We start from the raw sequence: 273731 nt of genomic DNA, 5'->3' as shown, positions 1-273731 counted from the left end.
AAAGCACCAAAAAGTAACATCCGGAACGTGCCGTCCCGACACCGTGCCGCCAAAGGAAGGGGACGCCTACCGGCCGCTGTCACGCCGCCTGTCCTTCTCGCCCTCCCTGAAGGCTGCTCTCACTCGCGCTGTCCTTCCGTCCTCGCCCGCCTGGCCTGGAACAAAGAACGCAAACAACGGAACGCGAAGCTCTTCGATACTCACTTCTGCCGCCTTGCTCGACACGCCTAGGCTTAGCCCATTACGATACGGGAAAAAGACGATAAGGGGATACTTTATTGTTCTCTTCTGCTATCTCTGAGGTGCTTACCGTGAGGGCAGGGCTACTGACTAGTCTCTTCTCACTGGTGACGAGATGACAAAAAAAGACCTCCGCTTGCCACGAGGTACCTTTAGGCTGGAAGACAAAAAACGCTACTTTACACAAAGGACAGTTCAACGCTGGAATAGGCTCCCAAGGGAGGTGGTTGACTCCACGCCCTGGGATCTGTTCGGAAGCCCTTTGGATGTGGTGCTCCAATAGAAGATACTTACTGCCTTGCGTCTTCCCGGTCTAATCCCGAACTTCACCGTATCGCCCGCGAGCCCTTCCTAGACCGGGAATACGAGCTCCGGCAGCGCCTCGACTGGGGTGAGGCGCCCCGGGGCTCCCCTACTTCTTCCTTCATCCTTAGGCAGAGCTCAAGGAGTTCCGGAAAAGAACACGGCGGTCCTCAACGGCGGTCCGGTCGTGCGAGCCGTGCCGCCGCGTCTCCCTGATGGGAAAGAGATCGCGCTCCTCAAGTTACAAATAAAGGGAAGGGGATGAAACTAAAAAGGCCGAAAGGCGGCCTGACAAGAGACTCCAGAACAAAGAGCTTACCGAGCGGCTTCTGAGCGCTCGCTGCTACGGGCTGACGAGAAGCTCGGCCTGAAAGAGAAGAAAACTTGTTTCAGCAGCGCTTTGCGTTGCTGCACCCTCGCCTTCCCAGCCGCCCCGAGGCTGGAACAATACGGCCCCGTCTCGCTCGCTCCTACCGATGACATCGAGAGAACCCGAAGCCCTCGATAAAAAGCCCGGAGGGGGCTGAAAGCGCCCCGGGACCCCGCTACGACTCGGAGAACGGAGCGGCGGCCCGACTGTCCAAACGGACGGCAGCCGGGGCGTTGGACGGGGACGTTAACGGCTCCGGAAGCGGGGGGAGCGCCGCGCCGCCGACCCGGACGGAGCCGGCGAAGCCGGCGGCCTCCCGCTGCGGAGCGGGACGGCCCGAACGGTCCCCGGATGCTCGTCGCGTCCGTCGCCCCGGGTCCCGTTCCTACCTGTGAACGCATCACCGGATCCAGGCTCTCTTCACCGGGAAACGTCCACCCGCAACCTGAAAAACAAACGCACAACACAAAGAGAACGTTACAAGAAAAATCCCAAACCCAAGGACCCGTTCCAAAAGCAGCCCCATCGCGGGTGCTCCGCAGCCCCAGCAGAGCCCAACTGACGAGGAGCGGAGCCCACGCCGACGCGTCCCACTCTATGAGAATCCCGGAGCCGTCTGATGGCTCCCCTGCGCCTCGGGAGGAGCTTAAGAGCCGCTCGGGCCGGAACCCGCCCCCGGCCGCCAAGCGAGGCGCCAGCTGAGCGGGCGGCCGCGGCCCCGCGGCACCTGGCGGTTAGTGCCCTCGTTAGCGCCGGCCGGGGGAATTGACAGCTCGACACGGGACTGCAGATCTTGATCTAAGGATTAACGACTGCACTTAAAAAGAAAAGAAAAAAGAAAATAAACAAAGATTTGTTGAAACAGTAAAATACTTGGTATCTGACACAGAAAATGTGGCTGAAGGCAGCAGTGGAAAACATGGGAGCGGGGATTGGACGGATTCCCCGGTGGGTCGGTTGATGTGGCGGAGAAATTCTGACAGGTACAATCTGAAAGCGCAGCTTCTGCCAGCTGTTCCGTACGGTTGTCCTTGGGTTACGCTCGTGTGTCACAAACACAACTGCAATGCTTGTGGGTGACATGTCAGCTATCTCCAGTTAAAGACACATGGACTCTGTACAGACTTCTGTCATCCAAATTCACTTTCGTGACATTTCGTTCTTAATTTAAACTCCTAAGTTGGACTCCGCTCATTTTCAGTTTTACGACGGTAGAACTGTGAATGTTTTCATTGCACGCTGTCACACGTATATTTTACGTCGGATCCCGCTGAGGGCGCGCCATACGTTGCAAAGCTATTGCCGAACTACCTGTTACTTAGATCAAACCGGCCGTCTGCTCGGCTACGTTTCAGGGTGGGACTTGTGAGTTAATATACTGTATAAAGCAGTGCCGTCAGAGCGCTCTGTCACAGCTCTAAACGAACGGCCTGAGCGAACGGGGTGCTCGCGGAGGTGGACGAAATGGGGCAGCGTCACGGCTTCCGCGCCCCGCCCGGCTTGAGCGATCCGCGCTTTGGGAACTCGGCTGAGAAGGATCATGTAGTTCCAACCCCCTGCCTGGCAGGGCCACCAAACATACACCTTTACTAGATCAGGTTGCCCAGGGCCCCGTCCAACCTGGTCTTGAACACCTCCAAGGACGGGGCATCCACAACCTCCCTGGCCGGGTCCGCGCACTCTCGCTCCGTCAAAGTTTCTCTCTCACTACCTCGTCTTTTTAATTTGTTTCCGCCCACTACTTTAGGAATGCTTGGATCAAGTGTTATGCGGTAGCCAAAAGAACGCTATGGTGAGGCACGTGAAATACTGAGATAACTGCTCCCTCACGTCACAGATGTGCTGATAGAGTGGTCTTCCAGAGCTGCTGTGTAATTTATTTCTTACTCGGAGCTCAGGAAAGACAATTTGGGGCATATTATAGTAAAATATCACTTACATCTGCATGAAGCTTAAGCAAGACCGTAACGTTTTGAGTTCTCTAGATCTGTACTTATGCAACAATTAAGCAGGAAAAAAGCTACAGCCTGAAGTGAGTGTGATGGACGATGCTGCTCGTGCGTAACAAGTGAATATCCCAGCGGTACGGAATCGGCATCTTTGTTCCACAGCCGCCACGCAGGGCGTGAGTGTATTTCCCCCCAGAAACTGACAATGTCAGTAAAACAGGACTCGTGCTGATTCGGTAGTGCCCAAACTTCAACCCGACACAGGAAAACGGGAAACGGATTGCAAACGCCGGATGCTCTCAGCGAGTGGGATTTCAGATACGTTTTCAGCAGGGCTTTCTCCCCTCCCCATGAAAACAGACACGCGTTTGCATTTAACAGCTAACTGTTTTATTTAACACAAATTTCTTTCTACAGCATGTTTTAGAAGAGAGAGTTTGAGAACCAAAATTAGCTTTTCTTTTATTCCTTCTTAAAGTTTAAATGTTTATACAAAAACAACCTTAACTTCAGTATATATAAAATTTACACACACACACAAAACAAAACTACATTAAAAAAAGAACAGAATCACGACAAACCAACAAAACAAACTAACAAAAAAAAAACCAACAATAAAACAGAAAAAGGATGAGAATTCAGTGTAAAGGATCCAATTGCAAGGAAGGCGAGATGGGGTAATGTTGACGAGGCATCACGCTTGTTACACCTCAGTAGAGCTGAAGTTGTCAGTACAATACAAAAACAAAATACATTGCAGTTGTAATTAAAACCTGTCTTCATATATACATACATATATACATACATATACATACATATATATATATCGTATTATTTCATTATATAAATATCTGTTAATTATGCAGGCAACATAATTAACACATTAAATATATTGTTTGCTCTTCACTGGAAAGTCACCGGAGTGGCATTCGAGCGCTGCGCAGCACAGCGGTGCGCTACTGGACAGCGGTGAGCAGATCGTACACGTCCATCCTTGATGCGATAGTCCCTTGTCACTTTGCTGACCTGTGCTATTTCTCACACGTTCGACGACATGGTGAGAAACTCCAGTCACCGTCGGCAGTGATTTCCAGCGCTTCATTTCCTGGCATTAGTCTGTTATCTGACTTAGACGCAGTCACCTGCCAGACCCCCTGCTTCTCATTCCCTTTGGCACTTTATAACCTGAAGTCTCAAAATATCTCGTAGCTATCAGAGAGACTGGCTTCTAGGTTGAGATATTTGGGATACGCAGTTCTTCAAGCCACCTTCAGGAATCTGTTGAAATATTTAAAGCAGGGCAGACAATTCATGAACAAATGTTGTGATACAGGGAAAAAAAAAAAAAAAAAAAAGGAATCTATATAGCAATGGCTAACTTCAGATTCAATCTTTAACATTTTTTTCTATTGCTTTATTATTAACACTTAACATTCATTTTTCATATATTAAGTGACCAGAGCATCCTTCTGATGGAAGTGCTACGTTTCCTCCGACAACGGCAGGCAGTAAAGGGGATAGTAAACTTTAAAAACAGGTGTATATTTAAAAAATCTGTTAAAGGGATCAAATCTCTTTAAAACACCTAACAACTGCTGAAATGTTATGCACAAAGTTTGTGGTAATTCTATTTCCTGGTATTTTGCATATGCAAAACTAATTTACTTCACATAGCTTTACCCGTATTTGACATTAGCTGAGCTTTTCTTTATTGTTAGCCACCTTGCTGGTTACTATGTAAATGGGAAGCTGGGTGAGGTATGCAATTGCTGACACAAGATTTGGCAGCAGAACTTCCGGATAGGTTGACTGTAATACAAATTCAGTATTCGATCAATCACACACTGATATTTCGCTGAACATTATCTTTGGAGAACTTAAAGCACTTACTCTTGCTCTACAAAATGTATCAGGGAGGAAAGAAGAGAGGCTATTTCTTCTGATTGTGACTCATTTATAAAAACCGGAATAGTTCAAGGAATTAAAAATCACAGAGTCATAGAATGCCAAAATGGCTTGTGTTGGAAGGGACCTCAAAGATCACCCAGTTCCAACTCCCTGCATAGGCACGGCTGCTGATCACCCGATCAGGCTGCCCGGGACCCCATCCAGCCTGGCTGCGAGCGCCTCCAGGGATGGGGCATCCACAGCTTCTCTGGGCAGCCTGGGCCTGGGCCTCAAAGCCCTCTCAGTGAAAAATTTCAAAAGAGCATCTTAAGGAAAAATGGTACTTACTGCAGGAGAAAATAGGACAACAGCCATTCTCAGATATAGGTTTCCAGCCAGCGGTAGCTAAGTCACATGCTGTTTTGTTGATAATGCAGGTTTTTATATCACCGTGTTGTGCATATGTATAAATTCCTACCAGAAGAATTTATTTTAATGCTTACTAAAAGTGTACAAGTCTAGTGTTGAAATATCAGCATCTGCTATTTTCAGAAGTAAAACTCTTCACCTGATAAAATACAAACTCCCTGTTGTAGGCAGCAGGCTTTATAATGCCTCTGAAGTCATTTTATATTCCTAGCCTTACACTGCCCTGCAGTGGCAAAACCAAAATCTGCAGGGATACTGTTTACACAGGATCTTCTAACTCCTGTAACTAGAAGGAGTTTGCCCATTACTAGGAGGGACTGAAAGAAAACCCTGCAGTGCCATGGTTTTTTCTTGTAAAAAAATATTTTTCTAGTAAAAAATATTAAGTGTAGGTCCTATTGAAGAAATGCAGTGAGTTCTAGGAGTTCAGTTTCCTAATATTCCTCTCATCGTCCCAGCACAGACAGGTGTTAAACATGCCGGATCAAACGACTAAGGGCAAATGCAGCCCTGAGCTGAGAAAGAAAACTACAGAGCCTTGTGTCTACAATGCCACTTACAATAACATCAGACCTATCGGCTACAAGAGCTACAGTTGTATCAGATGAATCCTAGGGTGTATTCCAAAACAAGCAGCGTTAACAGAAACAAGAACCTGCAGCTCATTCTGTTGCTATCTCACAATAGGGACTTTTTTGCAGCACTCTGTACATCACCTTCCTAAATACCAATGCTAACATGCAGAATCTGTCAGTATCAGCCCATAAACTGCATCAAGAGCCATCTTTTTCTTATGCTTGCAGGCACAGGCAGCTCCAGCAAGACTCTAAGACTATGAGGTATTTGAAAATGCTAGTAAACCCCTCCGGTTAACTGGGGTTCAATCTCAGAGTAAAGGCCGGTTTTCTTTCATGTAAGGTGCCCAACGGAATATGCAGCAACAGGCAGCAAGTGACAATTTGGGGATTTAGAATTATATTATTCTAATGTGCTCTAATAGCCCGTTATCATGTGTCACACTAGCCACTTTCTTGTAGATTTTCAGGGTATAACACAATGAAATCACTCTACCTACACTACTACTAAGGCATTTGTTTTCTCACATCTTTACCTTATAAAAGTTGTGCGTATTTGAAACTTTCATTAAAACATATGTATCTATTTCATTTTATATGTCAATGTTTAAGTTCATATGCTAACTGCTGAGAGGCAGCTCGTCAGCTTATGAACATCAAGATCGGTTTCTCTCGGGTCTCATTCATGTTACAGGAAATAATTCATATTCTCTTTCAGTGACTTCTATCTGAGACAGTCTGACTGTCTCATAAATGAAAGATGCCTCATCTCTTAACACAGACAGAACTTGCCCTAACTGACTATCTTAATTCCAATGCAATACACTACCCTTTTCTGCTTTGTGTTAAACTGAACCAATTTCTGAGTCAGAGATTTAATGATTTTGTGCCTAGGAGTTTGGGAGCTGGTAGTTTTAAGTCTTCTGCTACTCTGTAGTCCATCAATTTTTTGTTCCTTTTACATAAACAAGGTCAGTGGCAGAATTCAAATCTCAGCATCCGGTCAGTTTACTTACAGAGAAAAAGTTGCACGTGTTCCTTCACATTCAGTCAGGACAACTCTCTTCAGAGAACGGCAGTTCTTATAGACAATAAAGTCTTTTCTCTCACGGACAGAGCATGGCGTGGTGCTATCCAGAGGTACGCCTGAAGGGAAAGATCAGAAAATGCTTTTAGTGAAATAGCTCCATTTTGTCCCTGAAGTTCAGTACACTTGGCTCTGCTAGGGCAATGAAAAAATGGTCTCGAGAGCTCTTTCTGCTTCAGTTTAAGCCCTCCCAGACAGATTGGGTGCTGAATGCTTAGAGTAACAAACATAAGCACGGGTGCATCTATTTAAATACAAATGTATCAGTCTCTGCGTGATAGAATGGTCTGATTGAAGAAGCAAATTCATTTTCTGTGCTGTTATTTCAGATACAGCAACATACCTATAGGTTTTGCAACAACCGTTACATAAGAATGTAACAGTTCCCTAAAAGAACAAAATAAAAGACAGGAAAAATAGTATTACTTTCCTTTCCCGTGTTAAAGACATTTGTAGGTCAATAATAGAGGAGAGCAAATATTCAATGGCTGGAAATTACTAGCTAAAACTCTAGCACTTATCAGAATAAACAAACATCATGGTCTATAACAGACTTGAAATCGATCAATTTTTACAGGGGACTGTGGAAATACAGGTGAAGTTTTGAAGGAAGTCTACAGTAACCATCAAACCATCACTCCAAAAAAAAGAAAAATAAAATATTTCTCAAAGACTTCTTTTCTCTATTTGTATAGTACATGGCACTACTGCCTACTGACCGGTCAGCTTGTATTTCTGTGACATTCAAAAAAAACCGTGGTTCTTTTTTAGGCACGACCTCTCACAAAGTAATTGACAAGTACTTTCATCTGAATTCTGACCGGTTTTTTGGCTACCAAGAGAGTTGACGGAAGAATCATAAACTCTCTGTCAAATATCTTATTTAACATGCTCTGTGGGTCTGTAGGTGAAGCAGAAATCCGCACCGGTGGGACAGAGAAACTTTGGAGATGATCATCAGAGTCAATGAGATATCATTCTATTAGGTGATTGAACTAAACTGAAGCAATTAATGCATTACCTAGGTGGTTTGTTTTCCATCTCTACTTACAGTTTAGCAGTTCTCCTCTTTGAATGCAGGACATGTAATTTCAGATGTGGAAGAGATAAGCTGGTTCTTGAGATGTGTACAACTATAAATGGTGCAGTTGTTGTAAGGATCGTTTATGAACTCTCCAGGCTGCAAGTGAAATACAAAATGTGATAGAAAGAGGTGAAGGAAACTCAGAGAAACGTTCCTCTCCTCTGAAAATGACTTTCATATTGTTTCTCAGTCAATTATTTTTAGGTTAAGAGCAATTTTGAATACATAATTTTACATACATTGCAGTTTGCCACAAGCGGAGAGAATCTCGTGGGACTTCCCTAGAAAAAGAAAGTGCCCGGAGCACTTAAAGCACATTAACAATACAAACAAAGGGAAAGCTAAATAGCGGCAGTAACATTGTTTCACGTGCAGGTGTTTCTAACATTCTTCAGTGCACAGAAACTAAATAACGGAGAAAATTTCAAGCTTATAATCATCAACATATAAGTAACTAAATAAACAACACAAAAACTTTTCCATGATATTACAGGCTTATCATTCCAGAAAAAGCCTAGAAGAAAAATTGATTTCATTAATGCTTCCCTCATACCAAAATACTGTAGATTGTCTTTGCTTCAGGTTGCTGACATTTCAGATGCACAGTTTGGTAGAGAGGTAACATGTAGAGCATATTTACGTTCAGAATGAGACTGGAACTGTGAGATGTATGTATAATACACTTAGTCTGCACTCATTTTCCACAACACTCACCCTCTACGTGTTGCTGTTCATATCCCTAGATATTAAAATTAGATAAAAATGACAGCACCAATAGATGCATTGTGGATAAATAAGTGAAAACACACTAACCCAATAATTGGTTATGCCTCAAAGCATACTCTAGAATGGTGCTTTTATGGGTTACACTACTCCAAAAAGAAGTAAAAAAAAAAAAAAAGCAGGCTACAGATGGAATAAACTAAAGATGGTGGTAAGCATGCCAAAAACCTAAGTATATTCCATTAAATGCATTACTACAGACATTTATTTAGCTACTCCTCCCGAGGTGAAACTGTTGGTTTATACTATCAAACTACACAAAATAGACGGCTCAGGGACAGTTGGTGTCCACACCGTAGCCAGGTTCTCGCTTTCTGCCCCCCCATACATAACATATGTAACTCATTGACCCATAGCATCTGTCATGGACATGGGTATTATATTTGTTTGCTAGTTCTGTAGTTTTAACATAGTCACTTACTGGTTCACAGTATGCTTTGCATGGAATATGTTGACAGGAGATGCAGCATCTCATTGAGTGCCTGGTAGTTTAGATATGTGAGCTCGCAAAGTGATCGTGACACTTATCAATGAAGACTGAGGAATTAGCTATCAATTTAAAGAAACAAAGGTCCCACATATTAATGAGATATGACATGTGACAGACATTTTTTAATTCCCCAAAAACCTCAAAACCAAGCAATGGAATAAGTCACTCGTGCAACATGAACTGGAAAAATATATATTTGTCTAGCTATTATGAAGACAAAATAATACTGAATTAAACTTCACATGTCTTGATTTGAAGTCCTACATAACAAGATAAATTCGGGATATTAAAAGCAAAGGAGTCATATAAACATACGTAAGTAAATATTTACTAGACCCTTAAAAAGAAATTACTAGGGGATCTACATCTGCTCAGAATATTCCTTCTTTACAAATCTTTTCATTTCTGAATGCATTAAAATTGAAATGAAAGAGCTGACAGTAAACACAGACTGACTTTCTAAAATGCATAAACGCTTCACCCTAAAACCAAATCGCTCTCTGGTACTGACATTTAAAACAACTCTCTACTCACATAAACCTTTTCAGAAAATATTTAAACAGTGTTGAGTTCATAAATCCCTGAAAAAAAAATCAAAGATTTCTAAATATTGCTTCTACTGGATAAACTTCCTCATAGCACTTCTGTTTAAGTCTGCCGAATGGCCTTTTAGGCATTTTTAGAAGACTGATGAAAGATTCACTTACCAAGAACTCAGCATTTGTAATGTACACAAACCTTCTTGGGAACTGCTAATAAGAAAGGAGTTAGGCAGTTACACTGGTGAAAAAAGTCTTTGCTCTAGTCACAATCATTTCTTCAACAGCGAATAACAATGCTCACGTTCAAATACTTTGGTTATTCTGCATTTCTGGTAGCAGATGTGGTGTACATAAAGTGCAAGAACAAATACTGAGCGTGCAGCAAGGGAGGAAGATTTAACCCAATATAGGTAGTTCAGTTCCTAACCGAGAATGTCAATGTAACAGAAACAAGAAGTTCTCTGTATCAAATTATCATCAATCTGTCTTCTTAGATACATTAGCGAGGACATTTTGCTCAGTTAAAGCTGAGACTGCTATCTCAGTTAATTCTGTAGCTGTCTCTACAGGCACCTACCAGCACAAAAAACACTTGAGCAACATGAACTCTAATTCACAGTTGTATTAACATAATAGTAGTAACCACAGTTAGCAGTAACCGATTCATGGAATCTGACTTCTTTCATTAGGGTACTGCATGCAGTCTCATTAAATCTAAAACTAAATTACATTATATATAAAGCTAATCATTTAAATGTATTTCCAAAGGACTTACCACACTGGTACACGGGACAGCACTCATCACCGGGAATATAAGAATAAACTTCAAATCCCAGCGTAAACTTGGGGGGTTTAGTTGTGCTCAAACTTGTGTTGCATACTGGAAAGGAGGAAATAAAAATAAAAATAAAAATAAAAATTAAACAAACAAACAAAACAAACAAACAAACAAACAACAAAAAAACCCCCACAAAAGTAAAGCACATTAAATTACAGGAAGGAAAAGGAAAAAGTATTTCTCAGAGTCCCCATTTAAGCAACATTTCCTTGCTGGGAAATATTCCAAACCCTCCCCAAAGAAACAAAGGGCACATGGAGGATGCATTTTTCCTAGTGAATCCAGGCACTATACACTGGATGAGGAACTGCATTCATTTCTTTTTTCTAGCACCTAATTACCAAGTGTAAGAAAAGTATCACAATTCTTTGGAATGAAATCATGAGTAAATGTTACACTATTCTCTCTTTGTCTCCAACATTGTAGGTAACTGTTGCATAATGAAAACCACACAGCCACAGAGAACTCTGCTATCCAGCTGATTGTTATTTGAAACAAATAAAAAAACAAAAAATAAAAAAAAAATTGATTCTAAGCTGAAGAACTGTAGGTGCAGTTATGTTGAACCCTGGAACAGAAAATGTGTTGTGTCACAGCAATATTAAAATACATTTTATTTAACACTGGACACACAGATTTAAGAAAACATTTCTTGGCTCCCTACTACGTGTCTCTGATGCTTAACTAATTATTTTCCTTTCTGTCCCTAAAGAATAAATAAAGTCTAGAAACAAAAGCATTAACTCACTGCAAGCAGGGATCTTCAGACTTGACTTCAGTGACTTCATAGAAGCCTTTCCCAGAACGAGTCCTCTTATTTTGTTCGGGACATCTGTGAGGTTCGCATACGATGCCACTTCCACCTTCCAGGCAAATGCAGTCCTGACGGTCTGCCGCTAACTTTTCTCCAAACTGTCATTAAAAAAAAAAAAAAGAAAAAGTGAGTGATCGCATAATTAGGACAACTTTCTTCTCCCCCTACCCAACCTTGCCTTAGAATACAAAAGCAAACGGCAGCATACCTCTCTTGGTATCATATCCAATCCAACACAGCCTGTGAAAATATCAAAATAAATTTCCATTACTACTCACGTAACAGTAGACATCTTCACTACATGTTGTATGAATACCGCATACGGTCAGATCAATGCTGTATGCATCAGAACAAAACAAAGAGGAAACAAGTAAGTACTCAACTGAAGAAATAAAATTCACCACAGGTATTTACACAGACATCCACACCGGAGTCAAACAGCATTGTACCATTAGGACAGAAACAGCCTTCCACTCGTTTAACTGAAGTTTCATAATGTGGACCGCACAAAACAAAATGTTCAGAGGAAAACCTTTAATATCATGGGCACACAGAAGAAGAACCATTAACTAAAGATATAGGTGCAAATCATTTGTACTTCTGAGATTTAGAAGTTGTCGGTGTTTGCATTTAGTTTAGCTGAACAACATAAAAAGTACAGGCATCTATATTTAGAATCAAGAGAACAGCGCTAACAAATAAGTGACGGGAGGTTGGTTGATTTCTCTCAGCCACATACGCTTCAGATATTGCTGAACAGTTGTATGAGATGTAAGTAACGGTGGAGGAATTCTTGACCTTGACTTGCAGATTGTGTCTCGAGTAGGACCACATGCTCTATATTCTTTATGTTTGGGACATTCATAAGCTGGATTGGGAGAACTGCTCACTAAGGTCATACAAAGTTCTCATGACCTTATGGCAAGAAATTAACATTAAGTACTCATTTTCTATGCGTGCTTGACAAATCTTGAGAAGCAGAGAGGTTAAGTAGATATCAGACTTGTGCGATTTTGCCACATAACACACTGTTTATATTTAAGGAAATAAAGCCAGGAAACTATATCTTGATTACAATTTTTTTCAGAATTTACATCTTTTTTGTACAAGCTCTTAAAGGGGAATGTATTCCTACCCTTCCATTCTCTTTCTGATTATGCTAAGTAAATGAGTCATCTGCCAATACCGGCAATACACAGCTGACCGTGTGAAAAAGAGAGAGACACATCTAATACAAGTCTTTCTGATATTGAAAATAGATGTATATTTTTGCAGACTCCCTTATTACTTCTATTGATAAAAATATACCTGAAAGTAACTTAAAAATGCTACTTTTTTTAGTGTGATTTATAGCTATCTAAATATATTCTATCACTAGGGATATTAGCATAGAATTGTTTGGGTAGGAGGGACCCTTTTTTTCTTTTTTTTTTTTATTTATTTTTTTTTGTCTTTAAATTATGCAGTCCAATTCCCTGACATGGGCAGGCACATTTTTCACTAGATGGAGTCATCCTGTTAAAACCAGCTTCAAACACTTTTCAATAAAAATGCAACCACTGCTTTTCTGGGCAGCCTGATCCACTATATCACCATACTAATCATTAAAACTTCTTTTATTATATGCACTCTCCAGCTACCATCTTTCAGTTTAAAATTTTGTCAGTGCTCAGTTGAGTTAGAGAGCCCTCTTAGTTTCTTGTAGCATCAGAACCGTGTGTCTTTATTGTATTTAACATAAGTCTTATATACCATTTACTAACAAACAAGACATTCCTGTTCCTCTAACAGTTTCTCTAACCAGTTAATTGGCCCCAGCTTCTCCCAACCAACAGTGATAAAGGATGAAAGGTTTCTTAAGAGCAACATGATTAACAAAACATATCAGTGGAACCTCCTGTCCACTCTTAGAAGCAAACAGACATTGCTTGCTCTTTGTCTCACAGTCTGGTCTTCCAGGTTTTCACAGTAATAAGGTTTGCCAAAGAATCTGATAAACTCTTTGCTTACTTGCTTACAGTTACTTGCCCATGTCTCCCCCTTCTTTATTAATAGAAAATGCACAGTTCATAGTATCCTGTATCATTTTTTGTATACACTGCAACAAAAATGGAACAGAAACAAAAACACAGAGGAACAAAATAAAACTAACCCTAATTTTAGCAGATTCTGAATCCATCCCACAAAACCTCTAAAAAGATCTCCAAATACATTGCATCTTGGACCCATTCTTTCCTCCACAGAAAAGCATGTCTGCACACAGGATTGCTTTCTTCAGTGAAGCACTTCTTCCAGCGTGATCTTCAGTTCAGCTTCTATGCAGCATGAGTTTCCTTCCAGCACTCTTATTACAGCTGGGTCCTTGTTTGGACTCAGGTATGAATGATCCAAATAGTTTCTTAAAAACTAACCTACATTCACAAGTTTCCTTTTTCAGCTTTTCATCCTTCCTTATAACTCCCCCTTTTTTTGTTTATTAGCAAGAAATTACCACACTATAAAATAATAGCACTAGTTATCTTAATAACATAAACATCATCACTGAATCAGAGCCTTGATTGATAACACACTAAACATAAGGTTACATGTAAGGTCATAATTTAAGTATATATATACACACACACACTCATACAGGCATTTATTTTAGCAAACCACCAAAAGGAGAGAGAAGGAACATGACAATGGTGGATGCGATAGGCAGTGCCAGCAGGGCGTCCCCTGCTTCAAAGTGCACTTGGCCTTTCTCAGCCATCACTGATCCTCTCCAGTTTTTATTCTTGTCAAGGACTGCAGGGATTTTTTTCCCCCACTTGGATTCCACATCTGCATGGCCAGTGCATGATACAGAGCCCAAGTGGAACACCTGCTCACAAAATAGAACAAACCACTATATTAGATCACTCTAAAATACAAACTACTCACAGAAAGTTATTTACACCTATAGTCACTTACTCCCATTGTTACTTGTTTTATCCTTAGCTCCCTTTTCTATTTAATTGGTAAACGTTTTCTTGTTGATTTAATAATGTTACAAAAATCATCTGTAGGTAGTAATTCTTGATGCAGTACCCATTTGAACTGTTACTAAAATAGAAGAAGCACACAACAACCTGGATTATGCCTAAAACTCTAATTCTTGTGAAAGCATTGGTAACACAGAAAATTCACACGCTATGTCAAACCATTACTAATATTATCTATAACACAGCAAGTTGCAAAGCAATACCACTAGGTAAGAAACACGTCATTCCAGTTACTATAAAGGCTGGATGCTATTTTCTGCCACAAGATGACGCTAAATGTATCATACTGGAACCCACGTAGGGCCAGTCCCTGTGGAAATATGAGTATATTCACAACCCCAAGTTGTCTGGGACAGTCCCCTACCACTAAGCCCTGTGCCCATATTCCAAACATTAACCATAGGCCATTCCTTGAGCACTGGGGAGGCTCCTAAATAACAAACCACATGAGCTTTATCTGTATGATCACGATTCAAAAAACACAGCACAAGCAAAGCCTTACATAATTTTTCTCATGGTGCATCTCCCCTATTCCCCCTTTTCTGTTTAATAATAACAAGAATGGATTTCAATGTTTGATAAATGCGCTCAGCGATAGCTTGTCCAGTGGGAGATTGAGCAATGCCTGTAGTATGTTTAACCCCCCATTTTTGGAGGAAAGTTCGAGCTGCCGGTCCATCCTTGTCTTTAGCAAAGTTATGAGCAGGCTGCAGGGACGCAGCAACAGGCGATGCAGGCGGGGCGGGGAGAGACAGCGTCGGGGCAAACGACGTGGGCGGGGTGGAAGGCGGCAGCGGCAGCGACGGGGCCGGGCAGGACCGGAGGGCGCAGCTGACGTCGGGGCCGGAGCGAAGGGAGGGGGTGCGATTTCCCTTCTCCCCTGCCTGGGGGGAGATCGGATCGAATCCTGGCAGGGCCCGTTTCCGGCACCGAGGGGCAGCGGCGAGGGTCCCCTCCTTGACTGATTTGTTTAAAGCCCTTCCGTCCATTCCTGACCAAACAAGTATTCTGATGGCGTTAGTAACAACCGCTCAAGATAACAAGCATCTAGTGGCATTGAACATCCTCAGTGAAAATACATTGAATGATTTGCTTAGAAGCTTCAGATTTTATCCCATAGCCAGTTAGTCTTAAGAGCCTGTTGTAACAATTTCAAATCATGCACTTCCCACCGAGCAGCTTCCTGCTGATTGAGCCAAAACACAGCTTGCCACTGTCCTACCAATATCACATCTCTAATAACCCCAGACCAACGCGAAGGTGGAGGACTGCTACGTGGGGAGGAAGCGGCATAGGCAGGGGGCTGTAAAGACACTGGTGAAAACATTCAGAGACCGATGGCTCCTTCATACGTAGTTCTAAGTCCTGCAGCTTCTCAGTTAATGTTTTAATATCTTCCTCTAGCATTTTCTCATTCCCCACCATCATCTGAGTCACTTTCACTCTCAGGAGCTTCTTGCTGCTCTGCACACCCTGCAGCCTCCTTCACTGCATCTCCTCACTAGCTGTCACTGGACTTGCCGGAGACATTGAAGAGGCAGAGGACAGGGGAGTAATTGGGGCTTCTGCAGCAGCCCTAACTTGTGAGGCTGATGAGCAAACAGAGTATGAAACTCCTGGTAACAGGAATCAAGTTTCTAACTGCGCTTGAGCACTAGGTCTGGATAGAGCTTGTACCACAGCAGTGATCTGCCAATAGGGCTTGCATATTCTTCAGTGTATTTATAATAAACCTTCCACATAGGACCCAGGCCTTGCAAGTACTTGTATTCCTTATTTTCAGAGATAAGAGATAACATATGGTCCCCTATTTCTCACCATTCAGCTACACTGAACATCAGTGCCACCTCCTGAAGATATCCACTCTTAAGAGCCCATTTTAATCAGCTCAGATACGCTTTTAGGAGATACCTGCTCCCCTCTCTTAAAATACATTTGAGCATTTCCTCCACAGCTTCCCACAACACTGTGGCTTGCAGAGAACAGGACGCAATCCCGATACCAGCTACCGCAACACTTACAGCTTTGTTCTATGCTGTCTACTGCAATGCTGTCCTCTTGGAGTTCACCCACTGTTTATGCTCCAGACTTCCAAGACTGTGAAGCTTAAGCATGAACCTGGGGGAAAAAACAACAAAACTTTTCATAATATTCATCAACATGTACTCCACCTGGCAGGGGTGAATGTAAATCTAATAAGAAAAGCTCCAGCTTCCACTCTCTTACTTCTGAAGACAATGATTTAGCCCAGCAGATAGGCTTAGTCGACAGCCTCACCTGATCCTTACCTGCAGCAAGCCACCCCCACTGGAAGCCATCATTTCCTGAGGCCAGATGTCCCTCTTCATACTCAGCTGTAGCACTGTTTAAAAAAGAATAACCAGCATCACCAAAATGAACTGTCTTTCACAGAATGACCTGAGTTGGTGCCATGGGTTACCTAGATTTACCTGTGCTCTTGGCAGGGGGAGCCACATCATAGGGCCCCCCAGCCCAAAAGGGAAGGGAAAAGGGGAATGAGAAAAAGAGAACAGTGGCAGCAATCCAAGGATGAAAACTTATTTTACTAAATATGATATCAGAATACAAGACAACACAATGTAATACAGTATGACTAAGGCTAGTAAATCGAACAAAACAGGGAGTCCCCAAAACCCGAGAGCCTTACTGTGAACTCTAGGTGACATGGCTGGAATGCTTCCCACTCTCCAAGAGTCCAAGAACTACAGCCTGGGAGCAAGATTATGTATGTCCTCCTCTCGTGACTTATTTCTGGCTGCTAAGTCCTCTGGGACACTCGCTCTCAGAAGAAAACCGAGTATTCGGGACATTGTTATTCCACAGAACTGGAGCATGAATGTTTCAATGATCCATACTGCACGTGATGTTATGATGTGGAATATTGACAGCAACATTACAAAACCATGGCAGTTGGAAGGGACCCCGAGGATTGTCAAGTTCAAACCACCCCCAGCCACAGGGCATGGCCACCAACTTTTCCATATAATTTTATATTGTTTTTAATGTTCAAAGAGGCAGTGACTCTGCTCTGTGATTTCACACTCTCACCTTGTACTAGCTGGTTGTTCAACACATTTGCTCTTTGCATTGTACAGGCCAACTTGGCAAGTGCAGGACAAAGCAGATGCTAACAATGTAGCTTACACAACAGAGAAGCTGTGCTTTCACACTGACTACCCTGTCCTGCAGCATCCACCTGGGATAAGGTGAACCTAATAGCTTCTTCGCAACATGAAGAGGGAAAGCATAAGGGTTCGGTATGTGCTTCTGATACTGCTTTCATTGTATCAAAGACATTGGGTGCTCAGATAATGCAGTCACATTGTGATATCTTAAGACACGAAGAGAAGCAATCGGGAGAAGATTAAGTTGCTGTATTGCCTAATACAAACCAACTGAGATTAGACAAGTTTGCACCCTTTCATAAAGGGGCACTCTGTAAAGCTGGACCACCACAGGAAATGTGCTCACTCCATCCCTGCCACAAGAAAGCCAATCCACTTCATCAAAAAACTGAAAAAATCATAGAAATGTCTGCAAATGAACATGGAAGGAACAAGGTTAATCCTGCAAAGCTTTGCATCTATCCCTATGAGTTCTCTTTTCTAGTTTGACAGAGCACTTCGTATCATTTTTGTCAATTAATTAAAACATCAGTGTGGTTAAACCACATATAAATGCCAGATTAACACCACTTGTTAAAGTCATTTAGATGCTCTGCATTAACATAATACTAACATTAAGAATAGAACAGCAATTCAACAGATTTTCCTATTTTTAACAGGAAAAGCACAACGATGAAAGGACTGGCCCAGTAGAGAGGTGCTATAAGGGAAGAAGACTGCTCACCCATATCAGAAAAATCAAGACCACAGGAGAAATCTTCACCAAAGAAGGATCACCAAGCTTCCCCCCAGCACCCCCAAAGTCCCACCCTGGAATGTGAATCTCAGGCTGGATGAATGGAACTGATCCAAACATGCATAAGCGAGAGCAGGCTCACTACAGAGTCACAAAAAACAGGCAAAGAAAATACCTCGCCAAGAAATCCGGTCCGTACCCCTGCCCTAGACAGGAATATCTGTACCTGTATCATGCATGACAGGTGTTTGTCTAACATCTTTTTAAAGACCTCCAAAGACAGAAACACAAGCATCTTATTATCCTGTTAAGAAAGCTTTTTACCATTGTTTAACCTGCATCTATCTTCCTGTAGATTAATGTCACAACATTCTAACACATAAGACTATTATTTCTGTCTAGTCTTTTTAGGAAAGACTATCTCTTTCATCCTGCATACTTCAGGATGCTTATGGTAGCCCAATTCTACTTTCTCCATATTTAAGGATTACCCCTAAGTGATCTGAAGTCTTCTTACCTGCCTGGTCATATTTGAGACCTCTTATTATACTCCATGTTTCTCTTTGAATTCTTTGCAACTGGACCACATCATTAACTGCAGCACCAGAGGAGTCCAACGGATGCTTTTCCAGTGCTGAAAATAGCAGAAAGGTGACAAATATATTTTGTATGCCTCAACATTTATATCAAGCAAGCTACATTCCTCTTTATGCATTCTGGTATCCAAGATTGCAATTTTTATTTTCCTTCACCCACAACAGCATGACTTATTTTTGTCTCATTCAACTCCTAGAAGAAAACTTCAGCTTGCAGAGTCCTCTCCCTCCTTTTATGTTCCCTCTAAATATAACCGCTAATTGAAAAAAACACTTTTTTTCTAGCGCTGAGATTACTGCCAAGTGCTCAACTGGGAAGGAATTAAAGAGGACCTGGAAAACAGTTAATTAGAAAGGCATGCTCTGATTAGCAGTTCTGCTTCCTTCTTTGCCCAAATTTTACAGCAATACTGAGAATCAGGAACATCAGGGACTGCTGAGAAATTATTTCTGGAAGATCTTTTACATGTTGAGCCACATTCCAAGATCTCTCGATTCAAGGGGATTTTCCCTGGTGACTCCTTAGAGTCACACCAGCACACTGAGGTAATCAATTAACACACTGTACATGAACTACAAAACACAGAGACAAGATGTAAACATTAAGTAGCATACAAGTCATTTAAAAAGATATCCCTTTGCTCCTTCCTTGAGAAGAGGTTTGTGAAAGCACTCAAGCCAAAAAGTACAGAAGCAACTTAGTAACAGATGAAGGTGACCAAAACGCACAGAGCTTGCTGACCTCCAGCAAGAACAGCCACAGTAATGGAAGTGCTTCACTAAAACATAGGTGACAAACTTCTACCAGGCTTCTGCCTGAGAATATAAAGCTTAAGAGTACTCATCCTTCTGTGTCAGTTTAACAGTATCTCAATAATGAGTTAAATGCTTCTGAGCAGAATTTTCCAGATCTGTGTTTGAGTTAACCATAGAGTAGCCTCTAGCAATAACTTTGATGGGTAGTTAGGACTAACATAGCACCAACATACATTCATTTTTATTGGAAGAATGAAGCAATATTCAGCTTTCTAATTCAGGGTTAGATTTACTTATTTACCCAAATTAATTTAATATGCCAAAACTTTACTAAGCAGCCAAAACAAAAAAACAAAAAAACATGTACCCAACATGAGCCTGAGTTAAGCCTCACCCCAGCCCAGAAGAATCAAAACTGAGAAGTGCCTGCTTGGCCATTTTTACCTGCACTCTAATCCTAGGGCAGGCCTATAGCAATTGGACAGATTAATATGATGGGAAACGGTGTTTCACCAGAGATTAAATGATAGGGTTGATACAATAGAAAAGTGCTATAACAAAAGGGAAGAAGATTACTCACCCATATCAGAAGATTCTAGGTTCACAGAGGAAAGCTTCACGAAGGAGGAATCTGCAAGAAAATACTTTTCCCCAGTGGCAGTCAGCCCTTAAATGAGGTCTAAGAAGTGCAGCCAGGCTCCACCCCTTCCACTCACACAGCTCAAATGCTGTCACCTGTGCTCTCAGGGCTGACTGGGTCCTTTCCCCAGGTGCTCAATCAGTGGTTCAAGGCCACAACTCAGCAGTTCCCATTCACAAGCCTTTGCCTGTAGCTGAACCAAAAAAGCACACCTACCCCCAAAGGCAACCCTTATAACATTTAAAATATTGGTTTACTTGCAGGGGAAACTCCTTTCCTGATCAAAAACCAAATTAAACATTGGGAACTTGACACTCGTGTAGTCTAGAACAAGACAGAGCAAATCAACAGAAGGTGGTGTAACTTGAATCAGTTGTAACTTTGCAGGTAACATGAAAAAATAGTTAAAAAAAATATCATGATGGAAAAAAACCACACAAATGTTTAAAGAAGTTTGTGACCATGATGGTGGGTACATGTTGAAAACCAAAGCAGAATACAGTACTTGGTTCTTTTTAACAACAAACAGCATGTTTCTAATTGCTAGCATCAGAGTCAAGCTAAACACTTCAAACCACAGCACCAAAGACAGTAAAATGTCGCATTCTGATGTGTCTCACTCAGCAGACTGTAATGCTGCTTTATGCACCCCTCATCAGTTGTCCTGTCAACATTTTTCTTATTACCAGCTTCTGCTTGAAACACCACTTTTTAGAATCACTCAATAATTCATGTTTAGGTAATCATTCAGCTCTCTTAAGGGACTCTGTATAAGAAATTAAGCAGAAGAGGCAGGAAACGAGTACGGCTGAGCAAGGACCTGCTGGTCAAACTGAGGAAAAAGAAAATGCAGAGGGAGTGGAAGCAGAGACATGCAGCCTGAGAAGAAAACAGGAATGCCATCTAAATATGCAGATATGGGATCAGGAAAGCCAAGGCACAGATGGAACTGAATTTAGCAAGGGATCTGAAAAGGAACAAGAAAGGGTTCTACAGGTACACCGGTCACAGGAGACAAGCAAAGGAGAGTGCACCCCCTCTGATAAATGGAAAAGGAGAACTGGTTATAATTGACATGGAGAAGGCCGAGATACGCAACAAGTGCTTTGCCTCAGACTTCACTGCCAGTCAGGCTTCTCACACCTCTCACATCCCTGAACCTCTAGGTGGGGGTTAGGGAAGCAAAATGCCTCTCTCTCTAAAAGCAGAGCAAGTCACAGACCACCTCATGAGACTAAATGAGTACAGTGTATGGGACCAGACAAACACGCACCCAAGGGTCTGAAGGAACTGGCTGTTGTGGGCAGAGGCACCTACAGCTAGATTACAGTGCTCAGAGCCCCCATCCAGCCTGACCTCAAATTTCTCAAAGGACAGGGCATTCTCCACATTCCCAGGCAACCCATTCCAATATCTTGCTACCCTTATTGGAAAAAACATTTTCCAGAATCAATCCCAAACCATTTACCCTTGACCCATCAGTATAAGCCCTGCTAAAGAGTCCATCCCCTTCTTACTTGTAGGCTCTTACACATGACCTCTGAAGTCCCTTGTAACCTAAGCCATCATGTCATTTACAATTTGTTCCCTTTAGAGAACTTTGTCAAATAACTAGTTATTCTGGAGTGCTTAACACCAATAACTCCCACAGACACATCACTGGGGAAACTGCATTTGAAATCTATAACTAACTGGCTTTCTTACAAAAGAAACAGTTTAGTAATTTCATAGTATTCCCCCCTCCCCTTCTCTTTTTGTTAGTATGAAGCTGGAGGAAACCATAATAAATACCAGTGTCTGGCTGTATCACTTCGGCCTGTTTTTCTCATTAAGAAAAAAAACCATTAGTCTCTGGTGTATGCAAAATAAAAGATGCTGCTATCTTACAAGCTACCAGCCTGTCTGCCTGCAAAAACTGCTAATTCATACAATGCTTGCATGATGAAATCTCAACAACTTTAAGCTTTAGTATGTAGTAATTGATATTGCCATGTGTAGAACAAATGCACAAAAGACTCTGATAGATGGCTAACAAACATTTGTCTTGCTGGCACTCATTAGTAACATCCATATATACAGAAATAAGTGAAAATGAGTTAGAATATTCATATATTGGAGCTTACTGTAATTTCAGCATTCAACACAATAGTTTCCTACTTACAGAAAGAGGAGACTCTGCAGATGAGTCCACTGAAGACCAGTTGGAAAAGATTCCTGGCTCTTCCCCTAGCTCCCTATATAATCTTGTCTAGACTATTTTTTTCTTCCATACCTGTACAGTGACAATAATGGTAAGATGTTAGCTGTAAATACCCAAAAGAATATTTATAAGAAAAACTCACCCATATGGAAACCTTCAGTCTGCTGAGAACCACTGAGACAATCTCCACCTAGGAGGAATCTTCAAAAGATGCTGCCTTACTGGTGGTCAGCCCTTAAATAGGGGGTCTAGAGGAGGTGGAGTCAAGCTCCATCCCTTCTGGGAGCACAGCTAAATTACTCTCACCTGTGCTCCCACAACTGCCCCAACACTTGCCTCAGCTGATTAATCAAAGGTTTAGGCAGTAATTACTAATTTCCCATACATATACCTTAAGCTTGTGTCTAGCTGTGAAGTGCACCCTAAGCCTCTCTTAGCAAAACAAAAGTACAGCACTTAGGTCACATAAACCAATTGCACAAATTCACCACTGAGAGCAATGAGCTAGGGTTAGACCTATTCTTTTTCACAACAGATCTTGGAAGTTGTAAGGGATCACCAGCTGAGCACAAATCAGCCTCGTAATCTGAAATACGCTAACAACTCACTAGGACACAAGCTGGAGCAGAACATGCAAGTGTGCAGGAGTCCTTCATCTGCATGCAATGCCTTAGCTAAAAAATTAGCTTTTCACTTTGGGTACTGTAAGGGAAACTGTTGATCACAGTTTGAACCTCTGATTAACGAGCTGAGGCAAGAGATGAGTCAGCTGCAGGAGCACAGGTGAAGGTAAGCTGTGCTCCTGGAAGGGGTGGAGCTTGACTCCACTTCTCCTGGATCCCATTTAAGGGCTGACCACCGCTAAGGTTGCATTTTTTTCTGGAGTTTGCTGTTTTGTGGTGTTTTTGTGATGTTCCTCAACACTGCTGTGGATTCGTTCTGGCTGGAAGCTTCAGCATTGGTGAGTCTTTTCTTATATACTGTTTGGCTTTCCAATTACTCTGTAATTACGACTATACAGGGTAATCTTGCTGGATGAAAAGCTGGGCTTGAGCCAGCAATACATTGTTGTAGCTTGGAAGGCCAATAGTGTTCTGGGTTGTATTAACAAGGGGGGTGGCAGCAGAGAGAGAGGGAGAGGATTATCCCCATCTTTTCTGTCCTTATGAGGCTTCCTCTGGAGTGCTGTGTCCATGCCTGGGACTCTTAGCACAGGAAGGATGTGGATCTGTTAGCGAGTGTCCAGAGGAGGGCTGCAGAGATGATCGGAGGGCTGGAGCAGCTCTCCAACAAAGAGAGGTTAAGGGAGTTGGGCTTGTTCACTGTGCGCTGCTTACAACATGTAACAGTAAAATCACCGTTGCCGTTAACTCGGCAGATGCAGCTCCATCTGCAGCAGCAACATGGTCTCGCGCCGACCATCTCCCCCTACCCCCCACTGAGCCACCCGGCCCTGAGGTGCGGCCCCCCGCGGGCAGGGAAAGCCGGGGCCGGGCTCCATGGAAGGCGGGGTGGTCTGAAGACTTTGTGGTTGTTGTAGGAGCTGGAAGGCGAAGCATGGTCGGGACCTTCGTCTCTGCGTGGCTCTCCGTGTGTGGTACTGCCCTGGCGTGGAGCATTTAAACGTAGGTTCGCTTTTCTTTGCGGTGTGTGCTTGTTGCTTTGCTTTGGTGTGACTCTCGGCCTTTATTTTAAGCTGCGTCGATCGTGTGGTGAGAGCAGAGAGAGCGCTGTGTTGGTGCCTCCTAGGCAGGGGACGAGAAATGCAGAGAACTGGGATGCAGAGCTCTCCCTTAGTGTTATTCTGTTACTAAACGCTCTTCAGTTTGGCTGTGGGCAGAGCACACTGATAAATGACTGCAGGCAAAGCTCTGCTTCCCATGTAGTGCAGAGCGCAGTTTTCAGTGTAAGGTGTTGCCACGTGGTTGGGTGTCTGCCCCAAGTGTTGGAGGTGAAGGGGATGAGGGGATTAAAGCTCCCTGAGCTTGTAGTTCAGCCTGCATTAGGGTGAGGTTGGCATTTTTTAGTTACCTTTAAAAGCCTCTAAACAATTGGCAATAATTTGAAGGAAAAAACAATTGTACTTGAGCAACTCATTAGCACAACTCGTGGTGGGAGATTAGATCCGTTAAGCATCTTCAATAGCCTCCTACGATAAAAGGTGTGCTTTTACCCTTTCTAGCCTGCTCAGGCATTTGGGTTTGTTATCTGCAGCTTGCTTTGTGCTGTGAGCTCCAAGGCTTTTAAGAGATGAAGAAGTTCACTTAATATTGTGCCTTAGCTGCTGGGAAAGCAGTAGTGTAGCCCAGTGGTTACAGATAATATAGTGAATCCTGCGGACAGATTACAGCTTCATAGGAAAACACAACTAGCTAGGAGCCCACAAAGCTCTATAATATTTGTTATTCACAGCCTGTTTGTGAAGTAGTCATAAATGCTTCTAGTACAGTTTGGTAGAGAAATTATGTTCAACTTCTGCCTCCTTCTGGCTCTACTAGGCATAGCTTTGAGAAAAGTGCTTGAACTCGAAGTGTTATGAGTGATCATATAGTTTATAATATTATAATTTCCCTAAGTTAGCAACTACTTTTTGAGATAATATGGCACTGAGGTTTTTCCTGTGTTTTTGAATGGAAAGGAGGTAAATTTTCTTTTGCATGTTTTTTGACCATTTATTTTTTTGACTGCTGTGAGCCCTTAATCTATAATCTCTACAGCATCCTACAGAAGGCTCCAAGTATCCAAAATTATACTATTTGTTTGATTCAAGAAAAATCATGCTCTCATTCAGTTTTTGGATGTAATTCTTAATTGATGTATACCTACTGTGCTTGTTTGTTTTTAAGTCATTGATATTTGGTGAGATGTACATGTGTTGCTACAATGCAATCTGAAGATGCTAGAGTTATACCTGAAATCTTTTCTTCAGAATACTTTATCTAGTGCTGCACTGAAGAACTAATCAATACATAGCCATCTGTAAATGAAATCTGGCCAAAAACATGACCCTTTTCTCTCTGCTTTTCCCCATCTATACAGAATGTATGTGGATCTAGCTCTGAATTTGTCCAACTTTACAGATTAGTTTTTGAGCCCAAAGACATAACTAGGAACCAAGGCATGAATTCCACAAACTATTAATGAGATTTTGCTATGTGTTTAGCCAGTGAATAAAAATACAAATTTATATGCCAACTTGAGCTTGCCATAATTTGAGGTTAATTTGGACTCTTTTATTGTTTGAAGTAGTACAGATTAGTTTTCACCTTGGAGATGTATGTTTCTCATTTTAAATGAGTCATCAAAAAATGAATTGGAAACATATCACAGATTATTCTATGCTTGTTAGGAGTTTTCTGAGATACTAAAAACTACAACATCTGTCAACACTACATATGTATTGTGGAAATTTCTTTCTTAATTAAGGTGTTATTTTGTTAAATCACTTACTAAATTAACACAAGTGCAAGTTTAGTAATTAAATAAGTAAACTTATATGTCTGCTCAATAACAAAAGTCTCTCTATGCCTTCAAGAATTAGATTTTGTACGGTCAATTTCTATGCAGCCAGTTGTTTCCTACTTCCATCTGAACAACTGCATGTAGAAACAACCACCCTACAAACTTGTGGTGTTCTGCATCCTTGGAGCTGATGGGTGCCTTCCCTTGGTTGGTTAAGGTTTCTCTTCTACACCACGACTATTCTCCTTTTTCTGCGGGGAGAGCAGAGGTCAAAAAGCATTGTTATATAAATGTCTACTTCCATTACTTGAAGAGGAAGTCTTGTTACATAGTGTACATACCCTACTCTGTTACTGGTGAGTAGGCTGGGGACAGATAAAAACTGGGAGGGGACGCAGCCAGGATAGCTGACCCAAACCAGCCTAAGGGATATTCCAATGACACGTGGCTTTGTATTCAGCAATGAAAGTTCAGAGAACAGTAGTGTTTGCCTTTTCCGATATCGAGCAGTATAACAGTATTTGTGTCCTGGTTAGAAAATCTTGCTATCAAGATATTGTGTTTACCTGTCTGCCAATGAAGAAAGTGAATGATATCTCATCGCTTGTTGTGTGACAGTTGATTTATCCTATATATATACTGTCGTTATCTATATCCATAAGTTTGAGCCTTTGTGCTATTTTCTCCACATCTTGTAGGAGAGAGGGAGTGAGTAAGCAACTGTGTGGGGTGTTTGATGTCGAGGCCCACACGTTAGTCAGTATAATATCACATCTTGAATCTAGAGTTTGTATTGCTGTAATCCGAGCGTGAGAGTTCTTGATACTAATAGTGAATAACTGTGAGCGAATTCACACAGTATCGTGATTACGAAAATATTTCAGAGGCACATCTTGCTCTCAAGATGTACTGTTAGATACTACTGATCTTTTCAAACATGAATGAAAAACAGGAAAATGCTAACAGAGTTCTCTGAAGTCTTAGCATTCTGCTTTCAAGTTTTTGCTTGAATTCCAAGGCTCTGAAATCATATGGTGCAGTGTTCCATAATGATATTCACAATCATAATTTAGATAATCAGGACATTAAAAGTTTGAAAACTTGTTTGTTTTGGGTAGAAGAAAAAGATTCCATAGTTTGTTTAAAATCGTAATAGGAGTTATTGCTCTATGTTGTTTACTGTAAGGAAGTTAAAATCTCTAGAGATTAATGCAGAACGGCTCTAGGGCATCAAATAGTTATAAGACAAAACGTTCACCAGTCTCTGGGTCTCAATTTTAAAAAATTTCAGTAACTTTTTATGTCTTATATTGAATTCAAAGCACATTTGAATTTTAGAAATGATAAACATGCTATTAGTAATCACAATCACTTGCAAGTCTGGGACAAAGGGGAAGCGATGGGCTGCTTTTTAATTTTTCAGTATCTATGTCATGGCACCCTTCAAATATCATTAAATCATCCCAAGACCATGCTCTTCAGAGTGGATAATTACTGTATGTCTGACCTCATTAAGGTGGTGGTGGGTGGTAGCATTAAGCTCATCTATACTTCATAGATGTACACTGAGTATTTGCAGTTAGTGCAGGAATCAAATAAGTTCATTGAATGAAGTTTATCGGAAGTAAAGTTTAAGCCCTACTACAGGGATGGGGGGAAAAACCCACCGAAGTATTAGTATCAAAAGGTGATAGGCTGTTCAAGCTGATGTCGTTCATATCCAACCCTGCTCCTTTTATACGTGTAGAGAGCAAAGTTTATTGAGAAACGCCAAAAGTTCATCAGGCAGTTTATTTTCTGTGAGCTGCTGTCTACTAGTCACTTCATAATTGATCATAACCATCACATTTATTTTTCCATGCCACTTAGCTATAAAAGAAATTTGACAGTAGTAGTAAGTTAATCTGAAAAAAGAAAAAACAAAAACCTACATCAAAAATTCCTTTATTTTCATTTTTTAAGTAGTAATTTACATTTGTGTAACTTCTGTGAACAGCACTACAATCAACTGCAATACTTTCCTTGATAAATCTGTTTTTCAGAGATTCATCATTCATGTATAAATATTTACTCCACATCCAGATGGTTGTGAGAGAGAAAGGCATTGTGATGCAAAACCAAATTTGGAAGTATTGTTCGTTTTACCATGAAGAAACGTTATAGTGCAAGCTATATATCAGCTCAATTAAGCACATATAACCCTGAAGCTCCTATGTTAATCCCTGTGCTTATAAAACAGTAATTGTTCTGAGAGAGTACAAGCAAAACTGTGACTCAAGCAAGGACATGTTGTTCCATTTGATTGTGGTTACTGCCATATAACTAATTCCTTTGTCCACCATCTCGATGCACTGCTTCACTTTCCGTGCTCTTTTATGCTGTTGTTTTTGTGTTGATCTGTCAGTATCTAATCTGCATTTCCAACCAAACTGAAAAAATTGCCTTGATTTACCTGATGATTTTTTGGGATCTCTATTTATTGCAGTATTTTAAATGCTTCAGTTAGTTTCACATTGATCATTAATTTGGTGCACCTTTGAATACTCAGATTCTACATTTCACTTCTTTACTTTTTTCCCTTAAGTACAGACTTCTCCCAGTAGGCACAATTAGTTCATGGTTTGTAAGGAATTCACTTTGCCATGGTCTTGCAGTCTTCAGAAGTGATACTCTGGACATAGATTTTCAAGAAAATAATATTATCATAAAATTAAATAATCCTAATAAGATGAATATATTTTAAGTGCAACCAGTTTGTTTGTTTCTGTATGTAATGTGTTATTTAGTAGTTTTAAACATGTTGTATTCATATTTTTCTGGAAATTTCTTCCTGGAGCTCATTGTGCCATTCTGACATGTTAACAACTTCTGTTTTTCTCTCTGTTCAAGAGGTAATTGATAATACAAATCACATTGCAATCACTGAAAAGAATGGGTGCGCTTTTGCTGACACTCACTGCACGATAAGTACTTAAAAGCAAGAAAATGAAAACACTTATTTCAGATATGCATCTCATTAAAACAACTGCCCTAACATGCAGACGAATAGTTATTATTGTCAATATGTGCAGATGCTGTTTCTAAACTCATTCCGGGATAAAATGAATTTGCCAGCAAGATGGAAGATGTCACTTGAGACAGAAGTACTCAAGTGAAACTGCCCTAAGTGTCGAGGCTGCCATCAGTAAGTTTTTTACATTGTCTTTATAATTAATGCAACAGTTACTATGTGTGTGAGGTGAGACTTGTTGCCCATTCTGACCAGAAGGATTTGAGGAGAGAGTGAAGTAGGCTGGAGAGCACCTAGAAGTTGTATTTGACCAATGAGGTAGAAAGGGAAGCCTGTGATGCCATTCTGTAAGGGTTTTAAACAGTGACTCACAATGGATGGAGGCTTAAGGTACTGTGAGTTTAAGTACCTAGAAAAGACATCACTCCTCCTCTTTGTGGTTTATGTCACATAACAATGCCTGGCAAAACAATGGAGTGAGAGCAATATTTTGCTATTCAAACACAAAGTAAGTATTTTTAACTAAGGTTTGCGTACAGCTGCATGAAAGGGTGAATGTGATTAGAGAAATTAATTGCCCAGGATCTGCAACTATTATAAAAAAAAAAAAAAAAACAAAAAACAAACCTAAAATACTTGTCAGTTGACTTAAAAGCATCTGTAACAGGCTGCAAAATAAATGGTTACAACTTCTGAACTTATGATAAGCTGTTTTCACTGGCAGGAGTAACAAAGACGGTAATATTAGGGCTCTGAAACACATCAGACATGAAAGAAGAAAAATATATATATATTTTTTTTGTACTTAAAAATATTTTAAGTGGTTTCATTAGAATTATCCTTTACAGTCATGGGAACAGTTATCATTTAAAGGATCAGCTGAGACATCTAAGGACAAGTTGATAAAATGATCTTAAAAAAAACCTGGCAGGACCAATGATTTACAAATAAGACTGGTAAGGCAGTCAAATATGAAATTTCTTCTGTTTGTGTGCTTTTTCCTTTTTTCATTGAGGCTGCTTAAAACAGTAGGTATTAGCATAATAGTGATATGAATATGCTGACTTCTAACAAGTATTTGAGGAATAGAAGGGGTTTGAAAAGCTACAGATCTACACTGTGTAAAGATATGAAGCTGTAAAATGAATTAATCAGTAGATACTTAAATAACAGCGACTCAGTAGGGGAAAACATAACTTCTGCAGGAGGGAATCTTTCTTTTAAAATTTATCAGAAGTTTCTGAAGAAATCAGTGAGTGTGTGAATATGAATAAATAGCTCACACTCTTATCAGATACCTCATGGATGCTTGATACGGTTCCTCACGGAAGAAAGGAGGAAATTCTGAGCAGAGCAAAAGATTGTGCTGACTCAAATATTACACTTTGGATGCCTCCTTCACTGAGAAACAGTACAAAAGCCCAAACACACAAAACCGGCCACCAGCAAAACTTAATTCCACATTGGTTATTTTTATCAGGAAGTCAAAATCGACTTTGTGCCTGGTTTTGAGCTAGCTCTATCCATATGAATAAGAGCAAGCTAATTGTTTTGGAGTGCAAGCTTTAAGTTTTCATTAACAGCGTTACAGACGAATTCAGAACCTTGTTAGAATAGTAAGACAGAGTGGATAGAATGGAATAGCCTTGCACACCCTCTAGTGGTACGTACAGGTATTAAGGCTTTGGCCAAATCTCTGGCTTATAAGTAATTTTTCCATGCATCTGTATTTATCATAGATGTTCAAATTCTTCACAGTGGAGTTTGACACGTTTTGTTAACCATCCTTACATCTTGACTTCTAGCAGTAACAACAGCAATAAATAACAGTAAAAAATAAATGGCGTATTTTCAAATGTTATTTGTTGGCTGCAGTCACATAAATCTGATTTATGAAGACATGGCATGACATGTTCTCTTAGAATTAACCTTATCGTTCAGGCAGAGACTTGAAAAAATATTGGAACAAATGGCTTCCTCATAGTGTTTTGTTTCATTCTCATGTGTATGCAGCTCAGTATATTTCTTAATAGTTACTAATTGTTTGAAACATAAGCATATGTGATTTTCATCTGTCACACCAGGAAACATATTAATCAATTAGACTCAAATTGGTTGGGATTAAGAGGGTGTTAAGTACAGGACTGTGGAGAAATTGAGAGTGGAGAACAGGTTTATATTTCATTAACAGCCCTGCTTCTGTATCTTAGCAACTCTTAATGTATTTTCAAGAACTACTGCAGCTCCAGGATCTGTCTAACTAAGGTTTCAGAGGATTAGTTTTACTGCAGAAAGTTTCAGACCTGGGAACACCTACTGATCTTTGAAATGTCCCTAGAATGTGTGCTAAGAATAACAACGTCTGATTTTATGCTTATTGAACAATTAGGTTATCAAATCTACCTGTATTTATCACAATGCTAGTTACAGTGTGAGTTTGGTGAATGTTATTTAACCCAGCATTCAGTCTGAATTCTGTCTCTTAGGATGCCCTATGATGCAACTTCATAAATGGCTGGAGAAGAAGTGAAGCGTTCTGCTTAAGGCTCTGAGTCTTATGGAAGCGGTCACTTGGCATGCTTTTAAACTCTGTGGCTCAGAGCTAAGGTATGTAAAGATCATAAAGCATTAACTCCTTGCTTTCCAGAAAGCATGGAAAAATTTCCTGTTAGTTGACTTAGCTGTGGGCCATGGAAAAGGTGTAGCCTCAGCCCAATTTATACAGTGCTGTAGCTAGTGCTTTAGCTGAACTGCTTTTGTAGTTCCCGTGGCTGCAATGAATCCTCTTGCTTCTTCCTGTTTTTTAGCACATTAACTAGAGATGGCCAGACAGCTCTGAGCAGTGCTGTCTGAAATACAGGCCCAGACCTAGGTGGGTCAAGGGACAGGAATGGTGACTTAGATGGTGTGTTATGGAGAATAAGGGTAAATGTTATCTGTATTGATTAGCTAGCATCAGAATTTTATCCCGCCACTGTTGCGTGTTGTGGTCTGATTCTGAAATAAATGAATGCTTATAATGACTCTTAATAGCATCATTACAATCTAAGCTACATTGCTAAGTAGAATGTAAGGTAAGATACTGAAGTCAAGCCTCCTGATCTCTTGCAGACTGTTTGCTGTTTCATGTAAAGTTATTAATGTAGAAAAAGGATCTGTATAGTTACATTTTCTTTGCAACGTATCTGTTCTAGTTACTAGTTCTCTCAGGAATGCTGAACATTTGTTGCTTCTTGTGTGAGTTCTTTTGAGGGGGTAGCACTTTTTGTTCTGATCCATAGCTCACTGGGGAGCCTGTATTTCCATGCAGGCTTAGTGACATAAATGGTACAGTAGAGTGCAAGAGATCACTTATAGTGTTTTTGGTGATTGCTGAATAGCTAACAACCTATCTGGTCATGCACTCTTCTTGAAAGTAACTTGAAAGAATGAATCTCATTGAAACTGCGAAATAATTTTCTGTAGTGTTTCAGTGGGGAGCTATAGTTAGCAGTTTTAAATAATTTAGTAACATTGGTTAAAAGTCTTTTGGTGTGAGAACGCAGTATGTGTTTACCTACAGCTTGAGCTGTAAGTCAGAAGAGTTTCTTAAACTGTTGTGCTATAGAAATTATACAAGGAGTGGTAAACTAGCAACATATTTTAGTCTCCCTACAATGTTGCTTTAGTTTGTACAAGTTTCATCAAGATATTTTCAACTGGAGAATATGAGGGTGCTGATGAAATGCGTTGATACAAGGTGATTCTGAAGGGAATAGATGAAATAAATGCTGTGCTCTTTATTTCCATTTCTTTTCACTGTATTGTGCATGTGCTTGATCCACCTATGAAGGAGTCCTGAATTTTCTGTCAGGATTGGGCCATTGGTCTTAGTGGTGAGAATGCTGTGAAACAATATGACATACTGGAGATAGATGATTCGTCACATTATTTGATGTAATTGTTAAAGTGTAAGTACTCCTGTTGCTCTTTCTATCCTTATTATATTTTCTTGTTACACTTTTACGATAAGCGGCCCATTTTTGTTTATTACTAATCTATGTAGGTGACTTTGAAAATAATGCTTCTCATGGAATCTACAAGAGAACACAGAATTGCAGGGGCTGGAAGGGACCTCTACAGATCACTGAGTCCAACCCACCTGCTAAAGCAGGTTCCCTACAGTAGCTCACATTGGTAGGAAATCAGGTCTTGAATATCTTTAGAAAAGGAGATTCCACAATCACTCTGGGCATCCTGTTCCAGTATTCTGTCATCTTCAATGTAAAGAACTTCATCTATTCCAGTTTTTGGCCATTTCTCCATGTCCTATCACTACACACCACTGAAAGCAGTCTGATCTCATCCAACTGCCTCCAGCACTTCAGAGATTTATAAACTGATCAGATCCCCTCTCAGTCTTCTCTAAACTGAACAGACCCATGTCCTGCAGCCTTTACTTGTGCAGGAGATGCTCCAGGCCCTTTACCATCCATGTCACCCTCTGCTGGACACTCTCTAGGAGATCCCTGTCTTTTCTGAAATGGTAAGCCCAGAACTGCACACAGTATTCCAGATGTGGCCTCATCAAGGCAGAGTTTGGGGGGGCAGGATCACTTCCCTTGAGCTGTTGGCCGTGCTCTTCTAAATGCATCCCAGGACACCTTTAGACTTCCTGGCCGCAAGCACACTGATGACTCTTGGTTGGACTGTTGTCTACTAAGACCCCCAGCTCCTTCTCTGCAGAGCTCCTCTCCAGTGAGTCATCCTTTAAGCTGTGCGTGGTTATTTCTCCCCAGCTGTGGGACACTACACTTGCTATTCCTGAAACCTCACCAGGTTTCTCCACCCAACTTTCCAGTCCATCTAGGTCTCTCTGAATGGCAGCATAGCCTTCTTGCATGTCATTCACTCGTCCTGGCTTTGTATTGTCAGCAGACTTGTTGAGGGTGGACTCTATTCCATCATAGGGGTCATTGATGAAGATGATGAACGAGACTGAGCTCAGCACCATTAGTTACAGGCCTACAACTAGACTATGCCACTGATCACAGCTCTCTGAGCTCTGCCAGTCAGCCACTTTTCAATACACTTCCCTGTCTGCTCATTTGTCCCTCACTACCTGAGCTTCTTTATGAGGATGCTGTGGGGGTCAGTGTCAGATGCCTTGTTCAAGTCAAGGTATACAACATCTATTGCTGTCTTCCCATCTACTCAGTGATGAATAACATTGCAGAAGGCTAATGTGTTGGTGGAGCGTGATTTCCCCTTGATGAATTCCAATTGCTTAGAGATGGCATCCAAAAAAGGTTGTTCTGTCCCCTTACAAGGGATGAAGGTGAAGGTGACTGGCCAAAGAGCACAATAATGCTGTTTGATAGAGCAAATTCTCAGCCATGTAATACTATTTTTCAACATGGTAACCACTGTTACCTATGCACTTTTGCCAGCAATGAAGAAGAGCCTGCATGCTGCACTCATAAATACCTGCATGGCCATCCAGAATGTGGCTCATCTTTCATACTGCTCTTGCCACTGCTGAAATGCACCACCCACCTTGCACTGTGCTCACGTCCAATGTTTGGTCTCCATAAATGTTCAGTAAGCATCAGTGAATGTCAATGGGTGCCTTTTTTTTTTCCAAGTGGAGGAATTCAGTGATACATCTCTCCTTCATCCACACTTCCACATCAAATGCCATTTTATCAGACTGCCACTCTGCTGTCATCTGTCACATGACAACAAAATGTAGTGGAATAGTGGTGGGAAAATTCAGCCTCTACTGCCATACCACTATTGCCTCCCTCTGCTGTTGTGAACCAAATTAATAAAATAGGAGGCATTACTTTCAGAGCAGGACTTGTATAAAGTTTATTTTTTTTGATAGACTAGATCATCGAGCTTGTATCTAATGGCAAATGAGAGAATAATGCTGTTACACCTAATGAACAGGGAAAGTAATCTGATCTTAATCTAAACAAATTATATTTAATTGAAAGAGTTTTTAAACAAATAAAACTGTAATAAATTCATTTATCTTTGACATACACTTCAATCTCAAATAAAATCAGGCTATGACATAACAAGTTCTGAAGTACCTAACCAGCCGCGTTAGAAAGTTGCTGTAGGAACCAATTTAGTTTTACTACTGAAGGGAAATAACACAAGGAAAATGAATTAAACCTTAGTTCCATATAAAAATAATTAGAAAGCCTACTGACAAAACTGTTATACTGATCAAGATTTCAGAATCTATATTTGCTAACAAAATGGTTGTTAAAAGGTGTTTTAAAACAACAATGAAAAGACACCTGCAGTAGCCAATTGCATCTAAATGAGAAGAGAAATCTTTCAGGCTTTTTGGCAAACACTGATATCTCCAAAAATACCTGTGTGGCCCTATTATCTGTTACGATATTATTGGCTGTGCATGCATATTTCTTAGCAAGTTAGTTAACAATAGATACTATTTTGTTTACACAGTGATTGTAACATAGAGGCTCGTACCTCATGCTGTTTAAATGAGGTTTTCTCAACTGCGCAGTTATTTTCTGCAATAGCTAAGATTCTTGAATAGGAGTCATATTTTGTGGCTTTGGAGGCATTTTCCTTGGTAAGCTGCCACATTGGGGGAATCAATGTATTATTTTTATTTCACTAATTGTTAGATCCTGATGTACTCAGCTCAATATGAGTAGCAACTTACTCAGTGGGACCCTTCTGGAGCACAATGATACTCATTGTGAAGGCAGATGCCACTAATTGGTTCCATGTGACCAAGCCTGAAAAACAGCTTATAATGGCTATGCAGATATGTCTATGAAGCTGGCAAACTCAGCCTTAACTTTGACATTTTAGTACCCTAGAGAAGATTTAAGTGCTATTTTTGATGAGCTATATTTAATATATTGATTCCAGACCTGTCTACTTTTTTTTTGTGTGTTGTGATCAAACTTGAAAACTGCTACTATTTTAAGGATAATTCCTGGAATTTAGGGATGTTCTTTCTTTAGTGTAGAGCCTGGGACATGAGCAATGCTCATGTTTGTATAACTTTAAAAACTGTACAAGTCTTAAACATATTTTAAACAGCATCAGTCCATTCAAACACAGACAATTTGACCTTTCAGCTTCCTTTTTTATCTCAGTGATAGGGCTCAGAAGTTGTGCTTGTGGGTAGTTATTCTCTTCATCCTTTATTCTCTGGATGTCTTGCAACAGTGCAACAGTTTGAGTTCTTGATGCAAAGAGGTAAATATAGTCTTGTAATGTCTGGGGATGAGGGTGACCCTGTAGATAGCTGTAAGGGAAACTGTTGATCACAGCCTGAACCTCTGATTAACCATCTGATGAGTCAGCTGTGGGAGCACAGGTGAAGGTAATTCTGCTTTATGCTTAAGGTATAGAGCTCAACTCCACCTCTCCTAGATCCCATTTAAGGGCTGACCACCAGTAAGGTAGCATCTCTTTCTGCAGATCTCTTCTTTGTGTAGTTCTTTGGTGAGCCTTGACATCCGTGAGTACCTGTCTTGAAGGCCTCAGAGTTGGTGAGTTTTTTTTCTTAGTTATCCTTTGGCTCTTTATTTCTGACTATATTTGTACTATTCCGTCTGTACGTTATACTTGTATTATTTCAACTGTACAATACCATACTGGTATTATTTCCACTGTACAATATCAGGCACAAAAAGTAGAAAGTAGCTGATTAAACTGACAGATTTCTCAACTCCTGTGCATGGGTTAAAAAACTGGAAACGTTAGCAGTTGCATATAAACTGTGTGCTTACACTGCTGCTCCTTAACCTCTAGTTTATTTGCTCTCTTTTTATCCAGCCCCTCTGATATTCAGCCCAGGGTGACTTATCCAGACATATAGTTAAGAGTGTAAAGCCAGGTGTTGAAGCTGGGCTAATTGCTATTTGTAGGAATCAGCATACTGCCCAGTTGCTGATTAGCTTTGGAGTATCTCCACCTGTTACTGAGCACTGCCACTTTTTCTATTATCTGGTATCTGAAATATAAACTATATGCATATATATATATAGTTTTTGATTTGCCTGCAGTTTCAATTATCCTGAGCTAGTGCAAGTACAGGCATCGAGGAGAACTGTTATAAAATGACAGTGAGGCTTTTGAGGTAAGAATTTCACTAAATATCGTTTATTATTATTTCTGCCCACATGATGGCAGTACATGTTAATCCAAATGAAGAAAGTTAAAAGCAAATTGCATCTTTTCAGCAACAAAGTTCTGTTGCTCCCCACTCCCAAGACTAAGAATGTATGAGAAATTTCTAAGAGGCATTATGAATACATATGAAAGGATAACTCCCCCTTACTGTAAAAGCCCCCAAGTCTATAAAGCAGTAAAGCACTGCTTCATGCATGAACCACACGTAACTATGAAATGTGTATGGAATGGTGCTATGTTATAAATAGAAGTGGTCAGTAAAGCTTTGTCAGTCATGCTTGGCTTAATCATTTGAAGTCAATAAAGTCATTGAAGTATAATAGCCACTCCCTGGCATTGGTTTTGCAAGTGCAGAACTGGAGTTTTGAGCTCCTCGATGCTGATTGTTTAATCTGTTGTAAGAGCATGGAAAGTCTAAACAGACAGTCTATTGAGTTATTAGCTGCAAAAAAAGTTCAGGCATTACTTCAGAAGAGTTACAACCAGGAACAAAGTCTATTGAATTTGTCAAGCTCTTCATCTGTTTATGAGTTGAATCAAGAGAGTTTGAGTGTGTTTGCTGGGTAGAATCGAACGTCATTGCCAGCATTTACCATTAAAGGTTGTAATGCTAAAAAGACAAAGAAAAAAAAACCCCAAACCACTTGTTTTTATAAGCTTTGACTTATCTCAAAAAAAAAAAAAAAAGTACTTTTTTTGGTTGTTTGATTTTTTTTTTTTAAGGTAATTAAAAAGTGTATTAGACTTGACTTTATACTTCATATTTCTTTTATGCTAAGATCAGATAAGGAAAAGAGTAAAAATTTGTATTTACAACTACAAAGCTAGAAAACTAGGAATAAATACTCATTTCAGCTCAAATGCATAAAGCAAGCTCAGCAGGTTTCTTTGATTAGAGTCCCAGGTGAGCATGATCTCATAGAAGCATAGAATAGCTCAGGTTGGAAAAGACCTTAAAGATCAGCAAGTGCAACCAGAGCTTAACCATACTACCCTAACTCTAACAAGGCCTTATGACCAATTTACCTCTTGAATCCTGTTACAGAACATGCTGGACTTGCTGATATGAGCTGTTTTGTGATATGTACCTGCAGATAAGAAGCATGAAAGAAGTGGGAACTGAAGCAACCAAAGTGAGTAATTTGTTGCTATTTTTGTTTATTATAGTTTTTATTTCATGAATCCTAAGGATTGCTACATTAGTTCCTATGGTTCGTATTGTAAGACTAAAATTATCTTATAAGATGTCTCCTTTTGCTACAGTATGTACTATACTATGTAAATCCCTGCCCTTGTTTGCAATCAGCAGGTATGTGGGAACTTATTGTGGCACGTAATGTTTCTGTATGTTTTGAGTTACCACTCAAATTGCACCTGAAAATGCAATGCCAGAAGGCATTAGTGGTAACTCACTTATGCCTGTGTCCACAGTAGTGGAAAGGAGAAATTCATTTCTTGAATGGCTAGGGAACTTAATGACTCTTAAGTCCTGTAGATTTAGAAATTGATCGCTTTGTTTTAATCTTTCTCATGTCATGTCTGCAGTAACCTCCATTTTAAAATATCTCACTTTCTTCTCTGTGGGTAGCCTACAAATACCACCTACCTCTTGATATTGCCTATCAAAACTGCGTGTTTTTTATTCTTCCCACACTCCACCTCTTGTATTAGAAAATAATCTCAATATACTCCTCTGTGTGGCCAGACTAGATTGATTAAACTGGTATTTCTCTCGCTCACTTGTTTAACTGAGCTGATATGTAAGGTAGTTTTCCCATTAATTCTTTAAATTGCGTGGTTTAGTAGAAGCCAGGGATTGTCCAAGCGTAGAGTCCCTTGTACTAGGCCCTGCTCATGTGGAGAATAGGAGAGAATCTCTTGAATGTATTAACTTGAGAACTTGGAAACAGTATTTCTGCTGCAAGTACGGAGAGTGTGGCGGTTTTGGAATGAGGAAAATATGGTGGAAAAAGAGGTACATTGTACTGGAGGGAGGGAAGAATGAAGAAAACAGAGCAGTTATTTCCTACGTGTCCAAAAATGGTGCTGGAGTTCAATTAAAAAATATGTAGAGTTCTCAGAATATCCAGTCTTTGATCTGTGATTGTTCCCTCAACTTGATTTCTTTCTATGCCTTGTTCCCAAACTGAAGCAGGTTCTGTGTTAACTAACATTGTGAGGAAGGATAGGGAAGCCCTGCATTTATTTCATCCTGGCATATGATTGCTATATGTGGCACGTCTGATGTTGTAAGCTGCATGTTGAGTTTTCTTGTGACTGGAAGATTATGTATCCAATGGGACTCTTAGGGCGTTATTATTATTCTTATTATCTTGGGTGAGAGTGCACTTTGCTCTGGGCTCGTTGTAGAACTACTTTCAGGGCATGAAGCTAACTTTAACGCTTACACAAAATAATGCTTGGGCAAAAAATAGATACTCTGATAAAGCAGCATATTTTATGCCAAGCTGATTGGTAATTTTGCAATATTATGCTACTAAGATGGCTATAAAACCAAAAGGTACTACAGTAATGTTGACTGTGATGCTGTGTTGCCTGCGGGTAAACAGCAAAGTTATTAGGAAAGGAATGTAAAGAAAATACTCCAGTTTTAGAAGAGCAACCTCTAGAGTTATATAGCTGTTCAAGGTGAAGATGACATTGCCAGATGCATTCTCTATTGTTAGTTTCTTGTTTTCCCAGTGTTGTAGTGTAGAAGATTCATGGGTAAACCTAACTTAAGTTGGTTCTCACTAGGGAGAGCCATCAAAGTTGCTTAAAGGGAGCAGACTGGTATAGTCTTGCTAGAGAAAGCAGTTGTGCAACCGAGAACTTCTGGGGATATGAACTTTGTCAAAAAGGCAAGGGGTTTGGATAGATACGGGTACAAGCGTGGCGTGAGTCTCATTGGCTCATCTTCCTCTGTGATGTGCAGTTATGTCTCCAAAATTATGAGAGTTTCTATAGTAGTTTTATTTTCTGGAATGCAAGGCTACCTCGTAGAAAAAAAAATTATTTGGTCAGCTAATGTGCTTAATAAATAATTATGCTGTTACAGAAATAACTATTTATCAACAACCCCTAAAAAAAAACTCACAAAACTTCTCAAAAGACTTTCTTGATTTTTTATAGAGTTGCTGAACTGAGTACTTATGTCTTTGCATTATAGAATGTATGTGAAATTTTCTTACATAAAAGCAATGGTTTTGTCTTTGGAGAAACCCCGTTGTTTTCAGAATTGCTTCTCTTAACACATTGCTATGCTCTTGTAAGTAACCCTGGACATAAAGCTGTGTACAAGAAATCTTTTGAAGACCAGCTTTCAAAACATTGTGAAATCTGAAAGCATAGGGAAAACTGACAACTCATTCTGGAAACAGTACATTTAATAAGGCAGAATTAGCTTCAGTGATTTCCTAAATATTTCAGTGGGGGCTGTAAAGAATTTGTTTTATTAATACAACTATCCTGCATATAGTGCTCCTAGAGAAAATTGGTTAGGTGTGTGAGCATCTCTGTATCATTTCCATAAATGTCCTTTAAAACCAGAACTGTAGTTGTGTTTTCAGGCATTTATTTGGACTGAATTGCTAGTGGATGCTGTCTTCTAAGAGAATTGTTGCTTCACCTGTGCCACGTGGTATCTTTTTCTTGTTTTCCCAGTATATATGTTCTCCTGCTACTAAAAACAACTAAGCTAGTAAATTCTATGTTGCATCCCGAATAAATGTCATTCTCTACTTCTCTGAGAAACTGTTTGATACACATTTCCAATTCCTTATATCCTGTCATAAGAAAAGATAGCTGGGGATTACTGGTTGGCCTGAGACTTTGATGGTGGGTTAGAGAACCTTCCAAGTGCAAGGAAGATGCTGTTGAAAATTCCATGTGGTGCATTGCAACTAAACAGTAATAGGACTGTGACAATTCTGAAAGATTAGTTTGGTCTCCTTCCAGTCCCTAGTGGGTAAAATGCTTGGCTAATGCTGCAGCTGGCAGCGAAGGGTAGCCCGGGGCTGTCTTCTTGAATCCATTGAGATTTCTTTTGTGGAGTCTTTTTCCCTCCTCCCTAAATTTGCTCACTGCACCAACAGGATGTTTCTTGAACTAAGAAGTAACTTGGACATTATTTTCCACTGCGAGGGTATGTCTTGTAAAGAGACAGTTAATTGGCTGTTATTTTGCACTTGCAGAATTACTCCTTTATGGACTTGTTTATGTAGATCAGAGAGGCCCTGGGGCTTCTTTGACCTAGTTCCTTGCATAGACTAATGGAAGAACTGCTGTCAGGCTGAAAGATTGCCTTTGTTTGTAGCTTTTGCTAGCATGGTGGAGAGATCTGGTTTTGGTGATCTTGGCATGGGGAAGATAACAGATTGGATGATACTCTTGCTCTCAGACGTAAAGATCTCTAGGATAGAAGTGCTCCCATTCCAGAAACTAGTGCATGTTTTGTTCTGGTGTTGTCTAAATCCATTTAATATGGTGTAGAACTGCAGAATCTCTGTAGTACTAGAAGTCTTTATTTTAATTCCAACATAGTTCAGCAGTTGGTAGAATCAGTGTGTGTGTGGAGGTGACTACGAGTCGATGTAAAAACACAAAACTTTATTCTTGGAGCACCACTTTAATTGCGTAATCTGCTTCCATCAATCACCGATCGGCTTTTAAACAGCCCCGTGAACTGGGGTAATATGACTTCAGCTTGTTGCACTGAGTTCAGTTTCTGGGTCAGAGAATATAGTTTTTATATGTAAAAATTGTAATTTCTGATTAATTTCATGACTAAATGCGCTAGGGTATGTGAAAACACGCACTAAAATCAGTTGACTCCTGGCTAAGCACTAGAATGAAGCTGATGTTTTGGTGTTTTTTTTGTACTGGATATGAAATGTTACTTCTGTATGCTTGTTGTGTGGAAATGAAGTAGGTTGTCTGTAGAGTGCTTGTACGCAAGTGGGGAGCAGTTTTATATCAAAATGAGCGTGGGCTAATATAAGCCGACCACTACATAGACGCGCTTGTAACAGGCACAATGCTATGCACTGTGCAAAGCACCAGCGGTGTAGTAGTTTCCAGAAATTTGTGCTGAATTAAAGCTCTGTAAGGCAGAATAATGTGGAAGTTTTGCTGCACAGTCCATCACTGGTTTCATCCAACTTGAAGGAAAAAATTATTATTACTATTATTATTTTACTTACTATATCTGGAAAGCTTTAGAAAAAGAAGGGGTGAATCTGTACCTGTTTTATAGACCCTGTTATGATAAACCGTTAGCAATGGGCAGCACGCATAGTCATGTTCATGTGAGTAGTAGTTCGGCATAGCATTCATAGTGCGGCAGTAGTTGTCTAAGCATTGCCACAGGGCTCAAGGAAGTTTCTTTGTTTTGTTTTTGACAGTGAGACCCTCTCATCTTCTGTAGATGTGTTTGCTTTGTTTGGATTGAAAATTCTGAATCAAAATTAGGCCCTTCTGACTTGGGAATGTAAGGGACTCTCTGAACAAATTCAATTGTTTTGATTTTTTTCTCTGTATTGTTTCAGGTATTTTCTTTTGTAAGTATATGAGCAAATCCAGTGCAATCCCGGGTGGAGAAAACCTAAATGTGCATTAGTGGTTAAATGAGATGAGAGGGAATGAGCTACAGGTGCTTCATAATAGTAGTGTGTAAGCATACTTGAGTTTTTTATGTTAAAATTATTGGTGTTGCAGTCAGGCAGCTGGTTAATGATTCTAGTGGCTTTGGTGCAGACTTCAGCATTCTGCGATGATTATTTAGGGTGTATTTTCCTTTTTTCTTCAAGAAGGAAACATCTCTTAGTCATAAGAAATCTTTTATTTATTTTTAGCAAAAAAACCACAATGCATTTACCCATGTCAGCTCATTGGAGGGAAGGTGATCCCATTCCTGGCTATCTGTTCAACTTATTAAGTTTTTTTTTTTTTTTTAAACATTAAATTTTTCTGCTCAGTGGTAAGAATGTTTCTTGGTAACACAAGGGATTTTTCCTAGACATCTGTGTCTCCCCTGCACAGAACAATTTGAATAATACAGTAATTCTTGTCCTAATGGAGTTATATCTCTCCTATTTACCAGCATTCACCTGCACATGCTAAGCAATATTTCTATTTACTGGCTTGTGTTGCTTGACCAAATAAAAGGTAATATGCTGATTATATATGTTCTTACGAGAGCTGCACTTCCAGTTTGAGGGGAGGAGTCTTTCAGAAGGACAAGGAAAATCTTCTACATTCAAGATGAAAATTAACGAGGGAGAACTTAAGTTGGCAAAGCTTTTTGTAGTTACTCAAAGCCAACAAAAATCAATTGGTTAGTAGGTCAGTTAACTTTGTCCAGTTATTAATAGAGATCTCAAAAGTTTGCTATAAATGAAAACAGTTTTCATTAAGTATTGGTAATATTGTAAAAAGTCTGACTTTTTACCTCCTTATGCCCAGTCCGGGAATACATCTTTGCTAATGTGTCCAGTGTGTAGTGGGAGCACAAGCTTTCCTTGTGGAAAAATGTCAACATCTCTGTGCACAAATAACATTGTGAAACTGTGGAACAGTAGAAACTGAGGTTATAATTGGTTTGGCAAGGTGAAGCAGTGATATGTACTCATTTAGATAATGTGTGGTGTTTACTCACTCTGAGTATGTCACTTTGCATGATGTCTTTGGAAAGATCACTATAATGTTAACATCTGTATTCGTTTGTAGCTTCTTTAGTACTTTTATGTTTGTAATGGCATCTCAAGTGGAATTTGTGAGACTGGCTCGTGGTGAATTTAGCTTAATCAATAGCTGAGCGCTTGCACAACGTACATAGTAGGCGTTCTCTTAAATTGTCCTAAGAAAGTAGTGTCTTAATGGTACTATAGTTTGTAAATAACGATCATTAAATCTTTACAGCAAATATTAATCTGTATGTCTTCAAAGTCACAGAGAAAATATGAGTGGGAGTAGCTCTAAATGCTTGAGACATCAAGGCACTCTGGAGATTAGTGGAAGTGTGTATCTTCTGGAATAGCTTGACCAGAAATGATAGATAAGCAGTAGCTGGACTTAAACGAAGCACCAAGCTTTAACTCCACTTCACTGACATGAACATCAGTTGTAATTATGCAAGTTTTTGTTTTCATTTTGGTATGAAATGGGAATGCAGTTCAGCTCAAAGATGCTTGCGTCCAAAACAATCAACATAACTTTACCCTTAAGAGGCTTTGTTTTGTCACCAACACTTTGCTCTCTTGATAGTTATTTGAAAGGGCGGATTATTTTCTTTGCTGTGTTTTCCCCTTTGCTTTGCCACTTTTCAACATGGCTCAGTATGCAGCAATCAAATGTGATCCAAAAAAAGTAGGAGCTGGGAGACCAGTGATGATTTTGGTGTATACTATTGCTCCTAGTGGGTGGAAAATCAATGTATTAAACATCAAGCATTTCAACTTCATCAAATGGAGCAGCGTGTGAGGCAGATAACAAACTTTCAGTATTTGTTGCATTGAGGATAAAACTTGCAAAATAATACCGTGTTGCTCTATCGTGTCTGTTGTGGGTAGGTCAGACATGGTCTGCAGGCTCAGAAAGAGGATCCCGTGTACTGTCAGAGGGCTAGCTTGCTGGTGGCAACCCAGCACTGCAGTCGTGTTTGGTGTCTGGCAGTTTGTGTATATATAATAAAATACACTAATCTTCATACAACAGCACTGTGTGAGAAGTACTTCGTTGGATTTACTTTTAATAGTGTTTTGGTTTCACTGTGAAATGCTCCCACACACAATTTTATGGGATGTCTGTCTTCCAGTTAAGCAGAATTGTAACTACAGAATTCCCCTCACCCATTACTCCTGCCCAGTGGAGGAGGACAGCATGTATACAGCGGGATCTTTTTTATGTCAGTCTGTAGGTGGGAAGTGCCTACAGCTAGATACAGATTCTGTGAGGAGACTAGAGCAATAAATTACTTTATGCTTTTACATGCCCTTACCCATCAACAAAGATATTTCTGCAGGTGTGAGTGGCTTCTCCAGCAATGCTACCTTTCAGTGACATAGTAGTAAAAGAGATGTTTAGTAGTGCAGAAACAAATAATGTTTTTAGTTGTCATTTTCTGATCTGATGAATTCTCTGTGCTTCTTCTAAGGCAGCACATGGACTTTTTTTTCTGGCCTGTTTACTGTAAAAGGATAATTGCAGGTTTAATACTGGAGTTCTGCCTTTGAGACTTTATTTGGGTGGCAACACCTTCTAATTTCAGGCTCCCACTTTGAAAATAGCAGCAGAGCCATGGAAGATGAGCAGCCCTAACAAATTGTTTCTTGGACCAGTGCTCTGAGGTGCTCAAGATCTATTCTGAGTCTTATCAGAATTGTTAGTCAAATATGAACTGTTGTTTTGTATAGTCAGGACTGAATTTCCCTCTAGCTATGTAGAAATGTCTCCCTTTGCCTGCAAGTAGGACTTAACTGGTGTTAGCTTAAGTAGTCAATGGAATTTCTACTAAACCAGTGTTTAAGAGTGGATGATGTCAGGTATATTTGTATCTGTCAAAAGACAAAAATTATCAGTATAGCCGTTGCTGTTCACCACTGTATTAAAGTGTACTGAAATCTGCTTTTGAAGGGAGGAAGATGTCAATCTGGATTAAAACCTGATCCTCACAGCCTATCCATTTCTACAGAGAATTATTTTTTCAAGTAGCTTTAAGAGTAGCATACAGACATTACTACTTGCTATTTTCTGCCCTGACTGCTAGTTTGCAGGAAAAACCTTCCATGAGAATGAGTCAGTCTTGGGAGAACCTGCTTAGTTATCTGTTCTCTTATACCTAGCTCTTTTCCCTTTTAATCACCTCTAGCAGTAACATTACCATGTTTTCCACAGACATTTATGTTCCTTTCTATAAATTCCTGGTTTGTTGCTCAAATGCTTATTTCTAGCTAAGCTTTAAAGTGCTTGTGTTGTTCAGAAGTTTGCGGGGTGTCTATTGTTTGTTGAATTTCAACAAGCAATAGTCCCATCTTAAACATCGAAACGCTTTTTAAAATTAATTGTAGGAGAAGACTGTGGCCTATTCCAGAGGGGGAAGAACAGGAGAAATCTGGTTGCCTCCTTTGTGTGAACCTTTCTTTGAGTAGGAGGGGTGTCCAGAACCCACTGCAGTATATGATTCATGTCGGCTGGGCTGCTTTAGTTGTACAGGCTGTCTGATAGCCAGGTGCTAGTGAAGCAAGGCTGTGAACTGCACGGGCTCTGTCATGGGCAGTGAAAGACAAGAAAGATTGCCTGGATTGCCCAGGAAGTCTCTTGACAGAAGCAGTAGGGTATTTCCAGAACTTCATTATATTTAGTTACAGTAAGGCAGAACTGCCATTCTGATACATATGTACACACATATGCATATATCTTCCTTAAACATAGTGCAACTTCATAAAATATAGAAAATAGGACTTTCTCTTCATTTTCATCCCTCACTGCTCCCTTTGCTATAGCTGCTTGCTTGGTGATAGGTGTATGCAAGTGGAAGAATGTTCTTCTTCCCTGCTGGTTTTTCTACCTGCCTGCAAAACAGGTGACTAGGAGAAAGGCAAGGCATTTCATTAGCTCCTAAAACTGCTGCCTGGTGTAGCCTGTGCTTGGATGCTTGAGTGGTTACAGATTCCTAGTCAGTGCAGCTTGTGTCTGGATGACTTTTGTCTTGGTCTTTGTAGGTTATAACTTAGCCCAAAGGCATCAGTATGAAACAGTGTGAACTCTCTTCACCAGTTAGGGGGCATTTATAGCTGTGCATGGAAGCTGCTATCAACCATAGGGTGACTAGATCTAGTGATTCATCTGTTGTCTAAATGTTATGTAGGTGGATTAACAGTGATGTGGGGGACAAAGCTCTGTGAAGGCAGCAGATTTCTGAGACGAAAACACTTCATTGGAAGGCAGCCTGCCTGTGTGCTGAGACTGCGTATGATTACTGTAAGCAGCCTGTGTAACTGAAACAGATCAGCCACCTGTACGGTGCAGGTAAATAAAAGGAATTCATGAAGAAAGGCTGATTGAACAGGAGAAACAGCAATCGCAGCTGTTTACACTGTCATCCAAATGGAAGAAAAGAGTTAGCACTTGACTACTGATGCATAGCAAGTTGGAAATGCTTTCCTTTGAATGGGGAAAGAATACTACCAGAGTCTTTGGAAAGTTCATATGATTTATTTTTCTCTAGACCAATTCGTTTTCTTTCCTGATCGTACAAACTTCATGAAGGATTAGCATCTTAAATATCTGAGCTTTGTAGGCTTAGTTGACTGCAAATCCTGACTTTGGTGTTTATTGTGGAACCTGTCACAGAAAACTTTGTGTTCTCCATAGTGACATTCCTCTATAAGCCATTTTTAAATGATATATGGAGCACAAACAATTGGAGGACTAATAACATCATCTTGGCATGTGAAGATATTTGAATAAAATTGACTCTTTTTCTTTTTTTAAACTAAAATTATTTCTAAATACTTCTTTTCCCTAAGTGTTGACAAAGTAAAATTTGGGGTTTAGTTTTTAACAGAGTCAAGTTACTAACATCTTGAAATAACCTTATGTGAAATTGAGGGGTAATGTATATAAAGAAGGCAGTGAGAAGAATTCATTTATTCTTACTTTCCCAAGATTAAAAAAAGTGTGTGTGTGTGTGTGTATATATATATATATATATACACACATATATATATATATACACACACACACATATATATATATATATAAACAAAATAACAAAACAAAATCAGAAAGCAAACAAAAAAACTAAAAATCAGCAGATAATTTTGTCTGTAGTATTACCTTTTGCCAATTTTAATTGTGTTATTTCCAGCCCCCAGACTGTAAAGAAGGATTTTTGTCTCATTACTTATATCTGTAATGCTATTTACTCTAACATGTTCTGCTTAATATAAGTGCTTCCTGAAAAGGTGAAAAGATTCTTTTACACATCTTAGTGTTTCTATCGATTGACCAGAATGTGATTAAAGCAGAATTCAACAGCTGGAATTAAATTACAGCTCCAGTCTTATTGAGTTCTGGGCCCATAACTTGAACAGTGCTGTCTGATTTCTATATGTTTCCTGTTTATAAAGCATTTTTCATGTGGACTTCAGCCATCTACAGAATAAGTGCTGCTAATGGTGGTGGGTAAGATGTTTATACTTCTTTTTGTAGATGTGTGCACATATTTGAATTTCTCCCTGAATACTGACTGATTTTTCCCATGGATAATGAGATGTAACACATTTCAAGTCTTCCGTAAACCATTTTGTCCTTATGATGCTTCACTATCTCTACTATGCTATTAAGACTTTACAGTCTTATGTGTACCTTAAGTCTCTTATGGAAGCTGCCACTTTTTTTTTATAAGCCACTTTAGTGATTTCTGCCTATCCCCAAACTTAGTCCTGACCCTCTGCCAACATAAATTTGTCCTAGACCTGTAGCCTTTTCAGAACAGCAGTGTAAATCTAGCTTGTAGGTTATAAGATTCTGTGCTTTAGGTCTATTGGCATCCTAAACTGTATAGCCAAAAACCCTAGTGACTATTACTTGCATGGGACATAAATCCCACATCCTGAATGATTAATAGCCTTTCATACAGATTTCTCAGCAGTTCTAACATTTATTTGCTGATACATCTGAAATACAAAACACAAATAACACATGGACTACATTACTTAAAACAAGCACATCCATTACTCTAGTTACTCTTTATTCTTAGTTGCAAATGTACATGCTGTGGGTTAGAACAGACAAGTCTTACTTCAGAAGCAAGCTTGAAGACTTCCATCTCTGGCAAACTGTTATTGTTGTTTCTGTGGCCCTTTGTCTGAGAATAAAACCTTAACAGAGATACTCAAATTTACTGCATTATACTTTGGAGAATTTCTGAGATTCTGATTCAAGGAAAGATGGCTCAATTTGTGATAACAGGGAGGAAAAGGTGAATGCACAGGAAATGTGCAGGAATGCAAACTGAGAGTGAAGAAACAGTGACTGTGAGCAAAGTTAAATGTCAGAAGTGCAAAAGAGACATAGAAGCAGAGATAATGGTTGGAGGGGAGTGAGCCAAAACATAAGGGGGTGTAGAAAAAGAGCGTAATGAAGAGAATCAGTTATGGGGGAACTTGCAAAATAATAAATGTTGGGAAAGCTCATTGAATCCTGGGAGAAGGTAACTTAACTGGAGAGTGGGGTTTGTTCAAGTACATTCATGTTTGCTCTGTTCTTTTCCCCCCTAAAAGTATGTGAGAAGTACATCTGAAGGGGCATTTGTGTTTAGGGAACGAATGGCAGAGGGAGAAGTGAGGAAGGGGGAGAAGGTGAAAAAAGAACGTGCAATTTTTTAAATCTGCTTTAGTGGTGCTGCCCAGCAAAGAGACTCTCAGGCTTCTGAGGGGAATACTTTTGATCTTCAGTGTTCTAAAATACTATCTGAGCAAAGAGCTGGTCTAAAATATACAAATTTGTGTACTTGTCTCTCCTGTCTGCGATCAGGTGATTCACTTTGCCCCCTTCTCTGCTTTTACCCCTTGCAAATGCATAAAAAAGTCAGTAGTGTTTGTATCTCATGGTTGCTTGTTCTGTTTCTCTGCCAGCTCTGAATCAGATGGCCAATCTAGAAAATACCTTCTCTGACCTCTTATTTTTTCCTCTCCTTCCTTTGAGAGCTTATTGCCATTTCTTTTCTTGATCCTTAGACAACCTCCCAGCTTGCCACTTTCTGTCAACAAAGAAACAAGCAGTCTCTTTTATCTGGTTTGCCTTTTGATCTATTCTCAGTTCTTTAAGTTATGACCTAGAAAAAAAAATAAAAAAGAGCAACAACAGAAAACAACAGGCATTGCCTAAATTGATGCTTAGGTGAAAATCAGACATTACCTGTACTAACAGTCCATCTTTGATGCAAGCTTATCTAACAGCTGTTGCTGGGATGACTGTCATTAATGAAATAAAAATAGTTGTTATAGAACCTTCTTTGCTGGGCAAGTGATGGCTCATTTGTTAACAGGAGTCAAACAATGAAACAGAAAAAAATATATAGTGATTAATGACTATTATTTATATTTTTTTTTTGTAAACAAGTTTGGACTCTAGAATGTAACCCTGACAGACATGTGAGAATTATACTGTAGTACAACAGTATAAAAGGACACAGTTATTACAGTAAAATCACTTTAATAGGAATCCCAGAAATCTGGAACTTGAAATTTCTGTTTCTGCTTGGACTCAAATAATAAAAATTCTTATTTTTGCCCTCATCCATATTTGACTCCTACAAAGTTGTTCCCCATCACTTAACAAATCAACTGCCTTTGCTGAGAGCCATCTACAGCTGCTAAAGCCCCTGCTCCTGCCCCAAAATGAAACCCTTTGAGCACCCTGTGGATTCATACGTATGATTCTCTTACCTTGCAGTATCTGTGCACGTTTCAAGTGCACAGTATTAAGAGTGTCTCGTTTAAGAAATGATCACTAAAAATACTCGCTCATTCTAATGTATAGCTTTCTTCTTTTGTCGCTGATTTTGAGACTTTGGTATCATTCTACAGGAAGGATTTTAAAGGTTTTCTATGGACTTTTAGTTCTATATAATTATTTGCTAAAATAACTTACTGATGACTTAATTGCTAAATCTATGTTTGGGGTGTACAAAGAACTAAGATTTAAAATGGTAAGCAACATGGTAATAAGGAGAGCTAAAAGCAAAGGCATCTCATTAGATAAAACAAGGAAAATGTTTGGGAGACTTTCCTGTGAACAAAAATTGGGATTGCTGCATTATTTTTGTCAACTCAAAATTGCATGGAATTATCCATGCAACTAATTAGAAGTCATTAGAAGTTATGTTGACATTTATCGATTTGGATGCAGCTTCTAGCTGCAAAAACTCAGTCAGCGTATAGATGAAGGTATCTGGACATGTTGGTGTGCTAAATCATAAGCTGTCTATTCCCAATCCTCTGCACTTGGTAAAACTTAAGGTTCCAGAACAACTTGCAGAAAGTGAGAAATGTTTGAAATTGGTTGCTGTCTGGATAGTACAATCAAGTTCTTCCTTGCCTATTTTCAGTAAATTAATAAATGTCTTTGTATTTCCAGTTAGTAAACACTGGAGAAAACTCAACTGTCGGTCAGTTAAGAATAGTTTTGAATGAGTTCTATCTTCTTAGTAAATATCAGAGAAGAACAGATAAGTAAACTTTTGAGTTCTTGTTTTGATTTGAACTTTAATCCTTTTTTAGTAACTTCAAGTAAAATTACAATAATGTAGGATGCTTTTTCTTTTAACAGTAAAACAGTTTTCTGACTCTGAGTTATAGAGCATTTCTTGTGTTGTTAACATGCCTCAAATACGAACCTGCACTCAAAAACCCGCAGGCAAATTTAACATCTTACTTTGTACGTTTTCAGGCAAAAGACAGTAATCAGTGCAGCTCTACAGATTCATTGCAAAGTTTGTATTGCAAGTGGTGAGATGCCTGACATAAATGCAAATCTGGTAAAGAAGCTAAGAACACAAATTCTTCCTTTTTAATGTTGCTGTACCACTTGCCTTTTTGTGCAAGAAACATTAAGGGAAATTTAAAACAGATTATATTTCATTCATTTATTCTTACTTTTACTTTTATTCTTGGGGGTTCTGCTGAAAACTGGAGCCAATTAAAATTGAAACTCCCTAAATATTTACTCCTAATCTAAAAGCTACTCACTTCAACTGGTGTGAGGTCAGGGTTATATGGAAATATATATTTGGAAATACATTAAAAATATGCAAAGTATTTCTTATATTTTAAAATACAGACACTGATTAAAGAATAATTTAAAGTTATAATTTTCATATTTAACAATACTAAACACGTGGTAATTTGGCCAGTGATAATTTCCTCTGGAATGTTTATTTGAGAATCTTCATATTAACTTATCTTTGCTAGGCTATTCCTGGGGTGAACTCTGTCGAAGCATTCTCTCGCCCGCCCTTTTTCTGCCCTGATTTGTGACTTAAAAAATGTCTTCTCTTGGCCAAAAATAAATACCAAAGATTTTTGTATAGAAACATACATGCATTGGCTTCAGAACGTTCTGGCTAGGTTACTTGTGTTGTCATATGCATATTCTGACATTCATTCTAAATTCAGTTGGCTTCAGTGGGAGGGAGGATGGAGTAAATAAAAGCTTTTTCCAATCTTTGGAATGTGTGAGAGTAGTGCTGATAGCCCTAAACCTTAAGCAGCAGTAGTAGATAATATCATAGATCTGTAAATGGGCCGTGTATCTTCATGGTTTTTGAAAGTCTGATGCTGCCTTTTAAATCAAAGTCAAAAGTTAATATATTTTTTTTCCTTTAAAAAAAACGAAAACTTTTTATTTACCACTGTAGTTGTTACACTAAGCAGTGTGCTGCTGACAAGTGTTTGTTTGAACTAATGATTATAAATATCATGAAGAATGATAATTTTCATTTACCCTACTGGCCAACCAAACTATCAGCACATAGGAGTAGCTTTTATGTCTTTTTCTTCAAGGTAAAGAACAAAATGCATTTTACAGAATAGTCAAAAAGTCTCCATTGACCAGTGTTGCTTATTGGTAATTTTAGGCTTAGCTTTTGATATTTTCCATATTTAATCATTTTCTTTCCCTTAGTTTTAGAACCAGTGTGTAAGCTACTATTTGCCTGAGATCTCGAGGCCACTAGCAATTTTTTTCCTCTTTAGTTGTTTTTGTTTAAGTTGGCAGGGAAGATTAAAAGTAAAATTAACTGTGTGGTTTTTGTTTGTTTGTTTTTGTTTGTTTGTTTGTTTTTTGTAAGAACAATGATTTTTAAGACAAAAACCATTTATGTGCAACTTACAAGCTCATCAGCTTTATTTAAGTGACAAGTATTTATTAAGTACGAGGCCAGGAGCCCACATCTGTAAGTTAAAATTTGTTATTATTGATAGGAAGGAGGATAGACAAAGTAAGATAGCCCTTGATCCAGGTATTGCCAATACCAGAAACTTCAGAAATTGGATGAATATTTTAAAGTATTTGTAGGGTATGCCTGGGTGTACGTCTTCTGTCATCTTGTGTCATAAATCATTAGGGAATATGAGTAAGACTCATGTTTAAGTTATTATTTATGATATGAAGATTACTTATTGCTGAGAGGAAATGCTGATGTCCCTCAATTCTCTTGATGAGTTGTATGCGCTCAGTTGTTGAGTTTATTATTAGTTTGGGATGTGAGATGTTTAACTTCTTAAAGTTTGTGTAAAAATGGGGTAATAATGCCAATGTGCATCTCCAGAGTACCACTAGAATGAAATAAATACATCTTTAGGCTAATGAGTGCTACAGTCCTTGTTCATTAAGACATTCTAGACTAACAAAATGAGAGGAAGCTGTTCCAGTTTCATGCTGATGCTTAGGAAGAAATGAACACTGTTACATTAACAGATCACATATTGTTTTGTTATTTCAATAGTGTTACACTACTGTAAGTCAGTAGCAGGGGTTCTTCTACTTTTTACAGTGTTGTCTAAAGCACCGCTGTCATATCATAGTAATAAAACCTCACTCATCTCTAGATTATCATATTAGTGCATTGGTATTGGAACTTGAGCAATTCCAGTGTCATTTTTGCCCTAGAGTATCCAGGAACCAACCCCTTCAAAAACTGCAGGTTTGGGTCTGGTGTCCTACTTTGCACTTTTTACTGTTTCAGACACTAGTAGCAAAGGGACATTGCATAGATGGTTAAAGAAGTTTCAGTGGGACTACTCAGTTGATCTGAGTCTGTATTTTAGAAGAGAACCACAAGATCAAACTGCAGACCATTGTGTGCCATTACAATTACTGTTCTGCTAAAGCATCTTATTAAACAATAATGCATTAATGTTCACTGATGAGGTCTGTCAGCAGACAGGTGGTGTTGAGTCTCTGTAGTTCTTTGTGAGGGTAGGATTTGGTATCCTTCTCAGTAATCCATCCTTGTACTTCCTATTAAACTTGATACAGTTTTTCCCCTTTGTTTTGAAAGCTTCCTGGAAGATTAAATACAACTATGTACTATACTTGAGGGGAAAAAAAAAAAAGAGGCAATATACTCCCAAACCCCAGAATAATGCTCTTTCACATTTCACTGTGATCTTTGTGTCTGTTTTCCTTCACTGCTCACAGAGGAGGCATTTTCTGTGTTTGGGGAGGAAAAAAATAGGATCTGTTGGTAAAGACATCATGATTTATGTCAGTGGGTAGCATTTGGGCAGGCATGAGTCTTTATTTTTAAGTTAGCTTTGAACCAAATGTTGCCTACTGCAGATTTAAAAATGGTGAGACAGTACGTAGTATTCCTTCAATGAATCTGCTGATCATGTCTGGTAATGTCAGCGATGACTTGTATCTCCTTCTCTGCTATTTAGGTTTCTTTGAAAATATAGGAGGCTGTCTCTTTCAAACTGATGTTGCACGTATTTGCTAGTTTTGAGTGAAAAGTTAGTGGTAAAGCAGCCAGGAGGGTGGTCAGAAAAGTGAAGAGACTGCACTGAAGAGAGTACAGACTGGGAAGCCCAGAATATCAGTGGAAGCTAATGAACTTTCTTCTGGGCAATTCTGGTGTGCGGACTGTGTGAATTGTATGGCCTGTAAAGAGTTAAAAGTGTTTGTTTCACAGGAAATTGGAAGAAATTTATGTGCGCAAGTGAAACTGAAAGGTCGAATGTGTGACTCATCTCTATTGACAGATGGAACGAGCATAACATAAGAAGACAGTGACTAGAAAACAAGCAGGTTGTGTGAAAGTATTTTTAGAGACTAATTTCTACCCAGCTGTGTCTTCCATGAATGGAAGAAGTTTGTCAAAGTTACCTACAAGTTACCTAATACCTACCTAGTGGAAATTAATTGCGCTGATATGATTTAAATGCGTACTTAATCTCTTGGGATAAAGACAGAATTAACGTTTTCAAGAATTCTACCTGAGTTTTAAAAGCTGTAGGAAATTGAGACTTAGGAGAACATATAAGTTTTTATTAGTGATCCCTAACTTTTAAATGCTCGCTCTAATTTAGTTCCCCTGTTGACTCTCACTTCTGTGCTCTTTTCCCCTCTCAACCTATGTCGTCTTCAGCTTAAAATATCAGGATATACCCTACTTGCTTGTTATATAATTATGAATCACCCTTGTTGGCTTAAACTTTTCTCAGTCCTATATGTTGTCACTTTTTGTGTTGTTTGAATTGAGATTTAGCCTCTTCGCTTTGAGTACTGCATTGTGGGAATTTGATGCAGTGACAAAGAAAGTGATGCTGAAGTGTGTGTGTAATTTACTTAGGAGTATGAGGATAAAGAGTTGCAATACTTTATAGGATACATTAATTTTGTTGAGCAAGAAAAAAATAGTATAGAAGCCCGTGCTGTATGGTATTCAGGTACCAAAGAGTCTTCAGCAAACTACAGATGTGAGCCATGTGGTGAAGTATATTATGAACGCTTTGCTTTCTTGCCTCTTAGGATGAGCAGCTTGGGCATATAAAGCAGTTTAGCATGTGTCCTTTAAAATACTCAAGGCTTTTAATTTAAGAATGTCTGAGGCAACAAACTCAAAAATTAAGAACTGCAATTTGTCCTACCTTGATATATTTCTGTGGCTATTTGGCCACAGTCAGATCTGAAAAAAATATCTTCTATTAATGCATGGAAACTTTATAAGTTAACATGGCACCTTCTGTGCCTCTGCTCCTATCTAGGTGGAAGAACTCAAATTGCCAGGAACCTGACCACAGAACATTGTGAGGATATGACAGAAGCTTTGTGTCCACCTTCTCAGCTTTCTAGATGTCCTCAGTATAAGTTATACTCCAGTTAGAGTCTGTATATCTTGTATATTTATCTCTATAGTTATGTTATGGGATCTCCATAGATGTAAGGAATTGGTCATGTAACGTACCATGGTTAGAGTTAGGAGGGCAACTTCGAACAATGAAATGTTCAAAATCTGATGTTCTTTTTTACAAGAAAATATTCAATAAATTAAATCCACATATTTACTGTCATGTGAAATCAGTGACTAACAGTGTAAGTAAGGGTATGGATAAATCCCTCTGGTAGCATGGCATATTGTTGCAATTACTATATTTGCAGCACAACTCTGTTAAGATGCAGGATCTATGAAGATGAATAGCATAACTTGCTCATTAGAGTGGGGAGCAGGGAGCAACAGAAGAACTGTGCGCTGCAGAAGCAGGATATCTTGTTGAAATAAGCACACACACACACACACACACACACACACATCTATATATATATAGTGTATTGTAAGGCTTACATCCAGCATATATGTTGTTGGTCTACTCCTCTTAACAAAATAAAGAGCCTTTTGTGAGTAATCCTGTATCATTCCTTCAGGAATGATGTACTAATGGAAATCCTTGATATTAATGAAGTATTGAGTGATAAGAATTAAATGGGAGAGGTAATTGAGCAAATTTGATAATTATGACTGATGAAAATACAACAGCAAGCACGTAAATTGAGATGTTAAGCAGGATTTGACTTCCTTTTGTCAAGTAATGCTCATCATTGCCTCTTTTGTTGTAAGTTATTGCTTTCTCAGCATTTTAAAAATTCCGTGTATTCACTTGCATTCTTACAAAAGTGTTTTCTCAGCTTTCTTTGAAAAATCTGTGGGAGAATACTGTTTCACATTACAAATATAAACTGAGATCTAAGATTCCAAGCATAACCAGAATTTGCTTTAAATATATGAAGAAGCTGGCAGGTTACTGTCAAAGTAAAAACCGCAGTAGTGGGTGCCTAAGATCTTTTTTTTTTTTTTTTTTTTCCTTTTAAAAAGAAGGGAATGTTCCAACTGCTGCCAGTAAAAGGTAGAACACACGCCCTAACTTGATGGCTCAGGAGTGGAGTGTTCCAACATTTGCTGCAAGTCAGCGCTACTTCTGTGCTGGAGGGGGATTATGCTGATTCATACCATTGATGGGAGGCAGATTGTTGAGGCCAGTATAGCATACCCCTTTTTCCTCTGGTTTTGTGTGATCAGTAATGATGTGTACAGAAAAAAGCCCCTGTCTGTGGTATAATTTTCCATAATCTGCCAAGCCTTTCATGGTTGTAGTTCAAAATCATGTCTGCATGAAGTGTTTTGCAGTTTAAAATCCTCCATTTGTTTAAAGCTCATTGAGCAACAAGTAGCTGCAAATCACTTGAAGCAGTTCTTGGCACTGTGGCAAAATGTCAGAGTCCTGCAGCCAAAGAAGAATTTGCAGGTCATTAATAAGTTGTTTTTACTCGTGGCTAAGAGCAAAGAAGATATTACTGAACAATGAGAAAATAAATACAGTGTTGCAGATCTCTAACTTTAGGAGAATCTGTGCCTGGAAGAAAATCTTGATTGTTTCGCCAACACTAAATTCACTCCAAGTCTTTTTCTTGTTTGCTTTAGATTCTCATTTACTTGGACAAAATTTGGAAAACCTTTCTTCATGTATATTCTTTTGTGTCTATACCTCTTGCATGTCTTTATCGGAGGACGTAATGTCCTTAACTAAAACCACAGCTAATTAGGCAGTTATTACTGAGCTTCATCCCTCATTAGCAGCGCAGTAACTAATCTTCAGCATTTAGGTACTGGTTCTGCTTTTTGTGAAGATAGCAGCTGTACTTCCTGGCTGATTTGGGACTGTGTCTTATTTTGGGAGTCAAATCTTCTGTAGATAAACTCCTGCAATTCCTGCATGTGCCTTTGAGTTGAAAAACAAATATATTATTTGAGGAAGAATAGAATTATCTGCTGTACAAGCAAATCTAATGAAACTCTCAGGTTTGGGCCATACATGTTGTGATATGACTGCTGAAGTGGAAAAGGAGCAAACTGAGGTGAAAGAATTTAAATCCCATCTGAACAGAACTAAATTGAATAACCAAAAAAAGTAAACAAAGGTTCATACAACTGTATGCATGGATGATGACAAAGCTGGCTGTCTTATGATAGTCACCTTTTAGATCTTTGTAGAATTCTTCTTTCCTGTTTTCACCCTTTTCTCCCCACTCTGCATTACGTTGTTAAGCAAAATTAAAAGTACCTTTCTAGCTAAAAGTCTGGTAATAGTCTTGCATGCATGCCAAGAAATATACACAGCATTGCAGGTTTTTGGAAACAGCAATAGAAATACTGTAATTAAATTTTAATAGGTGCTTTCACTTAGTACAATGACTTGTCTTCAGTATTCCATAATAGATATTGAAAACTTCGCTATCAGAGTATTATTACACAGGTAACACAAGCTCCCACACATTCCTTTGGGAATTTTTGGGCTGCTGCAACTCCTATGAAAGCAGGAACAGAAAAAGGTTTTCTTGAAAGGTTGTACAGAGAAATTGATGGAATTTGTATCCAGTTAATGGGGTAGCCAGGCATACTTCTGTAAACTGACACAGCAATATATGAAGGTACCCTTGCTACTTAAAGGTCACAGGTACAGAGGTCGCATTCCCTCCAAGTGAAATTGTGTTGATTGCTTTTTCCCCTTGCTTATCAAAAAAGATGATGCAATGTGTGGACGGATATCATTATGCTGAAGATTTTTCTGTGTCTAATTAGTTTGTTTATGCTTTTCTGAGGACTTACCAGCTGTTGGTGTAGGAGTAGCACTGTGTGTTAATAGTATTTATCTTTTAACCTCTGTTGCTGCCTTCAGTGAATTTAATGTGAATATTTTCTTGACTGTACATATGACAGCATTTTTGGAAAATGGGTTGGGCAGCAGTGCTGAGAGAGAAGAGCCTAGATATCCAACATAAAATTGTCTACTTTGAGTTTACATGGCATTGAAGAGGGCTGGAATACTCTCATAAGTCCCTTTGACTCTTGCTGATGTGCTTGTTAGAATAACTAGTGGTACTTGTAGGCCCAGTGAGTTAACGAATAAAGATCTGTGTGTCAGAAAACCTCCCCAGATGTGTTGACTTACTAAATCAGCTTAGTCTTTGATCTTGGTGTTATTTGGTAGGCCAGAATTTGCATACCTTATATCACATGACAAAGCTCAGCACTTTCAGAAGAGAATATCTTGAATATCAAGAGGTGGGCAGTGGAAAGGGAAGGAAGTACTGAGAAAGGCAGGCATCACGTTGCTGGCTATAGACTCTTGGTATGCACTTTGAATATGCTAATCTTCTCAATTTATTAGCACTTACCATTGGTACATGTCTGCTATGCACTTCACATCCTGGGGAAAACAGCAGAATTCTTGGTAGTGTAGAAGGGAGGTGAGTTTACTCCAAAGTTGCATTACTGTAATTAGTGATGCCTTTGTAGGTAAATGAATGTGGGTGGAAAATTTCACACTAGCATCTAATCTAAGTTTGCCCGCTTTAATTTCAACCCATTTCACCTAGTCCTATCACTGACTGCCAGTGTTAAAATTCTATCTCCTTCCTGATTATAAGCTGCTTTTAAGTATTGGAAGGCCACAATGAGGTTTCTCTGGAGCCTAATCCAGGTTGAACGAGCCCAGATTCCACAACCTTTCTTCATAAGAGAGATTTTCTGATAATCTTTGTGGCTTTCCTCTGGACCCACTCTAACAGCAGTAATCTACCATTCAAATCCATCTCTCTCCATTTTAGAGATAAGGATGTGATGCACAACTGCGTCAAAGGCCTTGCACAATTCTGGGTAGATGGCATCAGTTGCCCTTCGTTTGTCCATTGATGCCCTTAACTCCATTATAGGTGGCCACCATCTGCTGTGCTGTCTCAGATCATCTCCTCATCTTCCATGAGCATTAGCGTAGCATCCTAGAGGAACTTCTCTATGATCTTCCCAGGCACAGAGGTGGGGCTCACTGGCCTATAGTTCCCTGTGTCTTCCTTTCTCCCTTTCATAAAAATTTCCCTTTTTACAGTCACTGGGGATTTTTCCTGACAGCTGTGACTTCAAATATGATCAAGAATGGCTATGGCAACCCCAACCGAAATAGCCAGTTTCCTCAGGACCTTGTGGTGTATGTCACCTGGCTTGACAGACTTGTACATATTCAGTCTCACAAGGTAGTTGTGTTTCTCTTCTCTACAGGTTGGCATTTCTGTATTCTTCCCAGGCCATGTGTTCTGAAGGCATCTAAGGAGACTAAAAGGATTTCTTTCTTATCATAATACAGAACATGGCTGAGAGAAGCAGGAGATGATGGAAGAAAATGACCAAATATAATCAGCATTGTGATTCAAGCTCCTGCTGAAAGGTTCTGTTCTAGCTATATAGTATGCAGATCATTTTACTGTATGATCTGACTATAGAAACTTGTAGCTACTAGTCTGTTAGTGTGTAGTTGTGCAGTGTTCTGCACCGTACCTCTATCAGTTGATGCTTCTGCTAGCTCATTAATTATTCCTCATACTATGGCAAAGCCAGGCACAAGTGCTGTATTTACCAAACAAAGTAATAACCTGCAGTTTATTAATCTGAGAGCTGGAGCCTTTGCTTTTAATATATGACACAGAAAGAAATTAATTCTATCTAAAATCACTGTGCATATTAAGTGAGTGAAAAGAGACGTCAGTGGCTTCTCATGATATCTAAAGTCCCTTAGTTACAGCAATAGCTGTTTGCCTAATAATTCAGTGAGCCTGTTTTTTTGTTTTGTTTTTGCTTATTATTTAAATGAACATACTCATTTTACCTGCAAATGCCAAATGACTAATGAGTAATGACATGAAGAAATAGCAAAGTTGATCATTCTGCTGGATCTATTATTTTTTTTTCCCTCTGCATATATTCTGATATTCAAGGGAAACTAAGAATGCATGTAGTTCTCTGCTGATAATCATGGGATCAGAACATGACAGAAAATAAGCTGTATGACAGACAACAGTGAAAAACACAGCTATAAAAGTGCATTTATTAATAGGCCATGTAGCCTGAAAGTAGCTAGTTAGGAGAAGTACTATGTTGTTGATAGTAATAAGGGTAAAGAAACACTGGAGGAAGCATCCTTGTAGCTTAATCAATGATCAACACGTGACCATAGCTCAGAAATTGTTTAAAATTGTTCCAAATGAGGAATAACTGACGTCAAGGGCTTGCTTATCTTCTTACTGGGTTCAGACTCTGGCTGCCCCCAGTGACAAAATTACTAATAGAGCACTTAGTCTTTCACAAAATGGTCTGCTGTGTGGTGGTGTTTTTTTTCCTACTTGCACTTCACTTTATTCATGGGAGGGTCTCAGGTGCCCGTAAAGGGCGAATCTGTGTTATGCTGGTCAGGCTAGATCTTACTGGTATCAAGAGATAAGAAAACCAGGAACAATTAATGGTGCACCGTTATCGTGGAATTGCACCTGCACACTTTAAGCCGTAAATGATATCTGGTCAATAATGGTGGCTTTTTTTTTTTCCCTGTAGTAGTACAGCACAGGTAAAGGGTGAAACTCTTTTTGCCCCTGAGACCAAAGTTGTTTAGTAGAACTCTTTCTGTTGAGGATGGGTGGTGTCGGGATGGCCCCAGTCTGCAGCTCCAACTCCATTTTAGGGAAGGACTCGTTGATGTGGGGTGGAATAGGGATTACCAGAACATCAGAGGTGCTGTGTTGATGCTACAAGATGCCCCAAATCTTAGTTGCCTGGTGACTGCTTGCGATCACATTTAGAAGATATTCCTGAGAATCACAGGTCCAGGATTAATTTCTGATGTGTTGTACTCAACTTCCGAGGACGTACTAATTTGAGCTCTGAGTCAGGAAATGGTTCATTCCATGGAATTTTCCTGGCTATTTCTGACCATGTGACTGAACATCCCTGATGCTCAGAAGGGTTATTAATTTTTTTAAGAGATCCTAAAAGCAAGTCTGAAGTCTGTCTTCTAGAAACAATCAAAATGGGGAAAGAATTTGTCTTGAGTGAACAAATGTGACACGTCTGTGACTGTTTAAAAGTATTGTTTACGTAAGAATTATGTAGTTTTCCATTGAACCTGTTAAATGGAAATGCATTTAGAGAAACTAATGTGAGAAAAGGAAGAGTGGATAGTATCACCCATGAAAAGGGTAGAACTTGAGTTAGTTCTGTTCCAGCAGCTGGTCTGTTTTTGTGAATGATTTTTCATGTTAATGGTGTTGAAGCAAAGGATGGAGCAGTGAGCACACTACTGCAAAAGGAACAAAGCTAATCAGTAAGGACATAAAGATTTCTTCATATTATGTGAAAAGTGTCTGATGGCTCAGCAACTGAAGGACAAAACAAGTCTTCTGCCTGTGCCATAAGATATAGTGGGTGACCTTGGATGTTACCTGCTGTCCTTCAGTTTTCCACTCTTTTGCAGTTTCATAGGTTTTCAGCCTGCCTATTTCCTTTTTGTTTCAAGTAAAGCAAGATTCCAATGAACAACAGCTTCTCTTACTCTACTGAGACATCACGCATATCCTGAAAGCCACCTATTCTTTGTCAGGAATATGACAGAATCATCTGAAAAATATCTTACGATCATGCTTGCTCTTTTTTTAATTTTTCTTTTAGTGTAATCACCTGTTACAGAAATGCTAAGGCTAAATAGGTAGAGCTGCCTGGACTACTTTCTTCTTCAAGTGTTGAACATATGGAATAATAATTTGTTCCAAAGACAGGATCTGGATAGTTTGACTAAACTTTTCCTGTCTCCATGTCACTGATTTGAAATGGAGTGCTACTGGAAATAATCAGCCAGCACTTGGGGTTACAGGTTTGTTTAATGAGTAAACACCTGAGGAAACTGCATATGAGATTTGCAGTTTGCTTAATTTTTCTCCCATTGTTTTAGCCTTTGTCATTGCAGACAGACCAGCTACAAATCCTGCCAGCTAGAAACTGTTAGCAGATGTGCTGTCTTTTCAGTGTTTCAGCTGTGCAGGATCTGTTAGGTCTACCACAGATATCCTTCTTGAGTTTTTGGAATGTAGCTGGTTCTCAAACGTCTATAGTTCTCACAAATGAGTTTTCCATCTGCCCTCTGTTCTTTCCATCTTATTAACTCTGTTAGAGAAGTGGATAACTTCCCTAGCTTGTGACTTGGGATCATGGACCTGGCAAGACTTTTCAGTATATTTTTCAAGTTCTTTTAGTTTTTTATTTATTTTCTTATTTTTGATAAGTGCATTGGTTGGATACATTTCTTCAGTAGGTAAAATTGCAGTGGCTGACACTCCCAGTTAGACCTGCCAGAGCATTGCTAGAAATCCAACTATATCCTACTCTGTGCATAGCTAAATTACAGGTTTGTGTTTTGTTTTTATGAATACAACTCGATTGATGGATGGCTTCATTATTTTGCTCTGTGATAGTCAAGGTTTCATAATGCTCAGTAATTTATTGACATAGGAACATTCATAGGTGTTTGCTCTCCCTTAAGAAGTGAGACATTCAATAGTAGATAAACCAGGATGTGTTGGTAAAATTAGAATAAAAACACTATTGGAGAGCTTTCATACTTACTGTATGCAGTCTGTTTTACTTTCTGTTGTTTGAATTGGGGTAATACCGTATTGCGCATGCAACCAAGAAATCACAGTGCTGGGAGAAAACAGGGCTTACAATGGTGTCCAATCCCTGGAAGAGTTTCTATGGTGAGAGCATCTCTTTCCTGTTTTGTCCTTTGTACAATACCCACTCACTTTATCACTGCAGCTACTTTAGCCTGCATGCCAAATGAATTGTTAAAAGTCAAATCTAGCCCCCCTGGCAACAGGAAAGCACTCCTTGACTTTGGTGGAAGTAACGTGGGTCACTCAGTGACTTATAAACACGCAGATGCTAAGCCACTACTGAAAAGAGAGTGGATCTAAGTGTAAAGAGATGCTTGCCTGAAACAGTTTCTGTCGCTGAGGTTAAAGACATCTGTTTTTAACTTCCCAGCTTTCTTCTAATACAGCAAAATAAAACACTGAATCTTATGCTTTCTGCATTACTGAAAACAGGCTTTAATATTGCAGAAGAAGAAGGAGACGTTGTGTAGACATAGTTTATGATCTAGCGAAATAATACATAGACACAGTAAAACAGGTTTATTAGCAGTCTGTCTCACACTGCATGTTGCTTGGGTTAGGGGAGTTAACAGCAAAGATGGTGTAATCTTACAAGCTGACTAGGGAAAATTACAGAATCCCTTCTGAATAAACAGCATTATAAATGCACTTTTTTTTCTTTTTTTTTTTTTGTCCTTACTAAAAAGATTTAAGTTAATCAAAACCTTGGAGATTAAATAATTAAACCTGTAGGTAACCACAATTTTTTATTGTTAATTAGTCAGAGAGAGGTGCCATTTTCATAGGATGCAGAGTCCCTAAATTTAGCTGTGGAATATTACATTGATCACACAAAAACATCATTGATTCTCTGGGGAAAGGTTGGACGTCAGTATGTGCGTTTTGGCTCAGACCACCTTTCACCTATTAAAGGGGGTTCCAGGAGATTTTTATCCTTGCTGCACATAGCAACAAAGTGTGATTTGCCATTCTTAACCCTTTGAACGTTTCCAGCATCTTACAGCATGATGATTCACAGTTACTCAGTTACAATGCAGGGCATGAAAGCAAGGTACCTGAGATCTTTATATCAAAAGTGCTGCATTTTTATCCTCTGCTGCTGCTGGCTTTTTGTTTGCTTGTTTTCTTTAATATATGGTGTGCTTGTTTAAATATTAATACGCACTGAAGGGAATAAAGCATAGCTTTAAAAGCAAACACAACAAAAAAACCTGAAAATACAACACCCTCCTGCTCTGACACTAATTCTTCTCTTTAAGTTTATTGTAGTTAGTGAAAATCTAAAGCTAAGTGCTGACAGGATGCAGAACGCTTATTTTGCTTTACCTGTTTGCTTACCAGTGATTATGACTCAAGTCAAAACACTGTGCAGACTATTTTTATTGCTGTGTAGATCTTTGCTGTTATTCACTGAGATTTTTCTTTGGTTTTTCTTTTTTTTTTCTTCAGCAATCACTAATTAAACATAATGGGCAAGCGTCCAGAATATCTTGCATCTTAATCTTCATTTTTCTTAATCAGTTGATCAAATATTACACTGCATGTAGGAAAAAAAAAAATGGGACTCACTTAAAATACAAACAGAATTTGTGTAATTGTCCAGATAAGAACTTATGTCCAAATGTTTGCTCTTGCAAACACTTAGGGATGTGTGCACACAAAAGGTGATAATTATCCACGTGTGTATGTGCATGTAAATATTTGGTACATGTAATTGTCCATTATCACAAGCACATGTAAAGCTTCATTTTCAGACAGCTTTGGACTATGTACATAAGTCTGGCTTAAACAGAAGAACAGAAGTGAGCTATATTCAGAAATGTTAGTGATATACAATGAAATCTGATTGAAGGAAAATTTAAATAAATCCACATTCAGTACCACTAGCTGTCACCTGCACTGCAGCATTTATAGGTCAGAATTGTCAAGGTTGGAAGGGACCTCTGGAGATAAGAATATCTCCACAGATATAAGAATATCTCCAGAGAAGGAGACTCCACAGCCTCTTGGGGCAGCTTGTTCCAGTGCTCACCTTCACAGTGAAGTTCTATCTCACATGTGAATGGAACTTCCAGTGTACCAGTTGGTGCCCAGTGCCCCTTGTCCTGTCATTGAGCAGCACTCTAAAGAGACTTATCCTATCCACTTGACTCCCACCCATTAGATGTTTATAAGCATTGATAAGATCTCCCCGTGGTCTTCTCTTCTTCAGGCTGAAAAGCATAGGTCTCTTAGCCTGTCTTCAAAAGGGAGATGCTCCAGGCCCCTAGTCATCTTTGTGGTCCTCCATTGGACACTCTTTAGAAGTTTCCTGCCTTTCCTGAACTGCAAAGACCAGAACTGGAGACACTACTCCAGCTGTGTCCTCTCCAGGGAGGAGTTCAGGGGGAGGATTGCCACACTTGACCTGCTGCCACTGTCTTTTCAATGCACCCCAGGATCCCATTGACCTTCTTGGCCACAAGAGCTCACTGCTGGCTCATGGGCAGCCTGCTGTCCACCAGGATACCTGGATCCTTCTCCTCAGGGATCCTCTCCAGTAGATCACATCAACTTCCTCCTCCTGATCAGGCAGCCTGTAGTAAACACCCACAGTGGTGTTACCCATATTAGCCTGCCCCTTAATTCTCACCTATAAGCTCTTCACTCATTTGTTGTTCATCCCCACATGGAACTCATTACATTCCTGCTTTTCAAAATTTATTTGTAATTCAAAAATTACTTATTGCTTTCTCACATAGGGAGAACTCCTCTGGTCTGCCTTTGTGAAAAAGAAAAAAAAAAGGCCACAGCCTTGACAAAATCACAGTTATGTGAGCTGTCCCATCTTGTCTCCATGATCACAGTGAGATAGGTCATGGCCCTGTGGCCAGACAGACATTTCCTCATGCTCTGTGCATTGGTATATGAAGGTCCTTTGATGATGGAAGAACTTTCCTTTCGATTCTTTCATTGCTGATGGGATGCTCCTGACAGCTGAAGTGTCTATTGTTTTACCTGTGTAAAAATGCATTTCATGATTTTGCTGATTCAAGGAGGATTTGGTAGTTGAGATAAGCTTTCAGCAAGGATGTTACATCCTGCTGCTTAGCTAAAGCAACGTTTTGATGTTCAGTACCTCTTAATTTTAGTTCATTCTCCTCTATTTGAACAAGTATCTACAGTAACTCTGTACTATTTACTGGGGGGAGGGGGGGGTGGGGGGCGGGAAATGAGAGCAACAATTATCAGTTGAGAGCAACATTTATTTTTCCAGAAATTATGATTAAAATCACAGTGTTATATTTCTGAATTGTTAATCCAGCCAGAGTTTTGTTGCAGCTTTGTTCCTTGCAATGTGACTTAGTTGATTGCTTTGTTTTCCAAATCTTTGGGCTCATAAAGGCTATGAAGATGATGGAGACAGATTGCTCAGGCACTGAAGAGAGAATGCCTTGTGCTATTTAGTAACAACCAGTCCACCTAATTTTGTGAGGTAGAAAAAAGAAAGAATGAGCACATGCAAGAAATACTACTAATGGTGCTTAGCACGCAGTTGGCAGGCAATGGAGCTACATCTTAGTTAGCTGCTGGATGAATAGGAGTGGATCTGTAGAATAGAGCAGCTGGTGTCAGAGACCTAACAGTCCCATTATGCCTGTGCTGTAGCGGTTTTAGTTCAGCCTCGCTCCATTGGCTGTTGCCTCCCCCTTTTCAGCTGGAATGTGGTTTGAGCTCCTGCAGTTTGTCTTCCCATTGAGTTCCATCTGGACTGAATCCAGTTTATGATCAGTGAGACCACACCATGATGTGAACTAAAGCACAGGAAATGAGAATGTTCATAGAATGAAGTTAAAAGGACTTTTCTAACCTGTGCTGAAACAGTAATATACCTGCATTCTTATTTTCTGTGTAGCTGACAAAATATATTAACCTGAACACTTCAGAAAAAAGGGTTTTAGGAAATGAGTATTTGGAACTGGATTATCGTTTGGCTCTTATAGTAGCTGTGAAAGTAAATGAGGACAGGGTGTTCGCTGAGTCAAGGGGGAACCCTTCTGTACAGACAAGTTCTCCACGCAAGTCAGTGAGGTGTTTACCTACTGACTGTGGAATACCCACGCTTGAGCATTTTCCTTAAGCCTTTCAGTTTTCTTCACTGTTTTTCTGTGCAAGTAGCAAAAGATGTAAAAGCTTTTAGAGGGGACAAAAACTGTGACAGAAGGTTGTAATCACTACGGGACGTGTCATATTCTTGCTTTTCTTCTCTATCCCTGTGAATACTATACATCTTTTTCCATAATGAACTCACTTATATTAAAGAGATAAGTTGAGCTGTAATAGAAAATATGAGTCAGGATTTAGATGCTAATGACAAAGCACTTCCCTCAATTATCAGCAGTAGTTTTACATGAACTAGAAAGCAGCTGCTCTGAGTAGTATTCAATGAAAAGCGGAAAGGCAGACTAAACATTGACTTCATAGGATTGTTTCTATCTAGAGGTTGGACATGCATCCATTACATGCGGCTGCAAAGGCTGAGCTGCCCTTTTTAAAGCACTCCATCTGCAGTATGTCAAAAGCGGTAATGTGCTGCACAAGCTTAAATTTTTGGCACCGAGGTTTCACTTTTTAATTTCTTTTGCAGTAAATATACAGATATATTACCTAGTGAAATGTAGAGCAGATGTTACTAAAATGCAATGAAATTCTATTCTGTTAGTGTTAATGTAGAAACTTCAATCTTTGGGGGGGGGAGGGGGGGGGGTAACACAAAAACAAACCAACCCAACTAACAAAAAAACAGTTATGCAGTGCAATCATAGTGGAACTATGGATATTTGAAGAGTTGGTGTGCAAAGTCATCACCTTGTATCAATGGATGTAGCCACGACATCTGTAAATAGAGGGAGAGTCTCCTTTGGAGATATTTAAGACCTGCCTGGACGCCTACCTGTGTGACATGGTGTAGGGAGCCTGCTTTGGCAGGGGGGTTGGACTCGATGATCTGTAGAGGTCCCTTCCAACCCCTACAATTCTGTGATTCTGTGAGAGCATCTATCAATTACTGTATAGGAACCTGTAAGCATTCAGAGTTCCAGCACAACAGGCTTGACTCATCGACAGATGGCACATCAAGTACAAGGAATCTGAAAGAGTGCTGCTTAACCTCACTATAAAAAAAAAAAAAAAAAAAGAATTTAAAAAAAAAACCAAAACCATACTTTTGAGAACAGGAAAGAAGTAGAATTGCTTTCTGATCCTTGACTCCACTCTGCTCAAAAAGGGTAATGAATGTTCCGATAAAACATACTTCATTGGACAAATAAATCTGCTTCAGACTGACAGTGTTATGTAAAGGGATGTCCAAATCTGTTTAAAAATCATTCTGAAATGGAACAAAAACATACAAACCCGAAGTCCAGCAGGAAGCAAGAAATTAGACTTGCCTGAGCATTCATTTTTTGTGTTGTTTCTCTCGGAAAACTTTTAGTCTTTATATAAAAGATAAATAAATAAGTTCTGCCTACCAAAATAACTGGTATGACTTGGCAATTCCTGTAGTAGCAATTCATTATAAATGGGAAATGGTGCATTTTAATTACAAGAACTCTGTGTGTGCTTTCATCCTTCCTCCCTCGCTCCCCCCTCCCCGCCCAGTTTCTTCTAATTGTTAAGAAGCTTAAATGGATGTTTGGAAACTTTGGGTGGCACCAGAAGCTGCTGAATTCTCTCTCTGTTCTCAATCTTCAGGAGTTAGAAGCCCTCCCCACTAAGTACCCACTTATTCTTGTATGTGCTTAAAGGGTTTCATGTGAGTTGCAGGTGTGACAGTTGGTTCTTGGCTTTGGAATTATCTCCTTGGGGAAAAGAAATTTGTCATTAAGTCACAATAATGTTATGAAATTTCAATCAAGGTTGACAATTTGGCACAAGTATTCAGTGTATGTATTGAATTAGTGCTTACCTCACCTATGTATTTTGGTGCCTTGTTTTGTTTTTGTTTTTTTTCCTGCCTAATTTTCTGTATTTTGTCCTTCTAGGATGGCTATCATTAAGTCAAGGATGTTGTTGGGAGAGATTTTTTTACATGTTTTATGACATAAAATGTAGCCTGTCACTAAAATAAGTGCTTTGTGAGAGGAAATTAAGAATTCTAACCAGAACTGAGGATGAGGAGAATTTGTTTGTTTGCTTAGGAACAACTTTTGCAACTGTTTGGTTTGTTTAGTGTTTTAGGTAACATTGTTATTTCTTTCAGATACGTTCTTGCCATTTCTTTTCTTGTCCTATAGGGACCTTGTATGTTGCCTTTATTTTGAAATTAATTTCTCCTGTGGTAAATAATATACCTCTTTAACCAGAAATAAATTGAAGGGACCTTGGTGTGCTGATAGACAACTCTGTGTCCAGGAAGGTTATGGAACGAATAATCTTGGGAACCATCATGGACCAATTAAAGGTCAGCCAGGGGATCAGGCCTAGTCAGCATGGGTTTATGAATGGTAGATCCTGTCTGACAAACCTGATTTTATTCTATGACAAAGTGACCCGCTTAGTGGATGAGGGTAAGGCTGTCGATGTGGTCTACCTGGACTTCAGTAAGGTATTTGATGCTTTCCCCCATAACATTCTCGTGGATAAGCTGGCTGCCCAAGGTCTGGATGGGTGCACGTTCCGCTGGGTGAAGCGCTGGTAGGATGGCCGGGCCCAGAGAGTTGTGGTCAATGAAGTGGAATCCAGTTGGCAGCCAGTCACGAGCGATGCTGGGACCGCTTCTGTTTAACATCTTCATTTATGATTTTGATGAAGGGATTGAGTGCACCCTAAGTAAGTTTGCATATGACACCAAGTTGGGAAGGAGTATTGATCTGCCAGTGCATAGAAGGGCACTACAGAGGAACCTGGATAGACTGGATCAATGGACCATGGTTAACAGCATAAGTTTCAATAGGACCAAGTGTCAGGTCCTGCATTTTGGTCACAAAAACCCCAGGCAACCCTTCAGGCTTGGGGAGATATGGCTGGGAACCTGCCTGATAGAAAGGGACCTTGGTGTGCTGATGGACAGTTGGCTGAATGTGAGTCAGCAGTGTGCCCAGGTGGCCAAGAAGGCCAATTGCATTGCGGCTTGTATCAGGAATGGTGTGGTGAGCAGGACTAGGGAAGTCATCCTGCCCCTGTACTCGGCATTGGTCAGGCCCACCTTGAGTACTGTGTTCAGTTTTGGGCACCTCAGTACAAAAAGGACATGGAGATACTGGAGCAGGTCCAGAGAAGGGCAGCGAGGCTTGGGAAGGGCTTGGAAAATCAACCCTATGAAGAGAGGCTGAGGGAGTTGGGGCCGTTTAGTCTGGGGAAAAGGCGGCTGAGGGGAGACCTTATTGCTCTCTTCCAGTATCTGAAGGGTGCTTACAGTGAGAGTGGGGCAGGTCTCTTCTCACTGGTGATAGGATGAGGGGAAATGGCATAAAGTTCCGCCAAGTAAGTTTAGGTTGGACGCTAGGAAATGCTTTTATACAGAAAGGGTAATTAAACACTGGAATAGGCTCCCCAGGGAGATGGTTGAGTCACTGTCCCTGGATGTGTTTAAGAGCTATTTGGATGTGGTGCTGAGATACAATTTAGCAGAGCATTGTTAGAGTTAGGGTACTATGCTTAGGTTGTCATTGGACTTGATGATCTTTGACATCTTTTCCAAGTAATTCTGTGATGTATAAAACACGTATATGTAATGTAGCAATGTAGTAATAAATCCTGACTCTGGGACTAGATGGTTCGTAAGAGAAGGTCCTTCCTTAACTTTCTAGTCATGCCCCTGTTGCATCCTAAGATTAAGTGGCTTAACTTTCTTTTTCACCTTCCTTTATTCAGGTCTTTCACCTGTTTGGCATGGTGAGAATAGTGTTGAGTTGCTAAATGATCTCAACAACAGCCTGTTTAACTCTCCACCCTCTCCTCCCTCTGACAGACCAATAATGATTGTGTAGTGAGCCCTCCAGCACTCCGCTGCTTGCTTCCCTGCATCCTTGTATGCATTTCTTGCTTTAGGAATAAGATATGAACAGACACAAATGGGAAACAAAAAAGACCCATATTTTGTAAAACATTTAATTCAGGTATAGCTTGTCACCCCATCTCCAAGAATGCATTATTTGACTGTTTGATACAGTTATATAAACATTAATGAAAAAAATTGAGGTTTTGAAGATAATATCTGCTTGCAAAGATAGTGTGTGGATTTTTATAGAAGTATATTAAATAAAGTGTGTGTGTAGGAAATTATGCATAGGAATATATCAGAAGCCATTCACAGGAATGCAAGGAATTCAAGCAGCTTTAGGAAAATTAAGCCTACTGTAACTAAGAAACGTGTCCACACCCTATGAACTCATGAAGACAACCTTACGCTTGTTGCAGGTGGAAGGGTTTTTTGCCTCCCAGGTATTGCTTGTGTTAAGAGCCATGTGAGTTTCAGCTCTTAATTTGCTCAGCAAATGATCTGAATGCAGAACACAAGAGCATCCATTTGGGAGATCTCGGCTTGCTGAAGTCTGACAGCATGAAAAAAGGCTTGGGAGTGTTTGCATTTTCTTCACACTTGCTGAGCAAACTGACAAAACATTAAGCAACACAAGTGTTAACACTATTTGTTTACTATGAAATACTAGGTTTTGCTGCAAGAGCAGAAAATAGCTGTAGTGAAATATCACATGGTACAGCTAAAGAAACTCTTGGGAGATTTACCAAAAAAGCTAACAAGGAAAGAATCAGCAGAGGAAAGATTTGTCAGCCAGCTGCTTACTTCTAAATTTGTGATCTACAAAGGGGTATGAGAGATAGTAATTGTATAAGAATTTCTGTGTGTCTGCTAAAATGTGCTTTAATGTTGTTGTCTGCAACATTATTGTGTACAAATAGAATATAAATTATATAAATTTCAGGAGCATTATCTTCCATTTCTAAAGCAAGCTGGATCCAAGCATGCTGTGGAAATAAAACATAGAAGCAAAAATATCTATTTTATGTAGGAGAAATAAGGAAGAACAACTTTATCCCCTTAGCTCTTTGTATAAGAACAGATGGTTTGAAACAAATAACTTCTTCAAATATGCCAAGCCCACTTTCCCTAATGTTATCCACTCTCCATAAAATGTAACTTTCTGTTAATCTCTTTAAATATATTTATTTCTCAGTAATCTTTAGCCATTTATTGTTTTCTCACCTGCGAAGCACAGAAGAGTAAGTAACTCTCAACTAGTTTTATACCATTTTATAAGTGGTCTGGCTGGTGACCAGTCATGGGTGGTGTTCCCCAGGGATTGGTACTGGGGCCTGTCACTTCCATATCTTTATGGATGACCTGGATGAAGGCATTTAGTGCACCCTTACTAAGCTGCAGATTACACCAACCTGGCAAGAAGTGTCGATCTAGCTGGGGGTAGCAAGGCCCTACAGAGGAATTTGGACAGGCTGAGGGAGCAGCTGAGGGACCTAGGACTGTTAAAGCCTGGGGAAGAGGAGGCTCAGAGGTGACCTTATGGCTCTCTACAACTACCTGAAGGGAGACTGTGTTGAGGTGAGGGTTGGCCTCTTCTCCCATCTAACTAGCAATAGGACTGAAGGAAATGGTCTCAAGTTGCACCAGGAGAAATTTAGATTGGACATTAGGAAATATTTCTCCAACAGTGTGGTCAGGTGCCAGAATAGACTGCTCAGCGAAGTGGTGGAGTCACCGGCCCTGGAGGTACTCAAGAAATGTGTAAATCGAAGAATCATACGATGGCTTGGGCTGGAAATGACCCCAGTGACTAAGTTCCAGCCCCCTTGCTATAAGCAGGGCCACCAGCCTCCAGAAGATGCTGAATATGGTCTACTGGGAAATACTGGTGATGGTTGGTTGGTTGTGCTGGATGGTCTTGTGGTCTTTTCCAGCCCTGGTGATTCTATGATTCTACTATATGTATGGTCAAGAGGGGTATTTATCTGTAGAAGGACGGGTCTTGTGGAATCCCTCCCCTCAGGAGCTGAGGTTTCTCAGAACTTACTGCTATGTGTATGCATATGCATACACAAGGTAAAGATTCTTTTACTGGGAAGCCATGAGATTTTCACTAGGAAGTGAAAATTACACAGATTTACAGTTGAAAATTGTGTCTTGTTTAGTTGTGTGTCTGGAGATGGATTTTTAAGCCTAGTTTTGGGTACTGACATTTGAAAATGTTAGCCTTTGCCTAGAAATGATTCCATGGTAAATCTGTTCAATTAACAGAATATTCTGTCCAAGTATCTGTCATAGCTAACAGAAAAAAAAAACCCAAAAAACGAGGTGGTGATTTATTCCATTTTTTTCCTACATTTTCTGACTTTCTTTCTGTTTTGGTTTTCTTTGTTAGGAAAAAAGGTGGGAAGGAGAATTGTTCCAGAGATTTCCTTCACTTCTGACCTAATGAATCAACCAGGATTGTACAAGTTCTAGGCAGTTCTTCAGATGCAAGTAATTTCTTAGGTAAGGCAGTGGTTTGTTACTTGTATGGAACTTGCATTGTTTTCTCTTCAGCAAACTTAGAGGTGATACTTTTAGGCTGTTGTAGGGTTGAAGCAACATTGACGATACAAAAAATGATTTCACAATGTATCTCTCTCTCTTTTTTTTTTTTTTTTTTTTTTTTATATATATATATATATTTTCTTCCGAATGGACATTATAAACTTTTTAGATATTTCAGTTTATTTTTCTTTCTAATTTTTATTGCTTGTAAGAATCAACAACTTTGAATGAAATCTTGTTTTCCTTTATTTTCCTTTGAAGTATTTCACCTCAGGCCAACTATTTTATCAGTGTTAGAAAATAATATCTGCTTTGTACTTTAATGTAGCCTAGCGTGACGGAAGTCATGAGTGGTCTGGGAAGACAAAAGACAGCAGCCAAATTGGAAGATAAGAGGTTCTGTGTTTGATTAGGGCTATAGAATAAGGCAACAGGTTGCTGAGAGGTGTTAAGAGTTCTCCATCTTGAGAGTTTTTCCATGATCTGAGTTGTTCAAGCCTGGAGCAACACAGTCCAGTTATGCAGCTGACTATAGTCTGAGCAGAAGGTTGAAGTAGGTGAACCACCCCTTACAAACAGAGTTGTTCTTAAAGGTCCTGTGCTCAATTATTTCAAGATTTCCTCTCAAATTATCAATAGGTATGGAAATGAGGTGTTTTGTCAGCGAGTTTGCAGGTGTAAGAACTGAATGGAAATGACTGAATATCAAAGAAAATGTATCTTTCTGTAGGTTGTGTGTGGTCTTAGTATCTAAGTATCTGAACCTGTGCTGTAGGAGCCTGGTGATCCGTGTCTGTGGTACTCTTGACAGTTCTCTAAATCACATATTGAATATTTGTAGCCTTCTTCTGGACTGTCTCCAGTAGTTCCCTGTCTGTCTTGAAGTAGGAAGCCCAGAACTCGTTCTTAGTTTTCTTTATAGACCATGCTATATGTGGAATGGTTCAAAATACAGTTAAAAACGTAATTACACAGATAGAAATATTTTGCAGTTAAGTGATGGGTTTCAATTGACTCTCTGTTGTTTAAAGGAGGTAAAATATGCCAGATTAACCATAGCTTTGCAGCATATCCTGAAAAAGAAGAGATCCACAAGGACTATGGAGTTGAACTTATGAAGTTAAGCCTATATCCAGATAAATTCTTATAATTGTGGTGATCTGAAATACATTCAAGATAGAAGTCAATTTTGTGCCTAAATTCTTACTCTGTTTCCTTTATGAACTTTTCCAAAGTTGTTCCAAAGTTACTTTATTTTGAATGAGAGGTGGTTTCCATGTTTAATTTCTTCCTGCCTACAGATCAATAATTTGATATTTTTTTCGATACAAAGTAGATGTATTTTTTTTATGCCTCCCACTCTTAGTTTTAAGTCACTTTCATAATAATAAGTGAAAAAATTAAAACAAAGATTTTTGTAATCAACAAGATTTTTCTAATCTATTTCTCCAAAACTAGAAGTCATTATTGTTCTGTTCTTTCCCAATGGGAGGTGGATATCTAAATGGAAAGTAAACAGCAATGAAGCTCTACTGTCTGTTCATTCCTCCTACTCTCAGCCCCTAAATGAGTGGGAATAGTGGAACACAAAGACAATTGTCAGTCTCAGACTGGTGAATTTAGTGCTTTACTGAATCATGTCTGTCACAGCTTGAAATGTGTTTATTTAAATCCAGATTTGATACCCTGTCTGTGTTGTAATGGAATGTAATTGTAATCCTCGTGTCAGACACCACCTTCTTGCCTAAGTAAAGGAAACCTGCATGAGATGGACAAAGGGAAGGGACTGTGAAGCTAAAAACAGAACTGGAATACAGTATTATGAAAAATTTAGACTGTCAAATCCTAACCTTTATTCATAGAATCATAGAATTTCATAGAATCATAGAATTATTGTAGATGCTAATAGTGCCCGACACCATTTCATTAAATATATATATAATATATATTTAAATATTTTTCATCCCACTAGGGATCTTTTCTAGATCCACGTTCCTTTGATGTGCAGAAGACTTCTTTTAAACTTATTTATAGCCAGCTCCTGCCTACTTGTGTTGAAGCATTCCCTTCCACATAGCCTTTTTTCCTTCTGGTATCTTTCTAGGGAATATGACTCTTTCTCTACTTTTCTCTCTTCCTGAAGATTTCCTACGGTTGAGCAAAGTAAGCCAAGATCATTTTGGTCTAATCTTCTTAGTTATTCTGCCAATACTTCTGTATCCTTTTTCTGGTAAGGTTGTTTTTATTATGAATAGATAAATGCACAGAGTATTTCAGGTAAGACTTTCATTTGAGAAGTTTACGCTCAAAATTCAGCCAGAAGTGACATGGATAGTATGAAAAATAAATTCTCTCTTCATTTCAGAGAGACTAAATTAAACATCTATAGGTATAGTTCTTGTAAACACCACTGCTTAAGCTGACATACATATTTCTGTCAGTTAAGATGATTTCAACATCAACATTAAAAACAAGCATATTTGTAAGTCTTTGCATGGGGAGGGTTGTCTTGCCCTTACTACTTTGCTAGTTGCAGCAAGTTGTGCAGATGTTATTACTTTCTAGATCAAAATTACTTGATTCTCCTTTCATTCATGCATACCTTCGAAATCAAGTTCAAAACCATGCATAAAATGATTCTACTTTTTTTTTTTAATTTTTTTTTTTTAATAGCTTTTTAAGTAAATGAGAAAGAGAACAAATAATCAGCAGTTTTGTAAANTTTTCAGGTGGAATAGTTCTCTCAGCAGTTTTGTAAAACCCAGTCAACTATGGCTTAGTTTAATTATTTACTTTCCACAAGTATAGACTGAAGTCAAGTGACAAAGAATTAATATTTTCACATCTATCTAGACAGAATGCATCACAGTAAAAAAAAAAGTGTCTCAGCTTGTGTAGCAAACCTCAGCTGCTTTAACCTTCTTTTATGAATCCAGAGGAGAGGATCTGATCTATCAGCCCTGGAAAATCATGAAGAACAGACTGGTGCAGAAAAGCAGGGAGTGCTGTTTCTCAGATGAGCATAAGGACAACAGTTTTCAGTTGTGTATAGTTTTGTTTAGCTAATGTCAAGAGAATGGATTATTCGTGTAAGTAATTTTTAAAGGATTAGGCAGAAAATTAATTGCTGGTATAGCATCAAAGTCAGTGCTTACATGATACAGTCTTGTGTCATACGTGTGCAAAATGTATCATTTATTGAAAATCTACTTGATCTTCCTTGTTTAATACATGAGTAATTTTCAATCATTTGCAACACTTATTTGTTTTAAGGAGATGTCACCATCAATACTTGAAAGGAATAAGCAGGCACAGGAATCACATGAGAATACTGCAGAAGCTGCTGTGTATTTCTGGACTGTTTGGCCATGCCTTACAGAGTTTGGAGCTGAAGGTTTGGCTATAGCTTGCCACAGGTAGGCATGCTGCATCATATTGAATGGTGAAGTTGAGTCCTACCCTTCTGAAATCCACGTTCTGATGCTGTTTTATTAGCATCATTTTCTTCTACTGTTTGAGCTCGTTAGGAACTTACAACATTATTTTTCATATATAGAATACTAACTACAATGTAAGCAAGCAAGCAAGATGATGTCTGGAAAGGAGTAAATTAGCTGGTTAGTGAAAAAGGCATAATAGACCTTAGAAGCGCAGTCTGACACTTGAGGTTTTTTTTAAGCATTAGAAGAAGCAAAAGGTCTGCGATAGAAAAGCATGAGGTTACTTTCTTGTGGAACAGAAGAAATAAATAAACACTGTGTTTATTTTGTTTATTTGAATATGATTCTTTCTCTAATATCCAGATGTCCATCTTTAGAGTGTTGATATTCTGTTTGGAAGAGGTTCTGGTGTTATGTGTGAAGTCAGCATTGAACACAACTTAATTTTGTGCATATGTAGATGCTTTGCAAGGTGTCTGTGATGGGAATGGCTGTCCTGGCCAGATGATCAGTTTGACTTTTAGGAAATCAGAGGTTCAGTGAAAAGCTTAGGAAAGGTTTTCTGTTGAGGGGTAGTCTGCTTGCTGTGCTGTCTGAACTCATACAGGACAATTTGGCATTTTGGGCTAGATCTTCAGCTGGTTACTGGAATAAATAAGTATATTACTGTTGAAGCTGTTCCCGTATTCAATAGAGGTTTTCAGGGAATTTTTTGTAACCTGAGAAAGGATTCTTAACTTCTATACCCTGCTGTCAAGAGCCCTAGATACTAAAACAAATACACTGGGGCCTTTCTTACTTCTATGTGTGTTTGTGTGATGTTTTCTTTGCCCTGATAGAAAACAAAAGCTGAGTTTTCTTCTCATTTTTATGTTTTGTTTGGTCTTTACTCACTAAAATACAGTCATATGCAAATACACAATTTTCAGTCTCACCTAGATTGTGGTACCAAAAGTCAGATGTGCTGTGAAGCACTTTATTTTGTTCTCTTTAGTCTCAATTATCATTAATTCTAGTTTTTAGCAGTTCCTAAAATCTGTCTTGAAATGGTCTTATCAGCAGTGTTTTCAACTGTCATTGGGTATCTTGTTAGATAATTTAGTATTCCAGAAGATTAACTTTTCCCATCTAAAATTTGTTGCCCCTAGTCAGCGCCTTCTATGTGCTTGCTCCTCTGTCAGGAACAATGATTCCAGCAAAATTCCATATAAATCCTGTTTTGTGGATTTTGTTATTCTGTTATTTGTCTCGCTGCTTCCTTACCAAGATAATCAAGAGGAAGATTCCAATTCTAGTCTACTTCAGGCTTCAGTAGAAACCTTTTCAATAGCAGAAAGATCAGAACGTTGCCATCTTATGGAAATTTAAACATCTATATTAATAAATTGATCCCATGAAGACAGTTTCAATTTGTTTTGTTAGTTCTGAACAATGAAGATGGCTTTGTCTTCATTCTGACCTAGTAAGAGAAGTCATGAGATAGTCTTTTAAATCATTCCTTCATTTATATAGCAAAGGAATAAATACTACTGTAAAGTATTGAGAAGAAAAGTCTGAAATACATGTAGTGTGTGCCACTTTGAGAGGTTTTCCTCTGATATGTCAGATGTGTTCTTACTAGTATCCTGTTTTGTGGGACCTCAGTTTGCTTCTGCATCTTCTGTGCTGCAGCTCTATTTTTGATCTTAGATCAGGTTTGGTGACTGTTCCCTGTACTGACCCCTTCTAGAGATCTTTTTTCAGCAGCAACAGTCATTCTGCAGTCTGTACTATTTGCGCTGATATTTAGCCAAAAAAATGTGAGCAATATCTCATCTGAATGCATTAGAAGTGCCTTTTTCCAAAGTACCTACTAATTCTTTTAAAGAATCTATGTTCTCTAACTGAAACTCTCTGATAACTCAATAGAGTCAATTTATTTACCCTTATGTTGTAAACTACTACATTTTCTTTGTGTGTGGCTGTAGATTTTTTAGTGTTTCTTTTTTTTTTTTTTTGGGGGGGGGGGGCAGGGAGTTAGCCTTTATACTATATACATATTATTATAGACATTTTCAACTGTATTCCATTCAATCGTACCATACTCGTTCAAGGCAGCTTTACTTCCTTCAGCAGATTTGGCAGTTTGTAATTAACACGTAGTTAAGGGTTTTACCAGAACAGGTTACAAATTGTTACTGAATTGTAGGACCTTTCTGAAGATTCTCTGTTTCTCCAGTCTTGTTTTCTTGTCTCCTAAGTTTATTCTGATGAGAGAACCATGGAAGTAGATGCGTATCCCTTACCATGGTCACAGTTGCTAAGAACAGATTATAGTGATTATTCCGGATTCTACATGGAAATGATAATGTGAATAGGAATTCATATCACGTATCTGACATTTATGAAGCGGTGGGTATCATTAAGAAGTATATCCAGATCACAGATCCTACCATTTACCACACATACATTTCATACCCTGTATGGCATGGGGAACTGACAGTGTCATCCATAGTTCAGCCTTAGTGACGTTTCTAGTTGCTTTATTTTAGTTCAGTCCTTAGGCTGATATTTTTAACTTGAGATGAATTGCCTGAAGCTGACATTTTTGGGGAGTTTGAGATGAAACATTTCAGCCATACCTGAGAGCAATGCGGGCATAAAAGTAACTGCTTTCTCTTAAAATAAAGTTCTCCTGATCATTTTATTGGCATCGGCTCCATACTTAGGAACAAAGATTAAAAATAAATGAAAAGCCTCTGAAAACCATCCTGAGCATCCCTTTTCCACAGGTTTTTGAGATCTATTCTCATGAATGAGTCTGCACAGCACTGAAGAGGTTATATTAATAAAACTCAGAAACTGAGCTGAGGGCTTTTTGCTGAAATGCAGTAGTGGATCCTCACTTCATTCAGGCATGATGACAGCTCATTTCTGCTATTTGGTCAGAAATAAACTTAGGTTCATACAACTGGTGCCTTGGCATGCTAGCAAGCTATGGACAAGTGACCTTACTTCCCCCAGAAATATCTGTCAAGCAAAGAATAATGTTTATTACTTACAGGAACATCATAGAATTCTCTCAGTGAACCAGTAAATTTAAGTTTGCCTTTATACTATTTGGGGTTCTACGTTGTATACCTGTTTTTTTTTTTGTTGTTGTTTGTTTGTTTGGTAGGTTTAATGATTTTGCACTGTTCTTTCCCATATAGATCAATTTTTATCTTCTACCCAGTCTTCAGCTGAGACAAACAGTGCCACGGAAAGACTTCTGCAGCGTTAGCAAGGTAAACATTGAGTTCCATTACAGTAAAACTGTACTACACGTGCTGCTTCACAGTTAACAGAAGCACAGTTCAACTGGTTTTATTTCTTCAAAACACACAACCAACTCTAGGGAATGTAAGTCATTGTGATTAATAGATGATTAAAGGAAAGAAAAAATGCTGTAAAAAAACCAACAATAAATATTTTGAATAAAAATAGAAGAATAAATCATGATATAATTATTGGCATAAGTAAGATACATTGAGGGTTTTCTTCACAAACAGAAGACTATGTTTGATTTTCTTTAACTTTTTGTTGAAAAAAGATCTTACCTTTACAATGGGAAGATAACAAAACTGTTCAGCATTTGTCGTTTTGTTTCTCCTTGAACTTATTATCTTAAGGATGAAATTGCAACATTCTGATGGCAAAGACACACAGTGTGCCAAAGTAGGTATTACACACACACAGGAGTGAACTAAAGAGGACACAGGCCTTTTTCCTTAACCTTGAGCAGTCTTTGGAGTGATGCTGAAGGTGTGTGTGGAATTTTATTTCATTCTTTTATTTATTTGGAAGCCTGGAAAGTGAGAGTGTTTGTGTGCTGACCTGAACAAATGTGTAGAAAAAGCCTTGTGCTGAGAGGTCTCATGGATAAGTTCGGTTTGTAAAATGTCAGTGTGGGTGGATGAGAGATGATTGAAAGGAGGTATGTCATGAATTCTTTATAAAGACAAATATACCCCAAACTCCATAACATTTGTGAGAATTGTTCATAGATGGTATGAATAATTGCCTTTGGAATTGGTGGCTGGGGTATGTCCTATTATTGTAGCTCTGCAAACTCAGAGAGAAATCAGTGCTCCTTGATTCTTTTTGAGAGCCTTTTATTTGTTAAGGATTGATGTGCTGCTGAGCTTCAAAGTTCTGTTAGGTCCCTGATGTAACAAAAAGGAAATATTACTAAATTTGCATAATGAAATTCCAGTTGAAAGGTTATTTTAACAGAAATAGAGCCCTAATGAAATATCAGAAGGAGTGAAATGAAGGAATCCGTATTTCTAAAACTATTGTCAAGAAAACAAAAAGATTCTGTGTGAGGAAAAGACTTTCCATTAACCAGGTATGACAAATAAGTAACCTGGCCTTCCTGGAACACTGAAGGTGCTGCACAGAGTAAATGACAGAGGTGAGTTGCCTTCTGCCTTTCTTCTGATATATATTCTCTGCTCAAAGTAATTATTTTCATCCTTGGTGTATTTCCAAGAGGGTAAGTGCACAGCCCTAACAGTCAGCAGAGTATGATCACTTTGGGAAACAAATACAGAGAAATACTGCCTCTGGAATGGTGATCCTTTTAGCAGACGTTCATTTTTGACAGGTAGAATGGGACAGATATTCCTGTAAATAGTAAATAGTGGATACTGTATGTTCCTGTAAGTTAGTAGATACTGCATATCTAACCTGCTGTTTGATGAAGACAGAATTATTCCATCTATGAGCACATCTGTATTACCATCAAGCAGATTGCCTCATATCTGCACTGCTTGGAGGTATCTCCCTCAAGCTGAAAGTTAGGAAGAGTGAATGCTTGAGTTTACTCCCTGGTTCTCCTTTATATAACAGAGTAGATGCAGACTGCAGACAAACAGATACTGCAGACTGTGTGTGGGGCAAGTGATCCAGTAAAATGCATTTCCATTTATTTGAGTTTACTTCCTTGGAAATAAATAAGCTATTGAATCTGTAAGGTTATGGGCAAGACAGACTTTTTTTTTTTTTTTTTTTTTTTTTTTTTTTTTTTTTTTTTAATGGCACAAAAACACTCTGAAAAGTCTTGCAGTTACAATCCTGATATAATGGATATTTATATATATATTTAAATTTCAGAAGAAAACTGACTTTTGTACCAGTAAAATAATTTCTGGGCTGAGTTTTAAGTAATTGGTAACTGGGATCAGTATCTGTGCTATTGAGTTAATTTTCAGTCATCATGAAGTACTGCATATTTTTGTCAGCTTGGCATCACTATGGAAATATGACTTTCAGAAGGAACCAAAAATACTTGCTCTTTTTAGTGAGTAACAATTTGAAACATAACTATATATAGGACAAACAACTTTAAAAAAAAAAAAAATCCTCATATACATCACTTAGGAGATAGTATATGCCAAGAAGGAGATCAGAGCTAATTTCCAATTCACCAGCTTTGGGATCAGTTAAGGACCTGAGTTAAATCACAGAAGGGCCTGGGTTGAAAAGGATCACAATGATCATTTAGTTTCAACCACCCTGTTATGTGCAGGGTCGCCAGCCACCAGACCAGGCTGCCCAGAGCCACATCCAGCCTGGCCTGAAATGCCTTCAGGGATGGGGCATCCACAACCTCCTTGGGCAACCTGTTCCAGTGCATCACCACCCTCTGAGTGAAAAACCTCCTCCTAATATCTAATCTGTCCCAGTTTAAAACCATTCTCCCTTGAACTATCACTATCCACCCTTGTAAACAGGCTTTCCCTCTCCTGTTTATTCACTCCCTTCAAGTAGTGTAAAGCCACAATGAGGTCTCCCTGGAGCCTTCTCTTCCCCAAGCTAAACAAGCCCAGTTCACTCAACCTTCCCTCACAGGAGAGGTGCTCCAGCCCTCTGATCATCTTAGTGGTCCTGCTCTGGATCTGCTCCAAGAGCTCCAAGTCCTTCCTGTGCTGGTATAGGAAAATAGGAGTAATGTTTCCCTTTTTCCAGTCACCAGGGACTTGACCAGACAGCCATGATTTTTCAAATATGACAGAGAGCAGCTCGGCAATGACATCAGCCATCTGTTTCAGAACCCCCAGGATGGATATCATCTGGCCCCCATGGACTTACATATGTTCATTTTCATGAGGAGGGCTTGTACTTGTTCCACTGTTACAGTGGGACAGAAACCATTCCCCCACAGCCACACCTAGGCACTCGTGGTCCTGGCAGACATGAGAAGCCCAACCACCCGTGAAGACTGTTGCAAAGAACTCACTGAGCACCTCAGCTTTTTCTGTGTCTGAGGAGGCCAGCTCCCCATGACCTTTCATCAGAGGGGGAACACACTCCTTGGCCTGGCCCCCACTTATGTACCTGTAGATGCCCTTCATGTTATCTTTCACATCCCTTACTAAGTTCAGCTCCACCTGCACCTGGCCTTCCAAATCCTATCTCTGCACACACACATAACAGCCCTGTATTCCTCCCAGGCTGCACAACCCTGCTCCCACTTCCTGTACATTTCCTTCTTTTCCCTCAGCTTAAGCTTCAGGTTCTTGCACAGTCATGTTTTTAACAGTTAATAATACGTTTGTGAGTTTGGGTGGTTTTTTGGTGATTTATTTTATTTAAATATATGTTTTTTTCCATTGTTTCTTTGGTTTGTTTTCAAAGATACAGTATGCCAATGTAAGGTATACCACATTAAGGCAGTGTGCTCAAGCATGATAGAGATCTCATGAGATAATTAGGAGTGATTAGGATGGATAAATGGTTTTTCTTGCATGGGCTCTGGGTTCAGCTTTTTAGCACTGTTTAAGCCCTTCATGTTTCTACAAAAATTTTCCTTAGGAGAGGCTCTGCATGTACCCCAGAAAGTAGGATTCTCTGGTGTCTTTGGTTACAAGGTCCATCTTTTACCCAAAATGAAGTCTGATAATGCTGAAAAGATCAGAGTTACTCTGGAAGGAAAAATACTGTAGAGATAACATACTGATTTATGGGTCTTTGTTCTTAGTTTATCTCATTCTCTATGTAAATAAATTGTCTAAAGCATATAATGCTCCCAAAACTTTGAACCTCTTTCTTTAAAATAAAAATACCAAACCATGGCTCCTTGATCCCAGTTAGTTTTCCCTTAAGTCTTCCTATCCAAGTCAGTGTGGTCAGCTCCAGCTTAGAAAAAAACTGAGCTCAAACACTTAAAAACAAATAAATAAAGGATCTATTTATATTCTGATTACTACTTCACTTTTTCACTGTTTTCAAGAGGGAAAGAAAAAAAGACAACAAAACCAAAAGCAAAACCATCATCCAAACTTCTATTGAGAAACAGTCAAGACAGCCACAGATTCAATCAAAACTGATTAGCTATGGTTTACTAAGACACTGTACTAAGTTTTGACAACAGATCTACTGTGTCATCATGATTTATTTTCTTTAAATATTAGCTTTTTAGCAGGCAGTAAACTCTTTGCTTTCCTGTTATATACTACAGAACAGTGAAATGATGCTTTCTTTTCTTTTCCCTGGGTGTAAGTTCCATGTCTATTTGACTGATGTGTAAAAATCACAAATATGTTTAGTAGATAGGGATATTAAAGAAATATTATGCTGTTAGATATCCTGTATAGTCCTGAGTTCCTCATTCACTTTGGTTTTGCCCTTTAAGTGATTGTTGTACTTGGAGTTGGAAACCTCACAGAGTATTATAAGGTAAGACTAATAAAGGTTTTTGTGTTGGTGAAATTGACCAGAACCAGCTATCTTGCTAAATAAGTATATCTATTATTCCCTATAAAAAGTAGTAGAAACTAAATTATGTATTAGTTACACAAAAAAAGTTGTATGTATGAAGTTTAGTTTGGTAAAGAGGGTAAAAATGATTAAAATATGAGGGAATGTATAGTTGGAATAATAAAAGGGTATAGTTGTAACTACAGAGTAAATGGATAACCAGAGGGTATCTAAGAAAAGACTCACCAGTGCTGAGGTTTACAGTTGAAGTGGAGGCTCACCACAAAAACTACACAAAGGATCAATCTCCAGAAAGAGATGTTATGGTGGTGCTCAGCCTTAAAAGGGGTCTAGGAGAGGTGGAGTCAAGCTCCAGCCCTTCCAGGAGCAAAGCTGAATTATCTTCACCTGTGCTCCCGCAGCTGACTCGTCTCTTCCCTCAGATGGTTAATCAGAGATTCAGGCTGTGATCAACAGTTTCCTTTGCAAACCCTGCTCTTGCCTTGGGTGGAGGTGTGACATGAAGAGTTCAGGTAGTGATATTTCTGAGGTGGCTCTGTTTTCCTGGGGAGTATGAGCACTGCAGCTGCAGCGCTTCCTTCCAACCTGAGAAGAAGAACCAAGGGATGACGAGAAGAGTGTTCCTGTTTGGCTTTGTTTAACTGGCAGCCTTATTTAGTTGCTACTATCAGAGAAGGACCTTTTGGCCATTATATGGTGCTTTTTTTTTCTTCTAGAAGGGCAGATAGCCATTGCTTGAACAGCATGTGGAGTTGCTGCGGCTACACTTGTGTTCCCTGGAAGGGTGGTGAGGGAAATCAGGGAAGTCTGATGGAGTCCTGGTGAGCCCTATTTGTGTATCTTGCTGACTTAGAGGCCATGCTGGTATACCCTGATGCCAAAGGTTGTGTTGACCCAGAAAGGAACTGGAATATATTCTATCTCATCTATGCTCAGCTCACTGATGCTTTTGAATTAATAGGGCAGCTGCTACAAAGCTGAGTTGTGAGCCCAGGATCTTTCATTCTAAGTTGAATGTCTATTCTTAACACATTGATGGCCATCTCTTGCACAGTTACATGTTTTATGATTCTTTCTTTGCCCTTTCCTGCAGTATTACAGCCTTTGTACAAGTCTTCGGGTCAACTTCCACATACAAGAGCAAGCAGGGGAGGTCAGGTGGCAAGGGGAAGCCTTGCTTTTGCAGATCTCTCTTGTTCTTAGTTCTTTACTTATGTTTATTTCCTTACTTATTCTGAAACATTCCCTGTGACAGAAGGGAATCCATGAGCTCATGGCCCTTCTGTGTTCATCACCCATTTCTGAAAGTGCTTTCTCCCATCCAGGAGGAGCTGTGAGGAATGAGTTTACAAGCAGGGATGGTTGTGAATGGCAACAGAATGTCTGAGGTCATCCTTTCTCCTCTCCTAAACAAGAGCCTAAAAATAGTGCCAAAGGTTCTTGCTGAGAACCTCGGAATAAAGCGCCCATTGGCTGTGTGAAAGATGACTGGATCTCTGCCTTTCTTCAAAATCCTTTCAGATTTATAGGATGTATGGAGTCAACGGAAATACTGGGAAGGAAAGGCATGTTTTCAGGGGTTGCTGATTCTTCACATAACTCTGGAAAATTATAACAGTGGGAAAAAGGTGAAGACGAATGTACTTACTTGGATGAGAAATTTGGTCTGTCCAAACACTGTTTAAATTCTTATTGTTAAAGTCAGTTCAAGTAAGATATAGTTAATAGAAAATATCTGCTGACTGCAAGTTCTCCTTACCCAAGCATACAGAACCATTAAGTTCATGGTAACAAGATTGTTCTTTCCATGAGTTGCTCAGCTTTATCTACCAAACACAATCAGTAATAAATAAAGAAAATGAAAAAAACAAACCAAAAAACAAACCTGACTTCAAAGACATCAAATAACAGTAACTGTAAAAAAAAAAAAAATAAAAAAATCCACAATCTTAAAAGAAAAGCTACAGCAAAAGAAAAAACAGATGAACTACAAAGACAACTAAGTTCCCTAACCAGAGGAACTAAGAGAACACAACATTTTTAAGACCTGCATTGGATCACTCAAGGCCAAATTTGACCTCAAGTGACCCCAAAGGGCTAATTGGGTGACCTCAAGTGACCCCAAGCAGAAAAAATTTTGGAAGTTTGACCTCTAGTAAGGTCCAAGTTTTGTCAAGATTTGACCGCTCACATGACCCCAAACGGGCTAATTGGGGTACCTCAGTGACCCTATGCAGCAAAATTTGTATATTTGACCTCTTAGTAAACCCAAGCTGCCAAATTTGACCCACATGAGCCTCCATAAGGGCTAATTGGGTGGACCTCAAGTAACACAAGCATGCCAAAAATTTACGTTTGACCTTAGTAACCCCAAGGGGGCTGAATTTGACCTCACAGACCAAAGGCTAATGTGGGTGAGCCTTCTAGTAACCCAAGCATGCAAAAAATTGTTTGAAGTCTTGACCTCTAGACACCAGTGCTGAATTTGATCTCTCACCATGACCTCAAAGGGCTAATGCCTCTAGTAACCCCAAGCAGCAAAAAATTTTTGAAGTTGACCTGTACCAAGCAGTGCCAAATTCTGACTCTCACATGACCCAAAGGGCTAATTGGGTCTGACGCTCTTAGGTGAACAAGCAGCCAAAAAATTTGAATTTTGACCTCTAGTAACACAAGGGGCTGAATTTGAACTTCATCATGCCCAAAGGGCTAATTGGGTGAGCCGTTATATCCCAAGCAGCCAAAAGTTGAAGTTCTTGTACCTCTAGTAACCCAAGCAGGTCAAATTGACCTCACATGACCCAAAAGGGCCTAAGTGGGTACATCTAGTCACCCAAGCAGGCCAAATTTGAAACTCAACGTGACCCAAAGGGCAATTCGGGTGACCTCCAGTTGAACCCCAAGGCCAGCCAAAAATTTTGAAGGCTGTTGACCTCTAGTAACGCGCCAAGAGGCCAATTTGAACTCACGTGACCGCAAGAGGGGAGTAATTGGGTGACCTTGGAGTGACCCCGAGACAGCAAAAATTTTGAAGTTTGAATCAATTCTCGCCCTGCAGGGGTTGTGGGTGGGCTGTTGTTTGCGTTCCTCTAGTAACGCAAGCAGCCGCCATAATTTGACCCGACATGCACCTCCCAAAGGGCTAATTGGGTGACCTCGAGTGACCCAAGCAGCAAAAAAATCTGAGTTCTGGACCGCTCTTAAAGTAAGCCCATGTATGGGTCTGAATTTTGACTCACGTGACCCCAAGGGGCTAATTGGGTGACCTCAAGTGACTCCCACAGCAGCCAAAAATTTGAATTTGACCTCTAGTAACTCCCAAAGTGCCAAATTTTGAACTCACGTGAAGCCAACACCAAGGGTCTAGCTAACTCTGGGTGATCCTCCAGTGAAACTTCCCGAAGCGCAGGCCAAAAATTTGGAGTTTGGACTCTAGTGTTAACCGCCAAGGGGCGCCGATATTCGACCTCAGGTGAACGCAAGGGCAATTGGGTGACCCCGTGAGTGACCCAAGCAGGCCAACAATGTTTGGAAAGTTTGACCTTCTAAGTAACCCTAAGAGGCAAATGAACTCACGTGACCAATAGGGTAATTTGGAGTGACCGTCGAAGTGACTCCCAAGCAGCCAAGAAGTTTTGAAGTTGAACCTCTAGTAGACCCCACAGTGCAAATTGTGTAGCTCACTGTGACCTCAAAAGGGGCTAATGGGTGTACCCTAGTAAACCCAATGCCAATGTCAAAAATTTTGAAGTTTGACGCTATAGTTAACTTCCGTCGCCCAAGTCAGCCAAATTTTGAAGTTGAACCTCTAGTACGCCCACGAAGGCAGCAACTGAATCAACGGTGACCGCCAAAGGGCTAATGGGGAACCCGCAGTAACCCAAGCAGCCAAAAATGTGAAAGTTTGAACCTTAGTAACCTAGAGGCGAATTTGAACTCACGGTTGACCCAAAGGGTCGAATTGGGTGACCCCTCAGTAAACCCAACAAGTCCAAAAATTTTGACAGTTTGACGCTCTAGTACAACCCAAGGAGCGGCCAAATTTGGAACTCGACGGTGACGCAATAGGGCTAAATTGGGTGTGACCTCTAGTACCGCCCATGAGCCAAAAATTGTGAAAGTTTGAACCTCGTAAGTAACCCAGTAGGCAGTGGCCAAAATTTGAAGTGTTGACTCTAAGTAACCAGCAGCGCAGCCAAATTTGACCTCACATGACCCCAAAAGGCTAATTGGGTGACTTCACGTGACCCCAAGCAGCCAAAAATTTTGAAGTTTGACCTCTAGTAACCCTAAGGGGCCTAATTTGACCTCACATGACCCCAAAGGGCTAATTGGGTGACCTCAAGTGACCCCAAGCAGCCAAAAATTTTGAAGTTTGACCTCTAGTAACCCCAATGGGGCCGAATTTGACCTCAAGTGACCCCAAAGGGCTAATTGGGTGACCTCGAGTGACCCCAAGCAGCAAAAAATTCTGGAGTTTGACCCCTAGTAACCCCAAGTGGCCAGATTTGACCTCACATGACCCCAAAGGGCTAATCTGGTCACGCCAATAGCCTTCTATATTAGCAGTACTTTGAGGTAATTATTTTGAAAAATAAGAGTAGATCAGGACCATGTTCTGTCCCTGGAGGTGTTCATGGCCAGGCTGGATGGGGCCCTGGGTAACCTGATCTAGTAAACGTGGAAATTCGGTGGCCTTGCCAGGCATGGGGGTTGGATCTTCATGATCCTTGAGGTCCCTTCCAACAGAGGTCATTCTGTGATTCTGTGAAGCACTGAAACTTTAGAGTGACTTATTCCAACTGATACCCAAAAGTTAAAACCTAAGTAAGATACTGCAAATTAGGTTATTTTGTCAACATGGAGGTGTAGCACTTGTACATCCAATTGAAATGTCATGATGGAAATCATATAAAAATACTGCAGGTTGATGAAAAATACCATAAAAACAAATGCATAATTACTTCAATGAATGAGATCTCAGGCAAACTGTGTTATTTAAAACTTGCATAACCAGCTAGATTGTAATGAGCCATGCTTTTAATCAGATTAATGAGTCTACAGTTCAGCACTATTCATGACTCAGAATAGTCTTCCCCTACGGCACAAATTCCTAACAACTCTTCATGCATCATTCATTAAACACAGACTTGCAATTTTATGTACAGCATAAGGACGTACAGGACAAATGATTTTAGAGACTCTGACTGTAGACAACTGTGGAAATCCCAATCTTTTATATCCAGGTCTTCTAAAAAACAACAATAAATCAGTTCTGTATATTTACTCATTTTATGAAAGTTGTCAATATCAAGAATTTTAGAGGGATTTCTGTGAAACAGTAATCTTGTCAAGATCACGCTCTTTTTAAACATGACAAGTTTGGAAAGATTAATGTATGACTTTTCTCTCCTCTCCATTTAATGTTGACAGAAATGAGCAAAGCCATCAGAAATCAGAGACAGCATCTACCCCAAGACAGTCCACATGAATGAAACTGGAATTGAAATAAATATTAACAGTGATGTCATCAATAGGAATTGCACTTCTCCAGGAAGGGTAACAATATTTCCAGAAAGAAGTAAATTGTTTGTGTTGCATTCCAATTTATTTAATTCTTTTTGTGCCATCATCAGTTCTCTCCTGCTTCTGATAGGAGTTTAATTGCTAACATAATCATATTGACTCCTAGAAGGATAGTTTTACAAAGAGGGCTTTCTACTCCTTGGAGAACAACATTTGAAAGGTAGTTATTCCAAGTGAAAGGTACAACCTTTCCTTTGAAAGTGGCACTCAAGCATGGTGCTCAGAAAAGAAAGGTTGAGTTCAATTAATTAGTAACTAATGAATTATACCATGCTCTGAATAGCAAAGAAGTTAACATGAGGTATTATAAGTGAGTGAAATAGAATAGCTTTCCAATTCCTAGTGCTTCAAAAATTCCCAGTCCTAATTCCAGAATACTTTGAAATAATCTTTTTTTTCAGATGTATTCCTTTTTATTTATGATCATTGCCAGTTTCAAATATGTAATACCTTAAGAGGAAGAATAATTAGGAAATATCCCAAGCTACTAATGTTTGAGCTTCGTTAATACCAGCTCTAGAAGAGCTGAGTTGTGTATTTGATGAAGTTTTCGTCAAAGATTTTTTTTCTCCATAAAACAATCCAGTAATCTAACACTAAAAACAAACAAACGAACAAAACCTTTAAGGAAACAAAAGTGAATGTTTTGCTGTTTTTGTAAATTGGCACAATTATAGTGGTATGGACTTCTAGGATAAGATCAGATTAGGAGCTGAGCCACCATTTTAGAACTGAGATGATGTCTAAGCTGTTATCAGAGTGCTCAAAATCAAACCATTTCGTGTTAGCATCATTCCAGTAAACAGGCTTGTGACTGAATTTAAATAGCTAATAATTAATATGAATTTTTTCAGCATTAAAAGTTCCCCTAAGTTTTGTCTGGGCCCATAGTTAAATCATTCTGGAAGACGTCATTAACTTCATGTGTTTCATTTGTCAGCCTAATTCTATTTCTTTTCTAAGTTAGCAAGAATAAATATAGCAATGTCTTTGAAAATATCACTTTGCCTTCAGATACTCTGATAAAGTAGATTTCATATCACTTCTGACACTTGACGTACTGCCTCCAAAAGGCAGTATTCATGGGAATAGTAAGCAACACTTACAGCTTTGCAACATTGCTCTCAAAAGTTCTGACTGACTCATGTTCATTTGAAACAGCTTTCAGCTCTAGGGAAAATTACGGTTACGGGATGTACTGTATTGTTGTAAAGAAATCTAAAAATGTTAATGTACAGGCAGAGACAATGATGTTTCTTATAGATCACAGAAACAGGGGAAATAGGGGAAGATCAAAAATTGTGTTAGTGACTTTTACAGATCTGCAACATGTCTTCAGAAGTATTCAATTATGAAAATCTATTTCAATTAAATTTCTTTATATAAACATCATGGCAAAATTTATAAGAATAGAAAAGAATAGCAGACTTTTTAAAGGTGTTCTAAAATACACACTCCTTTTCAACATATTCTGTAAGTATGAAATAGTATGTGATAATTTTAATAGCATTTAAGTGGTATTAAAATTATATATGTATTTTTTTAATTAGTAAAAACTTGAATATTTGAGCGTACTAAGTAACATTTCAAACGACTCATGCTTTAGAGACCTGGAGAAACAAATGCAGCAGTGTTGTACTCTGAGATCTAGCTGAATGTCTTGAGGAGGTGGTTTTTATGGACTAGTAAAGGAGGTAGACATCCTGAAATTACCCTAAGTCTTACAGAACAGTTGGGTGATGCAAGTACTTTTAAGCAGTATGTACTGTTGTTTGTATTGATGTAATTCCAGGGCAGTCAATCGAATAATTTATCCTAGGGAAAAGTAAGACAGCAATTTTCTCCACCTCCTCATCCTGGATACTCAGCTGAGACTTGTGGTTACAGTGACAGAGGGGGAAAACAAAATAAGTACTATACTTTCAAGGGTCAAGTTTCTGTTGATGTGACTAAAAAAGGGACAGTTTCATTCACTGGAAGATTATAAGATTTTTTTCTCTATGTTATAGGTAAATATGTGGAGCTCCAAAAGTAATGCCTCCCATTTTTGTTATGCTGTCTCGTGCCATCAGATATGGGTGTTGGTGGTATGGCAATAAGGGTTGAACCTTCCCTCAAATGTTCCATTAAATTTTATTGTCGTGACATGGATGGCAGCTGAAAGCCTGCTCTATCAAATACTGTTATTGTGCTCTTTGTTGTGTATAGTTTCCATGGAAATAAATAGAAAGCATTACTTTTGGAACATCCTACATAGATTCTTCTGTTGGGTCTGCAAATCCTTGTTTATTGCTAGCATTAAATCTGCTCTGTGTTAGAATCATAGAACCACAGAATCACTGTGGTTGGAAAAGACCTCCAAGAACACTCAGTCCAACCATCTGCCTACCAACCATATTTCCACACTAAACTATGTCCCTTAGTACAACACCTAAACATGGGATGGTAGTCCCATATAGAAGGAACTACCTCTGTTTTATCTCATAGGCACTAAATTGCCTCTCTGTCAGCGTCACCTTCAGGAAAGTAACAATTACTTTCATATCCCAAATTCTAATTACAAAATGTCATGACTGTAGGTGGATAATGATGGCTAAACCGGGACCAATATACAACACAGAGGAAACAATATTTTGAAATGAGGAATTAGTCTCACACCACTGTCTTGGTATGTTGTGGTTATGGCTTGTGGGTTATTTTATTCTGAAAATGATATAAAATACTTGATGTTCCTCTGTCTTTTATTCTGAATAATCTTTTCAGAATGGAACTTTGTCCTAATTCGAGTGCCACTAAAATAAAGGTTAGATTCACTGACTGTATATGACTTCAGTGGAAAAGTTTTTATAAATTACCTTATTGTTTCACAGGCCTTGGAGAGTGCCGTTGTGGATGGCAATGAGTGTGACTCATCTGGCTATAGAGCTGGAAATGGAAATGTAATATTAAAGAAAATAAATAACAAGACTGAAAAGAGAATTAAATGAGGAAATGAGGCATGAATGCGTGAGACAGAGGTTAGTCTACTGCATGTAAGTAGATACCACCTAATTATTTGGGAAGCAGAACTTAGTAAGGGAACTGCAGGATCATGAGTGAACTAGAGCACTCCATAGTATGCCCAGCAATTTCACTTACTGCAGCAGGTAAATCTACCATTCCATAGTATATAAGGAATAGCTTGAAAGTCCCTTTCTTTGAAAGAAATGCATTATGAGTATTGATTGAGTGATTTGTATTGCTTATACATGTGTTATGATAGATTTTTTTTCATTGCCTATAAGCAGCTTATCACATTCAGATTTCCAAAATCATTCTTTTAAAGAAAAAAAAAAAAAAAAAGCCGTAAAAATGTCTTAAATTTTGCTTTAATACATAAGAGCCAGGTCTTGAAACTTAACATAAGCTTTGTTGCATGAATAGCTGAACTTAGAGCTTCCAATAGAACCAGGTCAGCAACTCTTGGTTCTCACTCAGTAGAATCCTGGCAGCCCTTTTTTACCCAGGAAGAGAGTATAACTGTCCTCAATTTAACCCTAAATTTATGCATTACCTTTGAGTAGCCTTCCTCACTGTTCATCATGTACAGCTTTTTGAGAACTCTTACACTTTTACAAGGATAAAAGTAACTCTTCTTGATCTGTAAAGGCAGCAGAGACTGAATTCAGTGCACAGTTACTTTCCTGTGTCATTTGACAACTGATTGTACCCTTACTGCTATGGAAACATCCTTTACAACTAGGTCAGTTACTCAAATGTCACTACAGCATCAGGTCATAAAACAAACTCCTCCCCAAGATTTTATGCAAAAATTCATTAGAAAGAATGAATATGTTAAACTATAACTCCAGTAAATGTATTGAAGTCATATCTGTAATAACTAAATAAATGTGTGTAATTTTACATGCTGTTAATGTGCAATGATGTGCAAATACTCGTCAAAGCATTGTTTCTGTGAAGTCTCTAAGAGGTTACATGAATAAGGCTTTCAAAAAAAAAAGCAATTAAGAAGAAATTCAAACTAGAATCTATCAAAACTCTGGCCTTGTCTATCCATGTAAGCTACAAACATAGGATGAAGCTGCTCATTTATTTTCATGTGAAACCTTGTTAATAATTTGTACCAACAAAATAAATAGAGGTTAATTGAGGTGTGCTCATTAACATTTTGCTGCCTGAGCAAACTGTTTTTATTTGTAAAACTAATTGAGACTTTTGCAGTTTGCATTTTTGGAACTGTGATATAGACATTATCATACAAGCCTGTTAGAAAAACAATAAAAATTGCACGATCAGCTTCTTAATTGTAGATATTAATTTATTTATACTCATATTATATATTACTTAGATTTTAATTCTATTGTCAAAGTAGATCAAATAGAGAAACCTTTTTATTCTCCAGGTTTTATTTTGGATTTGGAAAAAAAAACAGTAATAATATAACTGAGGATTACGAGATTTCTTATTTTATACCTCGCAGACTTTAGGATAGTCTTCATGGCAAGGCAGAGGTCTGGAGTCTATTCCGTAGCTAAATATCAGGAGGTTGCACGTTTCTAAGTTCAGGCCCACCTGAGTCAGGCCCCAGAGATCTGAACATACGTGTCAGGTCAAATAGTAACTTAGAAACTTGCCAAATCCTTTACTGATAATGGTAACATGGTAGAGTTAGCAGGGCTTAGCACAGCAAGACCATAGTCTAAACTCATCTGTTTAGCTTCAGACTTGTGGAAGTCACAGCACAGATCCCTGTAACTAGAAGAAGGCTGTGTCTTTTTCTTAAATCTCAATAGATTTTATTCCACCCCCACCCCCCTCTTTTTTCATAGGACGAGCTGTTTGACACTTTCAAGGCACTTTCCAAGGCCCCTAAAACAAGATACTGAAATATTACTAAATTTGTTTCTTGACAGCTAAAAAGACTAAAGATCTAATAGTGTTTGTTATTTGTCTTACACAAGCCAGTTCATTTCCTATACATGTAAAATACAAACACAGTCCTTTTTCAAAGGAAATGAACCATCTAATGAGAACAAAATAAAACAGATTTCCCAATGCCTCATCAAGTGCTGGAAGCCTGAATCTAAATGTAGAAAAGGTGAATGAAAATATATCCTGTGTTGAAGTGACGAGATTGGTTTAGAAAATTCTGGTTGTAAAGCAAAGTGTCATTTATATAATAAGTTTGGATAATCCCTGAAAAACAAAAGGCACTGAGATTTTGGGGGTTGGACAGAGCAAGAATATAACGGCTGCCCTTATGGATATGTCCAGTGTGCAAAGTAGGGCCCCTCTACATGGGAGCTCTTACTACCAGGGCTTTAGAGGAAAATTCAGTTTTAACACTCTCTGCTGCAGTACAGGATGAGTGGTGGCAGGTTGAAATACCTTTGTTATATCCCAAATCAGATGTTTTTTTAAGAGGGGATAGCCAGGTCCAAGAATGCTCCAAATATAGCATTCACATTGCTGAGAATTCTTTACCCTTTTCCCTCCCACCATCTTCAACCATCTTGAACTTCCAAATGGGAATCTTCTGTATTGTGGGAAGGAAGAATGGGAGAAAGAATGCAGTGAGTATTATAAAAGCCTGTTGGTTAGGTGCTGTAACTCTATCACTCTTTATTTATTTATTTTTAAATTCCTTTTGAGGTACTGGCATCAAACTGCAGAGTCCATAGGTAATCTATTGCAGATCTTCAGCGAGAGACTGACAGCCGTATATGCAGATTTAAGAGTTCTGATTTAATCAGTCATAAAAGTGTCAAAAAACAACTGAAATATGAAGTAATAGGTATAAATGAGCAAATTACACATAGAAAAAAAATGCAGGCATGGATCTGGTGTATCTGAGTACTTGGAAAAATGAAAAACTGATAACCACTTAATTAAAGCAGCAATACTCCCAGTTTTGAAAGGCACTATAAAAGTTCACTAAGATACTTCTTACAAACTCCTTTGATCATGAAGCACCATTCCTTGTTAAGCTGCCGTAAGACACAGCAAACAAGACTCGAGATATAGAAGTTTCTGCATTTTCATGTCCATTACCTGCTGTTTTTCGTGTCACCCTTTCCTCCCTAAGCCACAAAACAGGAAACAAAGACCTTCTGACCAGCTCATGTTTGATCTCTCAAACTCAGAAAATAAATTGTGATTCAGCAGCACTACGGGTTACAGGTAGGTAAGTACAACTTTTTATTTTACTTTATTTTATTTTAAATTCCCTCTTAAAATATCAGCTATGTTTAATCAAACTTGAATGCACTGACTTTTTGATTAAGAAAAGAAGTTATGTGTACTCTTAAGGACTTTTCCTGAAGTACTTTCATTTATAAAAGTATAGCAGTCAAACAGAATGTAAGTAAGCTCTAAATAGGTCCCAGCTGCCGTTGGTAACTGTGTTCATATTTGAAATCTTTTCTCCCTCAGCAAATATTCAGCAAACAGAGTGAACAGCCTTTCTTGTATTTACTTCCTTGTTAAGACAGATGCTGCCTTACTATTGGTAAACAACCTTCTGATATAAAATACTAATTGCAAATCAGAATGGATCTACGCTTTGGTATTTGAAAGCTGCAGTTGGTCTGTTCCAACAAAAGATGGCGCTGCTGTTTTCTTCAGAACTGTAAGGTCTATTCATTGATATTAAATACTTTTAAGACAATTCCCTCCTCATTGTCATAGAATATGCTCACTGAGATTGATATTTGTTATTACTTAGCTACCAAGTTGGCCTTAGACCTTTAAAAAGCACATATATACCCACAAGAAGTCCCATCTGGAAAAAACTAAGTGCCAATAATTCACAAAATACTCTTGCAATTTTAACTGCGTTAACAACCTCTTGGAGCCCAATTTAATCTCGATCATTATTTTATGGAGGTGGTTTTGTAACAAATAAGAAACAAAAGGAAAATAAAATATTTTTTGAAGATTCTTTCAGACCTGTCTTTTTTTATGAGATACTTACTAATAATATTAATTCAAATTTCCCTTCATCCAGGTGCACCCTTCCCTGCCTATATTTCACATTCGCACAATATTTTACAATACACAATATTTTACACAACTCAGAACTTGTTCCATTGCCTTATATCAAATGAGTTAGCTTTGTACTTCAGAGCTAAGCAAAAATTAGGTATAAGCACTAATCCCACAAATAGTATAGATTAAAAATTAAGATGACAATAAGGAACAAATAGAATGGACATAGTGTGAAATACACTGCACATCCCCAGTTACAAAATAAATTTGCAGTAAGCCTGTGTTCCAAATTAGAGCATCTACATGTTACCATAAAAAAAACCTGAAAAGAGAACAAAAGCCAGACCCCAGACAGCAATAATCATAGTAACTATATGTAAAATACAAGTAGTCAATTTAAATAAAACTACATTTTAAAAATGGATCTATTCAGCATCTTGTAGGAATAAACAAAAATAATTCCTTATTTATTTGGCATCACCTTATTCCAGTATGATCTGAAGTATGGAACTGAGGCTGAATGACATCATCATAAACTGAAATGTCCCAAGTTATCCAGTGTGCTTTATGTTAGGTGGAACATAAAAAGATTCAGATGTGTTTGGATAAAAATTACAATGTATTCTGATATCGAGGGAGCTTTTTTCTTGTCTTTTCTTTTGATAATATTTCTGTATGTCAGAAGCTACATTTCAGATACGCTTCCAGCTTTCATTCTGGGTTTGTTTTTATAAAAATACAGTCATGTTATGCTGTAAGAGAATCTTCCTTGTTCTTTTCCTATCCTTTCCATGCTTCGCTCCAAAACAAGGATTAAAAAAATAAAACCCGCCAGACAAATGATCCTGAATTTTTGAAACATCTTGAAATTGAGAATAAAGGGCTTTTTTTCTTAAAAGAAGCGTGCAACAAACATCTTTCAAACCACAAGGAACAATTCACAGCATGGTGAAACCCCAGACATTCCACCCTGCCACTCCTTGCTGCTCGTGATTACCTCCATTCAAAATGGCAGCCATTGGAAGTATTAAAGAAGCCGAAGTTTGTATTTTTAATGAATTAATTAACAAAACCAAAAGCTGTAATTCAAAATGGAAACTTATCACAATGAAACTGTAGCAGTTCAAAACCTGAAGTAACACAGTTTCTCAAAATGGTAATGCTGACCTTTTTATTGGCAGAGGTGTCCTTACGTGCAGCTCACCTGGTCAGTCTCACCAGTAAATAGGACAGTGGTGCACTTGACAGATGCTTACAATTGTCTTCAGTGAGTGGAAGGACAACTGCGGTTTTACAGGTCTCTGCACATTTGCACAGCAAGAAGTCACCTTGCCTCATTAAGATTACATTGCCACTTTGTTTGTCTGTTCAGAGTGTTTTTAATGAGATTCCCCTTAAGTTACTGTTTGGAGAGAAGCAGAGTATTAGCACACATGTATTTCACTCATACGTTCAATGCAGTAAAACTGGGGGGGAAAAAAAAGAATTGTCAGAGAAGTGTAATATGTGGGTTTTAGATTCTCTCAAAATTAAGCTTTCAAAATTACTATTGTGTGTATTTTATCCTTTGCTGTGTGTATTAATCCTGTTCTAATATAACCTTGGAGTTGGGCATTCCTTTAAATTTAAACTCTTTTTTAATTTTTCCAGTTTTACCCTGTTTTGTTTTCTTGTTGTTGTTGTTGTTCTTTGAGTTTTTTTCTTACCTGATGTTCCAGGCTGTGTTATACAGCAACTCTGACCCACATTCTTCCCTTCCTTCCTATCTCAGAACTGTCTGCCCTTACTGTGTTCTGCCTGCTTTACTGGAGGACTCTGTCAGTCTCATGGCTGCATTCATTCAAGCTGGGAATTAGAAGAAAGAGTGAATACTGAAGAGACACTGCAGGAAACTGTCTTTCCAAGGAGCTGAACTTTATGCTCACTCATTGCTCATGGAGAGCTCCGCTGACTCCTGTCACAACCCCGACTGGCAGCTGTTCCCCAGAGGTAGCCAAACAGGTGCAGCTCAGGAAATTCTTGTAATTGAATTATTTTTCAGGTGCTTAAAAACATTCATTTCATTGCCAAAGTTCTTATGGAAAAGAAGAGAAAATAATGTAGGCAGAAAGAGCTTGAGGAAGAGGGACTGAATTTTACACTCAATGCTAACAGGTAATCAAAAATGTTCATAGTAGTCAATCACATTGCAACCTTCCCCATTTCATTATTTACTAAAGAAACATAGTAAATTTCATGATGTACTACTGCTTCATGACACTGCATTAGCAAATCAAACAGTAGGCCAGCGGTTGCAGGCGTCTTTCAAATGGTGACATTCTTTCACAATTAGTACCACAATAAACAATGATATGCAGAGTTAAAAAAACACTCAGCGTTCCCTGCAGGTGATATTTATTTATCAAGATACCGATTTAGGTATGCTGAAAACCGTATTTAAATTAATTCATAACAAGGACAGATTCATAACAAGAATGTAGGGATAATTAAAGTATTTGAGGTAAAAGGACACTTCATTTTTGTACTTTCTACAAAATGCTTTCCTTAAGATTGGATCAAAATCTGTATGCTAAAAGGCTAAGCACAGTACAATGTAATACATAACAGATTTCTGAGTGTGTATCACTGTTGCATGACCAAATTCCCTGAAATCAAGACTATGAGCCCCAATGTTAAAATTCAGTTGTATGTTTTTCCATTGTTCTCAACAGTCTATTCTAGATAATCAAGAATCTTTAGTAAGAGATGAACACAGAATCACAGGGTGTGGGAGGGACCCCGCAGAGATCATTGAGTACAACCCCCCTGCCAAAGCAGGTCTCCTATACCAGGTAATGATTAGAAACTGATTTTGGTGGCATGAGGACCTCGGCTGCCTGACACAACTTTTCTGTATTAATAAAGAACTTGAAAGGTGGGTTATGCTTTCACAGTATCAAATCTGTATGGAATCAGGAAAAATAAAAAGTAACTAGAGCCAAGAAACTCAGAGTGAGTAGTATTGTGAAATTCCAGTAATTTTTTCTCTCTGAGAATGGCATATCATAAATATTTCTTCAGTCATCAAAGAAAAATCATTTCTGCTCTTCTCCCCTCTACTGCTGCCCATAAAATAGAGGAGCTGCACCTCTGTAATTAGAAATTAGCTCCTCCTCTTCCTCCCTCCACATGCTTTGGCTTGAAAACAACAGTTTCATACTTATAGCAAAATTAAGCAAAAGATACTTACCTGTCTGTGGCATAAGTGAGTATTTAGATGGTCAAGCCTAAAACTACTGGTTAGCGACATCAGCTCTTGGAAGCACTGATAATCACAGGGCTTGAAGTTCATGAGCTCCCCACTCTGTTGTGGTTTGCAGCAAATCTGAAAGGAAATAGATTAACACATTCTGTTGCTTGTTCCTGTCTTTGTAAAGGCATTTTATAGACTTGTTGGAGAAAACATGGAATTTAGAACAAATATCTACGATGCTCACTGTCCTGATCAATAGCTACTATACTATTCTTAAATAAATGGACAGACTGCACTCTCAATCTCTGGCAAATGAAAGTTGTACACATTTACTTACCTTTAAATTTACCCACACTTGAATAAGTAGTTTTTTGGACCAGGTGAAAACATCTAGAATCTAATAAGGAAATTATTTTAAAAAGAGGCTTTTAAAATTTCAATTAAAAATAAAAATAGGCTTTGTTGCAAAATTTGATACTGAAAATCTGTCACAAAGAAATTTGACAGTACTGGATTTCTGCTATAGATTGAAATATGTACATTTAGAAGAATTCTGAAACAGAAGATGCTTTTTGTCCCTTTCACCTTGCCTAAAGAAATCAATGTCTTCCTTTGGTTCCTGAAAACTGAAATCAGTGCTGTTGAATTTCAAACAGAGTAGCACTGTATGTAAACTTTGTTTCAATACACACTCAAAACTGCTTCTTTGTAAGGAAATAAGAGAACAATACTTGTTTTCTCAAGTAAGATTATCTTAACAGATCAAAGAGCTTTATTAATACAATTCTGATTATTTCAGCACTTACTACAGCTTTTTTTTTTTTTTTTTTTTTTTAACACACTTGGAAATACATCAGAAATGCTCACTTTAATGAATGATACTATTTAAAATTAGTATGAACAAGTAAACGCAGTCTTCTACCTTTGCTTTATAAATGGCAATTAATTAATTAATGTAGGATAGAACTCTAATATCTAGATTACAGTATGCAAAAAAAAAAAATAATGTTATTTTAGTTGCTGATATATATTGGCAACAGGTGTAATTAGGACTTGATCTCTGTTTCCATTTAATGCAGCTTCACGAATTGTGACTTTCAAGCTCTAATGAAAAGGACCAAATGGAAAACAGAAGAGTTATCAGATGATCTATTAGTTGTTTGGGTAATAGTATGATCTACATAAATTGTATATAATATAGCCTTTTTTAAGTGATGCAAACTCCTATTTACCTATTAAGATATTATTATAAAAACCAGCTGATTAGTTATTTATAACTTGTGTAAAAAGAGCCCAATTTCAACCATGACTGATCTGAATCACAGAGTGGTAGGCATTGGAAGGGACCTCTGGACTTCAGCTGGTTCTCAGTCTATCTCTCTATCCACCCATCTGTGTGGTCTTCCTTTTTCCAGATCTAGTCAGTCCAGTTACCTGTCTCATAGAACTTTCTCACTTCTGGTTGACTTTTTGGGTGTTCTTATGTGCTGGTAGCTTGCACATATACTGATATGATGGTGTTATATGCTAGGTGTAAACGTATGGCCTGTGATTTTTTAATCTCTAATTGAAAGGAAAAACAACTACCAAAACCAGCAGAGTAAGATCCAAAGTCAAATGCATCCAAAACAGAGACCAGACTAGAAAATCACAATGCATTTTCTCAGATTCTCCATTACAGGCATAAATGACAGAGAAGTAAAAATTGTGGCCATGAAACTTCTTTCAGATCTTAACATACAAGGATGAAATTGTGTTCAAGATCCTCACTTATTTTATTATTTACCTTCCTTGATTCTCTGGCTTATGATTTATAATCTTTTTATCCCCTTACACCTCCCCCATCTTATGGAAAACATATCACAAAGGATTTATTTTTTTTTACATCACCTTTTCATTTAACCAAAATCTGTTTCCAATTTTAGAGGTTGGGATTATAAATTACTGCAAAAATTTAAACAGATGTGAATTTCCTTCTCACAGCAAGAAGGCAAACCTGGTCCAGATGCAGAACAGCAACAGCAAGTGTGGCAATGGCTGGGCCCTCTTATGTTTATAAGGTATGTTTTTTTAATACGTAGATATAAATATGTATATGTATATGTGTGTATATATATATATATATATAAATCTCTTAATCTCATTCAAAACACATTTTTGAAAAATGGGGTATTTTGTTCCTATCAATTTTAAGGTATTTCTTTTCATAGAGATCTGCAATGAGTAAAATTACAAGTTGTTGGTGGCATATAACAATTATTTTTAAGGTTCAGTGGAATACCTCTGAAAAGTTCACTGAAGTAAAACTCATAATTTTGCACCTCTTATTATTTCTTTTTATTTGTTTCCTAATAATTTTGATAGCACAGGCAACATTTTTTTTTTTTTTCCCTTTCCAGGTTATTTTGTATGTTATTCCTTAACATTTTGAAGTTGAGAAATACATAATTAAAAAAGGAGATGTAGCTAAAAAAATTAATGATGGTGATAGGGTGATATCTCACTTACTAGTCCTGTTTAGTTGCCTTCAAGTTAAACCAATCAGTTGTGCAAGTATATATTCAATCTCAATCTACACACACCATATATAAAATTATATCTGTTATCTAACAGAATTTTTGGTACATGTATATAACATAAATGAATTTTAATTCCTATTATTTTATTAGATAAAAAGTTTAATTACCTTTAGATGAGTTTCAGAAGTCAAAAAAATCCCTCCAAAAATTCCTGAACAGTTGAGCAGGACAATCGAACCGAACAGCTGATTGGTGCAACATAAAGTGGTTAATGTGCAGCATCTTCCAAGGGAATGGTTGTTAACTTAAAGAAATAATTAAGAAATACCATCATTAGCATCAAACCAGGTACAGTGTTTAATAGTATCCAAAAGTATTTAACAGTTCTGATATTTATGTAATCGTGTGACAAAAAGAATGGCTATATTTATTATGCTTAGTATAATTAAAGTGGTATCCATAAAGTTAGAAAGTGTCTGTTTTCACATAATAACCTTTCTTTCCAACAGTGGTAAAATGATGCTGAAAATCTGACCCTGAGAAGAAATGTGATTTTTTTTTTTTCTGTGACAACAGAATTCATTGGACAAGATTAAGAAGGTATATATTTGAATTAAGTGCAATGAATGGAACTCCTTCTTCAATACCATGTATCTTTCATCTTGCACATTTTAAGTCATACTTTTTATGAAAATCAGGCCTAATATTTTCAGTTCAGCTTTCATTTTATAATAATGTCCCCCTTGGGGAAGTCCTGTGAGTGCTCTCATAGAATAACACTATAATGGTTAACTCTGATCTGGCTCTGAGTTCAGTTTGGGTCTTTTCCACAGACTTCCCACATCCAACAAACCTTGGACAAATTCTTGTATCTAGTTCAGAACTCTCCATCTATTTTAGCAAAGCTGGCTGTGCTCTATTCTTGAAATGCTGTGATGATCAGGGCCTCCACTGAGAATGCTTTTAACTGGAATTTTGACAGATTTCCAGGTTTTTGTCTGTGATGCTAAGATAGATTTTCATGTACTATGAGGTAAATAGCGTGAAATAGGTTTTCTGTTTGCTTCCATCCTCAGATCCTCAACTTTAAGATAAATATGCAAGAGATAACAGTTAGTGAGTTTCATAATTCTACATTCTAGCACCTTTATTTAATTCCCTCCTACTTTGCCAATTTTCATCTGCACATACATCAAACTGATGAATCAAGTCCTCACTATAAAGATTTTTTTTCTGCCTTTAAACATTATGCTCACTCACATTTGTAATACTGTAATGATCATCTAATATAACTGAAAACTCTTCACTTTCACCTCTTTGATACTGAGACTCAGAGAGTGGTTTCTCAGAGAGTGGTCAGGCACTGGAATAGATTGCCCAGGGAGGTGGTGGAGTCGCCATCCCTGGCAGTGTTCAAGAAGCGCCTGGATAGGGAGCTAGGAGATATGGTTTACGGGTTTCCTGTAGGTATGGTAAAGGGAGGACGGTTGGACTAGATGATCGTTTAGGTCCGTTCCAACCTTGTGATTCTATGATTCTATGATTCAAAGCTGTTACTTGAGAATGGTGGGGTTTGCTTCAACTTGACAGGTTCCACACGGAGATCTCCTGTTTTCCATCTAGGTTGGGTGCTATCATCCTGATCACTGCCTAACTGGAATTAGCCTTCATGTTGTGTGCAGAGGACAGGTAGACCATTCCAAGTACCACATGAATCACAGTCCTTCATTTGACCGCAACATTTTTAGACATACTATTAAAAAATGTCAGATTTGGAAACCTTTCATTTGACATTTATCTGAACAACCACAATGTAACTGTATGAAAATGTCAAAGGAGAATAAAGCTGTATTCTTACCTGTACAAATATCAGATGAACGGTTGTTTCCTCTGATATTTAGGGTCTGAAAGGGTAGAGGTCAAGTGAGGTTCCTCCCCTCACAAAGGTTAGTGGTGAGGGGTGGTGACGAACCAGGATAGTGGAGAATTCTAAGGAAACAGCTCTCACCCACATCATGGGGCTTGTTGTCCTATGATACTCTAGGCAGTGACTCAAAGAGAATCCCAAGGTAGCTTTAATGCTTTGCCAACAAAATAGCTATATCCTGCCTCCTCCCCCAAAGGCTGCTTGTCCCTAACAGTTGGTTTTGAGATTTTGTTTATTTGGACTTTTCCTGTGAAGAAAGAGGACTTTTCCCTTTCTAGCTCCATTTTTCCCTTATCTAAGTAAGAAAAACTTGCTTGCTTCTCTCTTACTCTCTGAACTTTACTCAGATATCTATCATGAGGGATATTGTGGTTTTGAGCTTCAGCACATGCAGTCCAGGTTTTCAGAGGTTCAGTAATTATTGGAAGCATGTTGTTTGAATTTCTTCCTGTTTTTCAATTTGAGAGTAAAAGCTAATTTTTTTGAAGAGGAAATACAAAAAATGACTGTCTGTGTAATTTCTTGCATTCATTGAGCTATGAATATGCAGGTTTCTGCTGAAATTGATCATTGTTTGGAAGTTATGTCAGTGTCCTCTTTGATACTCATGATCTGTAAGTACTTAGATGTCTAATTCCTACTGACATCACTGTACAGCCAAGCAGAGCACTTTTCCACAGCTGTCAGTCACTCTGTCTCTAACCTTTTATATGTCAATGTTTGCTTCTTGCGAGGTCATAAAACTTTAGGGGATTTAGGTTGCACAAGTCTGGCACTTGAGGTTTGCAACTACCAGTAGGGATACCAAGGTAGCTGTAACTTACAGTCCCTTTTATAAACCTCTTATATATTATGTTGTACTGTTAGTTCAGAAAGTGAATTTAAACAAGTGGCTAATTCCCAAGCCTATAAATACTAAATTATTTTAACAGTGTTTACCCATTAGAAATAGTAAGACACCATTCTATTCCTAGAGTCAGTGCATTACAAAGTCACCACTTTACAAGTCACACATTCAAGCTCAAAGCAGATTCCTGAGAAGACTATTTCACAGATATCTGTGGACTTCATGCTGCCAAATTACCCTGTGATCTCTGTCAGGCCTACATTTACAAGGAATCCTGACACACTTATTTCTAGAGCTTGTCTTTTGCATTGAGTGTCTCAGAAGACAACAGCACATCAGTACCATTGTGGATGACTGACTTTGGTGTGAAAGTGCACTCAATTTTATCTCACAACCTTGCACTGAAATACTATCTGTGGATGTCTGCTCCCTTAACTATCAGAATTTGGAGAAGAGAGATGAACCCAGGTATTCTAATCTCCTGGTGAGTGCTCAACTGATTAAACTACTAGTTATATTAAAGATTAATTCTATTTGAATAGGGATGGTAAAGATTTAAATGAAAACATCCAGATTCTGTATACCCCTCATACTGAGAACGATTACTGTACTTTCTGGAACTCATCTCAGGTACCAGTACAATAGAATTACTTCCCCAGTAATTTTTTGGCAAGCCACTTTATATGTAAAAACAGTGGTGTATTATTAATCTAATACTGTTATATTCGTATTTCCAGAATAGCCTAAATTTGTTCATTGATCTTTAAAAAGATCCCAAAAGTCAGTTTGTCTATGAATGACACCATAGCACTGTAACAGCATTAGGTCTCAGCTTGGGAGCCAAAAGTCTACCATACATAAACCAACCATTGAAATTCTTCCTCTAAAGCATAAAAGAACTCTTAGTTTTTTAACCACCTGTAAGTATGCAAATAACACTCCCTTATAAGATCTGAAACATGTTGTCTTGTGAAATGATTAACACTACTATAAATCTGGAAATGTTGAGATTCGCAGCTCCAAGTGCAGATTCTCTTACATACTCAAAATGCAGACTTCAAAATTCAAACATAGTAAGAAATGCTATTTCACAACATCTGCTTCAACATGATAACAGAATGACATAATTGTGGTCTAAGAGCAGAAATCAGGAAAAGAGCTGCTATTTCATCTTATTCCTACTGAAAATAAACAAACAAACAAACAAATCTTTACAAGTCATTCCTCCACTACCCGACTGGTAAATCAGTGTGCAATAAAATAAAAATATAAGCTAAATATAGTTAAAATAATAAAATAAAACCCCTGGCTTGAACAATTAGATGGCAAGAGAAGGGGAGAGGAGGTAAGGGAAACACCCCAGATTACCCAGGGTCTCAAGGGAATATGTTTTGCATGTCCTGTATAACACATATTTTACCTGTCCATCTCAGTATCCTAGTAATGCTATAAATCTGAAAAGCCCTCTGTAGGCAGATCCTTGGCAAGTTTCTAGGAGATTTAGAGCTGATAGCACCTTCAACCCTTCCTTTCATATTTCATTTCCACTCCCCTATCAGAATTAGGATTCTTACTGTACTGCGGTGTCTTCATTGTCTGTAAAAGCATGGGACCCTCTAAGTCAAAAACTTACATATGCATTTAGTATCCTGAACGGCAGGAAGACTCTCCCTGAAGGCAATGAGACGTCTCTTTCTTCTGTGTTGCATGCTGGATCCTCTGACGATCTCTACTCCCTCAATAACCTGATCACAGGGTAACCAAGGTATTAAGTAGAGCAAGGAATTCCACAATCTAAAACATGATTTTGTAATGCTGCTTAAGGATATCCAAAGTCTGAATGCAATTTCTCTTGGTACTTTACAAGACTTTTTTTTTTTTTTTTTCCTTAATTTCACTGAAATTTCACTCCTGCACAAGCAAAAGAGTTTAGCTTAGGTCCATTTGGTCTGTGAATACCTTGCATTAACCTTTTCAATCCAGCAGTGAGTAAGGATGACGTAGGAGGTCCTAGAAACGGACTTGAGTTGTTTCTTCCCCATAAGATATATTAGTAAATTCAACATCTTTCTGTATTAAACTCTGCAAACATAGGAAGATGTGTGAAATGAACAAAGTATGTGTATATAACCATGATGGGTAAAGAGTGTTGATGTTGAACCTGAAATGAAACTAAGGAAAGCATATGATGTGTGAAACATATGGCAATGCATATGTATGAAGTTTGGATCAGGATATGCATCACAAAATAGTAATAGTTTTTTTTTATTCTGGGAGCAGAGAGTGATAAAGCAAAGGGGAATAAGAACTTCACACTAAAAACAAGAGAAGTTGGAATCTCCTTCCTCTTTGCTATTTGGCATTTCCTCTTGAGAGAAGTGGAGGAAGTATTTAAATATTTTATAACCTTCCTTATTGGAACATACATCTCTTTATTACATTTTTGGAAGCATGTGTTCTATTTGAGATCATTATGGATGTATAAATATTTTTAGGAGATGATTATCCTCTGTATGTAGGTGGGGAAGAACATCGAATTAGTGAGATCTTGCTTTTGTGGGTAACAGAGCAGCTGGCATTATCCCTCCTTTCCTCCGCCTCCTTAGCTAAGGGAAAACACCTCTCATCCTCAACTTTAATTCCCAGAATAAAATAAAAGATGGTTTAATGGTTTTTACTTCTCTCTTTCCATCTACTTCAGGTAATACTGAAATTTGTTTGCAGTTCTTTCATTAGACTGCTATGAAAGCATAGGTAACAAAAAGGAATGGCACAGATTTAGACTGCTTCCCTTACTATATTTCTCCTTTCTTCTCAAAAACATGTGTTTATGGCGATTCAAAAATGGCACCTAATCTTTTGTACCCTTTACACACGAGCATCCAAATTCAGACACTCATCAGGAGGGCCACTTGCTTTTTATCTAGTATATGAAGCATAGATCACACCATTGTGAGAATTCATTGTATGTGCAACTGCCAAATGAAGCTCCATGGCCTTCCCCATCAGTATTCACTGGTGCTGGAAATAAAAATATTAACCAGTGTCACTGAAAAAAATATTATATCTCCCAGTTCTTGTAAAATAGAAACATATATTAAAGGAAGCTACTCAAGATCACTGTTCCTTAAAGGCTACAAAGACTTTGTTTTCCCTTCTCTGTACAAAGATGTGGCAACAGAGCAATGAATAGCAACAGTAGTATGAGTCTAATTTAACCAACTGAAGCCTTGAAATCTTAAAATTGCTTTTATCTTCTATTTTATAAATAGAGGCATTCAACAAAGTTAAAACTTCATATTGCTTAAAGGCCTACTCTATTCACCTCTCCTCTCATATACTGTTTTCCTGACTACATACCTTATTTGCTAATGTTTAAGTAACCACATTTAATGGAACAATGCCGAACTACATTGCACCTGAAAATCTGGCTCAGCGTCTTCTTCAAGAATCCAGTGCCAAAAGCCAACTTCATCTTTTCATAAAAGTCTGACAACTGTCCCTCATTTTAAATCATGGATAAAAGGATGAGTGTTTACATCTAAACAGAAAAAAAGAATTTGCCAGGGAATCCAAAGGCTCAAAACAGGGTGAAAATGAAAGTAAAATGTAATCAGGCAAGAAACAGAGTCTCGCTGTTCTATTACATTCAACAAACTAATTTTACTACAAAATTAGGACTAACAGAGTGAAGTATCTATGCTAAACTGGCCATGACTGACACTGCAGTGTATTTTCAAATTAAGAGGGCTAACAACATAATTCAAGTAAGTAGAGACAGACACAAAATCATCATGATAGTTGAGTTCTTCATTGTAAATGAGCTAAGGAGATTTATCTCTAATTTGACAGACAGACTGCAAACTATGGGCTGATGTTTCTTATTCATTTCCTTTTAAAGCTTTAATACGAAATACAATATTTTAGAATGGATTCAGCTACTAGAAAAAAAAATATATAATATATAATATAATAATATCTAATATAATATATAATAATAATATTTTACTTTATTCATCTAATGTATGTAGTTTTCACTTTGGCTCCTTATAAAGACTGGGGGTAATATATAAATTTTAAATCAAGAATTATGCTTGGAGTTTTGAAAGATGCCACATTCACTGCTCTTCAGATTACATGTTTGTGTAGTAGCCATGGCAATCTGCAGATTGAGAGCTGCTTTAATAAGTGCTCTGAAGAGCCTCTAATGCTTGTGTGTTTGCCAGCCTTTCCTGATTTCCCATCATTTCTCAGTTGGAAAGCAATAAAACTGAGGGATTCAGATTAAACAGTCATCTTGTAGTTACTGTATGCTTTTTAGCAGCTTGCTGGGCAAAGGTATAGTCCACACTTTTCATGTCTTTCATGTCTTTTTTTACCTAACAAGGCTGCTCATTGCATCCCATTTTTTCATTCTATCTTATCACAAGTTAAATACAAAAAAAAAAACCCAAAAAAACCACAAAATAGTCCAGACCTAAAAAACAAACCATAGACAACAATTCAAAATACAATACATAACTCAAAAAATGATGCTAATTGTCAGATTCCACTTCTTAGTTTCTTTCCATGATTTATCACTTTGCCCAGTGTTAAAAAAAACACTTTGCATTTCTGTATTTGTACAGCTCCCAGTACAACTGGAATTAAACACTGATTAAGCCCTAATGTCATATAGAAACATTATTGTTGTCATCCATGTTAAACAAATGTATTTGCTAAAAGTAAGTGCATTGAATAATCAACAATATTTAATAAATCCCTGCCTCTTACTTCGCTAATACAACATATGCTACATTAAAATGACATTGATGAAAATCTGAAATGATCCTATTATTTGTAGTAGAATTCATCCATGTTAATGTGGATATTTACAGAGAACAAAAAACAAAAGTTCAAAATTCAATGGGAAAACAGAATAAATGGGCGTTAGATCAGCTTGTCCAGGATAGATGTAAACCAATGAAACCCACTGATAATCCTGTACTACATTTTATTGCACTTTTAGAATACTTATTGCACTTTTAGAATACTTATTTACTACCGTTCTGCAGATGCACAAGTTAATTAAGTTGCTTCTGAGTAATACATTCTTTGTAAGCCCACTGTACTAAAAAGTCATGAACTGCAAAGTCTTAATTTCTTGAGATTTTGATTCAATATGGTTTATCAGATATGGGTGCAAGAGCGAACTGACTGCTTGCAAGAGAAGTGTCACTTTCTGGTCACTGGAATCTGATTATGAAATATGTACATGCAGAACATTCCAAAATAGCATAATTGTCACTCTGCATGTCACTACTGTCTCTGTATCATCGGTTTTAGAATCATTACACAAAATGAACTGCATCAACCTTTTGTTTCCTTCCCTATCTTTTTTTTTTTTTTTTTTTTTAAGGCAGCCCAGGAAGTTCCTGATGGAGTTGAGATGGAGCAGTAAGTACAGATTTTCCCAAGTATCCCACAGACACGTAAGTCATTTGGTTCATATGTGGGTGGTCTTTGACTTATTCATCTAGTTCTGTTATAGACTCTCTAACACATCCAACCCAATTAGACAGATGCACAGTGTGGTCTTTACAAAATATCATTCAGCCTTGCATCTTGCAACAAGCAATTACAAGTCATCTTCAGGGCACTGATTTATCTCTCATTGCCCTACCAATTTAATGACCCTATGATTTATACTGATTATGGAAGTCTCTACTTGGCAACCAAAGTAATTATCCATCAATCTTAAATTCTTTAAGGGAAGAAAATGTTTATTTTCTGTCTGCATAATAAGTTTTATGTCATTTTTAATGTCATGACTCCCACATGCATTGAAGATATATGTAGTGACTCCTAATGTCTCACAGAATGTCAACTGAAAATGCAATTTGACAACAGGCTTAGTTGCTATTGTCTGAATACTTGCCATTATATAATGAAGATGGTTAAGTCCTCTGCTTGGAAACTCATAGATTATCCTAGCACAAAATGACGGACAAATATCTACAGTCCAGTCATGATGCCCCATACAAAACCCCAAGTGAGAAAAATAGTAGATTTTGTTTTAGTACATTTAAATATCACTTCTAGACACAGAGACTGAGGATCATCTGTATGGACCATACCTCAGCATAAAGGGGTGGAGCAAAAGACCTCTCATTGCCTCTCTGTCACTGCTCTTTTAAAGTTGTCTGACGTTGATACTCAACTAAAGTTGAGTAAGGATTCCAGCACAGTGTCCTTATTTATTTTGAAAGAAAATGGGCTTTATTTGACTACAAATGTAAATAAATAAATACTAGGCTCAGTTGCCTTATTTTCAGACTAAAATATTCTACTTGGTTTTCTACAGAGCTCACGTGATTTTGCATTTATTCTTTTTAATTTTTAACTGTAAAGTTCCTTATAAATTGAAGCATAGAAATTTCAAGAAAAGTTGTTTTTTCATGTAAAATTAACAGATTTTAGACATTTCATTTGGTATTCAGGATTCTGGTATAAAAGAACAGAAAAATAATATGAAATACAGGAAGCTGATCGATTTCAAGCAGCAGTGTTAATGGAACCTTACTAAACAGAGCATTTCCCCATGCAGCCTCACAACAATGTTTGAATATTTATCTCATTGAGCCAGTTTAATTGTGAAAACTTCAATAGCTGTTTAATAAACTTTCATTTTAATACAATCAAATGCAAGGTGATGTGCATATAGCAGATAATGCTGTATATCTGATTTACTAGGATGGATGGAGATGCCTTTTACCAACATGAGTCAACATATACAAACATCAGGGTTATCACTGCTCCCAAAGTTATGCTTTGCTCAGGTATGTAATTTAATCCTGGCATTCACAAAATGAAAACAACTGATGAGGATCAAAGATGTAGAATCACATGAAATTACTGGATTATCAAATTAATTTTGACTGTCACTTTTGAAATGAGTTTTAAATTAAAACTAAATCACAACTTAATCACAACACTTTTATTAGTTGCTCAAGCTAAAATGCCGCTTAGAAGTAGTTTGCCTATGTGAGAACACATGTTCAGTAGAAGACTTTATAACAGAGTGCAAGATCATCAAACAAAGGTCTAGGATGAATAAGTGGCCCTGATAATGGCTTGAACAAAACATGAGTTTATTATCCTTGGATTATGTAAGTTACTTTGAATTCCACCTCCCCCCAACCCCCCCCCCCTTTTTTTTTTCCAGGTAGGAATGTTTGTGGAATACCCTTAAGATTGGGAAATATTTTTGGACAATCTGAAAAGCAGTTATTTTCCAATTATTTTAATATATCTTTAACAGTTGGTACATTCTAACATGAGACTTCAAGCAGTGAAATATCGGTGTATGATTAATATGAGGGTGATGTTCTATCACCTTTAGTCGATATCCACACTTCAAAGCTTTGTACTATATTCTATATACTTGATTTTGTATGTACCAAGCATATAGTCAAGGAAATTTACAATATAATTCTAACAATTTTTTTCCATTAAATATTAAAATGTATCCTGTACCCGAATGTAGCCCTTAATACATACTTTCTTGAAATAAATAACTTTATTGCAGTTTACAGCATCCCAAAATTGCTTTTTCTATCTGCATTTCTGCTTTGGTAATCCCCCTTCAAATCATTTTTCTTACACTGTAGATAAATTCCAATCAACATTACAGAGACCTTGATTTTAGATAAAAGCTGTTAAGATAAATTCTGGAAAAAAAAAGCACATAACTATATTTGCAAAATCATTCAGGTAGCCTAACTTTCCTGCTTGCCCCTCTTCCTACATAAGTGCCTTGTATTTGGTCTTTCTAGGGACCTATCACTTGATATCTAGAAGCATTACTTGTTAATGGAATTTTTCAAGACACTGGATCACACTATAAGACAATTCTGAAAGATTTATTTGGACCTGGCATGTGAGGCAGATTCCCCCACCAAAGAGAGATGAGCAAAGAGAGAAAGGAAAACTTCACGGCATTTAAAAACATTTTTGAGACCTACATGGTGATTCACCAGTTAGTTTCATCAGAACTGATTGAAAAGTTAAGCATGTCTCACATATCACAGGCATGCGGTCTTTGCAAACACTCACAAGGAGAGGAAGGAAAAATACAAATGGTATATTTCATCTTAATTATTTCCCTAAACTTGATCCATGTTTTGTAGAATACAATGCAGTAGGCATATAGAAGGAACAAAACTTACGGAAACTGTGACATGCTTTTCCTGTGGGTTTTTATGTTGTTTTTTAGTGCTAATAACATTCCTACTACTTACTGTTTCAAAGTATTTTAACATGAAAAATACAAGAAAGTTTGGTTATGTTGGAAATGTCAGGGCCTTTGGGAAGAAAACATGGAAAACAGCTGTTTGTAGTTTAAGGTTACAATGTAATTAAGCCAATGGGACTAATATTACTTATATGCCGTTTCTTAAGAAGCAGCTGTTCCTCCCACCTCCTGATTCACTGATTGGATCCTGTGTATTTTCCACCCCCATAACACCGTCTCCTTGTCAGTATAAGCTGCTTCTGTCTAGTAAACTGAAAGCAAAGTTCATTCTCAAAGCCTCAATGAATGGAGGCTGCTAAAGACACTGTCATTCTTTACCCTTGCATGTAATATTAGGAGGTTGGTTGTGTCCTGCTTGTTTTGCTTGATCAGAAATTTAGCCCATCTTACAGTTAGAAATACAATACTGTAAAGGAGGCTCGTATTACCTTAAAGAAAGTCACAACAGGATCTAGAAAAAGGAGGTCTGTCCTGTAGAGTGGGGCAAAAAAGGGGCCTGTTTAACTTCATTTTCTGACCTTCCTCATTTTGGGGGAAGTTGTGGAGTATTAGTAGCTTTAAGGTTGTGTTTGAGTAACATACTCAAAATATGATATGAGGCACTTCATCAAAAAGCGCCATCTCTGTGCTGAATATATAATAGTGGCGTTTCAAGTGAGGTCAGAACGTGGTACGTGGAATACAAATTTTCAGAAGAAACTGCAGATATGTAAATGCTTTGAATTTGCAAGTACAATCTGTTCTTTCAACTCATTAGTTTATACTTAATGCCCTGCCAAATTGCCAATTATAATACCCTGAAAGATACAGTCTTAAGCAAACTGTAGAAAAGTGACATTCATAACAATAGATTAATGCCAAGTTTTTTAATATCAGCTGAAAGATACGGGCAGCTTGGGTTGAAGAAGGTAATGAGTCAGAAGACTTGGGGTTATCCATTTGGATACCTCTCCTTTGGTTCCTTTTAATTTTTGGTATGGGTTGCTTTAAATACCATAGACCAGAATCTTTTCAGTGGTGATTTTGCACTATGTGAAATGCACCATGGAGCTCCATTCAGGGAATTCCACTTTTTGTCATTAGCCTGAGACACTTAAACCATGATTTGCAAGGATGCTGAGCATGCTTGATTTCCCAAGGCTGCAATGAAAGCGTCAGGTTTTTTGCCATTCCTTTTCTAAATTTTTCAGATCATCAATAAGCTGAGTATGTAACCTCATATCTCACTGAAGCAAAACTGAGGAACGTAGCACTCTTTGAAGAAAATGCTCAACTACAGAACTCTGGGCCTATCTCATGCTCTCACCAAATTGCAAAACACTCACTGATTTTGGTACTCAACATTTAGCTGTTGAATCCTGGATTTTTTCTTTTCTTAGAAACAACATGCAACCACAGCTTTGCCAACAACATGAGTGCATATTTTAGGTTCATAAGAAATGATCTTTTATAGACAGAATGCAGTCTTCCCTCCAACAAAGTGCTTCCCTAGAATACTGAACAAGAATTCACTCTACAAATTCCTTTAAGCACATATAACTATGTTTATATCCATGCACATACTGGGGTTCACAGCATCATGAAAATGTAACCAAACCTCTTAGCTGCAAAATTCCACTGCAATTAACAAAGCTGTATATACCTATACTTTCTGCAGATCTGGCTAAAGGGTTTATTAGCAAGACATGGTGCAGTGCCCTCTGAATTCAGTAAAATGTTCATAAGAAAATAACTGGAATGCATACAAACTATATGGAGGGGGGGGGGGGGGAAGGGAGGAAAGGATATTTGCCATTTCAAGCATCACAAAATACTGAAAATACTGGATGTGAGAGATTCCCAGTGTGAAAAGTGCTGGTGATGCTTCTTTTAGCCACACCACTGAATCACCCCTATGCCAGGCTCCACCTGTAGAATCCTTACTAACATTGATATTCTAGGGCTTTGTGCTATCTTTTTTTAAAATTATTTTTAAACTTTAGCCTTTCTTATAAAACTGCAGGAGAAAGGGGAAGTCTCAGAAGCCTGATTTCATCCAGGAACTACAGTAGTGTTTATTTTTTTTACTTGTGGGAAGGGGCAGAAATGCAAACTCAACATGAGTTTACTTGAATTTCAGACTGTATCAGTAAAATTACATGTGTAGAATTGAACATTACCTATGAAATCAGGGAGTCATTTGAAGTTATTTTTTCCTTTAAGAACACTGAATATCCAAGTCAAGCTTACAATAAGTTAAACACCATAACTCACACTGTACTTAAAAATTTCTATGCTGAAGGTTGTCCAAGTCCAAAAGTCTGCTGGAATGACGGATCATTCCTTCACAAAGATTTACAATAACTGAATCAAAACATATCACAGAATCACAGGGGTTGGAAGGTACCTCTAGAGATCATTGAGTCCAACCCCCCTGCCAAAGCAGGCTCCCTGCACCACATCACACAGGTAGGCGTCCAGGCGGGTCTTGAATATCTCCAGAGAAGGAGACTCCACCATCTCCCTGGGCAGCCTGCTCCAGTGCTCCATCACCCTCACCATAAAGAATACCTTGCGCACATTCGTGTGGAACTTCCTATGCTGAAGTTTCAGCCCATTTTCCCTTGTCCTGTCCTACTGAAAAGAGACCAGCCTCACCACTATGGCTCCCACACCTCAGGTATTTATAAACCCGGATCAAGTCCCCTTTCAGCCTTCTTTTCTCAAGGCTTAACAGACCCAGTTCCCTAAGTCTCTCCTCATAGAGGAGATGCTCCAGGCCCTTCACCATCTTTGTGGCCCTCAGCTGGACTCTTTCCAAGAGATCCCTGTCTTTTTTGTACTGGGGAGCCCAGAACTGGACACATTAGTGTCAGACTGATCATTTGTGCAAAGAGATAGAATCCACAGTAGGCAGTAAGTGATGTAATATAATCAAGTAGAAAATAAGCAGTTATTGAAACAAAATTATACATGATGTGAAATGCTTGTGGTTTACTTTGTTCACATTCATGCTATCAAAAAGCCTGAACAATCACTGTATATACCCTAACTGCAAAAGATGCTAACAAAAACTGCAGAAGCGCTGACAGCTAGGGAGCGTTCTGATATCCTTCAGTCAGTTCAAGGGAGTGGTAGTGCAGATGGGTAATGTGTAACCTTCTCAAGTCTAGCAGTACTGCATCAATACAATTTACCAGAGTAGCTGCACCATCACTGCAAATCATGCTGTCCACTAACCTTGCCAAGTAGCACAATGGTTTTGCAGAACAAATGATTCAAAACAGAATTTTGCTTAATGTACCATTATATAAATGTCTCTGATAAAAGGTTTGTTGATTTTCAGCAACATCACCAACAACTATATTTTAAAAATAGTACTGAGCTATCTCTCTTACAGCCTGAAAGGTAATAATGATTTCTGTGAACATTAGCAAGTTAAGCCTTGATGCAGTCCCATAAGATACTATTACTACGTATTTACACAAGGAGAGACTGTATCATAGCATAGTGTAAGCTATTTCTGCAAGTTCTCTAAGAGAGCTAAGAATAATAAATCGTCAGAACAATTTTCTTTTTCTTGGCAATTGAGTATTTAAAGAAAAATCCACATAACATGTGGGTAAAACTAGGTTATTTGGCTCGGCTTGTGGATCTAGGATTAAATTCTGATAAATTCCTGTTTATTTAAAATCTACCCAAAGACCTATTTCTAGAACATACCACACAAAATCTGTTCATTTCCTCACAGATCCTACAGTTCATAATTGAGAAAGAATAGCTAAAGCATACAATTATTTGAATTTCATTATGTAGGAAAAGATGAAAGACGGAAGAATAAGTGAGAGAAAAACTGCAGAATTAACAAAAAGGGTCAGATGGTAAAAGCCATCAAAGAGAAAATGTCAAGTGCTGAAATAAAAATGATAGAAGATAATTAGGAAAGCTATCATATGAGTATCTTAGTAAGACATGCAACTGAAAATAAAATGATAAAGATGTAGAGAAAAAATGACTAAGATAAAATAATAATAACGAGAGAGAAACCTGCCATGCTTCCAAAAAGTGAAGGCAGAGTACAAAGAAATAGGAAGTGGAAATGAAGTTATGTGCCAGCTATTAGCAAATACCATGAAAATAATGACCCAAGTCTGCAGATAACAGAACAATGATTTCCAGATAACAAACATTGTCAGAAGGTAAAGAAATTAGACAGGTGGAAGAAGCAAAGCTGAGCACGTGTTTCAGTTCTGCATGCAACAGAACAAAATGACTAAATGAAACACTGAAAGTGTGTATGGCTGAAAAACAGAAAACCAGTGATCACTAAACATGTTTTGTGGGCTTCTGCAACATGGGTTTAAATGGTAATCTCCTCAAGAAGAATCACAGCTTTATTAAAAAACACGCTATTAATCATAAACTAACTGGCAAAACATATTCCTGCATTTCACACATCACTCTTCACCTTGACCACTGTTTCCTGCCCTTTGTGACAAAATTTATTGTCTCTTGAGTTGTGGCAATCTGAAGCATTTACAGAACTATGCTAGAGATTCAGACAATTATCTTTTTTCAGAGTAAATAACACAACAGAAAGCCCTGAAGGAGTTTTTCTAACCAAGGTCACTCCATGCGCAGGATTGCTGGCACAATCAAAACAGTGGCACAGGCACTCATGCTCATAGTTTGCAAGTGGGACTATCATGCCACCACAACTCACCCAAATGAAAACAAAAGAAGAATCTGTGCCACGTCACAGAAATACTAGTGGAAAAAGGGAAACATTTCTTCTTTCACATCACCATCAGTGAACACGTAAGTATGGCTCTTAAAATCCCTTTCTCATGCACTGAAGTGAATAAACAATATGAAAGATACCCTTTGATTGCTAGAATTTATTTGCCTTGAACAAAGAGAAGAGAGATAATAGTTTTTTTTCTCCTGTCACTGCTTATTTGTGAGTGAAGGGACATCTGGGAAGTTACATTTATAGAACAGAATAATTCATCATGAAAAGAAAAATCCTTTAGATATACATGTATGGTAGATAAGGCAATATGTAAACTGAAGATACAGTGAGAAAATTAGCTCAGCTTTTCTGAAAGGATGACTGGTTATTTGTTCTGTCGGGTTTCAATGGAACACCCTTCAAAATCTTTTAAAATATAAGCAATGTATAAATAAAATAAATTTATAAAAGTAAAAGAAAATTTTATATATATATATATATAAATTTTATACATACATATATATGTATATGTATGTATGTATAAAAAATAAAGAGTTGTGTCCATTGGAAGCACAAAAGGGAAAATATGGATTCTTTGTGCATCACAAACACAGGAAATTCTGAGAATGTTCTTTACCATCACCAAAACTTTTGACATAACCTTTGTCCATTCAAAGCATGCTGGCTTCTCATTCCTGCCCTTGCATTATCTCTCTTGTTCTCCTGGTATTTACATATTTACACATTCACACTATGAACCAAAGTGGGGAACTGAGCCCATTGACAAGTAAGCCCATGGAGAAAGTCATGTTTTAGACTTGGTTGAGTTTCATCTGTTACATCTTTAGCTGTGCAGCTAGCTGCCCTCGCTGACTCAAAAAGTAGGGAGGAATTAGCAGCCAGAGGATGGACTATTAAACAAGCACTATTGCTGGAATAAGCTTATTAAAAAGAACATTCCAATATGGCCTCAGTCTTCTTGAATGTGAGTTGAATGCTAATCAGTTAACAGATTGCTTGTTGCTACTTTGATTTATTTTATTTATTTATTTTGAGTAGTCAGCTCAATTCTAGGGTACAACTTCCAACACTTTTGTCAAACTGTGGATAGCAGGGAACCTTCTAACTGTTAAAATGTTATTTTCAAAAAGATAATAGAGGCTTCAATTAAATTAATAGCTTAGATGTTAATGTTTTAACATACGCTCTATTTAAATGCCTGCATGGTTTAAACAGAGTAGAGTTGTTTGGTTTTCTGCTCCTGTGTAGCTGCCCAGTAAACTGAGAAAGAAAAATATTCAAGAGCCAATCAAAATCTGAGTATTCCTTTGATGACATATGGCACTGATAACTACACAGTGGCAGTGAAGCTGAGAATGCCTCAGGATTCAGGGAGCAGAAGTTTCTTACATAGACCAGCTCAGCTGAGCTGAGGAAGTGAACTATGTGATCTTTTTAATTAAAGAAGAAAAACAAAAAGAAAAAAAAAAAAAAGGAATTAGCCTAGCAGGAATCCATAGTGTCTGATTTGACTAAGTGTAATTAAAAGCTTATGTTTTCAGGCACTTAGTATGAAACCATCAGAACTGCTTTCTTTGTTGACTGAGATTTATGATACTTGCATGAGATCTTATGTATTTTTACAACATGAAACGCCCTGACCCTGAATTACTACACTTTTTAATCTTTTCCTTTTAAAGCTCAAAGACAAGACATGATACAGCCTGCAGACCTCTTTTTCCCCCAAATGGTATGTATATGTCCTGTGTTACGTGTCTGAACCAAGAACAGTTCTACTAACCCGGGTTAGCAATTAACAATACCTATTAACCACCAAATAAGGAAAGACATTGTTCTTTCTTTGAGCTCTTATTTGTCTTCAAGAAATCTGCCTAAAAGAGACCTTAAACATTTTCCTGCTAAGTTTACTGTCTTTATGGAATATTGTTCTTTATGGAATTTTATAACAGATGTTTTTATAAAACCTACCAAGATGGTGTCTAAAGTTAAAATGGATATTGTAATTTTATACCATAATACTGATCTAATTAACATGCAAAGGGATTAGCTACTATGACACTGGATGCTATAGAAACCTCAGGTTATACAGATAATGAGAGACTGAAAAGAATTCATGATCCTCCAGGGCATGAATAAGAACAGCTAAGCTCAGTTTCTGCTCTAAACTGTTTCTTGTAGAAGCTCATCTCTCTTCACTGACTAAAGCGAGAGTTTCGAGAGATTTAGCCAATGCTATAATTAGCCTGTGTGCATTCCCACTAAGTACCAATTCATAGACTTCCATCAAATTCAGTGGAACCTACGTCAAATTTGTAGAGCATTCCTTGCTTATACAGCATAGCATGAAATAGGTTTGCAAACTAGGAATTCTATTATGTTGCTTGCTTGGTAGACTGGCATTCACAGCCTCAACCCATAATTCTTATTTAAAATTTAATTTCTAATATAGAATAAATACATCTGATACCCATAAATATTTATGAAACGTTAATAAAATGGTATAATCTCCAAGACATAAAATACTCTCACATCAGGTTTTGGAGGGAGAAATCTGTTTGAATATAAACAGTATCTGGCATTAAGTTACATGAAGACTGCTTCAAACAATTCAGAAAAGTATGTAATAGGCTACAATGTAGTGAGGAAGCTAAAAGAAAAATATTTGTCTGATACTCTTTCTGAAACTAATGGTTTTCTTGTTAAACCTGAAACATAAAGTTAGAAAATGAATACATGGAGGTAGGTCAAAGAATGGTATACAACACTGGATATAAAGCAACACAAGTAAGTGCAAACATAAAAAAAAAAAAAATTAAAAAAAAATTGAAAAACAAGTATTAAGAAACCTTGGGAAAGCGAGTGATTTGAGAAATCAACATTGAACACAGTCTGCTCACAAACATAGAGCCCCTACGTAAAAAAATACTTGAGCTCAATTGTGAGACAAAGCTTATTACTTAGACACATCCTAAAGCTCAAACACAAGGCAATAAGTTCACTCCAGCAAGGACAGCTTTGAAGCCATGGTTCCACAGTAGAACCTATTCCCATGTAAATCTCTCTCCTCCTTTCTCCCAGCATTACACACATGCAACTGTTTATGAAACCATGTGAACTATGTCATGGGACCTATCCAGCCAAAAAATAATCCTACCAAAAATAGCTACACAGGACAGGATCGAACTACTGACAGTGTGGGAGGAACAGTCTGACCTGGCCTTCTTACCAAGATAAATAGTTGAAAAAAATGAGGTCCAAATTAGCTACTAATTGCTTAATGTGCTATTCAAAGACAAGTGTTCAGTACTCAGTGAACAGTTCATATACAAAGCAAACAGTGAGAGCCATTTAGCTTAGCTACTTTGGAAACAATCTCATCAGACTACGAACATGCCATACACTTACATCTCTTCTTCTGAAAGAGGAAATATTAGTTTCATGACAATATTGTATGTTTTCTAATCTTTTCTGTTGGGAAGCTGGGAAAAGGGGGGAAAGGGTAGAGAGATGGGCCTAAAAACAACATCTGGGGAGAAACAACCTAATTTACTAAATAAGATATCAGAATGAAAGATAACACACTATAATACAATGCAATATAATTAGAATTGAATGAGAGAGTGTCTGAAAACCAAAGGCCCTACTCTAATGCAATAAGAGACAAGGAACAGAGGTGAGCCAGGCGTTCAGAAACAAAAAGGCCATCAGGTGAACTATGAAGGTCTTTCATTTTTTCCCCAATTGGAAATGGTAACAGAACAAGGAACAGATCTCTGGGGGATATAGTTGTCTTCCAGCAAAGGTACCCAGAATTGGAGCATTAACCCTTTAACTCCCAGTGCACTACATGATGTTATGATGTGGAACACCGATAACCAAAAATCATAAAACCATGACAGAAGCTAATGCCATTTTACATTGGCCTCAAAGGTCTGTAATAAGCTGACCTGACACAGAGAAGATATTTGAAATAGATTTAGCACTCCTGAGCTAAATCTGATTATTTAATAGGAACATAATTTCTTTTTGGTTGATGAACCACACACCTTAAGTTCTTCAGACCTGAGTGGCAGCAAAGAAGAAAAAGGAATGAGGTACCTTTTCCATTATTTTCTTTTTTGCTTATCCTGTTCTAAAAGTTTTCTTCTAAAATTTTATACCTGCAGACTAAGGATGGAAAACTGAGATCTTCTGGTAAGCAGTGATAAACAACTGCAAAACATCTGAGGATACTCTAGCAAAAAGCTCAGTATAATTAAAAGAAAAACTGTCACCAACGTTAATAAAAACATTACTTGGTATCTGAGCAGGTAGGAGTAATGAAAAATATTATTAGTTATGGAGACAGAATAAAAACATAGATGAAAATAGGAAAGGTATAAGCCAGAGATATATTGAAATTAGTCTATTGAATTTGCATAGAAAAATGAGAGGCAGTCAGTCAGCCACCCTTACCAACTCCTCATGCATCAAAACTAAGAAAGAGAAGAATTATGTTTGGACATTTTTAAAAGGCCTGATATTTACCGAGTATTTGTGCAGGAGTGTCCTGGCTTCCCATTTAACACCATGATCATAAAGGCATCACTAAAAGGCAGAGCACTTATTCTTCTCTTAAGACAGCATTTCATTGATACCTCCTACAGTCCTGAAAGTCATTTTGAAGAAAGGTGATGGCTGAAATGACACAAGCCATACCAAGTCCGTCACATAAGACGTACTACCTTGCATTGCAATGTTAACTAAAACACAGAAAAGGTTGGTTTTTACAACAGCCACTTCTTTGCCTCTAAGTGTTAGCACATGCATATCTAGGGTTACAGCAAACACTACTTATAATTATTGTATACAGTCCTAGGTTATGCAAGTGTGATTTCTTAAAACTAAGTGTTTTAAGCATTTAAAGTGTTTTAAACAGTGCATTCAGGCAGAATTGGTGCAAACAAAAACCAAAACAATAATTCAAGTACTGGCTACTTATAGGAGCCCAGTTACTATCTTGGAAAGAAGGAGACTATGAATCTTTTCTTTTGTAGCTTTCAGAATTTTTGCACACTTTACAATGGCTAAATGATACTAGTGTTCATCTAATAATATTATCAAACACAGGAGTTTATTTGACACAGTGATAGTTTGATTGCCAGCTTAATTTTAACTCGATTTTCTGACTGCACTGCTCAACGCATTTCATTTAATTTTGTTAGGCCTTCAGTAAATTTGTCATTCTGTTCTATCATTCAAAATGCATCTCAGAACTAAAAAATCCTTTAAAAAACAAACAAAAAAAACCACAACACCCCACATATATTGGAAGATTATATATATATGAGAATGAGAATATATAAGTAATTTTCTTTCGTTCCACCCCTGCCCTCAAGTTTATATGTACATCATAAAAGTATTTTTACCTCTGAACATTTTGAAGTCTGCAACAATTGTACTTGCCAGTGAAGTACAACAGAGGGAGCAATGACATAAGCTTCAGCCTCCCGAGCCCTCACGTGTGGCCAAATCCTGACTTGGCAAGACAATTGAGATATACTCACTGACAGCCCAAAGCAATACAACTGCCAACAAAGCACAACTCAAAATAGAGGTTTATGCAGTGGAGTGCTATACCAGGAAGAAGATCATGATCACATTATAGATCACCTGTTCTGCAACAACATGCTCCTTGTTTTGTTTTTCCAGGAACATGTATTTGGTAAGTATTGCATAACACAAAGTAAAGATAGCTGGCCCTTTGTTACCGTTGATGTTGACGGTCGCAAGACTGAGAGCTCTGCCAGAAAAAAACCTCTCCTACCAGAGGGATTCTTTAATGTCAGAATCCAGTTTCTTTGCCACTTCATGCAGCTAAACAGAAAGCCTTAACACAAGTGAAAACTACTAATGTATGTACTGAAACAAGAAGCAGTTCTGTAACATATATTAGTTTGACAGAATGCAACCTTACTTTAACAAAAAGGAAAAGCAACAGAATGGCAAGGCACAAAGACTCCAATTAAAGACAGGTTGGAGGCTCATTGTCTCTCTCAGGCTTAGCTTAGAAGCCCATTTTCACTGTTCTAAAACAGTATGACTGGGGTTGTCCTCCTCACATTATGTTTTGGTGGCCATAAAATTGCCCTTTAAAATGGTTGTCTTTGAATTAATTGAGTTGGTGAGCAATGAGAGTGAAGTTACAACTATTTGAATTTTGATAAGTTACTAATTATCTAGGCAGAAAGAGCACTGAATTTTGTTTATTTATTTAGAGTGTTACTGCATACTGCTTTGCAAAGTTCTGAAGACGAGCTAAAGCAGTTTGTTTGATCACGTAGTTTCTAAGTTACACAAAGGCAACAGAATGAATGTCTGCAATCACAGAAGAGATGCATCCTTGCACTATATTTGGAGGGCTCGGAATAGGTCCACAGAGGAAATGACCAAAGGAAACTGCAGCTGCAGCAATTCATAGCAGGAAAATATAATCCCTCATAGATCAGTCTGTGCCCTGGGTGCGCAGTATGAAAATGTCAGGTACTGCTCCCAGGAAGCTGCCCCTCCTATCTGCAGATTCCTCCCTCAGATTACTGCTATACTTCTTGCAAAAGAGGTAAATTCTGCTCCATTTCCCCAGGGTGATGCCTACCTGAAGTTTGTAGCTCTTTACACTCCCCACGTCTGAGCAACTGAGCTGACCTAATCTTGTCTCTAGCAAACATTCAGGATCGTGTTGTGTAGATTTTTTACGCATGAATTTAATAAATGGATTTCCATCAAATATAAACCATCCAACAGAGGAACAGCTTGTATAAAGCTATGCACATATCTGCCGTCATCACAGATCACTCGGGCTTTGCTCTCATGGTTACCATGATATCATCACAATCCCTCTGAGTGCCTACCACTTTCTCTCTCACCACAAATGTCAATTATTAATGTCTGTTCATCATAAGGACACATCATCTAGAAATGTTTTCTGTTTTTTTCCTCCATATGTCATTAAAAAATCGTCTAATTTCTGACAGAAAAAGGATTGAAAAAAAAAAGAGGCATTTGCAGAAAGAGTTTGCCTTTTCTAGATTAACCTGCCTGCTAATTACTCACAACAATACAGTGGATATTTATTACTGTAAGAGAGATAAGAAAGGCAGGTGGGAAATGATTATTATAGAGGCTAGACAACTAACTGCTTTTGGTGCCAAAACAAACAGGTGCAGATTTTATTGGTGCAACAAACGCAGAAACAAAACCAAACAAATACACAGTTGATGAGGCATATTTCTGTACCACAAAAACAATACCAAGAAAGTAAAACATAAAAAATTCTTCTTTTTCCTGCTGGAGACACTTTCAACTTCAGGAAATCTCTACTAACATTTGAATCCTAACATGAAGGATTATACTCAGAGTGACTTTCAGAAAGTTGTCCCACAGCAGATGTGCCAGTATCCCTGAGGGAAATAACTGGGCATATTTCCCTTGGTGCTCTGACTTGAAATAGCAGTCCAAGATATGTGCTAGTAATAAAATGAATGGAAAAACTATCTATCTTGCCAGTTATTTAATGGGTAGAATGCATTACCAGTGGGCATACCCACCCTTGTCACATACAGAATCATACAACAAGCTAAAATACTAATGTAGATGCAACTTGGAGGCTTTTTCCTTCTCTTTAAAGTGAATGCATTCATTACGGTTCAAATACAGAGCAATGTTAGGGTATGTAAAGCAAAATTCAGCCAGTAGATGCACAACAGCTTCTAGAGGTGTTCTGTTTACAGAAGCAGAGCTCATCTCTAGGAACACACCCTCTCTGGAAGGATACAACATGAATTCTGATCTTCAGCAAGAACTGTTTTCCTCAACAATTTCATTTGATTAAGTGATAACTCCCATCAACCCCACCAAGAAATTACATCCTAATTTTAAACATGCATTTTGGACTGGATTAATTTAATCTTCTGACTGCTTTCTAACATCTCAGAACAATAATTTCATTTCTTGCTAGCCTATTTGTTCCATATAGGCCTGTGTAAAACATTTGTTTGTTAAACCAATTTCAAAAACAAAATACAGTTGAAAGTAGTAACAGCCATGAGAGTTCCATGGTAAAACATGAGCACTACCAAATAAGATATGCAATAAGCTCTACTTAAGATTATTCAAAAAGCCTAAATGCTTTCTAATAATGTCCGAGCAGCTTGAAATTTGTTCTGAAGAGAACTATGAAATTGTTTAGCAATAGTCAACACTGTTTTGATGCTACTTTTGTATACCAAATTTTCTAAAGTATGTGCAATAGGATAGCAAGAATGCTTTTCTTCCCCATTTTCTTTTGCAGCACTGGGCTTTGACAGGATGTGGTACAAAGCAACTACTGCCCAGTTCCATGACATTCATGTGATAGGCAGCAGTAGTCAATGGCCTGCTCAGTAGCACTTCTTATAAAAGTTACTTTCCCCTAACTACATTGTCTAAAGCAAAGAAGAGGAATGCATTCTACAGGAAAAATAATATGCTCAGTGCAGCAGGTCACCACTAGAGAGAGACCACTTTTATTAGAAATAACAAATACCACATAGAACCAACTTCATGAAAAACTTAATGATCTCATCTCTCAATGGAACTGAAGGTAACTTTTTCAAATACAAGTGGTTCTTTTTCACCCTTACTGCTTCTTTATTACTGTAATTGTTGCTAGAATAATCTGCCAATTTATGAAAATTTATTTGCTAATTTTTTTGAACACGTGCTGATTTGACAAGTAACAGTAAACTGCTTTCTTTAGCAATCTTAGCAATAACTTATTGCCAAAAGCCTTTACAACAGGTTATTGCATTTTGTTTTAAGAAATTTTGCTTGAATCCAAGTCTTACCCAGCATACCCTGTCATCTACAGGCATTATCAGATTAACATTATATTCCAAAGTATTCTCAGCAGCACAGTTAGTGATTAGTATGTGGCATCCTTCATTGTACTCTGCACAGCCTCACTGTCTTCAAGCTACTCCTTGAGAAACATCTAAAAAATGAAAATGAGAAATCTACACTCATGAGCATGCTATCAGCATATACCACTACAAGTGTTAGTTTCTCAGCAACAAATTCAAACAGGAAGAAATGGTACTTGTATTGGTAGCATAATAATTCTTTCAGACCAGCCAGCTCCCCCCCCCCCCCCCTTTATTTTTTATTTTTTAAATCTCATTAGTGCTCAGAGAATGCTTAATTATGATGACTTCAGTTTGTCACGCAAAACAGAAAAACTGAAGCTTTGAAGCTTTGTGCAATATACTTTTGTCTTTCATTTTCTATCTACATAACTAAATACTACAGGAAAAATTCCTTGTCCTCTGCTAGCTAGTGAATATAGTAGCTAGTGATTTCTTCAGAAATACTTTTCTGAACTTAATCTACAGAAAGTTTAGGGAGATCTGAACTACTATTAAAAATAGATGGCATGACTCATTTGTTAAACTGTCAAGAAGAATCAAGTTGATTTTTGTAAAGTAACTCAAAGTACTCTACCTGCATGATGAGTTCCTGCCTGTACTTCAATTACCTGCCTGAAAAAGCTGTGAAATTTAGCTCAAGCTAGATGAAGGTACTGTAACACTTTCCAGCTTCTCCTTTGCTACATCCATGAAGAGCACTTTTCAACTTACTTTGTGTCTATAAAACCTTACAAGAATACTGGCAATAATAGCCTTCAAGTCTAATTCATGGACTGTGCATGCTGCCTTGCTGCAGACACATGTAAGGACACGGTTGAACACTTCAGCAGGAAGGCCTACTTGAAAGTTCTCTTCCACAGCCAAGAAATCAGAATACTGCCTCGGGAACACCAAGCCCTGGAGAATACTGCTATCTGAATAACAGCAGACCTAAAACATATATTTCACCATGTCTCATCCTACAGTCTATGCAATGATGCCTTCACGCCATGACGAGATGTCATAAATATTTATCTCAGAACAAGTTCTTCAGAAACATTGGGCTTCTCTCACAGTGTCTGGCCACACCACAAAATACAAATTAGCAGCAGCAACAACAAAAAAAACCATGTCTGTAGAGACTCTCTGGACTATTAAGAGGAACAGAGATGGAGGAATGGATTCTAGGGGAGCCAGAATACTATGCAAAGAGACACCTTATCCCTTGCAGAGGGAGATATATTCACATGATGAGATGTATAGCTCTTGACTTGCAGGAAACAGTTGCTCAGATTATGTTCGAGGTAATGCTACTTACTAAGTGTAGTGCAGCTGGAGACACTTTAGCACAAATCAGGTGGATAGAAATTGCCAGTCTGGTCCCAAACCATTATGCAAGTAGCCAGAGGGACTAATCTGTTTGTCAAGCTGACACTAGTGAATCAAAAAGTTACTGCATCCACTGAAGCTGTATCTGTTAGCTGGCACGATAGTTAAAATGAAGATATTATGGAGAATAATTCTTTTTAAATTATTATTATTAATAAAAACTAAAAAAACTAAGCAGTTTTTTTTTAAGTAGTATTTTTTTAAGTCTAAAAAAACTGCAGCAAAGTATTTGAGTTTTCAATCACATTTGGATAACTTTGGCTGAAAGCAAAAGCTTAGCACAATCAGAAATGAAGTTCTATTTAGGTGTCCAAAGATGAATAGAAGAATATAGTTTTAGGCAGGTGTTGAGCATGTATTTCCTATTAGCACAGAATGCAAACATTCACTTTATTTTGCATCTTTTATAGAATGAGACCTATTAAGTGGATGTAGCCAAGATTCTAAGTAGTCTCACCTGTCTCCTGTTCTGATAGTTTTCTGGTACTGCCTCATTTACAGCTTTTCATAATGATGTGTCTTTTCTTAGATTAAGGAGAGAAAATATTTCAGAATCATTTCCACAAGTCATTTATTTTTAGTGATCTCCTGCTCACTGATAACTGAATCCTAACCAAAGCTCTTAGATAGTACTACTTATTACTGCCACTATTACTAATTGTAGTATTTAATAGTCTAAGACTCTACAATAGAGTAAGACTCTAAGGATTCTGTTCTTAGCACTGACATTCTGCACAGAAATTTCTAATCTCATCGCAATTTTTTTTCATTCCCTGTTCTTTGATTTAGTCTATTTAGACTGTGAAGCCTTTTTATGCTACCATAATGCTTGGGAGTTGGTGCTTTAGATATTGCCACGAAGAGAAGTAGGTACAATTTGAGTACAGTGTATTTCCTACTGCAGCACCAGCACTCTTCAGTATTCAGACAACTTAACATTCATACTATTACATATCAAAATAGCAGAAATGACTAGAGGTATAGGTACTTAATAAAACCCTAAGTAAAAAGACACGGTGAATATATATTTCCTATAGCTCTATTAATAGGAGTGAGGATTTATCTGCTATCTTATGGTGACAAATGACTCACCCTAGCTATACTACAACATCCACAAAATTTTCCTGAAATAATATTGCATAATTAAAAAACAACATTAGAAAATTCTCTGCAGTTTATAAAATATTTAAAATAATTATATATGATCATGTCATTTCTTCCTAAAAACCAGAGCGAGATGCTAAAGAAACTTAATGAGTCAGTCAAACACCAAGTCTCATTTTTTTGTGTCAACTGTTGCTGCTCACTGATTATAAGTTTCCATTTAATTTGATTAACAAAATAGCTGTTAGCTTGGTGGCAAATGACACAACAGGTGTGTTTTTTCCACTTCTTGATTAACTTCTTTGTCAATACAGACACAAGCTTATGAGTTAATAAGACTCAAAAACGTCCACAGTTCTCTGTCTCTGGTATTTTCCACAGTACCTAGAGCCAGCCTCCTGAAAAGAGCATTAGACTGTAAGCAATTCGACTTACTAGACTCATTACAGAACACTCAGCTTTTGAAATAATAATCATCACCACTGCCATGGAAGGAGCTGCTTCTGGAGAGTGTTCAGGGTGCTTTGCAGAAGATGCTCACTCTGCTAATTAAGTGAATATATTAGTCTGAGCAGAACCCTTGGTTGTTGTGACTAAACTGTGACATGCACCATACCTAGATTCCTCGCACTGAATTTAGCTGGCTATGCATTAAACTTGTCTTTGTGGTAGCACACATTTCATGTATGCATGTATTTCAATTCCCACTGTTACACTCCTCCAATCATTTATCCATTGTACCATTTCATCCTGTAAAACTGTCTGCGCCATCACCTTATGCTGCTCACATTTTTTTCTTCTAGTCCATCAATAAGCAAGAAAGATTGACTGTGCAGGGCCTGTGATAGTGCACTCACCCAGAATGAGACAATGGGCAGGCCCTTTCTCCAGCTTATTGCTGGTTATTTACTCAAAGTGGAAAAGCTTTTCCTCAAAGGAAACTAAAAAACACTCAATCCTACATACTTACTTTAGAGCATTACCTCAGAAATCAAAAGCACATAGGAATCAAACTCAAAACTTTACTCAACAGGAGCCCTTGACTGCTTCTTGACTGCTTTCATGTAAATGGAAATTATTTCATCTCTTAGCTGGGCACCTTCCTGCAGAACTATTAGTTTTAGCGGGGTAGAAGCAAGAATATCTATTTATATTTAAGAGGAAGGTCACGTAGCTTGCTTGGTTGCCTAACCTCATCAAGAACATTTGCTTCCTTGTTGTCTGTGGCAGACATAGTTATTTTCTCTGTACATTTTACAGACAATTTAGACACATGGTACAGGATGAGGATTTCTGTATGTGTAGGAATCACTAAAAGCCAAAAAAAAAAAAAAAAAAAAAAAAAAAAAAAAAAAAAAAAAAATTTGCTTCTCACTTGTACTGGAGCTACTAGTTAGTGTAAATATCCTTTACATTTTATGACATTTAAAAAGTATTTACTAATTTAGATTTGCTTATTTGACGGAAAGAAATGGGTGAAGTCTAGCATGACAGAACCATCTACTGAAAGCTCAAAGATTCTCCACACGTATTCTGGACTCTAACAAGTCAAGAAACTCATGTACACAGCAGATACAAGGGAGTCTTAAAACACCGTATTTCATTATTAATCACACATTATAACCCTCATTTCTTGCATTCAGCAGAAGCAGTCTATTCTCAATGCAAACAAAAAAAAACGATTTTCAAAGGTATTCAACTGCTGTAGCAGATAGTCTATCTCAGGAATTTCTTGCTATGAGAAAACCACAGTTACATAAAAATAGTATCGCAGCCCACCACAAATTTAGCAGGTGCTACTATCCCTTTCCTGAAGCATCTGTTGTTAAATACAGCCCTCTGTGAGGTGTAAGACTTTTATTTTAGGTGTGCATATATATAACAATACCCAAATCTATCTCAAGAAATACTACAGAAGTCAAAATCAGAGATTCTTAACGTATCACCATTACCTGACTACGCAGATAATTCTTCTATTAATCTTCTGTTTGTCCAGAAGGCTGACACAAACACACACACAATTATTCAGTTTTGATATCTTGATAGCTTATTACACTCATTAGCCAACTCTACAATTACAGTATTGGATGTATTATCTGAACTTGTCCTGCTGCATTCACTAGACCCCATAATATTTTTTTATACCTTACGTTATATAACACTAGTTTTTAAAAGGAAGCACGGTGAACTACGATTTAAAATACGTTTTATTCAGTAAGCTTTCAACTTGTTTGTTCTTAGTAATTAAGCAAAATGTTTACAGTTATGCTTCTGTATACTGACACAAGTGCAAAGGCTTAGATATTCAGTGAAATATAAGTTTTTTCCTAATGCTTTTATTTCCTGTTGTTTTTGAAAACTAAAAAAAAAAAATAAATAAAAAAAATTCTCAAACTTAAAGTAGAAACCTATCTTTATTCAGTGACTTTCGTAGATTAAAGCCAGATACTGTTGCACTACAGCACAACAAATGAAAACGGACTGGCATACTCTCTACAAGCACAGCTACTTGTGACACATGATAACTGGAGGCAAGAATATTCTTTGAAAGCTACAATTTAAAGCTGTGGTACAAACTTTGATTTTGAATCACTGCCTCTAAACAGTTAGCAGGTAAGTCGTTGGAGAGGTTGTGTTTGTGTCATATCACACTGACCGGGGACACATTTGGTAACATGGACTTTAAGAAAACATTTCTTCTAGTTATGAAATACAGAGCGACCTGGTAAAGTTTTCTGTCTGCTCGCGTTATTTTTTCCCCCAATGGTTTTACCCTGCTTTTCTGTTTCCTCAACTAGCATCCTCATGGCATAGAGGAATATGCAGCATCCAGTTTTCTATTGCATCTATTATAGTTTTATATATGTTTGGCCAGCTTCATTAACTCATATATGCATACAAAAAAAAGCTTATATACATAACACTAGCTTTAAATATATACACATAAATTTTTCTAGATGTCACTAAGCAGAGTTCAATAAGATAACAGTCATGTCTGCTTTCTGTAATACTCATCAAAATGTTGCCAATTTTTACTAAAAGAAACGGGCATATATGCCTTAGGGGCAACTGCATTAAAGTAGGGTTGGATGCTTTTTCTGCAGCATTATATTTATTTTATTCTTGTGATACAATCACTACAATTGCTAGTTTAACTGCATTGTTTTATTTGATAAAGAGCTTACATTTTCCCTGGTTAGTGTCAGTCTATACTATTGACTTTTCTGTAGCACTTTAATTAATCTGTGCATTGCAAGCTCTGATTTCATGGGTACAGACATACAAAGTATAAGTGCTCAACAAATAGCCTTGATGGCAGCTCCCATCTCATGCAAAGGCACCGCAGAAGCATCACTAATACTGAAAGCACATGTGCATGTTTAAATGTTAGGATAATCCCAGTCTTCACTTAAAATTTAATAACACGAAAAAGTAAACTCAGACTATGGCCTTTTACACAGTTTCAATTAAATTTGGAGATATAGGCATAGCTAGTTGTAGTTTAAGTTCAGAATAGCAAGTTCTACAACACGGCTTTAGGATAAGTAACATTGTATTTACTTTCAGAGCTTCGAAAAGCATGCCATAATAAAGCCAGAGGAAGACACAGTCTCTCATCCACTCCTCCCTGCACTACATTAACCAGGCAGTTTCACTGATATTACAGTAGAATGGCCAAGATCTGTGAGTGAACAAACTACTCCTATGGGTAGTTCAAGGCAAAAATGTTGAAAGCTTCCAAAATGACGGAAACCTGAAAGTTTTATGGTATTTCCCAGCCACTACATCTCTTCACAAGCAAAAAAAATAAAAATAAAATCTGCTCTATATTTCTTCCTATATGCTGTGTAACTGCCAAGTAAGACCCTAGGGGCTGGTGTTTGCAGACAAACAGTCATCAGTTTTGAAAACAAAACTCCACAAGATACAGATGAGAAGGACCTGAGACTGTCTGGTGACTCAGATTTTCCCTATTGTTTGGTACAAAGTCCCTGAGAAATGAGAGGAGGAAAGCAACCTGAAAAGACCGTAGAGAAGTTGGAGCAGTATTGTATGTTTTGGACAATTCATCCACACTAAGACAACTCATCTTTACAGCAAAACAGTTATGCCTTTCTATTTAAAATATTGAGAGAAAAGTTTAATTTTCTCAGGATCATAACAGAATTTGCCTCAGTTGTCTGGACACCCACAGCCTGCGTCAGGTAAGGGGAATGTGTGGGGTGAGAACATCCATTTGCTGGAAGCTGAGTGAGAGTAAAAGCAAAAAATATCGATCACAATGCAATTATTTCTCAGGAATGACATGCTGGTATGCTTCCCACTCACCAACTGCCCGTATTTGTGGGCTGGTTCTGGTTTAACTTAACTATAGTTAAGAAAACATTGCTTTTCTTGCGGTTCAGATAGACTCAGTGAATTTAAGCAGCACACTTTTTTTTCTCTTGATACTTTAAAAGTCATGTTGCTTTTAGAACATTCTTTTCCTGGACGACAAACAAGTACAAATAGTGACTGACTGGCAAGCATAGGATGTACCTCTGTGGACACATTTGGTATTTTACTCTTACATCTAAATAGCTACAGAGATCATTTCAGCCGCATGGATAACATGTTATTTTACCAAAACTGTTGCAGTTGGATAAAACAAATCCTAAAAAGACAAAGGATCACTCTTAGGCAACAAAGCTAGATCTTGAACTAAGGAACATGGGAGATTCTCTGAGATTTTGGGGCACAAAACTGCAAAAGATAGGATGAAAGAGCATTAATTCTTCAGATCTCATCTCCACCACAGAGACAGAAAACAGAGGTTGTAAAAATAATACTAATGTTGTTTAGTATGGGAACAGGCTTAACATAAATCCAGAGTAATGTAATATAGCATGGTTTAATACTTGTAGATATCTGAATGTCAAAGATATGTCCAAAAATATGTATAGTAATTAAAAAAATAAATTAAACCAATAAACACTGTGCAATTAAAAGAACACTGTAAATACTATTCACAGTGACAAGAACAACAGTAACCCAGTAACCACATATATGAAATACTAAGAACCTATCAAGTCTTCTACCTACTTCTTCACTTCCATCATGCCTTCCTTTCCAATCTCCTAATTGTCAATAGCCTGTTGTGCAAAGAAAAGCTAATATACTGTATAAAAAAAGATAAAAGTTTAGACAAGAGAGAGAGAGAGAAAACTTGTTTAAGTACGTCAAGGAAGAGTTACGGTAAGCACTTAATTATAACACTCAGTTTTTCCATCCAAGCTGCTTTTGCAAGGGCAATAATAAATAACCAGACACACAACCTCTTACATTTTACTGCACGAGAGGTTAAAATGAGCAGAGAATTAGAAAACACCTACAAAGACGCTTCTCTTTACTATACAGAAAGAGGAAATACATGCAGATTGTCAGTCCTGAGGGTGGGTCTGTGAACCAATGGTAGATCAGTTTATTTGAGGATCAAAGAAAAGAAGGTACCTACAGCTCTTCATTTTTGGCTATTCATCTCTATCCTCATCCTTTTGTAGGAAGAACATCATCCCTTCCCATCCTCTACATTTATGTTCTATTCAGGAAATCCTGTAGGAGTCTTTCTTCCAGTTTTGATCCCTTCTATTATTTCATAAGGAGAAATTATAGTAGCTTTTTGGAAGAAGAGTCAAAGATATTTCTTCCACAGAAATAACTTAGTATCTGAAAAAGTACTTAAAGGAAAGGGCAGCATCTACTAGACAACAGCGTAATCTGCTTAGGTGTAAGGATTAGAAAATTCGTTGTGCTATGAACCTAATGATCAGGCAACCATTTCAGTAGGATACGGTGACGTCAAATATGGTCTTTTGAAGGTCAGCACTTGAGATGATCTACACTATTACAAGTTTAGAAAAGCACCAGAAGTTCTTTGATCTGCATAATACGTCCCATAAATTATTTTGTTGACCTTTGCAATTAATTAATTTTAAAACACTATATGTTTTGGTGATCTGCATCAAGAAAAGAGGTCTGTGATTCAGCACCAGGCTGCAACCATTATCCGCTGTGTTCTAATTATTAATAATTGAATAACTACTGTAAAATGATTATTTTTTTCATTTTCCAACAAAATAGGTTGCTAAAAAAATACATATTCTCTTTCTTATAGTATATTTTTTCTGATATAAATACATGAAATTTAAGCAATGTGGTTCTATAGAAATACTGTAATTTTACAGTCAGAAATCTGTTATTTTTTTAATTTTTTTAAAAATCAAGCTGTAACAAGCCAACTAGTTCTAAGATTGGGAATTCCATTAAAATTTGATTATGACAGACACATCTTGAGATTCTTAGCTTTGATCATAACATGCAAACATGATAAAATGCAAAACAGGTTTGGAACAGAGACCATGTAATGGACTCAGAAATGAATAACATGTTAATAAGGATTTCTAGATACGGAGCTATGTGTTTTCAGTGCTACAAAAATTAGGGTCAAGGGGGGGAGGAAGGAAATAGGAGAAAGAAATGGTAAATCAACCTACATGCAATAACAAGAAAGAGACAAAACATAAATAAAATAGGCTAGAGTAAAAAATGCAAATTAACACACACACAGAAAAAAGCCCAGGAAATACAGAGGAGTTAATGTAAATAGAAAAGAAATAGGAAAAGAAATAGTTACAAACTGTGGACTCGCTTCTCTTTTAAGCAATATAAAGAAACTAGCCACATCAGCTGACAAGATTCGGGATTTGTCATAATTAAAGGTTATCCTAAAAAGTGAAGCTGAATCACTTTTGGTTCCGCTTAATTAATGGAGGGAGTGGGGAAGAGAGGAAGTGAGAAGCACTTTCCATTCAACTTCAGACTAAGCAAAAGGAAGAAGTTATACTTGTATATCAGTACATCTGGTCCAGTTCATGCAGGGAAAAGGTTGTATTTTGGTACTAGCACTGATCTTCTCAACTGCTCTTTCCATTGTGTGAATCATTTGTGACATGGATTTGTATTTTAAAGGAGTTAAACAAAAAATATTAAAAAAAAAAATCATCATCTGTGAATGATCATCTCATCTACCAATGAAGACACTCGGACGTGATTAATGCCTTGATGTCTCAGAGTTATTAGTCACATGTTTAAGTGACACTTAAAGGATTTGAAATAATTTCTGTAAGATTATTCATCTGTTTGAAAGTAAGCAAATGCTTTAACGTACAGAAGCCTCAACCTCTACACAGCTCTCTGCATAACATCATCCTTTGTGCATACTGCACAGCCTCAGACAGTTAAGTTTGTTATTGTTATTTTGGCTATGTGATGCAACTCAGCAGGTTCTTTGTTGATGATGTGTTGTTGTTCCTTTGACCTGTAAGAATGTTGATTTACCAATGTACAAATCTATACAGGAAGGTGACCAACAAGGGTTGGACAAAAAAGTAGAGGCCTGTATGCATTTTTGGTTCCATCATGAACTCACAGTGAGATTTAAAAGAACTAAATACTGCAGCCCTTTACCATCTAGGTGCCTAGTCATATGGTAGGGCAGTGAAATTACACCTTGTTAATACTTCAGTCACTTAACTTCATGTAAGATACATGAAAAGAATTAACAATGATAGACAAATTAATAAAATCTGATATGCTGAGTGAGAGGGCAGGTAACCCATCCAGTAGAAATGCTTGTGCTGATGTCCCCTTCACCTGTGATGTCAACAAAAGTGCTGTCTTTCCAGTACAGAATCTACATCTGTAAAACCTCTCCCAGGGGCAGGTCTGCTCTGTGGGACACAACAGAAGCCAAGAAGCATCTCAGTGCATTGCTAAATTTAGGTATCTCACACACCATTTGACACTTGGGTCTATTTACTTTCAATGAGCAGTTGCACCAGTTCAGTAAGAGACAAACTATGACCTTGCAATTATCCAGAGAGATGTTATCTATGCCTTGGTGAGAAAACAGCAAGTATTTATTTGCACATGTAATTCCAGAGTAGAATCTGGACAGTGACCAAAGTCAAGCTCTTGTTAATAGAAAAAAATACTGAGAAGACACTGTTCTTCATATTATTCTATTCCATTGAATAATCTTAAATCAATTGTAATTGTGAATTGCATTAACTAGCCAAAAATAGTGTTAAAAAAAAACAAACAGGAAGAATCCCAGCAATTATTTTTTGTTTACAGCCCAGAGGCTGTTACGCTGGTTAAACCTGAAAATCTTCTGGTTATTTCCTGAAAGTGTTGATTTGTGAACAGTAAATTGTTACAAGTTCAAAATGAGCATCTTTCATAATCTACTTATCTGCATTAAAACTGTACAACTACATATACTGTGGATGCGGTTAGATATGTAGATGTAGAAACATACCCAGAAAACTGTGATTTTTGTTATCTAGAGATAATCCTATGATTTAAAAGTATAAAATCTGTTCTCCTGCTTTTATTATCACACAGGGCTTTAGGGTTTAAAATAATTTAATAAAGCTTTCGGATGAAGCCTGAATAGTTGGTGACTCATAGGTCTTCAGTGGGTGGCAGGTAAGAGAAGGGAAAGCCTAAAGCAGTTTAGGTTTTAATGAGACTCAGAGCTAGTTTTCAATTCAGAACATTATTAGTTATTATTTTTTTTCCTGTTGTTTTATCCCATACACAAGCTTAAATATATTCTTTCTTCTCAATTTTTGTTTAGTCTAATTTGTTTCTCCTCTTTTCTGCAGAGCTTTTACCAAACAAAAAGTTTTAGGTTTTTGAAACTGCAGCATAAACATTATGGTTAAAATTTCATAATATTTACTAACATTATTCTTAACAGAAAGGATCTTAAAGGGGAAAAAAAGGGGGGGGTGGGAGTAGGGGGTGGTGGTGAGGTGGGAAAGGAACTGTTCCACAGCTGCAGATATCAATTTTGATTCTTATAAGAACAGAGATTGTGAGTAAAACTACTATAGAAAGATTTTTAATTTCAGAGATGTATCTTATCTCATTTACTGTATGTTAATGTAGAATTTGACTTGTGAAGAGGAGCCGGAATTTGACAAGGTTCTACAATTTCCCAAGTAAATTCAGTTGAATACATTAACAGTTTCTTATTTCAGGAAAGCTGTCTGTCCCAGTTCAGCTGAGATTTCATGACAGTGGTAGGAACCAAACTTCTGGGGACTGTCTTAAAATCCCAGACAGTTCTACCTGAACCACCTCAAGTGTATCCTCAGTTGAATTGCAGATGCTGACCCTTTTCTTGTCATTTTCTTCTATCTCTAACCTTATAAAGGAGAAATCTCCCTCACCCAGTAGATGGGAGGCAGCCATGTCTACAACAACAACATTCCCTTCTGAGAGGTTAATGAATGTATGAGTCAGTCAGACTGACTGAATTACAAGAGAATAAAAGGAATGCACAGCATTGTCCCTGGTGTCAAATAGAAGCTAAAGTTTAGAGAGTTTTTGACTACATGAACTTCTTTGAATAGCTTCAAGTTCTTTCTTTTTGTAAGTCTATGGCTTTCCACAGAGAAAAAAAAAACCCGAGACCTTGTTCCAACCCACATAATGCTCTTTTCCCCCAGGAACCTATATCCTCACTGTTCCCTCTAAGAACATTTCATTCATTTTCTTCTCTTTTAGAAAACAGAAATAATGTGGTTCTGGTATGCTCCACATCTCTTCACTTCTCCACACTCTGTAACTCCTACAATGTCTTCTGTTACTCTTTGTCAACAACTTTAAGGAGCAAACAAGACCACTCATCTTCACACATAGAAGCAATAAAACCTCTTGTGCCAAGCAGAGGATGATGGCTCACAGTTTTCCAGAATCAAAACAATGTGACAGAACATCTCAATAAGAACAGAAACTGAGAGACAAAGCAAAAGCAGGTCCGATTATTTGTTAATACAAACCTCCTGTACCTCATTTATTTTTACATAATGAAGTAAGCGCTCTGATTGAAATCTGACTCAGCTCTCTGACAGACTGAGGAGGTAGCATTTCCTACTTTTCCAGTTGCATAAGACTGTGGCCTATCCAAAATCCTCAGTTTCTATCTACATCCAGAAGGGAGATGTTTTCTTATAGATGCACTGAGTAAGAGAATGCACACTGTTTCTTACGATGGTGAGAACCATCAATAATAAACTAAATGGTACCACCAGAGAATTGTGCTGAAATGTGCAGAACATAGTGTTCAGAGCTAGCAGCATAACACTCACACGTTTACTGTCCTGTTCTTCCTAATTCATACAGGAAATCCCTTATTCAGCATAACACTAACTTTAAACTGTTGTTCAACCTCAGCTTCCATTAAAGAGACTCCACAGCATATTGCATATCAATTCCAAATTGAATAGAGGCAGAGAGCTACAATAATTTACAAAACTAACCTAAGATGATTAGATGATTAAATCTCAAATAAAAAAAAAAAAAATCCCAGGATTTGAAGGTAATGAGCCATAATTCTCACATTACTAATAACAGTCATATGAGCTTTCAGTGCCATTTAACACATTGTAAATATGTGTTGAGGCATTGGAGTGAAACGTGACTACTAGATTATAACCAAAGGAAAAACCATGCAAAAATGATCTCCCTTCCGATGCTTCCACATTAACACCTATAGTATCTCAAACATCAACTCTGAGGACAAACATTAATGAACTAAAAAAAAAAAAACTAAAATCTCTAATGTGAATGCTGTGCTTGGTCAATTAGAGTGACCCCAAGGCTATAACTGTTATTGGTACCAGTTTAATAATCCGTGTGTGCAATATTTCTTAAAGACCTTAGAGGCAGTGAAAGTCATTTTGTTTCTAGATTTTGATTTTCACTAAAGTCACTTTGAAGAACACGTTTTCTACATAGCTGCTTCTATGCATGTACAAAAAGTCTTGTGCAGAAACAGATCTGTTCTCCAGCATAGCAAACTAGGAATAGTGATTGCTTTCACCTGGTTTTCATGAACGCAGCTTACAAATTGTTCCATGACTATTAGTATAGATTTTGTTATTAACTAATGATTTATTATTCTTACCATCGGTGTGTCTATGTGAGTAAACAAAGATACCATTTTGCTAGGTATTGTAAATAGCAAGGAAGAGAGTTTATTTCCATTAAAACAATCAATATTTGATTATTTAGAGAGAGACAGAAAAAAAAGTTAGCACAGTTCTGCAAAGTCTCAAACAATTCATGGTCCAGATGAGATCAAAAGCCAAAACTGGCTTTTGAGAAGGTGGTAAATAAACAATTAAAGCTGTAATCTATATAATGGTTTTTAGGAAAAAAAATAATCCAGCCAGCCTGGACTTCAGTGCTCCCAGGGTAGGGGCATCCACAGCCTTGCTGGGCAACCTGTTCCACTGTCTCACCACCCTGACAGTAAAGAATTTCTTCCTCATATCTAGTCTAAATCTACCCACTTCCAGTTTAAAGCCATTTTTTTCTCATTCTGTTGCTGCACGCCCTTGTAAAAGCCCCTGCCCAGCTTTCCTGTAGGCACCTTTCAGAAACTGGAAGGTTGCTATATGCTCTCCTCAGAGTCTTCTCCAGGCTATTCCAGAGAGGAGATGTATTGTTTCTACTATATAAAGCAGAGAAAGTAATTTTTAGAGAAGTAATTTTGTTGGAAGAATCTCTAGAGGTAAATTTGAGTACACCTGTTTGAATAGTAGAAGCATGCAACAGGAAAATGCAGAATTCTCCTTTATGGGAAAAAAAAAAAAAAGAAGAAAAAAGAAAAAAAGAAAAAAGCCAAAAAGGGAATGTTTGTATGCCAATAACAAGTTTTCTGGGTAGTCTCTGTTGTATTTAACCATTTCATTACTTTTTTCTTGGACGTTGTTCAATTTCTAGACTTGTTAAACCGACAGAAACACATTTACTCTAATCCCTAATAACAACTAAACCACTCACAAATTTAATTACAAATTGATTGTAAAGAGTTTGTTATTTCCTAAAGAACAGCATTTACTTGTAAATGCTTCAGTTCATGCACTGTTCTCAAAAAAAAATAAAAAGTGGACTTCCTTATCAGTAAAGTCCTCTCCTCACGTAATAAAGAACTACTGCCTGTAGAACCTACTGAATGAACTTGATGAAATTTAAGTTTCAATTTCAGTACAGTATAAAAATTTCTTTTTCTTCTTTTCTGGTCCAGGAAATTGCCTGCACTGACCTTCCACTTCACAGCATCTACTCCATTATTGGTGGGGGGGGAGGGGGCACAAGTAACATGAGAAACGGAAATCTATCACAACCAGTAGACTTGCAAGCCCAGTACTCAGACATTTTCAGCTTCCAAATGCACACTTGACAGCAAGGGCTAAATTTTCTGCTGCCGAGCTATACAGAGCACGAGAGGTGGAAAATAATTCACAGGTGTCCCATCCTTTTTCACCAATCTCACCATAGGGAACCAAGGTTTAATTTATTACTGTATAAGAAAGGCTTAGCAATTGAGAAATATCAACATTATCACTCCCCCTTTTTCCTGGATGTGTCCCAGCCTACTCCCTGCCTCTGATTTGCAGCATAGATTTAACAGTTCTGAACAGCAGAGCAGATGAAGACAAACCACTGCCCCAGGTGCTCTCAAACACATATTCTCTTTTACGGTGTTCTACGATGCCAGGAAGTTTATTTTTCCCTTTGATTTAATCTCTGATTCCTATGCTATGTAACTAAGGGATCAAAATAAAGTAATAGTCAAAATTGAGATGCTATTAAAACAAGACATAGTAGTCAATAAATCAAAGGAGGAATACGGCTCTCCCTACCTGATATTGCCTCAGATACTTAATTGCTGAGCATCCCTTGCTGATACGCTGATCAAGGTACGGAATTCAAAACTGTATTTTAAAGAATTTTTATTAAATTGATAGAAATCTTATTCACTGATTTTTATTTCTTATCCACTCAGTTTTAGAGAACTATTTCAGAAATCTTAAAATGAATTTTGATTGAGTTTTGAGCATAGTTTCCTCTCTCCTTGCAAACAGGTGTAAAGTAAAATTCTTTCTTTTTCATACCTCCTTATGGAGCCGGTGGTAAATTTATCACATGGAACTGCAGCCACATTTTCTAGTTCTAAATCACACTACTGGGTTTTACACTAACAGTTACAGTATCCTTTTCCCTTTTATAGGAAAACATACAAGAATGAAACATATTGAATTCATTCAATTTCCAAGATTCTAACTAGATTTCAGCCTGTAGTTTCTACCATAGTGAAATCTCTCCATATCAGTTGCCAAAACTTCAGCATTTGCTAGCACCTTTCTCTTAAACTGGAAGTGAATCCCAAGTATGTGGCAACACCTTAAAATGTATTTCTGAGGTGTGAGAGAAATTTAAGTTCTGAAAAAGAAGAAAGTATGGAAGAGATTTCAAAGCCAAGATATGATGTATAAAATGACATAATGACTACATCATGATTATTTCATTTTTCTCGTTAGACATGTTCACTCTTCTACAGATTTGGTACGTGGAGAATACAGCAAAAACGTATAACTCAAAGTTTTATAAACTATGCAACTTTCTCCTAAAAATTCAACTTTTTCACTTTATCTTGAAATAAAGCAGGTTTTGAATTAGAAGAACAAGTTGTTTCTGTCCTAGCATTCAAGAGTTTCAAGAAAACTTCTTAAAAACTGTCTACTTCTGGTTCCCATTCTATAAGATGGAAGAGGGAATTTCAAGGTTCATGCCTGTAGTAGGATTGGCCACAGCCAGCAATTACGCATGTGACAGGTGCTCACTCACCTCCCACAAGCAGAAAGAAGTGGTGAATCAAGACAAATCTTGTAGGTCAATTATGACTTATTAAAAATAAAGGAAAGTAAGAGGAAAACCAACAAAAGTAATGCAAAAGAGATCACTCATCACCACCCCCCACCAGAATAATGTCCAGTCAAACCTTGAGCAATGGCTTCACTGTCAAAACTCCCTCCTGGTTTTATCGCCAGACATGACATTACGTGGCATGGAATACTCCTCTGCTCATCTCAGGTCAGCTGTCTTAGCTGCACACCCCTCCTCCCCTTTGCCCAATCCTAGCCTACTCAGCATGGGATTGAATGAGAAAAAGGGAAAGCCTCGATACCGCTCATCAATATCTAAAACACTTTGGTGTTTTAGTCAGAAGTCTAAAATGAAAATCTGGAAAGCTAACACCACCCCAGACAAAGCCAGTAAAATGAACAAGTACTTCCAGACAGCTCCAGACAGCAGAGGTACTCCATTTATTTTGTAAACATGAAACTGCATTTACAAAGAAAAGATCCAAGATTTCATACCTTAGAAACAAACCAGGAAACATATAAATACAGAATCATAGGACAGTGACAAGAGAATACTGATAATATATCAGTATAAACCAACCTTCTACCTATGGATTTTAAGCCTTTTCCTCTAATTTCCCCCAGTTTCCTTCACACAATACTTGCTTTGCATATTTAGAGCAAAAGGAATGGAGGAAAAAAAAAAAGTAAAAAAAAAAAAAAGATTTCAGCTAATACCAAGAATACTGGAATCTAGTAACATTTTAAAGCTGTTTACAGGCAGAATAAATATTTTTTTCTTAAAAATCACTTGAATTATTTATGTGCACTGTAAAATCAAGTCAAGTTGGAGAAAAGTAAAGATGTATGAGAACGCTGCCCACCTAAAACTGAATTTAGGGAATGATGAATCAAGGATGTTGATGTGACCAATAGTAAGCACTGGACACATGTTCTCTTGGAGTGAAATTTACTCCATGCATAGGTTTGTTTTTGTTTATTAAATCAATCTCTAAGAAAAAACAAAACAAAACCCTCAAACCTCTCTGTTTGGGGATTTCTTAAAGATCAGTCATGGTCTATATATCTATATAAACAGTATAGTAGTTATTGGACAAAAAAATCAAGACAGTTCTTTCATGTGTTTCTTTATCAGACATTTCTTTGATCTTCCTTAAAAGTAATTACAATATCTTGTCTACTGGGAAAAGCACTAGTTGGACATATCTGCTATCATTGTACCATGTCACAAAGGGAAAAATCCTCAACTAATTTTTCCTGAAACACCAACCCGAGGTAGATGGCATCAGATGATTCACAGAAGACAACCATCTCTGTAGGTCAATTATTTTTATTTTGTTCAGACTTTGCTGGTTTATTTTGAATTAGTCATGGGATAGTTAATGAATGTCACTCACTTCATTAAAAAACGACATTCTCATCTGTTGTAAATTGCAAGCAAAGTACATATAGAGAGCAAGAAAGCACTGACCTCTGCTTAGAATGACAAAGCACTGTAAAAACCAAGCTTTAAAATGAAATACAGTTTTTGCGAGGAATTTTGCCAAGCTACACTTTCTTGAAAATAAGGAACAACTTGCATTCATATCACAAACTATTATACACCCTTAACTGTCATATGCCAGGCGACTGTTAAATATCAAGTCATCAGCAGAAGTGGTCATCACCACTTTCAGACAGAGGACTGAGATAGAAATACTCAGGACAACTGTTAGTCTGGGAACCACAACCAGGCTCATATTAAACTACGTGAGAAGACGTGCATACTCAAAAATAGCATTAACAGAGTTTGGAATTGAGGGAAGAGAGCTCAAGCTTACCAGGTAAATACCTTCTAGAGAAGCAAGCAGTACTGTATATGTAAATGTATAGACATTCCAATAACCTTGCTGTTCCATTTAGACACCTACTTTAAGTATTTAAATTCCTATTCCAGCTATCCTTGTTCCTTGACAAGATAGCTGAAGCTCTGAGAAATTTAAGACCCCATAGCAAAACCAAAAGTTGGACATAATGCAGAGATGCAACTCATATGTACGTGTACATAAAAAGAGAATAAAACCCCTAGGGTTTATTGTGCATCGAAGATAATTCTACAACATGTCATTTCAACATTTATGAATTTTCAGTTTTCCTATATGTATAATCTCATTTTTATCTCTGCAAACAATTCTGGACCCTCACTTCTGCTAAAATTATTTAGACCTTAAACCACATTATTTACTAAAATCAATATTGGTTATAATCATAAACTCTTCTTTTCCCCCTTTTTTCTTGGTGAATTCCCTGGTAGTGACTATATATTATTTACACTTGATGTTCCTGATCCCATTGAATGCAAGATCTGGGTACCTATCCACTGTGTCACCTAGGGAGGGAATACAGGTACACACACTGCAGGGGAGCAGTGGTTCACTGCTGATCAGACAGCTCCTGGAGTCCTCATATCTAAGCTACCTAAATCTGCCAACAATTGGCCACTAAAGTGCTAAATAAGAGACTTTCAACGTCAATTGACTGGCAAAATATTTCTAATTCTTATGACTAATGTAAATTATTTCACAAAACAAGGGACACCTCAGGGGAAAAATATTCTGTTACGTTTGCGTAAGTGAGGAGTGAAAGCATTGTTTTTCTTTGCCAAAGATGGCATACTACCTAAGACTGGGCAGAACAACAGAATTATCCTCTAATTTTAAGTTCAATAGTAGTTGGAAATGGTTTGTCTTTACCAACTAAATAAAACTTTATGGAAACTTTTGGTTTCCTCTCGGCACTGAAAATCACCTTCTGACTAGTGTTGCTTTTTTGGCAAGATTATTTGATACGCAGAAAGTATTCGTAATGGATTTTTAAAATGCAGAACAGTATCAGTATGAAAAAGTTTTGTTATTAAATAGAAATAAAATTGTTCTTACCTCTTTGCTCAGCAACTCCACAAGTTCTCAAATGCTTGTTTTTGAAACCTGAAAGAGAGAACAATTTAATAAAAAAATACAAAGTATTTTTACTATTCAGTAAATAAAATATACCATAATTTTAAAAGAGAAAAAAAAGAAAAGCCAACAAAACCCAAAAAACCTCTGCATCATTCTTACTGTTGATTTCTAGATTGCTAATTTCTACAAATGAGCTGGAAAACAAATATTCAAGGAATTCGCTTTAGAGAACACAATTGTCTGGAAGGACCAGCATTAAAATACTAAACCACATACATTAAGAATACTTTCTTAGGACTATTAACACTGATGTTTAATTATTTGTGCTTAATGTCTCAGGTCTTACAGGTAGCTAACTTACAAATTATAGATCTTATTCAAAGTCACATTAACTCAGAAATAAGCAAAAATCTTATATCAGTGAACATGAATCTCACATGGACATGATGTTAACAGCAGTTGCATGCTGTCATGAGAAAAAGCCCACCTTTCATCACATAATCACCAACACAAATATCTAAATTTAGTAAAACAGAGCACGAGTGTGGCACACAGCTTTTACCCGAATTTTGTAAGCTTGAAGCCTCCTGAATGAAATTAAATCCCTACCTTCTCATGTATTACAACAGAATAGGTGAATCAACTGCTTCTTGAGGTTCTATTCTTCAATTACTTCCTTTCTGTCTTCTTTGACAGCTTTATTTTACTCTAAATTAGGCTAAAGCATTCTGAAGTAGAACTAATAGAGTGTAAACATTCTATTTTAGAATAGGTGCTGTGAAAACAGGAACAAGTGTCAACATTCTTACTTCCATTGGCTTTATTTGCAGGCACTATTCTGTCTTAGTACTAAGTACATACGTAACACAATGCGTTGTTACCATGTGCCATGACCACCAGTCTATAGGATTAGTGTCCATTTTCTGGATTCTTTCCATATACATTAGTTTCAACTTCCATGAATTAGGGTTCATAAGAGGTTAATTCAATTTTGTGCCTTCATAGTAACATCCACTTACCTTGTAGTTGAGGTATCATAAGATACAGAAAATGCTTATATTTAATTACAAATTGTTCAGCAACAGAAGTTTGATCCTGCCACACTAAGCGAGCAGAAACTAAGATTAAAGTGATTTCCCACCTTGTAGCAAATAATAATAATAACAAATAAAAGGAAGGACATGAAAGGGAGAAAAAAAAGGAGAGAAAAAAAGATTGGAAAAGGGGAGTAAAAAAGAAAATGGGAAAATGAAACAAAAATGAAAAAGGAAAGTGTTTTCTATTTCAGGTTTCTGATGTAAGTAGGGAAATTATCTCAGGCACTATATGCTGAGTTCAGACAGAGCAGCAGCTCTTGTGATTCCCCATCCAGTTAGGATTAAACCAAAACCAAAGAAAAAAAAAATTAAAAAATATATATATCACAAAGGAAATCTACAGCCAGCCTACAGCGTAATATGCTGTTCAGAGTTAAAGTATATCTCACTGACCAGTATAAGACCAATGCTCATCCTTGGTTATCAAACTATTTGCCTAAGTGCTGTCAAGAACACCCACCAGAGCACAGAGCCTCCACTATCTAACATAGCTTCTAATCAGCCTTGTGAATACAGTATGTTGCAAAGGCCATTTGGCTCAAGGAACTTTTTTGGTCAACAGGCAAAAGGAAGTAGATTCCTATCTAGTTCAATTTAGATCAAAATAACACTCCATGAAAAATGTCCATAATGAGTAGCTTCATTTGGGAAATTTAATTAGATTAACAAGAAATTAAATGAAGACATAAATAAAAGACAGCTAAATTAATAGGGAGGGTGTATAGGATCAGATAGAAAGAAAAAAAAAAAGGAAAATATATCTATTTTGCATCTGCTGTCCTTTGAAATTATACTTCGAAGCAAAAGCAAAGTAAAATACGATGTGGAAAGAATATTGTGGATTTGTAGTGTGTTCGTAATCTTATTATCACCTTTTTTTTTTTTTTTTTTTTTTTTCCTGTTTCCTTTTAGAGATATTTTCAGAAACAACAAAAGCCACTGGTTTTGGTGAACTGGCTGCTATGAGGACTGAAATCATGTTCCTTGCTATTTTAAGTCCCCACATCCACTAACCACAAACTAAATCAAACATGACAGCCACCTCCATTTCTCACATCTTCAGGACATTTCCTGCCCCCAGGTGGCATTCAACAGTGTATAAAAGCAAGAAAGAAAGCACATTTTTAATAGGACTTCAGTGTTTTTAGCCCTCCAGGAAAAATAAGGATTAGATACCTAAAAAATAGAATATATCCCTAGAGTTGCCTTTATATTTCTTTAACTTTATAGATTTACTGACTGGAAACTGAAAACAAAGTTCGTTTTTTTTTCTAGGTTTAAGTTGACAACCTAAAAAGGTGAAGGGTGGGGTGGGGAATTAAAGGAATTACCAAAATACTCTTAAGAGTATGACTCACATTATAAACTGAATGGAGGCTGAGCAAAGAAAGAACGTTAAAATGAGCAAAAGCCAGGTCCTGTAAACTATGTACACCCTCAGTTCTTATTAGCTTCAGTGAGTACTGGGAAAAAGCTCAGGTTCTGGAAGACTGCATCAGTTGTTTCTAAGATCCAGATAACAAAGCACAACTAGAACAAATGTAAAATAGTAACAGAATGGTACACTCTGCACGATAGCTGTCAACAACAACAAAAACAGATAATAATTTAAAAGAGCATACTGAAAATGACTATGAACCTCCAGGTATCTTTGAAAGGGGGGAGGAGGGGAGCGGGGGGAATAGAGGAAGAAGAAAAAACTTGGAAATTCACAGATTACTGAGAAGGTCTCGGAAGCCTTCAGGTTCTTCTTCAAAACACAAGGATTTTTCCTGTTCTAGTTCACTTAATGTAATTCCCCAGTTGAACCATACCTATCTGTTATCTCTGAAAGAAGAGCTATGTTAAATCCTCAATATTACTGTTCCCTATGTCAAATAGGCAACTAAGCCACATGAGAAGTCTCTCATTCAGTACTGCTGTTTTTATGTTTTTGAGATTTATGGAGCCTACCATGTTTTGCGCTCCTGAGGAAATACAGTTATTGGAAAAAAACAAAACAATAAGTCTCATATTTGATCCTTGAAACTTATATCTGAGTATCACAGCTCCAAAGATATATTTTTCTACCTGATAACAGATGTATTAGAGCAGTCATTAGTAGCAGATTCAGTTGCTAACAGGTTTTCTAAATTGTGTGTGTCCATTCCCTAGAGATACGGAAGAATAACTGAACTGCCATTTCTCATAGAATTTCATGTATTAAAATAAAGTGTAACTGGCAGGAATACCAAGTCACAGATTGCAGGTAATTATTCCACTTCTATTTTATTTGAGAAACATTATTTCATTAAACATACTAATTTTTTCATGGTCCACCATGCTGTTGGTTCATCTGTAAATAAACACAGCAAGGATTTAAGATCATATTCAGTTTAACGTTGTACATGTTACTACAACCAGAAATGATAGGAAGTAGCATTTAAGAGAATTGTGGAGAAAAATGGATACCTTTGATGCTAATTTAATGAGAAGAAAGTGGAATACTTCCCATGTTCCCAAATGGATGAAATACCTGTAGGAAATCTCCCCTCACTTCATGGCTTGAACACTCAATAACTCAGGAGGACCTATGTCAGCGTTCTAAAATACGAAACAGTGTGTTACATACAAACAAGGTGACCCAACCTGCGTGGTGCTGCAACAGAGTATCTCACAGATGACTTGCCTTCTTAGGATATATATTCTTAGGATATATATCCTAAGAAGATATATATTCTTAGGATATATATCCTAAAAATATCCTAAAAATAAAAATATATCCTAAAAATTGAGAACAACATACCTTAGTTAAGTCTATCTGGTAACCACAGAATCATAGAAGCTTAGAGTTCAAAGGGAACTTCTAAAGTCATCTGGTCCACCTAACCATCAGTGAACAATATCATAGAACGAATCAGGCTGGAAAAAACCATCAAAACGAAATTCAACCATCAACAGCTAAACAGAATACTTAAAGCCTAAATCCCTGGCTTTCCACACATGAACATGCATCTGACCTGTAAGCCTGTTCACTGCCCTCATTACAAGGCTGTTACTCCTAAACCATCAACACAGTGCTACTATGTGACAAAGCTTCCTTGCTGACCACAGTCTTTGTCCTCCAGAGGTTCAACAGCAACATAGTATCTGAGCAGAGGACATCTGCTCTCCTGTCTGCATGTAATGCTGCAGTTAATGTAATGAACTGCAAAATTCTAACAGCTGCATACCAGCCCACTAATACTGCAGATAAACACAAGGCTACTGTCCTCAAAATTATAATCTAGACTAGTAAAAAAAAAATAATAAAAATAAATAAATAAAAATGCAAGACTGAATTTCATTTAGCATTTGTATTGTCTCTGCTATATGTTTGGGAAATGAAAATATCCACTGCTACTTCTAGTTTGGCAGGGATAATTGGGAATAAGAGATCTCTTCATGGATGACACTTTGGAAAGACACTACTGCCCATACAGAAAGTAGCAAGTGGAAGAGAGAGACGCTGAGAGGCTGTATATCCCAATTATCACATCTGCTATGCCAATATAATTCTTACAAGCATCCACGTCATTCTGTTTCAGATGTTCAGTGTTGTTCCATGGAAATCAGTAGGGGCTATGACTTTTCTAGCAGCAGGAACAACATCCTGAGTAGGAGGAAACGTGGGCTAGAAACAAAGGCCTATGTGACCAAGACCACATGAAAGCTGATGAGCAGCCTTAAGCAGCAGCTTGAGGACAAACAGGATTTATGTCCACTAGTATTGAAAACACATGAAAATATGAACAATTTCTTGGTTATTATTTTTGAAATGATTTTCAACTTTAACAATCTGTTTTTACATTATTGAGAAAGGGATGACTCTATTGTAAACAGTGGTTTGCTGTTGATCTAACCTTAACATTAATGAAATCAACCAGGTTTAAGGAAAGAAAAGATTGAGCTTAAAGAAAGCCATATTAGGAAATAAATCCCTGCATTGAAATATATAAGGTTTGCCCGTGTTCTTTTGAAACCAAAAGAAATCAGGAGCCCAATCTCCTTTTGCTGCAAGTTTGTCTGCTAGTAAATACTTGTAATTTGACTTTAGAGCTGTGATGAGAAGTGTTTGGTGGGGGGAAAGAGTGGGAGCAAAGAAAAAAGATGACATGGACATAGGATGGTCTGCGAGTTATACATGTTTAAATCCCTATGTAGAATTTATTTGGTTCTGTAAAAAGTGTGAATATTGCAAAATTGTTTTAAATTACTATGTGCATTGATGGAATACTCTGTATGCATGCACATGTGCACATGCTGGGCCAAAGACAGAAAGAATCACGTATTCCTCATCCGAAGAAGAATACAGATAGTGAGAAAGACGTAGCACTGTATGTTCTTGTCACAGATCACACACAAACTGCCTAAAACACAGCTTATGATCCTCCCACAATGGGATATTTTTACTATCCTTAATGAAGCTAGGCAGGTGTCTACACTTATGATGTATGTCCATCTAAAGTTGGAATTAAGCACAGGCACAAAATAGCAATGCTTGACGCACTAGACCATAACAGGCTGTATGTACTGTAATTAAAATAAACTCCTGTTTTATTTTTATTTATTTTTTGATGAGAAAATAAGAAAAGCCATGAAGATGCATTCTGCCTTGCAGAGAGCTGCAACCTATTCTGAGAAGTGTAAAAAATAATTTGCAGATAGAAATAAAATCATCCAAAAACACCTTCTTAGCCTTGGCTCACTCTTTTAGCCTTGGCCAGGTAATTTTGGGGGAGAAGGAAGGAAAGAAGCTTTCCATCTGTTGGGGTGTTAGGTTTCTAAACATGTTCCTAAGCTAATTTTGACTCTTTAAAATGTGAGATAGTATACTCTAAATCAATATATCATGCCACTCTACAGTGTTTTTCTCAATATCAGCCCACTCACTTCCATCTCCTGCTTGCGAGGCTTTGGGCTCTAGGAGTACATTTCCCTTAAGAAATGAAGCATTCAAGTGGTATCAACAAATTAGCAATGTCTCTAATAAAATAGATCTGAACAATGTGAATAAAATAGAGCGATTGTTTTGAAGTGATGTACCATTTTACCTAAATAATTGCAAATGCTCAGAAATATCAAGTGGAAGGAAAAAAACAGTGTAATGAAACACCAGATATATTATCATAATAAAAAGGTAGGATTCACCATATTCTTTCTGTGCCCAATTTCAATCTCTGCAAACCTGGTGTAGTTGTCTCTAAAGTATGTTAACATTTGCTGAATACTACAGAACAGAAATATTTGGAATATTATATCATCACCTACCCAGAGCGTATGAACATTTAGTAAATCTAGGCCTGCTTAATCCGCTTTCACAAAGAGTAGTCAGCAATGCTTTCCTGGAGAAGCTGAAGACTATGTACATAATGATTTCCTCTGTGTAATGCATCTAGAAACTTTCAGACTTGCATAACCTGGAAATCATAGCTGCACCATAAAGCTCAGTAGACAAATACAGACTCCATAAGTTTGCCTAATCCCTTTACATTTTTCGTCTCTATAACATCCTTTGGCAATAGTTTCTACTAATATAAATTGTGCCAAATTTCCTCCACTAGCAATACAATTATTAACAGACTAATCATTTTATTTTGCATGTCAGTGCCTTTATTTGCATTTCACTTTATCTTCTCCTCTTCCTCTGATCTCTTATCCAAACTGCAGAACAGTTTTCTAATCCCTATTATAAACCATATGACAGAAAGTCCATGCATTTGATCACTCAGGGCTTTTCCTTCCAAGTTCTGCTTAGATCCTTGAAACAAAGCTAGTGAGATTACATGAAGTAGTCAAAACTTAATTTACAAAATAAACAACTTTTCAAACATATTTATGCAGCAGCACAAATGAGTTTCCTGATTTGCTTCTAGATCCTCTCCTAGTAATCACAGAAGCTGGAAAGGACCATTAAAGGTCATCTAGTCCAACTCCCCAACAATGAACAAGAATATGAATAAATGCCTAACATTTTATTTGTTTTTTGACCAATGATGAATACTGGGCAGATTTTTCAGATAAATATTCATAAGTATCCCCAACAGGGATCACTCTAGAATTTGGAGGATGGATAATGCTGAAGGATCTAAACTGTGTGCATAGCTTTCATATACTTCTGCGTGAATGAGATATAACCACAGCATTGCACCAAAGAACATTTGGTCTGTTTGCTGAAATATCAGCTTCAGATTTAAAAATGTAAAGAAAAAACCCCACACATATATGGGTCTCTTATTTTTCCCTTCTTTACCTTTGTTAAAATAATAATAATAAAACCCCCATCATATTTAAAAAAAAAATCAAAAAAATCAAAAAAACTTATCAAGAATTCCTAATTCCAATTTCATTATGAGTGGCCTGAGACACTGACGCAGCAACATCTTGGGGACATATCTAACTTTCAGGATGAGTCACATCACTGTGACTCACAATCAATAGTAATTTTAATGTGCAAAGATTTAAGATGGTTTTCAAGATCTTTATCCTGTTAGCTTCCTGTTTCAATATATATAGCCTAAGGTTCTACCAGTAGAAACAGCAGAGGCTTGGCTGCCTAGAAAAAAGTTACCATGAGAGCAAACTTCATCCAGCACAATTTGTGGATTCTTAAAATAACAGAGATTTATTTTAACAAAACATGCCCTAAAGTCTACAGGTTACATCTTAATACCAAGAAAATCATGCATGTCCTGTCCTATTTTAATCAAAATGAAACAATATCCTAAAATCACCAGAAATAAGCATACAATTGGTTTTTATTTTTCTTCACTAAAAGTATATCTCCATTGGCCACCTCTTTACTACAGTGCTTACCCACAAACAGACTGGGAATGACTGAAATTTTAACACTTTTAGTTTTAAACACTTTCTCAGATTTTTCTCAGGGACACAGAAGTGACAAGGGAAGGTGATTATTTCAGATAGCAAGGATGGACCAGATCTATTTGCAAAAAGTCATTAAGCCAGTCTCCATTATGGTTTTCAGCCTTCTAATTCAGGGAGGCACAATTGGCCCTTGGTAAACCCTGCTGATTATCAGACAACAATCAGATGGCACAGCCTGTTACAACAGTGTTTTTGTGGGCTTGCTTTTTTATGCTAGCCCTTAAAACTTCACTTAGAACTCCCCTGCCTATAAGTTCATTCTCAATTCCAATCTACAGTATTTCCTCAATGCATCTTGTCTACAGCCAGACTAGTATTGGCATCACAATACTCCCTAGAATAGCGATTTCCTTAAGATTAAAACTAAGACCAAGAAAGGAGAAAGCTTGTGAATTACACTTAACAACATATTACTCCTTTAGCAGGCAAGAACCTCAAAATTATATTGGATACGTACATCCCCCTGTGCCTCCAACACTTACAATCTCCTGTAAACGTCACACTGACCACTAAACTTAGATCTATTTTGAGAAGGGCTTTAGTTCTCAACCACTCTCAGCCCAATACAGTTCATGACTAAAAGTGATTCTGAATATCCACGTTCATAAATTTACCCCAATCACTGCACTGTGTTTCATTTGTTAACATTTAAAGATGCTTTTCTCCCAAATACTCAGAGGAAAGGAACAAAAAAAACCCAAACCCTTAACACTTCTATTTAAATTTGTGCAAAAGCTTTGTGCTTTGCATTATGAAACTATTAGTATGCTGATCCTCTCACATACAGAGCAAGACTCTCAAATGGGGAAAATTAATTTTTGAAAAGCTAATGGGGACAAAATATGACCACCAATAATCAGAAAATTACAGTGCTCCCTATCTAATTTTAAGATTTGAACACTAAGCTACAAAAGTAAGTTATTACGTAGTGCCATACCGCCAGAACTCCACATGTGATTCCTCAAAACCTGAAATTATTTTCTTTATAAATCTGAATGTAGTACTAGAAAGTAGATGTTCTATTTATAAAATAGAACTAGTGGTGAGGTATAACTTGGATGAACATGGTGCTTGGTTTACTTTTTCAGATAGAAGTGATACTGATTAAATTCTCTACTACTTACCCTACTTTTTCAGATGTGTTTCTTCCCACTCTTTTAAAAACAGAAATATCAAGAATAAAATGTACAAACTCTCAAACTGCTAATGTCTCCATTCTGTTAAAGCATGACCTTGCTCCTCTACAACAGCATAAAGCAAGCACTGAAGAAGCAGTGTAGCTCAAGAGGATATGTAGGATCTTAAATTTCTGGCAATTCCAGAAATTCCTGCATTATAAGGGTTATGGCCAAGACAGAATCCATGCACTTGCAGGACACACATAATGAGATTGTTATTTTATCCCAAAGATGAGTTCCTACTAGTAACTTACAACCTACTATTGGCTTCACACAGAATTATGTAAGAAAAGGAAAAAACATAAATCCTACTTGTGATCATTTCAACTCTAGTTTTATTTCCTTCATCTATGTCTAATATGAAAAACAGAAAGAAAGAAAATAAGAGGTGAAATATCAAACTTGTATTGTGAAACTGAAATTAAGTATACAAGAGCATCAGGAATACAACCACTTCTGTTTCATGCTATTCACATGGGAACAAAACTTGCAGCCTGTTGTGAGATATGAAAACATATTTGAAATTATTGAAATACTGGACTACTGAAATACCACCAACAACAGTTCTCTTTAGGTGGAAGACTTTGATACTGACAGAAAGAAGGGCATGAAGAATCTTAAGCATTAAGAACCTAATAACAGCTTCTTGAATAAATCCTTCAGACAGACAAAAAGCTTCAGCTAGAAAAGACCAAAAAATAATACTAAAAATGTTAGGAGGTCAAATCACTTCAAATCCTTCCAAAAAAACTAACGTAATCTATTGTAAAAAGGAACAGAACAAAAAGTTCATGAGAACTACGTAGTTTGGCAGATCATTTCTTAGTTTTAAAATATTATTTTGAAGTAGCAATGTCGTCTAATTTGTTCTCTAAATAAAAATTTAATGGATGAAAAGAGTGTGCTCTTCCTTAGAGCAATGAATTTGGAAGTGCCAATCATTTCAGCTTACTCATCACTATTTAAAGACATTTCCAGCAGGGAGAAGAGCATTGTAAGATCAGTCCAAAAGCTCTTTCAGTTGCCTACAGCAATGTCTTCTAGATTCCTTGCTCCTGCAGGCTTGATTTTGTATCTCCTTACAAAGAATTCTTCATCACTGAAAGCCCACTATAAAACTGAATGCTGATGGCAATCATTTAATAAAACCATGCAGTTTGATTTGTCATTCACAACAATACCAAATACACAGCACAGTACTCATAAAACACTAAAGAAAACCTCATAACCTTAAAAATACAAAACTCTATACACACTAAAATGTAGCGATCACATGCTGTTGCTTTGTAAGGACACAAGTCACCATTTGAGCCTTAACACACTCCTTTAGCTGACAGTTGCAGTTAAATTCTCACCAGAAAGAAAGGCTGATCTTTCATCTAAATCATCAAATCTAACATGATTTTTTTCCTTCCCATTGGTTTAGGCTATTTCAGCTCATCACAACGCAAACTTACTTGGGTCACCATGACTCTTGGTACCAAAACACACAGAAAATTAACTCATTTATGGTTCTTACATTTAGGTATCTTCAGAATGGCAAACCACTCCTCATGATGAACATGATTGGCCTTACGTTTTCCTTCTAAAGAACGAACACTCCTCATACACCTCCATGCTTTGTTTTGCTTTGTAAAATAATCCTTTGACACAGTATTTACTGTAAAATCATTTTAGTAACTGAGAAACAGCATAAAGAACATAAAACATTGCCAACAAGTGGCACATCAGAGAAAGCAGTGAACTTACTATACTTACTACACTTACCTGCCTTTCTTTTTTTTAAAGACTAAAATAAATAAATAAATAATCATTTTTACAAATCACAATGAAGCAAACTTGAGAAAAGCTTTCCAAATAAGCAAATTCCCTATCTGCAATTGTTAGCAGTTAGTCCTGTAGGAAGAGACAAGTCATAATCTCCTTCTTGTAATTTAGACTACTGTGTCCCTCAGACATTCTCCATTTTTCAGAAGCCAGCACATAAAGAAGAACTGAACAATAATCAAAAGCTGCAAAAAGAAACACCACCCAAATCCACAAAGCTTTAGATTTAATTAAAGTTTAACACCAACTTTGAAAAAAGTTTAGGTGGGAATCAGTCCTACCCTCCCAGTGACAGCCATTTCTGAGGAACTGGGATGGTCAGACATTGCCAGCAAAACAACTTCACACCCTTTTCATTACACTTACAGAACACCCATGCATTTTATCTCCTCATTAAGCAGCCACAACATAAACTTCCCCTACACACTTGCCAAACTAAGCAATTTCATTTTAATTAAAAACAAAAGCTTTTTATTCTTTTCAGCAATATATATATATGAATATATAGGTATTGAGGTGCTCCTAAATCTAATTTTTAGTTTTCTCTATTTCAATGTACAGTTGAAAGTGAAAAATGTGAACAAGGAATCTCCTGCACTATGTGATCGGTACGCAAGTAGGTATGTACTCAGCATATGACATAAACAATACTGATTATAATTGTAGCCCTTTGATTGCAGAATTCAACTAACACATGCTTAGGTAAATAGAAACCACCACAATTAATATTATAACATAGCTGTAGGTTTTTGAGGGGTTTTGTTCATTTGTTCTATGTTTAATTTCAACAGCCACACTTCTGGGGAGATTACATCATCAATGTGGATCACCCTATTTATGATGGCTATTTGCTCAGCAATACACTTGCTGGTTACTGCATGTTTGGATGCATTGATTGTGCTTTTTTCTTCACAGTTTTCTTATTATCTGCTCTGCAGTTTCTTTAATTTTCTACATTAAAGTCATCTTATTAGAGCAATTTTCTTATTTCTTTTTGAAATAGGAAAGAAACAAAGTTCAAAATAGATATTTTCTTAAAACTTGGACTGGCTCAGCTTTTAGCAAAACAGCGCCACGCTGATGGAATTTGCTCTTTTACTAAGTAATGAAGCACTGAGAGGTGAGGTAAAACAGAGTTTGTTTCAAAGATGGATCAAAAGAGCCTTAAAAAAAAAGTACAACAATGAAAATGGAAAAATGTTGATGAAAATACAATAACATGCAGTAAGTACTGAAGTTTCCAAGTAGCTTAATAGCGAACGGATTAACAGTGAAGACAGTGAAAAGCAATTCAACCGAATCTGCTGTAATTCTTTGTCAGAGTGAGGACAAAACTCACTAGATGGCGCTATAACACATACAAAGATTGTGTTGCAGAGCATATTCCCCCAGCACACAAATAGGTTAATAAATTTGGGAGGAAGAAAAAGCTGCCTTTTCTTTTGCAGCTGACAATGCCAACACATCTGGCTTTCCATGACATGCCCTGACCTGGAAACACCTGAAGGAGTTTATAGTCAAGGCAGAGGTGTCCTCTTTGAACTGACAGTATCACTTGAAGGAAAATAAGGGAACACTGAAATTACCTGAATGTTTATAAGAATTATGCAGAAGGATCAGTAAGTAGGATACCTAATATAAGATATGCACCTAGATTATAACAAGCACACAAGATGCCTGCTTCTATATTTAGTATCACTTTCCAAAATTTTCACATGCTGTATGCATCTTAAATACATTTGCAATAGATTTGTCTACATTAATATCCACAGATGAGCCTTAGAACCCTAGTGCTTTGGATAATTATCAGTGTCAAGAAATCAGAAGTGCAAGCTCAATAGCCATGATAATGAAGTCTTTGGGATAGTCCAAGAGTATATTCGCCTTTAAGGCTTTCATACTGCAATGCTACATGGCCTAATTTATGCTCAGCAGAATGAGGCATCTATAGCAGTCACAGTGACTCCTCTCCCATGAAAGGTTGAAGCAGACAGTGAATGGGGCACACCATATTTACAGCTCTTTGAGAGCCTGCATTAGACTGTTACATATAAATGGATGCAAGGAGGTTTTAAAGGTGCAGGTCCATATTAATTTGAGGAAAAACAAAAAATGAAATATTCTTGAAAAATATATGGAAGGTAGATAAAATTTCATGAGATGAACGTGTCAACATTAAGGAACATGAAATCAACACTTGCAAGGGAGGAAGGGGGTTGAGGGAAGTGTTTTGGCACCAAGAGCTATTATATGAAAAAAGCAAAGTGATTTAATGTAGATCTATTATTTGTTACCAAGTGTAGACCATTGCCAAGAATAATAGCTCTAGAAATAATGAATAAGCTGCTTAAGTTATTTATATATGACTAAATAGCTTAGAAAAAGAGGAATAGGCGTTGATTCCATTCTGAACGATTGATCTATTGGTATCAGTTATGTTATTATAAAGAGCAATACAAAAAGAGGAGACTCAATTGGCACTTCAGACTCAACATTGATGTTTTGACAGAAGCGAGCACGCGTAAGAAGAAAGCAACAGCATTTTGACATTGAGGGCTGGACACCCCTACTTTAAAATACAACGGCTGCTCTGAATGTATTGCCTCCTGTTTCATTATGCAGGCCCGTGACATCAGAGATGAATGGTAGTGGTATGGCAAAAGAGGCTGAAACTCCTGCTTTTGATTACGTTTACTATCTAATCATACACTGATCAAACTGTACACCTAGCTTTCCCCCCATAAAAACATCCACAGCTCTTGCTTCCTATTCACAATGTAGTAGAAAAATCTATCCTCACATTGCTTAACTGCTGCTCTACTTGTCACCCTTCATACAACGTACAAGCTGGCTCAGCTGATCTTTGCTAGGGGGAAAGAAAAATAATGGTCATGGGAAAACAACATAACAAAAGTCCTGATGTAATCCTAACAGTAATTTTGCTGTGCAGGTTACAACAGTGACAGCTAACAACAGAAACATTGCCTTATACTTAGTTGCAAACCTTGACAAGTACATGGAATTGCTATTATGTGACTCCTGAAAGAAAACAATAAGAGCATTTTGGCTCTAAACACAGGCACTATAAATTTCTCCCTTATCCACAGGTGAGGTCAATGAATGTTATGATTGTTAGAGGTCATTAAGTTAAGGAAGGCAGATAAAAGAGTAAAAAAGATCCTTAAATGTGTGACAGGAATTTAATAGAGATTTGCAAAATGTAAATATATAAATAAATATAGACAAATATTGCCTTAGAACAGGTGTTTGCAAATAAGTTTGTTTCAAAGGCAAAAGCCAGTAAGTCAGCACCCTGAAGGAAAGAAGTTATGAAGCATTAAATACATAAAGTTCACCTGGAGTAGAACATGTCAAACTGGCTTTTTACTTTTTTTTTTTTCCTTTATATATTCACTCTATTTGTCTCTTTATTAGTGAAAAACAAAAAAACAAATAAAAGGATGCAAGTAAGGAAACAAATCCAAAAGGACAGCTGTTAAATCTCAGTTTCTACCTATGTACTTATTCTTAAGAACAGCACAATGTTATGTCTAGAAAAATACCACATAGACTGCAAGTAACTCCATGCATAATAGAGAAATGCTTTGATTTTATTTAACCTTTCTTTAAAATTGTAGTAATTTGCCAGCATAGGTGGTAGTTTTGATCAGTTAGAATGCAACGTATTGGTTCAAGTATCTCAGCAGCAATTCTTTTATGTGATGTATCTGTAAAATGTGGAGACAATATTACAATGCATGTGTGGAAAGAAACCTTTTTTTCTTCGCTAACTTTGTTAACCTGAGCAACTTCATTTCTTTCTGTACAATTCTTTTAATCTTCAACCACAATAAGAGAGGAAAATGGGACAAACAGGCACACCTTCTCTAAAACTGACAGAAGTGAGGTAAAACCAAGGTCTATCGCCTTTAGCTGGGCACAATGATTAAAGCCACTGTCAGTGAAATCAAAACCACATTTACTGGATTCATATTGTTAAAAACAAAAAATCCCCCAGGCACATTGTTTTAAATAGGTACAAGTGCAAGAAGTCAGCACCTCAATAAGAGGTTTTGTGACAAGGAATCTGGAGCAGCTCCGCTGCTGATGCTACAAGTGTCTGAATAATTACCAGCAAGCCAATGCGCATCAGAGCATCTCTTTGTTTTGATTATGTAAATTTCTTGTGGCTTTTTCCTCAAGATAAACTTCTTTGAAAACAGCATAGTATGGCACAAGGCCAGTAGAACTGGAAGCAAAAAACCTGTGTTTAATAAATGTGTGTTACTGAATTATTCATATACAAAAGTATGGAATGTTAGGCTACTAAAGTGCACGTGTCCCACTTGTAGCTAAGTAAAAGGATTGCATTAATTTTACACACAAATGACTGTTTTTTATCCCTCCTCCCTTTGACTTTTTTGTTTGGTTTGTTTTACAAGACAAGCATACTAATAAAAAGCACAGAATCACAGAATCATCAAGGTTGGAAAATATCAAGTTTACCTAGTCCAGTTGTCCACTTACCATCAATACTGCCCTAAGGGACTAAGCCACGTCCCTTCATACTACATCTAAACAATTTTTGAACACCTCCACGGACAGCAGCTCCACCACCCTGCTCATCCCATGGCAATGCCTCACCACTCTTTTGGGGAAGAACGTTTTTCCAATATCCAACCTGAAGCTCCCCTGGTGCACCCTGAAGCCATCCCTTCTAGTCCTATCACTAATTACACAGGAGAAGAGGCCTACCCCCACCTCACCACAACCTCCTTTCCGGCAGTCACAGAGAGCAATAAGGTCTCTCAAAGCTTCCTCTTCTCCAAACTGAACAATCCCAGCATTGCTTTAATGAAGTACAAGTGATGGAAATTTAATACCTCAACAAAAGGTTTTGTGCTGACCATGGGAGGAATCTGTAGCAGCTCCGCAGTACACACAAGTGCCTGAATAATCAGCAATTCAATGAGCATCAGAACATTATTTTGATTATGTAAATTTCTTGTGTCTGATTCTCAAGATAAACTCTGAAAACAGCACAGTATGGTAAAAAGCCAATAGAACTGGAAGCTTCACTCCCTGAGATGTTTACAAGTTCATGAATTTACGATATGTTTATGAACAACATATGCTGAACTAGATAAAAGACAATGAGTATGAACCTGAGAACACTTGCAATACATAATAAGCCAGCTTAAGGAGGCTAAAAATATTTGTGTCATTTGCAATCACCTTGTACTTCAATTTCTGCACTAATTTGCTAGATTTAAAGCCCTACTGGCTGTAAATAACATTTTAATATGCTTAAAACAGGAAAATACTACTTGTGAAAGTATATTACCTAACTATTAGCATTCTGGTGTCCTTGTTTTCAGCTAGTACTATTTGACTAGACAAATCAATAGATCATGACTATTGACACAAGCCATCATTCAGTCATTTATCATTTTCACAGAAGACATGCAAGCTGACAGAAAGAATAGTATAGTATATTGCAAATAAATTGAAATTACATTCATTTGTACACAAGTATCTTCACATCTCCTTACAGTGCTTAGCGTTCTGTTATTAAAGAGCATGGGGGGAGCAGGGAGATTAGGACATGGGCTGCGATATCAATAAAATCATCAAAATAATTACACAGAATTACATGCATACCCATATGCAACACAAATCAAACTTTTAATTCTCATATTTGCAGAATTCATAAACCCTGATTTCGTAGTAGGCTGTTGATGGAAAACATGACTTGTATAATCTTACAGTAGATACACAATATATCATTAACCATCTAACAGACATCAGAACTAGAAACCACATGTGGATTTATAAAGAATATTTATGGAACACTAAAAGAAAAGAAAATAAATTAGTAATAAATATGTCACTGATCTACTTCTAGCTAAGCTTTTCTGTGAATAATTGAAGTCATAGCAACACTGCACTCCAAAATGTCATTATGAGGGAAAATCCTCCCAAACTTCAAATAAACAGGGGAATTAAAAAAAAGCAGGGGTGGGGGGGAGACCTAAAGAACTTAAGTACATGAGAAGAAATGAATGACATAACATACAAAATACATATGCATCTCAGATGTTGGATTATATCTTTAATAGATTAGAAAACCTAAAAGCAAGGACAAAGAAGTGGCTAGATAATGTGATGTCCCAGGCAAAAGAAAAGTTGATTTCAGAGAGAATTTGATTTTAGAGGTTAAAAGGGAGTGATTCTCAAGGAACACTGGCAGAAAAGCTTTATATATATATATATATATATACATATATATATACACATATATATACACACACACACACTATACTTGCTTTAGCCCACCACATTGGTATTAATTTTCAGCACCACAAGTTGGAACGTCAGTGTACATTAGCACCTGATCTATAAAGAGAACTCTGAGATCTCACTGAAGTATTAGTCACCGCACCCTGGGAATGCAGGGTGTTAGTGCTCTTTGGCTCAAATGTCTCAGCCACAAACACCTCTGTTCTTAACAAAACATACACACCATCAAATCATTATACAGAAACACTTTAAGACTAGTAACTTTCTTCAACTTATTTAACAATTACTAACCTCAATGATACATTAATTCCTTTTGAGGGACAAGAGCTCAAGCCACTTTGGCACATACATGATCCCTTGGAACATGTATTTCTGTTCTATAGGTGAGTAAATGGTTTCTCCCTTTCCCTACATTTTTTTTTCTTCACCTTTTCATAAGTGACATTCTTTATTTATTGCTTGTAACAGCTGATAGTGTGTTTTATCCCAAGTTTTATACTGTCACCATGCAGATGCTTAACTTAAGATCCCATGCAGAAATCAGTCTTATCTAGGATAACTTCTTTTTAAGGTTCACAACAGCAAGACAACAAAACAAAGTGATTTTTGTGATTTATCCACAGTTCCCTGGCTACTCCAGAAAGCACTTCTATCAGTTCTACTTCCAGATACATCTCTAGGTATCCCTTCATTGTCTGAACTACCCTCTTGTATCATCTCAGAAGCCAGATAGTTAGAACTTTCAGTTATAATACAATCATCTGTATTACACTCAGTTTCCACTTTCTATCCCATGTTGCTCTTCCACAACTTTACAGTTGAACCTATAAACTGGTTCTTTGTTTTACAGTGGAAGTTTTTATCTTTCTCAGAAATTTTCTCCCGAGAACACATTTCCTCATAGATTTTCTAGGTCAGAGTGTGATGGTGTGCCTACACACCACCCCTTTTGGTGGCAGTTTCTTTGGGCAAGCAGTCAAGCACTTGCCAAGTGCATTTGGAGATAGAATGAAATAAAATGAAGCTCGTGCATTCTGCATAGCTGCATCTGGAATTGCCACAGTTAACTCACTGGTAACCTTGGAAGCAAAAAGAGCACTTGTATCTGTTTGCAGACATTTATTATACGCTGTTAATTGCATATGAATTTGCCACAGGATCTCACAGGATCATAATGAAAATCAGGTAGAAAGGGGAAAGAAACAGTATAATTAAAGGCAACAGAAAGATACAACATTTGATTCAGTTTCCATGGAAATAAAAAGCTATAAAAACCTTTTCTTCAGTGTTTTCTAACAATTCTCTCTACTTGGACACCTGAAACTAGACTACAGATACTACACAACTATATAAATTTTAACTTCTCAAGAGACATTTCATTATTTAATTCAGGCTTTTTTTTTTTTTTTTTTTTTTTTTTTTTTTTTTTTTTTTTTTTCCGCCATGGAATTCAAGAAAACTCCTCAAATGAAAATTTAGTATGCATTCTACAAGCTCTTTAACACAGGGATATTTTTGAAATGTTGGGGGATGGGGTGAGGAAGTGTTTTCAGGAAAAAAAAAACAAACAAGGTTACCATAAATGTGCTTGCAAGGTGAAAAGGTACAAAAGTCCAGTTATCCACTACCAATATAAAAATAAGGTACATAACAGACCAGGAAAAATGCCCCTGAAACAATAAACTTTTACACAAGCATTCAGTCTAAATCAGCATCCTGTTTGATAATAGAATCTACATCTGTTGCTCATTGAATATACACTTTGATGGAATGTAAAAAAGCCCCAGGTGCTGTTAGAAGAGGCCTGGTGTTTCATTACCTCACATGATATGTTGGACGCTTTATCCATCTCCACCTCCCCCAGGTGCTAGGAAAAAAAGCTACATAATAGTCCTAGAAAACCACAATCCCACACCCTAAATAATTAAATCTCCCTTTAAGCATGCTAAGTCAACATACATAGAAAAACACTTTCATTTAGATAACGTAGAACACATTACATATCATTCCTTAAAAATAGCCCTGGAGTTCACTTTTAGATTTATGATAGTTTCAAGTTTAACTAAGCAATTCCCTAAGCACAACAGCACTTGCCTTGTTCAAGTAACAAGGCAATTATATATACACGCACCACATATTTTTATCTTTTTAAATTCAGATACAGACAAGCAATTCATTATCATGTATGGGTATCCCTGAAAGTAATAAGCTTGTCATTTTGCACCTACATTAGTATTTCATGTCAAAAGATAGAATAGCATGTTCTCACTCTTAAGCCAGACTCTAATAAGCAAGAGAAGAAAAATATTCTTCATTTAACTTGTAGCACGTATAAGACGGCTTGGGTTCTATTTATGTGTTTCAGTATATGCTGCTCTATTATCCAAATTTCACAGAACATTCCAATGTAAACAGTACTGAGAAAAAAAAAAGACAAAAATAGAAGTATTTAACAGTCATAAATATGTGTAGACATCTAAATTTACAATGTCTTTAAAGCACATTTATGGCTTGTAAGCAGATTTCTTTTAAGCTCCAGCATTAAACTTTGATAGAGCAGGGTAAACACTGGTCTTGCTTCTGCTAATTCGGACATGAATGTGCCACATGGGATCATTCGTGACAATTACACGCAAGACTGGGCATTTTCCTTATTGATAGACAACTTGTAAAGCAATAACCAAAAGTTTTACTTGCATTTTAGAACCTTTCCTGGGTATACGTTAAGATCTGGTATAGTGTCTTTCACAGGTTGGCTTAGGCTGGAGGAGAACTGAAAGATCATCTAGTTCCAACCTCCTGTCACGGGCAAGGTCTCCAGGCAACCTATTCCAGTGCCTAACTATCCTTCGAGTAAAAAAATTTCTTTACATATAACCTCAGTTTCTCCTCCTTCAGTTTAAAGACATCCCCCCTTGCCCTGTCACACTAAGCAAAAAGTCAGTCACGCTCCTGCCTGCAAGCACCTTTTAAGTACTGGAAGGCCACAGTGAGGTCTCCCCACAGCCTTCTCTTCTCCAAGCTAAACAAGCCCTACTTACTCAAACTATCTTAACAGGAGAAGCACTACAGTCCTCTGATCAACCTTGTGGTCCTCCTCTGTACCTGCTCCAACAGCTCTGCATCCTTCCCACACTGGGGGTTGCAGGCCTGGACACAGTACTTCAGATGGAACCTCACAACAGCAGAGCAGAGTGGGGGGACAATCCCCACCCTCTCCCCACTGCCACCCCTCTGTTGATGCCTATGTGTTCTCTGATATTTTAGCAATTTACTGGAAAAAATAAAAGAAACAATCAGCAGCAACAAAGCTCAAAAGTGAAAGAATGCTTTAGGAAGCAGTTCATAAAGAAAACCAATTAACAGAGATATTGGTATTTGGTTCACCAGGCTTAAGGAAGATCTCTCATCCAGCTGTAAAATTTAAATCAGGAAATTATCATGGGATGTAACAGTTGAAAAAGTTTTGGGTAGTCAATCATTAATATAACCAACTACAAAATACAGCTGTGATCAAAATCACTACTAACAGGAGCTAAAAATGCCCAAACTAGAACTCTGAATAAGCAGGGAAGATAATATCCAATGACAGCTATAAGAATACAGCCCAAAAGATTGTGTTTTGCTTTAGTTTTCTGATGAAAGAAATACTGAGGAAATGAGAAGTTTGGAAAAGATCCATGAGACCGATCAGATTGGTAACCATTCCTTAGAGAGAGGTTCCAGGACTTACATCTGTATTACCAAAGAAAATGTTAAGAGGTGGTTTCATCTCATGCATTAACTGGCTACATGGGAATTAGTAATGTAATAAAAGGGAGTACTTCTATCTCTTTTCAGAAACACCAATAACTGTAACTTGGAACTAGATGAATCTTAAGTTGACATTTTTAATCACTAGCATTGCTAACTATGCAAGAAACTCTGAAGACAACGGAGAATTCTCTCATTACTGGAAATACTTCAACAGAAAGATGAATTGGTCAGTATATATAACATCTTGCTTATCCCAGAATGGAATAGAATACAAGCTCTGAAACCACAGAGAAGAGACTGCTGCTTAGCTTCAGTGCTGCATATTCAATTCTCTCAGAGGCAATCACTAATTGTTTCTTTAGCTTTCTGGATTTTTACCCATTGCAGTTTTCGTGTCCTGTTAAGTTATTTCCACATTAAGTTATGTGGAAATGCTTCTACAGGACAAGTCAACCTCAGAAACTCTGCTTACATACACACATACCACATACATGCAATATGTGTTTAGAATTTACAAGCTTCTGTTTCCACACAAGAAAATTATGTTTAAACGGAAAAAAATTAACGATGGCTCAATGATGCATTTTCTTCACATCCCTCAAACCACTCACAGCAGCTTTTTATGAAAACAGCGCTTTATAAAATAACAAAACCACAACAAAGTAATCACTTCTATAGGAAAATAAAAAGAGAACAAAATTAAACAAGCATCTAATCTGAATAAGCGGAATATTCAGGGTGCTTGCTTGCCAGCTTCAAAAGAAAAGAAAAATGATTCTTGCCTCCTAGACCGCAAACAGTTGAAATGCATGCTCACCGCAAAAAAAAAAAAAAAAAAAAAAAAAAAAAAAACAAGAAAAAAAAAAAAGATCACTTATCCACATATTCACTTATCTCACTATGACCACAGATCTGTGAAATGAAAAACTCTTACACAGGCAGGGTAGTCTAAACTGAACGCACCTCCCTCATCCAGACTCTCTCCCTGCTGCACAGCACAAGAACAGCCTTCTACTTCTACCACAGGTAGCATAACTCAACACAGAGGTTCCTCTTACAGCCCACAGATAATTTGCTTAAGCATAAATTAGTATTTCTATTTCCTTTCAAAGAATTATTGTAAATATTGATAAGATACTGTATTATAAGTATTAATTAGATAAGTAGTATATCTATGTCACAAATGGTCTGTACAGCTCATACTCTTTCTCTGTTCAATAAAACTAAGAGCTAAGTAAACACACTAAGAAAATAATAATTCAAAAACCAAAAACCAAACCAACTATCTCCTGAATAGCCAATGCAGTTCTAGATAGAGACCACATCTGAAACAAAGGCCTTTCCTTGGGCCAGGCTGCACTGAAAACAGAGTTTTGAATACCCTGAAGTACTCAAATAAAAGTGAGGAAATCAGGTCACTGCAAACCTAAGCATTCCTTTCTCAAAATAGAGAAAAACATATTTACAAGCATGTGCTATTTTATAGATGCATATGCAAACACCACAAAGAGACTACAACAAAAACTGAGAAATAATGTAAGGAATGCTCACTGAGGTCATGATCAATAACACAGGGTGTGAATTTGCTTGATAGTACATGAAGAGAATATTAGATGAAGTGTCACATAGTGTCTGCTGCAGAGACAAATGCCTTTTCCTGCTCCTCCATTAAAATTTGCCAGACAACTAACTAGTGCTTTCAACACCTAGGGAAGTTAAACAATAAGGTTTTAAATGTAGACAATTCAAGAGCATATTTAAGATTCACATGAATATTTGGAGGATGCACAGGAGGGGAATCTTTGTGAAATTTTAATCCCCTTACATTAATCATTTATTGCCGTATCACAACATTATCATGAAAATCAGTTGATCTGAAAATTCAGCACAGCAGTTACTATAGAACAATATTTAAGCATGCAGTTTAACAGTGCATGCAAATCTCTTTTGTGCCAAAAGAAAACTAAACATATGCTTAAGTGTTCTCCTAAGTTACCAGGAGTAACATTTTACTTCAGTAGCCTACTCTGTTTCCAAGTCTAAGGGACAGAAGGGAAAAATACTATCAAGACGTTCAGATATAATGCAAAGAATCCAATAGAAATAAGCATGTTCTAAACGCAGTCTTGTAAGTGGGCTAAGGTGGACCCGAGACGTAAAATCTAGGAAACATCAAGTAGGAGTGGGGTAATGACTTAATGGAAACATCTGGCACTAACAAGGCTTTTACTGATGCATTTTACCATGAGTCAGACAAGATTATGACAAGCTGCTAAGGGTTCAGAAGGAAATTACAAAAATAACCCAAAGTCTAGAAAACCATAGAAGCTTAAATGTTAAATCAATTAATTCCACAGCCCAAAAGGTAACAGGACAATTATTTTATTACATAAAATTACATATACAAGGAGATTTGATAGCACTGTAGTTGGTTTTTTTCCTGTTCCCTCCCTTCTTCACATGAACAAATATAAAGATAACTGTAATTTGATTAAAAATAAGCTGCAAAGTTTTAAACAGCAGGGCAACTAACCACAAGAACTCAGACATTTTATGACTGAAAGTTCTAATACCAATGCTAAGAAAAATGGGTATTAAATAAAAGCTTATATAACAAAATATAAAACAGTAAGTCTGAATCTACAAGTGACTGAAGAGAAAGGATACAGCTTCCCTGGTTAGAAGATATGAATATTGAAGTAAACACTGCATGAGAACTGAGTTGTAGATAAATAAGATTATCAAATATAGTGATGTGCACATGCTACCAACTCCTTATCCTTTGTATACTACTTAACATTCATGAGCACACATTAATTTGTTTAACCCATATACATCTTGGGAACTTTCTTCAAACCCATACGTATGTTTCTCCCTCAGCAAGTTCTTACACTTACCAGCCTTCACTACTTCAGGAAACAAATCTACTGCTAAGAAGGAGAAATAAAAGTAGAAGCCATCCCTCCAGATTTGAGAAAAAAAAAAAAAAGTTGTTACTTCATACGTCTCTCCTGATATTATAAATAAGGTCTTAAAAATATCTCTTCCACAGTGCTATTAGCCTTACTATGCCTACAGTAGGCCTGCCTCTGCTGCCACAGCTTCATCCTAATACATTCATGTGTCATCTGCAACGCACTCTGAAAATAAAGGCACAACCAGTCAAAATATTTACATACTTCCTCATGAAGTATTTCTTGCAAAGGCTAAACAGGCATAAGAAAGCTACGATGACTATGTTCACTTATCATAAGAAAAGAACTTCAAGAATTTCCTGGCGTGCAGGAATAAGAAAACTAAGCAACAGATCAATTTCTGGAATGCAAGGTAACCTGTCGTTAGCCTTTCTTACTCTTTTTAGTCAGTCCCTCAGAAAGGACAATCAGCTGGTAACAGCCTTTTTCACAGATTCCAAAAGCTGTGACATAACTAAAAGAAATACATGTTCTACAAGGTTCAACAAGATTGAGGGGTGTTTTTTCATTGTTGTTGTTGCTGTTTGATTTTTAAAGTTTGATGAATGATGCCAGTTTACATGGATTATTTCTTCTTCCCATTTGCTAGACTGTGATCAGAATTAAATCTAACACATACCTTCAGCATTTAAAGTTATATTTACTGCTGAAAATTAATGGTAGAGAAGGAATCAGGATCATAATAATCTTAGCAGCTTGATCTTCCAGCCTTGTAAGAAAGGGTGTGTTTCTTACAAAACGAAAAAGCATTCATATGGTAACATGTGCTACTAAATTAATTTCTGCTCCAATAGACTAGTAATAGCAATAATATGAAGGCTTTTGTTTAAAAAATAAGCCCTATTTTAATGACATCTAAATTAGTGAAACAGTTCAAAGAGGAACGTTTTTCCTAATTGCCTTGTTCTGGTAAAATGCTCAATATTCATAAAATAGCAAAAAAATAAAAAATAAAAATAAAAAAATTAGGAGCAATAAGGCAACTTTTAGGACCAAGTTCCATCAAATAATATAAATATCAGGTGGTGTCAGAAAACAAGGCCATAAAACAAAAATGAATTCACATACAGTAACAACTGGCACACAAAGGTTAAAGAAAATTGATTGCTAACAACTGATATATACGACAATAGCAGAGGAAGACAACCAGCCCTGACAATCACTCAGCATATAAATTAATATTCTTACCTAAGAACAAATTAGAGATGGAAGATAACAATACAAAAACTTTTGATTTTTGTTGGAAGAACATTATCATAGTATAAAAGAATTTCTGATATCCTGGGGTAGATAAGAGATTGAAAAGAGAAGCAGCAAGAAAAAGGTTTCTAATTTTATCTAGTTCTACAGGTCTTATCTCATTAGAGAAGCTAACATCATATTGATCCACTTGCCAGTTACTCAAACAGAAGTTAAGACTGAATTGAAAAAGCTGTAAACTTCACAACTGTTTAAGCACTAAAAAACAGTTTCCACAATTCCATAGAAAAAGATTCAAAAGGAAAAGAGAAATGAATACAAAAAAAGTGGATGATATTTATTAAGGTCATTGAGAGCATGTGTTTCCTTTCTCTCTGCCTGAAAAGTTCTAGATAGTAGACGTTTACTTTTGTGTATTAAAACACTTTCATAACTCATCCTGCAATCTATCAGCTCACAAGTCATACATTTTGACATTTCCTTGGATGAGCACAAGTCAGACACTGGCTCAGCCAAACGTTTGAAGAAGGCAATGTGTTCATTTATCCCATTGACTAACGGTTTTTTGACCATATGCCATTTAATCTAGCAATCTGAGTAAAGACCAGAGGAGCAGTTCAGTTCCCAGCTTGACCACACTGTTTTGAAAGCAAGTCATTTATGCAGTGAACTAGAGATCAGTTCAAACAGTGCAGCACAGTGCCAGTCTAACTGCAGAAGGTACATCGCTGCATTATGAGCATTATGGCAAAATTTAACAAACCCTGCTCAATCAGGTAAAGCGTGTATACAACTCTGCAGTATTAAGACCAAAGCCATTCATCTTCCAGCTTATTTCAGAGCTCTGTATCATGCAAGTTTTACTACTGCCTCCCCCAGTAGCCCCTCTCCCCTACTTTGCCCCCCCCCCCCCAATCAGGGAGAATATGTCATGGCTATTTGTTCATTTTCTTCAGAAAAATAAGTATAAATATTTCCCTACCTTATAGGGGGAAATGAGGTAATTAACTGTGTTCAGTCTACCCTTTTGCCTCCCACTACAAGAAGAGCTTCCACTTCTTGATGCACATGCAAGTCCTTCTCTCTAGATACTCCAACCTCCTATTTACACTGGAAATCTGTCTTCATAGAACAATTTTAAACTACGTTCTTAAATCCCGAGTAAAGTTCATAAAAAGATGTATATTTTGGAATTTTACAGTTCTGTACTTTTATTTGAGTTTTTATAGAGTTTTAATTATTGTAGATGGAAAAGTAAAGCAAAACATTCTCTAGAGCTACATATTTAACCACCTATAAACTTGATTTACAATCATGTGCTGACAACACTAAAAAAAATAAAAAATCAGATTTTAACTGGATACATAGTAATAGTGCTGAGATAATTCATTATTATTTAAGTTGAGTCAGGTTGAGTGCTAAAATTTTAAACAAAGTAAATTAACTAAAGCATGAAATAAAGACGTTTGGTTTGGGGCTTTTTCCTTACACTTTTTTCTTGCTCATAGTGATTTCTAGAAAGGCTTCCAAAAGGAAAGCACTAACGAAAAGGTGGGGAAATTCAAGCAAGTGAAAATTTTAAGCCAAAATGTCTCTGAAACTTCACAAAACATTTAGGTCTTCACCTGCAAAAGGCTTTGTAGCATCATTATATTGTAGCTTTAAAGTATCTATTTTAACAATGTGAGAGGTATTCTCAACCATTCCTAGAAGCAGAATGAATCCTCAGCTGGAAAAATAAAGTCAGTGTTACTGAAGGTTTTATGTATTACAGAGTTGATTTTCCAAGCAGAATGAAGGATATGCAACCACATTAACTTGAAGAATTATTCATTTATGGTTTAGGATTAGACCACTAACACTGAGAATTTGTAGTATGTGGTACCATACAGGACAGGCAGGAAAGCAGCAAGGCATATTATGAAAAACTTCAGTGAAGGGGAAGGGGCTATGACAGTGGAAACAGGAAGCAAGCAATTTCTCAAAGGTACACGTAGCTGTAAGCCTAGGAATCTGTAGGACAAAGCATACAGCTGAGGTCATAAGAGTTAAGGGTCTCAGATACTGAGGCCTCATTTCTGAATGAGGAAGAAGCAGTACACAGAGCTCTTGCATCCTGCTTGATTATAGCATTCTTTTGACTGATATACAACGGAACTCAGCGCACGGCAATTTTTCTATAGCTATTTTCGCTAATCCTGTACTCAACTAGTACAATACTACCAAAGATCACACACTAGTGTTGCCAAGACACCAAGGCCAGGTGTTAGCTTACGTACAAAGGCTGAGATGAAAAGTGGGAGAAAATGTCTTCTCTGCCCCCTCCTAGGTTAGCCTACACACTGTTACAACCCACACCTAAGAATCTGTAATAAATGCTACTGGAGTATTATCACATGATCCAGATAACATACAAACTACAGGATTAGCAGCTATAAGGACTGCTACTCTAAGCTACAAAACAATTCTATATCATTTGAGATTTTCTTGAGTGGCTTAACTTTAGAAGCACCAGAGAGTTCCATAAGTCTATTAAGATTTACTAAGATATTTACTCTACTTTACCTATTAAAAGAAAAAAAAAAAATCCTCCCTTTGATCTTTCCTTCTGTTTACATGACATTCTCTTGAAATTATACCCTTTAGTGCCAGACAAAAATAAATGTCAATTTAACATTTTCTCCTGCCAACCTTCATAATTTACCATACATACTTGACAGAATATTACCTAAAAATTACATCCATCAAAAGTACCAATGTATAATCTTACAAATAAAAAGAGAAAACTGTAAGCAATTACTTTCTCACAGTTATTCCACGGACATTAAAAAGACTTCAAGAAACGAAATTACTACAATGGTAAAAATACTTAGTGTTACACATCTGCAAGACACCTGTTTTCAGATCAACTGATTTGAACTTTAAAGCCCTTGTTTTATTCCAAGATAAGAAAGTTCATGATTGTGTAAGGTCCTTCTTCCTCAGCCATGTACTTCCGACCTGCCTTGCCTTGAGGAGACTGGAGTAGAATATAAAAAAATGAAAGCACTAAGTGTAACCAAAATTTGTTTATTGACTGAGACCTAAGCAGTTCCTAATGAAACATGTGTGCCAAGAAAGCAACTTCGGTATTCTAATAATCTCCCAGCCACCCATTACTTTTCTGTTACTTCAAAGATCGCGTGTGATTTCTATGAGAGGGAAAGAAATGAGCTCTCAAACAAAAAATTAACTCAGTTCTAAATTAAAGTACTTTGACACAATCCATCTCCCTTATGCAGATAACTTAGATTTTATGAAGATGTCATTGAGATTTCTTACTGTAACACTAAAATCTACAAAACTCACATTTTCAGAAATCACACATCTTAAATTCATCTATTATACATTAAAAAAAAAAAACAATAAAGATTTGCATTGCTTTTCTTCATTTCATCTGACTTGATTTCCTAGATTAGGTAAAAAAAAAAAAAAAAGAAAAAAAATATGATTCTCCACATAACCTTTTCAAAAGGTTGTGGCTTTTGACGTTGTTGTTTTGTACACCATTTTGTACTTCAGCGTAAGTCACAGAAAAATTAACATAGTTTGGAGATTTCTGGAAAGAGTTTAATCATGTTCATAGCCATATGGAAGAACTAGAGGATGCTCACTTCAGATTTTCGTATTAGTCATTATTCTTACATTTGGCTATTACCACCATTTGTCTGAGTGTAACGACAAATCTGCCACAAATAGGTAGCTTCACACATGGTATGAAATGTCTCGCTAGGACATATTCATTCTTCTGAGTCGACAGTTACTATTTGTAGAGCTTTATATCTTGATTTTAACATTCAACACAAATGTTTTAAAATATGCTCGTAGGAGTCCTTAATGACGTAGTCCCTGTGTCACAGAAATTAATAGAAAAACTCCTACTGATTTCAGCCCTGTTACCAGAATAAACCAACTAAAATCCCTCCCTTGTAATACCACTTCTTGGCATTTAGGACATTTTTACATTTGTTTATGTTTCTCTATAACGACCGATTCTTCTTTTGGATGTTTTGGATGTAGGTTAGAGCCAAAAATCTATGAAAAAGCAGAGACTTCCCAAATCAATTTTCTAAACGCATTCTGTATATCATTCTTGCCTTCTTCCCTTCCATTAGGGCAATAAAGAACCCCTTTCATACCATGAAAGATTTTCAAACATCAAGTTTGATCATAATTTCCTTTTTGGGGTTGAAATTTCACATCCTCAGGCTGTCCTGAAAGCACCAATTTATGAGGATTAAACTGAAAGTACTATCTCTTATTTATTTTCATGGAAGCTACAACTGAAACAAAGAGGACAATAACACTATTTGATAGAGCAAATTCTCAGCTACAAATATATTTTTTCGACATAGCCACCACCATTGGCTTCGCTTTTTTGTCAGTAAGGAACAAGAGCCTGCATGCCATACTTGCAAAAATCTGCACTGCCATCTGGAACATGGCTTGACTTTCATGCCCCTGCCGTCATTGCTGAAACACAGTACACACTGCTTCACTGCATTCACACCCACTGCTTAGCTTCCATAAACATTCAGCAAGAGTTGATGAATGTCAGTGGGTGCCATTTTTCCCTTATGGAGAGATTCAGTGACACACCTTTGCTTCACCGGCATCCTATGTCAGACACAATTTTGTCAGACTGTCCCTCTGCTATGAACTGTCACACAGCAATAAAAAATGCAATGGAATATTGATGTAAGGCTCAGTCTTTACTGCCACACCACCAACATCTACCTCTGACATCACGGGCCAACAAAATAAAAACAGGATGCATTACTTTCAGAGCAACTGTTGTACTTTTACCAAATCTCTAGAAGGAAACTTCCTTTTTCTGAGCATATCAGAAGTACGTCATTGCACATCACCAATATCAGTAATAACTTAGGAAACAAGCAGGAAAGGTCGATCCTTGCTCTAGGATTCCTAACATTTAATGCATATTCATAATTCAAGACATGAACGTGCACCAGTTAAACGCACCAGGATATATGAAGAAACATAAAGCATTTTAGTTATCAGCTTGGATAACTGTGTGACCAAACTGATCATTCTTTTCCCTTTTAAAGAGAGTGCAGGAGGAGCTTGAATGCTGGGCCTTCTGAAGGGCCCAGTATTTGTCTAGGCAGCTAGAGAAAGTGGTGGTGAAAATTCATAGAACACATTCAGTTGGAAGGAATCTTGGGTCATCTGATCCAAAGCCTCACTCAACTCATATCGAGCTTTTTATACAGCAAGAGAAATAATTGTACAATGCGCTGTACTATGAATATCCCATTGAAGTATAAAACATTAAGTTTCATTCTATAACAGAGAAATAAGAACTGTCTCCTCAGAATAAAACAAACTAAGAGTAGAGAGCATTATAGTTTGGGATAAGGACATCTCCTTTCAAGAAGCTGGATTATTCTTACAGCCAAAAAAAGAACAATTTTTGGACACTTTTGGGAGAATAGCGGCCTTATTATAGCACTGAATGGAATTAAATTTTTCAGGCTTCCAGGCAACCCTTCTCTACTTCCTTTCTTTCTTCCAAACCACCTTGCACTTAAAGACTGAAAATATTTTAAGATTTATTACCATGGATCTTCTGTTATTCCTAACCTCATTTGATAGAACATTAGTTCTCAGAATATAAAAAGTTTTTTGAATGTCAACTCCAGAGGTTACTTCCTTGAAATCTAAAAGGTGCTTTGATTTCTTGGGAAGAGTTATTATAATCTTCTTTTTTCAAACTTAGACTACTTTGTATGTAAGCAAATCAAATTGAACACTGTTGGAAAGCAGGCACCAATTCCTTGGGTGCTCTTCTAAGGCTTGTGATAAGAACTTACTGAGTTTACCAATACATCTTAATGAAAACCTACATTAAAATGAAACGTAGGCCTTAACATTTAATCCAACTGCTAAAAAAAATATTAGTAAGCATCCTTGACTTTGCTGTCAAAGGATTAAGACCTTTTATAGCCTTACCTCTAAGACTTTCTATACATGATGAACTGGAAATAATATCAGAGTACGTCCCAAATCATTCCTATTTCCTGTCCAAAAGAGAAATGACATGAAATAAATTCATTATCCACAGTCAGACTTGGCTTTTTGAATTATTTAACTTGGGAATTTTTAGACTACTATACAGCATTGCAATTAACGCCATCCAAAAAGACTGAGAACTCCCCATCCATCTCTAAGTCACCAAAAATTTACGTCACTTCTATTTACTCACTTACAGTGGAAAATAGCAACAGATTGAAGAAATCAGGTTCTGTAACATCTGAAAATACAGTCTGAAAAGAGTGCAAAAAGAAACTAACAACAAATGTCTGTTATTAGCTGGATAACAGAATAGGTGCTAATGAAATTACTGGCAAACATTCAGCTCATCTCAGACATCTGCTAGGAATGAAACCATTGAAAAAAACAACAATACATAATCACGTTACGAAGGTTTATGCAGATATTTGCTCCTGATTTTGTCTCAAATGGCTTGGACTCTTTGGACTTTATTCTTCCATTGCCTGCTTCCTATTTTTTCCTTCTTTATAATCATGTTTAACCATCAAATCCACTGTGCGTAGCACTTCAGAAAACACTGACCAGCTTTCTTTCATTTAAAATACATACTGAATTTGTCCAGTTAATGATTAAAAACAAGTCTGGGATGTGTTTCAAGACTGTACCAATATCCCGCAGTACTACACTGTTTCACATTTTGTGAACATTATGCAAAGCCCTGTTTATGATTTCTATCTTCCCAACCAGTGTTTTCCATTTCCTTGGTAAAATATCCAGTGTCACCAATTTTCAATTCAGTTCAAGGTTCAGCACAATTAACCTCTCAGAAGCAATTGCTCCAACCCACACTGAAAATGTTTAAAATGGAAGAATGAGAAGATATGCCTTAGGCTATCTTTTCCAAAACTTATCACAAAATTCTCACAAGTTGCATGATGTCCAACCCTGAAGACATACTTGTAAGATAGGCTGAAAGTCAGCAGAGAAGAGACAGTTCATCAATGGAACCTCAGAATTACAGAATCACTTGAGTTGGAAGAAACCTTTAATGGTCATCTAGTTCAACTCCACCGCAATGAACAGAAATGCCTACAGCTCAATTAGGTTGCTCAGAACCCAGTCCAACCTGCCTTCCAATGGTTATAGGGATAGGGCATCCACCACTTTCCTGAGCAACCTGTTCCAGTGCTTCTCAACCATTATCATAAGTAACTCGCATCCAATCTAAATCCCCCCTCTTTCAGTTTGAAAACATCTTCTCCTGTCCTGTCACATCAGACTCTGTAAGAGTCTGTCCCCTTATTTTAATAGTCCCCCTTGAGATACTCAGAGGCCACTAACAGGTAACCTCGGAGCCTTCTCCGGGTTGAACAGCCCAGTAGCAGTCTTTTTCTAAGAGTAAAACTTGGCACTAGATGTTCTTTAATGCAGAATGAATGAAATCACATACTTCCAATTCCCTCTCCTCCAGATTCTTTTCATGAAAACGGGAACTCAATTTATGCAATCTGAGTAACAATAAAACACATTAAGAGCATTGGAATAAAAATTTACAATGCCAAATTCCATCACACACCCTGATTTTTTTTTTTATTTTTTATTTTTTTCCTTTCAGTAGTCTTATTTCAAATGTAGACATCAAGTTTGGATCCAAAACAGTCAACAGAAAACACTGGAATATTCCTGAGATCTAAAGAGTTCTGAGCATGAACAGTCTCAGGATAATAGTGTCCAATAAGTGAGATATTCTTCTAAGTGAATAGAATGATTAGAAAAATATAACCACTGTCTTAGCTGCATATATGCCTTCAGAAGAAAGCATTCACTCTGAGTCTCTAGTGGCTAGCATGTAGCTGTGATTTAAGCATCCACAGAGAGAATTGGATATTCAGGACTCTCCTTATCAATCACACACAGATCTTTATTCAGTATGAAATAACATACAGTTTTTTTTTTTTTCCAATAAAACAGCTTTTTCTTCACTAAATCTGTAAAGAACCTAGGTCCTTAGCTGGAAAGCTAGTGCACACACACCATTGATTTGCTAGCAGGAGAGGCAGGGCTGGAAAATGCAGGAATGCTGGCATATCTCAGGATGCCCTATGACAAGAACGGGTACCATGTAATTGCACATCAGCAACACTATTTTGTTTTTCCATCATTTTTCCTCTAGGAATACACATAGATTCCAACTCACATTCTAACACTCATGGAACATGTTGAACAGATCGGACTGAATCTACTCACAAAGATCATGAGAATAAAATTTATATTATTCAGGGAGGAACTCCTTAATGGAAATTAATTCACTTAGACAAGATGAGCAACTTGTATTAATTCTGATGTGGCTAGATCTACACTGAGACTACTAACAGCACTTCCCAGACAGATGTTAGCTCCATGTCAGAACATGGCAGGAACAGCAATCACTTGTGTTCTGTACACAGCCACAATTACTAGCATCTCTTAAAGTAATAAACTATTTCTGCCAAATACTCTAAACCATAAAGAGACATTAAAGCATGCACAATCTAACTAAGTTAGACTTGGACTCTATTAAAGGACCCTAGCAATGGGGCCGTAGGTGCGAAAAAGTTAAGAGCAAGAAAATTTTGCAAATTGTGGTGGAATGAAAATCTCCTGTATACAGTTTTGTCATCTTCTATGTTCTTTTGAAACAACCTAAACTTTCAGTGCAAAAAGCATGAAAAAGTCATTCATTTTAGTCAAATGTTTTTTGAGTAAAAGGTTTTTCTTTTCTGTAAAGTAGAAAAGTGTCAGTTAATAGTAACTTAAAAGAAACTATGTTGCTCGAAACAGGCAACTCTAGAAAGCCTGAGGACATTTTGAGAATGATGCAAATAAAGCATATCACAGAGACCATTTAGTAGTAATCCTATTTTACAGGTGTAACTTTCAGTAAGGTCCAGGAAAATTCAATCATTAGAATTATGGGAGGTAAGAGTTTCTTATAAATATTACAGAGCCATTAAAAATGTCATCAGTTTAAAATGGACTTTAATCATATTCATTAATTATTAAGAATTCCTCTAGTTCACTGATGTTTTTAATGGAATGAAATGCAGTAACGTCACTGCTATCTATTTATAGACAACTCCTCTTTCAGTATAGAAGTGCCTTTTCATGTTGGTATCAAAGCAGGTTCTCCCTCTGTAGCAAGACTTCTAATCTTAAATGAAAGTAATCCATTACTTGCTGAATGAAAGAGACAGAACTGAGGTTGCTTATGAATCTCACAGTAGCCCATGTACTCATTCATAATACTATTGATAAAACAAAGTCAGGTTTATAGGATTTTTTCCTTTCCCTAAAGAGAGAATACATCCTCTTTATTAACATTTTTAAAGGTCTAAGAGATCCGAATGAATAATGTCAAAAAAGTAACCTGTTGCTCACTGCCAGTCTTTTCTCTTGACCCTTCTAAGCTATTGATGTTAACCTTTTCCAAGGTCAAGTGTGCAGTCTAGTTGCATGGGGTTTGTGTTTTTTTTTAATCCATAGAAGTATGCTAGCTAAAATTCTTATTCCTCTTACTCCTCATAGCTGCTGTCAGTTTGTATCTTTCCCAAAAAACATTCCATCATATTCCCAAATTACTCATATGAAATTATGATTATACTGATAACACAACCCCAAGAAAGTATTCATCTTTCAAGTGGCTTCAAATACCATCTGAAAAAGGACTACTAGACAACCTGTAGATAACTGTTACCGAAAGATGGTAGATGCTAAACAGAAGTGCCAACTGCCTGAGCTAGTCATGATTTATGCATCTCACTACTCCTATATGTTCAGAAGTAAGTATTGCAGCCTAACCTACCACAGCGATATCCACTCACAGCAGTTCAAAACACAGCCAAAAAGCGCTACATTGCAAAAAGGCCAAAAGTCTTCAAAGGAAAATTCTCACTCCAGCATTGCAATTACAACAGTATTAATTCAAAAATTCTCAAAGGTGCTACAGCATATTACCTATGGTTCTCCTTACCCCCTGAAATGCTCAGACCTTCCAGAAAAAAATCTATTAAGAAAGTTACTCTGATGAAAGTAGATAAGAACAAATAAATAAAACTTCCTAAAGTTAAAAAAAATAAAAAAATAAAAAATCCTAGCAGAATACATCTGTGGTCCTAGACCAAAAAGTTCATTCTTCAGAGGGAATAAATATATAGCTGTTATGTAAGAAAGTGCATGAGAACAATTCCTCTGGATTATGTGCGTATCTAGAGGCTGAACTCTTTTTTCAATAGAGCACCACAAACAGCAACCTAAAAATGATAAAAATAACACAGACTCTGCAACATAAGGCGGCAACCACATCTTCAAAAAAGCTGCCGGAGATAAAGTCTCAGTTCCTTCAGCTTTATGCCATCTTCAGATAAACCAGTTTTCATTCTGACCTAAGCATTCATGTGCGTCAGCTCCTCCGGTCCTATTTTTGGTTCACTCATCGAACAGTATCAGTGTCCTAGAGAGTTATGCCTGTTAAGTGCATTCTCTTTAGTGACTAGCTTTTTTTTTTTGTAGTAAAGAAACCTATTCATTATACATAAATCCAGGGTCCAACCACAAGCGGCAAACTGCAATAGGACATATTTGTAATAAATACCCTAACACTGTTATTCACACAGTTTAAAAATAAAATTGCAATTTAGTATGATGGAACAAAAGTTTTATCGCCTCCTTATGGAACAAAACAAAACTGCCTGGAAACCCTACACTGTTTTATGTGCTCTCACGAGCTTCAACCAGATAGTTTCAGGTTTTACAACTGAAGCAGATATTTGAATCTATAATCCAGTCCAAAACAATAGTACAAGAGTCAGTGTTTGATTTAGTTAATGTAAAATACAGGTAGAAAATCATGCCTAAACTTGTACCTCGTTACTACCAAAGCCTAAGCACTTCTTATCATTTATTCAAAATAAGAAATAGAACTAGGCTGCTCTCTGCCAACCAGTAAAATATTGGGTGATTCCTAATTTTATTAATATAGAAATCCTACTAGCAACTACAAAAACCCCTCTCTCTACTGTTTCCAGTAGCTATTTTGAAGCCTCCTATTTCCTTAGATTAATAGTTACACCAAACAGCAGAACCTCCCAAGGGTTCCCTTCACAGGAAGGCTCAATTCATCTTTACTGGTGACCCCCAACTCCTGAAAGTCTTTCTGCTAACAAGACAGAAATGCACGTGGACAACTAACCCTTAGAGAAAGCACGAGGACGGCAATACATTTTCAACTTCCAATTGGTCACCATATTCATTATGTAGATCATTCCTACCCAACAAGATAAAGATGACTGCAGATTATCAGTGCCCTAAAAGGCCTCGACCAGTTCGTGAAATGCTGTAGGTCACTAAAGAAGAGAGAACTCCCTCTCTTCTTCCAAATGAGGGAATGCTAACAATGAGACTTTGCATAACACCAGGATGACCCCTTCTATCACACAGCTCTGTATGACTGCAGATCACACTGAAACTGATGTTTTGCCATAGACCCAGAGGAAACGTTTTCAGGTCTGTTACCAGGCTGGTGAGAAGACATGAGATGACAGCCTGGAGCCATTCCCCCAGCAGACATACAGGGCCAGAAAGGAATAGCTTCTTCTGCCCTGGAGTGCACACTGAAAGCAGACCTTTAAAGCTTCTTCACTTTTTCTTTTAATTCACTTTTGAAAAAAAGACTCTGGAGATATTTCCTTTAAACCACTGAAAAGATAGATTAATTTGGTCCTTTTAACATTGAAAGGCAAGCCATACTGAGCACTGTAAGAATACATACAAGAACGAAACAGTGAAATTTTTGGCTCAGTACAACATTATTAAGCTCTTATAAATACCAGTATTTCAAGACATCAACTACCAATAGATTGCATTGAAATAGAGAATGCGGTGAACACTTTAAGAATCGTGTTTACTGTTGTACTCATGCTATTTTCAACATGAACAAAAGACAGAACAGATATACACTAGCAAAAAAAGCAAAAACAGGCTTGAAAAAAAAAAAACCAACAAAAACTTGACAGAAAGAACCAAAAGATTTGAAACTGTCAACCCAGCAGTCACTGGGTTATCAAGAATTCTTCTCATACAACATTTGCAGAACAGTTTGTGAAATCTGAAGGAAGTTAACCTTTTCACATCATTAGGATGATGAACAAGTGGCACATACTGAACACTGGAACAACTAGTACTTCATTTCCTTGCAGTCCTACCTGAACTGTCCAAGTACAGCCAAACTGCAGATGAGCCTAAAAGACCAAATATTGAATGCATATTTCTGAAGCTATTAAAGAAAGCAGAATTAAACTCACCATATCCCTCTACAGTGCTGTACTTATTCCTAAGATAATTCTATTCCTACCTAGCCAGAAGGTACTCTCATTCTTAGAAAACTGTTTTCTGTAGATAGGTAAACCAGGCCACGTATCAGTGCAGAGTTGCAATGGAAGGGCAATACTACATATAGATGAGTGCAAAACATTATGTAGGAGTTTGTGACAAATTGAGTCAAGTTCCCCTTCCCAACAGCAATAAACTCAGGTCAGAAAACATTTTAGGCACCTACCATATAGTATCAGACTGCTGTACCAAATCTGTTTCAAATGAACTGTCCATGTCAAGACATAAAGTCTGAGACGCTGCCATCTTTCTAAACCAGTAACATCTGAAATATAAAATTTAAAATACTATTGAACTTCAGTATGAGTCTGTAGGACTGAAAACATTTTTTAAAACAATTCAATCTTTTCAGGAAATCCTTTGGAACTGAATACTGTGGTTATCATATACCTATCTTGCTAATACCCTTAGTGATTATTCTTGGTAACACCCATACACGACTCTCATCATTAACATCTTACATAACAAAATACAGATGGATTTTTTGAACTCTACAGAAATTGCTCATTTAGCACAATATGGATGACAGAACCATTACTTCAGTAAATAACAATGTTTAAAAGCAATAATTCACAAAGCTACAATGTTGCTGCAACAATTAGAACATCTGCAATGAAGAAGAAATAGCAAATCAAACTGTAATTTGATAAGTGACCCATTACAAATGACAGATGCCTTGCCTTGCCATTAGAACATATGCTTATGTGACCTGTCCCATGCAAACTCAACTGGAAAAGATTCCAGAGGTTCCACGCTTGCTCAATTCAACTATACTAAAGAAGAATATCTCCATATCTTGCAAAAGCAGAACTAAATATGTTTGGGAGCTGAAAATGTAATAATCTCCCCCAATAAGAACCAAAATAACAATTCACACTTAGGCCTCTTTTAGGCAACATACAAAGTGGTAGAATACCTTATCAAGCATTCTATTTGAAAATTGGCACAGTAAAATATTCTCAATGATACACTGCAAGCATGAGATTTTCATAACTAATAAAGCAATGGATTTAATTCAGAATTTCCAGTCTAATACCCAACAGTCATTTATTTTCACTTACAATACACTGCAAAATAATTTTTTTGTCATAAAAAGAAATTGGAGTGCTCTCAAATGCTTCTAGCAACATTCAAGCATCTCAAGTGCTTTCTGCCTCATTTTAGTCTTCCATCCCTAAAGTTATTGTTTTATTTCACTTTTATTTCCACTTAATTCCATCTTTAATGGAATAGACAAGAATACTTATAGAGTACTCGGATAGCTGTGCACCTGAAACCAGGAAGCCTTGAAAACCTGGATCTTTCACCACATTTTCAGATTGTCCTCACACTGTATAGCAAAGTAGAAAATATAAACACCCAAACTCACTGATGCTATTAGATAAACAGACAAAACAGGTAGGAAAACTGAACATGAAAGTACATGTATATGAAGCTCTAGGAGTGAATATCATTTCAACTACTACTAGCCCTGCTCATTTCCAAATACAACATCTTTCTTTATGTCTTTACCTGCAGCTGCAAATGTGCTATTGTGCTGGATCTAACTCTTAATCCCTCTTTTAGCACAGTGAGGTCACAAACACCATGCCACATTTGTTGTATAGTAATTGTTTCTCTGATGAGATCTACTAAGCTATCTGCAGCTCTTCTACTGCTTCTGTATACTTATTCAATTTGTTTCTACTCAGTCAGACTGCATACTTAGCTCTTGCAGGGCACCCAATATTTTGCTTTTAACTACATCCTCTGGCAGAGTACAAGGAATGGACTTCTCATTAAAACTACCATGCATTTCTTATCAGAGAAGGGAACACTTAAGAATGATGCAAGTTTCCAGTGACCAGGACAGTCTATTTCCATACTTTTAAACAGTATTTAGACTTTAGAAACATAGGGCCTAAGAACACAGACTCTCAGCTTACAATTGTTTCTAAATGAACTTAATTAAGGACACATGAGTAACTCAAAAGTTTTCACTTCAGCTATCTACAGAAAACAAACAAAGAAAACAATCCTTAGCCTTAGCTCTTTAATTGCAGGCTTGCTGCTTACTCATTGCTAACAGGTTAAGAGTTCTTTTCCGTTATAAATTAAATAACAACTTGGTCATACTTTTTTCCAGGAACTCTACTCAGCGTCATGGTTCACATCTCTATGTGTTATGCTGACTAACAATATGAACTGTATGAACTGCTGTTAAAAGGTGACAGAAACTGTTGAATTGCTAAGGCTTGGGACATGGGAGAGCACTCGACTGTGATAAACACAGTGAGCAAGAAAAGTTATTGCTTTCAGAAAGCAACCTTTCTGTTGCTCAGAGAGAGTTAACACTATAAGATGTGGATCTTTCTGAAACAGATATATAATGGGAAACACTGAATAGTGAATTAAATTTACAGCTTTCTAGAAATTACTGGCAAGCCATTCTCCCTCTTCACAAAGGATTCTGAAAACTCTAACAGCACATGGCAATTCCTCCCTCATGATTGCAGAGGTTACTGAAAAACTTTTATCCATATGTTTTGTACCTAATACAATTCTAGCTTTCAGGTATAAATATAGAGTTATAACAGTTTTCACTGCTCAGGAACTAATAAAGTGAAGATACTCACACTTTTATTATGTATAAATATGGAAGATTTTTTAATCTTACTTAATCTGAACTAATATATATTGCAGAAAGTTTTCATACACTGAAGTCTAGAAGTTGAACTCATTAATACTTTAATGATTTAATGGACAAGAGAAGAAAGAATTCTAGATCACAGCTATCTAGTAGATCTTTACACTCTTATATGACTAGTTCCAAGTGCTATAGGAAGGTAAGAAACCCATTCTGAACCTATATGGGATACCTTTCTCCATTAGCAGTTATTTTTGTAATCACTTCTATAATTCACATTTTTCTCAAGAGCTAATAAGTTGCTAAGCCCCTTTTAAATTTTGATTAATATATGAATCAGGCAATTACCTGTTGGCTGGTATACAGTGGAATAATACAAGTACAGTTGTAATTACAGAGTAAAGGGATAGCCAGATGTTATCTAAGAAAAGATTCACCAATGCTGAGGCCTTCAGTCAAAATGGATGCTCACCAGTGTTGAGGCTCACCACAAAAACTCCACAAAGGAGCAATCTTCAGAAAGAGATGCTACCTTTGTGGTGGTCAGCCCTTAAACTGGATCTAGGAGAGGTGCAGTCAAGCTCTACCCCTCCAGGAGCACAGCAGAATTACCTTCACCTGTGCTCCCACAGCTGACTCGTCTCTTGCCTCAGACGGCTAATCAGAGGCTAAACAGTTTCCCTTACAGCTGGGTAACATCCATGTCTAAATAACAATTTCAATAAATTTCATAAGTAAAAAGCACTGTTTAAATTCTTATTTTTCAGATATCTTGAATGAAAAGGAATAGAACTCACCTAATTACAGCATAAAGTGTTCATTTACAGAGTGTTTCTGGCTTACCCAAGCACTGATTGCTAGGTAGGGGATTTGGACAATCAATTTCTTAAAATTATTATTGTTTTATTGTTTTCACACCAAATTAAATATCTAATTTTCTGTCAGTGTACTTAACAAAATACCAGACCTGAAGCTCTAGGCTCAAGTTCCAGTCAATGAAAATGAGACTGAATAGGAAATAAAGTAAATTTCTTCTGAAATACGAGCTTCTGCATTTCAACATTCCTTATAAATAAAAAACTGAATTTAAAATGATATTCCTACCCAGACTTTATCCTCTATCTATATTCTAGAAGATAGTAATGTTACTTTCTCACTCTACATGAGATTAGGATTAACTGGCATGTTGCCCTCCAACAACATAACATACTCAGTATTTAAGGTCCATTTCTATTGTACAAAACCATGGGGAGTATTAATATGGCTTATTACACAAACACAAAGCACAAGTTAAGCAAATTCATAGTGTTAATTATAAATCCTAAGGCTGGGGGTTTGGAGGGCACAGCTTTACTACTGTAAACTATTCACCAAAATTCTTCCTCAGTTTAACCAATACCAGAAGCCATCAACTCAGAAACTTGCTTAAAACTTAATAGACAATCAAATAACAAAGTTTTTCTTTTGCAAAACACATTTTGTCCAAGGGTAAGAAACTGTTGTTATATTTATACTCGAGATTCAACTTAAAAATATTTTTCCAAAGGATGAAGACCTTTTTTCTTCAGCTTAGACCACCTCTTAACTAAATTACAGCTTTCCTTTCACTCTTCCAGCATCCTCTACACAGACTAGAAAAAAACTAAGTTGCATTCTGCACATCACACCTTTAACCCACAAAAAACAAAAAAAGCCCCCAAAAACAATCCACATTTTTTTTCTTACTTATCCCCATTTTGTTACTTATCTTTTGCAGTAGAAGACCATGCAGACAGAGTAACTTTCCACTTTCTTTGTTCCACTAAAGAGTTCAGCCAGGTGCATCAAATCAGCAATGCTTTAATTACCAACATGTGTGAGCTACAGATCAGCCAGAAGATTTGCAGTCTCCTGGAACCTATCACAGTGCAGTTAGGAAATAAAAAAAAGGTTCAGATGCAAAATTAATTAATTTCTATGCTTTTATTAGTCTTAATAATGATCAAGTCATGAAAAAATACTGCAGAAGAACTAGATTCTATTATCACCTCAAGACAAACTTGTTTTCAAAGTACTTTTCAATGTACTATCACAAAATTACTAATAAACTTTCTAGTGAAAATGTTTCTTATATTTTTTTCCAAATGTACACAGACAAAAGAGTGCCAAAATCATGCAGAAAGTGCCTTTTCTTCTTAAGCGTGTGTCACCAAAAAAAGAGAAAATGGGGGAAGGGTTGGAAAGAGGAATTTATAGCTTCTGAACTGTATTTAATAAAGTTTCAAGCAAGTCTTCTATTAACATTCTTTATCTGATTCTACAAATAAAAGTTCTTTTGTGTTAGCATATTTTGCTAGACTTCAACATTTCAAAGAGGATCAATTTGTGAATTAAGTTCTTGAAACAGATACTTTTCATGTCTAGGAATAGAACAAAATGAAAAACCAAACTGAAGTACCTGATCACAAAAGATCTATCAACAACTCTTCTTAGAAAACCCAGTTCTCAAGAGGTTACAATTATCACAGCATGCCATTTTTTCAGGATAATAATTTTGTCCTAGACAGCTTTCTGTTGCATACTTTTGTGGCTTTTCTCCTTTCTTTAAATGAAGAATGACTGTGGCCATGTCTGCACAAAGAAAAGTTACCTCACAAGTCACACTTCTCCCAACAATCTGAAAAGAGAGAGGAACATAGACGAGGTCTGGATTACACTCATTTCTGCTATTGTGATGACTGAACTAAAAGGTTCGTGTTAACATACTATCATAAAATCTAATAATAAAACTGAGGAGTAGACTGATGTCATCCCTAGCTTTGAAGACTTATCTGCAGCTTAGATCACTAAAACAGTCTGTTTTTAGAGTAGCTCCTCGAAGCTAATTAAATGTAACTTTTTTTTTTTTCCCCATGTATTCATATACTCTTCCAAAATATTAATGCCAGGCATGCAAAGCAGCCGTTAGTTCAGGGAAGAAATGCTTGCCGATCCTTTATTGCATGGTTTGAATCAAAATTCACTAGAGACAAAGGTAAGTCAACTGTGCAACAGTGTTCCACATCACCAAAGAGAGCATGGCAAGGCTTTCCTGCTGCATGTTGTTAAAACCATTTTTATAGAATTCTGCAAAGGGCAGAAATAATAACAATTGAATTCATATTGCTCGTTATTTGTGGAAACTTAAAATGAACTGACATATTAACAAGGCTATGCAACATTTTTCATGTTTCTCTAAGTTCCTACTTTGTAATTTTACTTTATCCTTATATACTTCAGAGTTTTGCCATACATTCTTTAGAGATGGAAGAGTTTTGAAAGAGTGGCACTTAGTAAAAGCTAGAAACACTCCTGTTTGTCTGTGCTTATCTTCACATTAGAGACAAAGAAAGGATTCAGAATATTAGCTGTTTGCATTTTGAAACTGTAATGCTTCTTAAAAAATACAGCTTTTCTAACAATCTAGGTTTGGAACACATGACAGGTTTCAAGAACTACTATTTCTAGTAACTTCCCCAGCTCAGATCTTTTCTGTGCACTGCAGATAACTTAATCCATCTCATACAAAATTTTCAAGGTTGTTTTTGTTGTTGTTGTTGTTTTTTTTTAAAATATGCAATAGTTATGAAGCCTTTTTTCCTCATTATTTTCTCCTGAATCATAAGTGCACTTGGCAAGAACTCAAAGCATACGTGGCTGCTGATGTTTCATATGCTGGCAGAGAAGGTGAAGGTTGAATCACTCTAACACTCAGGAATCGATTCGGAATAGCTCTTATAGGTTTCAAAAAAGCTACTCGCTCTCCCAGGTACAGAAATGTTACACCACGCTACTGCAGAATGAAAGAGTTACAGATACAGAATTTACGAAGAAAGCTATTGTACTTTGTCGTACACTCTATTCCCTGAACCTTGGCAACAAAGGAGGAGTTGAACCTCTTTGTGGGAGGCTGATTACTGAATTGTGCACCTGGCACACACAAGGCCTTTCTTTTCCTCATTGATTGCAGTGGGTATCAGAAGTGAATGAAGTAGAGAAAGATGGATTGTTCTAATACTCATTTTCCCAGCAGATAAGCACTGAGCTGAGGCACTCTTTCCTGGCTTGAGATGGACCTCCAGCTCTCTTTTGAGTTCTGGAAACAGTTTATTTATATTCAGAACTCTTAAAATAAATACTACTTAAACTGTCTCAGATTAACTATATCTCTCTTTCTGTAACAAAGCAGTAAGTTCACTGTTTTGCCCAGAGCCACACTTCTCCTTCTAGCTCAGGGGCTTTACAGAACTTCTGCTTTAAGTATTAACTTGAACACCACCTCACTTCCCACTCAGGGCTGGTACAGCTGCAGCAGCCTATAGACTGGTCAAGTCCCTACTTCCCACTTCTACCAGGGCTCCTACCTTCCTTAGGGGCTTGTCCAAACACCAGGCTGATGCGTCTCAACCAGCTGGTTGAAGACTTCTGCTTAGCCAACTCCTTAGGGCTTCTATTCAAAGGCCTGAAAGCATCAATCACTTGAGCGTGCTTTGGATTATCCATAGCAATATCAATCAATATTGAAAGATTGAGGAGCTAAGGAACCAATAGCTAGGGGGATTCATGTGCAGCTCAGAACACTATAAGAGAAGGGCTTCAGCCATGCAGGAAAAGAATTGCAAAAAAAACCAACAGAATTCATAAATGTCCTCTCTCAGAAGAAGAAAAAAATACTATTTAGCATGTTAGCTACTACAGGGAAATGTCGGCCTTCATTCAATAATGATGCTGCTTGCAAAATATATACGTGTTAGAGAGTTTTTACATGTAGTAAATAATAAAATCACTTTAAATAAAGACTTCTAGTTTGTTGTTTGTGGTTTTTTTTGCTGTTGTTGTTGTTGTTTGAGTTTTAGTTTGCTGGTGTATCATTCATTTTGTCCTAGAGGTTTGGTGGAGAGGATGTCATATGAAAAATGAGCATTTTTAAGGTGTTGTAATTTTGTTTTCTTTTACAGATTTGGACACTCAAAACTCATGGATTCCATTGCGGCTTGCAAATATTTCCACCATAAAAAACTGAGATACACTGAAAGCATTCCTTTTTCCTAAATAGATACAGATTTTTCCATTCAAATGTTGCTCTTTGCTTCTCATGATTTAGAATAGGTCAACTGTGATCATACTTCATAAAAAGGTTGCTGTAAATCTATTTTACACCTTGAGCCACAGTCATCTGCAGAGGGTGGTAATATTCAGTTACTGCAGATTGACTCATCACCCGTAATTCTCTACGTTTTCTTTAACTCTCATCTATTTTATCTGTAAAGAGTCTTCACTCTGCTGTACTTTTTGAGGGTGTGGGGTTGGGGGTGGGAGGTGTTGGTTTTTCTTTGTTTCTGAATTGAACAGGACAAATAGGAGACAACTGTCTCTTATTTGTCTCTTATTTGTCTCAGGACACAGTTGTGAACGACACCTCAGAAACTGGTTCTGGTACATTCCCTTCTAAAAGGTAGGGCATTCTAGTCTACCAGACAAGAATGCTTGCTTACAAGCAACAGAACAATTTCAGTTGTAATGCTGTATGCGCTTTTTCAAGTACACAGCATGCAACATGGCAATACCAGAACTGTTGAAATGGCCACAGATTTTGATTCTGATAATACCTTTACTTGTTTTATTAATCAGGTCCTAGTCATCCACTGACTAGTTGTTCTGCTTTGATATTTTGCTCTACAAAAGTTCACAATAAAATAGTAACAAGAAATCAATAAAAAAATTAAAGCATGTTGCTTCTATGCTTTCTTTTCTAGCAGGATTTTAGATTATGGCTGTGTCATTAAACATGTTCTCATAGCTACTAAAAAAAAAATAAAAAAACGGACAAAAGGACAGAGAGGAAAAGCAAAATAAAGACTGCTTATCCAACAAAAATCACTTGATTAATCTCTCTGTTTGTTACAGAAGCCTATGTAGTGAGACTATATTGCACAGGATAATAAAATAATTGAGTTATTTTCTTGCCTAAAGTTGTCTCAAAAAAAAAAAAAAAAAAAAAAAAAGTTGAATCTGGTCAGCTCTGTCTGTAAGGCATGGCATGATTTCTGATCCCCTCTATTCTGTCCTGGACTATTGCGCCCTTCACACTGCTTCATTAGCTTTGATCAAGATATTGAAGAACTGGAAATAAAAGAAGCTGTGGCAGCCTGACTTCCCATCCAACTACCAACTGCAATACAGATTGATAATGAGGCATAAAGCTCTTCATCCTTAAATAGACTTCTAGGGATAAATTACATGAATGTCAAGTGTTTTCCTGGTAGGCACTGAGAGTTACCATTATTGGACAGACTGCTCAGACCTCCAATTAATTATGTCTGTCCATCTGAGACTAGAGTGCGTCATGAGATGGACACAGAGAGAAAGTTTTATTGGTGGGAAAAGAGCTAAAGCATTTCCTAGCAGGGCCATTTAGATCTCCTCAGACAGCACTCCTAGATACTGGAGGTAGCATAACTTTGTCCCTGTTTGGGGTATATGCTGCACATTATATTAGAGATGTAAACAATTGTGAGAATTCTACTTTGAAAAGGTAAATCATAGCAAATGACCTATTCCTTGATGTCCTTCCTCTTCCTCTAGGTAATCAAAGACATTCTCTTGCATGTCACTCAGGAATCTGTTTGTAACTTATATTTTGACATTCGTAACTGTGACAATAAAACATATCCTTTACCTTGAAATCCAATCAGTTTTATGCATTAAAGTACTTAAATGCACCCGTTTACACTGCCACACAAAGTAACAGGAATTAGAAACTGTTAATAACTTCCAATTAGTTGTAATTGATATTATCACTATTTTATCCCCTTATATAGAGATTGTTCCGTATCAGAAAAAGTAGAAAACTATAATTACCTTTAGACAAGGTGAGAGGAATATACTCTTTTGAAACTACAATATTTTAAATCACAAAGATTTCAGAATCTTACACTTCAACAAGCATGTTTGCTGCTTTTCCCCCATAAGCAAGATACGAACCATGCAAATCCCTAACCTGGGACAGATTTCCAGTATTGTAGTTAATTATTCTGTAACAGCATAAAAAAATTAACTGAATTCGTGAATGATCCTAACAACAAAGAAGGGAAAATAGCCTTTTAAGTATTATTATATCGTTTGACTAACAATGTTTCCATATGGAAAGTGTCTCCACACTTAAAATACATTTGAAGACAAATACTGCAATATAAACAGAACCATAGAGAGGAATCCTGACATCTTCCATGGTACCCCACAGAAAAGTCTTGAAAAGCTCATTCCTGAAAACCATTTCAACAGAAAATAAATGTAATACTGACACCAGTTAAGCAAAGACAGCACAAAGAACAAAAACCTGAGTTACTGAGAAGCTTTGTGAACTTGTATAACACTACAGATTTCACAGAATCTTCCTGAAAAGGTGACGAATACCGAGTCTGTCATCATGCAAAGTCTCTGACATATGGTCAATAGATTGTTGGTAAATATTTAATAAAATGAAACATTATTCTCCTCTACAAAACCTCTAGCATTACAAAGAGGCAAAGGAACAGCAGCAAAGCACGTGCTCTTTTTTGACAATAGTGCTGTGTTTCAGGTTGCCCGTATCTACAGGCTAAGGCTAAAACTCAGTCTGTTACCAAAGTGTAATACAACTCAGCAGAAGGGGCCTCTGTCAATTTGCTTTTTAGTTAGACTTGGTTTCTATGGTTCAACAGCTTGACAGCAGTGTAAAAGTATATTGCTTTTGCTGGAACATCTGTCTTTCAAGGTACTACTATTCCTACTTCAAAATCTTTACACTCAAGCCATTAGTTTGGGTGAGTGTTGTTTTTTTTTTCTTTCTGCTATTATGTTCTACGCTGCAGCAGGTGTAAAATGGACATGTAGGACACCTGAATTCATCAGTCACAGCTGCTTATGTGATAGAGAGCTCAGTTTGACAGAGGACAAATGATTTTTTTCTTTGGGAGTTCTGACCTAAAAATCAAAATTCCCAGTAAAAATAGTTTTGGCAGCTTTCATTGCAGTGGAATTCCACCAGCAAAAAATAACATATTTGGAAGATCCATTGATGACTGTTATGAATTGCTGGAATGCCAAATGCCCGCGTTCAGATATACTATGCCAGAGTCATGTGCAATACTGCCAATCCAAATCCTAAAATCCTGGACGCATCTGAAAATCTTTACTTTTAAGAATAATGAATGTAAAGTAGTTTTGGTTTTTTTCCTCATGTTTTCCTATTTTTCACATATGTTTGTCACACCCATTTCAGTGTATTCTAATTGAGCATCAAAATCCTTAAGTATAATTTCTTCAGTGAAAACCAAAACACGAATGTCATTTCCAGAGGTTGCAAGATACCAAGTTCCCTGCCAAAAAGTTGAAGAGCGTTTGAAGATAAAAAGATACAAGATCCAGTATAAAGACTGACAATTGGCCACATTGTACATGGAAAGCACATGCTTGCCAAGTTTCTGTGATGGAATTAATCAGCCATCAGAAATGTTTGTCTCAGCCCATTTGCTTCAACTACTCTGCCTCCCTCTAGAAGCAGTAACTTACTGCTGTACAGATTTACTACAGATAATTTAGCACTTGAATGGGTGCATATGTCAATGAATAAGCTGGAAAAATTAGTTTTACTGTCTGGCTAACAACAGGCAGGGTTGGTACATATGTCTCAAAAGCTGCTAATGAGCACTTTTTTAAAATCCCAAATTAAATTAAAACAAAGGACCTCACATTTAACATCAACATTATAGATCAAACTTTTCTGAAATCTTCAAACTCTCCTTATCCAGCAGTGAGAAGGGTTTTTGCTTTTTTCATTAAAAACAGAAGAATATCAACCAAACAATCAAAACTCAGCCTTTTTTCAAATAAATTTACCCTGCAAGGAAACCATATCTTTACAGGACTGTCAAATCCTGCAAGTGCAATTATTCCACTTAGTCTGGCATTATAATCCTTAAACGCTCCCTCCAATGTTATCTTACTGTAAGTTATTTTCTTGTCAGTTTACTTATTTTAGTGCTTCATAATTCATAACCAAAACTTCAACCAAAGTAAGTACAAATACATGTGCACTTCTGAAAAACATCCTGGCAATAGTTCAAGTTAGTAATGACATTTTGAATATTTGTTATTTAAGTTTGTTTGATTCCTCCACAATAAAAAGCACAACTATACTTCATCATGAGACCTTCCCTTATCCAATCATGTATCTAGAAGATATTAAGAAGTCATTCTAGAACAGCATCTGCTATAGCGTTTAAGTTCTGCAGCTGTTAAAGCTGATGTTGAACACAAATAAAGTCCACTAGATGGCATAAAGCAATAAATGTCATGATAACAGACATAATGACAACAATTTTTGTCATGATATTTATGTTATTACTGACAAAAATCACACAGTAACAAAATAAATGTATGTTTACTGAGCATTAATGTTAATTGTATGTTGCCTTCTCCATACAAATTACTGTAAAAGGAATTATTGAAGATACGAGCTTACATAAGAAAAAGTCAGGCAATATTAAATAAGAAAGGTTATAAATACAACCCTAACTCTTCTCTTTATGATTTTATATGGTAATATGGCATTATTATGTGATCACAAGCTACTTTAAAAATAATACATGATAATCTATACTTTCATACTTAGCTTTCTCCTCAAAAAAGACAAGAAACAAGAAACAAGAGAAAAGTAACAGTTTTCCATTTCTTCTTAATATTCAGAGTGGCTATGTCTCATTTTCACTAATGACTGTTAGCAAGACATTTTCTTTAAGAATAAGAACTGCCCTGGAAAATATCATCTGGAAAATTGAGGGCTTAGATGAATTATGGGTACTTCTAAAATGTGCATGTTTCTAATCATACCAGTTACAAGCACTATAACCTTAATAAGGAGGCATATTTAACATTAGCTGCATATGAAAAAACACAATTTAACTCTTCATGGCTTTGTGTTTGTGAAGTACAATGCAAACACTTAACAGTTTAATTTCCACAATGCTTTTGCCAGATTGTTTCCCTACCTCACATACCTGAAAACTGAAACAACGAACTGTTAAATTACTTGATTCATTCTCAAGAACAGATGATGAAAGAATTACAATACAGGAATCTTGCACTCAACTACCTATTTGTCTTTATGATAGGTGTACTGCAGACTTCACTATTCTCCCAGAGAAGACAATAAACATGTCTTGAATGTTTTTGAAAGCCTGACTTTAAACTCATAAAGGGCATTATATCTTCAGTTTGCTCTGCACATACTGCTTTCTTCTAACATTTATGAAGACATGCATTCAGTTTCTAGATTCTAAACATCTTACTGTTGCAGCTTCTGTACCTGTACTATTGTAATCTGAATGCAAAATCAAGGTACAGTCCCACTGAGGAATGTTTGGTAGCATAGTGTCAAGGGGAGGTCCGCTTATTCTATTACAGAATCACAGAATTGTAGGGGTTGGAAGGGACCTCTAGAGATTTAGCTGTGCTCCAGGAAGGGGTGCAGCTCAACTCCACCTCCCTTAGACCTCATTTAAGGGCTGACCACCACCAAGGCAGCATCTCTTGGAGATTGCTCCCTGGTGGAGATTGCTCCAGCTTTTCTAGCTAAGGCTTCCATGTTGGTGAGTTTTCCTTTATGAATAGCCTTCTGAATATTTGCCATCATCTTTGTTTCTTTCTTCATATCGTTCAACCTTACATGTGTTGTCTTTTGCTGCTGTTCAATTAGCTATTCTGCATACTCTGGAAAGTTGCTGCCTGTATGCTTTCTTTGCATGCTTTCAGATTCTTGCCTTATATTGAAGTTATATTGAAGTGCTCTTTAGCAGGTTATATAAGACCTTTCAGCAAAGGGATCCTGAAGATATGACAATAACGTGTTCATCCTTGTGGAGTATGAGTCAGATGTGTTACCTTTGTTCTCATCATTCAGGCTTACTTTGGGTTTAGTTTTCATAAGTGTCTCACTCACTGAGTTACCTTATTTACCTTATTTTTCTCAGTACTTTCTTAATGTGCACTTACACAACTTCAAAATGAATTTGAGCTTCTGAGAAGTGTCATTCCCTTTGACAAATGCAATTAAAGCCACTTTGAAATTTCACTTTTCTGGGCCCTAAACATTTTTTAGCTAATTATTATTAAAAAAAATATATATGGCCAAGCTGTCGTTGCTCTGCTTCAAATGCATTGACCTCATAGACTGTGTCTAGAAAGTAAATTATTGTATAATGAAACATGGTCCTCATGACTGCTATTCATAAGCCAATCCTGTTACAGGCAGCAGTGGGACATCTGGTTATGAAACACAAAAATGTTAGAATGTGCATGATTCTTTCCTTCTCATATAATTTTAAAACAAAAGATACTACAGAGCTAGCTGAATGTAAAGGGGGGGTGAGGGAGGGGAAAAAAGAAAAACAGATGTTTCTTTAGTTAATTGTTTTAGTCTTCAGTGAGAAATGTTTTTGTTTTTTTTAATTAAAATCCTAGTGGAAAACTACATGATTTCCCTTCTGTCTGTACTGATATACCACAATAGCGTGAATTTGCTACAAGGATTTGTTTTGGTTTGATTGTGTATTTTAATGCTTAAACAGCAGGCTCTCTGAAGAGCGGAAAGAAAGACATTTGGCATTACAGCTTTAATATTAAAATTCACTCTAATATGACTTGAATGCTGAATTTTCAACACTAGAAGTCTGAAAACAATTTCTGAGCATTCTTATAAAAGATAGGTTATGTGGGAAAGTCAAAACCTCACTAAGTTCAACCATTTGTATGCTATACTTATCAGTAACACATGTCACAGAAAAAGACATAGAATCTGAAAGGATGCCAGTTTTTTCCTTCTCTTTGTAAAAATGAGGATCAGTGATACAATCCAAAATGTACCTAGGAAAGTCAGGTGTCTGCTACGTACACATGCCTCTCATTAAATAAAAGGTTTTGTTCTCTTTAAACGTGTGCTCATGGTTTTGTTGAATTCAGCCAGAACAGTAAAGCTGGTCATGAAATAGAATTCCAATTCAGAATCAGAAATGCTGAAATCTTTTTAAAAGCTTTTAAAATAATTTAAGTTGTTTGATTAAAAAACAAACAATAAAAACAATCCTAAAATGGACTAAAGGACTTTTAACAAATGGACCTAAAGCTCCTAGAAAAAAGAAACCAACTTAGACTGCACGCTGGAAAGTGGGAAGCCTGCAGTCTGAGACAGTTGAAGACAGTGATACATTCTTGAAACCTTTCCATCATATAGGAAACTCTGTGAGGTATTCTGTGTTCCTTAGGGATTTTTTTTAAAGTCTTTAAGAAAAAAAAATTAGTATCTAAATTAATACCAAAAGTCAAGAGAAGATGACAATATATGAGCATCCTGACCTCCCTAAATTACTTATTTGCATTGTATAATTCTCTTTACATCAATGTGCTTTCTAACACTACTTCACAATGTCCCACATAAGTCAAAATTTCTGATTTCCTTTGGTGCCTGTAGTGGAATTAACCATTAATGAAATGATATTAACAGGAAAATAAGACAAAGCAAATAAAAAAAAAAACAACAAAAAAACAAAAAACAGCAGAGAAATTCTTAATAACAACCCCAGCTCAGCAAAGAATATATTGATGGGCAGCATGTAGACCATCACCATAGATTTCTATCCTCATTTCTTGTTTTTGAAGTTGACCAGTTGTACTATTGCTTCCTACAAACAGCAAATTCTTTAAACACAATGTATCACCTGTCTAGTTTTGTCTAATTCATATTCATCAGTAAATCTCAACATCCTAAAATGGTGTTGAGTAAAAGCTTAATAAGTATTCTTTTCAGGGTAGTGATGCAGATTTTATAGAAGACCTTATTCTGTCTTTCACACAGATTATGCCTTATAAGCATATGTGCTTATATAAATAAACTAGTCTGTGTAGATTAATAATTTCAGTTCTTTGCAGGTTTCCTGAGCTGAAAATGGTATGGTGTGAAAGTATTTTTTTTTTTTTTTTTTTTTTTTTTTTTTGTATTTAAGATGTTGTAGACACAAAGAGAATACAGCATCCATATATGGCATATTAATACAATTTTATATTGAGCATTTAACTATTTTGAAAATTGAAGAAGTGATGTCTAGACAATAACGTAACAATTATCATGAATACTGAGCTCCAATATAAAACATGAAAATATTTTAAAACATATCACAACCATCAGGATGGTTTCTTTAACATTTTCCATATTTTCAAGGGCTGAAACTGATTCTTGTTCAAGAGGCAAGAGATGTGCTTGAAATACGCAGGCTCTTTATGAATTCTTGCTTTCCTTAGTTGGACTCTGATGTCACGAGTCTGAATGACAAAATGGAAACTATACTGCAGTTCAGTGTAGGGACCAATCAATTAAAAAAGTACGAAGTATATCACAGTATGTTACTAAGCTGGTACCACAACAAACATAGCGATCTGGGGCACAAAACATTTTCCTAATGAAATTGTTGGACAGTGCCAAAAAATGGTTCTTATAAAGCGAGTAACAAACTTATTTGATCTCAATGACACTGGCCAAAAATAAAGCAGACCAAAGGACTGCTGGGAGGAAGATACATTACAGTTTTACAGAGCCCATTCATAGCTGTTGTGTAGATGAACTACTTTCAATCAAACACTAAGCTGAACACTCAGTTGCTACTGAAACTGAAGATGTTAAAGAAGTACCAGGTCACTGCAGTATGAAAACTCAGAAAACCCATTCACATCCGTGGTGAAAATCACTCTGAATAACAATACGCAGTAGACTACATTTTTCAAGGATGTCTTTGTTGAAATCTGAGATTGGTTTTTAAAATCACTACTTACAACTCTTCATGTCAGTCAATACCCATCAGCTGTGTCTGAAATATATCACTATAAAAGCATTTAGTAAATCCTAGGATTAGACATCTGCATACTATGGAAAATGAAGAAATTGTATATTTCATGAAAGGGTGTTGTGGAAACAGAATGGGAGTATTTGTTTATGCTTGCTACAAACCATTTTGTTAATCTTGAGCAAATACTGTTTCTAGCATGGTCAGAGTCTGCCAAATGAAGGACCACTTCCAGCCTCATTAGGTAAAACCCAGTTTCTTCTTCAGGCAGTTCAATGAACAACTTCATTTGTTGCCAGGTTACTCCATCACCAATTTCTTATGCCAAAGGAAGGTCAGAATTGGCATGTATCTGAGGATTGCACAATGAAAATGGGTTGGCACATTTTTTATTGAGAAATTACTGCCCTTTTATGATGAATTTATAAGTCAACACAGTGAATAGAGGCTTAAAATGAGTTTGGAACAAAATGATGCCTTTAACTATTATGGGCTTTCTCAAGATACTCTGAGAAACAGCTTCAAAATGCATATCTTAAGAAGGGAATACAGACAAACTTCTAAGCTTTCTGTTAAATTGCTGCCAATGTGCTGAGAAGATTTATTCAGAACGCTACTTCTGAATTCCCACCTTTTCCCATAGAACAGTATTCTGGTAAAGTCATGAAAGAGACAGTTTATTCTGATGGTATTAGTAGTACCAGAAAGGCACCTTTGAAAATGCTTACTTGTAACTCTAGAAAAATAAAAGTTTCAAATTGAAAGGCAATCGTGAGTGAAATGTTACATTTTATTCTATTTTTCTACTGATGCTATTTTTGGAACAATGAGTTCTTTCTATTGCAGAAACTATATTTCAGACCCTTTGCCCTTGCCAGACAGCAGAGGAGCAAACAGTTCCCCACCCTTCTATTTTTTTATTATTATTATTTTTACCTAACAAACTAGGAACATACAGCAAGGATATGAGTAAGCATGCAACAAAGGTATGTTTTCAACTTCCTAAAGACACAGCAACTAAATCTGCTTCATTTAAAGTGAGTTTTTCCTTTATATTCTTTCTCACTATCCTGGCCACTGGCAAAGTTGCATTATTATCCTATGAGTCATTCTTCCTTCAAAATCTCTCTCTGGGTAGTACTTCTTAATTAAACTTTCTCATCCTCTCTTTCTCTCTTTCCCTCATACAGTTGTTGGCAACAGTCTTGTACCCCCTCTTTTGAATAGATATCTATATGTAATCTCCCATTATTAGAGTGATAGGAAGGAACTATCTTTTACCATGTGTGCCTGTTGAGCACACAATTACTAATTATATCAAATCTGTCTTGTGAGGGCTACTGGTGATTTAAACAGTACATTTGCTTCGTCTCTTTAGGACAATGTCCTCTATTGTACGATGCCTGTCTGATTCTTTGGTGGCATTTTAGCTACTGAACTTGAAAAGTTCTTCATTTTCATAAAGAAAAAAACATGGAACATCTGTCCACTTTCTTTGGATATGACTCTGCAGTAGCTGAAGAAGCCTGCTGTTTGGAAAAGCAGGGTAGAAAATTAAATGTCATTTGAACACATCCTGCAATAATAACCTGATGGTAGTACTACAGCCAAAACCAATACTCATCACTATTGTACCTCATAAAATTATATGCACTGAATTTTTTCCTTTTCTTTCTTTTTAGTGAAATGATAGGAATTAATTTTTTCATGAAAACTAGGCTTTATTCCCAACCATACAACACACATAAACATTTTATGATGGCTCTGTCCCACAAGATATATGAAGAATTGAGCGTGAATGGGTAGTGTGAGTACAAGTGAGTAGATACTATTGCTGCCATTTATGCTCTGTGAAGGAAATTGACAGGGAGGATCCAAGAAGCTATAACTTATGTCTTTATCGATAGTTATTTAATGCATAGCTGTGTCCAGAGTAACAGCTCTAGCTGTAAGCATAGGACAGGGTAGGAAAAGTGAAAAAGTGAAAAATAGCTGATTAATTGGAAAAGCAAGATAAGCAGAGGAGTAAGAAATCCAAAATGAAGCCTTAAGGACTTCAACTAAAATCAGACTTCCATCATAGATGCTACTGTATAAATGAATAATAAGAATGAAACATCTTAATTGGAATGTATAGGAATTCAGTAATGGCTGTTAAACTTAGGCCAAAAAAATCTTTTGGAGCAAACACAACCCAAGAATCTACTTGGAAAAATCAGTCCAGACCTCATCCAAAAATCCACCCTCCTCATAAGCAGAGACAAAGTAACAGATTGCAACACTCTGGGTAGCCCTGACTCTCCCTTGGTGTTGATACGGTAAATCCTTCAAAGTCCCTTTGTGACCCCTGTTTTCATGGATTTAACAGTAAGATAAAGATAAGGAGAATGGGCCATTATATGCATGAGGTTTGATCTTTTTATTTCTGTCATGTATGAACATCAAAAGCATGTGTTGGGACTGCAGTTGTCACATTGTAAGCCAGCATGTGAAAACAGCTGTCTATCCTCAGCACCAACAAACATGAATAGATCTGTCATCATAATTACAACTCAGAGCTGGATTGTCTTCAAATACCAACAACAGTCTGCACTATGAGAGATGTCAAATATGTCTGACTCAACTGGTTTAGGATTCATTTTTCAAGAGAACATAATGATATTCTCTTCTAGGAAGGGCTGCAGAAGTTTCTGTGTACCAAAGTCTGTTATTTCTCATGATAAATATTTCATGACCTCGTAAAAGAAGTCATTCTAGGAAAAAAAAATGATTTACACATTTAATAAAATAATTATGCGGTTTATTTATGTGCCTATAATTTTAATTTGATTAGAAAGTATTTTTTCCATATTACGGTGGTAACTGCCTTCTTATACCACTTTACAGATCTCTTACAAATGTTTCTTTATATGCATACAGTAGCTGGAGGGGGATTTATAATGGAATTCTGAGCTTTCATCCCCAAAAAACTCCACATTAGCAACAAGTGACTGAGAGGTGTGTAAAAGCAAGGATCTTGTGGCTTAGAGGTGACCTAGCCAAAGCTGATTTGAGAATCTAAGAATAAAGAACTGCAATGTAAATATCATGCCACTAACGTAGCTGGTCAGTAAATTTACCACAAATATTGCATTTTTCTGTATGTCAGTGACCACATGAAAAGGAGGTAGGCTTCTTCAAGGAAAAATAAGCTAAAGAAAGCAAAGCTAGGATCACAGAATTGTAGGGGTTGGAAGGGACCTCTAGAGATCATTGAGTCCAACCCCCAGGATATTCTGCTTTCCCATCATGTATTACTCTTACATTCCTCAATTATTTTAATTATAACAGCTTAATATCCACTAAAAGTATGTAAGTATTCTAGTAAAGAAAGTAATGTAAGTATCGAAGAAATAAAGTAAATGTAAGTATTCTAGTAAAGAAAAACTACTGAACATCTGAAATTACAGGTCACCAGTACTATTACCCATATCAATATAAAGCGACCATACAGAGACAATTCAGTCTCTCAAAATTGTCTAGCATGAGGATTCGTACATATTTGATAAGAAGTTTTAACAAATGTGTTCTGTCAAAGGTGGCCAGCCACCTTAGGGGTGTGTGTAGCTATGGGGATCCTCTTGCATCCCACAAGGGAAAACCTGCATCCTCTGCTCTCTCTTATTCTCTGAAATGCCTGTATATCAATGCATGCAGCATGGAGAATAAATAAGAAGAATTAATGATCTGTGTGTGGTCACATGGCCATGATCTCATTGCAGTCATGGAGACGTGGTGGGACAGGTTGTATGAGTCAAATGCTAACATTGATGGCTATGTACATTTTAGGAGAGATATATGAGTGAGGCAAGGCAGTGGAGTTGCTCTTTATGTGAGAGAGCAACTGGAATGTATCAAGCTCTGCCTAGGGATGAATGATGAATGAGTGGAGAGCTTCTTGGTGAGAACTAAGGGACAAGATAATATGGCCGAGATCATTGTGGTTAGTAAATACTGTACAGACAGCTTAATCAGGAGGAGAAAGCTGACAAGGCCTTCTACAGACAGCTGATAGTAGCCTCACAATCACAGGCACTGGTTCTCATGAGGAACTTAAACTGCCCTGATATTTGCTGGAAAAGCAAAACTGCTAGGCATGTTGTCAGGGCATGCGCGGATGCTATAAAGAAGACTGAAGTGCACTTGGAATTAAATGTGGTGAGGGAGGTCAAGGACAACAAGAAAGGCTAATTTTAGTATGTCAGCAGCAAAAGAGAGAGTAGGGAAAATGTGGGTTAATGAGATGAGTGCCCAGTAACAGAGGATGATGAAAAGGTGGAGTCGCTGAACATCATCTCTGCTTCAGTCTTTACTGCTAAGACTGGCACTTGGGATTCCCAGGTCCTGGTGATAAGAGAGCGAGTCCATGCAAGGAAGACCTCTCCTCAGTCAAGGAGGATCTGGTCACAGATCATCTAGGTGAACTTGATAAATGAAGACCCATGGGTTCCCATGGGATACATCCACAAATGCTGAGACAGCTAGCAGAAGCAATTGCTGAACAGCTCTCTATTGTCTTTGAAAGATCATGGAGAATGGCAAAGGTGCCTGAGGCCCGAAGAAAAACCAGTATCACTCCAAAAAAGACAAAAAGGATGATTCAGGAAACTACAGGCCAGTCAATTTCACTTCTGTTCCTGGAAAAGCAATGGAGCAGCTTATTCTGTATTCCATCTCCAAGCAAGTGGAAGAAAAGAGGAGGTTATCAGTAGTAGTCAACACATTTGTCAAGGAAAAATCATGCTTGACCAATCTGGTAGCCTTCTATGATGTCACGATGAGCTGGGTAAATGAGGAATGGATGTCAAGTGCCTTGACTACAGAAGAACTTTTGTCTCCCATAGTATCCTCAGGGGTAAGCTTAGGAGGTGGAATAAATGAGAGGACCTGCTGTAGGGAACCCGCTTTAGCAGCAGGGTTGGACTTGATTATATGTAAAGGTCCGTTCTCCTATAATTCTGTGATACTTGGCAAGTAACCACTTCAATGCAAAAAGTAAGATCTTTTTTAATTACAACATGAGGCTGTATTTCCAAAAGAAATACAAATTTATTTCTATAAGAAGCAGGCAGGGAAGAAAGAGAAGCATGTAAGAAAGAGAAAGAGAGGAAAATTGTACTTAGCTGGAGATACAGTAAAAGAATCAACTACAAGAGGACTTTCAAGTCCGTTGTTGCAGGAGCTAAATACTAATCCCCTTGCTTGATTTGAGTCTATACTTGAACTTAACTGTGAAAAAAAAAATAAAAAATGTGCAGGCACTGAACCTCAGAATCATTCAGAAGGGACATCAGCAGCTTTCTAGTCTATCCTACTGTTCAAAATCCCAGGAGCATCCCTTAGTTTGATCCTATTTTTGATAAATGTATGAGTTCCTGGAAACAGGAAGTCTGTTCTATCAATGTTTTTAATGAGAAAATATCTTGCCACCACATTACAAATATTTTTCAACTTAAGATGGCCCTAAGCAGCTCACTGAAAGAATCTGTAAGGGTCTTAAAACTCAGCAACTATTTTAAAGCTCTCCCATTCTCTGAGGGCCAACAAGGTCACAATTTTAAAAAATGAAACATAGGATTTTGGCTCTGTCATTAAACGTAGGCACATTGTATAGCACTTACTCATACAAACTGAATAGTTGGCAGCTGTAATTAGTAAAGCTGCCTACTGCAATAAATAACAAAGCTCAGGCACAAAATTATAAGAGGGCCTGTTTATCAAAACTTAAACTAGATTCTAATTTAAGAAAATTTTGTCAATGCCAATTTACAAGAAATTAAATATTAGTAGCTAGATAAATAACACAATCAAATATACATTTTCAATAGGTATTTTAAAACCAAATGACTATAGGTAAGACTTGACTCTTGTTCAAGCTGATGAAAACATATAGCTAATAGTGGTGACTGTTGAAAAATAGGGTTTTGTAGATGAGCATTTTATTAAATAGTATCTATTTATCAAATAGTATTATTTTGCTCTTTGTAACTGTTGTAGATTCCTTGGAAATAAATAGGATGTATTACTTTCATAGCAAGTTATATATAATGATAGAACCAGGCAAAACAAACTATTTGAGTATTTGTATACAAATAAAAATTCGTACCAGGCATCCTGCAGTAACACACTTGAGAAAGCACTGATAACAAACTGATAGTTAGCAGTGGCATAAGGGAGGGAGACTGAATGAAATATAATCTATTGATGATTAGACTCTCAGCTGCAGATTGAATCCAAACCTAACTTGTATAATACCATTTCTTTTTCCACCCTCCTCACCCCACTGAGTCCAGCTGTATAAGTATACTTGGTCACTGTAAATGGGAACCAAAGATAGAAAGGAAACCACTTCACTTTGCATGATACAGGCACAGGGTTTCACTTTCTGCCTCAGGACTTGTAGAAAATTTTCGTTTGCATAAATAGAAATACAACTGAGCACACAGTGAGATACACATACACATTATTTTGCATAATGCAACACAGCAATTGACATAAGGCATTCACTTAAACTCAGCTGAGCATTGAAGATGTGAGTGAACATAATAGGAAGATAAGCATCTAGAAATAGATTATTGGTGTTCTTCAGGTGTGATTTCCACAGATTTCTTTATTCATTATACATATACCTATCTTGTTGATGACATCAAAGAATGAACTGGAGCTTCTAAACACTTAGAAAGCAATGATATACAATGTAGTGGTGATATACAAGAGAAATAGAAGCAGTGTTGGACTGTACATACCTGCCGGCATTCTGAATCACAAAAGAATGCATTATTTATTGTTAATTCGTGCTTAAGCTGCCATCATTTCACTTCACAGAAAAAATCAGTGAGATGGTAGTAGTTGATTCACATTTCTAAAAGCCACTCCTGGTTTCTGGGACATGTGAGATCTCAAAAAATGTATTAAAAAAACTGTAACCCAGCATAGGGTTTTTTATACCTATGTTTTGTTTTGTTCTAAGGTTTCAAAATAATATATAGGTTACATTACGTAGTGAATCAACTTGTATCAGTTCAAGACCTGCCAACTGATGAGGCAAAATCATCTCAGGAAAGGCACCCGTATTAACACTTGCAAAACTCAAATAATTAATCCAAAAGAGAACTGAAAAGTCTGGTTCTGTCAGTTTAAAAATTGTGGAGGGGAGAAAATGATCTTTTCTATGAAATACGAAATCTCTGTGTACCTTTAGGTTACTCTAGGACCATGGCAGCTGGGGGAAGGTGATTACTTTGTAGGCCTGTAGTTCAGAAAAAGAGAACTAGTATTTCAAAGAGGCATTCATACATAACACAGAATTGTTCCTCGTGATTAAGGTTTTCAGAATCCTTTCTGAATTTCTCACAGCAATGTGTGAGGAATGTGCAAGGGACAAAGAATAAAATACAATATCACAGATCTGCTAGTGATTATCTCAAAGTCAAAAAGAATCACATTACTTGTTCTCGTGAATCTAAGCTAAGGGAAGACCTTTGCAAATGAGAAAATCTATTATTTGTGATGAAATAGGACATAATCTCCTCTTTAGACTATGCAACCTGGCAAGAATAAATAGATGTTCTCAAGAAAGAGCCTCTGAAACTCACTCATCTTTTGTGTGAGCCTACAGAGGGAAAGAATGAGAGAAGATATGTTTCAATTCCATCCTGACTAGATGGAAAATATTTCTGTAACAATCACCAGCATTTCTTAGATATTCTCTTTAATAACATACAGAATAATGTAATTAATGGTACAAAAACACTGAAAAATTAAAGGCTTGTATTAAGAAATGGTGATTCACAGAGAACTGAATACACAAAACCCGTTTTGAGTCTGAGTCATGTGGAGCTCAGTGTACTATTCATTTTTGCCAAAGGCAATTGTAATAATGTTGAAAAATATTACAATTTTAAATATGATTAAACTCATTAGAACTTGTTTTGAAGCTTAAGTAGAATGGCAGTAGAGGAAAGGCTCGGATACAACCGTGAATCATGGAATCATGCCGATTCCACTTTGAAAACCTGTCCTCCAAACACTGGAGTTGTACTCTGTGGCTAAGAAAATAATCTAAATCAGTTTCCCAATGTAGTATGTCAGTAAAAGTGATAAAGTTCACTGACCCATAAAATGCAGTTTGCTAGAGCACTTTTGCAAGCCCTGTTCCCTGCTAAACAAGTAATAACCTGAGACTATATTTGAAACTAATAGAAAATGAAAATGAGACAGAGAAATAGTTGACAAAATCAAATACAAAGTTGTCCAGTTTAGAAAGCTGTCAGAAATAGGTATCAAATAGGTGGCATGAGATACACACTGGAAATGCATTTTGCCCATCACTTTCAGTAAGTTTCTTCAGGTATTAAATCTTCTAGAAAATTATCTTTAGAAATAAGGATCCCTGTTTAATGAAATAAAAGGTAATTCCAAATGAGACAAATTCATTGCTTATTCTTTGTGAGAAACAGTGTTATGACTCTAACATAATTTCTACTTACGCTGGTAGAGCTCTAATCTTCAACTACTTCCTCATTTTCCTGCTTTTTTGTACAAAGCTTGAACAATTAAGAATGATTCTTTTCTCCTTTAGTGGTGCTGAAGGATTAGAAGACAGCTGAGATAGTCTGCCTGTAATAATTACAAGTGCATTGGAAGCTTCCACTAATAAAGATAGTCACTTAGCTGTCACTTATTACCAAGAAGATTTAAAAAAGGACATGTCATTTCCCTACATGACTGAAAAGGCAAACCTTTTTTAAACAAAGGTTAGAAATAACCAGTTACTCTCCTAAGCCAAAGACAGTACAAGAAATAGCACCATAAAACAATGTAAGTATTTTTTTCCCCCATTAACATGGTAGCAATACTTAGACAATGACAATTGCCTTGGATTCAATTTTTCACAGGCAAAACAAAGGATTTCACACTGGCTTGATGACAGCCCCAGAGTTGAACTATACAAACTTAAGCATTCACATCTAAGACTGGCACCTGGCACTCAAAAAACTTTACCGCAAGCAAACCTGTTCCACGTTCAAGTTTGTGACTACTTTTCTTCCCAAATTTGGCTCTTGTTTCCAGAAATAAAGCCTAAAACCTCATCATGTGCATTTCTATGTTTGAAATAAAGGCACTTATCCAAAGATTAAGATAAAAACAGAATGAAGCTGTAGTCAAAACATGTCCACCTGAATCTAAGTGTAGTCCTGGAATTTCTTACTTCTGGGTAATGAAAACAAAAATGCAGGAATATGATACAGGAATGTTCTTGTATCTGTCTAGGAAGATTTCTTCCCAATGTGGTTCCTGTGTCAAATGAGGAATCAGAAGAACACCACACACTTTTCAAATCATATATTCAAAGTATCCTTCCTATGAATTTCTTTATATACTACAACAGAACAGCACAGAGAATAATTTCTTAGTTGTTTTCAGAAATTCAAGGAAGGATTGAGAACTCCAGTGAAGGGAGATGTGGTGGGTTTTTTTTACTGACCCAATTAGAAACAGTATTTAAGATTACTTTTAAAGTCCTTAAAAGTTGTGTGCCTTCCATTGACCTTACTCATGCTGCATATAACACAATCCTTTCCACATGGCTTTCAGGGTACATCAAATAAAATCTTGCTACATTATCAGATGCCTGATACAAAGGAAACAGTTTGGGTTTTTTTAGGGAGCTGAAATTTCAGCAGTTTCAACAGTTTCTTTGGAATGCTCATTAATTTCTCACTATTTAAAAGTAAAGGAAAATATAGAGATTAAAAAGTTCCATCAAAGAGATCACTTTGTTGTTTGATAACTTTAATATTGTTTCTCTTAGGATGAAAATCAGAAGATATGCAATGATGCTCACATTTAGTATGTCAAATATACCTGCAAATGTGTTATTTTAATGTTTCTAGTCTTTTACTGGTTTTTACAGTTAGGGAGTACTCTTCATTTTTACTGAGTTTATGTCTCAGCAAATGAAGTCACTTTCCAGAAGTCCAGACTGAGTTCTTTGAGCTGTTAAAAGTCTACTTAAATTCGTACAGTTGTTGTTTTCTGTGTTTTGTTTTGTTTTTGTTTTTTAATTAACCTTAAAGAAATAGGGCAATGTTGTGCCAAGTGTTTACAGAGCCAAAATTCTGGGGTCACATTAAACTGATAAATATAATGTTCATACTAACCATTTTCTCAAGGCAAAACTGATTTAAAGTGTCAGGACTAAAGCCTTCTCAAATTCAGTAATTTCTTTGTTATGGTGCTATTTGTATCAGAACAGTTCCTACCAAAGAAAGCGTAGTTTAAAATGATGAGTTTTGTGTAACATTAGGGAAGCCTTTTGCGTGAAACTAAGATTTGGTCTAATTAATGGTTTTAATTGGTTATCAGAAAAACACAGACAAAAGAAAGGTAGATCCAGCAATTATATATAAAGTGGATTATTAATGGCAATACATAGTGGAAGATGGAATATAACTATAAATTTAGTTAATTTAATTAATTTAATTTTTGCTCCTAAGACTGATTGCATTTTAGACAAATACCATGTTAAATGCTACTAGACAATTTGTCCTGAAAACAGATATGGCACCCAGGTTCCTTTCCCCAAGTGAATGTTGTTATCATTGTGCTAAACAGTCTGCTTTTTGAATACTTATCCTCTCTCATTTTCTCTCAAAGCAAGACAGATCTTGGAGAATAGGTCACTAGCATGATGTGGGAGAGTGCAATTGTTCAAACAGATGGTAGTCAGGTTTTGACTGGCTGTTTTCCAGGAGCTGCACAACTAGATACGAAACTAGAAATCAAAATTACACCTAGGCATCTTCCCACCTGAACAAATGCACCAATCAGAGAACTTGTTTATAAGAGAGGATCATCAGTAAAAAGGGAAGAAAGGCTGCACTAAGGTCTCAGTTCACTAGGAGAAAGTTGGCTAGCATTTTACTGCTTTAAATAGCTTTACAATGAATGCTGTCTTCCTTATTTCTTCTATCAGATGCAGCAGATCCCACACTGTGTTTCTATCTAATCTCATTCCTGTACTATCCTAAAAAAAATACAGCATCCTGCATACTACTTATACCTAAAGATTAAGGGTTGCAGTCATTAAATGCTTATATACTTCATTATTTCAGTTGTCAATCTGTAAGCAACTCTGTCTTCCCTTTACTATTTTACTTTTCTGATGCTACCTACATATTTCCTTGGGTTAGGCATTGATCATTACAGTATGTTCATTGCAACAGTGACTGTTACAATATAGATGAACATAATAAATAGTTTTCAGTGAATGAATGGTGATCTGTAACAATAGCAAAGCATACCTGATCAGGCACAAAGCCTGAATCATTCTCCTATTAAATATGGCATTCTCTTCCCCATTGTAGTAAAGTATTCATTTTCCTTACCTGCTCTCAAATCCAACAGAGAACTGAGGAAGGGTAAGCAGCACATGATGCCATTCTAAAAATATGAAGGTAGATTACATCAATGGAACCAGAAACAAACGTAAGCCATGATGCTGCCTCCCTTCAAAGCTGCCAACAACTCAAAAACTTGCAGTAAATGAGCTTGTAAAAAGAAAAAAAAGAAGAAGAAAAAATAAGTTATCTATTTCACAGGCTGTTTTGGCCCCTACCCCATGGCTGCATGACAGTAATTTAGTAATTCTTGATGTGAAAGTTTGTCAGATGCATATTCCAGGCAATACCTCCTCCCCCTCGTTGAATCATACAGACTGTGTCCTAATCAAATTATATTTTTGAAGTGTTTCCTCACTGAATCCCACAAGATTGTTTCTCATATTTTCCCCCACACCTGCTTTTTAAACTAACTATCCCGAGGCTGCCAGCAGAGCCTCCTTTCTTCTCCTTCCCCCCCCCCCCCCCCACCTTTTCCTTTTTTTTGGAGAGGGGAGGCAGGAAGCTAGTCATGTAGTTATGTTCGTCATTTTTCAGCCCTTCACAATCTGCCCTGTCAGCTGACAATATCTAAAAATATGAAGAAGACTAGTGCTTATTTCTTCCCTTTCAGATTTATACCTGCGCTTTCTATAGAAGGTGCAGATGTCATCTGTTGTAGTCAGGAAAACATTTGTGTTCAGACCTATTGTACCCTGCTAGCTGGACTGTCCTTAATATTTATGAGTAGGCTCCTTGACCTCTTCCAGCAAATGCAATTGGATGGCTTTAAGGAGAAATGAGGATATGCACCCTGCTACAGGCCAGGGACAGTAGGCTGCCTCCTCAGCACTGCTCAGTGCTTACACACAACAACAAAGCATTACATCCTCAGCTGCGCGATGCTTTCCCATTGTTTACCACAACTACTTACATCATACCCTGATTTTTATTTACAATGAACTCACTGTTGTCTTTTGAATTCTTTCTTGTACTCCAAAAATTCCCTGTGCATTCTAATAACCATGTGCCACCTTTTCTCCTCACAGAGTGACTTGCAAGAGGACATTCCTTTCACTTATGTCCAATCGTTTCGTAAAACAAAGTCCACTGCTGTGCTAATAGACTGGTGCCTTTCAGATCTTATTCCAGTGCTCTGTGGTAGCATAAAGCAGCCAGTAACAGCCGGGTGCTCAGATGTGCACCTACAATTTTCCCATTAATCACAGCAAAAATGTACAAGGGGAGACAAGAACTCAGGAAGAGATGATTAGGAAAGTTTGAAATGCGGCAGGAGTGATAATCTGGTAGGTTTACTGTGTGTAATTCAATTATATGTGTAATTTGAGTATACAAGTCCAACACATTGAATACAATGGGGAGAAGTGGGGTCTGTCCACTTTAATATATTTATTGATGATCTGTACAAGGGGAATTGAGTGTACCCTCAATAGGTTTGCAGATGACACCAAGTTAGCAGGAAGTGTCAATCTGCCTAGGGGTAGCAAAGCTCTGCAGAGGGATCTGGACAGGCAGGATCTCTGAGTTGAGGCCAATGAGATGAAGTTCAGCAAGACCAATTGCTATGTCCCATACTTGCCACAACAACCCCAGGTGACACTACAGGCTTGGGGCAGTGTGGCTGGAAGACTGCGTGGAAGAAATCAACCCAAGGGTGTTGGTTGACACTTGGCTGAACACAAGCCAGCAGTGTGTCCAAGTAGCCAAGAAGGCCAATGGCATCCCTGCTTGTATCAGACATAGTGCAGGCATAAGGAGCAGAGAGATGGTCATCCCTCTGTACTCAAACCTGGTGAGGCCACTGCTGAGTACTGCTTTCAGTTTTGGGTGCATCCCCCTAAGGAAGACATCGAGGCCCTTGGAGCATGTGATTCTATGATTCTATGAAGGTATTGACTGACACAGCTAGGGAACAGGTGGCATAAGTACAAGTTAAAGCAAAGGTAGTATTGCCCTTATTAACACTGGGACTGAACTATTTACAAGCAGGTTTCATGTCCTGAGATAAACCAAAGACAGAAGCTCTCCACTGACTGCTTCCCTTGTGTAGCACTAGTCACACTCAGTCTCTCAGTTAATATGCCTAGAAGCACCTATTACCACTGAAGACTGCTCTGCAGCTGCCACGGAAGGTGAAGTTTGTTCCACCTCCCTTTCCTCCTCACAAACTAGAATTGTTTAGTGGAGACATACCACACAAATGATATACTAGTAGTTGATGGATCCTACTGTGTCAAGGTGACATGAAATCTTAGCTCATGCAACTGCACCCTTAGCAATAACACGGTGTCAGAGACAAGCCGAAAAACATTTATTTCTTAAGCAGGAATACCAGTGAATCATCTGAATATTCTGATTGTCATGGATCACTGGAAAACAATCTCATTCTATTGGTAGAAATAAAGCTCCTCTCTGTGACAAAGACAGTGCAAACAAAGGGAGACACATTACATTGAGGACACTGACAGCTTCACCGAAAACTTTGCTTATTCTTTATCAGTTACTTAGAAACAAGCGGTACACAAACTGAAGCAGCCTGGGGATTTAATTGCCATATTCATTTGCAAAAGTATCTCCATCTAAGATGACATCTCAGATGCAACACAATGTCAATCATTATCTCAGACCAAAGGAATTATATTTTAATAGGAATTGGTTGGGGAAAGATGAAAAGAGATCTCGAACAGATGCTGAAGTCTTTTTACAATATATACATGGGGGAAAAAAGAATATAATAAATTTGTAATAAATAGGTATATTCATTCTTATTCTGAATATTGACTAGGAGTCAAAGTCTGCAGCAGCTTGCATTGGGTGTTTTTCTTTCATGATCTACAGGTGTAAGGTCTGGGTATAGTACTAAGATATATAGTTATACAGGGACTATAAAATGTTCTTCAGAACAGGATGAATACCAATTCTGATGGTTCTGGCTTCACATTTAGGGGATAGCCTGACATTGGGCCTGACATTAGTCTCCTTTGATTAAGAATTCTGTAGTAAGACGAGTCACTTGTCAGAATCATGAAAGTATCAGGAAGAAGCAGAATGTATGTGTTTCATGAAAGTGGGTGTGGATTTTTTTTTTTTTTTTGGCCTTTGTGCTTCGAAAAGAGTTAGGCACATTGCTAGAGCTTATCTGAAAGTTATGCTCATGACACAAGCTCATTTTGGGCTCGCTGAAGATGACCTGACAGATCTTCTAAATACTCTGCTTTTTGATTTAGCAGTCAGCAGTGACCCCAGCCATGCTGTCCTAATTAATGGTAGAGAAACAGAATAAACAGGTCAATGAAAATTTGTCAAGCCAAATGTTTGTTTGGACATGATGGATGGTACTTAAGAAAATTCAGATAAGCTTGCCGGCTGCCATATAGCCTTGGTAACAAATGTACTCTAGCCAGAGCACTACCTGAATCTATTTGTACAACAGGATAAAAAGTATTTTTATTCTTTCCAGAAGATATTTAGAGATAAAATCCAAGACCTGTACCAAGATGTTCCTATGATAAGGCAACAGTTACTAAATGCTATATATAAGATAGTATTAGATAGAAATCAACTGGAGTTTTACCCTAGTTCAGCAGCATAAACTGAGCTTAAATATCTGAACATTTTTCCATTTCACTTAACATATCTTCAGGACCTACTATGTGCCTTAATTTCACAGGCATATGGAATTGAATTGTGCAATCTCTTGGCCATCCCCACAGCCTCTGTCACAAGTGTACACAACTTATTCTCAAAGCACTAATAAGTCTGTGTCCTGTCATTTATTTCAGCTTGTGTGCACCTGTTTCATGGGATGTATCTACACCAGGTCTAAGTCCTATGACGGACACCTATTTTTCCAGTCAAGCACAGAGCAGAATAAGCACACCCCAAAATTCCATACAGATTCCTAATTACTACTGCTTATATAAGAAAAAAAACACAGATAAGCCCCATACATCTAACCTGACTGTTGATTATCACACTGAAACTAATGAAAAGGGAGAGTTAGTGAGACTGACCATTATTGCAGATGCCTTTAATTGGAAGGATTACTAAGTAGCCGAAATAGGAATGGGCAAGAAAGCAGCATCAGCAGTATTAGGTGGATGCTGAAGAATCAGTTCAGCACAACCAGCCTATAGCTGATGAAAGGATCCAACAGCTAACACAGGGACACAAACAGATAAGAGAAGAATAGATGGAAGGCTAGGCAGCAAATGGAAACTATGTGTTCAAATTACTACTCGTGTGTAGCAGGAAACATCACCTTGCCTACTGAAGCTGCGCAACAATTAACAGACAACTGGATAATCTGGAGATTGACAACACTTGGGCAATCCGGCTAGGGGAAAAATCTTAAAAAGAAAAATACGTTGAAAAGATTCAGAGGTCTAGTTTCACTCAGAACTCAAGACAGTATAAGTGTACCTAATAACAGAAATTAATAAGTGGAATATCAGCTTGACCAAGACAATAGGAAAAAAGGCTAAGGCAAAAAAAATGCACAAAGACTTTTTATAATCTTTTCTTCCTCCAGTACTGTTGCCCACCTCCCTGCATCGATAGTCACTACAGATGCCATCATTTTACTCTTAACCATGTCACATGGAGCCACAAGTTCATATAAAATGAACTACATACTCTCTCCATATGAATGCATTATATCCAGCCAAAAGTAGTACAGAATACATGGGGTAGGGAAAATACTGACAAGTACTACCAGTTAGAAATCAGGATAAAAAAAACCCACATGTTCTCGTCACACAATTGCCATTCCCAGTCCACTCTAACATGCTGCCTTACTGAGTTGTTACATCATTCTATCTAACCTTGAGGCAAGTTATCTCATTGCGTTAACATTTGCATATTTATACCTCATCTAAAAATACCTGTAAACATATGTGTATAAATACTGTATTCCACCTGCCCATCAGCCCCAGTCACCTCCCACCTCCTGCCCACTAATAGCACAGTCCTGCATCACCTCCCACTCAGCTAAGCAATCCTGTGCTAGCTGCTTTTGACATACTCACAGCTATATATATTGATGAGCATGATAAAATCCTTCTGCAAAGATAACATTTTTTTTTATATTTTTTTTTTTTCAAGAGTTACAATGCATTTTATAGTCTGTGATGCTGGAGCTTTTTTTATACCCCTTTTTTATACCTGATTATGTGATACATTTACATATGTGTACATCTTCACAATTCCTCTAATTATGAAAAAAATATATTCCACAGACTAAAAAAACAACTATAGTTAGGTAGGCAAAATATTTTTGCTAGCACAATAATTAAACCCTTGATAATTCTCAATTACCATTACATACTGGGGGGGGAATGTTTCTGCTCTTAGAAACATTCAGGTGTAGAAAGACAATCTTCTTAATACTTGTACTTTACATATTCCTTGTCAGTGGCTAAATTAAATACAGTTAGGATTTCATACTGTTACTATGCCATCTCTCCAGTCCCAGTACAGAGCAGATACATTCAAAACCTATGGCACAATGATTTTCATATGATGTAAATACTGATTTATTCCTGATTTTGTGAGATTCTTCAATTCACAGTAGTTATTTCACTATACAAAGTATTTCATTATTCAAGCTGAGGGCTGTTGGTTTGTTGTTTTCTTTTGTTTGTTTTGTGCGTGTTGTGTTTTTTTTTTGGTTGGTTTTTTTTTTTTTGCTTAATTTCGTCCAATTCCAACCATTTTAACATTCTAACATGAAAATTCCTCTTCTTGGTATTTGCCCTTTTCAAGTGCTTATTAACAAAGAACATAACCTTTTCCCTCCATACATTTTAATTGGTTAAGTTATACAGAGTAATTACTTTTTGTCATCAGTCAATTGCCTTAGCCTCTGGCATCTCTCTGCTGAGCTGAATTAGGACCTAATGAATCAAGGTATAGAGGGTGCTCCTTTCTTCCAACACAAAGCATTCCCAGTCCTTATGGACTTAGAAGCTGCTCATGGCTCATGGAATATAACCACATACACAGAGAGAACACCAAATTCTGAGTGCAAATTAGAAATGAGATTCTCTCAGAAAAGTTTGCAAATGCATATGGGCTACAACAGTTCTGTATAACATGGATTTACCTGGTGCAAAAGGAGGTTGCATCAAGGTGGGAATTGGTTGAGAACAAGCCTGGGGTGATATCAATATTTAGGTTTATATTGCCTCCTAGTTACTGCTATAGAAACCACAACAGATCCAAAGAGCACAGTAACACTATTTGATAGAGCAAATAACAAGCTACAAAGCACTATTTTTCAACATAGTCACCACCACTAGCCATGCCTTTTCAGCTGTAGTGAACAAGAGCCTGCATGCTATGCTCATAAAAATCTGCACCAGTGGAGGTGGCCCACAGTTTCACAGCTGCTATGACAGCACTGTTGCTAGGAAAATGTTCTCCATGCAATGCATCTTTCAACAGCCTGAACAGACTGAAGTCAGAAGGCACCAAACCTGGATGACATGTTGTGGTAGGACAGTCCAGTCAAGATTTTCAATGCATGTCTTCAAGCTGGTATGGAATCTGGCATTATCAATTTGCAAGAGAAAGGTTGTCTTCTTCTCTGGGCCTGACTCCAGAAGCCTTCAGCTAAGCTAGTGCCACAGTCTAACAGTCAGAATTGGTGGCTTATCCATGTTTGAGGAAATCCAAAAGGATCAACCCTCTCCTATCCAAAAGGACAGAGAATGTAACTTTAAAAACTGAGTGCTGCATCTTGAACATTTTCTTCAATGTGAAGAAAAAAGAAAAAAGCACCATGGACTGCTGTTTGACTCCGACTTGTAATGGTGACACTACATATCATTACTGTTAAATGATGCAATGCAGGAAACTATCACCTCAATTCTTGTTTCTGTTCAATAGGTCCTGACAAACTTGCACATGGTGTTTTTTCCATTCCTGTGCAATCATGGGACCCACTTGGCGTGAACACTGTGGTATTCCAGCGTTGTCACTGCTGTTTCCAACACACTGAAGACAACATTCAGCTTTGTACAGTTCCCTGATCATAATCTCCTGATTTGCATGTACGAGCTGATTGAGATGCTCCTCATTTTGTTGTGTGACAGCTGTGAGAGGCCATCTGGAACACGGCTTGACTTTCATATTACTGTTGCCACTGCTGAAATGCACCACCTATTCCCTCACTGTGCTCACCTCCACTGTTTGCTCCCCATAAAAGTACAGCAAGTGTCAATGAATGTCAGGGGGTGCAATTTTACCCACACAGAGGAATTCCATTACACACCTTTGCTTCACATGCGCTTCCATGTCAGATGCCATTCTGTCAGACTGCCCCTCTGCTGCTATCTATTGCAAAGCAACAAAATGAAATGAAATATTGGTGGAAAGATTCAACCCCTCTACTGTAATACCACCAATATCTGTCTCAGAAGTTGTGGACCAACTCATAAAATAGCATGTATTACTTTTGGAACAGCTCTCAAATGTTTCTACCTCTAGAGAGTGTCACTGGTACCATTAAACTGAATGTCAAAGGGCTAAATTTCCAAAATTACCAGTTATTTCTTGTGTTCTCATATTACTCACCAAAAACTTGTTTCCAATCAGAGGGCTTTTTGTTAAGCTTTTGTTTGGGGATCTTAAGTGTTAAACATCTAGGTATCAAATACTACTAAGAAAACAGGAAAAAAATTAATGTGACTCTAAAAGCACCATATATCCACTAAAAGTACAAAAAAATACCAATTCAGATCCTTATTTATCCACTAAAAGTACAAAAAAAATACCAATTCAGATCCTTATTTTAATCCTCTTCTCCTGCTTATTCTTAGAGCTCAACTAGCTTCCACGTGTAGGAGAACAAATACAGGCCTACAGGATACCAAATCTAAGAAACCAGTATTTTTTTTTCCCTGAAAATCTGAGTCTGTTTCTTAATACAGATTGTCTTATGAAGTGGCATGAAAACAAAGTACACATTCAGACGTAGGAGGCAAAAAGTCTAGGAAAGCATTTTAATTATGTTTATGCTTTTCAGTGAGCATAATAATAAGTACAGACAAGCAAGTAGGCAGCAACAAAACTCATGGGGATTATTTGTAAACTGCAGTAAAGTTAAACTAATTAATTAAGTGCAATTGATATTCAGTTGCATTATTCTCAGTAGGCTAGAAGCAGGATTTAGTTAACATGGACATTTGTTTGAAATGTATTTCTGTACCAAAGGATCAAGACCTCTCTTAAAAATTAAAAGCAGTTTCTCAGAACAAAGGAAGCATTGCAATGTGAAACAGTAAATAATGACACCTAGAGAGTGGTCAGGTGCTGGAATGGGCTGTGCAGGGAGGTGGTGGAGTCACTGTCCATGCAAGTGTTTAATAGTTTAAATGTTGTATGGAGGGACATGGTTGATTGCGAAATACTGGTGATCAGTGGGTGGCTGGACTGGATAATCATAGAGGCCTTTTCCAACCTTGGTGATTCTATGATTCTATTCTATAAAAGTTTGTTCATTTAAAAAATCATAGCTGAAGACAAAACCAAGGAAGCTACTCTGTTAAAGGATATTTTTGCCACAGTGTAAAACAGGCAACGTTCTGTCGCAACGTTTTGCACTTTCTCTTGGCATCACCAGTTTCTCACACATCCCAGAACACTTCTACACACAATCACAGCTTATAGTCAGAAATGCTGATTGCACTTTATAGTAGCCCTTTCCCTAAAGCTATTATAGAATATTGTAGAATTCAGTGTACCAGAACTACTTTAAGAACACACACATAATTGCTGTGGTTTTTCAACAGCCAAATGTTAACATTAACTAATGAATTCCCCTCAGCTTGGGAAGAAGACACTAATCACCACTTCACTTTGCAAAAAAACAGAAGTGCCATACACATACTTGGAAATAAGTCACTGGAAGTTAATGGAAGCCTAGGTGTACCAACTGGCTGTCTCATTTCTTCATCAGGCCATATTTATACATGCTATTCTGAACTCCACACTATGCCCACTTCTGCTTTTCTCAACTGCCATCCTTTGTTGTCCCCTTTAAAGGACTCGCTGAATGCCATGCTAAGCAATACATATCAAGAAATTCTGTCCATGAAGGATAGTAGGAGTTCCATCTGTAAGTCTTCGCTAACTACTCTGGTAATCACTGTTAATCACCCATGTTTCTAATGTAGTCAATATAAATAATTCCACAAACAACATTTGCAAAGTTCTGACATGTGGCAAATGTTCAGTAGCTATGTATAGCACATGCTGGATAATCCAAGTTCTTCATACACATTAAATTAGCAATTTTGACTCATGATAAGAAGAAGAAAAAAAGGTTTTTAGAATCTCTAAACTATAAGAGGAAAAGTGTGTGTCATGCAAGAGTGATAAAAACTTACAGGAAAACGTTCCTCCTTAATATAACGTGCAGGATGCTTTATCTAGTTTTGTACCACCAGTTATCACTAAAGCTATTCTGTCGTTCAGCACAGAAGAATCCTTGGGTAGCACAGAACTGCTCCAATCATTCCTATATCAGCCTCAGCTAATACTGTGAATATTGAAATTGCAGAAATGAAACATGTTTGTTGATATCCAACTGTCAGAATAGTCCCTTAAAGAAAAAGGAAAGAACAGGCATGTTCTTCTAATGAAGACTTCCATGTCTTTTACAAAACTGTGCAGCTTTTATTCTCATAAATTCTGGTATTTTCTCCCTTTAGGGGAAATTTTCCCCTTTAGGGAGAAAATACTTGTATGTTTCTCTCAGAGAAAGTACTGGAGTTACATTTAACTTCTTTGGAAAAAGCAGAGTGCCCGGAAAATGAAACATCCTCCTACTAAAAGCTCAGATTTTGCTGGATAAATTTGAATATTTTATTTGCTAATGCTACCACAGTGCCTTACTCTTACCAGCTCAGATGTTCTCTCTTTTCATGCAACCCAGCAATTCCCAAACACAAAAGACCAACAAGTGATGAGAATCATCACCTGTCAAGGATTATAGTAGCCATAATCCAAGAAACACTGAACTAAGGGCAGCAAACTTCTCCTTGGAGATACTACAGCAGAAGAGTCACTTCAGATTAAAAGCAGGCACAAGCAAAGTATTTGGCTGAAACACTGTGGGTGTTCATTCATTTTCTTTTGCAAAAGAAAAGAGAAGATTGCAGGTGGACTTCTGAAAGTGTCTGCAAAAAGCAGAGTGAAAACAACTCATTATTTTAAGATTCATCTGAATAGTACCCATGTTATCACTTTGATTACTAACATGGTATTTAACAAAAGAAGAAACAGCAGTTAAGATGTTTCAGTAGTGGAACGGTGATGACATGAAAGGCTGAATCAAGTCAGAACATGTCCAGAAGGACCAGTGAGAGATGGAGGGTCGGGGGGAGGAAAGGACTGTGGAAACTGCAGCTATAATTGACCTTAAATAGCAATGAAACCACATCATAAACTTCACCTCTAGAAACAGCCACCCGACCTCTCCTCAGATTGGGGCAACTTTTCTTGCTTTTGTCACTTTTCACCTGCAAGTGCCAATTAATATATTTCTTCTGAAAAAGAAAAACAGCATTATGCCTGAAGTGTTTTAATTTCTCCGAAAAGCATTTGGCTTGATCCTCCCTTTGTCCAGCTTCTATGCAGCTCTTTAGAAGAATGCAAAGCATAAGATATTAAATTTCTCATCAGTATACACATACATATTATCACAACATTCCTTCCAGATGACAACAAACAGGCAGAAGAATAGCTGGGTCGCATTACATCATGGTAACTTCTTGTTCTGCAGCATGGCAACTTAAATGTTCCCCAAATGACTTGCTTTCATTTGCATATTATGTGGATATCACTTCAGTCCTTTGTGTCTGACATACAATGCAGACTCATTGCTGGGGTATTCAGCCGTGGTAGAATTCCACAGATTTCCCTCTTTTGCAGGATCTCAGAGTGTTGTAAACATAACAGATAACCAATCACTCAGGCTACAGTAACACACACATCTCCAGAAGGCAGTGAGAAAGCCTTAAATAAAACATAGTACCAGCCTTCAGTAGAGTGCATTGAGACAAATGCCAGGGATGTGAAAGGTGGCGCTGGGATTACCAGTGACGTGCTAATGGTTGTTGAAGCAATCTCTGTTCCTCCTTCTCTCTGACTCACTGCCTCCCCTTGGAGGCTCCTCTCACGTCATTAAGGGACTGCGGGTTATTCACAGATCACTGACTAAACGCAAGCTTTAGCTTCCCGTCTGCATTCCCTGGTCATATGTAAAGGACTGAGGTCACTGCCAAGCAGCCTTTGAGCTTTTTATCAATAAGCTCAATGAAAAAAAAAAAAAAAAAAAAAAAGAAACTTGAGTACCTTCTGTTCTCTTGTTTTTGTTTGTGTGTTGTTGTTTTTTTCCCATGAAATCAGGACTCGCCTTTTTGTTATGAGCTGTTTTCCCCAAAGTGTTAAAAATTCCCCTGATCACAGCAAAAGATGTTTTATGGTTTCTGACTCTTTCCAGAGGCTTCTGACTAATAATGCAAGATTAAATACACACACAGATATAAAACTCCCAAGTTTTATACAAGAATCCACTTTCAAAAAAGTTGAGAGAAACTTCCTATTACTCTCAGAAATGAATGAACCGCAAGTCAACCTAAACATTACACACCTGTTTCCATTTACTTTGACAGTGTTCTGTGCTGCCTTCTCACAAGCTTTTTGTACCATCACTTTAGTAGGAAGCGCTGCAGGCACTGCCAGTTGCAATGCGTTTGACTCAAGCTCCTTCCAAGTCACTATTAGCACTCAATTTCAGTGTTCTACCATTGCTGATTTCTTTAAACTGGATTCCATGACTTAGTCATCATTTTTAATGTGACTGCTCGATTAAAGCACTACTTCCCTAAATGAAAGAGGCACAAAATAGGCAAACTCCAACTGCTGTACGTGTTAACAGTCCCCTAAATCAATCACAGTGCTTTTTCCCTATTCCAGGTGGGAATAATCTATCCCACAAAGTATGTGTTTATACCAAATAACCACAACAATATTGTGATAATGGAGTGAGTACAACTGGAATTAATACTGCAAAGCGGCATAACATTTGTGTGCAGAGAAAGAGTCAACATAAAAGAATTATTTCATACAGGATGACAAAAACAAAGCACTCGAATCCTATGTTTCAAAGAACACAAGTTTCAAAACCTGGTCAACACATGCAAGAAACAGGTCACAGGTGCATGAATGCAACCCACTCACAGGATGCTGAGATACTGAAAAAGTCAAGAGTTGTTGTCCAAAATCACTTTCTCCCTATTTTACTTATTCTGTTTTTCCATCAGTTATCTTCAACAGGATTTGAGATGGTACTTTTTCTGCATACAGCCCTCTTAAACAGAAGAGTTTAAGAGTAAGAGTTTCACTTCATCACTCACAGGTATTCCCAGACTGCTCAGTTAATTTATCATAAAAACCTATTTCATCAGACTTGGTATTATCAGTTTTCTCAAAAGATAACTTCTGTTGGTTGTCAGAGTTCAGGAGGCTCAAACCTCTATTTGGCATAAGCGCCTCACATGAGAACTGTAAAAAAGGGTTGGAATAAGGCTTTATCAACCCCAAAATCTGGGAGAACCTGGAAAACAGGAAGTGTAAGGACAATAACAGACTTAATCTGCTTCAGCCTTTTTGTCTGCTAATGCTGAAATGGAAACAGTAACCCAGACATGAGATAGTCAGCAGAAAACACCCTGGAGACTACAACATGTTAAACCACCAGAGCAAAATTTTCCAGACCGTATTTCTTAGCACCCCATCACAGCCCATTTAACAGAGCCACGGCAATGAAGCAGACTAGGGAGGATTCTATTTTCCATCTCCTCCCAAGCACTCCACGAAAGGAAATACTTTGCCAAGTTCTCAGTTTACATTTTGTGACAGGGTGATGCTCTTAAAAATTAGCTGTACTCTCCACTGAAAGTATAGAGGTTTTTTTTCCTGTCATGACTAAATCTCCTGAAATAACAAGTCAGTTTATTTTCACACCCTACAGTTCTCTGTGGTAAAGAAACTCCAATTTATTTTTGTCTCTCTTCTGCCTATTTTCAACATTTGTGACACTTCTACTTTATAAGATAAACATTTGAAAAGGAAGATGTCTCTGCACTACAGAAAGGCACTTTTATCACATCGGCTTTTTAAAAGAAAAGTTCAGTTCTGAAAAGGGGGAGAAATCACATCATCTGAAAATGACTTTGGATAGTCCTGTATATGAATTATTCATGCTCTACGTTATAGTCTTCTTTATTTTCCAAGAAATATCAAATGATTCAGCAAGCCTATGATTTTCTGTGTTAATCAGATGGCTGACACTATGCTCAGGCCTGACGATGGGCCAAAACTGAAAGAATTGCTTTGTGTGAGCTGACTGCAAAGACTCTTGATGAATCCCACTCATTTGCATGTCTTCATGCAATAAGACATTCAAAAACAACTTCAATATATTAAGCCAGAAAGGAAAATTCTATCTTATGACATATAGCCCAACCATTAAGACACCAAGACTGGTATTTCCACTGGAACCGCTATATACACAATACAGAAATACAGCTTTCAGTTCTTCCCAAAAAAACAATACACACTTTCTCCTTTCTTTACCTTTTTCTTTCAAACCTGTTATTATAGCTAACATGCTCTATGATCTATTTTTCCGATGCATTTCACGCATCACCACTATCTGTGGAAAAAGTCATGGTTACACATTCAGACCTGAAATCATATTTGGAAAGATAACAACCTAAATAACTTTATCTTAATTTTGTTACTATTAGCTCATCTGTTCAAGTGTCCAACACATGATGGACACGTTGGGTGGAAAGCTGAACCCACTCACTCTTTTGACAACAACACAATTTTATGTTAGCTCAGTGGTAACACAAAGCTGTAATATTAAGTATGTGTATCAAGGAAGGGAGACTGCTATCAACCTGCATGATCAACTTCACACTCATGAAGTAATTTTTATAGAATCAAAAAGTGCCCTTAGGTACTTTTAAGTGATATAACCTCTAACAGAGGTATGAAGGATCATACTCATTTTGAAACCCCATTAAAAAAAAAAAAAAAAAAAAAAGATGCATCTCAATTTGATCTGAATTTACCCCAAGAGTTACAATATTTGCAGTGTTCTATATTGCATGTGAGATAAAGCATTAAGATAAGGTAGCTATATTAAAAAAGTAATTATTAATAAACAATGATGCAAGCAAGAAAACCTTTCCAATAAGCCTATCAGCTGAGACTTGCTGTTGCTGCAGTATTTTCTGCCTGCTACAAATATGTTATTTAACAGTTCTTTCAAATTAAAATTAAAAGAGATGGACTATAAAATATAGAAATAAAAGAAATAACAAAAATTAAAATCTTATTTGTAGTAAATATAGGCCCTTCAAATTTTCAGGGCCTCGGTAAAGACTGAATTTGTTTTTGTCATTATGATCTTTATTTACCAGCAATGTGCTTAAGAAAATAGAAAGAACTGAAGTCCACCACCACATTACGTTCCTAGCAAACCCTTAAAATCTGACTAACCCAGAATGGGATTAAGGGGGGCAAAATATGGACTGACTGAAGTAACCAGATTATATACCCACATGTGAGGGATGGAAGCGGAAGACATGGGAAATAATGAAGTAAGAATAAGTCCTGATAGACTCTACAATGTACATCTCAAATACAGCATTCCTGTTTTTTGTGTCTCCTTCTTCTCCAAGAAGGAGAAGAACGGGAAAACAACGCACTTCAAAAACAATAGTTGCATTCTGTACTGCTGGTTGGAGGGGTCATGGTTTTAGACCAAGGTGATAGAACAAAAAACAGGTATGCCGTAGAGAAACAAGTTGTATTAGTGGCTGATAAGTGTGTCTGACAGCACCAATTGCCTTTCAGTAGCTTGTTACAGAAGAGAAGATAGCATGCAGATAGCATCGTTATAACATCGTCAGTATTGAGCAAATCAAACAAATGATTAAATGAATTAGTAATGGAAATTGTGGAAGAGAATCATGAGAACACAAGATATACATACAATATTTATTTTCTGTAATTTTTTAAAACAATCACTTCCCTCCAATACTAGCTGCATTATATTAATTAATTTTACTAGAGCTCACAGCTATGGCATTTCTTGGCAAATTGTATGAAACAGATGTCTGAGCCTGAAGACACTGGCTTCTATTTTTCCCCCAAATAGTGAGCTGTTAGCATTCTTTCTGCTGCTAACATATTGAAATTTGCTGCCATTTTATCTCCTGTTGTCTCAGTGTTAAATCAGAAAATATATTGTTGGTTGGGTGAGAGGGAGTAGATTTATTATTCCAAATAGAAGGAAAAAGAAAAAAAAAGAAAAAAAGGCATGAATAGATTCCTTTTTACAGCATTGCCACCTCCAAAAGAACACACTGTGGGAGAGGATACTGCAAGTATTTTCAGCAGTCAATGAGGAAAAAAGGATAGTGCATATCAGTGCATGTAATAGAGTCGGAAATACATCAAAAAAGATGTTCTGTTCCCTGCCCTGTTAGTTTCTTTTTTTAATGCTAAAGCAACTAAGAAAGTGAAAGATTGTATTCCAAAATTTGGATGTCAAAGGTTTCTCTTGGATTTATACCAAAGAATTTTTTTATTTCTTTCCAAATAGTTACCATTAGTTTCCATATTTTTTATATGCAGAAAACTGTATTTACCAGCAATCCATTTTGTTTATTGAGATTCTGTAAAACTGAAAAGATGCAAAATATGACAACTATAATTTGTATATCAGATCTAATAATGCTAATTCCCTGGTTCTGCTCTGAAAGCTTATGAAGTGTGAAGAAAAGATTTACAAAATCCTTTGAAAGAAAGGGGAGAAAAAGTGAAGATGACTGAAAGATTAAAACTTTTGGGTAGTACACTTTAAGCCTTTTCTACACAGAATTAAATATATATATATTTTTAGGAGGAGGAAAAATTATTCGATTGATGGCATTTGTCCAAGTTATAAGAACAATCACCACTGAAATGTTTGTTTCTGTCCTCTCTGCTTGAAAGAACTTAATTATAGTCAGAATTGACCTCTGAAATGGTTAATTCTGTAACCACTAACCACAGTAACAGGAATTGCCCCCTGTGGCTGCTGCCGTATTATGTCTGTAAATGGCAAGCTGTCTTTCCCTGAGGAAAAGCACATTCAATAACTCAGTGGACAACTGAAGGGACCAAGCACAACGTGAAATGATAATGAAAGAGCCAAGTCTAAATGGACATCCCTCAAATTTTTCCCAAGTACAGGTCTGATGACATTCAGCATACAAACTGGATTCTCAGCCTATATTTGCAATTCCATTCTTACCCTGCTTTTCCCAACAGAACAAGGAGCATGGCGCTGGCAAACCCTTACACTACAGAGAGGATATGCCTAACGCTGCCTTTTTGTCACTGAAATTATAATTTTAAACATGTTTAATGAGGAACTTTTTATGTTTGTGAAATCCAGTGTCAGATGAGTGATGATACGCATTACTATGTCCCAGAACTCATCAGCATCCTGGTAGAAAAGCCTAACAAACAAAATGCATCAGCAAAACAAGACTCATCTGCAGTGCTGAAGAGATGTTTTTGACTATGTAATCCAAAAAAAGTCAGAAGAAATGCATTTGTTTTTAAAAGTCTACAAACTTGAGATGCTACCTTTTATAATGCCAAGCTGTCCAGAACTGTACTGTATTATTTTAGATTAGATATGCCTTACTGATGTCTATAAGAAATATTTGCAAAGAGAAATATTTTCAGTTAAAGAATATGCTAGGTAATTACTACATGGAGAAACTAAAGCCAAGTTGGCTACTCTGTAGAACTTTGGCAAAATTATTCTCTGACACTGCTTTCAATTCTGTGAACTTGGAATTAGAAAGCTAAAGAGACGTATAATGAACTCAGAAAAGACTAAGAAAGGAGCGGGTGGATAACCAGAAAAAATGATGTGAAAAAACTCAAAGTTTGTTGGGCAACACAGGGAAATTTCAAAAGTATGATACCTGTTAAGTCCCTTCAGATTTTTGACTGGTATTGTTAATGATTAGGTATACTTATTACTAGCAATCGCATAAATAAATCCTGAAAGAGGCAACAGATTAGAGAGAGAAAATCCAATGCTCATCTTTCAAGAAGAGCTGACTTCAATTACTTCAAAGATGTTTCTAGGTAATACACAAGGAACAGAGCAGTTTTGTACTCACTTACCAGGTCTATATTTTACCTGCAAGCCTGGGAGTGGCTCATCTCTCATTGCTTAAACTGTGCTTTACTAAAACAGGGATATTGATACAGCCACTTTTTCATTCTTTATTTCATCTGTTTAAACTGTAAACCCCTCAGGGAAAATAAACTGCTTCTTGCTATGTGTTCATAGAGAGCCTTGCACAGTGGGATTCTAATTTCAGTTGAGCTCTCCAAATGCTGCCATAATACAAATAATAAATGATAATGTATTAGACCACCAAAGAACAGCCCTCCAGTTTAATAAATATAAATCCACACTTGAGATAGTTAAATCTACTCTGGACTTAAAAACATATATTTTAGGGAATAATCCTGTAGCAGTAGGGGCATAGCTGACCTATTTTTATCTCCAGCTCCATGAATCACAGAAGTTAAAATGGATGTATCAAATGTCTATTTTGAATGACATAATAGGAGGAGAAATCTTTTGAAGTTCCTTTTCTTTCGGGCACAGCACTCTACATATTAAGCACAATGAAAGGTGCTTATCTTTGAAATATGGAATAAAAGCTGTTGACCTTTCCAACATAAAATCTTGGTGAGCTTTGGTGTGGCTTGGTCTAATTATATTACAGCGGTTAGAAGGTAATCTCTTATGTATGCTGTCCAGACATACCACCTCTTATCAGTAATCTGAGGGAAAAAATTGCATCTATAGGAAAGCAGTGATGTAGCAATCTTTGTTGAAAGACCAGGATAGCATGGCTTCACAACAAACAACCAGAGATGCATGACATTGCTAAGCAACACTATGAGCTAGTGAGGTTTTCTCTGGTTTCATATGGTGTGGTAGTTAAGGAAGAAAGAACAAGGAAAAGGAAGACAAAAACAACCAAATGAACAGAATAGTGTGAGAAAGAAAGAAAAACAAATGAGAAATCATGGATCTCTCAAGCTAAACTTTTATCATCCTGTTTTCCTCTAAATTTTACAATAACATACAGCTTGGATAACTTAAAACAAACTATATTTTAAAGGAAATCCCTGTTTCTTAATGCCATTTTCCTGCTAGAAGGCTACAGAATATTTGAAAACTGAAAAAAGTGGGATCAAAGGTGACTGACAGAATACTTTAGCAACTCAAAGAGTAGAACAATCGAATAAACAGTGAAAACATTTTCTTCCACAGCCTGACAAGCTATTTGCACTCCAGAAAACAAAGCTGTTCATTTGTCCTCATCTTTTGCGTGTTTGAGTTTAACTCTCAGATGATGATAATGCATTTGTCTCTATGAATACACAACTCCAAGTTTTCTTCTTTTTTTCAAGATGAATATTTGCTACTGCTCATTTACTGCCCATGAAGACAACACTGTTAAGTCTTCCCATCAGAAAATAAAACAACCACAGTAGGTAGTTTTTTAAAGTATGGCTTGAATTGTTCCTAAGTATAATCAAATGCATGTTCACATGCAAGAGGGTCTGTTCTAAAACTGTTATCATACAGTCATGTTTCAACTGAAATATAAAAGAGCATAAACTAAATCTTCTAGACAAAGTCTTCCAAATCCCTTCCCCAACTCACATTATTTTCACTTCTTTCTAAGCTCTCCAATTCTTGTGCAATTTTCATCTTCTACCAAACGACGTTTGATAAAAGATTAATGAATGAACCCAATCCATCTTCTCATTCAATGGTGCAGAAGTGTACTGTCACCTCCTTTCAGGAAAATGTGTATGCTCCAAATTTACCTTTTGACCTGATTTCCCACGGAACTCTTCCTCATAAACTAAAGCTAGCATGCAAAATTATGATATTTTAACTCCTTGAAGAGAGTAGGGTGGATACTTTACATCAGCCTAGTAAATCATGCCAAAGTTGATGCATGGCACTTCTCACTGTGATGTAAAATTGTTAAAGACTGTCCAAAATAAATCAGTTACAACTTCACCAGAACAACAATTATATCTATAATCATTGCACAAATCAAAACAGAACAATGTCTCACTCGTAACTGGTCCCCCAATGACAAACATTTTTCTAAAAATAAACAACTTAGCCATTTAAAAATAAAAACCATGGATTAGAAACCGAAGTATCTATTTGACACAGAGCAGGAGTCCCTGACTTCCCATGATATTTTCATTCCAGTAAATTTGGAGTTTCTAGCTTTGTAGTGTTTTGAAAGCACAGGGCATGAACCACATGAAATTAACTTGTACAAGAAAGAACATCAAGTACAGGCTAAATAAACCACATTTTCAGAGTTATTGTACTTGCTTTCTATTTGTTTCATTAGTAAGAGCAAAAGAAAATTTGGTAAACAAGTCTCTGGGCAGCAAACCAGTAACATAGAACTAATGGTGAAGGTGATACTTCATAACTATTACTTCTACGTGAAAAGACTGATTTTCTTTACAGTTTTCTATGAATTTTCAGTCTTTTCTAACTGCCTACAATAAGTAGCTTATTTTGGAGGGTCTGTCAATTCAGAAGTTGTTTCAGTACTTTTTCCATCTTAATGAAAACATGCTTCTTATCTTGCTGTTAATGGCCAAGAAGCGTTTTCCATTAGACTGAGGACTCTCCACTTACATATATCTGGCATGGTTATGCAGGATTTGAAAAATGATGTAGTAAGATAAGCTTTTGCTTTATGGTGAGAATGACCCTCAGTCCTCTCCCTTTTTCTGCACACTTCTAAATTTCATCTCTGTTTAATACTGAGGGACATCCGAAACTCATTCATTAACGGAGTCCAACAATTACAGGAAAATCTTTTGCAACATTGTAGCCACTTAACACCTTTTCAGTTTTGTGACTGAGAAGCGACTTCAAACCACAAGAGGGCGCTCATATTGTTCTCTTATGCACAACAGTAACGTGTGAAGGCTCACAAGATAATTTGCCTTAATTTCATTTAGCATAGAAGTAAGAAAGGTCATCAGATATATTTTAACAAGCAAGATACAGATGCGAGTTTAAATTCAAATTGGTCTTAATTAAGCATTTTTTCAACAAAACAAGGATCGTTCCAGACTATATTCAACAAAACAAAACACTAATAATCAACTATAGTTTTTGATAGAGAAAGGTTTATAGTTTACAGGAGCTGGAGCAGCTCCATAGTTTTAGTGGTACCATTCATGAGATAGCAGACCTCCATCGTTATAAAGAATTGCTGTGAAATTTATTTTGGCTCTATACAGAACAATACACAAAGGCTAATGTTCCTTGAAAAAAAATCAGACCAAGCAGTAGTAGTAACAGAGTTCTTTGAAGGCTTAGAATAATCTTGAGCCTCTTACCCTTAAAATAAAAAAATATAATCAAAACAGCAGAGCAAAGAAAAAAACCGATCATGGTCTGCAGTCAGAAATCAGAAGTTGCTGTGTCAATGAAAACCTACACATGTGCAGCCCAAAGAAGAGATGCTACAGGGAACTATGAAACAAACATCCTGGGAACACACAATGCATTGTGTTTCACTTCAAAATGTGTGTTCTGCCATGGCTGAACTGTTTCCTGAAGACCTTTTACTAATATATAGGACTGTATAGTTCTAAATATCCTGAACTATATGACATTCATAAGTTCTCACATTGTCCAAAATCCACAGGTCAAAACTTCGGAGATGTGATTTTCATCTGGCACTTAGTCTTCTCTTTTTCTTTTTAATTTTTTAATTACTTATCTTGACAAACAATCCCTCCTGCTTTTCACTGTTTATCTCTTTTAATTGTCGTTTGTTTGGATTTTTTTCATCCACACACTGGAGTTGAGGATGATTAAGCCTGGAAATCAGAACCATCAGTAGCAAGAAAGTGATTCAAGTACAGAATTAAGTAGGGAAGTTTTGAGTGTTGGGTTTTTTGTTGTTCGGTTTTTGTGGTTGTTATTTTTATGGTAGTCTTTTTTTGTTGGCGATGGCTTTTTATAGTCAAAGAGTGTAGTTAATGGAGGGCTTGAGATAAAAACCTTCAAGATTGTATCTGGTATCTCAAGCTTTTCTTTTGTTTCATTAGCAATAGTTCCTCACTCAGTCTAACCAATTGCATATGTCCAGAACATGCATCTTGTGGATCATTACATTTAAGATATTCACCTGAAACTATACTTTTTTTGAGAGCCTTTCATTATTAATTGGAATTTTTATCAGGGATCATTTATGAAGAAAAAAAGAAAATATAGGAGGTATTATTTTCTGTGCAGATCTATTTTAATTTTATTTGGACATTAATATATTGGTTTATGCTTTACTTTGAAAACCAGAGAAAAATAACAAGACTGTGGTCTACAGTGCACACAGGCTTAGCCGCAAGTTGTTCCATCATATTGCTAAAACATAACAAACTTTCCTGAAACATATGTAGATCATTAGTGGTCTAAACTAAGTGCTGTTTATTGATTCTAAGAGTCCATTCCTACGTGTAGAAAGCTACACGTAGCTTTTGGTGAGCTCACCCATAATCCTTTTCATCCCCAAATCTTCCCTGAAGTAAAGTTGTTTTGAGGGACATGGTCTAGTGAGAACTATTGGTGATGGGTGGATGGTTGGACTGGATGACCTTGTAGGTCTTTTCCAACCTTGGTGATTCTGTGGAAGTGTAACACCTCCAGATTTGTACTATTACCATTAGTGAATTAAAAAAAAAAAACAAAAACAAAAAATCACCAACATTTGAAGATGTGCAGATACGTAACTCCATGTAGATGGTTTCTGTGTGCACCTGATTTGCACTGAACATTTTGCTGCATATACGTTACATGGTTTTATTGTGATATAAATGCTGTTAAACCTCACAGCATATTTCTCAGAGTTTTGCAGTAATTTACATCTCTGTTCGTGTCTTCTCAGTAAACTGCAGAAATTTAGATTTGCATTTGTTTTATTACAATGTGAAATATTTGTAACTTATTAGAAGTGATGCATGCATTAATTTAAAAAAAAAAAATAAAAAATCAAATAAAAGTCTCCATTAGTCCAAATTAAAACAGCAGTTGAGAAGAGAAAAAGAAAGAAGAAAGATCTTGTTAAGGACAGAGCTGTACACATTTATGTAATAAAAGCATGGCTGACCTTTTCACAGTACCCAAAATTGCCAGCTACTGTAAGGCTTTCCATAAGCTGCCTGCCAAATTTATAGAAAAACTGGCCACCTTCCTACTGTTCACATCTGTGTTCAGTTGCATGCAGCAAGAACATAAGACATTGAGAATGGTTGATTAGAGCCAATTTGTAATATAATTTCTGATGAGAAAGCTACTTTATCATAGGAAAGCACCCAAACAAGTACTCTTGATTGTTAAGGAATATTTGATTAATAACAGATCACTGGAAACCTTCTACATATTACAGTCAGTTAAATCACTTCATCATGCCTGAAACAAATATTTCCATTGTAGCAACGTTAAAGAGAAAGCACTACCTCTAATTTTCATTGTCCAGAGGTTTGGATTCCTGTTAAAACAAGGAGAACAACTGCAAAGCATGTTTTCATTATTAATGAGCATTTAATGACCCCAACAAACCACCACATGAGCTGGCAAAAGAGGAAGCTTTTTCTTTGGAAAGGCACAATACTGCACTAGTCTAGTTTGGAACCTGAATTTTAAACTTTGTGTGTGAGATATTCATTACCAGGCACAATCTTGCAAAAAAATCCTGATTATTGAATGAATGCATTTGTGTTAGCTCATCAGACTTTCTCCTACAGTTACACTAAAGTGAAGAATCAGTTTAATCCAAACTCTAAGGCTGCCATGATATTCCCAGTTACCCTGGAATGCAGCTGCTTAAAGCAGCTGCTGCCGTAGCTACTCATGATGTCTCAGAGTTCCCAATTCAAACCTAACTACACAGACAGTCCCACTACTCCCTAACACTCAGGACATCTAGCTTTAAATTTAAGTTTACTGCCTTGTGAAAGGAAAAAGACTTGTTGAATTTAGGTAACTGCTGACTCAAGACTAAGTATTTATGCCACAGGTGTAATACAGAAACACAATTCAAATACATGATTGAAAACCCTTTCAATAGCCAGAAGAACTATGTATGAACAGTTAGAACAGTCTTTTGGATATGTTTTACCCGACGACCTTAACAAATGAAATTTCAACAGTGACCAAGTTTACTCTGAAATGTTTTCAAAGTCTAACAGAGGGCTCAAAGTTTGACCAACAGTAATACAGCAAGCATAGAATGGCACTGCAGTGTACTGACTTGATTGTTGTGCATGGTACAACACAGTCAGATGTTTACAAAAGCCAAAATTGCCAAAGAACTGTCAATTGCATTTAAAATATGGTGCAAGTGGAAAAAAAAAAAGCGCACGAAGCCCTTACCTTTGATGCTCAATGTCACATGCAATGTCAGTGCTGTGATCTGAGATATCTTTGGGAAAACTGAGAAAGCTGGACTCTTCTGTTTGGGTCTTTTCTTTTACCTGCAAGGACAGACACAAAGCAAAAAAATAATATTAATGATAGTACAAAGTACACCTGGGACATCTTAAACAAAAATTGCTATTATGATGGAGGAAATGACAACTTTTTGACCAATAAATTTCTCTTTCAATTTCACAAACTGAATGCATTTACAATCACTAAAGACATTTGTAGTCTAGCCACCATTATCAATACAAGTACTTAAATAAAAGCATCACACTTGATTTATTTAGGTTTATTGTGAGAATGTCTATCTTTAGTGAAGTGATTGAAATACGAAACATATGACTGCATTAAACAACTAAACATAAAATAAAAAATACATATCAGGGAGTAATGCATCCTGTTTTATTATGTTGGCTCACAATATCAGAGGCAGTTGTTGGTAGTAGAGGTTGGACCTTCCCAACCAACAGTTCATTACATTTTGTTGCTGAGTGACAGATGGCAGCAGAGGGGCATTATGACAAATGGTGTCTGACATGGAAGTGCAGATGAAGCGAAGATGTGCCATTGAGTTCCTCCGTGAGGAAAAAGTGAAACCCGCTGACATTCATCAGTGCTTCCTGAACATGTATGGAGACCAAACAGCAAACGTGAGCACAGTGAAGCAGTGGGTGGTGTGTTTATGCAGTGGCAACAATGACATGAAAGACAAGCCATGCTCTGGACAGCCACACAGCATGCAAACTCCTGTTCATGTCTGGAAAAAATGCACAACTAATGGTGGTGGCTATGATGAAAAATATTATTTGTAACTGAGCATTTGCACTACCAAATAATGCTACTGTGCTCCCTGTATTTACTGTAGTTTCCCCAAAAATACATAGGAGGCATTACTTTCAGAGCAGTCTACGTAAATCTATAAATCTTGAGACAGTTTTAACGACTGAAAATCTGAAGGTTTTGTTTTATTGGTAATTTCTAGGCTTTCATTAAAAAGAAAAAGATAGAAAATTATACACCTTGATCTTGAAATGTATTCTTAACAAATGTGACAACAAATTACAAAGCAATAAATTAAAAATACTTCTTGAGACCTGTGAGTTTTGCTATTGCATTAAAAATAAAGAACCATAGAAAGTTAAAAAAAAAAAAAAAAAAAAAGATTTTCATTGGAAAATAATTCAAACATGAATGTGACTGCATGTAAATAAGGTCTGTTACTGATCACTTATATAATTGTTGTTCTAGCTGTAATATTTTAAATGTTCTCAAATGGACTTTTTGGACAACAATAAAAGGAATGCGCACACTGGTCTTTAATTTAAAAGACAGCTGTATATGCTTGTTCCTATTATGTTAATGCTACTCCAGACCAGTGTTTAATATAGGAGAGTGTCATACATAAACATAGTGAAGATATCACTAGAAGATATTCCTGTTTTCCTGTGTGTCATTAAAGAAAAAAAATTTAGAAACACTGTTGTGATCTACAGATTGAGCTTTTTATGCTTAACATAAACATAACAATTCAAATATTCCAAGGTAGGAATAATTTCCATACCTTGCCCATTTTCCAAGAGGTTAGCCACTTGTACTCTTTGACAAAGATTATTTTTATTCCTCTCCGTGCAAGAAAAAATAATAAGCAAAATCTCTGAAAGAGAATATCAGTCTGCCCTGTTGGGACACACACTTCGGCAGAGGATAGAATCAAAGTAGTGTGTGCAGACTCGAGGCAGAACACCAAGAAGTCACATAGGAAGAGTCTGTTCTACATCAGAAGGAACAGAACAACCACAGTTATTTTACTAGTTAAGCAAATAAAGATACTTTCCAACTTATATTTCATTGACACAGTGACACGATAAGTCCAATTAACTATCAAAGAAATATGAATCCGATCAACATTTTCTATGACCCTCAAGTAGATTGCAACGCGAATACCCGAATGTCATTTTTTCCTCCTCGGTTCTAGTCCAGGGCTGAAGTAAAAGCCATGTGAAAATGAACTAAATGAGTTGTTTCTGTTTCTGCCTTTTTAGCTTCCACTTGGGAGAAGCTTAAAGCTTTTTGCTCTGTTTGGTTGGAAGAGAGAGTTTACCTCGTAAAAAGTAAGAGTTGCTTATTCTCATCTCCTTCAGTGAACTCTAAGGTCTTACATGGCTCCTACACAGGCTCAAATATTTGGTATGAAAGGGCAAAGAAAAAACTGATTGAGACCTCCTAGTATTTTCCAAACTCACTCCTGTCCTCTCTATATTGCAGTATTTCCATCTACATTTCACAGAAATTCTTGTACATAGTTACCTGTACACTCACTTGCAAGCTGGTGAGTTAGGGATTTAGGAAGGCACAGAAAAGAAGGATGTTGCCAACATTTGTGATGGCTTTTAAATGCCAGAATACTAGGAGAGAGAGGTAGATTGCCATGTCAGGCAGAAAGCGAATAAGTCCCTGGGGAGTATTTGAGAAGCATTAATCTTGGTGAATTGGACTACTGGAATGTACTTCCAAAGACTCAATTAACTGTTTCACTGGACGTTGGCATTTGTAATATGAATAGCATAACAAACACAACATAGTCCATACCTGAAACAACAGAGGGCTGATTAGCAGTACCATAACCAATAAATAAAAATACAAAGTAAGATTAAAGTGACTCCTGGCATGTGAACAAACAACATACAAAAAGCTAGGTTTTCCAGGCTGGTATGAAAAGCAGCACTAGCTCCTCAACCAAGATGAAGAGGTCTGGAGACATCAGGTCTTAGCATGGGACAGGATGTGTCTCTGTGTTCACTCATGCTGTAGAATCCTCCCTACTGACACAGCCTGCAAGGTGAAATTAGGGGCAGTATTGCTGCCGCATGTGCAGAGGTCTTTCTTGAATGAAGGACTAAATGCCAACTTAAAGATGCTTTTGATAAGGTTTTGTGGTGTGAATTTGGTTTAGTTGCATTCACTCACCACATGCAAAAAGTGAATCTGAAATTTCTCTCTTAAATATTTACCATGTCATCTAAATTGTCATACGCTCGGCTTACACTGACAAACAAGAGCACTTCATGACTTAAGCCAGTAATGAGAAAAGCATGAACATAATATTTTCAAGCCAAAAGGAAAGTCTTCCTCATATACAGTCAGTACGCAAACTTAGAAGTGATATACATTCCTAAAAGATGAGGAAAAAAAAAAAAAAAAAAAAAGAGAGATTAAAAATGTCAACATTGTTGTTTGTATGGGTTTTTTTTTGCACTTGCTAATAAACTCAAGAAAGAATGGGCTGGAGAATAGGTATTGCTTCAAAGTGAAGTTAGTGAATGAAGACTCGGGAGATCTTTGGTCATTTCCCAGCTATGTTATAAAGTTTTTGTGTGTCTCTAGGTAAGCCAGTTTATTTCCATCAGCAAAGGGAAAAGCATTTATCTCATTCTGGTTCACTACCTTATATACTTATATACTACTACTTTTATTTCTCTGCTGTCTTAGTTCTGACATTTCAAGATCCAAAGTTAATCAAGCTGTGTAGTTCTACTATTGCTCTTTCTTTCTTCTTGCTTCCCAGTAACAAAGTATTATGTGTGTATGCTTATTGGTATTGATTGCTCATGGTGTCACGATATAACACAAAGCCCCAGGTGCCACAAAATTTTGTTATGGAATGCACTGTATAGACTGCTAAAGGTGCTTAACACACTGTAACAAGTCAGCAAAAAGGCTACAAATAGCTCAAGGTATTAACAGAATTTTCTCAAGCTAACAGCAAATGCAACCAAAATAAACATGAAGCATGTCTCACATTGGTGGTGGCACGTGCCATTAAGGGACTGTTTATCGCTTTCAAAGGCAGTGTTGATAGACTTGGCAGTAAGGCTTTTTAAAGCCTTTGGAAGGATAATTATATGTTTTCTCTGGGCACATGCTAGAAATTCAAGACAGTTTATTAAGGAGAATACCGAATACATGATAAAAATCAACTTATTTACTGTTAATTTCCATAGAAGAATTGCAGAAATTAATTTAGATGGACTGAAATTTGCAGTGGCAACCGAAGCAGATCAACAGATGCTTAGGTACTTATTTTGTACCTAAGTATCTGGAAATTCTAGCATTACACTCTAGTGTAAACATTTACCACATTAAAAAAAATAAAATCAATATGCAATTTTATTCTATGAAAGCTCAATATAATAGCTACTTGGCAAAGATAAATGGAAGGTGGCTTACTAGAAGTCAAATTAGGCACTAGTGATTGCATTGAGTGTATTCAATTACTGCATCTATTGTTGAAGCAACAATAATTTCTCTTAATTGATTTATGCAGAATCTAAAACCCAAAAATGTCTCAATAGCACCTGAACAGTTTTGTCTCTCTGTCTGTGCAAAAACAAGGCATGTGCATGTTTCCAATATTCAAAATAAGCCTTAAAGAATAATCTCAGCTCAAACACAACGTTCACTAAAACACTAAATCTTCAACACAAGCCATTATGTTATTTATTTTCTAAGACTGTGATACACCGTGAGCTTTCTAGGAAGTGTCAAACTCTTTCAGTTCATGAGAATCACTAACTGCAGTTTGGAGCCACCAGGAATTAGGTGTTGAACTGGAGGCTTGGATTGAAACTAGATACTTTCCTTTTGTGATGTTTAAAGAGTGCACTGTGTGTCCAACAATACCTTGTTCCCCTCAAAATAATCTAATTCTTTTGGCTGTTCTTGGCTCTTAGAAATACTTAGGATATAAAGTTGTTGACAAGTAGGGAAAGTTATTTTTTTTCAAAGCAGTGCATTTCATCAGGCCTGTTGTGCTCCCTGATGGTACCTGCTCTGTGCAGGCCTGGATCAGAATCACACGCCTAATTTCTGCTGCTTCACAAACAATTCACAAATCCAGCAGAGCAAGCATTGTCTCCAGCCTGTAATCTATCAGTCACCATCACATCTTTGCATAATATGCCAAAGTAAGATTTATATCTAGAGATAGTCATTGCTTGGTTAAGTAAACCATACCTTCCCTGAAGAACTATGATGTGCATTGCCCAGTGTGGTCTTTGTCAAGACTTTCAATTCTTTTTTCCTATTAATTTAAATAGTTCTTATCACTAGATACGCATGATGCACCCAAATGAGTACAAACAGAAGCCAGATAGATGAGATGCTTTTCTTGATAATCCATTGAATGTTTAGTTAGGTCCTCAGTTCTGTATTATTCCCTTGTGTAACCCTAGATGCAGAGCTTGGGTAACCCACATGTAAAATAGAACAATATGTCCCTTTCTCAGCATGCAGTGTATGCCTGTTCATTTCAAAGAAGGAACTGTCTTCTCTTCAAAGCCTTCTTCTCCCTGTATTAATACTGACCAGACCATCTTAAAGAATATATGTCAACAACATTCACTATACATATGGCATTACACAGCAGAGTGAGGTTCAAATTTCAATCATGAATGCGTATTTGGCTTCAATCATCTTTTCTTCAGTAGATCAGAATTATTATCCTCATTTCACAGATGGAAAATCAAGATGAGGAAAGGGAATATCACCTCCTTTACAGGTCACTCAATGTGTCAGTGGCAAACTTGGATACAAAATTAGAGGGGTTTTTTGGGTAGCAAACACTACTCTATTAAGAAGGCAACACTGATTTTGGTCTTGTGAACAATATCCTTATACAAATTCACTAAAACCAAGACCCTAATACAAAATTATAGCAAGGTACACTACTGTCCCAGGATAATCGCATCTAATAGTTAAAATACTGCAGTGACAAATAGAGACTCTGTGATAGTACAAGAAGTCAAGATGTATTGCAACTTCTGTGCATTTTATTGGAGACACTTCTAAAAATAATCTCCTTCTTACAGACGTCACTGCTTTTTTTGACTCATGGGATGCCGTGGTAGAAAAAAGATAACTAACTGAAACTTCAGCTGTGATAGTGCCTTTAATTACTGATGCATGGTTCTCACTTCTCAAAGCTCACAGCCAAAATAAACCACAATGGAATATATATTTAACAATAGCTGAAGTATAGGAACAGTGCTGAGCACATTAGGTTAGCTTTCCACCCATAAGAGTCAAACTCAAACAAAACCCTTAAAATTAATGATCACCATCACAATATTTGTTTGTTTCCTGGTATTCTTCTTATAAAGATACAAACAGATAAGAACATTCATGAATTCCCAATTCTACCATCAAATGTTTTGCAGAGACCTTTGACTACAAGCTTACGTGGGAGTAAACTGAAAAGTTACTTAAATAGCAACTCTGAACTTAACAGCTCAGCAATGTGTGAACATTCTTTAATCTTCATCCAATATTCAAATCATGGCCAAGATAAATGCAGCATGGGTTTATTTTGTATTCATTTAAGGTTTTACATGAGTACTGGAACAAAGCCATTTACAGTACTCTATCAAAAACACATTATTTCTCTCTCAATCTCAGTGTTCACCTCTCCTAACACTCTTGATTCCCAGACAGAAAAGCTGAACCAAAGTACAGCCTCATAGATCTCCATCTTGTCCACCAGTGTCCTGTGAAAAAGCATTGTGATGCTGTTGCTGTAGTCAACAAGGCTAAAAGAAAATAAGGGATTGAGAACAGCAAGGGGATAAAACAGAAGGGGCAGCAAAATTGCCGTTCCACAGGAGGATTCCAGTCACATATCCACTAAGCACATGTCATGTGGTAAATTATACTTATGAAGGGCAAAAATTGAGATTTGGAGCACAGCATCATGAAATGTACCCTGTTGAACGAGTGGCAGTTTAATTATGGGAGAATATAAAAGGAATTTTTTACATAAGTTCTGAGGATTAACTAAAATTCATCGGAATTCACGTGAATCAGCTGTAAAATTAACTAAATACTGTAAAGCACACAACTTTTTCCTCAATCAATCAAAAAACTTGACAGATAAGGATCATGTTCCTTATGTGGAAATGTCAAAAGCATCAGTCCTTAACAAATTCAAAATCATTGTCTCATTTTCTTACCACAGTCATGTACAAGCCTATTACATAACAGTTTTGAACAGTAGTATAGGCACGTCCAGCTTAATCAGAGAGAAAATACCTCAATGGAATAGCAATAATTAATTTATACAGAAACTTAAGGAAACCCTGTTGGGAAAAAGTATGCCAAACTATTTTTGTATCACGAGATACTGATAGATTTAAAAAAAAAAAAAAAAAGCTTCACATGTTGAAAACAACCTAGCTCTATTTAATGAATTGGCAATTCAAATTACTTAGTAAAAGTGCAGCATTATAAATGCCTATTTCAGATGGGGTAATGAATATTTTGGAGTATGCATAAAATATGATGAAATAGTACAATATAATCATTGTGATTAAACGTGGAGAGGAAATATATGTGCATTTTTTGCACTATTCACTTCCTTTCCTTCACATGTTTTTCTCTATACTATTAAAATAGTATCAGACTTACGCTTAAATTTTTCTTACATAGAATATATTCATTTATGGAAACACAATTCTTTCCATGGCAACCAACCTTCATGTGAGGAATTCAGAATGTGCGAGCTTAACTGCAGGTGAACAGGAGCAGGAAAGGCTAGCAGTGTAGAAAAGGTGACATAGACGTGTCCAGCCCTCTAATGCAGAACTGCTGTGAAATGCTGTAAAACATCAGCTTGGAGAGATAAAAGATGCTTTTCTCATATTTGCTGTATGAAAAGAGAAATCATTGCATGCAGCTGCACTGAGTGCAGGGCTGGCGGCAAGGCCCCTAAGATGGTGCCCGGTGGTGAGGCCCTTAAGGTGGTGCCCAGTGGTGAGGCCCCTAATATGGTGCCCAGCAGCTGCCCTGGCTTACTTAAAATCATTAATTTTTTTTTTAGTGTATTTACTCACAGGAGTGTGCATTTTCAGGGAAGGCTGGTTTCCAGGGCCTAAAGGCTGGGATAAGGACCACAGGGCAGGGAAACTGCTCGGTCCATGAAAGAAATTCTAAATCTGCAATTGCCTCTGTATAATGGGCTGAAAACAAAACAAAACGCCCTGGCACTATCAGCTCCAGTTATACAGATGTCGCCTTGTTGCAAATCCAGGTCCTGTATATTAAATATGCTATGACAAATACTGTCATATTCACCCTCCCTAACACCAAAGTGGCAAAAATCCCTATCATCAGTCCCTTTAAATATGCAACTGAACCCAAGCTGAAATCACTGTTTCACTTTCAGCCACTGGCACAGCTACCAATACATTTCATTAAACAGAAAGGAGGCAAAGAGAGGATAAAGCAACAAATATAACAGGCAAAATAAAGCAAATAGGTTTTTTTTGTCTGACGCCTGTAGACAGTGGAAATAAACAAAATGTAAAAAGAAAGAAGTTGCTCAGTACCTTCCTCAGCACTATGGGTAAATTACTTGTTTCTTCTGGAAGAGGTATTTTAGCACAGTGGGATGTTCTTGTGTTGTGACAAGATAATGTGTGTGTAAAGCACTCCTATAATTTAGCTGTCACAAAGGCGCGCCTACTCAAGTGCATGTGTGTCAATGGAGAATTAGCTTTGATCTGTAAAATACATCAGATGGTTTCCATTCCTTACTTTGAATCGACTCAGTTTGATAAAGAAATTAATCTGACTATTTTTCTTATACGTATTGTCAGGATGTTTAATCTCTGGAACTGATGCCGTGATTGCATCCAGCTGTACGTAAAATAAAAAAATACCAACCAACTAATGTTAACATAGATAAAAATCACTTACTTTTTTTAAAAAATTATTTATCTCAGCATTTCCTGTTTAGAGTATATTAGACATTTAAGAGCTGTCGGGGGGCAGAGAAAATTGATATTTAATCCCAAACAGACACATTCAATTGTGGATCTGCAAAATATATTTTCAATAACTTTTGTAATTTCAGCATTAGCGAACCAGATGTGAATGTAGAGCAATTTTCTTGACTGTTCCTTCCAACACTAAGACTGACTTAAGCTTGTATCTATCTCCTCTCTCATTCAAACATCTGCAAGTTTAAAGAAGTGAGGAGGTACCGATGAGGATATGAATCCTTACATGCTCCAGCAGAAGACAGCTTTAACCACAGCTGGTGCCAAGCTTTTTCACTACAATGTTTTTTCTTTCAAACAAAAATTTAGCATTAGCCTGGACTCCAAGCTCTTCAATAAGTGCTTTTTCAGATAATCAACATACAAACAGAAAGCAAAACTGACTCAGATTTCCAGGAATAAGATCATAATGGAAAATGATAAGCATATACTGTAAAGCTAGGGTAACAATTTGCATCTATTTTTAAGAAGTCAATATCCTTTGAAGCTGACATTTACTTTGAGAGACTGATCTGTTTCCTACTTTACTCATTTACTTCCTGCACGTGCTCACTTGGATGCTCAAAATGCTTACTGTAAGAAATTGCAATGCGCTTTCTACACTGAGCATGTTTCAGAGTTTAGCTGTGGACAAAATTCATCTGTAATTCTTCATTTGGCACATGGGGAAAAAGCAAAAAGGCTAAGCATGAGATAACAAAATCTTTTTAAATAGAGTATTTATCTCACATATTTCTTACAGCCATACCAACTGTAACACTCCAAAATCTCACCTCTAGGCAGAGACGAGTCCTTAATTAAGAATTTAAGGCCAGGGATAACCTATGGTCATTTAGTACAGCACAAAAAAAGAGAACCTGGGATGACAAATGAAAAACATGCCTATACTAGCTCTTACAGCATGTTACATGTTTGTTTCATCTTGTCTCATTTGCTTGTTTCCAAAGACTACTTTTTTAGAATGAAAACATCAATTTTGGAGAATATATGTTAGTCTTTACTGCTAGTACTGTACTTCTACAAATTAATACACTAATAATCTAACATAACACATGTTTTAATACTGGTGAAGGAAGAGGAAAATATGCACAGAGGTGGGCTGTTTCAGCTTCTGATGAAATCCAGGTGACAGGGCAAAGAAAGATGAAGCAGATAAAATTTTTAAACTTCTGAACTTCTTAGGGAGGAGCGTAGAGGAGAGAAGGAACTGAGCAACTGTGCTGAACAATCAGAGCCAAGTCACCTGAGCAGGAGGAAGCAAAGTGCTACCAAGAGGCACCAAATCTCTTCTCAGTCTCTCCATGTCCACATGTGTGTAAGTGGCTATTAGCTGTCATAAGCAGCAGTTAATCTCTGAACATCAAAAAAAAAAAACACACCCATATTTGCAAGATATCTTCCAAGAACAATTCGCAGATATGAAAAAGACAAAGGCAGTCCTGTCTGTACTTTCAGCCATACCAGGGAAGAACAAGAAGTGTTTCACAATACAGCCTGTATGATTTGTTGCAAAGTCACAGGAATCAATAACTTTGTCATCAATCCTTTGCTTTGGGAACCAGCTCTTCTCCAGTCTTCACAAGGCAACTCAGTGATATCAGGTTCTGCTAGCTCCTGATCTGCTTTCCCTCAGGTACCTTCCTTAATTACCACCAGGAGCACCCTCCCTGCAGAAAACAAACTAGCATCCCTTAACCTTTTTCAAGTCCTCCCTCACCACTAAGTCCTACTCTGAAGCTACTACTGTCACCTAATGATGGTCAGGCAGGTGGCAAAAGCATAGGATGCTGCTGCTTCATTGACCGCACTGCTCTACCTCATGGGAGGAAACACTTATTTTACTTTTCTTGCTTTCTTTTTGCCTACAAACTATTTCCTTTGTTACATCCTCCCCAAAGAAAGAGAGGAAAAGAATCCAAGTCAAATCAGAGCAAAAATCCTAGCATTTCCTTTAAAAAAAAATGAAAAGGAAAGGAACAAAAAGCTGTCCTTGTTCAGTGGTCCATTATTACTTCATCATCATCTTCTCAAATTATTCATCTCATATCTTGGACTCCAGAAACACGCTATCCTTTTACTACTGATATGAATGATATGAGATGATACATGGGATACATGGGATTTCATCTTCATCTATGCTCTTGGCTGCAACCATTTTAAAGGACTAGTAGTAACAGGTGTACTTAGAACTAAACTCAACTAAGATGAGATTTGTTGTGAGAAAGGAAGCAACAAAGTGGAATGCAAACCTGCTAAAGACTACGTTTTTGGCTTAACAGTGAGCTAAAAAAGCACGCATGAACTTGTGGGTCCATAAAAATGGCAGCATTTAAGTCTGCAGAAGTTTATTATATAGAAGTTGTAGGTTTGTTTCGGGCTTGAAAAAAAACTAGAAATACACAAAGCCAGAATGTGAGTAGGCAGAAAATCTTAATAGATGTGTCCTCAGAATACATTCTGAGGAAACTTGTCATAGAAAGAGTTTAATGTCTTTCAGATACTCCGTGCTGCTCAATAATCAAACAGAATTAAAGCTTAGTTAATTACACAGTTTGAAATGAATGTATTAGTTACTTAATGGTACCACTTCTATCCCTAATAGACTTCAAGCTGTATAGCAAAATCAGGAATTGGAACAGAAGCTCAGCATGATTTGCCATATGCACAGATAATGGACAGAGACCATTAACTGCCTTTAATGGTGTGCACATCAAGAACTTACTGAAGAAAGAATACAAGTATCTGAATCATGTGCTACAGCGAATGTGAAAACAGGAATTCTCTAATCTCTGGTAGAAAGGTAAATGCAATGGTTGAGGAAATAATAACTCCTAGGGCAAGAAAAGCTGGACTAACTACCAATGTACAGGAAATAACAAAGGAACAGTATTCTTTTGACGAAGGTTTGAAATCTTCAGACATAAAAGGAGACGGTCAGTATTTTGCACCAGAATGTGTCATTCCCTGAAGCACTTCAGTAGCTTTAACCAAAATAGCACACATATATACACCTATTTTAGAGTCAATAGTGAGCAAAGAATTATGCTGAAATTCCCAAATGTTTCACAGCATCTGACGTAGAAAAAAGTGATGCATTCGACTCCAGCTGCCTGAAGGTAATGCAGGCATATACTCAGACTACACAGAAAAGCTGTGAAAGAAAGGAACAAACTTCCAGATGTCTGGAGATCTTTACAACAGGCTATTACTTTTGTGCAACCAGGAAGCAGTGTACTGGTACTGGTCACCACCATCATCACTAGGGGTTGGACTCAGTGATTTCTAGAGGTCCCTTCCAATCCCTACAGTTCTGTGATTCTGTGATCACAATATTTGTTTATCATAAAAAAGAATTCAGAGGGTTTAAAACTTGACGCCATCTCACACTGCAAAACTTTTAACAGCAGAGGTCTATATGCTTCCCTTACTTACACAGGCTTTCTTAACACACATAAAACACCATTGCAATGCAACTTTGATCTTGCCACCCAAGAAAGTCCTTGCCTGCAGACAGTGCTTTATAAATACTAATTTGCTGCTTTAGAAAATGGGTAGACTTGTATCCTATGATCAGAAATGTAAATCATCTACAACAGAGTGTATTTATATCCCAAAAATTTAGACAGGCAAAGATGTGCACATATTTCATAATACTGTTATATTAAACGTGGAATAACCATTTCAGATCCACAAGAAAGACCACAGGTTTTCTGTAAAGGAATGACAACAAAATCAACCACGTCCAAAAGCTGACAACTGGAAATGCACAAAGAAATCTCCAGTCGTCTTGTAGGCAAATTATCACAAAACTGATTGGGTAGCCTCACACTATCCTTCATTAAATGTAATTAATTGTGTAATTCCGTGATACGCATATGCAGCATTAGCTTGTAAAATTAGCCACTATGAAAGAAACTTCCATTCAGCATCTAGCAATGTGTTAGACATATCTGCAGTGCCAACTATCTTAGTAATTATAATCTGACCCCAATTCCCATCATTATAGAATTTTTGCATTAACATAAGAACTAGAGATTTCCTTCTCACAACTGCTTTAATAAAATGACCTTATTGTTTTTTGGCAGTAAAGAAGTTATACACTAACATTATGCTATATGCTTGGCTTGTATCCATGTCTTTATGCTGTATCTTTGTGTCAGTAAGCTTTACTTTTGTCTGTTATCATTAGATCAATCATTTCTTAGACTGAAAAACTAAATAAATAAACCAACAAATTCAAGTTGTTGGAAAACACAAAGTGGAAAACCAACTACTGTCACTCTTACCCCTAAACCTCTGCTTGGCAGTGGTGCACACCATACTGCAGAAGCCACTGCATTATACAGTCAACAAAAATTCGGACAACTTACAGTCATTAAAAACTCAATGTGAAGCTTGGAGCTTGTGTGAGGTTGATAAAGCCAGAACAGTCCCATAAAATGAGGCCAGTTCAGCCAAGTCTTTCACACCACTTTCAGAGCTACTACAGACACTGCCTTAACCTTGCCATTGCTGCACATCCTTCTGTGGTACACGTGCAGCTTGCTTGCCTATTCCCTTGGTGAGAAAATACAGAATCAACACACTGTCACTCTTGCTGTCCAGGCCCTTCTGGCTTACTGGCTGAGGAACGGATTTCCTAATGGGCCTTTGTGGCTACTCCAGTTTAGAGACTGGGGAAAAGTTACACATGGGTATATGCGTCTGCAATGCCAAGCTACCATTAGCATAGTGAAGATGCTCTTAGAAACACCAGGGAAGAAGAAAAGAACTGAGCTTCACCTGTGAGGTGGTAATGACAGCTTCTAGAAGGGCCATACAGCAGAAGATTGCTCTGTGTCTCTGGTGAAGGAATAAGGATACATGCAGAGTTTCCATTCTCTGAATCTTATGGTTAACATGCAGTACGTTCCTACTTAGAGTCTTCATTTTCTTTGAGCTGGATGCAACAGAAGTACCAGAATACCAAGTACTAGGACACTGCTCAAACTGCAGTTCTGGTCTTGTGCTGTGCTGGGGAACATGAACAAATATCTTATAACTGTGCATAAAAAAAGATTTACTGCCGCTTTTTTTTTTTTTTTTTTTTTTTTTTCCCCAGCAAGAATACCAAGCAGTAACATGGATTTCTTCTAATTTTAAATATAAGTGCCAGGCTGAGTGACCCATACAGCTTTTCCTTCCTGCGTATGCGGTGCCCTACTTATATGGCTTTTTGCACATTCCCAGCTATGAGTATATGCAACTCAGTGCCTAATGCAAGTATGCCATTGGATCTTGCATCTGTGAAGTCAAAATTTCTTTTCTGCTAGCTTTCATTTGAACAAGTCTTCCATTGTAAAAAGAGAAGGACAACTATATCTGTACAGAGGATTATAAAAAGACCCTCTTATAGTTTCGGACTAAAACTTTGTGGGCAAAAATTAGATGTGAATAAACTGACAAGTGAATGTACCCCCTGTAGCTCCAATAGTTTGAATCTACCACAATTATTCTCTCCAGGTTGTAAAATCAGATTCAAAAGATTATTTAACACGGGTTCATGCAAATGGGATGTGAAATGATAAAACATGTTCATGTGTTCTAAAGCATCAGCAGAGTATCACTTAGTAATTTACAGCTGAAACACTATGAAAGAATGACTTCCAAGCAAAGCAGGGATAAAAAACCCTGTGTCCTTCTTACCACTTTAGGATTCAGCATCTTCTGAACTCAGCAACGTCTTGCTCTTCGATTTCAAATGGCATCAGTAGGTTCTTTGGAACTTCATGACTTTGTTCCCAGCTGCTGTTTGTCGACTTCTTAATAAACGATTAAGACAAAGCAAAGTGAATCACAGTGACAGCGATATACTAGAATTAAGTAGCTTCCTCATTAAATTATGTAAGTCAACAATGAAATATAAATTTACAAATGTTTCTATTACTAAACTTCTGCTGTTACCAGCAACAGGCTTTAATAGGTAGAAATATTTACTTAATCACTGGCTCAATTAAATTTGTTTTACCTTGCCTAGACTACAGAAGATTCTTATTTTATCAACATTTTATCAACATGTTTCTTATGAATCAGTGAATAGCAAAACTCTCAGCTGGACTCTTGCCTCTGCTCTTCATCTGGATTTGATCTGACTCTCATGAGCTCACTGTTACATCATTCAGAGAAAAAAATTCAGATAACTCCAGTGTCAAAGTAGTTCAGTCTCCACCCCACCCCCCCTTTTTTTTTTTTACGCAAAGAATGAGCAGTTTTCTTTTTAGCATAGCATTCAGCCAGCTTCCTGCCTCACCCATCCCTTAAGCACATAAGGCCAATGTCATACTCACATTACCTTCTACAAACTGAATTTAAACACATCAGCCACATATTATTTGCTTTTTAAAAACATAGCTATGGAAAGTGCTTAACAAAAGAAAACTAAGGATTTTAGAATATTTTTAACTGACTTAAACTAGGAAGGGATTCCACACGATGCTGCAAAGGAGCAGTTAGTATATCATGTGAAAGTTTGCTCGAGAGCAGCAATCCTGCAAATTCTTCAAAAGCAGATTAAAATCTTATGAATGATTCAAATACAATGACTGAAATATTAACCATTTTATTTATGACATTCTAAGGGCCTGTCCTAAGAAGAGCTTGTGAAGCAGAGTCCCCTCTTACTTGCAAGATATCTAATATAACTTTGTAGTAAAACCTATTTATGTCAGTACATTGAAAATTTACTTTTGCTCAGCGGCAGTAGTTTGATGTATTCTTGGGCCATCACTAACGTCTGCTATGTGTTTACATCTCCTTTTAGTTGTCCTGGGAGATTCTGGGAAGCTAATCACATGCACCATCTCATATTTATTAAACCAATCTTCTGAAACAGGCAGTCCATGTCAATAGTGAAACCATGCACATTTCACTCTACCAAGAATGACTGATATCGGCTTTCATGAATCATGCAGACACAGCCTTACAAAATGCTACTTAATCTCAGAACTTCTCCTCAAAAGAAGCATCTTGGTGTGATTTTTTCAGTAGCTTCCACAATGCTCAAGTTAATGCCACATGAAACCTCAGCAACTTCTTCTCCAAAAGCTAAAAGGATCATTTTTTCTCATTTCTCTCTTCCTATTCCTTATCATCTCTCCCTATTGAATACAACTATATTTCAGTACGATAACCTTAGGATTTTTTCTGTGCTATCGTCTGTAAAATTCTGTAACTCTATACATTCTAAATGGTATCAGTTTTAGCCAAGACTTAAGAGTTGTACTTTCTATTGGAAGAAAACTGTCCAGTCCTGGGAACTGCTGAGAGCACTGAAGTCCACTTAAAAATGTCTTCTATGAGTTTTCCACAACTGCTAAACTATTACTAGAGCTTATTGTCCATCCTCATAGCCACGGGTCTTTCTGCTCTTATAAAATGAAATGATCTTTTTCTAAAAATGGATTGCTCCCAGCTGTCTGCTGGGAGTGAATCCTGGCCCAAACCAGCTAATCTCATGTCCAAGAAACGATCAGGAAAAACCCTGACCGGGTCAAACAGAAGAGGCAAGAACTGTTCTAACAGGAAGCAACACAGGCAATCAAGATTCAGTACTGGGAAATATTCCCTGTTACTGCTGGACAGGAATTACAACTTGGCACTGCCTAGAAACCATAAAACCCTATTTAGTGCAATGCTAGATATACACTAAGTATTGGAGGCTCAGATAAAAGCTTTTATTTTTCTTTTCCTCTCTCTTATGAAAGTTTACATGTAATACTCTCTCCTTTCATTAGCATGGCAATAAACAAGCATAAAGGACAAATATTCTTTTAAAATTTTCTCTTGAGTCTAGAAATGATGACAGATCTGAAATAATTTCAGTTTTGCAGTTGGCAGCCTTATGCTATTCTCTGAGCTAATATAGCAGAGCAGCTTGTTTCAACAGTTCCAAGTTCTCTAACAAGACCAAGAGTGTTGCATTTCACAGTTGAACCGCTGGGGACTGAATGTCAACCCCACCAGTTCCTTGAGTTTGGTAACACTGTGAGCTCTTTTTACTACATAGGTACATAAAAGATAAATGCAGATCATGAGAAGTCATGCCCCAGCACCAATGAGATTTTTTCACACACACAGCAGGCAGGCACCCATGTGAGGCTCACATGTTACGAGTTCAACATCTGCACCTCCATTACCCCATCATACAACCTAATCACAGTCTTGTTTATAAAAGCTCCAGTAAAAAGTCAAGACGTTGCTCCCCTGAATCAGCTCCTTTTATCATATGATTTTTCCTTTTCCTCTAATCCAAATAAGGTGCCATGAGTTCATGTGTGCCTGCCCCAGTGGGCTACCACCTATCTGGCAGCAGGTGGGTCTCTTTCTTTCAATGGAGCACTCTACAAAACAGCCTTTCACTCTGTTATCATGGGGCAAATTTCAGTCCCACTCAAACCTATTGTCCAATTGCCTTCGTGTAATTACAGCCACAGCCCAACATGCACTGCTGCAGACAAAAAGCCACAGCAGTTTGGAAACATGCTTTATTCATCTGAGATTTAATGACCTATTTGCTTTTTCCAGAAGACTACATGTTGTGTCATTTTGCTCTAACAGATAGTACAAACAGCTCTTCTTAAAGCTGTGACCCTTAATTTTGTTTGCTGGTTTTGCATAATGTGAAAAGACACGTTTAACAGTCTCTCCAGTAACAGTGAGAGTCACTGCAGTGGATTTATTCTAAGAATTCTCTTCACATACATAAATTCCCAATGAATCTCAGCTCTTTGTAATGATAACTCACATAAAATCTCCTCTTACAATTGCTTATGTCCTGACATTCTTCTTGATGTGTGTTTGATTTCCCTTTTCCTGTTATTCTTGTCCTCTATCAGCAAATTTATTTTATGTAACGGCCTGAAGGAGAAGTGAGTCTTTTCAGGATGGAAGGACAAAGGTGTTTCAGAGATGACGTTTGTGGAGTAGTTGTCACCATGATTTAACTTAACAATTTAAAGGTAAGCCGATTGGCCAAATTCACGACAGATACTGAGAAATTAGATTTCACTGTATTTAGGCGACATGCATGATGTAGGTTTGCAGTGGTCTAGTTAAATATGGAGGCTATTTACTTATATTTTTATAGATTATTTCTTATGTTTGTTGTTAGTTTTCTTTAAAAACAAACAAACAAACAAACAAAACCCCCACAACATTAGCAGCACTTTTTGGCCTTATTTTCCGAAGACGTTTTGTCCCAGGATATCAGACAGCAGCCATTATTGCACAAATGTATCACATAGCAATGTGAGCCTTGCACTGTTTAAAAGTACTTTGTAACAATTACATATTCTGCCACCTTTGTCACTTGTTGCAAAAGCTGAGGGATTGTAACAGATGCCTTCAGAGTCGTGTTGCTATGGCGTGCTGATACACAAAGAGCAATGCTCACACAGTTACTCATCTGTGACCAAAGTTAGCCACTCATCGTCCCCACCACTGCAGCCTACACCACGTAGCAGTCCCATGAGCTGCACACATTCTATTTGACAGGAAGTAATGGTCTGGATGGAGGCGATGAAGTGAAAGAAGCGTTCATCTTATATCAGTACAAACAGCAAAACCCAGCACCGATGCTTTTCCTAAAGATATCTGTGCTCTCAGCTGTAAATGTACCCTTCCTCCTCTTCATCTCCCTGTTTCTTCTGACACTTCAATTGTAAGAAGGCTTTATTTTGGATTGCGTTCTGTATGAAAAGTGGCACTGTCCTCAGAGGAATAGATCACTGACCCACAAAAGCCTTGGTATGGTTACCAATCAGCCTTTTGAGCACACTCAGGGATTCACCAAAGTTATCTAGGCTGAAGAAATCTTATCAAAGTCTTCTGTATTATACCAACTGCAGAAGCATCAAGGGGAATTTTATGCTAATGATTCTCTTTAATCTCCATATAATTCAGGCCAGCTAAAAATAGATCTTTTACAAACAATGAATCATCATGACTTTAAGTGAATGCATTTCTGCCACAATAAAGTTGAAGTCTCTGTTCCATAACACCTTTCTTCCCTCTCTTCATCTAACAAGCAGCCAACAAGCCACTTGACAATAATAAATACCATTATTTGTCTTTCTACTCTCCTTATTCAACTACAAATAGCATGACCAGAGACAAGTAAAGAATTCCAAACACCACATTAATTGGAAGGATAAAATTATTTCAGAGGAAAAACAACATTTACCAATTGATTAGAATTAACAAAATTGGACATGAGATTGTCAGACCTCGTGGAGGTAGGAAAAGTCAAGGTAGTTTCTTTCCAGAGATGGGGTGGGGGAAAGGAACCTAATCCCAGGGATGGCTTGTAGACCTACTTTTACTGCTGTCCCACTCTTCTGAAATGTGAGGGGAAGCCAGAGATACACGGAGTGACTGAAGCTATTTGTATGATTAATTAGTGCCCATGTAACCCTGTAGATCAGATCTGTCTCAAAAAATTTCATTTAGTGGTATTCTATACGCAAAGATTTCTCTCAGTATGTCACCATGAGAAGAAAAAAATAGCTTTGAAAATGCTCTAAGGCAGGTCTGCACATTAAGGAAATACTTTTGTACTTCTTAGCCTATTTTACTCAAAGCTGCCACTGCTGAAGAGAAGTACAAACAGTCATGTTTAAATCCTAAACACTAATTCTTCTGGCAGCTGATAAACTACTCACCTCTCAGTGACAGTATAATTATTTCCTAACATAGTTCTGGATTCCTTGAATTTTACCAACACCCTCCTGAAATTCCCTTCAGACTGATATATAAGATAAAGGTTTGTATGCATTTTTCTTAGACAGCAGGTGGAATAAATGAACAACTAAATGGCAAAGGCCACTGTTAATATCAGAGAGTTTGAGGGCAAAGTGAGATCCAGGTGTTGGCTGATGAAAAGTAACTATGAGAAAAGCTGAAACGTTGTTTCCTGGGCTTTTAAAAGCCTCCCCGCTTGAACTTCTCTCTTCTTGCTTTTGAATCTCATTATATTTTGTTCTATACAGTTTGGTGAAAGTTAAGTATTATTCCAGAGTTAAGACCAATTTCATATTTCAGCCCATGAAACATCATGGATCTGATGTGGTAGGGTCCTATGCAAATGCCAATCTTGGGCAGCATGACAGCAGCAAATCCCCATAAGAAACAACGGCTCAGCTGCTACCCAGTGCTAGACAATCTCTGCGACCCCATGCACCATGAAGAATTACAGAACTTGAAGCACTATTTAATCTTAAAAATTTCTATTTTAAGCTATTGCAATATGTGCATATGTTTACACAAATATATATGCCAACAAAATCAATAGGTACAGATTCAAAATACAGACCAAGAGAAAAAGAAGAGTAATCATGGAGCCTGTAACTGTGCAAACAGCCTAAGCAGAGAAACAGATCTTGCAGGATGCATAGTAGACTGGTTCTGCCAGGCAATGGACATCACTTACCTCTCCATAATCCTTCCTGGACAGCTGAAGAGGCCTGTTAGCTGAGAATATGCCATTTTCTGCTCTGTCAAGTTTCCCAGTGTAGAGCACAGAGTGGTCCAAGTGTCTGAACTTTGGATCACGATGATGATAAGAATGATCTTCAGAGACCACAGAATTTCTCCAGGACTCTGAATTTTACCTGAACAAAGCATAAGATTACGTTTGGTTATTTGCCTTCAAAGTGACCGCCTAAATCTCTCTGTCGTGCCGATACTTTAAACATATGACCAAGAAAATTGCTTTCTCCTCAGTCTGAAGGCGCTCTAAATGGCTGAAGTATAAGCTGAACTGGAACTGCACACTCGTTAGGATTCCGATTTTTATATTTTCTGCCAGCAAGTGTTGGAAGAGCTCCCTTCTGGACCAGCAGTTACAGACACAGGTACACTAAAAGCAGTTTTGCATGTTCAGATCTTACGGGAACTTTCCTATAAGTGCGTATGTAAGGAGATAGATTACCAGGAAAGGCATATTATAATATGAATTGTAATAAACACTGATACAGTAATTCACTTTTGTGGTCACAGACCACAGTGAAGAAGGTGGGAGAGAATACAGCTACGGGAAGACTGTTGATTTCAAATTTTCCTACAGACAGGAAGAGGAAAGGATAGAGAACAGTTAATGAAAATCCGGAGAAAGCACCAAACATAGAAAAAAGTACAGTTAAAGTGCTATGAGACAGACAACGTGTTAAAAATACAGCAGCTTCCTTGCTATCAAGCACCGCCTCTGTCTTTCTCTGTGCTAACTCTTAAGTTGCTACATTCAAAGAAGAATGAACACTGAAGTGCAATTCCTCATTTTGAGTTACCACTAGAAATCAGTGCAGTGGACAAGTGAACGCATCACTTCAAGGACACAAAATTATAGTAATTAATGTAGTAGTCCGTAGTGAGCCACGGTAGATCCCACCATAGGATATCTGATGGAGCTTTCTAAGCCTTAGAACAGCCTGTTGATGAGCACTACTGATGCTTGACATGGAACACATGCAGGCATTTCTTTAAAGTAAAATTGTAACAGCAGTCAAAGAAGCCCTTAATGAGTACAAACACTTTTCATGTTCTCTCTGTTATGCAGCGATTGAGGTATATTGTTTTTCACAGAACACTGAAGTGCCATCAAGTGCATTATGCTTCCCTGCTTACACTCTTCTTTGTGTAATTTCTGGGCATTAAGGAACCCTCACAGAGGTGGAAATACTGAGGGCTTGTTGTCTAGAATGTAAGATACCAATTTACAGAGCAAGTCTATGTAAGTTATTCTTTAAGCCCTCCTGGCTCAGAATAAGCAGGAGATTTTTTAACCTTTGGGGCCTAATTGACCAAATGAGACAGGAACAGACTCTTTCAGGTGGGTTAAGTTCCTTTGCATGCATTGCAAACCCAGAATATCAGCATGGGGAATGAAAAATTCATGTAGGTTCCCACGTGACTTAATGTTCATCTACCATATGCATTCATATTTTTATTCCACAGGGTTTTCTTTCTCAGGAGTAAAACATGCAAATTGTTTTCTTGCATTAATTAAACTAGCCTACAAACTGAAATGTATGCCAGGGAAGTCTTTCCTTGAAGATTCTCCTGAAAGCTTTCCAGATTTGTACACTTCATTATTTTCACACCACACTGTACTTCATTTTTAATACCTTCAATGTTTTTTTTTGTAAGGTGTGGGATTATAAAACTTAAAATTACGAATCTACTGATTACTTTCAAGGAAAATGAGCACTTTTCTTCATAATGGCTCCTTCATAAATTAAGTTAGGTGGGTAATTGCAGCAGCCTACTTAGCCTACATAAAAGCAACAACAACAAAAAAAACCCAGTAATTTTGTTTTATTCTTGCTTACTATTTTTTAAATATATTATTGGTTCTTTGTTACTGAATATAGGATGCAGATTTCAGATTAAAAACCCTTTTTCAAGTTCTCTTTTAACTGAATGTTCCATTGTGCAATGAGCTACAAGTAATCTCAGTGCTAAGAGTCGGGGCAAAATCCTAAAGTACCTAACCCTTCTAACGAGATTACATATAATTGTGAAATCTGTGAATAATCTCCCTTAGGAAATATTAAAAATAGATCCAATTTGGTAAATCACGGTATATTGGTGTATTAATGCTTTCAAATAAATTCAGTTGAAGGGGAAAAAGAAAACATGCTTGTAAGTTGCTTGCCTGTTGGGCAAATATTAACAACAATATCCTCACTTTGCTGTCAGCTCCATTTTTCAGCTGCTGAAATCTTCCTACTCCAACTGGAAAGAGATGCAAAAAAAAAAATCATAAATACTTAGCACCGGTTCTTCTCTATGTTGATATGTAAATATTCTTAAATGGAAAGAACAGGTTCCTTTCACTCCCTCTGTAGGGGAGACAGCACAATAACAATGGACAAAAGATCGTCTCACGTGCTCCAGCCTTCTTGAACAAGACATTTCTAAGTGCCTTTGAACTGGGGGAAATACCCTCCAGAGCTTCTTGAGCTTTGTATTTTTTAGGCACAAGTCTCTATCACTTAATATTCTGGTTACTCCTTTCTTAGGCTAAAAACGTTAACAAAAAGAAAGCAGATCTGACGATAGGAAATGCTACTAAACACTGATTCCATATCTTGACTAACAAGTTGCAGAAACAAATTAAATCAAGTCTGCCACTGAGGCATTTTCAGGGTGAATGATGTGAATTGGTCAATCCATGTACTTTTCTTCATCAGCACAATTACAACACAACAGGTTTCTGAAGTTTCTTCTGCTTCTGAAGTTTCTTCTGCTTCTGAAGTTTCTCCATTTTGGCATTTATTTTACACATAAATTTAAAACAATATAATAAAGGACAGAGATGCCCACTGGGAAACTGCACAAGTAATTTTCTTCAGTTTTGTGACTCCAGTAACATTTCAGGTGTGTGGCTGTTTGCATAGCTGTACCTTTGTGAAGTCAAAGCTTTGAAGCTGAAGATTTTTTGCACTGCATTTTAAAATTATTTCTATTTAAAAACACACATTTATACTTAAAAAAAAAAACAAACAACCAAAAGACTTTTTCCCCTCAAAAATATATTTATAACTTTTTCTCCTGGGCAAGAACATATTTTAAAACAATAAGATGGCACTACTTAGAAGTGTAAGCTCACTTAATATTATATTTTAAGCACCAGGCTGAAATTTAATAACTTGATTCCTTTTTGGAGGTGCCTACTATGTCAACACAGTGCACAAGTTAATATTGCCATTCTGATTAAAGATCAGTTTATCCCCCCCCCCCCCCCCTTTTTTTTTTTTCCCCAGAGCATCCTGATATTAGCTAGCCAGCATGTGCTCTGCAATGTGTAATACCAGAACACAGTCAAAAGACCACCTTCTGTCTCCTCACACCCACCAAATAGGATGCCCAGCTTGTCCATTTTGAGTTTATTCTAGCAAGTTCATAAATGTTGGAGACTGGAGACATCCAGTTTATTTCATCTCAAGATACTGCTGGCTCTTTCAGATAGATCTGCTATGGTGGACTCTATACATCAGTGTATCTATCTTACTGGCCTCCTAGAATAATGCTTTTTTTTTCTTTTTTTTTTTTTGGGGGGGGGGGGGGAAGAAAGCAATCTATTTTTCAAGTAACAGATGGATAAACAGATGGGTGGAAAAGTCTACTGAATAGTGTGTTGGCTGCCTGTCATTGCCTGTATGACTGCCAATAAATATCATATGGATTAAACCTGTAAACTAACATGTCCCTATCTGATGAATTCTTTCAGACTGGTATGCATTTGCTTGCCATTACTGGCATAAACGAAATGCCATCTTGGATAAGGTAAGTTTTTGCAAGGAGAACTAACATCTATGCACAGCTTGTTCTAAGATTAATAACCAAAAATCAAACAGGAAAGGAAGCCCCATAGTAAAGTATGCATGTTGTACAGATTAACTATGAAAAGATACATGTTGCACACCTGGACTGAATTCCCAGAGAGAACTTAATCACAAGTACGTTTACACTTAGGAAAATGTTTTTATAGTGCCTTCATGCCTTGTTGTTGACAACTCTGGATTTCTGTTTCTCAGGATTGCATGAAGAAGTGCTGAATTCAGAAACCAGCCGTGAGATACCTACTCACTTCAGGCCAACAGCAGAATAAATACTATGCAATTCTGAAGAGATTCTCTCTATTTTGGGCAAACACTATAAAAATAATTAAAAGTATAATGAGATGTTCCATATTGACTAGCACTTAGGCTTTCCATTTCAAAAATATCTTCCATTGCAAAGGACTACAAGTTGCCTGCCTGCCAACGCCAGCACAACTACATGGAATGGAAGGTGCACGCATACTTCAGGGTGTTTATCAGCACATAGATATCGCTGTGTTTAAAAGGATAGTTCCTTCTCTTTGGTTCAACTTGGTGTCTAATATTCCCCAAGTAATTCCTAGCTCTGGTACTGAAAAAAAAACCTTTGACCTGAGGAAGACAGTGAAGATAAACATGAAATTTGGAAATAATTCTTTCCACATGAATGTATCTGAAGAGGAGCATAGAAAAGGGCTCCAGAGAAGGACCCAAGCTGCAGTGTTTGTCCACTGTATGGCATAGTCGAGCCAAGAGAAAGCCAGGCTCTTCGGAGCATAGCAGCAGACTGAAGGTATATAGTACTGAGGTCAGCACAGTCCTTGTGTCTTCAGAACTACACAGTGCAACAAAGCACCAGGGTGATGCTTTACAAGGTTAAAACAAAACAAAGACGAAACATGAAGGACATTTCAGATGAGCTAGGATCCTAGAAAAGCTGGTCCTAAGCAGAGCTGGGCATCAACACAAAACTGGGGCAATCCACTGGTGCAGGATTATGCTAAAATATGCAGTACTAAGTCATTAGTATAATTCAATTAGTTAGCGACTTCACCAAAAACATCCTAAAAGCCTTTGAATATCCTTTCTACCTTCAGAGTCTTCCTCATGAGGTTTGAGTATAGCCAGCAAGATTGTAATGCAGAATCCATGCCGATACCATTCTTGGTGTACCCAGAAAGAGGTAAATTTAGTTTTGGAAAAAAACAGTTATTGCTGCTCTAGCCTCTCTGGGCATCTGAGGTATGTGTTTGTGAAGAAATTACCTAGATTCAGCCTTGCCTAGGGCTGGAGAATTCCTGAATGGTTGGTTCAATTTTCTCATGCACTACAACAGCCTTTTGAGTGACTGCATACTTTTAGTTCTGACTGAAGGGGTGAGTTAAAAGTGGAATATTCTCTTCTAGTGTAATATTACATGTCTATGCATCTTACTGTACACTTAGTCATCCCTCCATGAATAAGTCCTCCTGTGAAAGGGCTTCTCTACTCCAGGCATATTCCTGCATATTACCATGACTGACAGAATCTGTCAGAAACCGGACTGAAATTTCTGCCCTCCTTTCCTTATGTATAACAGAGAATACATTTTGTAAAATAATTAAACAACAAACAAACAAACAAAAATAACCTTTAGAAATACAACCGACTTTAAGAAAGTCATGTAATTACTATTATTATTATCATAAAAAATATATAATACAGTAGCTCCGTTTACCCCAAAGTCCTTAGGCTGCCTTTTCAATAGATGTTGTTTTTCTTTGAGTTGTATTTCTCGTTTCTTACATCAAACAATGTCAAGCTATGAAAACTATCTTTCTAGGCCAAGAACCTACAGGAAAACAGTTTGTAACATAAGAGGAACATGTGCTGATACACATTGTATTTCTATTATTTAAAGTCTCAGCAACTGACATGGAATCACCTTCTAAATTTACTTACTGACAAAGCAAAAACAAAAGAACACAAAATGCCAGAAGAGTCTGTCACTCAAGCACCTAAAAATGGAGGTAAGACTATGCAGGGATTCTCGGGGTATTTAATTCCCACTACTTCATTTCCAACTTCTGTAAACTAAAGCCATTTTTGGAAATCAAGTCGTTCCTCTGCTTCAACACACTGTTTCTAATTAGAAATGCTGAAAACTCAGGATTCAAAGACACATAACATAGTGCTTCTGGACTCATAAAAATTGAGAAGAGTAAAAAATCCCACACACTGCTCAAATATATCTTGTGGTTCCAAGCGACTCAACAGAAACTTTGCACTTTGGCATTTTTAAAGCCAAACCCCTAGAGCTTTCCAGATGAAATTTTCAGTGCATTAATAACCGAGTTGTTTAAACAAAACTGCCATTTTAAGAACTGAACCTCATATTACAAGTACCTTAGAATTTGATCTTTACAAGCATCTCTACTAATAAATCCTTTCCAAGCCTCCGAGCTGTGATTCAGAAAGAGAAGAATAGTTCAGGGGCAGCAGCACGGCGAAGCCTTGAGTCACGCATGCTTTGTGAAAAGAGTTGGTGCATCATTAGGTAATACAGGAGGAAAGAAAAATTGATATGAGCCTACTCAGCCCAGAGAGGACAGCCTGCATTTTTGATGTGTGACTCAGCACACTCCTCAGCAGCAGCGCTGCGGACAAACAGTTCTCTGCAGGTCCAAAAGAAGCGGGGGCTCTTGAGAGAAGAACATGGGACTTTTCTTTGGTGATGTACCACAGCCCAGAAAGTCTCTGCACAGCATCACTCACCACAGCATCACTCACGTGGAAATATGAGTTACATACACTGCAGAAGACTATTTGAAAACAACTAGGCCCACCTTTGTTACTCTTGCTGTACTTTACGTGCTACAAAAATAGAACTATATTAACTAAAACGTCTTCCGAGAGATAAAATAAATGTATTTTAAGGGTCACTGACAAAGTAAACAGAGCTTATGAACTTCATTTTCCATCTCAACTGTCATTTTAGCTGCTGAAGTTCACCTGCTGCCATACATCCCTGTGCATACAGGACTTCTTCAAACAATGCTCACGTAACACAGCAACACAAGTACTGACATCACAGCAGTCCTAAATTTGACACAGAAGGGAAATATTGGCATTCTGAATAAGAAAACAGGATAGCTCAGCTGCCAGAAGACAGGAGAGAAAAGGGGGAAAGCATGTGATTCTACCAACATTCTTGATTCATATCTTCCAGTTTAGTTTTAAAAATCCTGGCAAAGCCACATCCATGTATACTTCAGAAAATGCACTATAGTTTCCCATTAAATTTGCTTTTTTTTTTTTTTATTATTCATTTTTTCCATCTCCCCCCCCCCCTTTAAGTCATGCAAAATTTCTCTGCCTCCTGCTCTTTCCACAATTCAAATATTTATAGTTAAATTTCATAGTTCTTTGCACTGGTCACTCATTAGTCAAACAACTTATCTATCAGCTGGGGAGAGTTGTAAGTCAGTATCCTAATAAACAGACTGGTAAGTAAGAATCATTATTTCTTTTCACATTTGACAGTTTACAACTTGGTGTCTGAACCTACAGAAGTAGCTCTTATGCCATTAAACCTCACCCTTGTACCCACTTTTCCACGCACGCTTTCTGCCCCTCTGTCAGGCAATACTTATTGCAGAGAACACTGTCTAGCCAGGAGCCCAAGGCTGTAGGACCTGAAGACTAGATTTCGATGAGATAGAGAACAAAAAAAAATACATTTGGAAAATGTGTGATGTGAGGGATAAGATGGTTGTATTTATGCAGGCAACTTGATGAATGAACAGATTTGTACTCATCAGCCTGGTCTCTTCCAGTTGAAGATAAAGACTTTATTTTCCCAAAGAGCATCAGGATGGTTACGCTGATTAATGGAGCATGATTTCCTTGTGTGTATGTAGAGACAGAAAATATAAGCACATGTATATCTACATCTTCGCCATACATAAGGCTGTAAAAACAGGATAGCTATATAAACTTTGTGCTGAGGTAAATGAACATAAAATTCATCCAGAACCCTAAAGCAGTGTAAGACATACAATGCAAGCAAATTTGTAGCCTCAGGAGTCATTTACCCCCGTAGTGCTTTTTGTATTGCCAGTAATACCTCTGCAAATTGGAAGACTGCCTCCAAATTTTAAAAAAATATATATTATTTACAAGTTAAATTATTTTTTTGTTTGTTTTGTTTTCATTTTGGGACAAAGAAAAATAGAATTTTCTTTGCTGCCACTCAATATGCAAAAAAATACTCGCTTACTTTCCAAGCCGTTATCTATTTTATTTCCTTCAGCACTCGGAGTGAAAATGCTTTGTTTTTCAACAGGCATCATTGTGAAAAGGTGTAACATCCTCGCTAGGAGCAAGGTAGTTTCCAATAAGCTGTACATTATTTCAGTAACCTGAGGAGCAGAGGGGGATAGGATTTAGACAGGGGAAAGACATAAGTTGAGAAGAAATACTTCAGCTCCCAGTAAGCAGCAGCTGAAAGACACTACCATGTGAAAGTTGATCTTTGTAATATGAGGTCTTTAGATGTAGACTGAAAGGGTAAAGACCTCAACATCAATAAAGACCTTACAGTGGTAATTAGCACCATTTCAAACAAATTACAGGAGTCTGTAAGTCATTGCTTAATTGATACTTCACCCAACAGAAGGTATTTAACACTCGCATAATCCAGAATTGTATTAGAAATGTGGCGAATGTTTTATTTTATAGACAAAGTAGCATGCTAATAAAGATCAAGCTAGAGCTACTATTTTGAGACCATGCAATGACAGTTTTGCAGCAGAAACTGTATTTCAGCTACGCTCATAAAGATTTATCTATGTCCTTTTTCTATATGCATGCTATTCGGATGATTTTACTTATTAAAAAATATATAAATAAACACATTTATGATCTACTTTTTCCTGGTCAGAATTGACTAAAAACTATGGCTATCATTTAATTAGAAAGATGAATAAACCACCACTTCCTCCCAGAACTAACACTGGAAGGCAAGGGAATTTAGAAGTACTGCAGCTACTATTTCATTTTAGTTGAAGTTTTGCTGTTCAGTGTTTCTGCAAAGCCAAACAAACTTATGACATATGGATTTAGGCACTTAAGTTCTAGCATCTAGCAGGCATTTCCTTGAAGCAAGAACTGCACTTCCCTTTTGATAAGAGAGGATGAGCTTCATTATAACGTAATAGAAAATCCTGTGGCAGGTGGGTTGTTCATTAATGGGACATGTTTATATAGGCAAGGAAATGGTAACTCTATTTTTAAATAAAGAACTAATTCATTTAAATGGGGATACCTGGAGCTTTATGGGAAACAGGCTTTTGAAACAGGTGATAGCATTGTTATTTTTAAGCCCTGGAAAAGTGTAAAGAAAGGAAGATGTGATTAATAAAATGTGTTTTGATCTCTGCCAAGATTATAAGAGAAAGCAATAGTATATTTTTGCAAGAACATACTAAACTGACTCATGAACTAATCTTCAAGGAAAGAAATCTTTCCCTAAACAGTCACTTAGATTAAATAGAGAGACATTATTAAACTGAATCATGAATCCGTAGGGCTGATGTTCATATTAAAAAGGAAAATAATAGGAACCACTCACCCACTCTTTGTCTTTTGTGGCTACTCCTGCTTCAATTTTATTCTTTGATTATTTTTTATTTTTAAGAAATGAAGTAGGCAAAATTACACTCCCTTATCAAGGAGCATGCATTGACCCTTGTGGAAAAAAAAGTAGCAGCTTCTGTCCACACACTGTTCACATTAACCAATATTCATTTGTTGAATAGGCTTAAATATCCTAAGTGATCAACCAAACACCCAACAAAAACATTCTGAACAGATTTTAAATAAGCTCAAGCTTTCAAGCCTTTTAAATTCTTCAGTAAGCAGAGCTTGATAAGAAATTGATATCATTTCCTTTCCTAATGTATTGTTCACCAAATGCATTTTTGTGTCTATTAAGAATTGCTGCAGCCAGCCACACAGAAAAAAACAAACTTAATTTCATTAAACCACCCCACAGTGTTGGGCAGCACTTGAACATGAGCACCTACAAATCTGCCCCTCTGGCAGTAAACAGCTCTGGATATAATAAAAGTACACCTAGAGATGTCAGGAAGACATTTAACTTCATTTATAATCTGTTAAGAGAGAGAAAAATTAGTACTCTCTCACCAGTCCCTTTGAAAAACCTATGTTGACTGTGTTATCTGCTCCACTTCTGATAAATGAGGAACAATAAACAAAATACCAACCAGTTTGCCTCATGGGTTACAAGCAAAAGAACACAATCAGGTAAGAACATAGAAGACTGGTGCCCTATCTTGCCTGCTTGCTTGGCCTTGCCTAGCAGGACAGTTTTGTGCCCTCTGCTTTTATTGAAGTTGGAAATCTACAAGAGCCAGTTGTTTCTGAGCATAACACACCATTCACCTTTTGCAATATTCAGACTCTCTGACCACTTACTCCTCCTAAACAGAGGACAATCTGCAGCAGCCTCCTATAAGGAGCACTAGAGTACAAGTCTACCTGTTTGCACAGCAACATGACGTAGGTAGGTCAGGGAAAGCTCAAAATACTTTCCTGTGTTTCAGGACAGCAGCTCCCCCAACAGCAGCAGCAAAGGACATTTGCGGTGGCAAATGAGAAGAGCAGATCACAGAACAGAGAGGTCATAAAAGCAGAACTGTGCATGGTTAGTAAAATATTTTTAATTATGCATGAAAAAAATAAGTAACATACTCATTTCTGCATGCGAGCACACACACACTTCAGAAGCTCCTAGTTGAACATCAGAAAGAATTTCCTATGTGCATTTAATTAGATTATGAATATTTTTATATATCCTAATTACTTGGAATATTTCCAAAATATTATTATTATTATTAAAATCGTAAATGAAATTTGGGTTGTTTCTGTAACCAGGAATTTCATCTTACCTGTTCTGGCCAAACAGGTTCTGTTGGGACACTGTACCACTCATTAACTATTGCTGTTTGTGCAGCTCATTCTAAAAGTAAAAGCTACTGAAGCTTTCAACCATCCATAACCCCATGTATCTTTTAAGCCAGAGGCTAAATCCTTGCCAGAAGTGTTGATATATCTTAGGGATCTGTATTTTGTCCCTTGGAAACAGCTTTTTAATTATCTTATTTCTTTATTGATGAGCATAGATTATAGGAAATAATCAAGGGTAATAAAGAAATCATACATTCCCAGCCTATCAACCTCTGCTATGCAACAACATGCACACACACACACACACACACACACACACCCTTCAACTTCTTTTTGACTTTTCCTATCTAAATAGATAAGGTACTGTGTTCTACATTCAGCATGGGGAAAAAAGTAAACATCCTTGCCAGTCACACTGCTGAAGAAAAAGAGCACCAGATCAATAGATTTGTGTATTTACAGGCATCTGCCATAGATAATGAATCCTCTTGTAGATTAAACTCAGAAGAAGTGACAAGTAGTTGTTGGCATACTGCTGGAGATGGGTTATTTTGCCATTCCCCATTAAAGAGTTCTGGATTCTAACAGTCTTTATTTCCCTAGATGAAAAAAGCCGACTACTCTATTGGCCAAAGCTGCACACATCAACTTAAAACAAAAAACAAACTCAATATTGCTTGTGTGCTCCACTGCTGCTCATCACAAGCCATTTTAAATCATTCCAAGGAGATGGGTAATGTAAAAACAAACCAAAAAAAAAAAAAAAACATTATCAAGAGTTGATAATCCAAGACACTGGAAAGAAGGCAGTTAAAGATGGAAGATGGGCAAAGATTTAATGATACTTTAACATGGTTGTAAGTCAGCTGAAACGGTGTTGAGAACACCAGATAAAAAGCCAAGCTGCTACAGAGTCAAGAAAATAAGAGACACATCTGCTTTGTTCAAAATGCAACAAACAGTCATCACAACACACTATAAAGCCAATAAATTTTGTTCAATGATTTTTGGGGTTTTTTTGTCCTACATTAGCAGTTCTTGCTTAACTGACCTGCTTTCAATTCCAGGACTAATCCACCATCCACACAGGTTTAATTAAATTAGTTATTAAAAACATATTAAGTGATTACTGTCTGCATTAAAGCTAATTCTTTATTCAAAGCAAAATAACAGCAAGGGGCCAATTCTCTTAATTCAAAATCCTGAGCTTTTAATGCAATATTCAGGCATTTAACAGCCCTTCACACCTGCATGCGTTATGTATGATTTTTGGTGAAATGAAGCAAAATGACATTTTTATACTCTCACCACAAAATGCTGCTACAACGTGCACTAGAAAGGCAACAAGTAAACCACAATTTCTTTTTACCCATCTCCCCACTGGGCATCAGAAAAGCAGCAGCAGCTGTGCTGAATGCTAATAAAGATAATAATTATTATTAAAGGTAGCTTCCACTAACAAACTGGGTACTAGTCACACATTCTAATGCGTCTCAAGTTTCCTCACAATGATACTCGAAAGCCTTAGAACTTTACAGGCTGTTGAATTTAACACTGGGTCAGACTTGATAACTGCCCACCTGTGTAGCATAATTTGAGGAAAAAATGGAAACATGAGTCAGGCAATTTAAATTCTATGTAGAATTTAATCAGTGAAAGTGATATTCCTGAAGATCTATCTTTGAAATGAGACAATTCTCCCCACTGTAGGTGACATAACACTACCCCCCAAATGTAACCTGCCCCAAACCAGCCATGTGCTGTATTCTCAATGAGAACGATGATTCTCAACCAATAACTTTCAATCTTCATCATACCCGAGGCAACTTCAAATTACACAATACCCAATTGCACTGTGTGATGCCAGAGGTATTCCTCAGTTTCAATATCACTGAACAATCCCTGCAGATTCAGTCAAGTCAGATGCAGTTGTATTCAAATGTCCTATTGCTTCATCACTAAGGATTGTCTCAGAGGGTTTAAATTTTAAATCTATGACAGCAAAAGATATTCAGGATTGTACTTGTTGTTGAGGAAAAAAAAAAAGTTTATGTACATTTTCATAAGTTAAGGAAATGGAAAATTCACGTTATACTTATGTAAGATTTGTTCCACTTCTACATCTGCCGATTTGGATCTATTACCTAGTCCTGTGTGACTGCAGTGTACTGTGGCCTGAAAAACAAAGATCACGTGGCAGCTTTCACACAAAAGGAAAATGACTGAAACAAATGGCCTCTTCTTTGACACTGAAACAAGCTGGATATCTCATTCTTCAACCTAAACTAAGAGGATGAGTGCATGTTTTTAATCTCATGACATCGAGAGGTAAACTCAAATGGTCCAAAAAGGGCTTTAAGATGGAGATACTGTTTATAGTTTTCTTTATTTTAACATAATATCTGATAAAAATAATTCCCTTAAAACTCTCATTTTCACATTCTGTGCTCAAAATTGGTTGGAGTAAGCTAAGTTGGGTCTGCCTTACAGGACTTTCTGCTCTAACAGAAATTCAGCAGATTTCATAAATGAGCAAAACTTTACACTTTTGAAAGAACAGTAAGTTCCATCTCTCATTCTGAAAAAGCAGAGATGGATTCCGCTTTAAAAAGATGCCAGAAATGACCCTATGGTCACGAATGAGCAGCTAATAGCCTAGGAACCTCAAACCATCTGCATCTGTGTTCAGGCAAGTGCCTCCAACAGAAAGTTCACCTCACTGGGAAAGAGTGTGCTTACAAAGCTGTATTTATAAACATTTTTATTCAACACAATTTTAAATTCAACACTTTGACACCTAGGCAGGATGTAAAATGTGAATGGACTTTTAAGGACCCACTTGTAGCGGTTCAAATTTACAAGAGGTTTCATGCTTCCGAGAGCATACAGATTTGTGCGTTGAAGGTGACCTGACTAGCTGACAAATCACACATAGGGCTCCTTTTCTTCCTCTTCAAACCAATGCTGTAGAATTTTCTTATGCTATGACTGGCATCCATAGATCCTAAAGATACACAACCACTAATAAAAAATGTTTGGCTCAGATTTCAGTTTGGGAAATATTTATGAGAAGCCCTAAATGTTATATAATAGGCTCAAATTCTGCGCATTAAAGAACACAGACGTGATTTCTATCTATTGTTCTTTCTAGACAGTAGCTAGAAGTGTAGTGATACAGCTAGCAGTGCTCAACAAGAGCCAGGCAATTGTGTGAAAAAATGAAACCTACGGAGGAAACACGCATTCACAGAGTATTATGGTGCATAATGGCATACCCAGTTCAGTTCTATCCTTCTAATTAACTGTATAATTCCATAGCAATTCATTAGAAACTGGTTATTAAAATCTTTGTCAACAACCTGGATGATGGTTTTCCCCGCAGCCAAGAGTTTAAGAAGTGACTTTTATGTTTTAGGAAAGCTGAAACTCTTAAGCCATAGGAAAATATGGAACACCATTATTGACAGCAGTAATAAGTGCTGTTAACACTTAACTCTGATGTGGTAACTTGGAACATGGAAACATTTATTAATTTTTATATGTGAAAAAAACAACTACTATTATGGATTTCACTTATAGATAAGAAAATTAAACTTTAACATACTTATTTTATAGACTCATTAGTAAATTAAGAGTAAAATAAGCAAAAAAATATGCTGAGAAGTGCTGGTTATTCTGAAATCAATAGGACACAATCACAAATCAGGACATCTAATGTGATAAGCTATGTTAGAGGGACCAAAACAGTCAATAGCTGTGTTCAGTAGCCAACCTTAATACAAAAAATGTTAGTTCAAAGGAGAAATTACAGCAGAAGTGACTAAATCTACATTTCCTCCTGAAAGATAAAAACTAAGTCTTCGATAGGTTGAAAATATACTCGCCAATAGAAGAGGCTAGACTGGAAAAGAGAGTTTGAAATACGCTGCCAAATGACAGGCCTATTGGAAAATGTGGTACTCACGCAGGAATTTAATCCCATTGAGATATAAATGAATCTCATGTTGACTGTAATTAAATTCATTAATCATTTTTTGCACTTAAAAATGCTGAGTGTTGCTGGTCCCAGAAAAGCTTCATGGAATTTTGAGAAAGAAACAGGTGGCTTGTTTGGTGCTGTACAACCAACACACACACACAGATGTGAGCACAATGAGGAGGTGAGTGGTGTGTTTCAGCAGTGGCAAGAGTGACAATGGACAACTTCTGCAGGTGAAGATCTTTAGGATCATGGCATTGTTCATCTTCAGCATCTTTTTCAGCAGGTGAAAAAGCATAGCTCATGGTATTGAGCATGTTGTAAAACAGCATACTGTAGCTGATTTGTAGACTTGCTCTATGAAATGGTGTTGTGCTCTTTGTTGTAATTTCCATGGAAAGAAGTAGGAGGCATTACTTTTGGAGCAACATAAAAACTAGCTTCAATTCCAAGCTCTTAGAATTCTTTTTTCATACTCTGCAACCCATTGTCACCATTACTCAGAGGACTCTGGTAGAGCACCTTTTCAGTTTCCATGAGAAACTCGCCTACTGGAGTGTTGGACTTACCTCCACAATGTCATCTCTCATTGCCTACCCCAACATTTCAGCTTGCATTCCCATTACAACTTCAAGACAAGGGACATTTAGAAATAAACGGTACCTTTAATAAAACTATTCTCATAAGTAAAGGTTGCAAGATTAGGCTCTCAGATTGTGCATGTATTAACAGGCATGCCCGTGTCATTACTCTTTAGAACACACATTTCGCACTGTATGAAACAGTTCTTACAATATCCTCATTTTTCTAACACTTACCTGCTAGGGCTGTCAGTTATTAAGTATTTCACAAATTTTGGCACACAAGTTGGTGCCATGCTTCAAGATTATTTGGTTTCTTGCTATAGTTACTGACTTGTGATATAACTTGGTTAGCCTTCTTCATGTAGTCACAGCTATATAAGATAATATCATCATAAACATAGTAGTGATTTACTCTGAGCTCTACTATAAGTTAAGTGCAAATGCGAACCACAAACAACCTAAACCTGAAAAGCAGATTACATGTTCTTTGCCAGGTTCACATCCCCAGACTCAAGCTGATGTGACATGTAAACTAATAACAATGGAACTTAAGTATTCACTCAATTCTGTCAATACATGAAATCTAAGGTGTGATTTATATACCATAATTTATTTTCATTTCAGTATCTGTCATATCTCCTAAACTTTCACATCTTACGCAGATTCCAAATAATATATATTTAAGAATACGTTTGTTTTTCTGCCTATTAAATTTACCCTTTCACAGCCTTTGTTCTATGAAAACTGAAATTAGTGTAACTGGAAACAACTACTGACCTGTAAAAGGAACAACAACTCTCCACATCTTTTTGCCTTGTATCCCCATGTTGAATGTGCTGTTACTCTGAACATTTGTAGGTGCACTACAAAAAGAACAAAGCATAGGTATTCCCAGGGCAGACAGAGGGAGCTGTATCCCCAGTTTTACTCTTTAAAGAAACAGCTATAAAAGAAGTGTTAAGTTTAAATTCGCAAACACTGTAAATTTAAAAACATCTCTAGATTGATTTTGTCTGAACACTGTAAACAATCCA

At 37.3% G+C, this 273731-nt stretch overlaps 5 long non-coding RNA genes across 18 annotated transcripts; 1 reads left to right on the top strand and 4 right to left on the bottom strand.

Moving 5' to 3' along the window:
• Window positions 1-49: 49 nt before the first annotated feature.
• LOC107314314 lies at window positions 50-1110 on the bottom strand. 3 transcript variants are annotated; one of them, XR_001555329.2, is made up of 4 exons: window positions 863-1110; window positions 535-755; window positions 311-397; window positions 50-155 (listed from the first exon to the last, which is right to left on the bottom strand). It is a non-coding gene; the product is annotated as an uncharacterized LOC107314314 (long non-coding RNA). The 3 variants fall into 3 exon arrangements; XR_004307443.1 differs by having other exon boundaries at window positions 535-778; window positions 863-887; XR_004307442.1 differs by lacking the exon at window positions 863-1110 and having other exon boundaries at window positions 535-853.
• Window positions 1111-2995: 1885 nt separating this feature from the next.
• On the bottom strand, window positions 2996-8826 carry LOC107314313. The gene is made up of 3 exons (XR_001555328.2): window positions 7892-8826; window positions 6770-6899; window positions 2996-4140 (listed from the first exon to the last, which is right to left on the bottom strand). It is a non-coding gene; the product is annotated as an uncharacterized LOC107314313 (long non-coding RNA).
• A 1078-nt stretch (window positions 8827-9904) lies between these two features.
• LOC107314330 lies at window positions 9905-20505 on the bottom strand. 3 transcript variants are annotated; one of them, XR_004307559.1, is made up of 8 exons: window positions 20229-20505; window positions 18814-18930; window positions 16703-16776; window positions 16436-16532; window positions 11600-11631; window positions 11326-11489; window positions 10515-10619; window positions 9905-9949 (listed from the first exon to the last, which is right to left on the bottom strand). It is a non-coding gene; the product is annotated as an uncharacterized LOC107314330 (long non-coding RNA). The 3 variants fall into 3 exon arrangements; XR_004307558.1 differs by having other exon boundaries at window positions 18814-20505; XR_004307560.1 differs by lacking the exons at window positions 18814-18930; window positions 20229-20505 and adding an exon at window positions 17484-18799.
• Window positions 20506-23364: 2859 nt separating this feature from the next.
• On the top strand, window positions 23365-63294 carry LOC107314331. 5 transcript variants are annotated; one of them, XR_001555356.1, is made up of 8 exons: window positions 23365-23449; window positions 29022-29134; window positions 29809-29916; window positions 31447-31567; window positions 36416-36486; window positions 37003-37076; window positions 38175-38262; window positions 46995-47788. It is a non-coding gene; the product is annotated as an uncharacterized LOC107314331 (long non-coding RNA). The 5 variants fall into 5 exon arrangements; XR_001555357.2 differs by lacking the exons at window positions 29809-29916; window positions 46995-47788 and adding an exon at window positions 62685-63294; XR_001555355.2 differs by lacking the exons at window positions 29809-29916; window positions 46995-47788 and adding an exon at window positions 60249-60561.
• Window positions 63295-90188: 26894 nt separating this feature from the next.
• Window positions 90189-257451, bottom strand: LOC107314326. 6 transcript variants are annotated; one of them, XR_001555340.2, is made up of 10 exons: window positions 251817-251935; window positions 251495-251610; window positions 236931-237031; window positions 147639-147686; window positions 108468-108579; window positions 108131-108242; window positions 103891-104027; window positions 101202-101336; window positions 94539-99374; window positions 90189-93910 (listed from the first exon to the last, which is right to left on the bottom strand). It is a non-coding gene; the product is annotated as an uncharacterized LOC107314326 (long non-coding RNA). The 6 variants fall into 6 exon arrangements; XR_001555339.2 differs by lacking the exon at window positions 251817-251935 and adding an exon at window positions 257274-257451 and having other exon boundaries at window positions 94539-101336; XR_001555337.2 differs by having other exon boundaries at window positions 94539-101336.
• Between the last annotated feature and the right edge of the window lie 16280 nt (window positions 257452-273731).

Source organism: Coturnix japonica, chromosome 5 (genome assembly GCF_001577835.2).
Source record: "Coturnix japonica isolate 7356 chromosome 5, Coturnix japonica 2.1, whole genome shotgun sequence".
NCBI lineage: Eukaryota > Metazoa > Chordata > Aves > Galliformes > Phasianidae > Coturnix > Coturnix japonica.
This window is presented reverse-complemented; position numbering and strand designations above follow the sequence as displayed.